Consider the following 259,383-nt stretch of genomic DNA (forward strand, 5'->3'; position numbering starts at 1 on the left):
GCCTCATGGCTACTGCAGCCTAGAGCCTTGGTGAGGGGAGGTTTAGGGAGGCATGGTAACCATGACATCACAACTTTGAGATTTCACTACAGCAATGGGCAGCAATGCCTTGGTCCCCACCATTTGCCTCCTCGGATTTAAAAAGAGATGTATGGGAAGGATAAAAGGACAGGACTGTATCTTTTTAACAAGGTCAGACTGCCTTCCTGATGTGTTTATTTTCTTCTACCACTGCCTGTGAATTATGCTTATTCTAATATTTCCTAGGTCAACTTCACCCATGAAAGAGGATTACGTTCTAGCCCAGCTGAATCTCTAAAGAGACAGTGAAAGCTCTTAGGGAACATGAGGAATCTGTGAGGATTACTAGTTGATGGGAAAGCGAGCTCTTTGCCATTTTACATCCCCTGAAAATATGTGTAAGGAAAGGACACCTCTTTTGGAACTGACAGCTTCTTTTCAAGAGAAAGTACATGTACTGGTTTGCTAGGGTTGCCATAATAAAGTGCCCCATACCAGGTAGCTTCAATAAATGTTTTCTCCAACTCCTGGGTATCAAGTCAGTAATCAAAGGGTCAGCATATTTGTCTTCTTCTGACGTCTGTTTTGGATTGTGACTGGCCGTTGTTTGCCTTTGTCTTCACATAGTAATATCTCTGTGTTGTTTGCGACTGATCTTTTCTTATAAACTGCCAGTCATTTTAATCCAACTACCTATGTAGAGGCCCTATTTCCAAAAAAGCTCAGGAAGAAATTATGTCTTCTGGAGTTTTACTACATATAATGTATGGAAATCCAAAAAACCTCAAATAGCCAAAGCAATCTTGAGAAAGAAGAATGGAACTGGAGGAATCAGCCTGCCTGACTTCTCGCTATACTACAAAGCAATAGTCATCAATACAGTATGGTACTGGCACAAAGACAGAAACATAGATCAATGGAACAAAATAGAAAGCCCAGAGATAAATCTATGCACCTATGGACATCTCAATTTTGTCAAACGAGGCAAGAATATACAATGGAGAAAAGACATCTCTTCAACAAGTGGTGCTGGAAAACTGGTCAACTACTCGTAAAAGAATGAAATTAGAACACCTTCTAACACCATACACAAAAAATAAATTCAAAATGGATTGAAGATCTAAACGTAAGACCACAAATTATAACACTCCTACAGGAAAACATAGGCAAAACTCTCTGATGTAAATCGCAGCAGGATCTTCTATGACCCACCTCCCAAAATAATGAGAATAAAAGCAAAAATAAAACAAATGGGACCTAATTAAACTTAAAAACTTTTGCACAACGAAGGAAACTATAAGCCAGGTGAAAAGACAGCATTCAGAATGAGAGAAAATAATAGCAAATGAAGCAACTGACAACAAATTAATCTGAAAAATATAAATCAACTCCTGCAGCTCAATTTCAGAAAAGTAAGCGATGCAATTTAAAAATGGGCCAAAGTACTAAACAGACATTTCTCTAAAGAAGACATACAGATGGCTAACAAGTACATGAAAAGATGATCAACATCACTCAGTATCAGAGAACTGCAAATCAAAACCACAATGAGCTACCATCTATTTATTGTCACAAACATCTACTTTTACCACAAATATCTATTTATTTAGTGTTTATTATCAATTCTCCATTTATTACCACAATGAGGTACTATATATTTATTGTCTACAAACAATAAATGCTGGAGAGGGTGAGAAGAAAAAGGAATCCTCTCACTCTGTTAGTGTGAATGCAAACTAGTACAGCCACTATGGAGAACAACATAACGATTCCTTAAAAACTGGGAAATAGAACTGCCATATGACTCAGTAATCTCTCTTCTGGGGATACACACCGAGGAAACAAGAATTATAAGACACGTGTGCCCCAATGTTCATCGCAGCACTGTTTACAATAGATAGGACATGGGAGCAACTTAGATGTCCATAGGCAGATGAATAGAGCTGAAAGTTGTGATATATAAGTAGAATATTACTCAGCTAATAAAAAGAATGCATTTGAATCAATTCTAATGAGGTGGATGAAACTGGGGCCTATCATGCAGAACAAAGTAAGTCAGAAAGAAAAATTAACACATATATATGGAATTTAGAAAGATGGTAACAATGACCCTATATGCGAGACAGGAAAAGAAACGCAGATGTAAAGAACAGACTTTGGGACTCTGTGGGAGAAGGCAACAGTGCGATGCTTTGAGAGAATAGCATTGAAACATGTATATTATCATATATGAAATAGATCGTCAGTCCAGGTTTGACGCATGAGACAGGGTGCTCAGGGCTGGTGCTCGGGGATAACCCTGAGGGATGGGATGGGGAGGGAGGGTCAGGATGGGGAACGCATGTACCCCCATGGCTGATTCATGTGAACATATGGCAAAAAACACCCAAATAATGTAAAATAATTAACCTCCAATTAAATAACATTTCTAAAAAGAGGTAAAAAAAAGATTAGAAAATATTTTGAGTGATATTAAAAACACATCATATCAGAATGCATGAGATGCATATCTAGAAATGCTTATAATTCTAAATGCTTGTATTAAAAAATAATAAAAGTTTAAGCCAATGGAAAAAAAAATTGCAAACTCCCTCAAAGATTTCCACAAAGGCCACACACAGAAAACGTGAGAGAGGGGTGTGATTAGCTGTTGCAAACTTCTTGCTCTCAGATATTGTGTTCTTGACGTAAGGTGGTGGTCAGCTCACTGAGTTCCTGTAATCCTCAAGGGAAAACAACTATTATTCCCTATGCCCTGAAAGGAGATTCCTAAGATTGACTTTCACCCTCCAAGGTCCTGGTTGTGAGGAGGGGGTCTCTGTGTAGGCTGGTTATCCTGTCTGGGAGCACTCATCTAGCACCCAGTCTTGTTATTTCCGGAAGTTCCCAGTCCCAGCTTGAAGAGGCAGTTCTCAGTTCTCTGTGCCCTCCTCTTAGTAAGGTCCCCACACCCTGCCCAGCCACCATCAATGAGGGAGCCAGGTACCCAGCATGAAGCTGGCTCTCAGACTCCTCAGTCAATCTAAATGGGGAGCTGGGTCCCCTACACTGTGACCCATGAAGATTGCCACAACAGTTCGGACACAGAGGTGGGGATCGGACACTTTGGCCATTGCTTTGAAACCTGGGCCAGGCCCAGTGAGTGGATCCAGCAAGGGCTCCAGGACTCTGTAAGACACACGCTATCCCGATGCTTGCCCAAGCTCCATAGTTCATTACCCAGCCCAAGGCCCAAGGGCCTGGAGGGCTCTGTGGGAAGGCTGTAATATATCTTTCAGTACATTCTGCTGAGAGGCTTTCTATTGGTGGTGTTGGGTTTTCTAACTTCCCTAGTGGTCTTGGGCTGAGGCCTGCAGCTCTGTTTTCCATCCTGCCTCTATTACAATATCTTCCTTGGTGAGCTTATTGAATCTGTGACTAAAAGTTGGTAACTTGGGCCATCATGGGCCATTTCCACTAGCCTGATAACCACATTCTACACTGTGTCTATAACACAGGGATTTCACCTTAACAATGTCATGTGATGTAAAAGTGTTCGTCTTCCTCTAACTGAAGTATTTAACTCAGCATAAAGTTATGACCAAGCTGGATAGTATATTGAAAAGCAGAGATACTACTTTGTCAACAAAGGTCCATCTAGTCAAGGATATGGTTTTTTCCGGTGGTCATGTATGGATGTGAAAGTTGGACTGTGAAGAAAGCTGAGCACCGAATAATTGATGCTTTTGAACTGTGGAGTTGAAGAAGACTCTTGACAGTCCCTTGGACTGCTTGGAGATCCAACCACCAGTCCATTCTGAAGGAAATCAGTCCTGGGTGTTCTTTGGAAGGAATGATGCTGAAGCTGAAACTCCAGTACTTCGGCCACCTTATGTGAAGAATTGACTCATTGGAAAAGACTCTGATGCTTGGAGCGACTGGAGGCAGGAGGAGAAGGGGATGGCAGTGGATGAGATGGCTTGATGGCATCACTGACTCAATGGATGTGAGTTTGCGTGAACTCCAGGAGGTGGTGATGGATAGGGAGGCCTGGCGTGCTGCAATTCATGGGGTCGCAAAGAGCCAGACACAATTGAGCAACTGAACTGAATGAATGTCCCCAAGGACATACATTGCAAATGGGGCTACCATTTATTTATTCACTGCTGGAATTATACTTGACATGTAATGAATTTCCAACAATTATTCCTGGGATAAAGTCATATTACAGTGTTGCTTTAGTTTTGGCTATACGTATGTCAAAATGAATCAATTTTAGGTATACATACATTCCATCAATTTTGGATTTCCTCCCCATTTAGGTCACCACAGAGCAGAGTCGAGTCCCCTCATTCTTTTACTTTTCTCAAAATGAAGGTTTTGTTTGTTTGTTTGTTTGTTTATAACCGGGGGTTAATTCTTATACAATATTGTGATGGTTTCTGCCATGCATCAACATTAATAAGCCATAAGTATATAGGGGTTCCATCCATTCTAGAGCTTCTCTCAAATCCCTTTTTATGCTATTCTTCTGGGTTGTTCTAGAGCACTTCCTTTATATGTCCTGCTTAGTGCAGATGAAAACCTGAAACATGATTTTTCTGTACGAAATATGTAATTTTCTCTATTTCCCATGTGAAAACATGGGTGCAGATATTTCTACCTGAAATAGAAAACCTGTATTTCATGTTTGAAAATCTACTTGTATACTTTGCTTCATCATGTATGGAATCTTGTCTGTTTCACATATGGATATCTGTGGACACGTTTTCCTACACGAATGGGGTATTCTATATATTTCAGATATGAAAATTTGAGCATACACGTCCCTGCTTGAATTGTATACATTTCCTATATGAAAATCTCAATGAGTGGGATGGAAACAACCTAGATGTCCATCAGCAGATGAATGGATAAGAAAACTGTGGTACGTATACACAATGGAGTATTAGTCAGCCATTAAAAAGAATACATTTGAATCAGTTCTAATGAGATGGATGAAACTGGAGCCGATTATACAGAGTGAAATAAGCCAGAAAGAAAAACACCAATACAGTATACTAACACATATATATGGAATTTAGAAAGATGGCAATGATGACCCTGTATGCAAGACAGCAAAAAAGACACAGATGTATATAGCGGACTTTTGGACTCAGAGGGAGAGGGAGAGGGTACGATGCTTTGGGAGAATGGCATTGAAACATGTATACTATCATGTAAGAATCGAATCGCCAGTCTATGTCCAATGCAGGATACAGCATGCTTGGGGCTGGTGCACAGGGATGACCCAGAGGGATGTTGTGGGGAGGGACGTAGGAGGGGGGTTCATGTGTGGATTGCATGTACACCTGTGGTGGAGTCATGTCAATGTATGCCAAAACCAATACAGTATTGTAAAGTAAAATAAAGTAAAAATAAAAATAAAAATAAAATCTCAATGATAGTTTACCGACATGAAGTATGTAATTAATACCTGGTGAACGAATTGGAATTATTTCTGCTTCATAAGTGAAATTTTGGGCACCACTGTTTCTTGTTGAAATACTTAATTCTTTGCATTTCTAATGTATAAAATAAGGACTGTCCACCATGAAATATGGAGTTCTCTATATTGCCTGTATCAAAATCTAGGCATCATTCTCCTTCATGAAATTTGAACTTCTTTATATTTCACAGAATGAACATTTTCCTGTGAGAAATAAAGAAATCTATGCATTTCATGCAAAACACTAGTTCCTCAGTCTCTGAATCACCTGTTTGCATTTGTGTCTCTGTGCACTGCACATGGGTGTGTACACGTGTGTACTTGTGTCACCTGTTTGCGTGTGTTTGTGTGTGTGTGTGTGTGTGTGTCTGGGAGGAGCTCTGTTCCTCTGGGAAGTGCATCCACATGCGCACAACCTTAGCCACTCGGGTGCCTGCTCTAAGCTGCAGGCCGTGGGGAGACCATAGGCCAGGGTCTCCAGGATAGTTTGGCATGGGGCTGCATTGTCCGCCCTGGAAAGCAAGAAGAGGAAAGTGCTCTGCTTCTTCCCCTGAGCATGCCTGCATTCCTGTCACTGCTCAAGCCCAGGGCACAAGTTTAGGGATGATTCTGCAGCAGGTGCACGGCGATGACATCGGTGTAAGCCGGCCCCCACCCTGCCCCTCCCTCCTCATCCCCACCCCCTGCCCGTGGCATTCACTTTGTGTCCGAGGTGAGCACCTCTGTCCCTGAGGTACCCAGGAACCCTGTCTCACCTCTGTGGATCCCTGAGCACATGGAATTGCCAGCTGCCCCAGAGGCAATTTCAAGCTTGAGGATGATTGCAGCGTCAGGTGGCCTGGCTCTCCCAGTCGCTGGTCAGGCACTGCCGCACTGTTCATCAGGCAAACGGCTTGCGTGGACCCGCCCACTTTGTGCTGGGACGTGTTTGGCCACAGGGTCACCAGAGGCCAGAAGGCCCAGAATTCTAAGGGGCGTGTCCCAGAAGCCAACGCCTTTAGACTCCATTCGATTGGTTCCTTGATGAGGTCTGGAGGTCAGGGTGGAGAGTTCAGCCCCTTCCCGCCACCATACTAGGCGTGCGTGGTGGCGCAGGGTTCTGCGCGTGCGGATCTCGAGTTCCCTGCTCATTGGCTGTGGGCAAGTAACTTGTTCTTAGTACCACGTAAACTGAGGGCGGGGGGTGGACTGTGCTGGCTGTCTGCTGTGCTCTCGTGTCCAGCTTGTTTGCAGCCCGGGGCTACGGCGAGAACAGCATGGAGAGTGAGACGGGGCCAGAGGAAGGTGGCAGCACCCCAGGATCCTGGATCTTAGTTGTGAGCCCGGGTCTTCATGAGGGAGTGGCCCTGGGGCCTACCAGCCCGGAGGGGGCAGCAGAGGCGATGCAGGCCCCAGGTGGAGCACCAGGCGAGGAGTCCGCCCTCTTCTGGGTGGAGGTAGTTGAGGAAGGTGTGGCCCTGGAGAAGGGAGAGGTGGCGGGAATCGGGCAGGAGTTCCAGCTGCTGGTTTAGACGTCATGGAGGAGGTGGGGTTGGTGGTGTACGAGGATCAGGAGCAGGTGTCCTCGGAGGAACAGGGCCAGGAACATCCAAGGCCCGGAGCCCCGAGTGACCGGCCTGCACTGGAGGTGCTGGTGGCCCTGCAGCTGGAGTTGGATCCCGTGAATAAGAAAGCCCAAAGGGCGCATGCTCGCCTGAAACATAAGCACTGTCAGAGGCTGAAGTGCATCTACAACAAGGAAGCACCGTCATCCAGGGAATCCATGGCTTCTGGGTCGAAGTTGTATCCCTTGGTGTGGTGCTTGTGAATTTTTTTTTAACATGGACTTTTGCAGGAGCAGGTTACAGATCTGGCAGTTCTGGTACAAAATTTACCTTTTGAGATGATGGGTAATGGTTTCTGTCCTGCATATCTGTCTCTGATATTAGGTGTGATGTCCTTGCTGTTGCATACTTTTATTAGGTGTGATGTCCTTACTCTTTAGGCTAGCTTTGTTCTTCCAGCACTTTTCCCTCTAGCATCTAGAGGCTCCTTGACCTACAGCAGTTTATGAACCACCCCAAATGTCAGTTACGATGAGCAACCAAGATGCAGACATGATTCACTTAATGACCAACTTGAAGGTCAGGCAGGGGACACTGATGATTGTGGAAGGGAGGTGACTGGGGAGGGAAGAGAACATGGTTTATCCGTGAAAACAAGAAAGGACAGCTCTTTTGTAAACAGATTTCACACCCGGGCAACCACCCACCCCCTGACACTTTGTCCTGGCAGATGGAGGAATACAGGCATCCCACTCATCACTGCAAGATCACATTGTCCTTTCAGAGGAATAGATATTTCCAGAATGAAATGATTGTTAAGGAGTATCTGATTAGTGTCACCGGTAAGAGTCAGCTCCCTGGATTTGGATGGCTGGGGGAGAAAAGTGGAGGTTGAATTGGAAAGCGATTTAGATCTTTCTCGCATACACCTTTTCCTGCAGGATACTGAGCATCTCATTCCACTCCAGTTCAGTGGTATCAGGGGTTTGAACATAAAGCATACAGCCGCAGGCAACACAACAGCAGTGTTAACTTCTTCAACTTGTTCTTTGATCAAAACATCACAGGATCTGACTGGATTGCTGAATTGGGGTCCCTTGTGGCCACTGGGCCAGAACTGGTGATTTATGTTGGAGCTGTTGGTGGTCCATGGGAGGGCTCATGGTCTGGTCATCCCTGTGCTGACCTTGCTCATTTCCCTGGCAGATCATCATAAAGGATCTGTGGCCCAATCCTTTGCAGTACTATGTGACAAGGAAGGCTCTACCACGAGAGGTACTGGGAGGACAAGAGGTGAGGTGTGTCCAGGGGCTGAGCATTGGCATAAATGTTGTCCAGGAACTTGGGTCATTTATTTCACTTGTGGATAAAGTGAGACTCCGTGGAACAGAGTGACACAAGGGCATGAGGGAATCAGCAAGAGACAGCAAGGGTAGAGAACTGTAGTGAAAATCAGGTTCTAACTAGAGAAGCTTGAGATAGATGAAGTGGCCTGTCCAGGCCAAAGTCACTCCAATTTACATCTAAGTCAGTTGCACATCTCTGAACTGTCATTCCATGGCCAACAAGTCCACCCTCAGGCTCCTCTTAAATTGGGGCCCACCTACTATTCCTCATGAATTCCCCTTTCCAAAAAAGTCTGTGAGTCTCCTTTGTGCAAGTCTGTTCCCCCACTGACCCATCATTTGATTCCATTTTGATCATCACACGTTTTTTATTTTATTTTATATCTTTTTCACCTGATACCCTCATTCTGAGAATACTGACCACTGTGCAGGATTATGGAGAATAATCTTTTATTTATTTTAACTGGAGGATAATTACTTTTTTTTTTCATAGATATACTCTTTTTTATTTTTTATTTTTAAATTTCTTTTAATTTTAAAATCTTTAATTCTTACATGTGTTCCCAAACATGAACCCCCCTCCCACCTCCCTCCCCATAACATCTCTGTGGGTCAGCCCCATGCACCAGCCCCAAGCATGCTGTTTAATACCATGACAGGTTTTGCTCCACATTGATCAACATTAGTCACCCGTACGTATACATATATTCTCACAAATGCTAAACCCACCACCCACCACCCTCCCCTTCTTGTCTTTCTGGGTTGTGCCACAACATGACTTTGGCTGCCTTGCTTCATGCGTCAAACTTGTACTTGTCGTCTGTTTTACATGAGGTAATGTAAATGTTTTAGAGCTATTTTCTCAAATCAACCCACCATCACCATCTCCCCCTGAGACCAAAGTCTGTTCTTTATATGTCTGTGTCTTATTTGCTGCCCTGCATGTTGGATGTTCAGTACCACCTACAAGGTCCTCAATTCCATATATTTGTGTGAACATACAGTGTTTGTTCTTCTCTTTCTGACCTACTACACTCAGTATAATAGGCTCCGTGTTCATTCGATCTCATTAGAACTGACCTCGATGTGTTCCTTTTTAGCGCTGAGTAACATACTCTGGTGTATCTGTACACCAACTTCCTTATCCCTTCATCTACCAATGGACATATAGGTAGCTTCCATGTCCTACCTACTGTAAATAGTTCTACGATGAAGACTGGGACGTGTGTTTTTTAGTATGTGCTTAGAGAAAATGTAAAAGTTCACAGACTCTCTTCTCTGGAAACTAACTTGAAAGATTAACGCTGTCTTTAATGTTTTCAAAGAGGGTAGGTTTACATGTCTGTTTCTGTCTCTGTTTGGAAAGGAACCCCCTTCCCCCCAATTTTGAGGAACGTATGATGGAGTGTCCCCCTTTACCTAAAATAGAAAACCAAAGAAGCTGCTTCACATGAAGATCAATGGCCAGCATAGTTCTCTTGGATTGGAAAGCAATGTAGAGTGTTCTGGTGGTGAAACAGATCAACAGGGAGACACGAATAAACCTGAACTAACTTCGAAAGCTAAGTAAGAAGCATCTAGCATGTGTCTGCATATTTTTGGGCAGGTCCTCAGAACAAACACTTCAGCCGCATGTAGGATTCTCGGTTTACCACATGGGAATTACCAGTCCATGGAGATTTGTAGAGGGGGTTAAGTCATATGTTGGGGTTGTGTCAGGGGATGCAGTTCTTCCTCTGGGGTGGTGGTTATGGAGGATGGAGAAAGAAGATGAGGGGCTCATCAACTGTGTGTCTGGCATTTTTACAAGGGAAATGTGGATGTTCATGGAAACGGTCTGGTGAACAATGGCCAGAGATTGAAAGAATGGAATGCAATTTTGTTGGAAGGTGGTGCCCCAGGTATCTTCTCTGTTGCATATCATCAGACTTTAAGAGTACAGAACAAGGAGAAAGCCTTAACATTCAACATACATATATGAGTGTGTATATGAGTGCATGGTCAGCTTTGCTGAGATCCATTTCTTAGAGCTAGATTTCCTGGTAACATTTTAGGGGGGAGGGAATAAGGTATATGGAAGGAGGCTGTGGCCTAGGGAGAAAGTGAGGGGTGGGAAGGCCTTGAGAATATTAGTTTCTGACAAAAATTACCAGGGAAAAGATAAATTGCCAGGAAACTGATAAACAAAGGAAACCACATCCCGTCATAGATGTTTGAGCTCATGTGAACTTTGTTATTTTTTTTTCCAGGAACTCAGTTTAGGTACAAAGTGTGCAGGGGCAGAAGTGAGGGGCCAACCTACCCAGCCATGTGCTCTGTGTCCCATGCTGCTGCTGCTGCTATGGTGCCGTGGTTAATATCTCTTTTTCCAGGAAGGCTTAAACTCTTTGCCCAAGGCCCTCTATCTGGCCAAGATGTAGAAATAACATTTTTATCACGAACCCTCTGGTGACAGTGTCTCTTCGTTGCTGAGTGGCTTAGCACAGAATATTTTCAACCACGACGGACCTGTCCTTTATCTAGGGCTATGTCGCTACTCTGTTTGAGGGCCAATGGGAACTCCTGGAGTATATGGAGCTCACTGAGGGACTGGTCAGCACTTAGGGTGGTCCTTCTGAAGTAGATGACTGCTTTCCAGAATTGCGTCCACCTCTGGATTGGGCAAAGGACAGACTGGCACAAATGGGGTAGGGAAAGTTCATCTGTTCCCCAAGTGTTGGCCTCTCATCCCAGATACCATGGTTCCAACATGGACATGCCTGAGTGTGATGTCCCACATGAAGTTCTGTCCCGCTTGAAGTTCTCACTCTACAACTTTTCTCCCTGAAGCAGCATCTCTTTGGAGGGCAAAGAGTAAGTTTTGAACGTGAAAGTTCATGGCTTATGGATTTCCCTTCTAGGTACCCTGAATGAGATCTCCTGCTCAGGGCCAGCTTTTCCATTTGAACATCTATACTCCAGTTTGCCCCTTCTATAGAGAAGCGTCTACAGCTCTAGAAGGCAAGGCTTGGCCTTCTCTGGGTGATTTCTGAACAACCAGCCCAGGAGACACTGGAAACATGTTTTCTTACTTTTTTAATCTATAAACTTCAAAGAACTCTCGAGGCCCTGTCAGGCTGGTACCTGTCCTCAGCGCTAGTTCAAAACAAAACAAAGCTGAAACTATGGTGTAATAACTCTGCAGTAGGTGCGAGATGGCATATTGAGGCATGGCCTTCAGGATCTTAGACTGGGCTCATTATAGGGACTGCACGGCATTTATCCACATTAAAAAGCTTTAGCAAGGCATTGCAAATCAGACCAAAAAAAGTTTAGGACAGTGTCCCCAGTGCCTAATATTTCCTACCAGTGCTTCAGGACCAGGGGTGGCTTTAGCTCTAACCTGTCCTGGAGTGCAGAGTGCAGAGATAGTCATGGGTCCGTTAGTAAACTGAATTATGGATGGTTGACTGGATGGTCATTCTCTGGAAACTTGCCATGACTTGTGTCCCAGTCTCTTTAGGGCTTTTATTTCGGTGCTAAAGTCTAGGTGCTATTAGATTTGACTGCACACTTGACTGTGTTGTGTAAGGTATTTTTCTACTGAATATCAATGCGTGTGAAACTTTTCAGATTAGTGATGAATTCATGAGCATGCTGGCTCAATCACCCTGAGCTGCATTTGCTTCCTGTTCCCTGGATGTGCTCATGTTTTTCTCTGTATAGAATGAAGCCTGGGTGTCTCCATCGTGTTTGCCCATGAATGTGAGTTGATGTTTCTTCCTGTGGATCTGTGTATGCCTCCTGTCTTCTTTCATGATGCACACATGCTTTGCCATTATGCACAGCTCTGCTGCCATAGCTGTCTGAGTTCTTGCATGTTCCTATTCAACACACATGCATTGTGTTGCTCATATTCACTCATTGTTTTAAAAGTTTGTTTATCATTGTTAGATTGCATATGAATTCCTGAATCAAGTGCTTCCAACATCTTGAATTTTGACTTTTTTAAAAGAGCATGTAAGAATTAAAGATTTTAAAATTTAAAAAAAAATAAAAAATTAAAAAAAAAAATAAAAGAGCTCCATGATGCTTGTGCATAGCAGTTAATATTTACAACAGGAATAATTAACAGTGACCCACATGTGGAAACAAGAATACCCATATACTTACAGTAATGCCGGATGGGCAAGAATATTACTTGCTGAAGTGAGAATATTGATTAGTATCACAGAGGGTGAAGATATTGCAGGAATGCATCTGTCAGGAAATTTTTTATGTGTCAGGAAAGATTTGACTGGTTAAGTGTTCTATAAACACTACTGAAGGATTTAAATACATTGACTTTTACCCCTACAAATGTATTCTTACATTGATCATTAAACTGACATTACCCATGCAGAATTTCTTCATGATTGTCAGTAAATCGTCACCCAGGTGAGAGGAATTGGGTCTTGCTTTTCTGTAAAGAGAAAGTTGTTAAGGAATTCTTGTCCCAGGGAAAAGGCATGCATGATCAATTTCAAGTTCAAAGTCCCCTGCTATTTCTGTGTTGTTTCTGGAAGGAAAGCACAGGGAATGGAATCACACCAACCTGGTTGGCACTGTGAACCAGTCCAAGGCGACAGAAGTAGAGAACACAGGCATATGTCACTCAGCTGTCCACAGTGAGGACTTTGAACCCTGCTAACCTCTTTGCATGTCAATCACCCTTATGAGCAAATCCCATTCACCATCCAGGATACATCATAGAAGTAGAAGAGGGCACTGACTTGATCAGGTAGCAAGTGAAAATATTAACTTGGCCAAAAAAGAGGTGTGTGCCGGGAGCCAGCACGGGAGATCCCACCCATGACAAGGTCATGCGGAGAGGCCTGATGGGCAAGGCAAGTCAGGTATCAAGGGGTCCTCTGTCTGAGCATCTACCCCGAAACCAAAACCTGTCTGTTTACTGTCTGCTATACTATACTCTTCTGACATTACCACCTTTTCTCTGGAAAGAGTTAATTCAGAGCTCCAGTTAACAGTCTCCTGCATATAAAAAGAATGTCCTGGCTTGAAACCCCTTTGATGGCTTTCTAACTTATCTGACAGGTCTGTTTTACAACTTGTGGATTGTTTTCAGGCCCCAACCGTGAGAGGCACAAAGCTTAAAACATCTTAAAGATATAGAGCCTTTTGGAGCTAAGAATTAGTTTGGTGAAGAGTTTGTTAAGTTAATGTTTGCTACCAGGCCTCCATATCCTTCATCTTTTAGGCAGCTGGGGGGATATTAATCAATGTAAACATGATGCAGAAATAGGAATATAGTAGTTTTGATGTTAGCAATACTAGATTTTTGAGTTAATTTATTTTCTCTTTGTTGTAAATCACTGTACTCCACTTTCGTGTTATAAAATGTTGTATCCTTGCTATGTAAGAATGTCACTTTATTTAGTGCCTTCTGAGAGTGGCACCAGACTTTGGGAAGAACATTTTTAAGACAAATAAGTCTTCTGGTTGACAAACCCTTATCAGGAAAGGGCCATAAAATGTTAATTGGCCTTCTGGCCAGGAGATGATGTAAATCACCTAAGACTTTTGTATACAACTAGGTATGCAGAGATAAAGCCTGGTCTTGATAAGAGTCAGGGCGGTTGACACTGCATAATTTTGTATTATCCACTGATTTCTATGTATAATCAAAAGTATAAAAAGCCTTCTCGGACTAGTCTCTCGAACTAGTTTCTTGGAAATCTGGCTCCCCCCGTGTCTCTCTCTCTCTCTCCCTCTCCCTCCCTCTCCTTTTTTGGCTGAATTCCCATCTAGAGTGAGGAGGCTCGCCATGTCTACTTACTTGCCCTGGCTTCTAAGATCCGTGAGAGAAGGAGCCCAAGGTGGGGCACCCTCTACTATTCAAACAGGCGCCTGTGGCCCAACGTAGATGGTGCATATCTCTTGTCCTGAGATTTCATTAGTTCTCCATGTGAACCAAGTTATTCAGCCTCTTTTCTCCACTAAATTTTCCTACTACACTATTTCTTCCTAATCTCTCTTTATAGTTCTAATTAAATAAATAAGTTCTTCCTTGCTTACTCTGTCTTCCCTTTGAATTACCCTGGATCCACTGGGGCAGGACCCCAGCAAGGGTGCATACCAAAATCCATAATACTGGACAAGTAAACCAATGTTTCCCCATGTGTGCAAGTTTCATTTCAGAATTGTGTCTGTGTGTGTGTGTGTGTGTGTGCGCGCGCGCACCCACACACACACACACACACGTGCACTGGAATAAATGTGCGTGTGAGCTCTCTGAACTGGCTGGCAGGGAGATGGAAGAATGGACACTGAACACATGAAAGAGCTTGTGTAAGGTACAAAGATCTTGGGGCAGCAGAAGCACTGACATCCTGGCCAATGGCCCAGGGATCTCACCAGTGGAGCAAGCTGTACGTGTTAACAGGCATGTAAGTGTAAACGTGGATCCCTGAGCAGAAAGGTGAGGCAGGCAAAAAGCACCTGGGGGAAGTCCAGGAGGATGCCAAGGATCAGAGAAACAGAGTGGGCCAGATTCCCAGGCACAGAAGAGGGGTTATGCACAGCCCCTAAGACACCTGACTTTTGTTTGGAATGCAGTTATCCATATTGCATCTTTTATGCAGAGCACAAAATATTATCTATTGTCTGGTGGGTCAGCTGCTATAGAATCTGTCTGCAATGCGGGAGACCTGGGTTTGATCCTGGGGCTCGGGAAAATCCCCTTGAGAAGGGAAGGTCCACCCCCTCAAAAGTCCAACCCCTCCAGTATCCTGGCCTGGAGAATTGCACTGATTGTATAGTCTATGGGGTCACAAAGAGTCGGACACAACTGAGCAACTCCACTTCACTTCACTTTAGTTGTTTTTTGTTTGTTTGTTTTGTATTTGAAACATTTGAAATGTATTTTAATATTAAGACAACAGAGAATTATTAAACATTTGCTAGCAGTTATACGCACTTTAAACAACATGTTCAAGGCATTCCGGTTTCTGAGTGCTCACAAGAAGTCTTAGATTTAGGATCAGAAAACTTTTCAAGTTATTTTATACACATTTCTTATCCTATCTTTCAGCTTTTCTTGGAAGTTTGAAATGGTGTTTCTTTGCAGCCCAAGTTTATCTGTTTACATATCAATGGTGGAGTTTTGAAACTGTTTCTGAATCTCAGAATAATTTCAAATATTTCCATTTTTATGTTAAAATCTACTTAGATTTCTCTCTCATTTATTTATTTTTTTACTTTATTTTGCTTTACAATAATGTATTGGTTTTGCCATACATCAACATGAATCTGCCACAGGTGTACATGAGTTCCCAATCCTGAACCCCCCTCCCACCTCCCGCCCCATACCATCTCTCTGGGACATCCCAGTGTACCAGCCCCAAGTATCCTGAATCCTGCATCAAACCTAGACTGGCGATACATTTCTTACATGATATTATATATGTTTCAACGCCATTCTCCCAAATCTCCCACCCTCTCCCTCTCCCACAGAGTCCAAAAGTCAGTTCTATACATCTGTGTCTCTTTTGCTGTCTCGCATACAGGGTTATCATTACCACCTTTCTAAATTCCATATATGTGTGTTAGTATATTGTATTGGTGTTTTTCTTTCTGCCTTACTTCGCTCTGTATAATCGGCTCCAGTTTCATCCACCTCATTAGAACTGATTCAGATGTATTCTTTTTAATGGCTGAGTAATACTCCCTTGTGCATATGCATCACAGCTTTCTTATCCATTCGTCAGCTGATGGACATCTAGGTTTCTTCCATGTCCTGCCTGTAATAAACAGTGCTGCAATGAACACTGGGGCACACGTGTCTCTTTCAATTCTGGTTTCCTCAGTGTGTATGCCCAGCAGTGGGATTGCTGGGTCATAAGGCAGTTTTATTTCCAGTTTTTTAAGGAATCTTCACACTGTTCTCCATAGCGGCTGTACTAGTTTGCATTCCCACCAACAGTGTAAGCGGGTTCCCTTTTCTCCACACCCTGTCCAGCATTTATTGTTTGTAGACTTTTGGATCGCAGCCATTCTGACTGATGTGAATGGCACAAAGACAGAAATATAGATCAATGGAACAAAATAGAAAGCCCAGTGATAAATCCGCATACCTATGTGTAAGGTTGGATCCCAGGGGCCATGATGGGCCACCCCTTCCCTCCTCCATCGGCGAGGGAAGTCCCTAAGGAAGAAGCCTTCCAGATCCCAGGGACCAGTGACAGCACAGTTCGCCAGCTAAAGCCGCCCCTCCTCAGCCATGTAGAAGGACCTATCAGCCCGTGACACCTTGGCTGAATGACCTATCCAAATCCCCATCCATTAACCTGACAACATCCCTTGCAACAAACTTATATAAGCTGCTTGTAACACGGCCCAGGCGCTGACTTTCTCCACCTGCCTCGTTTGCATCTAGGAATCCTGCCCGGTAGTGCTTCGTCATTAAAAAGCTTGTTAGATTTTTTTTTTTTTTTGGTGTCCTTGTCGTCTTTTACCTAACATTATGGACACCTTATCTTCACTTTAGATTATAAAGAGACATCTCTGTCAGCTCTACCTCCTCCTGGCTCACTAAGGGAGAGCAACCCTAGACTAGGAGACTCTAGTTCTTAAACAAGAACGAGTGACTGTGAAAAATTATAGGGGTGTGATTTTTTACTATTGTCATGATATGGGGGTCACTACACATGGGGGAGAAGGCAATAGCACCCCACTCCAGTGCTCTTGCCTGGAAAACCCCATGGACAGAGGAGCTGGTAAGCTGCAGTCCATGGGGTGGCTGAGAGTTAGATACGACTGAGCGATTTCATTTTCACTTTACACTTTCATGCATTGGAGAAGGAAATGGCAACCCACTCCAGTGTTCTTGCCTGGAGAATCCCAGGGATGGCACAGTCTGGTGGGCTGCCATCTATGGGCTCGCACAGAGTCTGACACGACTGAAGTGACTTAGCAGCACACCTGGGGGAGGGGGCCTGCTTCATCGCATACCTTAGGCTTGAATGATTTTCAAATGTTCTGTCAGATAGTTAAGTAACTACAAACCTATTCATAATAACCTGAGTGGAGACCCTTATCTTCATGTTGTCACATAAATTTTAAAAAGTTTTCCAGGGCTGGAATTATTGTGTAAACTGGAGAAGTCTATATTTCGTTTTGTTCAGAGGCTAACCATGGGTTGTTTTGCAGTTTGGGCAATCACATGGTGGCTGCAGTACCTCGATGGTCTTTGTGAGTGGCTGAGGCTGCACACTTGTGTCCTCCTGCATTTTGCCAGGATGAATCCTCAGTGATGGCACATTTGGATGCAAGGCTCTGTGCTCAAACATTTACCTACTGGAGCAGTGCTACTGTGAGTATAAATACATGTGTGCTCAGTCATGTCCAACTCTTTGTTACCCTATAGACCCAATGCTCCTCTGTCCATGGGATTCTCCAGCCAAGAATACCAGAGTGGGTTGCCATGGCCTCCTTCAGGGGAGCTTCCTGACCCAGGGACTGAACCTGTGAATCTTACATCTCATGCATTAGCAGGTGGATTCTTTAGCACTACCACCCCCCAAGAAACCCTTGAGTATAAGTGAACTTCTCTTATTTCTTAAAAAAAAAATTAATCTGGACCATTTCTTTTTTCTTACTGTTGTTATTTTTATTGTCTTACTCTTATTTTTTGCAACATAGTTTTATTTTTTATAAATATTCATTTTAATTGGGGGATAATTACTTTACGGTATTGTAGTGGTTTTGCCATACATTGACAGGAATCAGCCATTGGTGTACATGTCTTCCCCATCCCAAACACCCCTCCCACATCCCTCCCGATCCCATCTCTCTGAGTCATCCCAGTGCACCAGCCCCAAGCACCATGTCTCATGCATGGAACCTGGACTGGCTGTCTGTTTCACATATGATAATATACATGCTATTTCCATGTGCTATTCTCACAAACCAACCCACCTTGCATTCTCCCACAGAGTAAAAAAGACTGTTCTATACATCTGTGTCTCTTCTGCTGTCTTGCATATAGGGTTACCATTACTACCATTCTAAATCCCATATATATGCATTAGTATACTGTATTGATGTTTTTCTTTCTGGCTTACTTCACTCTGTTTAGTAGGCTCCAGTTTCATCCACCTCATTAGAGCTGATTCAAATGTATTCTTTTTAATGGCTGCATAATAGTCGACTGTGTATATGTACCCCAGCTTTCTTATGCATTCATCTGCTGATGGACATCTAGGTTGCTTCCATTTTTGAGCTCTTTATTGAATTTGTTGTCGTATTACTCCTGTTTTACGCTTTGATCTTGAGACACATGGGATCTTAGCACCCTGTGGATAGAAGCTGCACCCCCTGCATTGGAAGGTGAAGTCTTAATCGCTGGACCACCAGGGAGTTCACCCCCTATTTCTTTTTGTGTTCCTAGATGTTGATATCCAGGAAAGTTTTTTTTTTTTTTTTCCTGACTGAAGATTTTCCTGGGGCAGAATATTTTGGTTTTAAGGAGGTTTTATTATCCATTAGTATTTCATTTCAGGATAGTAAATGATCATTTCAAAACATCTGCTACACCACCCTGAGAAACCCTCTTTAACGTGAGAAGGCAAGTGAATAGTAGTGACAGCTCCATGGACTCCTCTGTCATCCTCCAGGTGAGAATGACAGGGCATGTAGGGGGTTGCCCATGACCGGAGTCCTAAGCAGGTTCTCAATCTAACTTTGATAGAAGCAAAGTTTATTTTGATCACTATCACATGCTCAGGGCAGAGGTTCTTCTCAATTAGATCTGTACATGGAAAAGTGGCTCAAGACTCCCCCTCCCACCCCAACAGAGGGCTTCAGGTAGGCTCACCAGAGACCAGCTCTTGACCTGGCACACCAGTTCTGGATTCATGCGATAATTCATGAGGTTCACATTCATGAGGCTTGGTCAGATAATGCTGCATCACCCCTATCAGTCAGTTCACTAGCTCAGTGGTGTCTGACTCTTTGAGACTCCATGGACTGTAACACACCAGGCCTTCCTGTCCATCACCAAATCCTGGAGCTTACTCAAATGCATGTCCATTGAGTCAGTAACGCCATCCAACCATCTCATCCTCTGTCGTCCTCTTCTCCTCCTGCCTTCAATCTTTCCCAGCACCAGAGTGCTTTCCAACGAGTCACTTCTTTCCATCAGGTGCCCTAGGTATCCAGGCTTCAGCATCATTCCTTCTAATGAATATCCAGGACTGATTTCCTTTAGAATGGACTGGTTGGATCGCCTTTCTGTCCTTGAGACTCTCAAGAGTCCTCTTCAGCACCATGGTTCAAAAGCATCAATTCTTCGGCACTCAGCCTTTCTCATGTTCACCCTTATAGCTCGTATTAATGTTGTCTCCTCTAAATTGAATGTATGTCATGCCATGTGGCATGTGGGATCTCAGTTCCCTAACCAGGGATCAAACCTGTTCCCCTGCATTGGGGCCAGTGTTACGGGCAACCAGATAACGAATTCTCTCTAAATCAATTCATTTTTAAAGTTAAAGGAATCTGCTTTAAAAAGAGGTGCTTGGACTAAAAGTTGGAGTCCCTCTGAAGGCCCCAGGCACCTCCATAGCTGCACTGCCCCCACCCGCCCTGCCCTTTGCTTTGTGCATCCCTGCGGGCACTTTGGCTCTCCGCAGGAGCTCCAGCCTTGGGACCTTTGAACTCCTTGTTCCTCTCCCAAAATTCCCTCCCTCTGGTGCTCACTTGGCTAACTTCCTCTCCTCCCACCTTTGTTCTGCTGTCACCTCGAAACCAGGCAGGCCTTGATCACCACCTACACTCCCAGCCTGCCTACCCCTAGAGCCTGCTCTGTTCTCCATTCTCTATTTTTCCCCAAAGCTCTGGTGGTCACCTGACACACTTGATACACATAGGTGCTGATTGCTTGTCGCAAGGCTGTCCACAGCTGAGTGAGGGGTGAGACGGCCTGTGTGTTTTGCTCACTGCCTGTACACAGCAACTGTGCAAGAGAAGCCAGCACAAAGTAGGTGCTCAGCTAATGGAGCTCACACTCCACATGGAGGGTCGGTGGTGATGCCATGTGCCTCAAAGGTAACTCTGTTGACAGGATAACACCTTGGAGGAGGAATATGGAGAGCTGGGGGAGGGACAAGCAGGCAGGCCTGACTAGCTGGAACATGGGAGTGTGAGCTGGGAGGGAATCCATCCTCTGGAGTGAGGCTGAGGCTGGAAAAGGATGAGTCCAAAGAGCAGGGCAAGAGGGGGAGCCTTCCAGGATGCTGGGATTATATATGCAAAGCTTTCTAGCGTTCCCTCTCAGGAACCCCTTCCTCAGGACCCTCCATCTTCTCATGGGTTTCATTCACTGAGACCCTAAACTTTTTTGCATTTCCTTAGTACCTGTTTCTGTGGCAGGAAGGGGAAAACAGGTTCCTCAAATTAAACTCTGGGACACTAACAATCCAGTTCCAGCTCGCTGGGTGGGGCGGGGGTAAGGAGGGTTGGCAGGCTTTCTGGGATGGTGCAGACAGGTCCAGACCTAGGACTTTACCAGCTCCTTATTTTCCAAGAATAGAGCTGTGGCCATCATAAAACACCCTGCAATGAGAAGCCCTTGCCTCACGACTCCAGAGTTGTGACCATGACTACACTTAATCTGTGTCACATCAGTCATTTCCAGCCTTCTCTTAAAAAGTCCTTTTTTAACGTACCAGACAGTGACCTAAGTCTGATATAAGTAGGCTACTTGGGTGGGGTCGCTTTTGGAGTGTTGACCTTTAAGAAATTCACTTCTTTTTGAGAATACAGGTGATTATATACTCCCAAAGTTTTAGGGCAAATACAATTTTCCATGGCCTTTCCTCCCCTTGCTCCTGAGTAAACTATCAGTATCCTTTAGAAATTAAAATGTTTTAGTGTCTAAATTAAACCCCCCCAAGACTGTGTCAAGCCTGGAATGTTTTCAGATTGCATACTTCTGTTTTTGTTGTTGTTTTCTTGTTTGTTTTAATTTGGAAAATAGCTCCAGTGGGACTCTATGAGAGCAGTAACATAAGTACAAAACCAGGTATTTGCTTCTGCAAGCTGAGAGAGAGAAAGGACATTTTTGTGGTTGACCCTTGCACAAGGAGCTATCCAGCTAGCTAATCAATAAGGACAGTATATTTTTTATTCACATGGCAGAAAAGAGAGGCACTAAAGTTGCTTTTGCATGTTATATCTGGCCTGTGGGCTCTCTGTCTTTTAGAAGGGCCAAGCTCAAATCCACTTCTGTCTCTGCAAGGGGAAGGGACCGTGGCTGTGACTGATATCCGAAAGCTTGTCCTAGGCAAGGATGGGGGCTCCTCACTCTAGGTAGAGATCTGCTCCCAGCCCCACACTGTGTTCCTGCCCAGGGGTTGGCTGAATTCTTCCCCAGAGGAGCAAGAGGGCCAGCCAGTTGTGTAATGACCAAGACACCCCCACACCCAGGCAGAAAACTCAGCCTGTCAGCACACTTTTCCCTTCACACTCCTTGGTTGTCATGGACCCACAGTTAACTGAAACTTTCCCTACAATAATCAAGAACTCCTGTCTTTTCTGGGTGATAGAAATCTAAAAATGACAGGCATGGAGTCATGCGGCAGAAGCATGCTGGGCCCTAAAAGAGGTGTTGTCATTAAGGGCTTCTTGGTGGCTCAGATAGTAAAGGATGCACATGCAGTCCTGGAGGCCCAGGTTTCTTCCCTGGGTCGGGAAGATCCCCTGGGAAAGGAAATGGCAACCCACTCCAGCATGCTTGCCTAGGAAATTGCATGGACAGAGGAGCCTGGCAGGCTACAGTCCATGAGGTTGCAAAATAGTTGGACGTGACTGAGTGACTTCACTTTCAGTCCTTATTAAAAGTGTGTGATGATGTGTCCAGGCACGTCGTCTGAGGTCAATGATGCTGACTTGCACCTGTGTCTTTTTTGTGAACATGAGAGGATCCTCTCTGGAGGAGCATGTTCATCTCTCCAGTTCCTGGGGCCCCTTCAGTCAGAGCTGGCCCCCTTCCCTTCACAGATGAATCCTCATGTGGTCACCCCGTCTCCACTGCTCAGTATTTCTGGCCCTAATCTGCAGTCTGGCCAGCGGTTCTCACTTTCTGCCCTCACTCACCAAAACTCTGCCTATCCCTGGGCATGTCTTGACTAAAACTGTTCTCCAAATTTTCCCTGCTGTCTGTTGAAATCCTGCCTTCCACACTATTAGCCAAGTTCTTTCAGTAGATACATTCCAAAAGGCAGGTTTATTCAAACTCTAGTCACTCGTATTCATTTTTGTTTTCTCATTCCCAATCTGCTGGTACAATTACTGCCTTAAAATATGTTTTATCTGAAGCAGCAGCTATTTAAAGAAAAATTGATTTCAATTTTGGAATTAAACTTGACTACAAGGTAAAACAGTATTTTGTGCTCTGCATAAAAGATGCACGATAGATAACTGCAGTCAAAACAAAAGCAATGCTTCCAAATTCTCCATAAATACCACTGTGCTGGGGATGGTTCTATCCTTGGTGTGGAGTTCCCTTGAGTGTTGTGTGTCAAGGTGCCAGGCCATGCTGAGACTATCCTGGAAGGAATTAGAAGAGATGAAAGACAATACTCTCCATTCTCGGTGATTCATTGTTATTCAATGCTTTGGCCATTGGGAGGCTGTCTGATTCCTGTAGGTTTCCTGGCCAAAGAAAGCGTTTCTGTTAATGTCCAGATGGGCCTTGGCTAAGTCTTTCTCAAATTGCTTAGTGAACTCTAACTTTGTAAAACAAGGTATTTGCCAAGACCCTGTTCATCCACTGGGTGGTCGATTAGCAGGTGGGAAACTCCAGGCCAGGGACTGGGTCATGTTGGCTTCAGTCACTCAGAGGCCTTGGCAAGTTTTTCAAATGTGAGGAAGCACATAACCCAAGGAGGCTGATGTTTTAAGCTAGAACATGCTGCAGAATTGGCCTACGCATATAAAGTGAGAATGTGGTCCTTGGCATGTTATCCTGGGATGGTGACCTAGAACTCACTGGCCTGGAGACCCTGCGGGTCAGCCTGAGTCTCGTCTAATTTCTGTTTTTTGTTTTTTTGTTTTCATGTGTGGGCTTCAGTTGCAGGTAAAGCCCCACCATCCACAACAGCGGGCAACCAGTCTCCCGCTGAAATGCTGGTCCTCAACCGCTCATCCTCCCAAACTCCCAGGGCTGGGGTCACGGCCACCACTGTCACCACCTGCACGGCCGCCATCACTACCGCCAGCACCATGGGAAACCCAGTGAAAAAGCAGAGGCCGCTTTTGCCAAAGGAGATTGCCCCGGCCATGCAGCAGGTTGTGTGGAACTCATCAGGGAAGTTTCAAACGCCCTCCTGAGAGTGGCACATGCAGAAGATGCAGTGTCCGCAGCAGCAGCAAAGCCAGCAGCAACCTCAGTCTTCCCAGGGGACGAGATATCAGAACAGATAGGCTGTGAAAGGTACCGAGCCTCCCCGCTCTGTTCTCCACAGCACCCGGCCCTTCTTTGCCACATGGACGGGAGAAAAATCGTTCTTGTTTTCTTTGTTTAGTTCCTGTGGTTGCCTGCCCACTGTATCCTGGAGGCCTGACACATATAATTTGGTATTATTTTTAAAAATTATTTTCCAGCTTTGTTTTAAACTTTTCTCTTTTCCTGTTCATTTTATAAACAGTATGTACACGTCTTCTTAGAATGGGGTGAAATGGATGTCTAGACAACAAAAATCTGTTGTCTTTATTGACTTTCTATTTCATTCTCCACCCTTTCTCAAAGGTATTGTTAACCATAAGGTCTTTTTCTAATTCATGTATGCATATATATTTATCTATGTAAATATACATGACTTCATAAAGGTTAGGTTTTTTTCTCTATTTGAAAACATCAAAATAGTAAATTCCTTGCTTCCCCGCCCCACCCCCCACCCCCACCTTTCAGCATGTTTTGGAGGTCAGTCCATCTCAGTGCATATAGCTCTCGATTTTTCTTTTGCACTGGTGTATAATATCCCACAGTTTTTTTAATAAAGTATTCACCTACAGATAGACATTTAGGTTGCTTCCAGTTTTTACCAGTTGTAACCAGCCCTGCAGTGAATACCTTTGTATCAGTTTCCTTGTGCATGCCCATGAACCCCTAGGCACAATTTTTGAAAGAGTACAGTATGAGAAGTGGATGGTAAAGGATACCTTAATAACTAGGGATTAGCACCCACCAGCCAATGCAAGAGCAAGCATCAAACCATTGCCAAAGTGCAGAATGACAGCTCCCAGCAGGGGTCTCTTTCTGGGCTGATGAAAGCTGAACAAAGTGCTCATCTGATGGGGACTAGTTTGTCTGGCTCTCATGAGGACTGGTACTGGTCTTGTTTCATGAGGAAACCTGCATTGAGATTCTTCATTACTGGGCTCTTGGATTGAAACTCTCACATACTGAGTGCACTATCAGGAAGAGAACTGAAAAGAGTTGAAGCAGGTTGTGAAGTGAAAGAGTAGCCAGATATGGCAATGGCCCCTAGTGAAACTCTTCAAAGATTAGGGTGGAAAAAGACTAAAAGGATTGGACACAGAGTATGGGAGTACAGCTGGATTGATCCTGCTGTCCAAAATATTGGTAGGCCAGAACCAGGTCTGGGATCTTTCAGGCCAGGATGGGGAGTTCCTGGCTGCTGAATCACAGCCCTTAAGTATAATGAGCTTCCAGGGGAACTTGGGAGCTGGCAAAAAGGAGTTCATTGATGATATGGTTCCTAATTCCCAGATTGTCCTGTTAAATATAAACAAAACGGGCCAGAACTAGTTGAAGTAGTTAGGATAGATTTTAATCTGCTATTTACTGTTGCAGTAGGGCAAAATGTCCTGCATGAACTGAAGTCAATTTCAGTGTGTACACAAGGGACTGGGGTTTTAAAAGGAGATGAGGGAATATGGAGGGTGAATCATGGGAATTCTATAGAGTCAGAAAATGACAATTTTACACAAAGTGGGAAAGGGGGTGTTGGTCCATGTGAAATATCTGAGGTTGCTAACTCAGTTATCTCTTAAAGGCAGGCTTCTGCCCTCTCATAGAGACAGGGCAAATGGCCCTATCCTTAGGTATTGATGGGAGCAAATAGGCAAATCTATTGGCAGCCTTGAGTTTTCTTAGGTGGGACTTTAAAGGGGTGTGGGTCATCCTAGGGATGCAGCCTTGAGCTGTTGGAAACTGTATTAGTCCTTAAAGACCTACGTGGAGGCCTTGCTGAGAAAGGGCTCCTTGGAACGTTGCTCAAGTTCGGCCAATGGGAGAATCATTGTCTCTTGAAAGCAGGGAAACTTGAGAGTGTGGATTGGCCCCTGCTCCCAACAGACCTTCGAGCTGGGACAGCCTTCCTCAGGCAGTGGGGTAACCAAGAACCATTTGCTTTCACAGCTGTCCAGCAGAAAGAGATCACTCAGAACCCATCCACCTCCACCATCACCCTGGTGACCAGCACCTAGTCGTCGCTCCTCATCACCAGCTCAGGGTCCACGAGCAGCCTTGCATCTTCATTCAGTCCTGCCCATCACCACCGCTTCCTCTGATGTGGCTGCAGACACTACCAAATACAGTAGGTGAGTGTCAGTGGCAGGATAGTGGAGGGCCAGCCTTGGATCTTTCCAGGAATTAAAGGGGACCAGGAAGTGGTGGAGTCCCTCCCTGACTCGCCTGCCCTCGTGGCATGGTCCTTTTTAGGGATGTGGCAGGCAGCCTTGCCTGCTCTGTGTTCACTTGTGGGAAAACTCTCCATTTAGGTTCTGTCTTCTTTTAAAATTTATTTTATTGAAGTATAAATAATATACAATATATTAATTTCTGCTGTAAAAGAAAATGATTCAGGTATATACACATACACTTTTTCATATTCCTTTCCATTATGGTTTATCCCAGGATATTGATTGTAGTTCCCTGTGCTAATAAAGAGGAGCTTGTTGTTTATTCTATGCATAATAGTTAGCATCTGCTAATCTCAGATTCCCAATGGGTCCCATCTGCCCACACCCCAGCCCTCCCCTCTACTTCTCTCTTAATTTGCCAAGTGCTTTTTTGCTCACCATTGAGCCTGGGCAAGCAAAGTTGCAGATCTCCTTACTGTCAGGTGAGAGTGCTCTGGAGTGATATGCAGGTTCATATCGTAGAGCCAAGGGACTGAAAAGCACCACCAGAATTGCAGATCTCTGGGGGAGTCCCTTCTGCTCCCTGCTGAGACCTAGAACAGTAATTGCTACATAGTTGTAGAATGAAAGCAGGTTGCTGCCTCATGTCTCATTGGGCTTCTTATCAGTAACTTTTTTAAAAAATGTGTACAATTTTTAAAGCCCTTTTTGAATTTGTTGTAATATTGCTTTATTTCCCTTCTTTTAAAACGTTTTGGTTTTTTTGACTACAAGGCATGTGGAATCTTATCTCCCTAACTAGGGAATCAAAGCCATACCCCCCACATTGGAAGGCAAGGTCTCAACCACTGGACTTCCAGGGACATCCACACACTCATTTTATAGATGAGCACACTGAGATCTGGCCAGGTCAAACAGCTTGTCCAGGGTCACATAATCCGTGGATGTCTAATTGGCATTTGAATGGTAGCAGCCAGGATCTAGAATACCCTCTTGACCTGGCTTTGAGCTCACTTGTGAATTCACACCAGGCCTGCTGACTACAGCTCTCAGGTGTCCAGAGACTGATTGTTCTTACATGTGCTTTTTAAAGCAACTCCGCTGAAGTGTCAGTGTGGCTAAAGAGATAAAATCCAAGCCTTGGGCTTATGTCTCTTACTTAGTAAATCTGTCCCCCCCCCATTTTGAATAATAGAAGAATTTTTATCAAATCTCTGAGTTTCAGAACCGAAAGTGTTCAACTATTAGATGTGGTCACATCCTCAAGGGTTTTAGAATTGCCTCTGGGGCAGCTGGTGACTCCATGTACTCAGGGATCCACACAGCTGACACAGAGTTCCTGGGTACCTCAGTTACAGAGGTGCTCACCTTGGATCCAAAGGGCAAGCCACGGGCAGGGGTGGGATTTGGGGGTGGGGGCGTGCTTAGACCAGCCTCACAGATGTGCACCTTTTGCAGAGTCCGTCCCTAAGGTTGTGCCTTAGGCTTGAGCAGTGTCAGGAATGCAGCCATGCTCTGAGCAAGAAGCAAAGCACTTTCCTCGGTTTGCTGTCTGGGCCCCCCACTGCAGCCCCATACCAAACCACCCTACGGTGTGAGCTCTTGGCCTTACCCACCCTCCCTTGCCTGAGGCTTAGAGCAGACTCCTGAGAGGCTAAGGTTGTGCACGTGGGGATTCACTTCCCACAGGAACAGAGCTCCTCCCAGACACATACACACACACACAGATAGATGACACAAGTACACACATGTACACGCATGCATGTAATGCACAGAGACACAAATGCAAACAAATGCAAACAGGTGTTTCAGCGACCCAGCGGTTCACATGAAATACATAGATGTCTTTATTTCTCACAGGAAAATGTTCATTCTGATTTCAGATGTGAAATATAGAGAACTCCAACTTTCATGAAGGAGAATAATGCCTAGATTTTGATACAGGCGATAAAGAGAACTCCGTATATCACTGTGGACAGTCCTTGTTTTATATGTGAGAAATAGGGAATTAAGTATTTCACAAAGAAACAGTCGCGTCCAGAATTTTATTTATGAAATAGAGATAATTCCAATTCCACATTGGTTCCCCAGATCTTAATTACATACTTCATGTCAGTAAAATAGCATTGAGATTTTCATATAGGAAATGTATACAGTTTCAAAATTCAAGCAGGGAAGTGAATGCACAAATTTTCATATCTGAAATATATAGAAGTCCCCATCATGTAGCAAGATGTGTGCACAGATATCCCTATGTGAAACAGACAAGATTCCATATATGATAAAGGAAATTATACCCGTAGTTTTTCAAACATGAACTACAGGTTTCCAGTTTTAGGTAGAAACATCTGCACCCATATTCTCACATGGGAAATAGAGAAAAATCATCTTTCAGGTTTTCATCTGCACAAAGCAGTGCATGTAAAGCAAGTGCTCTGGAACAAGCCAGAAGAATAGCATAGGAAGGGATATGGGAGTGGTTCAAGGATGGGTGGAACCACTATATACTTTTGGCTTATTAATGTTGATGCCTGGCAGAAACCATTACAATATTGTACAGGATTAACTCCCAGTTAAATTAAAACACAAAACAAAACTAAGTTTTGAGAAAAGTAAAAGAACAACGGGATTCGACTTTGCTCTGTGGTGACCTAAATCAGAAGGAAATCCAAAACTGATGGGATGTATGTACACTTACAATTGATTCACTTTGACATACATACAGCAGAATCTAAAGCAACACTGTAATATGACTATAGCCCAAAAATAATTGTTGGAAATACATTACATGTCAACTATAATTCCAGCAGTGAATAAATAAATTGTAGCTCTGTTTGCAATATATGTCCCTGGGGGCATTATGTTAAGTTAAATACTTCAGTTAGAGGAAGATGAAAGTTTTTACATCACATGACATTTTTAAGTTGAAATCCCTGTGTTATAGACACAAGTAGGATTTGGTCATCAGGCTAGTGGAAATGGCCCATGATGGCCCAAGTTACCAAGTTTTGATTCACAGGTTCAATAAGCTCACCAAGGAAGATATTGTAATAGAGGCAGGATGGAAAACGGAGCTGCATGCCTCAGCCCAAGACCATTAGGGAAGTTAGAAAACCCAACACCACCAACAGAAAGCCTCCCAGCAGAATGTACAAAAAGATACGTTACAGTCTTCCCACAGAGCCCTCCAGGCCCTTGGGCTTCAGGCTGGATAATGAACTGTGGAGCTTGGGCAAACTTGGGGACAGGCTGTGTCTTACAGAGTCCCAGAGCCCTTGCTGGAGCCACTCACAGACGTGGCCCAGGTTTCAAAGCAATGGCCAACGTGTCCCATCCCCACCTCCATGTCCAAACAGTTGTGGCAATCTCCATGGGTCACAGTGTACAGGACCCAGCTCCCCATTTAGGTAGACTGAGGAGGCTGAGAGCCAGCTTCATGCTGGTTACCTGGCTCCCTCATTGAAGGTGGCTTGCAGGGTATGGGGGACCTGTTAAGAGGAGGGCACAGAGAACTGAGAATTGCCCCTTCCAGCTGGGAGTGGGCACTTCTGGAAGCAAGAAGACTGGGTGCTAGATGAATGCTCCCAGACAGGATAATCAGGGTACACAGAGACCCCCTCCTCACAACCAGGACCTTGGAGGGTGAAAGTCAATCTTGGGAATCTCCTTTCAGGGAATAGGGAATAATTTTTGTTTCTCTTGAGGGTTGCTGCTGCTGCTAAGTCACCTCAGTCGTGTCTGACTCTGTGCGACCCCATAGACGGAAGCCCACCAGGATCCCAGGGATTCTCCAGTAAGAATACTGTATTGAGTTGCCATTTCCTCCTCCAGAGGATTTCAGGAGCACAGTTAGCTGACCACCACCTTACCTCAAAAAAACAGTATCTGAAAGCAATAAGTTTGCAACAGCTAATCACACCCTTCCTTCACATTTCCTATATATGGTCTTTGCTGAAAGCTTTGAGGGAGTTTGTGATTTTTTTCCCCGCCTTTGGCTTAGGCTTGCATTATTTTTTAATACAAGCGTTTAAAATTGTAAGCCCTTATAGACATGCATATCACGAATTCTGGCATGCTGTGTTTTTATTATCACTTTGTTAAAATATTTTCTAATCTATTTTTTACTTCTTCTTAAAATTTTTTATTTTAATTGGAGGTTAATTACTTTACATTATTGTGGTGGTTTTTTCCATAGGATCACATGAATCAGCCATGGGTGTACGTGCGTTCCCCATCCTGACCCTCCCTCCCACCTCCCTCTCCGTCTCATCCCTCAGGGTCATCCCCATGCACCAGCCCTGAACACCTTTGCTCCATGAGAAATGTAACTTGTTTAATACTTTCTGAGGCTGACATAGATTAGAAATATAAAGAAAAAACATTTCAAGGGAAATAAGTTTTCCAGTTGAGCACCCTTTATCAAAAGAGGGTCAAAATGTTCACAGGCCTCTAAGGCCAGAAGATAATGTACGCAATAGTGTCTATGGGAAAGGTTTACAAAAAAATCCTGGTTTTGATAAAAACAAAAGAGATATAATGTTTGGGCTGACTTTGTATGACTGCATCTTTCATTTCCCTCTAAGTATAAGACAAGATATAAAAGTACCTTATAAAAATAAAGCTATTGGGCCTCGCTCACCAAAGCAGCTTAATCTCCCCATATCAATCATTTTCTTTCTCCCTCTCCCTCCCTCTTTTTTCCTGGCTGATCCCTTGGAGCATAGAGGCTCCCTGTGTTCACCTATCTGCCCGTGTTTCTAAGACCTGAACGGGAAGACGTTCTGCATCTTCACTCCCACAGGAGACTGGGAAGGCACGTGTGGCTGCTATGAATAGGGCAAACTTCTTGTCTCGAAGCTTTATTGGCTTTCTATGTAAACCAAGGAATATCAGCCTCTTTCTCTCCTCTGTTTTCTTATCTGCAGTATTCTTTCCTTATCTCTCTAAATCATTCGCCAACGCCGTTTTTCATTCAGGTTCCCCTGGATCCTGCAGGGGCTGGACCCCCGGCAGACCACTTACTATTTTGAAAATTTTATAATGAGCTGATTTTCTAGAAATATATAGAATATATATTTTGTCTGGTCAGTCTTTTAGTAGTTTGCTTATCATGTGTATCACATTATGGTTTAATACATGCTCTAAGACAGAAATGCTTATGCCATGGAGAAGAGGGGCACCCAAAGTGAAATCATATAGAAGCCTTTAGTGCCAGTTTCAGAGAGAAAACGCTCATCTCTCAGATGATCAGGGCAATAGGATTCAAACCACTAACAACACACAGCTTAGCTAAAAGTAAGTGCATGTTCCCTCTATGGACCTTAATAAATTTCAGTGCAGGCCTGTCTTCATCCTCTCATTTCCATTCCTCAAATGTTTCCAGTCAGTCAGCAGGCAGCTCAAAATATGGACAATGGATGGGAACTCGTGAAATTCAGTGAAGGCTCCAAGAATAGAGAATCTTTCCCAGGCCACAGACAGAATGCTACAGGTGGGTGATATGATGGACGGAATTGGAAAGGAGAATGAAGGGGAGATTTCTGAGCTACGATCTGGCTTTCTGAGGTGGTGGCAGATGCTTCAGACCTGTCTTCAGGCCTTGGGTACATATTTCCTAATTTAATAAAGGAATGTAGCCGCTGGCCTCCAAGCTTTACGGTTAATGCCTCCACGTACTAGACTAGACCAAGTGCAGTGTCACCAGTTAGAAATTTAGGATATTTAGGGAGTTGTGTGGAACTTGTGAGAGACTTGCTGTATCGGACTTGTTCCAACACTTTGAATACTTCACAGCACTGGAGCCAGGACTCAGCTATAGTGGTTGGATCTCGTAAGCATTATTCAGTTCAGTTCAGTTGAGTCGCTCAGTCATGTCCGACTCTTTGTGGCCCCATGGACTACAGCACCACAAGCTTCTCTGTTCATCACCAGCTCCCCACCAGCTTGCTCAGACTCATGTGCATTGAATCAGTGATGCCATGCAACCATCTCATCCTCTGCCATCCCTTTCTACTCCTGCCTTCAGTCTTTCCCAGGGTTAGCATCTTTTCCAGTGCATCAGTTCTTCACATCATGCAGCCACACTGTTGGAGCTTCAGCATCAGTCCTGCCAATGAATATTCAGGACTGATTTTCTTTAGGATCGACTGGCTGATGCTCTGGAAATCCAGGAGACTCTCAAGAGTCTTGGCCAACACCACAATTCAAAAGCATCAATTCATTGGCGCTCAATTCCTTTATGGTCCAGTTCTCATACCCATCCATGACTGTGGGAAAAGCCATAGCTTTGACTGGATGGACCTTTGTCGGTAGATTAATGTCTCTGCTTTTCAATGTGCTCTCTGGGTTTGTCGTAGCTTTTCTTCCAAGGAGCAAGTGTCCTTGAATTCCATGGCTGCATTCAGCATCTGGAGTGATTCTGGAGTTGAGGAAAGTAAAGTCTGTCAGTGTTTCCACTGTGTGCCTTTCTATTCAGCATATAGTGATGGGACCGGATGCCATGACCTTCGTTTTTTAAATGTTGAGTTCTAAGGCAACTTTTTCACTGTCCATTTTCACTTTCACCAGTACAGACTCTTCAGTTCCTCCTCGCTTTCTGACAAATGGTCCTCATATCTGAGGTTGTCATATGCATATCTCATAGGCATATCTGTGGTTGATATTTCTCCCGGCTATTTTGATTCAGGGCACTGCTTCATCGAATCCGGCCTTTGTATGATGTACTCTGCATATAAATTAAATAAGCAATGTGGCAATATACAGCCTTGAATTACTCCTTTCCACCAATTTAGGACCAGTCCATTGTTCCACTTCCGATTCTAACTGTTGCTTCTTGAACTGCATACAGATTTCTCAGGCAGCAGGTAAGGTGTTTTGGTGTTGGTAATTCCTTGAGCATTTTCCAGTTTGTTGTGACCCACAAAGTCCAAGGCTCTAGTGTACTCAGTGAAGGAGAACTGCATGTTTTACTGGAATTTTCTTGCTTTATCTGTGATCTAGCGGATGTTGGCAATTTGCTTTCTAGTTCCTCTGCCTTTTCTAAATCCTGCTTGATCATCTAGAAGTTCTTGGTTCACTTGCTGTTGAAGACTTGGAGACTTTGAGCATTCCTTTGCTAGTGTGTGAGATGAGTACAATTGTTGGCAGTCTGATCATTCTTTGACATGCTGTTTCTTTGGGATAGGAATGAAAGCTGACCTTTTCCAGTACTGTGGCCAATGCTGAGTTTTCCAAGTCTGCTGGCCTACTGAATGCAGCACTTTCACAGCCTTATCATTTAGGATTTGAAATAGTTCGGCTGGGATTCCATCACTTCTACTAGCTTTGTTCTTATTGGTGGTTCCTTAGGGCCAACTCACTTCTCATTCCAGGAAGTCTGGCTCTAGGTGAGTGAGCACACCACTGTGGTTATCTTGGTCATCATCAATAGTTCTTCTGTGTATTCTTGCCACCTCTTAGTATCGTCTGCTTTTGTTAGGCCCATACTGTTTTTGTCCTTTATTGTGCCCCTCTTTGCATGAGATGTTCGCTTGGTATGTATACCACCTGTGGTGGATTCATGTCAATGTATGGCAAAACCAATACAGTATTGTAAAGTAAAATAAAGTAAAAATAAAAATGTAAAATAAATAAATAAATAAATAAATTTTAAAAAAGAGAGAGAGATCTCTACTGTTTCTCAGTCTATGGTTTTCCTCTATTTCTTTGCATTGAATGCTTAGAAAGGTTATTTTCTCTCTCCTTGCTATGCTTAGGAACTCTGTATTCAGGTAGATATACTCTCATTTTCTCCATTGTTTTTCACTTCTCTTGTTTACTCAGCTATTCAAAAGGTCTTCCCAGACAACCATTTGCCTTTTTGCAGTTCTCCGTGGGGATGGTTTTCATCACTGCCTTCCATACAGTTTTACAAACCTCTGTCTGTAATTCCAAGCATATTTGGCACCTAGTGACCTGGGAAGTTCATCTTTCAGTGTCCTATCTCTTTGCGTTTTCATATCATTCATGGGGTTCTCAAGGCAAGAATACTGAAGTGGTTTGTCATTCCCTTTTCCAGTGGGCCACATTTTGTCAGAACTCTCGTCTATGACCAGTCCCTTTTGAATGGCTGTACACAGCTTGGCTCATAGTTTCACTGAGTTAGACAAGGCTATGATCCATGTGTTCAGTATGGTTAGTTTTCTGTAACTGTGGTTTCCATTCCACCTGTTTCCCAGTGGATAAGGATGAGAGGTTTCTTGGCGTATCCTTGTAATGCTTGTAATATTTCAATTATGAGATCATATAAACCCCTATCTGGGATTTCTCTTCCTTTATCTTTGAATACATTTCTCCTTGTACAAAATGAGGATAGCAATAACTTGGAAGCCACATTTTTGTGTTAGGACTTTTCTCTCAGTTCTCCAACTATAATGATTGTGCTGAATGACTTCCTGCCACTAAACATGGACCATTTTATAGTAACTCCTCCTACCATAGCAGACGTGCACAAGTGAACATAAAGGGAGATAAAATGCAGAAGTCCAGACATGCCAAGCTTCTGAGGACTGTTGTAAATAAAGAAAGGCCATGGGAGAGTGGGCTGTGAGTTTGCTGACTGGCTTAACAGTGTGGGGGAAGCTCTGAGGAGAAATCAGCAACACTTGTACATAGTTCATTTGTCATAGATATCAATAAGGCCCTTTTTCTCCCAGCTAGTTCTCATTAAGTCTTCCCCCTCACTGCCAATGATCCTGCTTGCTCTCAAGTGTAAACCACAGATTTCAACTTCTTGCTTAGACTCTTGACAGGATCGCTTTTGACCTTACTGGCCATCTCTCTTTGTTTTACTAAAGCAATCAATCAGTCTAGCCCATTGCTTCTGACACCTTCACATATGTCACTGTGGAGTCCATGCTTTCATCTTGCTAACATCAGCTTCTGAGCACCCAGATACCTCCAGCAGTACTTCTGATGTGTTTCTCATGGAGACAATCGTGACCGACCTCATGATTTCTTATCAACCTTATTACAGTATGAAACAGGCAAATATGTGAAAAGCCTGTGAAAACTTCACTGACACCCAGGAACTCCTTCAGAAAATGGACATTCAGCCTTCTTGATACATTCTTGGACGGGGTCTATTAGCTTGAGTAAAGGAATATGTGGGAGATTGACATTCTTGCTATGGAAATAATTGTGGAATAAAATGGAATCGAAAACTTCTTTACTTGTGACATAAAAGTAGGTATGACAGCATGGCAAACACAGGAAGCAGAGCAGCGTACACTTGGGAGATGAGTTCTTGTGGCTCTCTAGTGCTTTGAGAGCTGTAAAGTAGCCTGTTGCTCCTAGATTAGGAAGATATATGGAGTTCTCAAGGTTATCATTGTGTCTCAGTTGCAGAGCCTTCCATTGCACTCCCTATTGCTCTATGCAAGGGAAACATTAAATTAGAGGTTATTATTCCCAGATCCAAAAAATATATATACCAATGGACCAGAGCCCCTAAAGCCAAGACAAGGTAGAAATCCTTATTTCAGGTAACAGGAAAGAAATTCCAAAATGTTGCTGGAGGAAATGAAGCAAAATTCTCTCTACATAGGAGGAAACTGTTTCCCCCACCACCCCCCACCCCTTCTCTTCAAGGGAAAGAAACAGCCAGCAATCCATAAGAAAGGGTCAGAGATAATTCAGAGAAAAAGCTTCATCCATCAATGTGAACTGAATGTAACACTTTCAAAAACAGAGGACAATTTTGTATCTTAATGTAAATTAGATGTGTGTATGTATGTGTCTGTGTGTCTGTGTGTGTCTGTGTGCGCTTGTTCAGTCAAGTTTGACTTGTAACCTCATGGAATGTAGGCTGCTTGGCTCCTCTGTGGGATGTAGCAGGCAAGAAAACAGGAGTGGTGTGCTATTCCCTACTCTACTAAGTTAGATATTTAGAGTTAAAGAAAACTTTAACCCATGTATTTTTCTGCATTGGTTTCAAGACTAGGTAACCTACACAGTCTCTTTTCTACAGAGAGTCTTTCTGAAATCCCAGAGGTACACTTGTGAATGAGACAGGTTTATGATATTGTGGACTGGGATGAGTCAAAGCATAAAGGGAGAGATTGAAAAAAAGCTTAAACTCTAGAAATCTGGCCTACCTCCCAATTCATTGAGTACCGTTTTTTTTTTTTTTTAATGAAAAAAAAAAGAAAGATCCATTCTTTTCCACCATTCAATACCTGAAGCAGGAGAAATAGGCAGATAGATGGAGTAGAGTGTAGAGGAATGTGAATCTCTCTGTCCAACACAACTAATTTTTTTTAATTTTTATTTTTACTTTATTTTACTTTACAATACTGTATTGGTTTTGCCATACATTGACATGACTCCACCATGGGTGTACATGCGTTCCCAAACATGAACCCGCCTCCCACCTCCCTCCCTGTAACATCTCTCTGGGTCATCCCCATGCACCAGCCCCAAGCATCCTGTATCCTGCGTCGGACATAGACTGGTGATTCGTTTCTTACATGATAGTATACATGTTTCAATGCCATTCTCCCAAAGCATCCCACCCTCTCCCTCTCCCTCAGAGTCCAAAAGTCCGCTCTACACATCTCTGTCTCTTTTGCTGTCTCGCATACAGGGTCATCATTGCCATCTTTCTAAATTCCATATGTATACTGTATTGGTGTTTTTCCTTCTGGCTTACTTCACTCAGTATTATCGGCTCCAGTTTCATCCATCTCATTAGAACTGATTCAAATGTATTCTTTTTAATGGCTGACTAATACTCCATTGTGTATATGTACCACAGCTTTCTTACCCATTCATCTGCTGATGGACATCTAGGTTGTTTCCATGTCCTGGCTATTCTAAACAGTGCTGCGATGAACACTGTGTCTCTTTCAATTCTAATAGCAAATGAAGCAACTGACAAACAACTAATCTCAAAAATATACAAGCAACTTATGCAGCTCAATTCCAGAAAAATAAATGACCCAATCAAAAAATGGGCCAAAGAACTAAATAGACATTTCTCCAAAGAAGACATACGGATGGCTAACAAACACATGAAAAGATGCTCAACATCACTCATTATTAGAGAAATGCAAATCAAAACCACAGTGAGGTACCACTTCACACCAGTCAGAATGTCTGTGATCCAAAAGTCTGCAAGCAATAAATGCTGGACAGGGTGTGGAGAAAAGGCAACCCTCTTGCACTGTTGCTGGGAATGCAAACTCGCACAGCCACTATGGAGAACAGTGTGGAGATTCCTTAAAAAATTGCAAGTAGAACTGCCTTCTTACCCAGCAATCCCACTGCTGGGCATACACACTGAGAAAACCACAATTAATTTTTATATTTTCACATTTCTTTTTTCTAGACTTCATCTCCCAAAACTTCAGCACAAAGATAATGATGCTGCAGATCTTGTGTTGCCTTGGGGATGGCAGTATCAGGCCCATGAGCGAGTGGCGCTGATTTCCCCTTAGGGCTCCAGGAATAAGTCAATACGTCTAGGGTTTATGTTCTTTGTCGTAGATTCTAGAGACCAGGTCTGGCAAGTCCCCAATGGACACAGAACCTATAGGCATAGAGAACCAATGGCAGATTAAGGAGTTCTTACAACTTACCCTCTTGCACATGGTCTGCAGATCATGCAGACCATGAGGTAGATCAAAAGGTATGAGGCACAGCAGTAGTCTTTGTACCTACAGTTAAAATAATAAATGCAGCTTGGTGCTAGGTTGGAAAGGGGCTGGTGTGTTTCTAGAAGCACCGGTGCCCATGAGGAAGTCTTACAGGGGCTGTTGGTGTCAAATTCCAGCAGTGAACATCTGAAGAAAATAAATATGTTTTTAATCATGCTGCTAGAACTATGCGGAACTATGGCTGCTGATGCAGAATTTCAAGGATGGCTGCAACATGTTCCACCACTAGGTCCTAACATCTATTCCATCTTGTATCCTACCCCTTCAAGAAATATTCGGGGAGGAGAGTATACCACTAGTTTGCTGCCCTGAAGCTGAAGCTCCTGTTATGTCCTGAAGTAGGGACTAGGCCACGCAACAGTCTCTTCAATTGGTACTGCTAATTTCAGGCAAGTTGAAGATACAGCATTCAGAGGTGAAAGGGGAGAGGGCCCTGAAAAGTCTGTTTATTATTATCGCTACTCCACAGAAGAGATATCATAACCTATCTCTCCTCCACTGAGAAAACCACTAGGTCGCCCCAGTGAACTGGGCTGAATCTTGCGCTTGTTCAAGCCTGAGCCCACAACTTGCTTGTTCAACACTCCTCAGTGCACATCTGTTGTCCAAGCACCAAAAAATACTCCTGGGACCAACTCTAGGATCCTTTGCTGAATCAGGCTGGGTACTGCCCCTGTGAAAGACATCTACAACACTCCTTAGCGCACCTCTGTGTCCCTGAACACAACCAAGGTGGATCCTGCTCTCGTTCGTGCCCCTGAAAATGCCTACAGAGCCCACATCTAGGTACGTTCGCTGACCCAGGCTGGTCCTGCACTTGTTCAGAACCCGAGGGACATTCATGAGCCCACCTACGGGCCCTTCACAGAACCCAGGTGGGAACAGTACTTGCACAAGCCCTCAACAAACATCCGGGAGCCCACATTTTGGTCCCTCTACTGATCCCGACTGGATGCTGGCCTTCTTCAGCCCCAGACAGTCGCTCCTGGGCCCACATCGCAATTGCTGAACTGAATTTTGCTGGGTCCCACACAGGTTCCATGCCCCAACCAACACTCTTGAGCCCGTATCTCACTCCCAGAACACATGCAGGCTGGAACCTGCCTTTATTCCAGTCCCGACAGACACTCCTGAGCCCACAAGGTCATCTGTGCACTGACTTAGGATGGGCCATGCTCTTGTTCAAGGTGCTGGCCAACACTGCTGAGCCTCTCTCTGATTCTCAGGCTAGTCCTGGCCATAGTCAAGCCACCGCCCTACAATCCTGAGCCCACAACTCGCTCCCTGCATCCAAACTAGGGTGTGTCCTGCCCTAGGTCAGTACCCCCAGGAAACACTCCCGATCCCACATCTCACTCACTGCACTGTACAAGGTTTGACATGCCTTTGGGCAAGACCCAGCAAACACTCCCGAGCCCATATTTCCATCCCTATGTGCACGTTGCTCGGTTCGGCCCTTGTTCAAGACCACAACAAATACCCCTGAGCCCGCATCTCGGTCCCTGTACTGAAGCAGGCTACTTTATCCCCATCTTGAAGCCTCAATGAATTCTCCTTAATCGACATCTAAGGACCTTCACTGAACCAGGTTGGGTCCAGGCCTTATGCAAAACCCTTGCAAACATTCCTGAGCCTCCCTCCCGGGCTCTGCACTGAACCAGGCTGAGTCCTGCACTCCTTCCACCCTGACAAATTCACTTGAGCCTCCTTTCGGTGCTTACACTGACCAGGCTGGGTCCTGCCTTTCTTCAAGGCCATGACAAATACTTCAGAATCCACGTCTCGGTCCCCGCACTGAACTAGGCTAGCTTCTTTTCATGGGGATGCACCGACAGAAAACCCTGAGCCCAAATGTCTGGTCTTGCATGGCACAAAGCTAAGTGCTGCCCATCTTCAAAAGCCCTAATAACAGGCCCGAGCTGACATCTTGAGCCTGGCGCTGAAGCATTTTGGGAGCTGCCCCTCTTGCACCACAGCAAATGCTCCAGAGCCCACATCATGAGCCCTGCACTGAACCCGGCGGGACCCTGCCTTTGTTCAAGACCCCGACAAACACTCCTGAGCTCAGCTCTCCTTGGTTCCTGCCCTGAACCATCCTGGGTCCTGCCTTTGTTTACATCCCTGAGAAACACTCCTGTGCCCACATCGCCATCCTTGCCATGAACCAGGCTGTGTCCTGCACTTATTCAAGGCCCTAACTAAGGGCCTGCACTGAACCAGGCTGGGTCCAGACGCTGTGCAGAACACTTGAAAACACTCCCAAGCCTCCTTCCCTGTCTCTGCACCGAACCAGGCTGGGTCCTGCACTCCTTCCACCCTGACAAATACACCTGATCATCCTTTCGGTGCCTACGCTGATGAGACTGGGTCCTTCCCTTCTAAAGGCCACGACAAACACTTCAGAACCCACGTCTCGGTCCCTGTACTGAACCAGGCTAGCTTCTTGCCATGTGCAGGCACCGACAGACAAACCTGAGCCCAAATAATCAGGTCATAAACAACACGAGGCTAAGCACTGCCCATGTTCATGAGAACTAATAACAGGCCTGAGCCGACATCGTGAGCCTGGAGCTAAAGCATTTTGGGAACTGCCCCTGTTGCACCCCAGCAAGTGTTCCTGAGCCCACATCCTGGTACCTGCACTGAACCCGTCGGGGCCCTGCCTTTGTTCAAGCCCCCGACAAACACTCCTGAGCTCAGCTCTCAGTTCCTACCCTGAACCATGCTGGGTCCTGGCTTTGTTTACGCCCCCGAGAAACAACCGTGTGCCCACATCTTGGTCCCTGCCATGAACCAGGTTGGGTCCTGCACTCATTCAAGGCCCCGACCAACATAGCTGAGCCTGTATCTGACTCTCATGCTAGTTCCTCGCCTTATTCGAGCCACCAGCAAGCAATCCTGAGCCAACAAGTAGCTCCATGCCTCAGAACTGTGGTGTGTCCCCAGGAACCACTGGCAATACCACATCCCACTCCCTGCACTCAAGAAGGCGGGGTCATACCTTTGAGCAAGACCCCAACAAACACTCCTGAGCCCTGGGACACTAAGTCCCTGCAGTGAATCAGGCCGAATCTTGAATTAGTTCAAGCCTCCAGCAAACACTCCTCAGCATCCATCTGTTCTCCAAGCTTCCTAAAAATACTTCTGGGCCCATCTCTAGGTCCGTTCACTGAATCAGGTTGGGTCCTGCCCTTGTGCAAGACACCTACAACACTCCCTACCGCACCTCTGCCCCTGAACGCAACCCAGCTGGATCCTGCGTTTGTTTGTGCCCCTGAAAATGACTCCAGGGCCCACATCTGGGTCCCTTCATTAACCCAGGCTGGTCCTGCGCTTTTCAGATGCCGAGGGACACTCATGAGCCCACCTACGGTCTCCTCACTGAACCCGGGAGGGCCCTGTACTTGCACAAGCCCTCGACAAATATCCTGGAGCACACATTTCAGTCCCTCTACTAATCCCGACTAGGTCCTGGCCTTCTTCAAGCCCCAGACAGTCGCTCCTGAGCCCAGGGTCATTGAACTGAATTCTGCTGGATCCCATACCGGTTCCATGCCGCGACCAACACTCTTGAGCCCACATCTCAGTCCCAGAACTCATGCAGGCTGGACCGTGTCTTTATTCCAGCCCCGACAGACACTCCTGAGCCCGCAACGTCGTCTCTGCAGTGACCTAGGATGGGTCCGGCGCATGTTCATGGTGCTGGCCAACACTGCTGAGCCTCTCTCTGACTCTCAGGCTAGTCCTGGCAATATTCAAGGCATTGACCTACAATCCTAAGCCCACAGCTCACTCCCTGCCTCCAAACTAGGGTGTGTCCTGCCCTTGGTCAGTACCCGCCAGGAAACACTCCCAATCCCCTATCGCACTCATTGCACTGAACAAGGCTCGATGTGCCTTCGTGCAAGACCCCAACAAACACTCCTGAGCCCACTTTTCGATTCCCTGTATGGACCATGCTCTGTCCTGCCCTTGTTCAGGACCATGACAAATACCCCCGAGCCCGTATCTCTGTCTCTGTACTGAAGCAGGCTTCATTCTGCCCATCTTAAAGCCTCAGCAGATACTACTGAATTGGCATGTAAGGACCTGCACTGAACCAGGCTGTGTCCAGGCTTTGTCCAAGACCATTGCAAACACTTGGTAGCCTCCCTCCCGGTCTCTGCACAGAACCAGGCTGGATCCTGCACTTCTTCCACCCTGAGCAGACTGGGTTCTGCCATTCTTCAAGGCCACGACAAAACTTCGAAAGCCACGTCTTGGTCCCAGCACTGAACTAGGCTAGCTTCCTACCATTGCAGGCTCCGACAGACAACCCTGAGTCCAAATGTCTGGTCCTGCACGGTACGAGGCTAAGCGCTGCCCATCTTCATGAACTCTAATAACAGGCCTGAGCTGACATCTTGAGCCTGCTGCTGAAGCATTTTGGGATCTGTCCCTGTTGCATCTCAGCAAATGCTGCTGAGCCCACATTATGGGCCCTGCACTGAACCCGGCGGGGGCCTGCCTTTGTTCAAGCCCCCGACAAACACTGCTGAGCTCAACTCTTGGTTCCTGCTCTGAACCATGCTGGGTTCTGCCTTTGTTTACGCACCTGTGAAACACTCCTTCTTCCACATCTCTGTCCCTTCCATGAACCAGGCTGGGTCCTGCACTTATTTAATGCCCCAACAAACATAGTTGAGCCTGTATCTGACTCACGCTAGTTCCCATCTCTGTTTAAGCCACCGGCAAGCAATCCTGAGCCAACAAGTAGCTCCATGCCTCGGAACTATGGTGTGTCCCGCTATTCTTCAGTCCCTCAGGAAACATAGGCAATACCAAATCCCTCTCACTGCACTCAAGAAGGCGGGGTTATACCTTTGAGCAAGACCCTGACAAACACTCCTGAGCCCTAGGACACTAGATCTCTGCAGTGAACCAGGCCAAATCTTGCATTGGTTCAAGCCTCTGGCAAACACTCCTAAGTGCCTGTCTGTTGTCCAAGCTTCTGAAAAATACTCCTGGGTCCACCTCTAGGTCTGTTTGCTGAATCAGGCTGGGTCCTGCCCTTGTGCAAAACACCTACAACACTCCTTAGTGCACCTCCGTGTCCCTGAACGCAACCAAGCTGGATCCTGCACTTCTTTGTGCCCCTGAAAACGCCTCCGGATCCCACATATGCATCCCTTCACTGACCCAGGCTGGTCCTGCGCTTGTTCAGACCCCAAGGGACACTCATGAGCCCACCTACAGTCCCTGCACTGAACCCGGGAGGCGGGGGGCTGTATTTGCACAAGCCATTGACAAATATCCCGGAGCCCACATTTTGGTCCGTCTACTGATCAAGACTGGGTCCTGGCATTCTTCAAGCCCCAGACAGTCACTTCTGGGCCCACATCGCGGTCCCTGAACTGAATTCTGCTGAGTCCCACACAGGTTCCATGCCACGACCAACACTCTTGAGCCCACATCTCACTCTCAGAGCTCAAGCAGGCTGGACTCTGCCTTTATACAAGCCCTGACAAACACTCCTGAGCCCACAACATTGTCTCTGCATGGACCTAGGATGGGTCCTGCACTTGTTCAAGGTGTCGGCCAGCACTGCTGGGCCTCTCTCTGACTCTCAGGCTAGTCCTGGCCATATTCTACACACCGACTTACAATCCTGGGCCCACAACTCGCTCCATGCCTCTGATCTAGGGTTTGTTTTGCCCTCGGTAGGTCCCCTGGGACACACTCCCTATCCTGCATCATACTTGCTGCACTGAACAAGGCTGGACATGCCTTTGTGCAAGGCCCCAGCAAACACTCCCAGCCCACATTTTGATCCCTATGTGTACCATGCTCTGTCCTACCCTTGTTTAAGCCCACGATAAATACCCCTGAGCCCGCATCTCGGTCCATGTACTGAAGCAGGCTACATTCTGTCCATCTGGAAACCTCAACGGATACTCCTGAATCGACATGTAAGGACTTGCACTGAACCAGGCTGGGTCCTGACCTGTGCAAGATGCTTTCAAACACTCTTGAGCGTCCCTCCCAGTCTCTGCACTGAACCAGGCTGGGTCCTGCATGTCATCCTCCGTGACAAATCCTCCTGAGGCTCCTTTTGGTGCTTACACTGAACAGGCTGTGTCCTGCCCTTCTTCAAGGCCACGACATATAAATAGGAGCGCACATCTCGGTCCCTGTACGGAACCAGGCTAGCTTCTTCCCATAAGCAGGCAACGAGAGAAAATCCTGAATCCAAATATCGGGTCATGCACTGCACGAGGCCAAGCGCAGCCCATGTTCAAGCCTAATAATAGGCTTGAGCCAACATTTTGAGCCTGGCACTGAAGCATTTTGGGAGTTGCCCGTGTTGCAAAACAGCAAATGCTCCTGAGCCCACATCATGGGCCCTGTCCTGAACCTTGCCTTTCTTCAAGCCCCAAGAAACTCTGCTGATCTCACATCTTGGTCTGGCACTGAAACATCAGGGTCCTGCCTTTGTTTACACCTCTGAGAAATATCCTGCGCCCGCATCTCCATCCCTTCCATGAACCAGGCTGATTCCTGCACTTATTCAAGGCCCCGACCAACATACCTGAGCCTGTATCTGACTCTCATGTTAGTTCCCGGCCTTATTCCAGCCACCAGCAAGCAATCCTGAGCCAACAAGTAGCTCCATGCCTCGGAACTACGGTGTGTACCGCCATTGTTCAGTCCCCAGGAAACACTAAGGATCCCACATCCCACTCGATGCACTCAAGAAGGCTGGGTCTTGCCTTTGCACAAGACCCTGACAAACACTCCTGAGCCCTAGGACACTAGGTCCCTGCAGTGAACCAGGATGAATCTTGCAGTGGTTCAACATCTGGCAAACACTCCCCATTGCATATCTGTTGTCCAAACTTCCAAAAAATACTTCTGGGCCAACCTGTAGGTCCGTGCACTGAATCAGGTTGGGTCCTGCCCTTGTACAAGAAACCTACAACACTCCTTAGGGCACATCTGTGTCCCTGAAAGGAACCAAGCTGAATACTACGCTTGTTCAAGACCCTGAAAACGACTCCTGAGCCCACATCTAGGTCCCTTCATGGACCCAGGCTGGTCCTGCACTTGTTCAGACTCTGAGAGACACATGTGAGCCTACATACGGTCCCTGCACTAAACCAAGCTGGGCCCTGTACTTGCACAAGCCCTTGACAAATATTCTGGAGACCACATTTCAGTCCCTCTACTGATCCGGACTGGATCCCTGCCTTCTTCTAGCCCCATACAATCGCTCCTGGGCTGACATCATGGTCCCTGAACTGAATTCTGCTGAGTTTGGCACTGGTTCGGTGCCCCAGCGAACACTCTTGAGCCCACATCTCATTCCCAGAACTCAGGATGGCTGGACTCTGCCTTTATTCAAGTCCCGACAAACACTCCTGAGCCCACAACGTCAACTCTGCACTGACTTAGGATGGGTCCTGCACTTGTTCAAGGTGCCGGCCAACACTGCTGAGCCTCTCTCTGAATCTCAGGCTAGTCCTGGCCATATTCAAGCCAGCGACCTACAATCCTGAGCCCACAACTCGCTCCCAGCCTCTGATCTAGGGTGTGTCCTGCCCTTGGTCAGTGCCCCCAGGACGCACTCCTGAACCTGAATCACACGCACTGCACTGAACAAGGCACGACGTGCCTTTATGCAAGACCCCAGCAAACACTCCCGAGCCCTCATTTCGATCCCTACACGGACCATGCTCGGTCTTGCTCTTATTCAAGACCATGACAAATACCCCGGAGTCTGCATATCAGTCCCTGTACTGAACCAGGCTAAGGTCTGTCCATCTTGAAGCCTCAACGGATACTCCTGAATGGACATTTAAGGACCTGCACTGAACCAGGCTGGGTCCTGCCCTTCTACCACCCCAACAAATACTCCTGAGTCTCTTTTCGGTGCTTACCCTGAAAAGGATGGGTCCTGCGCTTCTTCAAGGCCACAACAGATACTTCTGAACCCATGCCTCGGTCCCTGCAGTGAACCAGGCTAGCTCCTTACAACGTGCAAGCACTGACAGACAACCCTGAGCCCAAGGGTCGGGTCCTGCACAGAACGAGACTAAGAGCTGCCCATGTTCATGACCCCTAATAACAGGCCTGAGACAACATCTTGAGCCTGGCACTGAAGCATTTTTGGAGCTGCCTCTGGTGCACCCCAGCAAATGCTTCTGAAACCACATCATGGACCGGTGGGGCCCTGCCTTTGTTTATGTCCCCGACAAACACTCCTGAGCTCACATCTCTCTTCCAGCCCTGAACCATGCTGGGTCCTGCCTTTGTTTACTCCCCCGAAAAACACTCCTTCACCCTCATCTCTGTCCTTGCCATGAACCAGGCTGGGTCCTGCACTTATTCAAGGTCCCGACCAACATACCTGAGCCTGTATCTGACTCTCATGCCAGTTCCTGGCCTTATTCAAGCCATTGGCAAGCAACGCTCAGTCGACAAGTAGCTCCATGCCTCGGAACTACAGTGTGTACTGCCATTGTTCAGTCCATCAGGAAACACTGGCTATCCCACACCTCACTCAGTGCACTCAAGAAGGCTGGATCATGCCTTTGAGCAAGACCCCAACAAACACTCCTGAGCCCTAGGACGCTAGGTCCCTGCAGTGAACCAGGATGAATCTCGCACTGGTTCAAGCCTCCGGCAAACAGTCCCCAGCACACGTCTGTTGTCCAAGCTTCCACAAAATATTCCTAGGCCATCCTCTAGGTTCGTGTACTGAATCAGGCTGGGTCCTGCCCTTGTGCAAGACACCTACAACACTCCTTAGTGCACATCAGCGTCGCTGAACAGAACCATGCTGGATCCTCTGCTTGTTCAAGCCCCTGAAAACGTCTCCTGAGCCCACATTTAGGTCCCTTCGCTGACCCAGGCTGGTCCTGCACTTGTTCAGACTTGAGAGACACATGTGAGCCCACATACGGTCCCTGCACTGAACCAGCGTGGGCCCTGTACTTGCACAAGCCCTCGCCAAATATTCCGGAGCCCACATTACGGTCCTTGCAATAAAAGTTATGACCAACCAGGGTAGTATATTCAAAAGCAGAGACATTACTTTGCTGACAAGGTCCATCTATTCAAGGCTATGGTTTTTCCTGTTTTCATGTATGGCTGTGAGAGTTGGATTGTGACGAAAGCTGAGCACCAAAGAATTGATGCTTTTGAACTGTGGAGTTGGAGAAGACTCGAGAGTCCCTTGGACTGCAAGGAGATCCAACCTGTCCATTCTGATGGAGATCAGCCCTGGGATTTCTTTGAAAGGAAAGATGCTAAAGCTCCAGGACTTTGGCCACCTCATTTGAAGAGTGGACTCTTTGGAAAAGACTCTGATGATGGGAGGGATTGGGGGCACAAGGATAAGGGGACAATCGAGGATGAGATTGTTGGGTGGCATCACTGACTCAATGGACGTGAGACTGGGTGATCTCTGGGAGTTGGTGATGGACAGGGAGCCCTGGCATGCAGCAGTTCATGGAGTTGCAAAGAGTCAGACACAACTGAGTGACTGAACTGAACTAAGCTGAACTGACCTAATCATGATTGGGTCCTGGACTTGTTCAAGCCCCAGACAATCACTCCGGGGCCCACATCGTGGTCCCTGAACTGAATTCTGCTGGATCCTGCACTGGTTCCATGCCCCGACCAACACTCTTGACCCCATATATCACTCCCAGAACTCACGCAGGCTGGACCTTGCCTTTATTCCAGCCACGACAGAAACTCCAGAGCCCACAATGTCATCTCTGCACTGACCTAGAATGGGACCTGCACTTGTTCAAGGTGCTGGCCAACAATGCTGAGCCTCTCTCTGACTCTCTGGCTAGTCCTGGCCGTATTCAAGCCACTGACTTACAATCCTGAGTCCACAACTCGTTCCCTGCCTCTGAATTAGGGTGTGTCCTGACCTTGGTCAGTCCCCCCAGGAAGCAAACCTGATCCCGCATTGCACTCACTGCACTGAACAAGGCTCGATGTGCCTTTGTGCAAGGCACCAGCAAACACTCCCGAGCCCACATTTCGATCCCTGCGCGAACCATGCTCGGTCCTGTCCTTGTTCAAGACCACGACAAATACCCCTGAGAAAACATCTCCGTCCCTATACTGAATCAAGTTGAGGTTTGCATCAGCGGATACTCCAGAATCGACATTTAAGGACCTGCACTGAACCAGGCTAGGTCCAGGTCTTGTGCAAACCCTTGCAAACACTCCCAAGTCTCACTACCGGTCCCTTCACCCAACCAGTCTGGGTCCTGCACTTCTTCCACCCCAACAAATACTCCTGAGCCTCATTTCGCTGCTTACCTGAGCAGGTTGGGTCCTCCCCTTCTTCAAGGCCATGACAAATACTTCAGAACCCATGTCTCGGTCCCTGCACTGAACCAGGCTAGCTTCTTCCCAAGTGCAAGCACCGACAGACAACCCTGTGCCCAGGTGTTGGGTCATGCTCGGAACGAGGCTAAGCACTGCCCATGTTCATGACCCATAATAACAGGCCAGAGGGAACATACTGAGCCTGGTGCTGAAGCATTTTCGGAGCTGCCCCTGGTGCATCCCAGCCAATGCTCCAGAGCCCACATCACGAACCCGGTGGGGCCCTGCCGTTGTTCAAGCCCCGACAAACACTTCTGAGCTCACCTCTCGGTTCCTGCCCTGAACCATGCTGGGTCCTGACTTTGTTTATGCCCTGGAGATACACCTCTGCACCATCATTAAGGCCCTGCCATGACCCAGGCTGGGTCCTGCACTTATTCAAGCCCCTACCAAAATAACTGAGCCTGCATCTGACTCTCATGCTAATTCCTGGACTTATTCGAGCCAACGGCAAGCAATCCTGAGCCGACACGTAGCTCCAAGCCTCGGAACTACGGTGTGTACCGCAATTGTTCAGTTCTCCAGGAAACACTGGCGATCCCACATCCCACTCGCTGCACTCAAGAAGACTGGGTCATACCTTTGAGCAAGACCCCGACAAACAGTGAGCCCTAGGACACTAGGTCCCTTCAGTGAACCAGGCTCAATGCTGCTCTGGCTCAAGCCTCTGGCAAACACTGGTTCAAGCCTCCAGCAAACAATCCTCAGCACACATCTGTTGTCCAGGCTTCCGAAAAATACTCCTGGGCCCACCTCTAGGTCCGTGCACTGAATCAGGATGGGTCCTGCCCTTGGGCAAGACACGTAAAACACTCCTTACAGCATATATGTGTCCCTGAATGGAACCAAGCTGGAACCTGTGCTTCTTCAAGCCCCTGAAAACTACTACTGAGCCCACATCTAGGTCCCTTCGCTGACCCAGGCTGGTCCTGTGCTTGTTCAGACCCCGAGAGACATGCATGAGCCCACATACAATCCATACACTGAACCAGGGTGTGTCGTGTACTTGTACAAGTCCTCGACAAATATTCTGGAGCCCACATTTCGGCTATCTACTGATCCAGACTGGGTGCTGGCCTTCTTCAAGCCCCAGACAATTGCTCTTGTGCCCACATCATGGTCCCTGAACTGAATTCTGATCGTTCCTGAACTGGTTCCATTCCCCGACCAGCACTCTTGACTCCATATCTCACTCCCAAAACTCAGGCAGGTTGAACCCTGCCTTTAGGCAGCCCCGACAAACACTCCTGAGCCCACAACGCCATCTCTGCACTGACCTAGGATGGGTCTTGCACTTGTTCAAGGTGCCGATCAACACTGCTGAGCCCCTCTCTGACTCTCAGGCTAGTCCTGGCAGTATTCAAGCCACCGATCTACAATCCTGAGCCCATAACTCGCTCTCTGCTTCTGAATTAGAGTGTGTACTGCCCTTGGTCAGTTCCTACAGGAAACACTCCCAATCCCGCATTGCACTAGCTGCACTGAACAAGGCTCGAAGTGCCTTTGTGCAAGACCCCAACAAACACTCGCGAGCCCACATTTCGATCCCTACGGGGACCATGCTTGGTCCTGCTGTTGTTCAAGACCGCATCTCGATCTGAGCCCGCATCTCGGTCCCTGTACTGAAGCAGGCTAAGGTCTAACCATCTTGAAGCCTCTACCTATACTCCTGAATCGACATCTAAGGACGTGCATTGAACCAGGCTGGGTCAAGTTCTTGTGCAACAGCCTCGCAAACACTCCTGAGCTTCCCTCCCAGTCCCTGCACTGAACCACGCTGGTTGCTGCCCTTCTTTCACTCCAACAAATATTCCTGAGCCTCTTTTTGGTGCTTACACTGACCAAGCTGGGTCCTGCCCTTCTTCAAGGCCACGGCAAGTATGTCTGAACCCATGTCTTGGTCCCTGCACTGAACAATGCTAGCTTCTTCCCACGTCCAAGCACCAACAAACAACCCTGACCCAAAATATCAGGTCCTGCACATCCCTGAGCCAATATCCTGAACCTGCTAATGAAGCATTTTAGGAGCTGCCCCTGTTGCACCCCACCAAATGCTACTTAGCCCACATCATGGGCACTGCACTGAATCCAGCGTGGCCCTGCCTTTGTTCACGTCCCCGGCAAACACCTCTGAGCTCTCATCTTGGTTCAGGCACTGAACCGTGCTGGGTCCTGCCTTTGTTTAAGCCCCTGAGAAACAATCCTGTGCCCGTATCTCCGTCCCTGCCATGAAACAGGCCTTGTCCTGCACGTATTCAAGACCCGACAAATATAGCTGAGTCAGACTGAATCTGACTGTCATGCTAGTTCCAGCCTTATACAAGCAACCGGCAAGCAATCTTCAGCTGACAAGTAGCTCGATGCCTCAGAACTGTGGTGTGTAACGCCATTGTTCAGCCCCCCAGAAAACTCTGGCGATCCCAAATCCCACTCGCTGCACTCAAGAAGGCTCAGTTATGCCACTGAGCAAGACCCCAACAAACACTCCTGAGCCCTAGGACACTAGGTCCCTGCAGTGAACCAGGATGAATCTTGTACTTATTCAAGCCTCCAGCAAACAATTCTCAGCGCACATCTGTTCAAGCTTCCAAAAAATACTCCTGGGCCCACCTCTAGGTCTGTGCACTGAATCAGGATGGGTCCTGTTCTTGTCCAGGACAACTACAACACTCGTTAGCTCACCTCTGTGTCCCTGAATGGAATCAAGGTGGATCCTGTATGTGTTCAAGCCCCTGAAAAAGACTCCTGAGGCCATATCTAGGTCCCTTTGCTGACCCAGGCTGGTCTTGCACTTGTTCAGATCCGAGAGACATGCATGAACCCATATACGGTCCCTGCACTGAACCAGGTGGGCCCTGTACTTGCACGAGCCCTCAAGAAATATTCCGGAGCCCACATTTCGGTCTCTCTACTGATCCACACTGGGTCCTGGCCTTCTTCAAGCCCCATACAGTTGCTCCTGGGCCCACATCGCTGTCCCTGAACTGAATTCTGCTGGGTCCTGAACTGGTTCCATGCCCCGACCAACATCCTTGAGCCCATATCTCACTCCCAGAACTCACGCAGGCTGGACCCTGCCTTTAGTCAAGCCCAACAAACACTCCTGAGCCCACAACGCTGTCTGTGCACTGACCTAGGATGAGTTCTGCAATTGTTCAAAGTGCCATCCAACATTGCTGAGCCTCTCTCTGACTGTCAGCCTAGTCCTGGCCATATTCAAGCCACCCTCCTAGAATCCTGAGCCCACAATTTGCTCCCTACCTCTGAACTAGGGTGTGCCCTGCCCTTGGTCAGTCCCCCAGGAAACATTCCCGATCCTGTTTCGCACTGGCAATACCTCATCCTACTCACTGAGTGCACATTTCGATCCATGTGTGAACCAAGCTCGGTCCTGCCCTTGTTCAAGACCATGACAAATAGCCCTGAGCCCGCATCTCAGTCCCTGTAGTGAATCAGGCTAAGGTCTTGAAGCCTCAGTGGATAGCCCTGAATCGACATCTAAGGACATGCACTGAACCGGGCTGGGTCCATTCCTTGTGCAAGACCCTTACAAACACTTCCGAGCCTCGCTCCAGTCCCTGCGTTGAACCAGGCTGCATCCTGCCCTTCTTCCACCACGCCAAATACTCCTGAGCCTCATTTTGATTCTTACACTCACAAGGCTGGGTCCTGCCCTTCTTCACGGCCATGACAAACACTTCTGAACCTGAGTTCACGCTCTGCACTGAACCAGCCTAGCTTCTTCTCATTTGCAAGTACCGAAAGACAACCCTGAACCCAAAAGATGGGTACTGCACAGACATGACCAAACATCTTGACTGGCACTGAAGCCTTTTGGAACTGCCCCTAGTGCACTCCAGAAAATGCTCCTGAGCCCACATCATGGGGCCTGCACTGAAACTGGCTAGGTCCTGCCTTTGTTTATGCCCCCGAGAAACAATCCTGTGCCCGTATCTCCGTCCCTGCCATGAACCAGGCTGGGTCTTGCACATATTTAAGGCCCCAACCACCATAGTTGAGGCTGTATCTGACTCTCATGCTAGTTCCCAGCCTGATTCAAGCCACCGGGAAGCATTCCTGAGCCGAAAAGTAGCTCCATGCCTTGGAACTATGGCGTGTACTGCCATTGTTCAGTACCCCAGGTAAACACTGGCGATCTCACATCCCACTCGCTGCACTCAGGAAGGCTGAGTCATGCCTTTGAGCAACAGCCCAACAAACACTCCCAAGCCCACATTTTGATCCCTATGCGGACCATGGTCGGTCCTGCCCTTGTTCAAGACCACGACAAATACCCCTGAGCCCGCATCTTGGTCCCTGCACTGAGCCAGGCTAAGGTCTGCCCATCTTGAAGCATCAACGGATACTCCTGCACTGACATCAAAGGACCTGCACTGAACCAGGCTGGGTCTAAGCCTTTGGTAAGACCCTTGCAAACAACACAATCCTCCCTCATGGGCCCTGCGCAGAACCAGGCTTCGTCCTGCCCCTCTTCCACCCAGACAAATACTCCTGAGCCTCATTTCGGTCCTTACACTGACCAAGCTGGGTCCTGCCCTTCTTTAAGGCCATGACAAACACTTCTACACCCGAGTCTAAAGTCCTGCACTGAACCAGCCTAGGTTCTTCCCACATGCACCCACCCACAGACAACCCTGAGCCCAAATATCAGGTCCTGCACAGGTCTGAACCAGCATGTTGAGCCTGGCAATAAAGCATTTTGGCAGCTGCCGCTGCTGCACCCAGCAAATGCTCCTGAGCCCACATCATGGGCCCTTACTGAACCCGGCAGGGCCCTGCCTTTGTTCAAGCCCCCGACAAATTCTCCTGAGATCACATCTTGGTTCCGGCACTGAACCGAACTGGGTCCTGCCTTTGTTTAAGCCCCCGGGAAAAATTCCTGCACCCGCATTTCCATCCCTGCCATGAACCAGGCTGGGTCCTGCACATATTCAGGGCCCTGACCAACATAGTTGAGCCTGTATCTGACTCTCATGCTAGTTCCCAGCCTTATTCGAGCCACCGGCAAGCAGTCCTGAGCCGACAAGTAGCTCCATGCCTCGGAACTACAGTGTGTACCACCGTTGTTCATTCCATCAGGAAACACAGGCTACCCCATATCCCACTCACTACACTCAAGAAGGCTGGGTCATGCTTTGAGCAAGACTAAGACAAACACTCCTGAGCCCTATGACGCTAGGTCCCTGCAGTGAACCAGGCTGAATCATGCACTTGTTCAATCATCCAGCAAACACTCATTAGCACACATCTGTTGTCGAAGCTCCCGAAAAATATTTCTAGGCCCACCTCTAGGTCCGTGCACTGAATCAGGCTGAGTCCTGCCCTTGTGCAAGACAACTACATCCTTAGTGCATATCTGTCCCTGAATGGAACCAGGCTGGATCAAGCGCTTGTTCAAGCCCCTGAAAACAAATCCTGAGCCCACATCTAGCTCACTTCACCGACCCAGGCTGGTCCTGCACTTGTTCAGCTCCGGGGAGACATGTGTGAGCCCACATACAGTCCCTGCACTGAATCAGGTTGGGCCCTGTACTTGCACAACTTTCGACAAATATTCTGGAGCCCACATTTCGGTCCCTCTACTGATCCAGACTGGGTTCTGGCCTTCTTCAAGCCCCAGACAATTGCCTCTTGGCCCACATCGCATTCTGTGAACTGAACTCTGCTGGGTCCTTTACTGGTTCCATGACCCAACCACTCTATTGAGCACAAGTCTCACTCCCAGGACTCACACAGGCTGGACCCTGCCTTAGTCAAGTCCCGGCAAACCCTCCTGAGCCCACAGTGTTGTCTCTGCACTGACCTAGGATGGGCCCTGCACTTGTACAAGGTGCTGGTCAACACTGCTGAGCGCCTCTCTGACTCTTAGGCTAGTCCTGGCCATATGCAAGGAACCGACCTACAATCCTGAGCCCACAACTCTCTCCCTGACTCTTAACTAGGGTGTGTCCTTGTGTCTTGCCCTTGGTCAGTCCCCTCAGGAAACACTCCCTATCTGGCATCGCACTCGCTGCACTGAATTAGGGTTGGTGTGCCTTTGTGCAAGACCCCAACAAACACTCCCGAGCCCTCATTCCTATCCCTATGCAGAGAGTGCTCCTTCCTGCCCGTGTTCAAGACCACAAGAAATACCTCTGAGCCCGCATCTTGATCTCTGTACTGAACTTGAGGCTAAGGTCTGCCCATCTTGAAGCCTCAATGGATACTTCTGAATTGACATCTGAGGACCTGCACTGAACCAGGATCTGTCCATGCCTTGTGCAAGACACTTGCATATACTCCTGAGCTTCCTTCCCTGTCTCCGCACTGAATCATGCTAGGTCCTGCCCTTTTCAAGGCCATGACAAACACTCCTCAACACACTTCTCTGTCACAGCACTGAACCAGGCTAGCTTCTTCCAATGTGCAAGCAATGACAGACAACCTGAGCTCCAATTTCAAGTCCTGCACAGAACAGGGAATTTGCTGCCCATGTTCATGACCCCTAATAACAGGCCTGAGACATTTTGAGCCAGGCATGAAGCATTTTGGGAGCTGCCCTTGTTGCACCCCAGGAAATGCTCCTGAGCCTACATCCTGGGCCCTGCACTGATCCCAGCGGGTTCAGCCTTTTTTCAAGCCCCCAAAGTACACTCCTGAGCTGACAACTTGGTTCCGGCACTGAACAATGCTGGGTCCTGCCTTTGTTTACCACCCCAAGAAACATTCCTGTGCCCACATCTAACTCACTGCCGTGTACGAGGCTGGATCCTGTACGTATACAAGGCCCCGACCAACATACCTGAGCCTGTATCTGACTCTCATGCTAGTTCCCAGCCTTATTCCAGCCAATGGCAAGCAATCCTGAGCCAACAAGTAGCTCCATGCCTTGGAACTACGGTGTGTACCAGCATTGTTCAGTCCATCAGGAAACACTGGCAATCCCATATCCCACTTGGTGCACTCAATATGGCTCTGTCATGCCTTTGAGCAAGACCCTGACAAACACTCCTGAGCCCTAGGACACTAGGTCCCTACAGTGAACCAGGCTGAATCTTGCACTGGTAAAGGCTCTGGCAAACACTCCCCAGCGCGCATCTGTTGTCTGAGCTTCCAAAAAATACTCCTGGGCCTACCTGAGGTCCGTGCACTGAATCAGGCTGGGTCCTGCCCTTGTGCATAACACCTACAACACTCCTTAGCACACATGTGACCCTGAACAGAACCAAGCTGGATCGTGTGCTTGTTCAAGCCCCTGAAAAGGACTCCTGAGCCCACATCCAGATCCCTTCATTGACCCACGTTGGTCCTGCACTTGTCCAGACCTGAAGACAGGCGTGAGGCCACATATGGTCCCTGCACTGAACCAAGCTGGGCCCTAAACTTGCAAAAGCCCTTGACAAATATTCCAGAGCCCACATCAGTCCCTCCACTGATCCAGACTGGGTCCTGGCCTTCTTCAAGCCCCAGACAATTGCTCCTGGACCCACATCGTGGTCCCTGAACTGAATTCTGCTGGGTCCTGAACTGGATTCATGCCCTGACCAACACTCTTGAGCCCATATCTCACTCCCAGTACTCACACAGGTTGGGCCCTGCATTTAGTCAAGCCCGACAAATACTCCTGAGCCCACACCATCATCTCTGCACTGACCTAGAATGGGTCCTGCACTTGTTCAAGGTGCCGGCCAACTCTGCTAAGCCTCTCTCTGACTCTCAGGCTGGTCCTGGCCATATTCAAGCCACCAACATAAAATCCTAAGCCCACAACTCACTACCTGACTTTGAACTAGGATGTGTCCTACCCTTGGTCAGTCCCTCCAGGAAACACTCCCAACACAGCATCACACTCGCTGCTCTGAACAAGGCTAGATGCACCTTTGTGCAAGACACCTACAAACAACCTGAACCCCATTTCGATGCCGACATGAACCATCCTTGGTCCTGCCCTTGTAAACACTCCCGAGCCTCCCTCCCTGTCGCTGAACTGAACCAGGCTGGGTCCTGCCCTTCTTCCACCCTGACAATACTCCTGAGGGTCTTTTCTGTGCTTACCCGGACCAGGCTGAGTCCGGCCCTCCTTCCACCCCAACAATACTCCTGAGGGTCTTTTCTGTGCTTACCTGGACCAGGCTGGGTCCTGCCCTTCTTCAGGCAAAGACAAATACTTCTTAACCCACGTCTTTGTCTCTGGACTGGACCAGGCTAGCTTCTTCCAACGTGAAAGCACCGACAGACAACACTGAGCCCAAATGGCTGGTCCTGCACAGAACGTGGCTAAGTGCATCCCATGTTCATGACCCCTAATATCAGGCCTGAGCCAACATCTTGAGGCTGGCACTGAAGCATTTTGGGAGCTGCCCCAGTTGCATCCCTGCAAATGCTCCTAAGCCCACATCCTGGGCCCTGCAGCCCCGACAAATACTCCTGAGCTCACATCTCATTTCCAGCTATGAGCCATGCTGGGTCGTGACTTTGTTTACGCCCCTGAGAAACACCTTTGTGCCTGCATTTAAGTCCCTGCCATGAACCAGGCTGGGTCCTGCACTTATTCAAGGCCCCTACCAACATAGCTGAGCCTGCATCTGACTCTCATGCTAGTTCCCGGACTTATTCGAGCCAACAGCTAGCAATCCTGAGCCGACAAGTAGCTCAATTCCTCCGAACTACGGTGTGTACCACCATTGTTCAATCCATCAGGAAACACAGGTGATCTCACATCCCACTTGCTACACTCAAGAAGGCTGGGTCATGCCTTTGAGCAAGACCCGGACAAACACTCCTGAGCCCTAGGACACTAGGTGCCTGCAGTGAACCAGGCTGAATCTTGCACTTATTCAAGCCTCCAGCAAATACTCCTCAGCACACATCTGTTGTCAAAGCTCTGAAAAATACTCCTGGGACCATCTCTAGGTCCGTGCAGTGAATCAGGCTGAGTACTGCCCTTGTGCAAGATACCTACAATACTCCTTACCGCACATCTGTGTCCCTGAATGGAACCAAGCTGGATCCTGTGCTTGTTCAAGCCCCTTAAAACGACTCCTGAGCCCACATATAGCTCCCTTCGCTGACCCAGGCTGGTCTTGCACTTGTTCAGATCTGGAGAGACAGTCGTGAGCTCACATACGGTGGGTGCCTGCACTGAACCAGGGTGGGTCCTAAACTTGCACAAGCCCTCGACAAATATTCCAGAGCCCACATTTCAGTCCCTCTACTGATCCAGACTGGGTTCTGGCCTTCCTCAAGCCCCATACAGTCGACCCTGGGCCCACATCGCTGTCCCTGAACTGAATTCTGCTGGTTCCTGAACTGGTTCCATGCCCTGACCAACACTCTTGAGCCCATATCTCACTCCAGAACTCACGCAGGCTGGACCCTGCCTTTAGTCAAGCCCCGACAAACACTCCTGAGCCCACAACATCGTCTCTGCACTGGCCTAGGATGAGTCCTTCAATTGTTCAACGTGTCGGCCAACATTGCTGAGCCTCTCTCTGACTCTGAGGCTACTCCTGGCCATATTAAAGCCACCGACCTACAATCCTGAGCCCACAACTCACTCCCTGCCTTTGAACTAAGGTGTGTCCTGCCCTTGGTCAGTACCCTCAGGAAACACTCCCGATACCATATCGCACTCGCCCTCCCTCATCCTGCTAGCTGCACTCAAGAAGGCTGAGTCATGCCTTTGAGCAACACCTGAGTGCACATTTCCGTGCCTATGCCCACCATGCTTGGTCCTGTCCTTGTTCAAGACCACAACAAATAGCCCTGAGCCCGCATCTCAGTCCCTGTAGTGAATCAGGCTAGGGTCTGCCCATCTTGAAGCCTCAACGGATAGCTGTAAATCAACATCTAAGGACATGCACTGAACCGGGTTGGGTCCGTTCCTTGTGTAAGACCCTTACAAACACTCCCGAGCCTCCCTCCAGTCCCTGCACCAAACCAGCCTGTGCCCTGCCATTTTTCCACCCCGGCAAATACTCCTGAGCCTCATTTTGATTCTTACACTCACAAGGCTGGGTCCTGCCCTTCTTCACGGGAATGACAAAAACTTCTGAACTTGCATTTGGGCCCTGAACTAGCTTCTTCTCATGTACAAGCACTGAAAGACAACCCTGAACCCAAAAGATGAGTACTGCACAGGCCTGACCCAACATCGTGAGCCTGGCACTGAAGCCTTTTGGAGCTGCCCCTGGTGCACTCCAGAAAATGCTCCTGAGCCCACATCATGGGCCCTGTACTGAACCGGGATGGGTTTTGCCTTCATTCAAGACCCCAACAAACACTCCTGAGATCACATATTAGTTCCAGCACTGATTCATGCAGGGTCCTGCATTTGTTTACGCCCCCAAGAAACAATCCTGCGCCCATATCTCCATCCCTTCCATGAGCCAGGCTGTGTCATATTTAAGGCCCCGACCAACATAGTTGAGCCTGTATCTGACTCTCATGCTAGTTCCCAGCCTTGTTCGAGCAAATAGAAAGCATTCCTGAGCCGAAAAGTAGCTCCATGCCTCAGAACTATGTTGTGTACTGCCGTTGTTCAGTACCCCCAGGAAACACTGGCGAACTCACATCCCAATTGCTGCTCTCAAGAAGATTGAGTCATGCCTTTGGGCAACAGCCCGACAAACACTCCTGAGCCCACATTTTGATCCCTATGCAGACCATGCTCTGTCCTGCCCTTGTTCAAGACCACAACAAATAGCCCCGAGCCCACATCTTGGCCCCTGTACTGAACCAGGCTAAGGTCTGCCCATCTTTAAGCCTCAACGGATACTCCTGCACTGACATCTAAGGACCTGCACTGAACCAGGCTGGGTCCAAGCCATTTGCAAGACGCTTGCAAACACTCACGATCCTCCCTCATGGTCCCTGCACTGAACCAGGCTGCGTCATGCCCTTCTTCCTCCCCAACAAATACTCCTGAGCCTCATTTTGGTTCTTACTCTGACCAGCCTGGGTCCTGCCCTTCTTCAAGGCCATGACAAAAACTTCTACTACTGAGTCTCGAGCCCTGCACTAAACCAGCCTAGGTTTTTTCCAAGTGCAATCACCGACAGACAACCCTGAGCCTAAATCTCAGGTCCTGCGCAGGCCAGAACCAGCATCTTGAGCCTGGCACTAAAGCATTTTGACAGCTGCCCCTATGGCACACCAGCAAATGCTCCTGAGCCCACATTATGGTCCCTACACTGAAGCCGGAGGGGCCCTGCCTTTGTTAAAGCCCCGACAAACCCTCCTGAGATCACATCTCGGTTCTAGCACTGAAACGTGCTGGGTCCTGACTTTTTATAAGCCTCAAAGAAACACTCCTGCACCTGCATTTCCATCCCGGCCCTGAACCAGGCTGGGTCCTACACGTATCCAAGGCACCGACCAACATAGCTGAGCCTGTATCTGACTCTCACGCTAGTTCCCGGCCTTATTCGAGCCAAAGGCAAGCAATCCTGAGCCGACAAGTAGCTCCATGCCTCTGAACCACGGTGTGTACCTCCATTGTTCAGTCCATCAGAAACACAGCCAATCCCACATCCCACTCGCTACACTCAAGAAGTCTGGGTCACGCCTTTGAGGAAGACCCTGATAAACACTCCTGAGCCTCAGGACACTAGGTCCCTGCAGTGAATCAGGCTGAATCTCGTACTGGATAAAGCCTCCGGCAAACACTCCCCATCATACATCTGTTGTCCAAGTTTCCGATAAATGCTCCTGGGCCCACCTCTTGGTCCGTGCACTGAATCAGGTTGGGTCCTGCTCTTCTGCATGACACCTATAACCCTCCTGAGTGCACTTCTGTGGCCCTGAATGGATGCAAGCTAGATTCGGCGCTTTTTGAAGCCTCTGAAAAGGACTCCTGAGCCCACACAGGATTCCATTGCAGACCCAGGTTGGTCCTGCGCATGTTCAGAATCAAGAGACATATGTGAGGCCACATATGGTCCCTGCACTGAACCAAGTGAGGCCCTGTACTGGCACAAGCCCTCGACAAATATTCTGGAGCCCACATTTCAGTCCCTCTACTGATCCATACTGGGTCCTGGCCTTCTTGAAGCCCCAGACAGTCGCTCCTGGGCCCACATCGCTGTCCCTGAACTGAATTCTGCTGGGTCTTGAACTGATTTCAGGCCCTGACCGACACCTTTGAGCCCATATCGAACTCACAGAACTCACGCACGTTGGACCGTGCATTTAGTCAAGCCCCAACAAACACATCTGAGCCCACAGTGTCATTTCTCCACTGACCTAGGATAGGTCCTGCACTTATTCAAGGTGCCAGTCAACACGGTTGAGACTCTCTCTGACTCTCAGGCTAGTCCTCGCCTTATTCAGTCCACCGACCTACAATCATGAGCCCACATCTTGCTTCCTGGCACTGAACTAGGATGCGTCCTGCCCTTCGTCAGTCCCTCCAGGAAACACCCCCAATCAGGCATCTCACTTGCTGCTCTGAACAAGACTCGACGTGCCATCGGGCAAGACCCCTACAAACGCTCCTGAGCTCACATTTTGATACCTACATGGATCATGCTCTGTCCTAACCTTGTTCGAGACCACGAAATACCCCTGAGCCCGCATCTCGGTCACTATACTGAACCAGGCTAAGGTCTCCCATGTTGAAGTCTCAACAGATACTCCTGAATTGAGATCTAAGGACTTGCACTGACCCAGGCTTGGTCCAGGCCTTGTGTAAGACACTCACAAACACTCCCTGGCCTCCCTTCCCCTCTCTGCATGGAACCAGGCTGGGTCTTGCACTTCTCCACCCCAAGAAATACTCCTGAGGCTAATTTCAGTTCTTATCCAGACCAGGCTGGGTCCTGCCCTTTTCAAGGCTATGACAAACACTCATTAACCCACATCTCAGTCTCTGCACTGAACCAGGCTAGCTCCTTCTTACGTGTAAGCACTAACAGACAACCCTGAGCCCAAATGTCGTGTCCCGCATGGAAGGAGGCAAAGTGCTGCCCATGTTCATGACCCTTAATAACAAGCTTGTGGCAACTTCCTGAGCCTGGCACTGATCCATTTTGTGAGCTACCACTTTTAAACCCCAGGAGATGCTTCTATGCCCAAATCATGGGCCCTGCACTGATCCCGGGGGTGGGGGGCGGGGGGGGGCTACCTTTGGTCACGGCCCCAACAAACACTCCTGAGCCCTCTGCTTGGTTTGGCACTGAACCATGCTGGGTCCTGCCTTTGCTTAGGCCCCTGAGAAACACTCCTGCGCCCACATCTCCATCCCTGCCAAGAACCAGTATGGGTCCTGCTTGTATTCAAGGCCCGGACCAACATAACTGAGCGTGTATCTGACTCTCACGCTAGATCCCAGCCTTATTTGAGCCACCAGCAAGCAATCCTGAGCTGACAAACAGCTCCATGTCTTGGATCTATGGGTTGTACCACCGTTGTTCACTACCCCGGGAAACACTAAGGATCCCACCTCCCATGAACTGCACTCAAGAAGGCTGGGTCAGGCCTTTGCCCAAGAAGCTGACAAACACTCCTGAGCCCAGAAGACTAGGTACCTGCAGCGAACCGGGCTGAATCGTGCAATGGATAAAGCCTCTCGCAATCAATCCGCCGTGCAAAACTGTTGTTCAGCTTCCAATAAATACTCTTGGGCCCATCTCTAGGTCTGTGCACTGAATCAGGCTGGGCCCTGCCCTTGTGCATGACACCAACAACACTCCTTAGCGCACATCTGTTGCCCTGAAAGGAACCGAGGAGGTTCTGCAATTCCTCAAGGCCCTGTAAACAACTGCTGAGCCCACATTTAGGTTTCTTCACTGCCTCAGGCTGGTCCTGCATTTGTTCAGACCCAAGAGACACGCGTGAGGTAACATATGGTCCCTGCACGGAACCAATCTGGGCCCTGTGCTTGAGCAACCCTCGACAAATATTCCAGAGCCCATATTTCTGTCCCTCTTTTGCTCCAGACTTGCTCCTGGCTTTCTTCAAGCCTCAGACAATGGCTCCTGGGCTCACATCGCGGTCTCTGAACTGAATTCTGCTGGGTCCAGAACTGGTTCCATGCCCTGACCAACAACTTGAGCCCAGATCTCAATCCCAGAATTCACGCACGTCGACCCTACCTTTGGTCATGCCCCGACAAACATTCCTGATTCCACTACGTCATCTATGTACTGACCTAGGATAGGTCCTACCCAGGTTCAAGGTGCCGGCCAACACTGCTGAGCCTCTGTCTGACTCTCCGGCTAGTCCTGGCCATATCAAACCACCTACTTACAATCCTAGGCCACAGTTCACTCCCTGACTCTGAACGAGGGTGTTTCCTGCCCTTGGTCAGTCCCCATAGGAAACACTCCCAATCCGAATCGCACTGGCTACACTGAACTCGGTTCGACGTGCCTTTGAGCAGGACTGCTACAAACGCTCCCGAGCCCACATTTCGATACCTACGCACACCATACTCAGTCCCGCCCTTGTTCAAAACCACGAAATACCCCTGTGCCCACATCTCGGTCCCTTTCCTGAACCAGGCTACTTTCTGCCCAATGAAAGCCTCAACGGATACTCCTGAGTTGACATCTAAGGACCCGCACTGACCCACGCTGGGTCCAGCCTAGTGCAAGACCCTTGCCAACACTCCCGAGCCTCCCTTCCGGGCGGTGCACTGAACCAGGCAGAGTCCTTCCTTTTTCCACCCCGACAAATACTCCTGAGGCTCTTTTGGGTGCTTACCTGGACCAGGCTAGGTCATGCCCTTCATCAAGGCCACGACAAATTCTTCTGACCCACGTCTCAGTCTCTGCACTGAACCAGGCTAGCTTCTCCCAAAGTGAAAGCACTGACAGACTACCCTGCCCCCAAATGTCGGGTCCTACAAAGAATGGGCCTAAGTACTTCCCATGTTCATCACCCCTAAGATGAGGCCTGAGCCAACATCTTGAGTCTGGCACTGAAGCATTTTGGAAGCTGCCCCTGTTGCATCCCTGCAAATGCTCCTGAGTCCACATCCTGGGCCCTGCACTGGCCTGGCAGGACCCTGCCTTTGTTCAAGCCCCCGACAAACACTCCTGAGCTCACATCTCAGTTCCGGCTCTGAACCATGCTGGGTCATGACTTTGTTTACACCCTGGAAATACAACTCTGCGCCATCATTAAGGCCCTGTCATGTCCCAGGCTGTGTCCTGTACTTATTCAAGGCCCCTAGCAACATAGCTGAGGCTGCATTTGACTCTCATGCTAATTGCTGGACTTATTCGAGCCCACGGCAAGCAATCCTGAGCCGACAAGTAGCCCCATGCCTCGGAACTACGGTGTGTACCGCCATTGTTCAGTCCATCAGGAAACACAGGCGATCCCACATCCCACTCCCTACTTCAAGAAGTCAGGGTCATGCCTTTGAGGAAGACCCCGAGAAACACTCCTGAGCCCCAGGACACTAGGTCCCTGTGGTGAATCAGGCTGAATCTTGTACTGGATAAAGCCTCCGGCAAACACTCCCCATCATACATCTGTTGTCCAAGTTTCCGATAAATACTGCTGTGCCCACCTCTTGGTCTGTGTCCTGAATCAGGTTGGGTCCTGCCCTTCTGCATGACACCTATAACCCTCCTGAGTGCACTTCTTGGCCTTGAATGGAACCAAGCTAGATTCGGCGCTTTTTGAAGCCTCTGAAAAGGACTCCTGAGCCCACACAGGATTCCATCGCAGACCCAGGTTGGTCCTGCACGTGTTCAGAATCAAGAGACATATGTGAGGCCACATATAGTCCCTGCCATAAATCAAGAGAGGACCTGTACTTGCACAAGCCCTCGACAAATATTCTGGAGCCCACATATCAGTCCCTCTAAGGATCGATACTGGGTCCTGGCCTCCTTGAACCCCCGACAATTGCTTCTGAGCCCCCGTCAATGTCCCTGAACTGAATTCTGCTGGGTCTTGAACTGATTTCATGCCCTGACCAACACTCTTGAGCCCATATCTCACTCAGAGAACTCACGCAGGCTAGACCATTCATTTAGACCAACAAACACATCTGAGCCCACAGCGTCGTCTCTGCACTGACCTAGGATAGGTCCTGCAGTTATTCAAGTTGCCGGCCAACATTGCTGAACCTCTCTGACTCTCAGGCTGGTCCTTGCCATATTCAATCCACCAACCTACAATCCTGAGCCCACAGCTCTCTCCCTGACCCTGAACTAGGATGTGTCCTGCCCTTGGTCAGTCCCTCCAGGAAGCACTCCCTATCTGGCACATCACTCGAGCTCTGAACAAGGCTCGACGTGCCGTTGTGCAAGACCCTTACAAACGCCTCCGAGCCCACATTACAATACCTATGTGGAGTATGCTCGGTCCTTCCCTTGATAGAGACCACAAAAGACCCCTTAGCCCGCATCTCGGTCGCTGTACTGACCAGGCTATGGTCTGCCCATCTTGAAGCCTCAACAGATACTTCTGAATTGAGATCTAAGGACTTTCAGTGACCCAGGCTTGGTTCAGGCCTTGTGCAGGACACTTACAAACACACCCGAGCCTCCCTTCCAGTCTCTGCACGGAACCAAGCTGGGTCCTGCCCTTCTTCTACCCCAACAAATACTCCTGTGGCTCATTTCGGTTCTTACCCAGACCAGGCTGAGTCCTGCCTTTCCAAGGCCATGACAAATACTCGTGAACACACGTCTCTGTCTGTGCACTGAACCAGGCTAGCTTCTTCCCATGTGCAAGCACTTACAGACAACCCTGAGCCCAAATGTCGCGTCCTGCACGGAAGGAGGCCAAGTGCTGCCCATGTTCATGACCCCTAATAACAAGCTTGCGGCAACTTCCTGAGCCTGGCACTGATCCATTTTGTGAGCTACCACTTTTAAACCCCAGGAAATGCGCCTATGCCCAAATGAAGGGCCCTGCGCTGATCCCAGGCGTGGGCCAGAGGGGGCCATGCCTTTGTCCAAGGCCCCAACACACACTCCTGAGCTCTCTGCTTGGTTTGGCACTGAACCATGCTGGGCCCTGCCTCTGTTTAGGCCCCCCAGAAACACTCCTGCACTGGCACATCCGTCCCTGCTATGAACCAGGCTGGGTCCGGCACGTATTCAAGGCCCTGACCAACATACCTGAGTCTGTATCTGACTCTCATGCTAGTTCCCGGCCTTATTTGAGCCACCAGCAAGCAATCCTGAGTCGACTAGCAACTCCATGCTTTGGAACTATGGATTGTGCAGCCATTGTTCACTACCCCGGGAAACACTAACAATCCCATATCCCACTAACTGCACTCAAGAAGGCTGGGACAGGCCTTTGCACAAGAAGCTGACAAACACTCCTGAGCCTTAGAAGCCTAGGTCCCTGGATTGAACCAGGCTGAATCTTGCACTGGATAAAGCCTCTGGCAATCACTCCCCAGCGCACATCTGTTGTTCCAGCTTCTGATAAACACTCCTGGCCCCACCTCTAGGTCCATGCACTGAATCAGGCTGGGCCCTGCCCTTGTGCATGACACCAACAACACTCCTTAGCCCACATCTGTTGCCCTGAAAGGAACCCAGCTGGAGTTTGCACTTCTTCAAGGCCCTGTAAACGACTGCTGAGCCCACATTTAGGTTTCTTCCCTGCCTCAGGCTGGTCCTGCGCTTGTTCAGACCCCAGAGAAATGCGTGAGGCAACATATGGTCCCTGCACGGAACCAATCTGGGCCCTGTGCTTGAGCAACCCTCGACAAATATTCCAGAGCCTACAATTCTCCCCCTCTTTTGATCCTGTTTGGGGCCTGGCTTTCCTCAAGCCCCAGACAATGGCTCCTGGGCCCACATCGCGGTCTCTGAACTGAATTTTGCTGGGTCCTGAACTGGCTCCAAGTCATGACCAGCAACTTGAGCCCATATCTCAATCCCAGAACTCATGCAGGTTGGACCCTGCCTTTGGTCATGTCCCGAGAAATATTCCTGTGCCCACTACGCCGTCTCTGCACTGACCAAGGATGGGTCCTGCCCTTGTTAAAGGTTTCGGCAACACTGCTGAGCCTCTCTCAGACTCTCTCGCTATTCCTGGCCATGTTCAAACCGCCTACTTCCAATTCTGAGCCCACAACTTGCTCCCTGGCTCTGAGCTAGGGTGTTTCCTGCCCTTGGTCAGTCCACATAGGAAACACTCCCAATCCGGCATCGCACTCGCTGCCCTGAACTAGGTTCAACGTGCCTTTGTGCAAGACCACTTCAAAGGCTTCCGAGCACACAGTGTGATATCTACGTGGACCATACTCTTCCCGCCCTTGTTCAAAACCACGAAATACTCCTGTGCCCACATCTCTGTCCCTTTACTGAACCAGGCTACTTTCTGCCCAATGAAAGCCTCAATGGATACTCCTGAGTTGACATCTAAGGACCTGCACTTACCCAGGCTGGGTCCAGGCCTTGTGCAAGACCCTTGCCAACACTCCCGAGCCTCCCTCCGGGGCGCTGCACCAAACCAGGCAGGGTCCTGCCCTTCTTCCTCCCCAACAAATACTCCTAAGTAGCTTTTTGGTGCTTACCAGACCAGGCTGGGTCCTGCCCTTCATCAAGGCCACGACAAATTCTTCTGAACCCACGTCTCAGTTTCTGCACTGAAGCAGGCTAGCTTCTTCCATCATGAAAGCACTGAGAGACAACCCTGCCCCCAAATATCGGGTCCTGCAAAGAATGAGCCTAAGTGCTTCCCATGTTCATGACCCCTAAGATGAGGCCTGAGCCAACATCCTGACTCTGGCAAGGAAGCATTTTGGGAGCTGCCCCTGTTGCATCCCTGCAAGTGCTCCTAAGCCCACATCCTGGGCCTTGCACTGACCTGGCAGGGCCCTACCTTTATTCAAGCCCCTGACAAACACTCCTGAGCTCACATCTCAGTTCCGGCTCTGAACCATGCTGGGTCCTGCCTTTGTTTACGCCCCGGAGATACACCTCTGCACCATCATTAAGGCCCTACCATGAACCAGGTTGTGTCCTGCACTTATTCAATGCCCCTACCAACATAGCTGAGCCTCCATCTGACTCTCATGCTAATTCCTGGCCTTATCCGATCCAACGGCAAGCAATCCTGAGCCGACAAGTAGCTCCATGCCTCGGAATTATGGTGTTTACCGCCATTGTTCAGTCCATCAGGAAACACAGCAATCCCACATCCCCCTCGCTACACTCAAGAAGGCTGGGTCATGCTTTGAGCAAGAGTGAGACAAACACTCAGGAGCCCCAAGACACTAGGTCCCTGCAGTGAAACAGGCTGAATCTTGCACTCTGGCAAACACTCCCCAGCGCACATCTGTTGTCCAAGCTTCCGAAAAATATTCCTGGCTCCGCCTCTAGGTCTGTGTACCGAATTAGGCTGGGTCCTGCCCTTGTGCATGACACATACAACACTCTTTAGCACACATCTGTGGCCTTCAACGGAACCAAGCTGGATTCTGAGCTTGTTCAAGATCCTGAAAAGGACTCCTGATCCCACATCCAGATCCCTTTACTGACCCAGGTTGGTCTTGCTCTTGTTCAGACATGAGAGGCGTGGTCCCTGCCCTGAACCAAGCTGAGCGCTGTACTTTCAAAAGCCCTCGACTCATATTCCAGAGCCCTCATTTTGGTCCCTCTACTGATCCAGACTGGGTCCTGGCCTTCTTCAAACCCCAGCCAGTCGCTCCTGAGCCCACATTATGGTCCCTGAACAGAACTGTGCTGGTTCCTGAAGTGGTTTCATGCCCTGACCAACACTCTTGAGCCCATATCTCACCCCCAGAACTCACGCAGGTGGGACCCTGTCTTTAGTCAAGCCCCAACAAACACTTCTGAGCCCACAGCGTCGTCTCTGCACTGGCCTAAGATAGGTCCGGCGTTTCTTCAGGGTGCCGGCAAACACTGCTGTGCCTCTCTCTGACTCTCAGTCTAACCTGGCGATATTCAAGGATGGACCTACAATCCTGAGCCCACAACTCCCTCCCTGACTCTGAACTAGGGTGTGTCCTTCCCTTGGTCAGTCCCCATAGGAAACACTCCCAATCCGGCATCACACTCGCTGCTCTGAACATGGCTCGACGTGCCTTTGTACAAGACCCCAACAAATGATCCCGAGCCCACATTTCCATACCTAGTGGACCATGCTCGCTCCTGTCCTTGTTCAAGACCACGAAATACACCTGAGCCCGCCTCTAGGTCCTTGTATTGAACCAGGCTAAGGTCTGCCCATCTTGAAGCCTCAACAGATACTCCTGAATTGACATCCAAGGATCTGCACTGACCCAGGCTGGGTCCAGGCCTTGTGCAAGACACTTGCAAACACTCCCGAGGCTCCCTCCCAGTCTTTGCACCGAACCAGGCTGCGTCCTGCTCTTCTTCCACCCCGACAAATACTCCTGAGGCTCATTTCGGTGCTTACCCGGACCAGGCTGGGTCCTAGGACAAACACTTTTCAACCCACGTCTTGGTCTCTGCCCTGAGCCATGCTAGCTTCTTCCCACGTGCAAGCTCTGACAGATAACCCAGTGCACAGAGGTCGAGTCATGCACAGAAGAAGGCTAAGTGCTTCCCATGTTCATGACCCCTTATAACAAGCCTGCGCCAACTTCTTGAGCCTGGCACTGAAGCATTTGGGGAGCTACCCCTGTTGCACCCCAGCGAATGCTCCTATGCCCACTTCATGGGCCCGGCACAGCTCCCGGCAGGGCCCTGCCTTTGTTCAAGCCCCCAACAAACACTCCTGAGCTCGCACTCGGTTCCGGCACTGAACCATGTAGGTCCTGCTTTTGGTTACATCTCTGAGAAACACGCCTGCCCTCGCAACTCCATCCCTGCCATGAACCAGGCTGGGTCCTGGACTTTTTCAAGGCCCCGACCAACATAGCTGAGCTTGTATCTGATTCTCATGCTATTTCCTGGCCTTATTTGAGCCAACAGCAAGCAATCCTGAGCCGACAAGTAGCTCCGTGCCATGGAACTTGGAGAGAACTGCCATTGTTCATTACCCCAGGAAACACTGGCAATCAAACATCCCACTCACTGCAGTCAAGAATCCTGGGTCAGGCCTTTGAACAAGAACCAGACAAACACTCCTGAGCACTAGGAGACTAGGTCGCGGCAGTGAACAGGGCTGAATCTACAGTGGATAAAGCCTTCAGCAAACACTCTTTAGCGTACATCTGTTCTTCAGGCTTCGAATAAGTACTCCTGGGCCCACTTCTAGTTCCGTGCACTGAATCAGGCTGGGTCCTGCCCTTGTGCATGACACCTACAACACCCCTTGGTGCATATCTTGGGCACTGAGCAGAACAAAGCTGGACCCTACGCTTGCTCAAGCCCCTGAAAACGATTCCTGAGCCCACATTAGGTCCCTTTGCTGACCCAGGCTGGTCCTGCGCTTGCTCAGACCCGAGAGACACAGGTGAGGCCACATGTGCTCCATACACGGAACCAATCTGGGCCCTGTACTTGACAAAGCCCGCGACAAATAATCCAGAACCCACATTTTGGTCCTTTGCTGAGCCAGACTGTGTTCTGCCCTTCTTCAAGCCCCAGAAAATTACTCCTGGGCCCACATTGTGGTCCCTGAACTGAATTCTGTTGGGTCGTGAACTGGTTCCATGCCCTGACCAACAACTTGAGCCAATATCTCACTCCCAGAACTCATGCAGGTTGGACCTGCCTTAGTCATGCCCCAACAAACATTGCTGAGCCCCCTAAGTCGTCTCTGCACTGACCTAGGAATGGGTCCTGCCCTTGTTCAAGGTGCTAGCCAACACTGCTGAGTGTCTCTCTGACTCTCCGGCTACTCCTGGCCATATTCAAACCACCAACCTACAATTTGAGCCCACAGCTTGCTCCCTGGCTCTGAACTAGTGTGTGTCCTGCCTTTGGTCAGTCCCCATGGGAAACACTGCTATCTGGCATCGCACTCGCAGAACTGAACCAGAATCAAGGGCCTTTGTGCCAGATCCCAACAAACGTGCCCGATTCCACATTTCATACCTACGTGGACCATGCTTGGAACTGCCCTTGTTCATGGCCACAAAATACCCCTGAGCCCGCATCTCGGTCACGGTACCGAACCAGGCTCATTTCTGCCCAGTTAAAGCCTCAACGGATACTCCTGAATTGATATCTAGGACCTGCACTGACCCAGGCTGGATTCAGGCCTTGTGCAAGACCTTTTCAAAAACTCCCGAGGCGCCCTCACAGTTGCTACACTGAACCAAGCTCGGTTCTGCCCTCTTTCCCCCCGACAAATACTTCTGAGGCTCATTTCGGTGCTTACCCAGACCAGGCTGGGTCAGTCCCAGCATATGCTCCCTGCACGGAAACAATCTGGGACCTGTTCTTGAGTAACCCTTGACAAATATTCCGGAGCCCACATTTCTGTCCCTCTTTTGCTCCAGACTTGCTCCTGGATTTCTTCAAGCCTCAGACAATGGCTCCTGGGCCCACATCGAGGTCTCTGAACTGAATTCTGCTGGGTCTGGAACTGGTTCCATGCCCTGACCAACAACTGAGCCCAGATCTCAATCCCAGAATTCACGCAGGTTGGACCCTGCCTTTGCTCATGCCCCGATAAACATTTCTGATTCCACTATGTCGTCTAGGTACTGACCTAGAAAGGGACCTACCCAGGTTCAAGGTGCCGGCCAACACTGCTGAGCCTCTGTCTGACTCTCTGGCTAGTCCTAGCCATATCAAACCACCTACTTACAATCCTAGGCCACAGCTCTCTCCCTGACTCTGAACGAGGGTGTTTCCTGCCCTTGGTCAGTCCCCATAGGAAACACTCCCAATCCGAATTGCACTGGCTGCACTGAACTAGGTTCGACATGCCTTTGAGAAGATCGCTACAAATGCTCCCCAGCCCACATTTCGATACCCACGCACACCATATTCGGTCCCGCCCTTGTTCAAAACCACGAAATACCCCTGTGCCCACATCTCGGTCCCTTTCCTGAACCAGGCTACTTTCTGCCCAATGAAAGCCTCAGCGGATACTCCTGAGTTGACATCTAAGGATCTGCATTGACATAGGCTGGGTCCAGGCCTTGTGCAAGACCCTTGCCAATACTCCCCACCTCTCTCCCAGGTGCTACAATGAACCAGGCAGGGTCCTGCCCTTCTTCGTCCCCGACAAATATTCCTGAGGCTCTTTCGGGTGATTACCCGGACCAGGCTGGGTTGTGCCCTTCATCAAGGCCACGACGAATACTTCTGAACCCATGTCTCGGTCTCCGCACTGAACCAGGCTAGCTTCTTCCAAAGTGAAAGCACTGACAGACAACCCTGCCCCCAAATGTCGGGTCCTACAAAGAATGAGCCTAAGCCTAATGAGCTTCCCATGTTCATGACCCCTAAGATGAGGCCTGAGCCAACATCTTGAGTCTGGTACCGAAGCATTTGGGAGCTGCCCCTGTTGCATCCCTGCAAATGCTCCTGAGTCCACATCCTGGGTCCTGCACTGGCCTGGCAGGGCCCTGCCTTTGTTCAAGCCCCGGACAAACACTCCTGAGCTCACATCTCAGTTCTGTCTCTGAACAATGTGGGGTCATGACTTTCTTTACACCCCGGAGATACAACTCTGCGTCATCATTATGGCCCTGTCATGTCCCAGGCTGTGTCCTGTACTTATTCAAGGCCGCTAGCAACATAGCTGAGCCTGCATTTGGCTAATTGCTGGACTTATTCGATCCAACAGCAAGCAATCCTGAGCCGACAAGTAGCTCCATGCCTCTGAACCACGGTGTGTACCTCCATTGTTCAGTCCATCAGAAACACAGGCAATCCCACATCCCACTCGCTACACTCAAGAAGTCTGGGTCACGCCTTTGAGGAAGACCCTGATAAACACTCCTGAGCCTCAGGACACTAGGTCCCTGCAGTGAATCAGGCTGAATCTCGTACTGGATAAAGCCTCCGGCAAACACTCCCCATCGTACATCTGTTGTCCAAGTTTCCGATAAACCACTCCTGGGCCCACCTCTTGGTCCGTGCACTGAATCAGGCTGGGTTCGGTCCTGCTCTTCTGCATGACACCTACAACACTCCTGAGTGCACTTCTATGGCCCTGAATGGATGCAAGCTAGATTCGGCGCTTTTTGAAGCCTCTGAAAAGGACTCCTGAGCCCACACAGTATTCCATCACAGACCCAGGTTGGTCCTGCGCATGTTCAGAATCAAGAGACATACGTGAGGCCACATATGGTCCCTGCACTGAACCAAGTGAGGCCCTGTACTGGCACAAGCCCTCGACAAATATTCCGGAGCCCACATTTCAGTCCCTCTACTGATCCATACTGGGTCCTGGCCTTCTTGAAGCCCCAGACAATCACTCCTGGGCCCACATCGCTGTCCCTGAACTGAATTCTGCTGGGTCTTGAACTGATTTCAGGCCCTGACCGACACCTTTGAGCCCATATCGAACTCACAGAACTCACGCACGTTGGACCGTGCACTTAGTCATGCCCCGACAAACACAGCTGAGCCCACAGCGTCGTCTCTGCACTGACCTAGGATAGGTCCTGCATGTCTTCAAGGTGCCCGGCAAACATGGTTGAGCCTCTCTCTGACTCTCAGGCTAGTCCTCGCCTTATTCAGTCCACTGCCCAACAATCCTGAGACCACATCTCGCTCCTTGACCCTGAACTAGGATGCATCCTGCCCTTGGTCAGTCCCTCCAGGAAACACCCCCAATCAGGCATCTCACTTGCTGCTCTGAACAAGACTTGACGTGCCGTAGCGAAACACCCCTACAAACGCTCCCGAGGTCACATTTTGATATCTACGTGGACCATGCTCGGTCCTAACCTTATTCGAGACCACGAAATACCCCTGAACCCGCATCTCGGTCTCTGTACTAAACCAGGCTAAGGTCTCCCATGTTGAAGCCTCAACAGATACTCCTGAATTGAGATCTAAGGACTTGCACTGACCCAGGCTTGGCCAGGCCTTGTGCAAGACACTTGCAAACACTTCCTAGCCCCCCTTCCAGTCTCTGCATGGAACCAAGCTGGGTCCTGCCCTTCTTCCACCCCAACAAATACTCCTGTGGCTCATTTCAGTTCTTACCCAGACCAGGCTGAGTCCTGCCTTTCCAAGGCCATGACAAATACTCGTGAACCCACATCTCGGTCTCTGCACTGAACCCGGCTAGCTTCTTCCCACGTACAAGCACTGACAGACAACCCTGAGCCCAAATGTCGCATCCTGCACAGAAGGAGGCAAAGTGCTGCCCATGTTCATGACCCTTAATAACAAGCTTGTGGCAACTTCCTGAGCCTGGCACTGATCCATTTTGTGAGCCTCCACTTTTAAACCCCAGGAAATGTGCCTATGCCCAAATCATGGGCCCTGCACTGATCCTGCGGTTGAGGTGGGGCGGCCCTGCCTTTGGTCAAGGCCCCAACACACACTCCTGAGCTCTCTCCTTGGTTTGGCACTGAACCATGCTGGGTCCTGCCTTTGTTTAGGCCACCAAGTAACACTCCTGCGCCCGCATCTCCATCACTGCCATGAACCAGTCTGGGTCCTGCACGTATTCAAGGTCCTGACCAACATACCTGAGCCTGTATGGATTGTACCGCCATTGTTCATTAACCTGGGAAACACTAACGATCCCACATCCCACATCCCACTAACTGCACTCAAGAAGGCTGGGTCAGACTTTTGCAAAAGAAGCCAACAAACACTCCTGAGCCCTAGGCGACTAGGTCCCTGCAGTGAACTGGGCTAAATCTTGCACTGGATAAAGCCTCTTGCAATCAAGCCCCAGGGCTCATCTGTTGTTCAAGCTTCCAATAAATACTCTTGGGCCCACCTCTAGGTCAATGCTCTGAATCAAGCTGGGTCCTGCCCTTCTGCATGACACCAACAACACTCCTTAGCTCACATCTGTTGCCCTGAAAGAAACCAGCTGGATTCTGTGCTTCTACAACGACCAGAAAACGATATCTGTGCCCAATTCCAGGTTTCTTCCCTACCTCAGGCTGGTCCTGCCTTTGTTCAGACCTGAGAGAAAGGCGTGAGGCAACATATGGTCCCTGCACGAAACCATCTGGGCCCTGTACTTGAGGAACCCTCGACAAATATTCGGGAGTCCATATTTCTGTCCCTCTTTTGATCCAGACTTGCTCCTGGCTTTCTTCAAGCCCCAGACGATGTCTCCTGGGCCCACATTGCGGTCCCTGAACTGAATTCTGCTGGGTCCGGAACTGGTTCCATGCCCTGACCAACAACTTGAGGCCACATCTCAATCCCAGAACTCACACAAGTTGGACCTTGCCTTTGCTCATGTCCAGACAAACATTCCTGAGGCCAACGTCGTCTAAGTACTGACCTAGGATAGGTCCTACCCAGGTTCAAGGTTCCGGCCAACACTGCTAAGCCTCTGTCTGACTCTCCGGTTAGTCCTGGCCGTATCAAACCACCTACTTGCAATCCTAGGCCACAGCTCTCTCCCTGACTCTGAACGAGGGTGTTTCCTGCCCTTGGTCAGTCCGCATAGGAAACACTCCCAATCCGGCATCGCACTGGCTACACTGAACTAAGTTCAACGTGCCTTTGAGCAAGACCAGTACAAACGCTCCCGAGCCCACATTTCGATACCTACACACACCATAATCGGTCCCGCCCTTTTCAAACCACGATATATCCCTGTGCCCACATCTCGGTCCCTTTACTGAACTAGGCTACTTTCAGCCCAATGAAAGCCCCAACGGATACTCCCGAGTTGACATCTAAGGACCTGCACTTACCCAGGCTGGGTCCAGGCCTTGTGCAAGACCCTTGCCAACACTCCCGAGCCTCCCTCCCAGGCGCTGCACTGAACCAGGCAGGGTCTGGCCCTTCTTCCTCCCCACAAATACTCCTGAGGCTCTTTTGGGTGCTTAAAAGTGCAGCAAGTGAGAGGCCTGATTGGGAGTGTTTCCTGGAGGGACTGACGAAGGGCAGGATACTTTTGGTAAGCACCCAGACCAGGCTGGGTCCTGCCCTTCATCAAAGCCATGACAAATACTTCTGAACCCACGTCTCGGTCTCTGTACTGAACCAGGCTAGCTTCTTCCAACGTGAAAGCACTGACAGACAACACTGCCCCCAAATGTCGCGTCCTGTACAGAAGGAGGCAAAGAATTGCCCACGTTCATGACCCCTAATAACAAGCTTGCGGCAACTTCCTGAGCCTAGCACTGATCCATTTTGTGAGCTACCACTTTTAAACCCCAGGAAATGCGCCTATGCCCAAATTATGGGCCCTGCGCTGATCCCAGGCGGGGGCCGAGGGGGGCCCTGCCTTTGGCAGAGGCCCCAACACACACTCCTGAGCTCTCTGCTTGGTTTGGCACTGAACCATGCTGGGTCCTGCCTTTGTTTAGGCCCCCGAGAAACACTCCTGCACCCACATTTCTGTCCCTGCCAAGAACCAGTATGGGTCCTGCTCATATTCAAGGCCCCTACCAACATACCTGAGCCTGTATCTGACTCTCATGCTAGTTCCAGGCCTTATTCGAGTCACCAGCAAGCAATCCTGAACAGACAAGCAGCTCCATGTCTTGGATCTAAGGCTTGTACCGCCATTGCTCATTACCTTGGGAAATACTAAGAATCCCACATCCCATGAACTGCACCCAAGAAGGCTGGGTCAGGCCTTAGCGCCAGAGGCTGAAAACACTCCTGAGCCCAGAAGACTAGGTACCTACAGTGAACCAGGCTGAATCGTGCAATGGATAAAGCCTCTCGTAATCACTCCCTAGCGCACAACTCTTGTTCAGCTTCCAATAAATACTCTTGGGCCCATCTCTAGGTCTGTGCACTGAATCAGGCTGGGCCCTGCCCTTGTGCATGACACCAACAATACTCCTTAGCGCACATCTGTTGCCCTGAAAGGAACCAAGGAGGTTCTGCAATTCCTCAAGGCCCTGTAAACAACTGCTGAGCCCACATTTAGGATTCTTCTCTGCCTCAGGCTGGTCCTGCATTTGTTCAGACCCGAGAGACACGCGTGAGGTAACATATGGTCCCTGCACGGAACCAATCTGGGCCCTGTGCTTGAGCAACCCTTGACAAATATTCCAGAGCCCATATTTCTGTCCCTCTTTTGCTCCAGACTTGCTCCTGGCTTTCTTCAAGCCTCAGACAATGGCTCCTGGGCCCACATCACGGTTCTGAACTGAATTCTGCTGGGTCTGGAACTGGTTCCATGCCCTGACCAACAACTTGAGCCCAGATCTCAATCCCAGAACTCATGCAGGTTGGACCCTGCCTTTGCTCATGCCCCGAAAAACATTCCTGATTCCACTACGTCATCTATGTACTGACCCAGAATGGGTCCTACCCAGGTTCAAGGTTCCGGCCAAAACTGCTGAGCTTCTGTCTGACTCTCTGGCTAGTCCTGGCCATATCAAACCACCTACATACAATCCTAGGCCACAGCTCTTTCCATGACTCTGAACGAGGGTGTTTCCCGCCGTTGGTCAGTCCCCTAAGGAAACACTCCCAATCTGAATCGCACTGGCTGCACTGAACTAGGTTCGACGTGCCTTTGAGCAAGACCACAACAAACGCTCCTGAGCCCACATTTCGATACCTTCGTGCACCATACTTAGTCCCGCCCTTGTTCAAAACCACGAAATACCCCTGTGCCCACATCTCGGTCCCTTTACTGAACCAGGCTACTTTCTGCCCAATGAAAGCCTCAGCGGATACTCCTGAGTTGACATCTAAGGACCTGCACTTACTCAGGCTGGGTCCAGGCCTTGTGCAAGACCCTTGCCAGCACTTCTGAGCCTCCCTCCCTGGCGCTACACTGAACCAGGCAGGGTCCTGCCCTTCTTCCTCCCCGACAAATACTCCTGAGGCTCTTTTGGGTGATTACCTGGACCAGGCTGGGCCCTGCCCTTCATCAAGGCCACAACAAATACTTCTGAACCCACGTCTCGGTCTCCGCACTGAACCAGGCTAGCTTCTTCCAAAGTGAAAGCACTGACAGACAACCCTGCCCCCAATATTGGGTTCTGCAAACAATAAGCCTAAGTGGTTCACATGTTCATGACCCCTAAGATGAGGCCTGAGCCAACATCTTGAGTCTGGCACTGAAGCATTTTGGAAGCTGCCCCTGTTGCATCCCTGCAAATGCTCCTAAGTCCACATCCTGGGCCCTGCACTGGCCTGGCAGGACCATGCCTTTGTTCAAGCCCCCGACAAACACTCCTGAGCTCACATCTCAATTCCATCTCTGAACGATGCTGGGTCATGACTTTGTTTACACCCCGGAGACACAACTCTGCGCCATCATTAAGGCCCTGTCATGTCCCAGGCTGTGTCCTGTACTTATTCAAGGCCCCTAGAAACATAGCTGAGCCTGCATTTGACTCTCATGCTAATTGCTGGACTTATTCGATCCAACGGCAAGCAATCCTGAGCCGACAAGTAGCCCCATGCCTCAAACTACAGTGTGTACCTCCATTGTTCAGTCCATCAGAAACACAGGCGATCCCGCATCCAACTCGCTACACTCAAGAAGTCTGGGTCATGCCTTTGAGGAAGACCCCGAGAAACACTCCTGAGCCCCAGGACACTAGGTCCCTGCAGTGAATCAGGCTGAATCTTGCAGTGGTTCAACATCTGGCAAACACTCCCCATTGTACATCTGTTGTCCAAGTTTCTGATAAATACTCCTGGGCCCACCTCTTGGTCCGTGCACTGAATCAGGCTGGGTCCTGCTTTTCTGCATGACACCTACAACACTCTTGAGTGCACTTCTGTGGCCCTGAATGGAACCAAGCCGGATTCGGCGCTTTTTGAAGCCTCTGAAAAGGACTCCTGAGCCCACACCAGCTTCCATCACAGACCCAGGTTGGTCCTGCGCATGTTCAGAATCAAGAGACATATGTGAGGCCACATATGGTCCCTGCACTGAACCAAGCGAGGCCCTGTACTGGCACAAGCCCTCGACAAATATTTCGGAGCCCACATTTCGGTCCCTCTCCTGATCCATACTAGGTCCTGGCCTTGAAGCCCCAGACAATCACTCCTGGGCCCACATCGCTGTCCCTGAACTGAATTCTGCTGGGTCTTGAATTGATTTCAGGCCCTGACCGACACCTTTGAGCCCATATCGAACTCATAGAACTCATGCAGTTTGAACCGTGCATTTAGTCAAGCCCGGACAAACACATCTGAACCCACAGCGTCATCTCTGCACTGACCTAGGATAGGTCCTGCAGTTATTCAAGGTGCCGGGCAATACTGTTGAGCCTCTCTCTGCCTCTCAGGCTAGCCTTCGCCTTATTCAGTCCACCGACCTACAATCCTGAGCCCACATCTTGCTCCCTGACCCTGAACTAGGAAGTGTCCTGCCCTTGGTCATTCATCCAGGAAACACTCCCTCTCTAGCATCTCACTCGCTGCTCTGAACAAGGCTCGACATGCCATTGTGCAAGACCCCTGCAAATGCTCCCAAGCCCATATTTTGATACCTACATGGACCATGCTTGGTCCTGACCTTGGTCAAAACCGTGAAATATCCCTGAGCCCACATCTTGGTCGCTGTACTGAACCAGGCTCATTTCTACCCAGTTAAAGCCTCAACGGATACTCCAGAATTGACATCTAGGACCTGCACTGACCCAGGCTGGATCCAGGCCTTGTGCAAGACCTTTTCAAAGGCTCCCGACTCTCTCACAGTTGCTGCACTGAACCAGGCTCAGTCTTGCCCTGCTTCCCCCCGACAAATACTCCTGAGGCTCATTTCGGTGCTTACCCGGACTAGGCTGGGTCATTCCCTTCTTCAAGGCCATGACAAATACTTCTGAACCCACGTCTCAGTCTCTGCACTGAACCAGGCTACCTTCTTCCCTCGTGCAAGCACTGACCGACAATCCAGCGCCCAGATGATGGGTCCTGCATGGAAGAAGCCTAAGTGCTTCCCATGTTCATGACAGCTAACATCAGGTGTTAACTAACATTTGGACTCTGGCACTGAAGCATTTTGGTAGCTGCCCCTGTTGCATTCCTGCAAAGGCTTTAACCCCACATCCTGAGTCCTGGTCTGACCTGGCAGGGCCCTGCCTTTGTTCAAGCCCCCGACAAACACTCCTGAGCTCACATCTCAGTTCCGGCTCTGAACCATGCTGGGTCATGACTTTGTTTACACTCCGGAGATACAACTCTGCGCCATCATCAAGTCCCTGCCATGACCCAGGCTGGGTCCTGCACTTATTCAAAGCCCCTACCAACATAGCTGAATCTGCATCTGACTCTCACACTAGTTTCCGTACTTAATCAACCCAAGAGAAAGCAATCCTGAGCCGACAAGTAGCTCGATGCCTCTGAACTACAGTGTGTATCGCAATTGTTCAGTCCATGAGGAAACACAGGCAATCCCACATCCAACTAGTAACACCCAAGAAGGCTGGGTCATGCCTTTGAGTAAGACCCTGAGAAACACTCCTGAGCCCTAGGACACTAGGTCCCTACTGTGAACCAGGCCTAATCTTGCACTGGTAAAGCCTCTGGCAAACACTTCTCAATGCACATCTGCGGTCCAAACTCCCGAAAAATACTCCTGGGCCCACTCTAGCTCTGCGCTCTGAATTAGGCTGGGTCCTGCCCTTTTGCATGACACCTACAGCACTCCTTAGTGCACATCTGTGGCCCTGAATGGAACCAAGCTGGATCCTGCGCTTGTTCAGTCCCCTGTATAGGCCTTCTGAACCCACATCCAGATCCCATTGCTCATCCAGGTTGGTCCTCCATTTGTTCAGACCCAAGAGGCATGTGTGGGCCCACATAAGGTCCCAGCACTGAACCAAGCTGCCATCTGTACTTGACAAGCCCTCGACAAATATTCCAGAGCCCACATTCCGGTCCCTCTACTGATCCAACTGGGTCCTGGCCTTCTTCAAGCCCCAGACTATTGCCCCTGGGACCACATCGCGGTCCCTGAACTGAATTCTCCTGGGTCCTGAACTGATTCCACGCCCTGACCAACACTCTTGGGCCCATATCGAACTCCCAGAACTCACACTTGTTGAACCCTGCCTTTAGTCAAGCCCGGACAAACACTTCTGAGCGAACAGCGTAGTCTCTGCACTGACCTAGGATGGGTCTTGCACTTGTTCAGGGTGCCAGCCCACATTGCTGAGCCCCTCTCTGACTCCTAGGCTAGTCCTGGCCATATTCAAGCCACCAACCTACATCTAAAGCACACAGCTCGCTCCATGACTCTGAAATAGGATGTGTCCTGCCCTTGGTCAGTCCCAATATGAAATACTCCCAATCCGGCATTGCACTCGCTGCTCTGAACAAGGCTAGATGTGCCTTTGTGCAAGACCCCTGCAAACGCTCCCGAGCCCACGTTTCGATATGTACACTGACCATGCTCTCTCCTGCCCTTGTTCGAGACCACGAATACCCCTGAACCTACCTCGGTCCTGTACTGAACCAGGTAATTTCAGCCCAATTAAGGCCTGGACAGATCCTCCTGAGTTGACATCTAAGGACCTGCATTGACCCAGGCTGGGCCCAGTCCTTGTGCAAGACCCTTGCAAACACTCCCGAGCCTTCCTCCTAGTCGCTGCACCGAACCAGGCTGGGTCCTGCCGTTTTCCACCTCGACAAAGAGTTCTGAGGCTCTTTTCGTTGCTTAACTGGATCATGCTGGGTCCTGACCTTCTTCAAGTCCATGACAAATACTTCTGAACCCACGTCTTGGTCTCTGCAATGAACCAGGCTACCTTCTTCCCAAGTGCAAGCAATGACAGACAACACTGAGCCCAAATGTTGCGTCCTGCATGGAAGGAGGCTAAGTGCTTCCCATGTTCATGACCCCTAAGATGAGGCCTGAGCCAACATCTTAAGTCTGGCACTGAAGCATTTTGGGAGCTGCCCCTGTTGCATCCCTGCAAATGCTCCTAAGCCCACATCCTGGGCCCTGCACTGACCCGGTAGGGCCCTGCCTTTGTTCAAAACCCCAACAAACTCTCATGACCTCCCTCCTGGTTGCTGCACTGAACCAAGCTGGGTCCTGCCCTTCTTCCACTCCGACAAATATTCCTGAGGCTCATTTCAATGCTTACCCCTACCAGGCTGGTCCTGGTCTTCTTCAAGGCCAGGAGAAATATTTCTGAACCCACGTCTCAGTCTCTGTACTGAACCAGGCTAGCTTCTTCCCACGTGCAAGCACTGACAGACAACCCAGCACCCAAATGTTGGGTCCTGCATGGAGCAAGGCTAAGTGCTTCCCATGTTCATGACCCCTAATATCAGTCCTGAGCCAACATCTTGAGTCTGGCACTGAAGCATTTAGGGAGCTACCCCTGTTGCATCCCTGCAAATGATCCTCAGCACACAGCCTGGGCCCTGCAGTGACCCAGTAGGGTCCTGCCTTTGTTCAAGCCCCGACAAACACTCCTGAGCTCACATATCTGTTCCTGCTCTGAACCATGCTGGGTCCTGACTTTGTTTACGTCCCCAAGAAACACCTCTGTGCCCACATCTAAGTCCCTGACATGAACCAGGCTGGATCGTGCACTTATTCAAGGCCCCTACCAACATAGCTGAGCCTGTATCTGACCCTCATGCTAGTTCCCGGACTTATTTGAGCCAACAGCAAGTAATCCTGAGCCAACAAGTAGATCGATGCCTCGCAACTATGGTGTGTACTGCCACTGTTCAGTCCATGAGGAAACACAGGTGATCCCATATCCCACTCGCAACACTCAAGAAGGCTGGGTCATGCCTTTGACAAAGACCCCAACAAACACTCCTGAGCCCTAGGACACTAGGTCCCTGCAGTGAACCAGGCTGAATCTTGCACTGGTAAAGCCTCCAGCAAACACTTCCCAGCACACGTCTGTTGTCCAAGCTTCTGAAAAATACTCCTGGACCCATCTCTAGGTCTGTGCATTGAATCAGACTGGGTCCTGCCCTTGTGCATGACACCTATAACACTCCTTTGCGTACATCTGTGGCCCTGAAAGGAACCAAGCTGGATCCTGTGCTTTTTCAATTCCCTGAAAAGGACTCCTGAGTGCACATCCAGATCCGCTCGGTCACCCAGGTTGGTCCTGCATTTTTTCAGACCTGAGAGGTATGTGTGAGGCCACTTATGTTCCCTGCACTGAATCTAGCTGGGACCTGTTCTTGCACCTGCCCTGGACAAATATTCCGGAGCCCACATTTCAGTCCCTCTACTGATCCAGAAGGGTCCTGGCCTTCTTCAAGCCCCAGACAGTCGCTCCTGGGCCCACATCATGGTCCCTGAACTGAACTCTGCTGGGTCCTGAACTGGTTTCATGCCCTGACCAACACTCTTGAGCCCATATCTCACTCGGAGAACTCATGCAGGTTGAACCCTGTCTTTAATCAAGCAGCAAAAAACACTTCTGAGCCCACACCATCATCTCTGCACTGAACTAGAATAGGTCATGTACTTGTTCAAGGTGCCAGCCAACACTGCTGAGCGTCTCTCTGACTCTCCGGCTAGTACTGGCCATATTCAAGCCACCGACCTACGATCCTGAGCCCACAGCTCACCACCTGACTCTGAACTAGAATGTGTCCTGCCCTTGGTCAGTCTCTCCTGAAAACACTTCCAATCCGGCATCACACGCAGTGCTCTGAACAAGGCTCGATGTGCCTTTGAGCAAGACCCCAACAAATGCTCCTGAGCCCACATTTCGATACCTATGCGGACCATGTTCAGAGCTGCCCTTGTTCAAGACCACGAAATACCACTGAGCCTGCATCTCGGTCCTTGTATTGAACCAGTCTAAGGTCTGCCCATATTGAAGCCTCAACAGATACTCCTGAATTGACATCTAAGGACATGCAATTACCCAGGCTGGGTCCAGGCCTCGTGTAAAACACTTGCAAACACTCCCAATCTTCCCTCTCGGTCGCTGCACAAAACAGGCTGGGTCCTGCCCTTCTTCCACCCCAACAAATACTCCCTGAGTCTCTTTTCGGTTCTTACCCAGACCAGGATTGGTCCTGCCCTTCTTCAAGGCCACGACAATTACTCCTACGAACACACGTTTGGTCTCTGCAGTGAACCAGGCTAGCTTTTCGCACGTGCAAGCACTGACAGATAAACCTGCACCCAAATGTCGGGTCCTGCATGGAAACATGCAGATCGCTGCCCATGTTCATGACCCCTAATAACAAGCCTGCGCAAACACTTGAGCCTGGCACTGAAGCATTTTATGAGCTAGCCCTGTTGCACTTCAGCAAATGCTCCTATGCCCACATCATGGGCCCTGCACTGATCCTGGCAGGGCCCTGCCTTTGTTCAAGAATCCAACAAACCCTCCTGAGCTGTCAGCTTGGTCCCCGCACTGAACCATGCTGGGTCCTGCCTTTGTTTACGTCTCCGAAAAACACTCCTGCGCCCGCATCTCCATCCCTGCCATGAACCAGGCTGGGTGCTGCACGTATTCAAGGCCCCGACCGACATACCTGAGTCTGTATCTGACCCTCATGCTAGTTCCCAGCCTTATTCAAGCCACTGGAAAGCAATCCTGAGCCGATAAGTAGCTCCATGCCTTGGAACTATGGATTGTACTGCCATTGTTCATTCCCCCGGGAAACACTAGTGATCCCACATCCCACTCACTGCACTCAAGAAGACTGGGTCATGCCTTTGAACAAGAACCCAACAAACACTCCTGAGCCCTAGGAGACTAGGTCCTTGCAGTGAACCAGTTTGAATCTTGCACTGGATAATGCCTTCAGCAATCACTGACCCGCGCACATGTTATTCAAGCTTCTGATCAATACTCCTGGGCCCACCTCTAGTTTCATGCAATGAATCACGCTGGGTTCTGCCATTGTCCATGACACCTACAACATTCCTTAGCGCAGATCTGTGGCCATAAATGGAATCAAGCTGGATCCTGCTTGTTCAAGCCCCTGAAATCGACTCCTGAGCCCACATTTAGGTCCCTTTGCTGACCCTGGCTGGTCCTGCGCTTGTTCAGACCCAAGAGAGACACGTGAGGCCACATATGGTCCCAGCATGGAACCAATCGGGGCCCTGTACATGACCAAGGCCTCGACAAAAATTCCAGAGCCCACATTTCGGTCTCTCTTCTGATCCAGGCTGGGTCCTGGCCTTCTTCAAGCCCCAGACAATCGCTCCTGGACCCACATCACCGTCCCTGAACTGAATTCTCCTGAATCCTGAATTATTTCCATGCCCTGACCAACAACTTGAGCCTATATCTCACTCCCAGAACTCATGCAGGTTAGACACTGCCTTTAGTCATCCCCACAAACATTCCTGAGCCCACTACATCCTCTCTGCACTGATCTAGGATGGGTCCTGCCCTTGTTCAACGTGCCGGCCAACACTGACGAGCCTCTGTGGGACTCTCCGGCTAGTCCTGGCCATGTTCAAATCACCGACCAACAATCCTGAGCCCACAACTTGCTCCCTGACTCTGAACTAGGGTGTGTCCTGCCCTGGGTCAGTCCCCATAGGAAACACTCCCAATCAGGCATCGCACTCGCTGAAATGAAAAAGGCTTGACGTGCCCTTGTGCAAGACCCCTACAAACGATCCCAAGCCCACATTTTTATACCTACGAGACCATGCTCGGTCCTGCCCTTGTTCAAGACCACAAAATACCCCTGAGCTTGCATTCGGTCCCTGTCCTGGACCAGGCTAATTTCTGCTCAATTAAAGCATCAACGGATACTCCTGAATTGACATCTAAGGACCTGCACTGACCCAGGCTGGTTCTGGTCCTTGTGCAAGACCCTTGCAAACACTCCTGAGCCTGCCTCCTGGGCGCTGCACCAAACCAAGCTGGGTCCTGCCTTTCTTCATGGCTACAACATGTACTTCTGAACCAACGTCTCGGTCTCTGCACTGAACCAGGCTAGCTTCTTCCAACGTGCAAGCACTGATAGACAACCCTGCGCTCAAATGTCATGTCCTGCAAGGAACGAGGCTAACTGTTTCCCATGTTCATGACCCCTAATATCAGGCCTGAGCCAACATCTTGAATCTGCACCTGAAGCATTTTGGGAGCAGCCCCTGTTGCATCCCTGCAAATGCTCCTAAGCCCACATTCTGGGCCATGTACTGACCCAGCAGGGCCCTGCCTTTGTTCAAGCCCCTGACAAACACTCCTGAACTCACATCTCAGTTCCAGCTCTGAACCATGCTGGGTCCTGACTTTGTTTACGCCCCGGAGAATCACCTCTGCACCCGCATGTAAGTCCCTGCCATGAACCATACTGGGTCCTGCACTTCTTCAAGGCCCCTAACAACATAGCTGAGCCTGCACCTGACTCTCATGCTAGTTTCTGGACTTATTTGCACCAACGGCAAGCAATCCTGAGCTGACAAGTAGCTCTATGCCTCGGAACTACGGTGTGTACCGCCATTGTTCAGTCCATCAGGAAACACAGGCCATCCCACATCCCACTATCTACACTCAAGAAGGCTTGTCATGCCTTGAGCAAGACCCCAACAAACACTCCTGAGCCCTAGGACACTAGGTCCCTGCTTTGAACCAGGTTGATTCTAGCACTGGTAAAGCTTCCAGCAAACACTCTCCTGCACACATCTGTTCAAGCTTCCAAAAAACACTCCTAGGCTCATGTCTAGGTACATGCACTGAATCAGGCTGTGTTCTGCCCTTATGCATGATACCTACAACATTCTTTAGCGCACATCTGTGTCCCTGAATAGAACCAAGCTGGATCCTGTGCTTGTTTAAGTCCCTAAAAATGACACCTGAGCCCACACCTAATTCCCTTCGCTGATCAAGGCTGGTCCTGCGCTTGTTCAGACACGAGAGACATCCATAAGGCCACGTACTCTCCCTGCACTGAACCAAGCTGGGCCCTGTACTTTCACAAGCACTCGACAAATATTCCAGAGCCCACATTTCGCTCCCTCAACTGATCCAGACTGGGTTCTGGCCTTCTCTAAGCCCCAGACAATAGCTCCTAGGCCCACATCACTTTCCCTGAACTGAACTCTGCTGGGTCCTGCACTGGTTCCATGCCCCGACCAACACTCTTTAGCCCATATCTCACTCTCAGGTTTCACACATGCTGGACCCTTAGTTCAGCCCCGACCAACCCTCCTGAGCCCCCTACGTCATTTCTGCACTGACCTAGGATGGGTCCCGCCCTTGTTCATGGTGCTGGCCAACACTGCTGAGACTCTCTCTGACTCTCAGGTTGGCCTGGCCGTATTTAAGCAACTGACCTGCAATCCTGAGCCCACAACTCACTCCCTGACTTTGAAGTAGGGTATGTACTTGTGTCCTGCCCTTGGTCAGTTCCCCCAGGAAACACTCCCGATCCTGTATCACACTCACTGCACTAATCAAGGATCTACGTGCCTTTGTGCAAGACCCCAACAAACACTCCCAAGCCCACATTTCGATACCTACACGGACCATGCTCAGTCCTGCCCTTGTTCAGGACCCCAAGAGTTACCTCTTGAAGGAAGTTAATGTGGCCATAATAGGGAAGCAGAGATGTGCCTGCAAACGGGACTCTGTGAGGGCGGAGCGTGTGTGCAAACAAGATGCTCTGCCAAGGAGTCTGGACACAGCCTTGAGTTTAATGGTCCCTTGCAAATGAGGGAACATTCCCTTCTTGTAATAAGGAGGAAGAAAGGGCTCTGGACAGACTCTGCAGTAAACAGGAGTTTCACTCCCCTTGCTGTACGATAACATTTGTGCACCTACGCTGTACTGAAAAGGCTTAGTCATGCAGTCTGGAATTCTGCCTAGGGGGCTTTATAAAAATAAACTGCAGCTTGTTTGCACAGTTCTTTTTCCTCCGGCCGGAGTTGTGTCTTGTCTGTCTTTTGTGTGTGTCTTCTCTTTGTGTTATTTAACTCACAACATCTGGCGCCCAACGTGGGGCTCGAGTGAAACCGAAAGGGTGAGCAACCCCGGGAGGATTTTATATCCATAGCAGAGGAACTTTCAGGAAATACATGGGGAATTCCTCATCATTATGGACACAATACATGGAGTTGATCAAAGGACTTCTCCACTCCATAGGCTTTAAGGCCTCGACTCGTCAATTGAGTGAGCTCTTTCGCTTGGTGGAGCAATGTTGTTATTGGTTTCAATATCAAACTAAGTTACAGTTAAATCTGAAGGAATGGAAAATAATCCAAAAGGAATTGAGAAAGCAACAGCAGAAGAGTAATGTGATCCCTTTGAAGTTGTAGACTTTATGTAGCGCTGTAACACACGCTTTGACCTTGCTATCTACTGATAGTGAAACTAAATCTGATGCTTCAATGATGGGAGAGGCAATTTATGAGGATGTGCCAAATGTTGGTGGGGTTTCTGCATTGCCTGAAGGTAGACATACGGGTGAGCCTCCACCTGTAAATGGTGAAACATCTGATAGTTCAGAATCAGATTCGGAGGCTTCTCCGGTTTTGTCAGAGGGCAAAGAGATTAAAGAAATGACCCATCTATTCCAGGAGTGATAGAAACCCCGTAAAGAAGGGAAGAAATCTGCACCTTCTGCTCCTCCTTGTGCTTCTCTTTTGCCCACTGCGGTTGGTCGGCCCGATGTGGGCAGGGAACATTGTCGGTTCTCCGTTCCTTTGTCTATGCTTCATGATGGTGACTTGTCTGCTCCCCCTAGTGGTTTTATCGATCCTCCACGATTGTTTCCCATCCAGAGACAGCAAAATGCCAATGTGGTAAGTGTTCACTGCACTCCTTTGGAATATAAGTTTTTTAAAGGTCTTAAAGCTGCAGTAGTGCAGTACAGTCCTCAATCTCCCTTTGTTTTGGCTGTGCTGGAATCATTAGGGAAAGGCAAATTAATCATTCCATTAGATTGGGAATCTATTGCCCAAGCTGTCTTGGAGGGTTCTCAATGGTTGCAACTTCGTAGCTGGTGGGAAGAAGAAGCTAGAAAGCAGGCTCAGATTAATGAAAGACAGAATCCCCCTGGTCCTCTTGAGGACAAGCTAATGGGAAAGGGCTGTTATCAGGCTCTAAGTGAACAGGCTCAGCACTCTGACCAGGACTTAGAACAAGTCTGCCAGGTCTTTTTACAAGCATGGCGCCATGTGGTGCCTACTGGCCATGCCCAGCCCTCCTTTGTTAAAACAATGCAAGGCCCCAATGAGCCATATACTGATTTTCTAGCAAGATTGAGGGTAGCTGTGGAACGAGCTGTAGGGAGGAATGAGATTTCAGAGATATTATTACAAACTTTAGCATTTGAAAATGCACATCCTGAATGCAAACGTATACTGGGACCATTAAAGGGACAGGGTGCATCTATAGCTGAATATATCAGAGTCTGCTCGGGAGTAGGAGGAACAGAGCATCAGGCTAATGTCTTTGCTACAGACTTGGCCAAAGCTATGAGACCACAAAAGGGAGGTAACTGCTTCCACTGTGGAAAACCTGGTCATATGAGAAGAGAGTGTCAGAAATTAAAAGCTGATCAAGGCGCAATTCCTAAAGACAGGTCTGTTGCTGGGAAGAATAAGACTCCTCCTGGACCTTGCCATCGGTGCGGGAAAGGGCTTCATTGGACTAATGAGTGCAGATCTAAAACAGACAAAATGGGCAACCTGATACCAGGAAACTATCCTGTGGGCCTAAGTCCTCGGGGCCCAAGAACAATACGGGGGATTTCTCCTTCTTGCCCTCCTGCCATCCCACCTGCCCCAACCCTGTTCCCTCCCAGCAACTGTTACAAGTCAATGCCCCATTAAAAGGACCTCAAATGATGATTTCAGACTTACGGTCTGCTACTTCAGGGAGTGCTGCTGCTGATTTGCCACTAGCTGAGAATGTTCTTTTGTCGACAGGAGGAGGCATTTACAAATTAAAAACAAATGTATTCAGACCACTGCCTAAAGGCATCTTTGGCCTAATATTAGGTCGTAGCAGCATGGCTTTGAGAGGTTTAACCATAATTCCTGGGATAATAGACTCTGACCATGTTGGGGAAATTTTGATTATGGTCTCTACTTCTACCATGCTTTCATTGTTAGCTGGGGAACGCATTGCTCAAATACTTCTCCTACCTTATCACCCCTTTTTGGCTCTTCCTAATGAACGAACAGGATGATTTGGAAGTACTGGGGGACATTTATTTGGGAAATGCTTATCAAAGATTATCTCCCTGTTCTCTCCTTGATTATACAAGGAAAAATCTTTGAGGGACTAGTAGACACAGGAGCAGATGTTTCAGTCATTTCTTCTCATTAATGGCCCCAAGATTGGAAAAAAGAAAAGAGCCCTCTAATGCTGATGGGACTCGGCTCCTCTGCAGATATCTGGAAGAGTACCCATCCCTTGCAATGCCAATTCCATATTGTAAACATACCTATTAATATATGGGGAAGAGATCTTCTCTCTCCTTTGGGGGCTTTTGTAACCATTCCACCAGAAAACTAGTAGCCACTGCTCAAATTCCTCAAGCACTCCCATTAAAATGGTTAACTAATACTCCAAAATGGGTTGAGCAGTGGCCATTACGACAAATGAAGCTTGAGGCGTTAGAACAATTAGTACAAGAACAACTCCAACTTGGTCATATAGAGCCCTCTACCTCCCCCTGGAATTTTCCTGTTTTTGTTATAAAAAAGAAATCTGGAAAATGGAGAATGTTAACCAATTTATGAGAAGTTAATAAATGTATTGAACCTATGGGAGCATTACAATTGGGACTCCCCTCTCCAGCTCTTATTCCTCAGAATTGGTCCTTAATGGTGCTAGATCTTAAGGACTGGTTTTTTTTTTGTTTTTGTTTTTGTTGTTGTTGTCGTTGTTTTTTACCATTCCCCTACAACTGCAAGATAGAGATAAATTTGCTTTTACAGATCCTGTTCTTAATCATGCTCAGCCTGTTAAGCGTTATCAGTGGACAGTCTTACCACAGGGAATGACAAATAGTCCTACCTTATGCCAAGAACTCGTAGCTCACTCTTTACAATCTCTCCTTCAAGAATACCCCAATTATATTCTATATCACTGTATGAATGATCTCCTATTAGCAGCTCCTAGTATTAGCAGCTGAACGTGATGAATTCTTCCTAAAAGTACAGGAGGCTTTAAGACTATACAATTTGCAAATAGCCCCGGAAAAAATTCAAAAGGATTTTCCTATTTCATATTTAGGGACAGTATTGGATTGGGAGATACCAATTGGCTATGCCCGGTACTTGGGATTCCTACTTATCAATTACGACATTTGTTTTCTACTTTAGAGAGAGATACAGCTCTGGATAGCCCCCGAACTTTAACTCCATTGGTTTTACAGGAACTTCAATTTGTTGAGCAACGGCTAAATGACGGTTTTTTTTTACTTACTTACATGCATCTCAAACTATTTCGTTTATAATATTTCATACCCCTTATTCTCCATCTGGTGTAATTGCTCAAGAAAAAGGATTAATAGAATGGGTTTTCTTACTTAACAGCTTTTCCAAAAAACTGACTACATATATGGATAAATTAGCCTTCCTTATACAGAAAGGTCGCCATTGTATTTTACAATTATCAGGATATGAACCACACCAGATTGTTACTCAGTTAATAACTGTTCAAATATCTTGATGTTTACAATTTAGTGAAAACTAGAAAATTTCTCTTGCCTCATTTCCTGGTTCGTTTTCTAACCACTATCCATCATCTAAATTAATTGATTTTCTCTGGACTAACTCTATGATATCTCAATCCCCAATTTCAGATGTTCCAGTTAAGGGACCCACTATTTTTACAGATGCAAATAAAAATACTGCTGGATATTGGACCCCGGAAAGTTCCAAGGTTCTTCCTGACTCATTTTCTTCTGTACAGCCTGCTGAATTGTGGGCTATCTATTTAGTTTTGCAAGATTTTCCCCAACTTCCTGTTAACATTGTTTCAGATTCTCGATATGCTGTTCTTTCTTGCCTACAGCTTCCCCACTTCTCCCTTCCACTGACTCTTAAAACAGCTATTGATAAATTGTTTTACCAAGTGCAACAATTGCTCTTGCAGCATTCAGAATTAATTTTCTTTACTCACATTCGCTGGACCCTTATCAATCGGAAATGCTACAATTGATGCCTTACTTTATCCTATAGAAGCAGCAAAACAAGAACATCTCTTACAGCATACCAACTCCAAAGGGTTACAAAAACCTCATGCTATTACTCGAAAACAAGCTCAAAATATTGTTCATTCTTGTTCCATATGTGCACCCTTTGCTTTGCTGTAACCCCACCAGGTGTCAACATGAGAGGACAACAAGCAAATCAGATATGGCAAATGGATGTAATTTACATTTCTTCTTTCGGACAACAGAGATGTGTGCATCATACTATAGATACTTGCACACATTCTCAATGGCCCACTGCATTACATTCTGAAAAGGCTGATGCTGTTATTACTCATTTGTTATCTTGTTTTGCAGTTATGGGATTACCAATTGAATTGAAAACTAATAATGCACCTGCCTACCAATCCACGAAATTAGCTCACTTTTTATCCCAATACCATATAACTCATGCTTTTGGTATTCCTTATAATAGCCAAGGGCAAGCTATCATTGAAAGGGCTAATTGTACCTTGCATGAATATCTTGAAAAAATAAAAAAGGGGGAACAGGAGAGATTTATGAAACCTAAGGACATTCTGAATAAAACCTTACTTACCTTAATTTTTTTGAATATTTGGAGCAAGGGAAATCTATCAGCAGCAGAGTTGCATTTTCAAGGGAAAGAAGAGGATAAGAAGATCTTGAATACGCCTATTTGGTATAAAGATAAAGAGAAAAGTTGGATCCCAGGATCATTAATATATCTGGGATGAGGGTATGCTTTCATTTCTGTTAATAATTACAGGTTTTGGACCCCAGCGAGATTGATCAAAATCAACGACTGATCCCTTTGTTCAAAAATTTGAAGAGCTTACTATGCAGAGAAGCTTTACTTTCCTTACAAGGGAAGCAACACCTCCTACGTGGGGTCAAATGAAGAAGTTAACCCAGGAAGCAGAGAAGACGTTAATGAAGGCGGGGCAACCTCTGGATCCTGCCAATCTTTTGCTTGCCATGATGGCGGTGGTGCCACATCAGGTAATTGGTGTATCGGCAAGTAATCATACACATTGGGCATTTATACCTAATCCCCCATTAGTAAGAGCAGTTTCCTAGGGGGAGCCAGAAGTGCAGGTATGCACTAATGAGACTGCCTGCTTTCCCCCACCAGCTTGTGGGGGAATAAAACAACTACCTCATCATAAACAATATAATATTAATAATTTGACCATTGCAGTGGAAGGTATTCCTTTGTGCGTAGGAGGACGCCCCTTTTGTCTGTCCACCAAGGAACATTCTCATCATTCCTATAATAGATGGGGGGTAAAGTATAATAATTATCATTTTGCTACTTTTACTGTGCTTGTTTCCACCAGGGGATTTAACACCTCGACAGAACCGATAGACATTCATAATGGAATACACGTCGCTATGTCCTGTTAACTTTTTTGCTCCTTCTCTAGAATCTTTGGAATGGGAATGTTGCCGAGGTCATCAACCCTTTAAAGTCATGAATTATTCTGGGTCTATCATTGTAGATTGGAGTCCAGATCATGGGCAATTCTTAGAAAAATGGTCAGATAAATCTCTTAGGTGGCATCGTGCAAATAGCACTTTGATGGGCAATGGTAATGAAATAGTTAAATGGCAGCAATTTGCACTTGTCCCTCCTCAATTACAATTGCAAGGATATCCGCACATTCAAGGGGATATTTGGAAACTATGGGCAGTTTCTAGTAATCTCACTGTCTGGTCAGGAAACTATACTTTGGATAGTGGTGACTCTTTGGGTCCATTTCATGTTAATTTACACGTTAATAAATCTTATTCCGCAATGGCATGTGTAAAATAGCCTTTTGCATTGTTATATGGGAATTGGACCTGGAATGATACTGTGGGGACTGTGTCATGTGATTATTGTAATCTAACTCAATGTGTAAATCAGTCTTGGTGGGAAGAATTTGAAAGGCAAGCCAATAACTCCAATTTTTCGTTAGTAATCGTTGAGGCTCGGACAGAAGTATGGTTACCTATAAATCTGACTCGGCCATGGTCAGATTCTTTTGCTGTTTCTCATCTAGTAACCGCTGTACAGACTTTGCTACACCGATCTCGACACGTGCTTCGTGTGGTCATTGCTTCGATTCTAGCGGTTGCGTCAGTAACTGCAACAGTGGCAGTGGCAGGCCTCGCGTTACCCCAAGGAATTCAAACGGCTGATTTTGTTCAGGACTGGCATAAAGACTCTCACTTGTTATGGCAACAACTGCAAGATTTGGATGCACAACTTGCTACCAACATCCTCAATCTGCAACACACCGTTTCCTGACTTGGAGATCAATTAGCTGTTTTATCTACACGAAGTGTATTGAAACATGATTGGAATTCTCAGTTTTGTATAACACCTGTACCATTTTACATGAGTGAGGGATGGAAAAGAGTAAAACTATCTTTGACTGGGCATCAAAATCTCACTACAGAGATTATGGACCTGGAACGACAAATTTTGTCTACTTTTAGCAGGACTTTGCCTGACATGGCGGGGTCTGATTTGTTGAAAAGTCTTCAAGAGGGAATGAATAATTTAAATCCATTAGGGCATGTATCCTCACTAATTGGGACTACGTTTGAGAACACTGTGTTTATATTACTTTTATGTTGTGTTGCTTTTCTAGTCTTCCAGCGATGGCGGAAAGGGAAACAACTAAAGCGTGAAGCAGAGAAGATACAGACCATGCTACAATTTACTAAAGCAAATAAAAAAGGGGGAGATGAAGGAAGTTAATGTGGCCATAATAGGGAAGCGGAGATGTGCCTGCAAACGGGACTCTCTGCTTGGGCGGAATGTGCTTGCAAACAAGATGCTCTGCCAAGGAGTCTGGACACAGCCTTGAGTTTAATGGTCCCTTGCAAATGAGGGAACATTCCCTTCTTGTAATAAGGAGGAAGAAAGGGCTCTGGACAGACTCTGCAGTAAACAGGAGTTTCACTCCCCTTGCTGTACAATAACATTTGTGCACCTGCGCTGTACTGAAAAGGCTTAGTCATGCAGTCTAGAATTCTCCCAAGGGGGCTTTATAAAAATAAACTGCAGCTTGTTTGCACAGTTTTTTTCCTCCAGCCGGAGTTGTGTCTTGTCTGTCTTTTGTGTGTGTCTTGTCTTTGTGTCATTTCGCTCGCAACACCTCCGAGTCCGCACCTCGGTCCCTGTACTGAACAAGGCTAAGGTCTGCCCGTATTGAAGCCTCAACAGATACTCCTGAATCGACATCTAAGGACCTGCACTGAACCAGGCTGGGTTCAGGCCTTGTACAAGACCCTTGCAAACACTCCTGAGCCTCCCTCCCTGTACCCACACCGAATCATGCTTGGTCCTGCACTTCTTCAAGGCCACGACGAATACTTCTCAACACACGTCTCGGTCACTGCACTGAACAGGGCTAGGTTCTTCCTATGTGCAAGCAAATGACAGACAACCCTGAGCCCAAATGCCGGGTCCTGCACGGAACGGGGCAATGCGCTGCCCATGTTCATAACCCGTAATAACAGGCTTTAGCCAACATCTTGAGCCAGGCACTGAGCATTTTGGGAGTTGCCCCTGTTGCACCCCAGCAAATGCTCCTGAGACCACATCATGGGCCTTGCACTGATCCTGCTGGGGCTCTGCCATTTTTCAAGCCCCTGACAAACACTAATAAGCTCACAACTCATGACTGGCACTGAACCATGCTAGGTCCTACCTTTGTGCATGCCCCTGAGAAACACTCCTTGCCCGCAACTCCGTCCCTGCCATGAACCAGGCTGGGTCCGGACGTTTTCAAGGCCCCGACCAACATACCTGAGCCTGTATCTGACTCTCATGCTAGTTCCCGGCCTTATTCAAGCTGCCAGTAAGCAATCCTGAGCCGAAAACCAGCTCAATGCCTCGGAACTATGGTGGGAACACCATTGTTCAGTCCCCCAGGAAACACAGGTGATCCCACATCCCACTTGGTGCACTCAAGAAGGCTGGGTCATGCCTTTGAGCAAAACCCCAACAAATACTCCTGAACCCTAGGACACTAGGTCCCTGCAGTGAACCAGGCTGAATCGTGCACTGGATAAAGACTCTGGCAAAGACTCCCCATCAGACATCTGTTGTTCAAGCTTCCAATAAATACTCCTGGGCCCACTTCTAAGTCCATACACTGAATCAGGCTGGGTCCTGCCATTGTGCATGACACCTAAAACACTCCTTAGCGCACAGCTGTGTCCCTGAAAGGAACCACGCTGGATCCTGCGCTTGTTCAAGCCCCTGAAAACGACTCCTAAACCCATATTTATGTCCCCTCGCTGACCCAGGCTGGTCTTGCGCTTGTTCAGACCCAAGAGACACGCGTGAGGCAACATATGGTCCCTGCACTGAAAAAAGCTGGGACCTATACTTGCACAAGCCCTCGACAAATATTCCGGAGCCCACATTTCAGTCCCTCTACTGATCTAGACTGGGTCCAGGCCTTCTTCAAGCCCCAGACAGTCGCTCCTGGGCCCACATCGTGGTCCCTGAACTGAATTCCGCTGGGTCCTGAACTGGTTCCATGCCCTGACCAACAACTTGAGCCCATATCTCACTCCCAGAACTCACACAGGTTGAACCCTGCCTTTACTCATGCCCCGGCAAACATTTGTGAACCCACTATGTCGTCTCTGCAGTGACCTAGGATGGGGTTCTGCCCTTGTTCAAGGTGCTGCCCAACACTGCTGAGCCTCTCTCTGACTCTCTGGCTAGTTCTGGCCATATTCAAACCACTGACCTACAATCCTGAGCCAAAACTTGCTCCCTGACTCTGAATTAGACTGTGTCCTGCCCTTTGTCAGTCTCAATAGGAAACACTCCCAATCTGGCATCACACTCGCTGCACTGAACAAGGCTCAATGTGCCTTTGTGCAAGACCCTTACAAATATGGCTCCCAAGCCCACATTTCAACACCTACGTGGACCATGCTCATCCTGCCCTTGTTCAAGACCACAAAATACTCCTGAACCTGCATCTAGGTTCTTGTATTGAACTAAGCTAAGGTCTGCCCATCTTGAAGCCTCAACAGATACTCCTGAATTGACATCTAAAGACCTGCAATGACCCAGGCTGGGTCCAGGCCTTGTGCAAGACCCTTGGAAACACTCCCGAGCCTCCCTCCAGGTCGCTGCGTCGAACCAGGCTGGGTCCTGCCCTTCTTCAAGGCCACGACAAATACCTCTGAACCCATGTCTCAGTCTCTGCACTGAACGAAGCTAGCTTCTTCCCACATGCAAGCACTGACAGACAACCCTGAGCCCAAATGTTGCGTCCTGCATGGAAGGAGGCAAACCACTGCCGATGTTCATGAACCCTAATAAGAAGCCTGTGCCAACTTCTTGAGCCTGGCACTGAAGCATTTTGGGAGCTACCCCTGTTACAAAATACCAGCAAATGCTCCTATGCCCAATTCATGGGCCCTGCACTGATCCCGGTGGGGCCCTGCTTTGGTTCAAGCCCCCGACAAACACTCCTCAGCTCTCATCTTGGTTCCGGCACTGAAACATGGTGGGTTCTGCCTTTGTTTACGCCTCCAAGAAACATTCCTATGCCTGCATCTCCGTCCCTGCCATGAACAGGCTGGGTACTGCAGGTATTCAAGGCCCTGACCAACATACCTGAGCCTGTATCTGACTCTCATGCTAGGGTTCCCGGCCTTATTCGAGCCACCAGCAAGCAAGCGATCCTGAGCCTACTAGTAGCTCCATGCCTTGGAACTATGGAGTGTACCACCATTGTTCATTCCCCCAGGAAACACTAGCCATCCCACATCCCACTCATTGCACTCAAGTAGGCTGGGTCATGCCTTTGAACAAGAACCCAACAAACACTCCTGAGCCCTAGGCGACTAGGTCCCTACAGTGAACCACGCTGAATCTTGCACTGGATAGACTCTGGAAAACACTGCCCAGTGCACATCTGTTGTTCAAGCTTCCAAAAAATTCTCCTGGGCCCACTTCTAGGTCTGTGCACTGAATCAGGCTGGGTCCTGCCCTTGTGCATGACACCTACAACACTCCTTAGCACACATCTGTGTCCCTGAACGGAACTAAGCTGGATCCTCCACTTGTTCACCACCTGAAAATGACTCCTGAGCCCACATTTAGGTCCCTTCCCTGACCCAGGCTGGTCCTGTGCTTGTTCAGACCCGAGAGATACGTGAGAGGGCACATATGGTCCCTGCACTGAACCAAGCTGGCCCTGTACTGGACCAAGCCCTCGACAAATATTCCGGAGCCCACATTTCGGTTCCTCTTCAGATCCAGACTGGGTTCTGGCCTCTTTCAAGCCCCAGACAATCACTCCTGGGCCCACATCATGGTCCTTGAACTGAATTCTGCTGGGTGCTGAACTGGTTCCACGCCCTGACCAACAACTTGAAACCACATCTCACTCCCAGAACTCACACAGGTTGGACCCTGCCTTTCGTCATGCCCAACAAACATGCCACTACATCCTCTCTGCACTGACCTCGGATGGGTCCTGCCCTTGTTCAAGCTGCCGGACAACACTGCTAAGCCTCTGTCCGACTCTCTGGCTAGTCATGGCCATATTCAAATCGACCAACAATCCTGAGCCCACAGCTCGCTCCCTGACTCTGAAATTGGGTGGATCCTGCCCTTACTCAGTCCCCATAGGAAACACTCCCAATCCGGCATCGCACTCGCAGCCTTGAAGAAGGCTCGAAGTGCCTTTGTGCAACACCCCAACAAACGCTCCCAAGCCTACATTTCAATACCTATGCGGACCATGCTCGTTCCTGCCCTTGTTCATAAACACGAAATACCCCTGAGCCTGCATCTTGGTCCTTGTATTGACCAGGCTAAGGTCAGCACATCTTGAAGCCTCAAGAGATAATCCTGACTTGATTTCTAAGCCCTGCACTGACCCAGGCTGGGTCCAGACCTTGTGCAAGACACTTGCAAACATTCCCGAGCCTCCCTCCCCATAGGTGAACTGAACCAGGTTGGGTCCTGCTCTTCTTCCACCCTGAAATATTCTCCGGAGGTTTTTTTCGGTGCTTACCCAGACCAGACTGGGTTCTGCCCTTCTTCAAGGCCACAACAAATACTCCTGACCCACGTCTCGGTCTCTGCACTGAACCAGGCTACCTTCTTCCCAAGTGCAAGTACTGACAGACAACCCTGTGTCCAAATGTCGGGTCCTGCATGGAATGAGGCTAAGTGCTTCCCATGTTCATGACCACCAATATCAGGCCTGAGCCAACATCTGGTGTCTGCAACTGAAGCATTTTGGGAGTTGCCCCTGTGGCATCCCTGCAAATGCCCCTAAGCCCACATCCTAGGCTCTGCACTGACCCTCAGGGCCCTGCCTTTGTTCAAGCCCCTGACAAACACTCCTGAGCTCACATCTCAGTTCCGGCTCTGAACCATGCTGGGTCCTGTCTTTCTTTACGCCCCAGAGATACACCTCTGCGCCCGCATCTAAGTCCCTGCCATGAACCAAGCTGGGTCCTGCACTTATTCAAGGCCCCTACAACCATAGCTGAGCCTGCATCTTACTCTCACGCTAGACCCACCCGGACTCTTTTGAGGCAATTGCAAGCATGACATGTAGCTCAATGCCTCGGAACTACGGTGTGTACTGCCATTGTTCAGTCCATCAGGAAACACAGGCCATCCCACATCCCACCTGCTACACTCAAGAAGGCTGGGTCATGCCTTGGGGCAAGACCCCGACAAACACTCCTAATCCCTAGGACACTAGGTCCCTGCATTGAACCAGGCTGATTCTAGTACTGGTAAAGCCTCCGGCAAACACTCCTGCCGGGATCCAGCCCCGGTGGATCCAGGGAATTCGAAGGGTGGACGGCGTTGGCGTGGAAAGACTTGTTTGTTTATTAATGTAAGATTAGATTAAGAAACTATAGTGTAGTAAGAAGATTAAGTGGAGGAAGAGGGCTGAATAGCTTGGTTTACGCGGAAGGCCAATAAAATTCCAGACAAGGAATTTGCACCATCTACGTTGGGCCACCGGCGCCCGCTTGAATATCTAAGGGTGCCTCGCCTTAAGCTCCCTTTCGTGCGGGTCTTAACAGCCAGGGCAAGTAAGTAGACCTGGCGAGCCTCCGCGCCCCAGGTGGAGATTCAGCCTGAAGTTAAAGTAAAGAGCAGAGAGAGGAAAAGGGAGAGAAGAGAGAGACACAGAGAGAGAGAGAGACACGGGGGAAGTCAGAGTCCCAAGAAACCAGGCCTAGAGACTAGTTCGAGAAACTGGCCCGAGAAACTGGTCCGAGAAGCTGGCCCGAGAAACTGGCCTCCGGCCCCTGGCCCCTGGCCCCCGGCCCCTGGCCCCTGGCCCCCTCCTTTATTGTTCAGAAGGCCTTTTATACTTTTGATAAAACATGGAGATCAATGGATAACACAAAATTATGTAGCGTTCGCCACCCAGACTCTTTCTATACATCATTTTGTATACAAAAGGTCTCAGGTGATTTACATTATCTTCTGGCCAAGAGGCTTGTTAACACTTTTTGGCTCTCTTCCTTAATGAATGTTAATTTTGTTTCCCCTGAAGTGTTTTTCTTTAATCTGCATCTCCTTAACGCATTAAAGTTACATCTCTATAGAACAAAGGTGCAGTGGGATATAACAAAGAAGGTACTTAACTCAAAGATCTAATGTTGCTAATACCAGGTCTACTACTTGTTTTTCTATATACCAACTATATCTAAAAATAAAGGATATGAAAATTTGGCAGCAAGCATTGACTCAACAAATGAAACATTTAATCAGTCCTATTCTAAAGATTTTGACTGCTCGGAAGCTCCTACATTCCTAGGATGTTTTAAGCTTCCTGTGCCTCCTGCGGTCAGGAGGCCTCAAACACAAGCGCAGCTGTACAAGTCCTGCAGGCAGGCTAGAAAGCCATCGGAGGGTTTTTGGATTGAAACACTCTTTCAAATGCAGAAGACTAAAGCCCTGAATTGACTTTTTCCAGAAAATGTCAGAAGAGTGGAAAAGCAGAGCACAAAAGCCGGCAGATTTTTGTTGGGGTACATGCTTAGGAATTTCCAGAGGGGTCCCTGAAGTCTGAGCACGCCTTGCGTATGTCAGCTTCCTTCCTCATGACCTTGTTACGGGCGGGATTCCTCACACTGGCTCCCGGCACACTCCCCAGTGCACATCTGTTGTTCAAGCTTCCAAAAAATGCTCCTGGGCCCACCTCTACGTCCGTGTACTGAATCACACTGTGTCCCACCCTTATTCATGACAGCTACAACATTCCTTAGTGCACATCTGTGTCCCTGAATGGAACCAAACTGGATCCTGCGCTTGTTGAAGCCCCTAAAAACGACACCTGAACCCAAATCTAGGTCCTTTTGCTGACCAGTGCTTATACTGCGCTTGTTCAGACACGAGAGACAAGCGTGAGGCCACATTTGTCCCTGCATGGAACCAAGCTGGGCCCTGTACTTACACATGTCCTTGACAAATATTCCGGAGCCCACATTTCGCTTCCTCTACTGATCCACACTGGGTTTTGGCCTTCTAGAGCCCCAGACAATCGCTCCTAGGCCCATATCACTTTCCCTGATGAACTGAACTCTGCTGGGTCCTGCACTGGTTCCATGCCACGACCAATACTCTTTAGCCCATCTCTCTCTCCCAGGATTCATGCATGCTGGACCTTGCCTTTAGTTCAGCACCGACCAACCCTCCTGAGCCCACACGTCATCTCTGCACTGACCTAGGATGTGTCCTCCCCTTGTTCTTGGTGCCGGCTAACACTGCTGAGCCTCTCTCTTACTCTCAGGCTAGGCCTGGCAATATTCAAGCAATGGACCTACAATCCTGAGCCCAAATCGTACTCCCTGACTCTGAACTAGAGTGTGTTCTTCTGTTCTGCCCTTGGTCAGTCCCCCAAGGAAACACTCCTAATCCAGCATCACACTCGCTGCACTGAACAAGGATTGACGTGCCTTTGTGCAAGATCCCAACAAACACCCCCGAGCCCACATTTTGATACCTACGCTTACATGCTCGGTCCTGCCCTTGTTCAAGACCACAGGAATTACCTCTGAGGCCATATCTAGTTCCGTGCACTACAGGGCTGGTCCCTGTAGTGAATGAGTCTAAGGTCTGCCCATATTGAAACCTCAACGGATACCCCTGAATCGACATCTAAGGACCTGCACTGACCCAGGCTGGGCCCAACCTTGTGCAAGACCCTTGCAAACACTCCTGAGCCTCCCTCCCTGTATCCACACCGAATCATGCTAGGTCCTGCCCTTCTTCATGGCCGCAACAAATGCTTCTCAACACACGTCTCGGTCAATGCACTGAACAGGGCTAGGTTCTTCCAATGTGCAAGCAATGACAGACAACCCTGAGCCCAAATGTCGAGTCTTGCACGGAATGAGGCAATGCGCTGCGCATGTTCATGACCCCTAATAACAGACCTTAGCCAACATCTTGAGCAAGGCACTGAAGCATTTTGGGAGTTGCCCCTGTTGCACCCCAGCAAATGCTCCTGAGCCCACATCTTGGGCTCTGCTGATCCCGCCGGGGCTCCGCCTTTTTTCAAGCACCTGACAAACACTCTTTAGCTGACAACTCAGGTCCGGGACTGCACCATGCTGGGTCCTGCCTTTGTTTACACCCCTGAAAACACTTCTGGCCTGCAGCTCCATCCCTGCCATGAACCAGGCTGCGTCCTGTAGGTATTCAAGGCTGCGACCAACAATCCTGAATCTGTATCTGACCCTCACACTTGTTTCCGGCCTTATTCGAGCCACCAGTAAGCAATCCTGAGTTGATAACTAGTTCCATGCCTTGGAGCTATGGTGAGTACCACCATTGCTCAGTCCCCCAGGAAACACAGGCCATCCCACATCCCACTCAATGCACTCAAGAAGGCTGGGTCATGCCTTTGACAAGACCCCAACAAACAATCCTGATCCCTAGGACACTAGGTCCCTGCAGTGAACCAGGTTGAGTCTTGTACTGGATAGAGCAACTGGCAAACACTCCCCAGCACACATCTGTTGTACAAGCTTCCAAAAAATATTCCTGGAACACTTCTAGTTCCGCGCACTGCATCAGGCTGGGTCCTGCCCTTGTGCATGACACCTACAACACTCCTTACTGCACATTTGTGTCCCTGAACCAAGCTGGATCCTGCGCTTGTTCAAGCCCCTAAAAACGACTCCTGAGCCCACATCTAGGACCCTTCACTGACCCAGGTTGGTCCTGAGCTTGTTCACACCACAGAGACATGCGTGAGGCCACATATGGTCCCTGCACGGAACCAATCTGGGCCCTGCACTTGACCAAGCCCTCGACAAATATTCTGAAGCCCACATTTCAGTACCTCTATGGATCCAGACTGGGTCCTGGCCTTCTCAAGCCCCAGACAATTGCTCCTGGGGCCACATCGCGGTCCCTGAACTGAATTCCGCTTGGTCCTGAACTGGTTCCATGCCCTGACCAACAACTTGAGCCCGTATCTCACTCCCAGAACTCACACAGGTTGAACCCTGCCTTTATTCAGGTCCCAACAAACATTCCTGAGCCCATAACGTCATCTCTGCATTGACCTAGGATGGGTCCTGCTCTTGTTCAAAGTGCCAGCCAACACTGCTGAGCCTTTCTCTGACTCTCCAGCTAGTCCTGGCCATATTCGAGCCACTGACCTACAATCCTGAGCCCACAACTCGCTCCCTGACTCTGAACTAGGGTGTGTCCTTGTGTCCTGCCCTTGGTCAGTTCCCCCAGGAAACACTCCCAATCCGGCATCACACTCGCTGCTTTGAACAAGGATCAATGTGCCTTTGTACAGGACTTCAGCAAACACTCCCGAGCCCATATTTAGAGCCCTACGTGGACAATGCTGGGTCCCGCCCTTATTCTAGACCACGAGAAATACCTCTGAGCCTGCATCTCGGTCCTTGTACTGAACCAGGCTAAGGTCTGCCCATCTGTATGCCTAAACGGATACTCCTGAATTGATATCTAAGGACATACACTGAACCAGGCTGAGTCCAGGCCTTGTGCAAGACCCTTGCAAACACTCCCGAGCCTCCCTCCTGGTCCCTAAACCGAGCTTCACTAGGTCCCGCATTTCTTCAAGGCCACGACAAATACTTCTCAACACACATCTCGGTCACTGCACTGAACCCAGGTAGCTCCTTCCAAAGTGAAAGCATGGACAGATAACCCTGAGCCCAAATGTCGGGCCCTGCATGGAACGAGGCAAAGCACTGCCCATGTTCATGATGCCTAATAACAGGCATCATGAGTCAACTTCTTGAGTCTGGCACTGATGCATTTTCGGAGCTGCCCCTGTTGCACCCCAGCAAATGCCCCTAGCCTACATCATGGGGTCTGCACTGTACCTGGCGGGGCCCTGCCTTTGTTCAAGCCCCCAACAAACACTCCTCAGCTCTCAACTCATGTCTGACACTAAACCATGCTGGGCCCTGCCTTTGTTTACACCTCCAAGAAACACTCCTGTGCCCACAACTCCATCCCTGCATGAACCAGGCTGGGTCCTGCACGTATTCAAGGCCACGACCAACATACCTGAGCCTGTATCTGACTCTCATGCTAGTTCCTGGACTTATTCGAGCCACCGGCAAGCAATCCTGAGCCTACTAGTAGCTCCATGCCTTGGAACTATGGAGTGTACCACCTTGTTCATTCCGCCAGGAAACACTAGCGACCTCATATCCCACTCACTGCACTCAAGAAGGCTGGGTCATGCTTTTGAACAAGAACCCGACAAACACTCCTCAGCCCTAGGAGACTAGGTCCCTGTAGTGAACAAGGCTGAATCTTGCATTGGATAAGCCTCCAAAAAACACTCCCCAGCACATATCTGTTTAAGCTTCTGATCAATACTCCTGGGCCCACCTCTAGGTCCGTGCACTGCATCAGGCTTGGTCCTGCCCTTGTGCATGACACTTGCAGCATTCCTTAGTGTACATCTGTGTCCCTGAACAGAACCAAGCTGGATCCTCCACTTGTTCAAGGCCCTAAAAATGACTTCTGAGCCCATATCAAGTTCCCTTCACTGACCCAGTCTGGCCCTGCACTTGTTCAGACCCAAGAGACACACATGAGGCCACATATGGTCCCTGCACTGAACCAAGCTGGGACCTTTACTTGCACAAGCCCTCGATAAATATTCCAGAGACCACATTTCGGTCACTCTACTGATCCATTCTGGGTCCTGGCCTTCTTCAAACCCAAACAATCACTCCTGGGCCCACACCGTGGTCCCTGAACTGAATTCTGCTAGGTCCTGAACTGGTTCCATGCCCTGACCAACACTCCTGAGACCATTTCTCACCCCCAGAACTCACTCAGGTTGGACCCAGCCTTTAGTCAAGCAAACATTTGTGAGCCCACTACGTCGTCTCTGCACTGACCTAGGATGGGTCCTGCCCTTGTTTTAGGTGCCAGCCAACACTGCTGAACCTCTCTCTGAATCTCAGGCTAGGCCTGGCCATATTCAAGCAACTGACCTACAATCCTGAGCTCACAACTCGCTCCATGACTCTGAACTAGGATGTGTCCTGCCCTTGGTCAGTCCCCCCAGGAAACACTCCCAATTCGGCATCACACTCGCTGCACTGAGCAAGGATCGACGTGCCTTTGTGCAAGATCCCAACAAACACTCCCGAGCCCACATTTCGATCCCTATGCGGACAATGCTCAGTCCTGCCTTTGTTCAAGACCACAAGAAATTCCTCTGAGCCCGCATCTCAGTCCCTGTACTGATTGAGGCTAAGGTCTGCTCATTTTGAAGCCTCAACAGACTCTGTTGAATCGACATCTAAGGACCGGCACTGACCCAGCCTGAGTCCAGGCCTTGTGCAAGACCCTTGCAAACACTGCCAAGCCTCCTTCCTGGTCGCTGCACTGAACCAGGTTTGGGTGTGCCCTTCTTCCACCCCGACAAATACGCCTGAGCCTCGTTTCGGTGCTTACCCGGACAAGGCTCCATCCTGCCATTCTACAAGTCTGCGACAAATACTTCTGAACCCACATCTTGGTCTCTGCACTGAACCAACCTAGCTTCATCCCACGTGCAAGCACTGACAGACAACCCTGAGCCCAAATGTCGGGTCCTGCATGGAATGAGGCTAAGTGCTTCCCATGTTCATAACAACTAATATGAGGCCTGAGCAACATCTTGAGTCTGGCACTGAAGCATTTTGGGAGCTGCCCCTGTTGCATCCCTGCAAATGCTCCTAAGCCCACATCCTGGGCCCTGCACTGACCCAATAGGGCCCTGCCTTTGTTCAAGCCCCCAACAAACACTCCTGAGCTCACATCTCGGTTCCAGCTCTGAACCATGCTGGGTCCTAACTTTGTTTATACCCCCGAGAAACACCTCTGTGCCCACATCAATGTCCCTGCCATGAACCATGCTGGGTCCTGCACTTAGTCAAGGCCCCTATAGACATAGCTGAGCCTGCATCTGACTCTCACGCTAGTTCCGGCCTTACTCGAGCTACTGACCAACAGTCCGGAGCTGACAAGTAGCTCGATGCCTTGGAATATAGTATGTACCACCATTGTTCAGTCCATCAGGAAACACAGACAACCCCACATCCCACTCGCTACACTCAAGAAGGCTTGGGTCATGCCTTTGAGCAAGACCCCGACAAACACTCCTGAGCCCTAGGACACTAGGTCCCTGCAGTGAACCAGGCTAAATCTTGCACTGGATAAAGCCTCTGACAAACACTCCTCAACGCACATCTGTTGTTGAAATTGCCGAAAAATATTCCTGGGCCCATGTCTAGGTCCGTGCACTGAATCAGGCTGAAACCTGCCCTTGTACAAGACACATACAACACTCCTTAGCGCTGATCTGTGTCCCTGAATGGAACCAAGCTGGATCCTGTGCTTGTTCAATCCCCTGAAAACGACTCCTGAGTCCACATCTAGCTCCCTTCGCTGACCCAGGCTGGTCTTGCACTTGTTCACATCTGGAGAATCACGCGTGACCCGCATACGGTCCCTGCACTAAACCAGGTTGGGCCCTGTACTTGCACAAGCCCTTGACAAATATTCCAGAGCCCACATTTCAGTCCCTCTTCTGGTCCAGACTGGGTTCTGGCCTTCTGCAAGCCCCAGACAATCGCTCCTGGGCCCACATCGCTGTCCCTGAACTGAATTCTGCTGGGTCCTGCACTGGTTCTATGCCCCGACTAACACTCTTTAGCCCATATCTCACTCCCAGAACTCACTCATGCTGGACCCTGCCTTTAGTCAAGACCCGACAAACACTCTGGAGCCCACAACATCGTCTCTGCACTGACCTAGGATGGGTCCTGCATTTGTCAAGGTGCCGGCCAACACTACTGAGCCTCTCTCTGACTCTCAGGCTAGGCCTACCATATTCAAGCACTTGACCTACAATCCTGAGCCCACAACTTGCTCCATGACTCTGAACTAGTGTGTGTCCTTGTGTCCTGCCCTTGATTATTCCCCCCAGGAAACACTCTCCATCCGGCATCACACTCACTGCACTGAAAAAGAATCGATGTGCCTTTGTGCAAGACCCTAACAAAAACTCCCAAGCCCACATTTCGATCCCTATGCGGACAATGCTCAGTCCCGCCCTTGTTCAAGACCACAAGAAGTACCCATGAGCCCACATCTCGGACCTTGTACTGAATGAGGCTAAGGTCAGCCACCATGAAGCCTCAAGGGATACTTCTGAATCGACATCTAAGGACCTGCACTAACCCAGGCTGGGCCCAGGCCTTGTGCAAGACCCTTGCATCACTCCTGAGCCTCCCTCCCTATCTCCACACCGAATCATGCTAGGTCCTGCCCTTCTTCAAGGCCACGACAAATACTTCTCAACACACTTCTCAGTCACTGCTTTGAACCAGGCTAGCTTCTGTCGTGAAAGCAATACAGACAACCCTGAGCCCAAATGTCGTATCCTGCACAGATTGAGGCCATGCGCTGCCCATGTTCATGACTCCTAATAACAGTCCTGAGCCAATATCTTGAGCAAGGCACTGAAGCATTTTGGAAGCTACCCTGTTGCACCCCAGCAAATGCTCCTGAGCCCCCATCCTGTGCCCTGCAGTGATGCCATGGAGGATCTGCCTTTTTTCAAGCCCACGACAAACACTCCTGAGCTCACAGCTCTGGTCCAGCACTGAACCATACCGGGTCCTGCCTTTGTTTAGGCCCGTGAGAAACACTCCTGCGCCTGCATCTCCGTCCCTGCCATGAACCAGGCTGGGTCCTGTAGGTATTCAAGGAAGTGAGCAACATAACTGAGCCTGTATCTGATGCTCATGCGAGTTCCCGGCCTTATTCGAGCCTCTGGCAAGCAATCCTGAGCCAACAAGCAGCTCCATGCCTTGGAACTATGGTGTGTACCGCAATTGTTCAGTCCCCCAAGAAACATGGGCAATCCCACATCCCACTCGCTACACTCAAGAAGGTTGGGTCATGCCTTTGAGCAAGATCCTGACAAACACTCCTGAGCCCTAGGACACTAGGTTCCTGCAGTGAACCAGGCTGAATCTTGCACTGGACAAAGCCTCTGGCATACACTCTTCAGTGCACATCTGTTGTCCAAGCTTCCGAAAAATACTCCTCGGCCCAACTCTAGGTCCGTTCACTGATTCAGGCTGAGTCCTGCCCTTGTGCATGACACCTACACACTCCTTAGCACACATCTGTGTTCCTGAATGGAACCAAGCTGGATACTGCTCTTGTTCAAGCCCCTAAAAATGACTCCTGAGACCACATCAAGGTCCCTTTGCTGACCTAGCCTTCTCCTGCGCTTGTTCAGATCTGAGAGACATGTGTGAGGCCACATATGGTCCCTGCACTGATCCTAGCTGGGTCCTGTACTTGCACAAGCCCTCGTCAAATATTCTGGAGCCCACATTTCAGTCCCTCCACTCATCCAGACTGGGCCCTGGCCTTCTTCAAGCCTGAGACAATTGCTCCTGGGCCCACATCGCAGTCCCTGAACTGAATTCTGCTGGGTCCTGAACTGGTTCCATGTCCTGACCAACACTTTTAAGTCCATATCTCACTCCCAGAACTCACACAGTTTGGACCCTGCCCTTAGTCAAGCCCCAACAAGCATTTCTGAGCCCACTACCTCATCTCTGCACTCGTCTAGGATGGGTTCTGCCCTTGTTCAAGGTAAGGTGCCAGCCAACATTGCTGAGCCTCTCTCTGACTCTCAGGCTAGTCCTGGCCATTTACACCACTGACCTACAATCCTGAGCCCACAACTTGCTCCCTGACTCTGAACTAGGGTGTGTCCTGCCCTTGGTCAATTCCCATAGGAAACACTCCCAATCTGGCATTGCACTTACTACACTGAGCAAGGCTCGACGTGCCTTTGTGCAAGATCCCAACAAATGCTCCCGTGCCCACATTTCGATACCTACGCGAACCATGCTTGGCCCTGCCCTTGTTCTAGACCACGAAATACCCCTGAGCCCACATCTTGGTCCCCGTACTGAACCAGGCTAAGGTCTTCCCAATTGAAGCCTCAACGGATACTCCTAAATTGACATCTAAGTACCTGCACTGACCCAGGCTCAGTACAGGCCTTGTGTGAGACCCTGCAAACACTCATGAGCCTCCCTCAAGGTCGCTGCACCAATCCAGTCTGGGTCCTGCCCTTCTTCTACACCGTCAAATACTCCTGAGGCTCATTTCAGTGCTTGACCCAGACCAGACTGGGTCCTGCCATCCATCATGTCAAATGCTTCTGCACCCACATCTCGGTCTCTGCACTGAACAGAGCTTCTTCCCATATGCAAGCACTGACAGACAACCCTGAGACCAAATGTCTGGTCTTGCATGGAATGAGGCTAAGCGTTGCCCATATTCATGACCCTAATGAAGGCCTGAGCAAACATCTTGAGCCTGGCACTGAAGCGTTTTGGGTAATGCCCCAGTTGCACCACAGCAAATGCTCCTGAACCCACATCCTGGGCTCTGAACTGAACCTGGCAGGGCCCTGCCTTTGTTCAAGTCCCAGACAAACACTCCTGAGCTCTCAACTCGATTCAGGCTCTGAACCATGCTGGGTCCTGCCTTTGTTTACACCTCTGAGAAACACTCCTGACTCTGCATCAACGTCCCTGCCATGAACCAGACTGGGTCCTAAACTTATTCAAGGTCCTGACCAACATAGAGCCTGTATCTGACTCCCATGTGAGTTCCTGGCCTTATTCGAGCCACCGGCAAGCAATCCTGAGCCAACAAGAAGCTCGATGCCTCTGAACTATGGTGTGTACGGCCATTGTTCAGTCTCCCAAAAATCACTGGTGATCCCACATCCCACTCATTGCACTCAAGAAGGCTGGGTCATGCCTTTGAGCATGACCCCGAGAAACACTCCTGAGCCCTAGGACACTAGTTCCTGCAGTGAACTGGGCTGAGTCTTGCACTGAATAAAGCCTCTGGAAAACACTCCCCAGCACACATCTGTTGTCCAAACTTACGATAAACACTCCTGGGCCCAATTCTAGGTCCGTACACTGAATCAGGCTGTGTCCTGCCCTTGTGCATGACACCGACACCACTCCTTAATGCACATCTGTTGCCTTGAATGGAACCAAGCTGGATCCTGTGCTTGTTCAATCCCCTGAAAAAGACTCCTGAGTCCACATCTAGGTCCCTTCACTGATGCAGGCTGGTCCTTTGCTTGTTCTGACCCTAGAGACATGTGTGAGGCCACATATGGTCCCTGCACTGAACCAAGCTGGGCCCTGTACTTGCACAAGCCCTCGACTAATATTCTGGAGCCCACATTTCAGTCCCTCTACTGATCCAGACTGGGTCCTGGCCTCCTTCAAGACCCAGACAATCGCTCCTGGGCCCACAACGCATTCTCTAAACTGAATTCTGCTGGGTCCTGAACTGGTTCCATGCCCTGACCAACACTCCTCAGGCCATATATCACTCCCAGAACTCACGCAGGTTGGACCCTGCCTTTAGTCAAGCCCCAACATATATTCCTGAGCCTACACGTCATCTCTGTACTGACCTAGGATGGGTCCTGCCCTTGCTCAAGGTGCCAGCCAACACTGCTGAGCCTCTCTCTGACTGTCCCAATGACCTACATCCTGAGCCCACAACTCGCTCCCTGACTCTGAACTAGCGTGTGTCCTTCCCTTGGTCAGTCCCCACAGGAAATACTCCCAATCCGGCATTGCACTCGCTGTACTGAACAAGGCTCGATATGCCTCTGTGCAAGACGCCAACAAATGCTCCCGAGCCCCCATTTTGATACCTACATGGACCATGCTCGGTCCTACCATTGTTCAAGACCACTAAATACCCGTGAGCCTACCTTTCAGTCCATGTACTTAAGCAGGCTATGTTCTGCCCATTTTGAAGCCTCAATGGATGCTCCTGAATTGACATCTTAGGACCTGAAGTGACCCAGGTTGGGTCCAGGCCTTGTGAAAGACCCTTGCAAACACTCCCGACCTCCCTCCAGGTGGCTGCACCAAACCAGGCTGGGTCCTGCCCTCTTTCCACCCCGTGAAATACGCCTTTGGTGAGCCTCCCCATAAGCCTCCTTCAGTGCTTACGCTGACCAGGCTGGGTCCTGCCCTTTTTCAAGGCCACATCAAATACTTCTGAACCCACGTCTCGGTGTTGCACTGAACCAGGCTAGATTCTTCCACTGTGCAAGCACCAACCGAAAACTCTGAGCCAAAAGTCGGGTCTTGCACAGAACGAGGCTAAGCGCTACCCATGTTCATGACCCTAATACAGGCCTGAGCCAACATTGTGAGCTTGGCACTGAAGAATTTTGGGAGCTGCCCCTGTTGCAAAACAGCAAATGCTCCTGAGCCCACATCGTGGGCCCTGAACTGAACCTGACCAGGCCCTGCCTTTGTTCAAGCCCCCGACAAACACTACTGAACTCACATCTTGGTTTCGGCAATGAACCATGCTGGGTCCTGCCTTTGTTTACGCCCCCGAGAAACACTCCTGCACCCGCATCTCCTTCCCTGCCATGAACCAGGCTGGGTCCTGCACTTATTCAAGGCCCAGACCAGCATACCTGAGCCTGTATCTGACTCTCATGCTAGTTCCCGTCCTTATTCGACCTACTGGCAAGAAATCCTGAGCTGACAAGTAGCTCGATGCCTCGGAACTACAGTGTGAACCACTATTGTTCAGTCCCGCAGGAAACACTGCAGATCCCACATCCCACTCGCTGCACTTAAGAAGGCTGGGTCATGCCTTTGAGCAAGACCTTGACAAACACTCCTGAGCCCACCACTAGGTCCCTGCAGTGAACCAGGCTGAATCTTGCACTTGTTCATGCCTCCGGCAAAGACTCTTCAGCACACATCTGTTGTTGAAGCTTTCTAAAATACTCCTGAGACCACCACTACGTCCCTTCCCTGAATCAGGCTGGTTCCTTCCCTTGTGCAAGACACCTACAATACTCCTTAGCGCACATCTGTGTCCCTGAACAGAACCAAGCTGGATCCAGCACTTGTCCAAGCCCCTGAAAACTACTCCTGAGCCCTCATCTGGGTCTCTTCACTGAACCAGGCTGGTCCTGAGCTTGTTCAGAGCCTGAGAGACACTCATGATCGCACATACAGTCCCTGCTCTGAACCAGGCTGTGTCCTGTACTTGCACAAGCCCTCTAAAAATATTCTGGAGCCCACATTTCTGTCCCTCCACTGATCCAGACTGGGTTCTGACCTTATTGCAGTCCCAGACAATCTTTCCTGAGCCCACATTGCTGTTCCTGAGCTGAATTATGCTGGGTCCTGCATTGGTTCCATGCCACAACCAACAGTCTTGAACTCATATCTCACTCCCAGATCTGAAGTAGGCTGGACTCTGCCTTTATTCAAGCCCTGACAAACAGTCCTGAGCCCACAACGTCCTCTCTGCACTGACCTAGGATGGGTCCTGCACTTGTTCAAAGTGGCAGCTAACACTACTGAGCCTCTCTCTGACTCTCAGGCTAGTCCTGGCCATATTAAAGCCACTGAGATACAATCCTGAGCCTGCAACCTGCTCCCTGCCTCTGAACTTTGGTGTGTCCTGCCCTTGGTGAATCCCCCATGAAGCACTCCCGATCCCACATCTCACTAGCTGCACTGAACAAAGCTCGACATGTCTTGTGCAGGACCCAAACAAACACTCCTGAGGCCACATTTAGATCCCTACACTGACCATGCTCGGTCCTGCCCTTGTTCAAGCCACGACAATTTCTCCTGAGCCCACATCTCGGTCCCTATACTGAACCAGGATACGTTCCGGCTATCTTGAAGCCTCAGCGAATACTCTTGAATTGACATCTAAGTACCTGCACTGAACCTGACTTTGCCCAGAGCTTGTGAAAAACACTTGAAGAACCTACTGAGCCTTCCTCTCAGTCCCTGCACCAAACCAGACTGGGTCCTGCACTTGTTCAACCCCGAGAAATACTCCTGAGCCTCATTTCGGTGCTTACACTGACCAGGCTGGATTCTGCCCTTGTTTGAAACCATGACAAATACACTTGAACCCACTTCTTGGTCCCTGCACTGAACCAGCTAACTTCTTCCCATGTTCAAGCACTGACAGACAACCCTGAGCCCAAATGTCTGTTCCTGCACTGAACGAGGCTAAGTGCTGCCCATGTTCATGACCCCTAACAACAGGCCTGAGTCAAAATCTAGAGCCTGGCACTGAAGCATTTTGGGACCTGCCCCTGTTGCACCCTCAGCAAATGCTCCTGAGCCCACATGTCGATCCCTCTACTGATCCAGACTGGGTCCTGACCTTGTTCAAGCCCCAGACAATCGTTCCTGGGCCCACATCGTGGTCCCTGAACTGAATTCTGCTGGATCCTGCACCAGTTCCATGCCCCGACCAACACTTTTGAGCACATATCTCATTCCCAGAACTCAGGCAGGCTGGACCCTGCCTTTATTCAAGCCCTGACAAACACTCCTGAGCCCACAACATCATCTCTGCACTGACCTAGGACGGGTTCTGCATGCATTCAAGGTGCCGGCCAACACTGCTGAGCCTCTCTCTGACTCTCAGGCTAGTCCTGGCCGTATTCAAGCCAGTGAACTATGATCCTAAGCCCGCAACTCGCTGCCTGCCTCTGAGATAGGGTGTTTCCTGTCCTTGGTCCATCCCCCAGGAAACATTCTGTATCCTGCGTCTCACTAACTGCACTGAACAAGGATCAACATGCCTTTGTGCAAGACCCCAGCAAACACTCCCGAACCCATATTTCGATCCCTACATGGACCACGCTCGGTCCTGCCCTTGTTCAAGACCACGACAAATACCCCTGAGCCTGCATCTTGGTCCCTGTACTGAACCACACTAAGTTCTGCCCATCTTGAAGCCTCAACAAATACTCTTGAACTGACATCTAAGTACCGACACTGAATCAGGTTTGGCCCAGACCTTGTGCAAGACCCTTACAAACACTCCTGAGCCTCACTCTCGGACCCTGCACTGAACCAGGCTGGATCCTGCACTTGTTCAACCCCGGGAAATACTCCTGAGCCTCATCTCAGTGCTTATACTGACCAGGTAGGGCCCAGAACCCCGAGTGACTGGCCTGCACTGCAGAGCTGGTGGCCCTGCAGCTGGTGCTGGATCCCGTTAATAAGAAAGCCCAAAGGGTGCACACTCGCCTGAAACATAAGACCTGTGAGAGGCGGAAGATGCATCTAGAACGTAGAAGTGCCATCATCCAAGGAATCCGTGTCTTTTGTGTCAAATTTGTATCCCTTGTTTTGGTGCTTGTGATTTTTTATTTTTTTTTAACCTGGGCTATTGCAAAACTGTTTATAGATCTGGCAGTTCTGGTATAAAATTTACATTTTTGGATGATTTATTGACTATGCCAAAGCCTTTGACTGTGTGGATCACAATAAACTGTGGAAAATTCTGAAAGAGATGGGAATACCAGACCACCTGATCTGCCTCTTGAGAAATCTGTATGCAGGTCAGGAAGCAACAGTTAGAACTGGACATGGAACAACAGACTGGTGCCAAATAGGAAAAGGAGTACATCAAGGCTGTATATTGAGGCCCTACTTATTTAACTTATATGCAGAATACATCATTAGAAACGCTGAACTGGAAGAAACACAAGCTGAAATCAAGATTGCTGGGAGAAATATCAATAACCTCAGATATCCAGATGACACCACCCTTATGGCGGAAAGTGAAGAGGAACTAAAAAGCTTCTGGATGAAAGTGAAAGAGGAGAGTGAAAAAGTTGGCTTAAAGGTCAACATTCAGAAAAAGAAGATCATGTCATCCAGTCCCATCACTTCATGAGAAATAGATTGGGAAACAGTGGAAATACTGTCACACTTTATTTTTGGGGCTCCAAAATCACTGCAGATGGTGATTGCAGCCATGAAATTAAAAGACACTCCTTGGAAGAAAAGTTATGACCAATCTAGATAGCATATTCAAAAGAAGAGACATTACTTTGCTGACTAAGGTTCGTCTAGTCAAGGCTATGGTATTTCCTGTTGTCATGTATGGATGTGTGAGCCAGACTTAAAGAAGGCTGAGCACCAAAGAATTGATGCTTTTGAATTGCAGTTTTGGAGAAGACTCTTGAGAGTCCCTTGGACTGCAAGGAGAGCCAACCAATCCATTCTGAAGAAGATCAGCCCTGGGATTTCTTTGGAAGGAATGATGCTAAAGCTGAAACTCCAGTACTTTGATCACCTCATATAAAGTGTTGACTCATTAGAAAAGGCCCTGATGCTGGGAGGGATTGGGGGCAGGAGGAGAAGGGGACGACAGAGGATGAGATGGCTGGATGGCATCACAGACTCGATGCACGTGAGTCTGAGTGAACCCCGGGAGTTGGTGATGGATAGGGAGGCCTGGCATGCCGCGATTCATGGGGTTGCAAAGCGTTGGACATGACTGAACGAATGAACTGAACTGAGCTGAACAGTTACCTTTCAGCATATCTGTTCCTGATATTAGGTGTGATATTCTTGCTGTTCTGGCTACCACAAATTGATACTTCGGCCTTTCTTGCAGAGGTTCCAATCAAAATTGTCATTAGCACCAGGGACTCTTCAGAGAAAAGGCTTGTCTGGAATCCACATCTACTCCGAAAAGCTGAGTGAATTTAACGGTTAGGTTGGGATGTTTAAGCGGTCATATTGGTTCTAGCTAGGAGTGCTTGTTTTCCAGAAGAAAGCTAACTTTCATGAGGCTGAGGTCCAACTTAGGCTCTTCCTTTTAGGAACAGAACCTCTTCTGGTAGTGCATGCATAGGCACAGCCTTGGGCCTTGTTCGGCGTTCATACAGTCTGTGTCAACATAAATGTGACAAGTTAACTAGTAGCAAGTTGAAGTCAAAACAATGTCATTCTACACTTTAGGCTAGATTTGTTCTTCCAGCACTTTTACCTCTAGCATCTAGAGGCTCCTTCACCTAAAGCAGTTCATGAACTACCCACAAGTGTCAGTTTTGATGAGCAACCAAGATGAAGACATGCTTCACTTCATGACCAACTTGAAGGTCAGGCAGGGACCCTGATGACTGTGGAGCAGAGGTGACTAAGGAGGGGAGAGGACATGGTTTATCCCTGAAAACTGGAAAGGACAGCTCTTCTGTAAAGAGGTTTCACACCCACCCCACCCCCCACCCCACCGCCCACACTTTGTCCTGGCAGGTGGAGGAATTCAGGCATTCCACTCAAAACTACAAGATCACATTGTCCTTTCGGAGGAATAGGTATTTCCAGAATGAAGTGATTGTTAAGGAGTTTCTGATTAACATCACTGGCACGAGGCAGCTCCCTGGATTTTGAGGGTGGGAGCAGAAAAGTGTAGGTTGCATTGGAAAGTGATTTAGGTCTTTCTCCCATACTCCTTTTCTTGCAGGATATCAAGCATCTCATTCCACTCCCATTCAGTGGTACCAGGGGTTTGAATGTAAGGCTTACAGCTGCAGGCACCACGACAGCAGCGTTAATTTCTTCAACTGCTTCTTTGACCACAACTTCACAGGATCTGACTGGATTGCTGAGGTGGGGTACCACGTGGCCACTGGGCCAAAATTGGTGATTTATATTGGATTTCTTGGTGGTGCACAGGTGGGCTCATGGTCTGGCCAGCCCTGTGCTGACCTTGCTCATTTCCCTGGCAGATCATCATAAAGGATCTGTGGCGCAATCCTTTGCAGTACTATGTAAAGAGGAAGACTCCAACACGAGACATCCCGGGAGGACGAGAGTTGGGGCCCCCGGGACTGAGCACTGGTATAAGTGTTGTCCAGGAACTTGGGTCGTTTATGTCACTTGTGGAGAAAGTGAGATTCCGTGGAATACAGAGTGATACCAGGGCATGAGGGAATCAGCAAGAAACAGCAAGGGTGCAGAACTGTAGTGAAAAACAGGTCTAACTAGAGAACCTTGAGGTAGATGAAGTGGCCTGGCCAGGTCAAAGTCACTCCAATTTATATCTAAGTCACTTGTGAAGAAAGTGAGACTCCTTGGAATAGAGAGTGACACCAGGCCATGAGGGAATCAGTAAGAGCAAGTGTAGAAAACTGTACAGAAAAAAACAGGTTCTAACTAGAGAAGGTTGAGGTAGCTGAAGTAGCCTGGACAGGCCAAAGTCACTCCAGTTTATATCTGAGCCAGCTGCACATCTCCGAACTGTCATTCCATGGCCAACAAGTCCACCTTCAGGCTCCTCTTAAATTGGGGCTCATCTACTATTCCTCATGAAGTGTCGTTACCAAAAAAGACTGTGATTCTCCTTTGTGCAAGGCAATTCCCCCACTAACCCATAATTTGATTCGATTTTGATAAATCACACTGGCACCTTCATTCTGAAATACTGACCACTGTGCAGGATTATGGAGAATAGCCTCTTATTTACTTTAACTGTAGGATAATTACTTTGCAATACCTTGACAGATATTGCTGTACACTGCCCAACGTGAATCACCCATAGGTATACACATGTCCCCCCAAATACTGAACTCACCACTCACCACCCTCCCCTACCTGTCTATGGGTTGTCCCACAACATGACTTTGGTTGCCTGGCTTCACGCATCAAACTTGCACTGATTATCAATTTTACATAAGGTAATGTAAATATTTCAAGTCTATTTTCTCAAGTTTACCCACCATTACCATCTCCCACTGAGTCCAAAATCTGTTCTTTCTATGTCTGTCTTATTTTTGCCCTGCATGTTGGATGTTCAGTACAACCTACACAGTCCTCAACTCCATATATTTGTGTTAACATACAGTGTTTGTTTTTCTCTTTCTGACTGACTTCACTCAGTATAATAGGCTCCACTTTCATTCCATCTCATTAGAACTAACTTCGACACGTTCCTTTTTAGAGCTGAGTAACATACCATTGTGTATCTGTACCCCAACTTCCATATGACTTCATCTGCCAATGGACATATAGGTTGCTTTCGTGTCCTAGCTATTGTAAGCAGTTCTAGGGTGAAGACTGGGATACGTGTTTTTAGTATATGCTTAGAGGAGATGTAAAATTTCACAGACTCTCTGTTGTGGAAACTGACTTGAAAGGTTAAAGCTGTCTTTAGTGTTTTGAGAGAGGGTAGGTTTACATATCTGTGTCTCTCTCTGTTTTGAAAGGAAGCCTCCCTGCCCCACAATTTTGAGAAACTTATGATGGAGTGTCCCCCTCTACCTAAAATAGAAAACTGATGAAGCTGCTTTATGTGAATCAATGGCCAGCATATTTCTCTTGGATGGGAAAGTAATGAAGAGTGGTCTGGTGCTGAAACAGATTGAGAGGGAGACGCAAGTAAACCTGAAATATTTCCAAAGGATAAAAAACGTCAACTGCATGTGTCTGTGTATTGTTTGGGCAGGTCCTCATGGCAAATACTTCAGGTGCATGTAGGATTCTCAGTTTTCCACGTGGGAATTATCAGTCCATGGAGAGTTGCAGCAGGGCTTAAGTCATATGTTGGGGTTGTGTCAGGGGACACAGTTCTTCCTGTGGAGTGGGGGTTTGGGAGGATGGAGAAAGATGAGGGGCCCATTACCTGTGGGTCTGTCAGTTTTACAAGGGAAATGTGGATGCTCATGGAAAGGGTCAGGTGAACAAGGACAAGAGATCAAAAGAATGGAACGCAATTTTGTTGGAAGGTTTGGGCCCAGGCATCTTCTCTGTTGCATATCATAGGATATTTTTAGAGTACAGAACAAAGAGAAAGCCTTAATATTCAACACTCTATGAACCTACAAAGCCGTATGGACATGAGTGTGTATATGAGTGCACGGTCAGCTTTACTGAGAGTTCACTAGGGCAAACTAGAGAGAGCTAGTGTTCCAGGTAACATCTTAGGAGATCAGGTATAAGGTATATGGAGGGGGGCTGTGGCCTAGGGAGAAAGTGAGGGGTGGGAAGGCAGTGAGGATATTAGTTTCTTGCAAAAATGACCAGGAGAAAAGATAAATTTCAAGGAATTAGATAAAGGAAAACAGATCCCATCATAGATGTTTGAGGTCATGTGAACTTTGTTATTTTCTCCAGGAACTCAGTTTAGGGACAAAGTGTGCATGGGCAGAAGTGAGGGGAATGAGGATGTTAGGGCCAGCCTACCCAGCCATGTACTCTGTGTCCCATGCTGCTGCTGCTGCTATGGCTCAGTGCTTAATATCCCTTTTTCCAGGAAGGCTTAAGCTCTTTGCCCAAGGCCCTCTGTCAGACCAAGGTGAAGAAGTAACATTTTTCTCAGGAACCCTCCAGTGCCAGTGTCTCTTCCTTGCTGAATGGCTCAGCACAGACTATTTTCAACCGCAAGGGACCTGTCCTTGTTCTAGGGCTTTGTCACTACTCTCTGGGCCAAGGGCCAATGGGAACACCTGGAGCATACAGAGTTCACAGAGGGACTGGTCAGCACTTAGGGTGGTCCTTCTGAAGTAGATAACTGCTTTCTGGAATTGTGTCCACCTTTGGATTGGGCAAAGGACAGACTGGCACAAATGGAGTAGGGAGAGCTGAACATTGTCCCCCACCACATGTCCTCTCATCCCAGATAGAATGGCTCCAACATGGGCATACTTGAGGGTGATGTCCCGCATGAAGTTCTGTCCCACCTGAAGATCCCACTCCACAACTTTTCTCCCTAAAGCAGCATTTCTTTTCAGGGCAAAGGGTAAATGTTGAACGTCAAAGTTCACGGGTTTATGAATGTCCCCGTCAAGGTGCCCTAAATGAGATCTCCTGCTCAGTGTCAGCTTTTGCATTTGAATATCTACACTACAGGTTTGCCCCTTATACAGAGAAGCACCTACAGCTCTAGAAGGCAAGGCTTTGCCTTCTCTGGGTGCTTTCTGAACAGCCAGCACAGGAAACACAGGAAACTTCTCTTCTTACTTTTTTAACCTGTAAACTTCAAACAACCCTAGGAGAAACGTTGAGCTGTTACCTGTCTTTCTCAGCGCTCATTCAAGACAAACTAAAGCAGAAACTATTATGTAATAACTCTACAGCGTCTGTGAGGTGGCATATTGGGGCATGGGTTTCGGGACCTTAGACTTGGCTCATTCTAGGGACTGCATAGCACTTATCCACATTCAGAAGTTTTACTGAGGCATAGCAAGGACGTTAAAGACAAGAAAAGTTTAGGACAGGGTTCCCCAATGCCTAATACGTCCTGCCAACGCTTCAGGACCGGGGTGGCTTTAGATCTAACCTGTCCTGGAATGAAGAGCACAGAGATAGTCCTGGATCAGTTAGTAAAACTGAACTGTGGATGGTTGACTGGATGGGCATTCTCTGGAAACTTGCCATGACTTGCGTCCCAGTTTCTTTAGAGCTTCACTTGGGCCCTAAAGTCTTGGCACTATTAGATTTTACTGCACATTGGATGTGTTGTGCACGGTTTTCTTCCACTGCATATCAATGTGTCTGAGACTTTGTGGATTAGTGATGAATTCATGAGCATTCTGGCTCAATCACCCTGAGCTGCATTTGCTTCCTGCTCCCTGGACGTGTTCATGTTTTCCTATGTTTAGAATGAAGACTGGGTGTCTCCATTGTGTTTGCCCATGAGTGTGAATTGATGTTTCCTCCCATGGATCTGCCTATGCCTCCTGTCTTCTTTCATGTTGCATACTTGTGCCATTATGCACAGCTCTGCTGCCATAGCTCTCTGAGTTTTTGCACATCCCTATTCAACATATATGCATTACGTTGCTCATATTCTCTCATTGTTTTTTAAAGTTTGTGTATCTTTGTTAGAATGCATGTGAATTTGACCCTTTCTTTCATTGCTGGATCAAATGCTTCCAACATCTTGAATTGTGACTTTTTAAGACTTCCATGATATTTGTGCACATCAAGAAATGCTGCATCACAAGAATAGTTAACATGACCCACATCTGGAAACAAGAATATCCACACACTTACACTAATGTCTAATGGGCAAGAATATCACTCCTTGAACTGAGAATATTAATTAGGATCACAGAGAGCAAAGATGTTTCAGGAAAGCATCTGTCAGGAAAATTTTATCTGTCAGGAAAGATTTGGCGTTGACTTGATCAGTGTTCTATAAACAATACTGTAGCATTGAAATACATTGACTTTTACCGCTACCCATGCATTCTCGAATTGATCATTAAACTGACATTGCCCATGCAGAATTTCTTCATGATTATCAGTAAATCATCACCAGGTGATATGAATTGGGGCTGCCTTTCTGTAAAGAAAAAGTGGTTAAAGAGTTCTTTTCCCAGAGAGAAGGCGTACATGATCAGTTTCAATTTCAAATTCCCTTGCTATTTCTGTGTCGTTTCTGGAAGAAATGCACTGGGTCTGGAATTACAACAACCTTACAGACACTGTGAAACACTCCGTGGAGACAGAAGTAGAGAACACAGGTATACGTTACTCAATTGTCCACAGTGAGGACTTCCAATTCTGCCAACCTCTTTGCACGTTAGTCCACCTTGTGAGCAAATCCCATTCACCTTCCAGGATATATCATAGAAGAGGACAGTACTTGATCAACTACTGAGTGAAAAAATTAACTGGGACAAAAAAAGAGGGGTGCATACCAAAGTCCATTATACTGGACAAGTAAACCAATAGTTCTGCAGGTGTCCAAGTTTTCTTTCAGAATTGTTGGGTGTGTGTATATGTGTGTGTGTGGGTGCACACACATGTGCACTGGCAAAAATATGTGTGAGCTCTCTGAACAGCCCTGGCTGGGGGATGGAAGAATGGACACTGAAAACCTGAAAGAGTCTGTATAAGGTACAAAGATCTTGCCAGAGCAGAAGCACTGACGCCCTGCAAAAAAGCCCAGGGATCTCATGATGGAGCAAGCTGTATGTCTAAACAGGTATGTAAATGTAAACATGGATTCCGGAACAGAAAGGAGAGGCAGGCCAAAAGCACCGGGGGGCAGTCATGGAGGATACAAAGGAGCAGAATGGGCCAGATTCCCAGGCACAGAAGAGGGGATACACACAGCCCCTAGACTCCTGGCTACAAAGGGTTTCCTGTCCTCAAGTGAAGGAGCACTCTTTCCGCAACATGACCAGCCATATGAACACAGCTTGCCCTTTTCCTGTTGGGTTTGGGAGACTGATGGCTCTGTAGCATAAGCAGCTGCTACATTCAGAGTTTTCCAGTTTGAAACATCACTCCTTAAAAGGGTGTCTTAGGTTGATCCTCTCACCCCTCCCAGTCCAACAGGCCTGGGCTGATGGGGTAGGCTGGGGTGTGTTCTCACCTGGAGGCTAGATGAGAACAGAACTCCTTTGGAAGGGACTCTGTACAATAAATGGGCAGACTTCAATTCCTCTGGCACTGGTGAGTCATGGCTCTTAGCAGGACACTCTTCTTAGCATCTCTGGATATAGAGATGAATCTCTCTCTACATAGAGAATTCCATGTTTGTGTTACATTTTGACATGTGGGCAAAAGTGTTGTATATGAAGCACGGAACTCATTATTTCACATAAGAATACACACATTAAGTTTTATTGAATGAATAATGGAATTCTCTATATTTCACCTGTGAAAATCTCACCACAAACTTTCCAAAGCAAAAATGGAATTCTCCATATTTTATATGAAAAGTACGCACCTATTATTTTCCTACATGAAATATGTAGTTCTGTGTATTTAACGAATGAAAATCTGGGCACTGATTTTCCTACATGAAATGTGGATTTCTCTACTTTGGCATTTGAACATCTAGGCACAGAGCTTTTTCCTATGAAATATGAAATTCTTGTATTTCACATTGAATTGGGAATAAACAAGGTAACATGAAAATGGAATTTTTCATATTCTCATTTGAAAATCTGTGTGCTGACTTTCCTTCATGAAATACAGAATACTGTATATTTAACAACTGAAAGATTTGGCATCAATTTTCCTACCAGAAATACAGAACTTTTTATTTCATACATAGAGTGATTTTCATGCTTGAGGTATGAAGTGGTTATAAATATGAAGTCAATTCTAGTTCAAGGTGGTGAACTGGTATGTCAAAAACTTAGAGGATGTGATCACACCTAATAATTGAACACTTCCTGTTCTGAAACTGAGAGACTTGATAAAAATTTTTCTTTTATTCAAAATGGGGGGAACAGATATACTAAATAAGAGATATAACCCCAAGACCTGGATTTTATCTCTTTAGCCACATTTAATCTTCAGCAGGGTTGCTTTAAAAAGCCACATGTAAGAACAATCAGTTTGTGGACCTGAACAGCTGTGGTCAGCAGGCCTGATGTGAATTCACAAGTGAGCTCAAAGGCAGTCAAGAGAGTATTCTAGATCCTGGCTGCTGCTGCTGCTATGTTGCTTCAGTCGTGTCCAACTCTGTGCGACCCCAGAGACAGAAGCCCACCAGGCTCCCCCATCCCTGGGATTCTCCAGGCAAGAACACTGGAGTGGGTAGCTGTTTCCTTCTCCAATGCATGAAAGCGAAAAGTGGAAGTGAAGTCGTTCAGTCATGTCCGACTCTTAGCAACCCCGTGGACTGCAGCCTATCTGGCTCCTCCATCCATGGGATTCTCCAGGCAACAGTACTGGAGTGGGGTGCCATTGCCTTCTCCGTAGATCCTGGCTGCTACCATTCGAATGTGAATTAGACATCCATGGATAATTTGACCCTGAACAAGCTGTTTGACCTGGCCAGGTCTCAGTGTGCTCATCTATAAAATGGGTGTGAGGACCTCCCTGGACCTCCAGTGGTTGAGACCTTGCCTTCCAATAATGGGGGGTATGGCTTTGATTCCCAACTAGGGGAGATACGATTCCATGTGCCTTGTAATAAAAAAAAAGTTTTCAAAGAAGGAAAATAAAGCAATATTACAACAAATTCATAAAAGACTTAAAAACTGTACACATTTAAAAAATATTACTGATAAGAAGCACAATGAGACATTGGTCAGCAACCTGCTTTCATTCTACAACTATGTAGCAATTACTGTCCTAGACCCCAGCAGGGAGCAGAAGGGACTCCCCAGAGAGCTGCAATTCTGGTGGTGATTTTCACTCACTGGATTCTACAGACATGAACCTGCATATCACTCCAGAGCACTGTCATCCAACAGCAAGGAGATCTGGAAGCTTTACTTGCCCAGATTAAACAGTGAGCATAAAACACTTGGCAAATTAGGAGAGAAGTAGAGAGGAGGGCTTGGGTGGTGGATAGGACCCATTGGGAATCTGGGATTAGTAGATGCAAACTATTATACATAGAATAAACAACAAGGTCCTCCTGTATAGCACAGGGAACTAGAATCAATGTCCTGTGCTAAACCATAATTTAAGGGAATGTGAAAAATATATGTGTATATAACTGAATCATTTTCTTTTACAGTAGAAATTAATACATTTTATATCATCTATACTTCAAGAAAACAAATTTTAGAAGACAGAACCTAAATGTAGAGTGTTCCCACAGGTGAACACAGAGCAGGCATGCATGCCCACCATGTTCCTAACAAGGAACATGCCAAGAGGACAGGTGAGTTGGGAAGGGACTCCACCGCTTCCAGGTCCCCTTTAATTCCTGGAAAGATCCAAGGCTAGCCGACCCCTCTCCCACCACTGGCACTCACTTGGCTAGTGTATTTTAGCAGAGTCTGCAGTGACTTCAGATGAAGTGGAGGTGACGGGTGGGACTGATCGAAGATGCAAGAGTGCTCATGGACCCTGAGCTGTTGACCAGGAGCAACGACTAGGTGCTGGTCACCAGGGTGTTGGTGGAAGTGGTTGGGTTCTGTGAGATCTCTTTGTGCTGGACAGCTGTGAAAGCAAATGGTTCCTGGTCACCCCACCGCCTGAGGAAGCCTGTCCCAGTTTGAAGCTGTGGTGGGAGGAGGGCCCAATCCACACTCTTCAAGTTTCCCTGCTTTCCAGAGACAGTGATTCTCCCATTGGCCAAACTTCAGCAAAGCTCCAAGGAGTGCTTTCTCAGCAAGGCCTCCACGTAGGTCTTTAAGGACTAATACAGTTTCCAACAGTTCAAGGCTGCATCCCTAGGATGACCCACACCCCTTTAAAGTCCCACCTAAGAAAACTCAAGGCTGCCAATAGAATTGCCTATTTGCTCCAATCAATACCTAAGGATAGGGCCTTTTGCCCTGTCTCTATGAGAGGGCAGGAGCCTGCCTTCAAGAGGTAACTGAGATAGCAACCTCAGATATTTCACATGGACGAACACCTCTTTCCCACTTTGCGTAAAATTGTCGTTTTTTGACTCTATAGAATTCCTATGATTCCCCCTCAGTATTCCCTAATCTCCTTTTAAAACCCCAGTGCACTGTGTACACATTGAAACTGACTTCAGTTCATGCAGGACGTCTTGCCCTACTTCAATGGTAAATAGCAGATTAAAATCTATCCTAACTACTTCAACTAGTTCTGGCCAGTGTTGTTTATCTTTAACAGGACAATCTGGGAATTAGGAACCACAACATCAATGAGCTCCTTCTTGCCAGCTCCCAAGTTCCCCTGGAAGGCTCATTATACTTAAGGGCTGTGATTCAGCAGCCTGGAACTCCCCATCCCAGTCTGAAACATCCCAGAACCGGTTCTGCCACAGCAACACTTCAGACAGCAGGATCAGTCCAGCTGTACTCCCCCACTTGGTGTCCAATCTTGTGGTCTTCCTCCACCCCAATCTTTGAAGAGTTTCACTGGGTGCCAGTTCCATATCTGGCTACTCTTTCATTTCACAACCTGCTGCAGCTCTTACCAGTTCTCCTCCTGATAGTGCACTCAGTATGTGAGAGTTTCAATCCAAGAGCCCAGTAATGAAGAATCTCAATGCAGGTTTCCCCATGAAACAAGACCAGTACCAGTCCTCATGAGAGCCAGACAAACTAGTCCCCATCAGATCAGCACTTTGTTCCGCTTTTGTCATCCCAGAAAGAGACTCCTGCTGGAAGCTGTCATTCTGCACTACGACAATGGTTCTTGATGCTGGCTCTTCTTGCATTGGCTGGTGGGTGATAATCCCTAGTTATTAAGGTATACTTTATCATCCACTTCTCATACTGTACTCTTTCAAAAGTTATGTCCAGGTGTTCACAGACATGCACAAGGAAACTTATACAAAGGTATTCATTGTAGCAAAGCTTACAACACATAGAAACTGGAAGCAAGCAAAATGTCTATCTGCAGGTGAATACTTTATTAAATAAACTGTGGGATATTATACATCAGTGCAAAAGAAAGAGGGAGAGCTACATGCACTAACACGGATTGACCTCCAAAACATGCTGAAAGGTTTGGGGAGAAAAAGGCAAGGAATTTACCATTTTGATGTTTTCAAATAGAAAAAAAGAAAAAAAAACTAATATCTTTGTGAAGTTATATGGGAAGATGGAGGCTGCTGCTGCTGGCTTTGCTGCTTCTGCTGCTGCTGGCGCTGCATGTGCTGCACATGCCACTTCTGGGAGGTTGTTTGAAACTACTGGATGAGTTACACACAGCCAGCTGCACGGCTGGGGCAGTCTCCTTCGGTAAAAGCAGCCTCTGCTTTTTCACCAGGTTTCCCGTGGTGCTGGTGGTAGTGGCAGCTTGGCCATGTCCATACAGGTGGTGCTGGTGGTGGCCGTGACCCCAGCCATGGGAGTTTGGGAGGATGAGAGGTTGAGGACCAGCACCTTCGGGGGAGTCTGGCTGCCTGTTGCTGTGATGGTGGAACTTTACCTACAACTGAAACCAACACATGAAAAAACAAAACAGAAGGTAAACAGGACTCAGGCTGAACTGCAGGGTCTCCAGGCCAGTGAGTTCTAGGTCACCATCCCAGGATACCATGCCACGGACCTCCCTGATAATGAGCACATTCTCATTTTATATGCTTAGGCCACTTCTGCAGCATGTGCTAGCTTAAAAAAAAATCAGCCTCCTTGGGTTACATGCTTGCTCCCATTTGAGATACTTGCCAACTTCTCTGGGGGACTGAGGCCAATTTAAAACAGCCCTTGGCCTGGAGTTGCCCACATGCTAGTCGATGACCCAGTGGATGAACAGAATCTTGCAAGTACCTTGCTTTACAAAGTTAGAGTTCAGTAAGCACTTTGAGAAGGACTTAGCTAAAGTCCATCTGGACATTAAGAAAAAAATCTTTCATTGGTCAGGACACCTACAGAGGATGCACCCCAAAAAATCAGACAGCCTCTCAGTGGCCAAAGCAATGAACAACAATGAATCACCCAGAAGGAATAGTATTGTCTTTCATTTCTTCTAATTCCTACCAGAGTAGTCTCAGCATGGCCTGGCATCCTGACCCATAAAACTCAAGGGAACTCCACACCAGGGACAGAACCATCCCCAGCACAATGGTATTTATGGAGCATTTAGAAGCATTGCTTTTGTTTTGACTGCAGTTATCCATTGTGTATCTTTTATGCAGAGCACAAAATACTGTTTTACCTACTGTCTTGTGATCAAGTATAAGTCCAAAATTGAAATTGATCATTTTTAAAGAGCAGATGCTTCAGATAAAAAATATATTAAGGCAGTAATTGTACCAGCAGATTGGGAATGGCAAAAAAGAAGAAGAAGAAGGAGAAGAAGAAGAAGAAGAAAAGAAAAAAAAAAAAAAAAAAAAAAAGAAAAAAGAAGAAGAAGAAGAAGAAGAAGAAGAAGACAAGTGACTAGAGTTTGAAATGTATCAACATGGAGGAACTGGGCTATGAATGTGGAGGGCAGGATTTCAACAGCAACAGGGAAAATTTGGAAAACAGTTTTAGCCAAGAAATGCCCAGGAATAGGCAGAAGTTTGGTGAGTGAGGACAGGCAGTGTGAAGTGCTGGCTAGAAGGCAGGTTAGAACCTGCCTGAAGCACTGAGCATCAGAGAGGGGGTGACCACATGAGTATTCATCTGTGAGGGGAAGGGGGTCAGCTATGACTGCTGGCACTAGAGAGATGAGCATGCACCCCTCAGAGGGGATCCCCTCAGGTTCACACAAAACACACTGGTGCAAGTCAGCATCCTTGATCTCAGACGATGTGCCTGGACACATTGCCACACACTTTTAATAAGGACTGAAAGTGAAGTCACTCAGTCGTGTCTAACTCTTTTGCAACCTCATGGACTGTAGCCTGCCAGGCTCTTCTATCCATGGGATATCACAGGCAAGCATGCTGGAGTGGGTTGCCATTTCCTTCCCAGGGGATCTTCCCGACCCAGGAAAGAAAGCTGGGCCTCCAGGACTGCACATGCATCCTTTACTATCGGAGCCACCAAGGAGCCCTTAATGACAACACCTCTTTCAGGGCCCAGCATGCTTCTGCTGCATGACTCCATGCCTGTCACTTTTAGATTTCTATCACCCAGAAAAGACAGGAGTTCTTGATTATTCTAGGGGAAAGTTTCAGTTAACTGTGGGTCCATGATAACCAAGGAGTGAGAAAGGAAAAAGTGTGCTGACAGGCTTATTTTTCTGCCTGGGTGTGGGGATGTCTTGGTCGTTACACAACTGGCTGGCCCTTTTGCTCCTCTGGGGAAGAATTCAGCCAACGTCCTGGGCAGGAACACAGAGTGGGGCTGGGAGCAGATCTCTACCTAGAGTGAGGAGCCCCTATCCTTTCCTAGGACAACCTTTTGGATATTGGTCACAGCCACTGCCCCTTCCCCCTGCAGGGGCAGAAGTGGCTTTGAGCTTGGCCCTTCTAAAAGGCAGAGATCCCACAGGCAAGGCTTATAACATGCAAAAGCAACCCTAGTGCCTCTCTTTTCTGCCATGAGATTAAAAAATATTCTGTCCTTTCTTATTAGCTAGCCCAATACCTCCTTGTGCAAAGTGCAACCACAAAAAGGATCTTTCTCTCTCTCATCTTACAAAACAAATAGATGGCTTTGTAGTTTGGTACTCCTCTGATAGAGTCCCACTGGACCTCTTTTCCAAATTAAAACAAACAAATGACAACAGCAACAAAAACAGAAGTATGCAAGCTGAAAACATTCCAGGCTTGACATACTCTGGGGGTTTTAATTTAGACAATATTATATTTTAATTTCTAAAGGATACTGATGGTTTACTTAAGGGCAGGAGGGAGGAAAGGCAATGGAAAATTACACTTGTCCTAACACTTTGGGAGTATATAATCACCTATATTCTCAAAAAGAAGTGAATTTCTTAAAGGTCAACACTCCAAATGTGACCCCACCCAGGTAGCCTACTTATATCACTTAGGGCACTGTCTTGTACATTAAGAAAGGGCTTTTAAAGAGAAGGCTGGAAATTACTAATGTGACACAGTTTAAGTATAGTCACAGTCACAACTCTTAAGTTGTGAGGCAAGGGCTTCTCATTGCAGGGGAGTTTATGGTGGCCACAGCTCTGTTCTTGGAAAAGAAGGAGCTTGTAAAGTCCTGCGTCTGGATATGTCTGCACCATTCCAGAGAGCCTGCCACCCCCACTTCACATCCACCCCACCCAGAGTCCTGGGAAGTGGATTGTTAATGTCCCAAAGTTTAATTTGGGGGACCTCATTTCCCCCTTCCTGCCACAGAAACAGGTTCTAAGGAAATGCAAAAATGTTTAGGTTCTCAGCAGATAAAACCCACGAGAAGGTGGAGGGTCCTGAGGAAGGTGTTCCAGAGAGGGAAGGCTAGAAAGCTTTGCATATATCATCCCAGCATCCTGGAAGGCTCCTTCTCTTGCCCAGCTATTTGGACTAATCCTTTTCCAGCCTCAGCCTTACTCCTGAGGAAGCATTCCCTCCCAGCTCCCACTCGCATGTTCCAACTCTGTCAGGCCTGCACTCTGCCTGCACTTCCCTAAAGACCTATATATAGAAAACTATAAAACAATGATGAAAGATATCAAAGAGGACACTAATAGATGGAGAAATATACCATGTTCATGGATCAGAGGAATCAATATAATGAAAATGAGTATACTACCAAAAGCGATCTACAGATTCAATGCAATCCCTATCAAGCTACCAGCAGTAATTTTCACAGAACTAGAACAAATAATTTCAAGATTTGTATGGAAATACAAAAAGCCTCGAATAGCCAAAGCAGTCTTGAGAAAGACGAATGGAACCGGAGGAATCAACTTGCCTGACTTCAGGCTCTACTACAGAGCCACAGTCATCAAGACAGTATGGTACTGGCACAAAGACAGGAATATAGATCAATAGAACAAAATAGAAAGCCCAGAGATAAATCCACACACATATGGACACCTTATCTTTGACAAAGGAGGCAAGAATATACAATGGAGTAAAGACAATCTCTTTAACAAGTGGTGCTGGGAAAACTGGTCAACCACTTGTAAAAGTATGAAACTAGATCACTTTCTAACACCACACACAAAAATAAACTCAAAATGGATTAAAGATCTAAACATAAGACCAGAAACTATAAAGCTCCTAAAGGAGAACATAGGCAAAACACTCTCCAACATAAATCACAGCAGGATCCTCTATGATCCACCTCCCAGAATACTAGAAATAAAAGCAAAAATAAACAAATGGGATCTAATTAAAATTAAAAGCTTCTATACAACAAAGGAAACTATAAGCAAGGTGAAAAGATAGCCTTCTGAACGGGAGAAAATAATAGCAAATGAAGCAACTGACAAACAACTAATTTCAAAAATATACAAGCAACTTATGCAGCTCAATTCCAGAAAAATAAACGACTGAATCAAAAAATGGGCAAAAGAACTAAATAGACATTTCTTCAAAGAAGAAATACGGATGGCTAACAAACACATGAAAAGATGCTCAACATCACTCATTATCAGAGAAATGCAAATCAAGACCACAATGAGGTACCATGTCAAACCAGTCAGAATGGCTGTGATCCAAAAGTCTGCAAGCAATAAATGCTGGAGAGGGTGTGGAGAAAAGGGAACCCTCCTACACTGTTGGTGGGAATGCAAACCAGTACAGCCATTATGGAGAACAGTGTGGAGATTCCTTTAAAAACTGGAAATAGAACTGCCTTATGACCCAGCAATCCCACTGCTGGGCATACACACCAAGAAACCAGAATTGAAAGAGACACGTGTACCCCAATGTTCATTGCAGCACTGTTTATAATTGCCAGGACATGGAAACAACCTAGATGTCCATTAGCAGATGAATGGACAAGAAACTGTTGTACATATACACAAAGGAGTATTACTCAGCTATTAAAAAGAATACATTTGAATCAGTTCTAATGAGGTGGATGAAACTGGAGCTGATTATACAGAGTGAAGTAAGCCAGAAAGAAAAACACCAATACAGTATACTAACACATATATATGGAATTTAGAAAGATGGTAATGATGACCCTGTATGAGAGACAGCAAAAAAAGACACAGGTGTGTAGAACGGACTTTTGGACTCTGAGGGAGAGGGAGAGGGAGAGGGAGAGCGAGAGGGAGAGGGAGAGGGAGAGGGAGAGGGTGGGATGATTTGGGAGAATGGCATTGAAACATGTATACTATCATTTAAGAAATGAATCGCCAGTCTATGTTCAATACAGGATACACGATGCTTGGGGCTGGTGCACAAGGATGATCCAGAGAGATGATATGGGGCGGGAGGTGGGAGCTTCAGGATTGGGAGCTCATGTACACCCATGGCAAATTCATGTCAATGTAGGGCAAAACCAGTACAGTATTGTAAAGTAAAATAGAGTAAAAGTAAAAATTTAAAAGATAAAAAAAATTAAAAAAATAAATAATTCAATAAAGAGCTCAAAACTGGAAGCAACCTAGATGTCCATCAGCAGACGAATGCATGAGAAAGCTGGGGTACATATACGCAGCCAACTATTATGCAGCCATTAAAAAGGATACATTTGAATCAGCTCTAATGAGGTTGATGAAACTGGAGCCTATTAAACCGAGTGAAGTAGGCCAGAAAGAAAAATCATTGATACAGTATACTAATGCATATCTATGGGATTTAGAATGGTAGTAATGATAACCCTATATGCAAGACAGGAGAAGAAAAACAGATATATAGAACAGTCTTTTGTACTCTGGAAGAACACAAGGGTGGGTTGGTTTGCGAGAATATCACATGAAAATAGCATGTATATTATCATATGTGAAACAGACAGCCAGTCCAGGTTCGATGCATGAGACAGGGTGCTTGGGGCTGGTGCACTGGGATGACGCAGAGAGATGGGATGTGGAGGGATGTGGGAGGGGTGTTTGGGATGGGGAACACATGTACACCCATGGCTGATTCATGTTAATGTGTGGCAAAACCACTACGGTATGGTAGAGTAATTAGCCCCCAATTAAAATGAACACATTTATAAAAAATAAAACTATGTTGCAAAAATAAGTGTAAGACAATAAAAATAACAGCAGAAAGAAAAAAACATGGTCCACATTAAAAAAAATTTTAAGAAATAGAGTAGTTCATTTATACTCAAGGGTTCCTCAGGTGGCAGTAGTGGTAAAGAATCCACCTGCTAATGCAGGAGACATAAGAGACACAGGTTCGATCCCTGGGTCAGGAAGCTCCCCTGAGGAGGCCATGACAACCCACTCTGGTATTCCTGCCTGGAGAATACTGTGGACAGAGGAGCCTGGGGTCTATAGGATCACAAAGAGTTGGACACGACTGAGAACACACAGTATTTTTACTCACAATAGCGTGTGCTCCAGTAGGTAAATGTATGAGCACACAGCCTTGCACCCAAATGTACCATCACTGAGGATTCAGCCTGGGAAATGCAGGAAAACACAAGTGTGCAGCCTCAGCCATTCACAAAGCCATGGAGGTACTGTCGCCATCATGTGATTGCCACAAACTGCAGAGCAGCCCATGGTTAGGCTCTGAATAAGACAAAATATAGACTTCTCCAGTTTGCACAATAATTGCATCCCTGGAAAACTTTTATTAAATATAGGTGACAAAGTGCAGGTAAGGGTCTCCACTCAGGTTCTCATGAATGGGCTTGTACGTACTTAACTATCTGGTAGAACATTTGAAAATCATTCAAGCCTAAGATATGTGATGAAGCAGGCCCCTCCCCTATGTAGTGACCCCCATTTCATTGCAACAGTCAATAATAATCACACCCCTAGAATTTTTCACAGTCACTTGTTCTTCTTCAAGAACTAGAGTCTCCTAGTCTAGGGTCGCCCTCCATTAGTGAGCCAGGAGGAGGTAGAGCTGACAGAGATGCCTCTTTATAAACTAAAGTGAAGTGAAGTGGAGTCTCTCAGTTGTGTCTGACTGTTTGTGACCCCATAGACTATACAATCCATGGAATCCTTCAGGCCAGAATACTGGAAGGTATGGTCTTTCCCTTCTCCAGGGGATTTTCCCGAGCTCCAGGATCAAGCCCAGGTTTCCCACATTGCAGACAGATTCTATAGCAGCTGACCCACCAGACAATATATAAAACAGTATTTTCTGCTCTGCATAAAAAATGCAATATGGATACCTGCAGTCAAAACAAAAGCCAGTTGTCCTAGGGGCTGTGCATAGCCCCTCTTCTGTGCCTGGGAATCTGGTGCAGTCTGTTCTCTGCTCCTTCACGTCCTTCCTGACTGCCCCCAGATCCTTTTTGCCTTTCTCTCCTTTCTGCTCAGGGATCCACGTTTACACTTACATGCCTGCTTACATGTACAGCTTGCTCCATCAGTGAGATTCCTGGGCCATTTTCCAGGATGACTGTGCTTCTGCTGCCCCAAGATCTTTGTACCTTACACAAGCTCTTTCATGTTTTCAGTGTCTCCTCTTCCATCCCCCAGCCAGGCCAGATCAGAGAGCTCACACACTTTTTGCCAGTGCACATGGGTGTGCATGCACATACACACACACAACAATTCTGAAACAAAACTTGCATATATGGGGAAATATTGATTTGTCAGGAGCCACACTACACATTACTGACAAAATGGAGGCATGACCCCAATTCCCTCTCTTTGTCCCGCAGGCACGGACCTGAGATGAAGGAGTTAGACCTTGTGATTCTGACTTGAATTTTCCTTTCCTTGGTTAAGTTGACTGAAAAGAATATTAAGGTGCTTATTGTTCTTGAGAGGAGCATGGAAAGACACAAAGCCTTCTGCAGTTTTGCTCAGAGAATAATTCATAAAGTTAATCATTGACATTTATTAAAGGATCTTTACAAAAGAGTGGTCCAAGACGACCATGTAGGCTGCAGCTTGAGGCCATGGGAAGGATTGTTTTCTGAAATTTACTTGTGAGGGGAATGTTTATGGCAAAGGAGTATGCTGAATTTAGGGTTTATGAATATAAAAACAGAAGGTAAAGATTTAAAGAATGTTTTAATATTAGCATATTTTACTATAGCTTATAGAGATTAGGAATTTTAGAGATATTAATATCTAGAAGCCTTTTAAAGAGATAGTGAGATCAGGATACTACAGGCAAACAGGATTTAGAAAGATAAGAAGTAAACTGAGGTTTGTGGTATGCAGCCCAGATATAAGCATGAGTTACAATGTAATCACGAGTTAAAGTAAACACAATTCTGAGAGAACTGCTGCAGCAGAAACTCTGCTTGAAGGATAACAATGATTTATGGAGATAGTAAATCTGGGTGAGAGGAAATTGAAAATGTCAAACCTCTAACCTAATGCTTTTGTCAAAGTACAAAACAGAATCTAAAGCTTGAAATAAACATGCAGTCCAAAAAACTAAATGAGAGGCTTTATCATTACTCGCTAACACCACCCATCCATTCAGGTTGATTCCCTGGCTGCTGGAGCTGAACTCCGGCATTGGTTAACTTGTCCAGTATATGGATTTTGGAAAGCAGCCCTCTTTTGTCCCAGTTATTTGTTTCACTCTGTAGTTGATCAAGTCAGTGTCTTCTTCTACTTCTATGATATATCCTGGAAGGTGAATGGGATTTGCTCATGAGGGTGATTGACATGCAGAGGTTGGCATGGTTGAAAGTCCTCACTATGGACAGTGGAATGACATATACCTATGTTCTCTACTCCTGTCGCCTTGGACTGGCTCACAGTGCCAATCAGGTTGGTGTGATTCCATTCCCTGTGCTTTCCTTCCAGAAACGACACAGAAATAGCAAGGGACTTTGAACTTGAAATTGATCATGCACCCCTTGTTCCTGGGACAAGAATTCTTTAACAACTTTCTCTTTACAGAAAGGTAGCCCCAATTCCTATCACTTGGATGATGATTTACTTAAAATCATGAAGAAATTCTGCATCAGTAATGTCAGTTTAATGATCAATGCAAGAATACATGGGTAGGGGTAAAATTTAATGTATTTCAATCCTTCAGTAGTGTTTATAGAACACTTAACAAGCCAACCCCAAATCCTTCCTGACAGATAAAAAATTTCCTGACAGATACATTCCTGCAACATCTTTGCCCTTTGTGATCCTAATTAACATTCTCACTTCAACGAGTGATATTCTTGCATGTTGGGCATTAATGTAAGGGTGTGGGTATTCTTGTTTCCACATGTGGGTCACTGTTTACTATTCTTGTGATAAAGCATTTCTTGCTGTGCACAAATATCATGGAACCCTTTTAAAAAGTCCAATTCTTTTAATGGCTGAGTAATACTCCATTGTGTTTATGTATCACAGCTTTCTTATCCATTTGTCTGCTGATGGACATCTAGGTTGCTTCCATGCCCTGGCTATTATAAACATTGCTGCAATGAACATTGGGGTACACGTGTCTCATTCAATTCTGGTTTCCTCGGTGTGTATGAAAGCAGTGGGATTGCCGGGTCATAGGCAGTTCTGTTTCCAGTTTTTTAAGGAATCTCCACACTGTTCTCCATAATGGCTGTACTAGTTTGCATTCTTACCAACCGTGTAAAAGGGTTCCCTTTTCTCCATTTAAATTAGTTCTAATGAGGTGGATTAAACTGGAGCCTATTATACAGAGTGAAGTAATCCAGAATGAAAAACACCAATACAGTATATTAATGCATATATATAGAATTTAGAAAGATGGTAATGATAACCCTGTATGCGAGACAGCAAAAGAGACACAGATGTATAGTACAGTCTTTTGAACTCTGTGGGAGAGGGTGAGGGTGGGATGATTTGGGAGAATAGCATTGAAACATGTATAATATCATATATGAAATGAATCACCAGTCCAGGTTTCGATGCATGGTACTGGATGCTTGGGGCTGGTGCACTGAGATGGCCCAGAGGGATGGTAGGGGAGGGAGGCAGGGTGGGGTTCAGGATTGGGAACACGTGTATACCTGTGGTGGATTCATGCTGATGTATGGCAAAACCAATACAATATTGTAAAATAATTAACCTCCAATTAAAATAAATAATTTTTAAGTCCAATTCAAGATGTTGGAAGCCTTTGATTCAGGAATGAAAGAGAGGGTCAAATTCACATGCAGTCTAACAAAGATACGCAAACTTTTTTTTTTTTTAATGAGTGAATACGAGCAACACAATACATGAGTTTTGAATAGTGATGTGCAAGAACTCAGACAGCTATGGCAGCAGAGCTGTGGATAATAGCACAAGCATGGGTGCATCATGAAAGAAGACAGGAGTATAGGCAGACCCACAGGAAGAAACATCGATTCACATTCATGGGCAAACACAATGGAGACACCCAGTCTTCATTCTAAACAGAGGAAAACATGAACACATCTAGGGCACAGGAAGCAAATGCAGCTCAGGGTGATTGAGCCAGAATGCTCATGAATTCATCACTGAATTCACCAAGACTCACACACATTGATACTCGGTGGAAGAAAACCTTACACAACACATCCAAGTGTGCACTCAAATCTAATAGCACCTAGACTTTAGGGCCTAAGTGAAAGCCCTCAAGAGTCTGGGACACAACTCATGGCAAGTTTCCAGAGAATGGCCGTCCAGTCAACATCCACAGTTCAGATTTACTAACCGATCTATGACTATCTCTGCACTCTTCACTCCAGGACAGGTTAGAGCTAAAGTCACCCCTCATCCTGAAGCACTGGAAGGAAATGTTAGGCACTGGGGGACCCTGTCCTAAACTTGTCTTGTCTTTAAATTCTTTGCAATGCCTTGCTAAAACTTCTGAATGTGGATAAATGCCATGCAGTCCCTAGATGAGCCCAGTCTAAGGTCTTAAAAACCATGACCCAATGTGCCATCTCACACCAGCTGCAGAGTTATTACACCATAGTTTAGGCTTTGTTTTGTATTGAACTAGAGCTGAGAAAGACAGGTACCAGCCTGATGGAGCCTCGAGTGTTCTTTGAAGTTTATAGGTTAAAAAAGTAAGAAGACATGTTTCCAGTGTCTCCTGGGCTGGTTGTTCAGAAATCACCCAGAGAAAGCCAAGCCTTGCCTTCTAGAGCTGTAGATGCTTCTCTGAGAAGGGCCAAGCTGGGGTTTATATATTCAAATGCAAAACCTGGCCCTGAGCAGGAGATTTCATTTGGGACATCTTGAATGGAACATCCATAAACCTGTGAACATTCACGTTCAACATTTACCCTTTGCCCTCCAAAGAGATGCTGCTCACAGAAAAAAGTTTTATAGTGAGAACTTCATGTGGGACAGAACTTCATGTGGGATATCACCCTCAGCATGTCCACATTGGAGCCATTGAATCTAGGATGAGAAGACAACACTGAGAGGGCAAATGTTGAACTCTCGCTACCTCATTTGTGCCAGTCTGTCCTTTGCCCAATCCAGAGGTGGACACAATCCCGGACAGCAGTCATCTACTTCAGAAGGACCACCCTAAGTGCTGACCAGTCCCTCAGTGAGCTCCATATGCTCCAGGTGTTCCCATTGGCCCTTGGCTCACAGAGTAGCAAAAGAACCCTAGAAGAGAGATAGGTCCCTTGTGGTTGAAAACATTCTGTGCTGAGCCATTCAGCAAGGAAGAGACACTGTCACCGGAGGGTTCCTGAGAAAAATGTTATTTCTATACCTTGGCCTGATAGAGGGCCTTGGGCAAAGAGCTTAAGCCTTTCTGGAAAAAGGGATATCAACCACTTAGTCATAGCAGCAGCAGCAGCAGCAGCAGTGGCAGCAGCATGGGGCACAGAGCACATGGCTGGGTAGGTTGGCCCTAACATCCTCATTCCTCACTTCTGCCCATGCATACTTTGTACCTAAACTGAGTTCCCGGAGAAAATAACAAAGTTCACATGAGCTCAAACATTATGATAGAATCTGTTTTATTTTGTTTATCTGTTTCCCGGCAATTTATCTTTTCCCCTGGTCACTTTTGCCGGAAACTATATCCTCACTGCCTTCCCACCCCACGCTTTCTACCTAGGCCTCAGCGCCCCCTCCATATACCTTATACCCCCACCCCTTAAGATGTTACCTGGAAATCTAGCTCTGGGAAGTGGACTCTCAGAAAAGCTGGCCATGCACTCATATACACACGCATATACATATGGCCTTCTAGGTTCATAGTGAGTTGAATGTTACGGCTTTCTCCTTGTTCTGTACTCTTGAAGTCTGATGATATGCAACAGAGAAGATACCTGGGGTGCCACATTCCAACAAAATTGCATTCCATTCTTTTGATCTCTGGCCCTGGTTCACCAGACCCTTTCCATGAACATCCACATTGCCCTTGTATAACTTCCAGGCCCAAAGTTAATGGGCCCCTCATCTTCTTTCTCCATCCTCCCCAACCCCCATCCCAAAGGAAGAACTGCGTCCCCTGACACAACCACGACATATAACTTAACGCCCTCTACAAATCTCCATGGACTGATAATTCCCACACAGTGTTGAAGAAGACTTTTAAGATCCAACCAGTCCATTCTGAAGGGGATTAAGCCCTGGGATTTCTTTGGAAGGAATGATGCTGAAGCTGAAACCCCAATACTTTGGCTACCTCATGCGGAGGTAGCCATGAGTTGACTCATTGGAAAAGACCCTGATAATGGGAGGGATTGGTGCCAGGAGAAGAAGGGGACGACAGAGGATAAGATGACTGGTTGGCATCACTGACTTGATGGAGGTGAGTCTGATTGAAATCCAGGAGTTGGTGATGGACAGGGAGGCCTGGTGTGCTGAGATTCACAGGGTCGTGAAGAGTAGAACATGACTGAGCGACTGAATAGAACTGAACTAAAATTGAGAAGCCTACATGCAACTGACGTGTTTGTCTTGAGGACCTGCTCCCTAAATATACAGACGCATGCAGCTGATGCTTTTCATTTGTCTTTCAAAATTATTTCAGGTTAATTATGTCTCCCTGTCAATCCCAGCAGGAAGTTTGCCTCAGCTAATCACACCCCTCCCTCACGTTTCCTATATGTGGCATTTGCTGAAAGATTTGAGAGAGTTTGTGATTTTCCCCCCATTGGCTTACACTGTTATTTTTTTTAATACAAATATTTGAAATTATAAGCACTTCTAGATATGCATCTCATGAATTCTGATGTGCTGTGTTTTTATTCTCACTCAGTTACAACATTTTCTAATCTTTTTAGTTTTACCTCTTTTAAAAATTTTATGTTAATTGGAGGTTAACTATTTTACATTATTGTGGTGGTTTTTGCCATACATTCACATGAATCAGCCATGAGTGTACATGCGTGCCCCATCCTGACCTCCCTCCCACCTCCCACCCCATCCCATCCCTCAGGGTCATCCCAGTGCACCAGCCCTGAGCACCGTGTCTCTTGCATCGAACTTGGGCTGGTAATGTATTTTATATATGGTAATATACATGTTTCAATGCTATTCTCTCAAACCATCGCACGCTTGCTTTCTCCACAGAGTGCCAAAGTCTGTTCTTTACATCTGAGTCTCTTATGCTGTCTTGCATATACGGTCATTGCTACCATCTTTCTAAATTCCATATATATGTGTTATTTGTTCTTTCTGACTTACTTTGCTATGCATGATAGGCTCCAATTTCATCCACCTCATTAGAACCGATTTAAATGCATTCTTTTTAATAGGTAAGTAATACTCCACTGTCTATATATACCACTACTTTCCTCTCCATTCATCTGCCGATGGACATCTAGGTTGCTTCCATGTCCTATCTGTTGTAAACAGTGCTGCGATGAACACTGGGGCACATGCGTCTTTTACTTCTGGTTTCTTACGTGTGTATGCCCAGCAGAGGGATTGCTGGGTCGTATGGCAGTTCTATTTCCTGGTTTTTAAGAACCATTATATTGTTCTCCATAGTGGCTGTACTAGTTTGCATTCACACCGACAGTGTGAGAGGGTTCCTCTATATCCGCACCCTCTCCAGCATTTATTGTTTGCAGACAATAAATAGATGGTACTTCATTGTGGTAATACATAGATGTTTGGTAATAAACATTAAATAAACAGATGTTTGTGGTAATAAATAGATATTTGTGAAAATAAATAAATGGTACCTCATTGTGGTTTTCATTTGCATTTCTCTGATAATCAGTGATATTGAGCATCTTTTCATGTGTTTGTTAGCCATCTGTACGTCTTCTTTGGAGAAATATCTGTTTAGTTCTTGGCCCCCCCCCTTTTTTTTTAATTGCATCACTTACCCTTCTGGATTTGAGCTGCAGGAGTTGCTTTATATTTTTGAGGTTAGTTCCTTGTCAGTTGCTTCATTTGGTATTATTTTCTCCCATTCTGAATGCTGTCTTTTCACCTTGCTTATAGTTTCCTTCATTGTGTGAAAGCTTTTAAGTTTAATCATGTTCCATTTGTTTTATTTTTTCTTTTATTCTGATTATTTAGGGAGGTGGGTCATAGAGGATCCTACTGTGATTTACTTCAGAGAGTGTTTTGCCTGTTTTCCTGTAGGAATGTTATATTTTGTGGTGTTATGTTTAGATCTTTGATCCATTTTAAGTTTATTTTTGTGTGTATGGTGTTAGAAAGTGTTTTGGCTTCATTCTTTTACAAGTGGTTGACCAGTTTTCCCAGCACCATTTGTTGAAAAGATTGTATTTTCTCCATTGTATATTCTTGCCTCCTTTGTCAAAGATAAGTTGTCCATAGGTGCAGGTATTTATCTCTGGTCTTTCTATTTTGTTCCATTGATTTATGCTTCTGTCTTTGTGCCAGTACCATATTCTTTTGATGACTGTTGCTTTGTAGTATAGCTTGAAGTCAGGCAGGCTGGTTTCTGCAGTTCCATTCTTCTTTCTCATGATTGCTTTGGCTATTCGAGGTTTTTTGGATTTCCATGCAAATTGTCAAATTATTGAGTTCTCTGACAAATACCGCTAGTAGCTTAATAGGGATTACATTGAACCTATAGATTGCTTTGGGTAGTGTATTCGTTTTCACTATATTAGTCCTTCCATTCCATGAACACTGTCTATTTCTCCATCTATCTTTGTCATTCATCAGAGCTTTATAGTTTTTTATATGTAGGTCTTTTGTTTCTGTAGGTAGATACCGATTTTTAAAGGTATAATCCACCCATCTCCTTGCATGGCTCTGCAATAAAACATATTTCTACTTTAAACTCCAATGTTTCAATATTGCTTGGCCTAAGGGTGTTGGGTGCATGGGTTGGTTACAGTAGCACATTATCGCTCAAGTCTATGGAGGGTAACAGACTCTCTGAGAGAATGACTCAGTTCAAAACCACATACACTCAGAAAAGTATGAGCAGTTTTTCCTTCTGTGTAAGGAAAATTAGCAGACACTGATATCTCCCCCAATTGCCAGGTGAATTTAGCACAAAGTGTGACAAAGTTTGTCATCAGGTCTTACTCAAGGACCACTTTCTACTTTGAAAATTTTTTAATGAGCTGATTTTCTAGGATGCATATGTAGAATATATCTTTTGTCTTGTCAGTCTTTTAGTAGTTTGCTTATCATGTGCATCACATTATGGTTTAATACTTACTCCAAGATAGAAATGCTTTCCTTCCCTTATGACTTTGAGGAGAGGATTTCTAGATTGGTTATAAATTCTGAATTTTGTCTTCATCTGTATTATCCATTTTTCTTTTCTGTGTTGTGAAGACCTACTTCATAGGGTGAACTCTGGGAGACAGATAGAGCAGTACCAAGTGGAAAGAAGAAACTAGATATTATGGAATAAGTTTTATTCTCTCAAAATGTGTATGTTGAATCTCTAACTCTCTGTACTTTATATGTAGTCAACCTCCATAAGATATAATTTCTTTCTGAACTTTTCTGGAAATAGGGCCTTTATATAGGTAGTTGGGTTAATACAACGGGCACTTTATAAGAACGGGAGATCAGTCACAAACAACACAGAGACATTACTATGTGAAGACAAAGGCAAACAATGGCCAGTCACAATCCAAAAAGATGTCAGAAGACAAATATGCTGACCCTTTCATTACTGACTTGATTCCCAGGAGTTGCCGAAAACATTTATTGAAGCTGCCTGGAATTGGGCACTTTGTTATGGCAACCCTAGCAAACTGATACATGCACTTTCTCTGGAAAAGAAGCTGTCAGTTCCAAAAGAGGCATCTTTTTCTTATATATATATATTTTCAGGAAATGGAAAATGGCAAGGAACTCTCTTTCTCATCAACTGATAATCCTCACAGCTTCCTCATGCTCCATAAGAGCTTTCACTGTCTCTTTAGAGATTCAGCTGGGCTAGAACATAATCCTCTTTCATGGGTCAAATTGACCTAGGAAATATTAGAATGAGCATAAATCACAGGGAGTGGTAAAAGAAAATAAACATATCAGGGAGGCAAGTTGACCTCCTAAAAAAGATTCAGCCCTGTCCTTTCATCCTTCCCATACATCTTTTTTTATATCCTAGGAGGCAAATGGTAGTGACCAGGGCATTGCTGCCCATTGCTGTAGTGAAATTGCAAAGTTGTGATGTCATGGTCTCCATGCCTCCCTAAACCTCCCCTCACCAAGACTCTAGGCTGCAGTAGCCATGATGCAGCCTAGAGGATCACAAGGCCTCTTAAACCTTTGGAGATGCCTGGGCCTGCTCCACACATTTGGCCAGGTGGGCGTGTTTGTGTCACCTTCTCCATGTCAGAGTTTGTTGTCTGTGGCCTCCACTCTTTTTTCTAGTCCTCTGGATTCCTGAGACCCCAAAGAGGCCACCATTCAAGATTCCTAACTACATATCTGAAAGAAAAAAATAAAACAAACCAGGAATACAGTCCAGATTGAAGGACCCCAACCCAAACAAAGGCAACGCCAAGGATGCTCAAACTACCGCACAACTGCACTCATCTCACATGCTAGTAAAGTAATGCTCAAATTTCTCCAAGCCAGGCTTCAGCAATACGGGAACTGTGAACTTCCTGATGTTCAAGCTGGTTTTAGAAAAGGCAGAAGAACCAGAGATCAAATTGCCAAAATCCACTGGATCATGGAAAAAGCAAGAGAGTTCCAGAAAAATATCTATTTCTGCTTTATTGAATATGTCAAAGCCTTTGAGTGTGTGGATCACAATAAACTGTGGAAAATTCTGAAAGAGATGGAAATACCCGGCCACCTAACCTGCCTCTTGAGAAATCTGTATGCAGGTCAGGAAGCAACACTTAGAACTCGACATGGAACAACAGATTGGTTCCAAATAGGGAAAGGTGTACGTCAAGGCTGTATATTGTCACCCTGCTTATTTAACTTCTATGCAGAGTACATCATGAGAAACACTGGGCTGGAAGAAACACAAGCTGAAATTAAGTTTGGCGGGAGAAATAGCAATAACCTGAGATATGCAGATGACACCACTCTTATGGCAGAAAATGAAGAGGAGTGAGAAAGCCTCTTGATGAAAGTGAAAGAGGAGAGTGAAAAAGTTGGCTTAAAGCTCAACATTCAGAAGACGAAGATCATGGCATCTGGTCCCATCACTTCATGGGAAATAGACAGGAAATAGTGAAAACAGTCTCAGACTTTATTGTTTTGGGCTCCAAAATCACCGCAGATGATGACTGCAGCCATGAAATTAAAAGACGCTTACTCCTTGGAAGAAAAGTTATGACCAACCTAGAAAGCATATTCACAAGCAGGGACATTACTTTGCCGACTAAGGTCCGTCTAGTCAAGGCTATGGTTTTTCCAGTAGTCATGTATGGATGTGAGGGTTGGACTGTGAAGAAGGCTGGGAGCTGAAGAGTTGATGCTTTTTGAACTGTGATGTTGGAGAAGACTTTTGAGAGTGCATTGGACTGCAAGAAGATCCAATCAGTCCATTCTGAAGGATATCAGCCCTGGATTTCTTTGGAAGGAATAATGCTGAAGCTGAAACTCCAGTACTTTGGCCACCTCATGCAAAGAGTTGACTCATTGGAAAAGACTCTAATGCTGGGATGGATTGAGGGCAGTAGGAGAAAGGGATGACTGAGGATGAGATTGCTGGATGGCATCACGGACTCGATGGACATGAGTCTGAGTGAACTTAGGGAGACGGTGATGAACAGGGAGGCTTGGCATGCCGCGATTCATGGGGTCACAAAAAGTCGAACACGACTGAGTGACTGAATTGAACTGAACTGAACTGAACCATAGAGAGGTGCATGGTCCCCCACTGCAACAAAGGCTGCTGTGAGCAGCAAAACCACAGCTCCAGGCAAGCTCACCATGAAAATCTTCAGCCATGCCAGGGACACATCCCCAGGATTGATAAAGACTATAGACTCTATGTACTTTACCAGCTCGAGAAACTTGCTAACAAGTCCTCTCCACCATCTGCCATAGGCATGCATGGAAGACTCTAGTGCAGCACATCAGGCCCAAGGCATGCTTAACTGAGAATATTTGGAGGTAACAGTACTGGTACAGTAGGCCTTGGAGAAGATGGACACCAAAAGTGAAGCCATATAGAAGCCTTTAGTGCCAGTTTCAGAGAGAAAATGCTCATCTCTTAGATGATCATGTCAATAGGATTCAAATCACTAAAAGCACTCAGCTTAGCTAAAAGGAAGTGCAGGTTCCCTCTATGGAACTTAATAAATTTCAGTGTAGGCCTGTTTTCAGCCTCTCATTTCCATTCCTCAAATGTTTCCAGTCAGTCAGCAGGCAGCTCAAAATATGGACAATGGATGGGCACTCATGGAATTCAGTGAAGACTCTAAGAACAGAGACTCTTTCCCAGGCCAGAGACAGAGAATGCTACAGGTGAGTGATATGATGGAGGGAATTGGAAAGGAGAATGAAGTGGAAGCTTCTGAGCTACGATCTGGATTCCTGCGGTGGTGACAGCTGCTTTAGATATGCCTGCTGGCTTGGGGACATATTTCCAAATTTAATTTTAAAAAATGTGGCTACTGGCCTCCGAGCTTTTACAGTATTAATGCCTCAGTGTACTAGACTAGACCAAATGCAGCATCACCACTTAGAAATTCAGGAGATATTTGGTGGGTGGTGTGGAACTTCTGGGAGACTTGCTGTATCAGACTTGTTCCAGCACTTTGAATACTTCATAGAGCTGGAGCCAGGACTCAGCTATAGTGGACAGTTCTCGTGAGTATAATTCCGTTCAGTTTAGTTGAGTCGCTCAGTCATGTGTGACTCTTTGTGACCCCATGAACTACAGCATGCCAAGCTTCCCTATCCATCACCAGCTCCCCCTTGCTTGTTCAGACCCGTGTGCATTGAATCAGTGATGCCATCCAACCATCTTATCCTCTGCCATCCTCTTCTCCTCCTGCCTTCAGTCTTTCCCAGTGTTAGCGTCTTTTCCACTGTGTCAGTTCTTCTCATCAGGTAGCCACACTGTTGGAGCTTCAGCATCAGTCCTGCCAATGAATATTTAGGACTGATTTTCTTTAGGATTGACTGGGTGATCTTCTGGCAATCCAGGAGACTCTCAAGAGTCTTCTCCAACACCACAGTTCAAAGCATCAATTCTTTGGCTCTCAATTCCTTTATGGTCCAATTCTCACACCCATCCATGACTGTGGGAAAGGCCATAGCCTTGTCTGGATGGACCTTTGTCGGTAGATTAATGTCTCTGCTTTTTAATATGCTGTCTAAGACTGTCATAGCTTTTCTTACAAGGAGCAAGCTCCTTTGAATTCCATAGTTGCATTCAGCATCTGGAGTGATTTTGAAGTTGAGGAATGTAAAGTCTTTCAGCGTTTCCACTGTTTGTCTCTCTATTCATCATGAAGACATGTGGCCAGATGCCATGAACTTAGTTTTTTGAATGTTGAGTTCTAAGCCAGCTTTTTCACTGTCCACTTTCACTTTCAATAGTACATACTATTCAGTTCCTCCTCGCTTTCTGACAAAGGGTGGTGTCATCTGCATATCTGAGCTTGTCATATGCACATCCAGTGTTATACATATCTGCATATCTGAGGTTGATGTTTCTCCTGGCTATCTTGATTCAAGTTGTGCTTCATCAAATCCATCCTTTCGTATGATGTACTCTGCATGTAAGTTAAATGAGCAAAGTGGCAATAGACAGCCTGGATGTACTCCGTTCCCCCAATTTGGCACCAGCCCATTGTTCCATGTCTGATTCTAACTGTTGCTTCTTAACCTGCATACAGATTTCTCAGGCGGCTGATAAGGTGTTCTGGTGTTGGTGTTTCCTTAAACATTTTCCAGTTTGTTGTGATCCACACAGTCCAAGGTTCTAGTGTACTCAGTGAAGAAGAAATGTATGTTTTCCTGGAATTCTCTTGCACTTTCTGTGATCCAGCAGATGTTGGCAATTTGCTCTCTGTATCCTCTGCCTTTTGTAAATCCCTTTTGAGCATCTAGAAGCTATTGGTTCACTTGCTGCTGAAGACTTGGAGACTTTGAGCATTCCTTTGCTAGTGTGTGAGATGAGCGCAATTGTTGATAGTCTGAACATTCTTTGACATGCCATTTCTTTGGGATAGGAATGAAAACTGACCTTTTCCAGTACTGTGGCCACTGCTGAGTTTTCCAAGTTTCCTGGCCTATTGAGTATAGCACTTTCACGGCCTCATCATTTAGAATTTGAAATAATTCAGCCAAAATTCCATCATCTCTACTTGCTTTATTCATATCGGTGGTTCCTAAGGACCAATTGACTTCTTGCTCCAGAAAGTCTGGCTCTAGATGAATTAGCACACCATCATGGTTATCTCAGTCATTATCAATGGTTATTCTGTGTATTCTTGCCACCTCTTCTTAGTATTGTCTGCTCCCGCTATGTCCATATCGTTTTTGTCCTTTATTGTGCCCCTCTTTGCATGAAATATTCCATTGGTATGTCTAATTTTCTTGAAGAGGTTTCTTGTCTTTCTCAGTCTATGGTTTTCCTCTGTTTCTTTGCATTTATGCATAGGAAGGTTCTCTTCTCTCTCATTGCTGTGCTTTGGAACTCTGTATTCTGATGGCTATATCTTTCATTTTCTCCATTGCTTTTCACTTCATTTCTTCACTCAGCTATTAGAAAGCCCTTCTCAGACAACCATTTGCCTTTTTTACAGTTCTTCTTGGCAATGGTTTTCATCACTGCCTCCCATACAATATTACAAACGTCTGTCTTTGTTCCAAGAATACATGACACCTAGTGACCTGAAGAGTACATCTTTCAGTGTCCTATCTTTTTGCCGTTTCTTATGATTCATGGGGTTCTCAAGGCAAGAATACTGAAATGGTTTGCCATTCCCTTCTCCAGTAGGCCACATTTTGTCAGAACTCTCCACCATGACCAGTCCCACTTGAATGGCTCTACACGGCCTGGCTCCTAGTTTCACTGAATTAGACAAGGCTAAGATTCAAGTTTTCAGTATGGTTAGTTTTCCGTAACTGTGGTTTCCATTCAACCTGTTTCCCAGTGCATAAGGATGAGAGGTTTGTTGGAGCATCCTCATAATATTTCAATTACGAGATCATATAACCACCTATCTCGGATTTCTCCTTCTTTATCTTTGAATACATCTCTCCTTACACAAAATGAAGATAGCATTAACTAGGAAGCCACATTTTTGTGTTAGGACTTTTCTCTCACTCTCTGACTGTAACAATTGTACTGAATGACTTCCTGCCACTAAATATGGCCCATTTTATAGTAACTCCTCCTATGCCAGATATGCACAAGTGAATGTAAAGGGAGATAAAATTCAGAAGTCCAGACATGCCAAACTTCTGTTGTAAATAAAGGACTGTTGTAAAGAAAGAAAGGCCATGGGAAAGTGGGCTGTGAGTTGGCTGATTGACTTAACAGTGTGGGATGAGCTCTGAGGAGAAATCAGCAACCCTTGTACATAGTTCATTTGTCATAGATATCAATAAGTCCCTGTTTATCCCAGCTAGTTCTCATTGTCTTCCCCCTCACTGCCTGCATATGATGATCCTGCTTGCTCTCGAATGTAAACTACAGAGTTCAACTTCTTGCTTAGACTCTTGACAGGATCGCTTTTGACCTTACTGGCCATCCGTCTTTGTTTTACTAAAGCAATCAATCAGTCTAGCCCATTGCTTCTGACACTTTCACATATGTCACAGTGGAGGCCATGCTTTCATCTTCCTAACATCATCTTCCCCTGAGCACTCAGATACCTCCAGCAGTACTTCTGACGTGTTTCTCATGGAGACAATTGTGACCGACCTCATGACTTCTTACCAGTCTTATTACAGTATGAAATAGGCAAATACGTGAAAAGCCTGTGGAACTTCACTAATACCCGGGAACTCCTTCAGAGAATGGACTTTCAGCCTTCTTGATACATTCTTGGACAGGGTCAATTAGCTTGGAGAAATGAATATGTGGGAGAGTCACATTCTTGCTATGGAAATAATTGTGGAATACAATGGAATCGAAAACTTCTTTTACTTGTGACATAAAAGTAAGCATGACAGCATGGCAATCACAGGAAGCAGAGCAACATACACTTGGGAGATGAGTTCTTGTGGGTCTCTAGTGCTTTGAGAGATCTGTTCTCATTGTAAAGTAGCCTGCTATTCCTAGATAAGGAAGAGATATATGGAATTCTCGAGGTTATCATTGCGTCTCAGTCGCAGAGCCTTCCATTGCACTCCCTATTGCTCTAGACAAGGGAAACATTAGAGGTTATTATTCCCAGATCCAGAGAAGAAATGTACCAATGGACCAGACCCCAAAAGCCAAGACAATGTAGAAATCCTTATTTCAGGTAACAGGAAAGAAATTACAAAATATTGATGGAGGAAAGGAAGAAAAACTCTCTCCACATAGTAGGAAACGTTTATTTTTTTTTTCCGTTTTTTCTTTTAAAGGAAAAGAAATAGCCAGTAGTCCTTTTAAAAAAGCACAAAGATAATTTAGAGGAAAAGATTCATCCTTAAGTGTGAACTGAATATACCACTTTCAAAAACAGAGAACAATTTTTACCTAAATGTAAGTAAGATATCTGTGTATGTGTGTGTGTGTGTGTGTGTGTGTGTGTGTTTGCTCAGTCATGTTTGACTGTGCAACCCCATGGAATGTAGGCTGCTTGGCTCCTCTGTCCTTGGGATTTTACAGGCAAGAAAACAGGAGTGGTTTGGTATTTCTGCTCTGTTAAGTTAGATATTTAGAGCTGAAGAAAACCATTACCCATGTATTTTCCTGCATCTCTTTCAAAACAAAGCAACCTGTACAAGCTCATTGCTCCAGAGAGTCTTCCTGAAATTCCAAAATTACACTTGTGAATAAGACAGCTTTATGATATTGTGGACTGGGATGAGTCGCAGATAGAGGGACCAATTGAAAAAAAGCTTAAACTCTCGAAATCTTGTCTACCTCCGAATTCATTGAGTCCCCCACTCCTTTTTCTCCCCTAAATGAAAGTACAAAAACAAAAACAGAAAAATCCATTCTTTACTGCCATTCAATACCTGAAGCAGGAGAAATAGGCAGATGATGGAGTAGAGTGCAGAGGAGAGGAATGGGAATATCTGTGTCCAACACAATTAACTTTTATGTTCTCACATTCCTTTTTGCTAGACTTCACCTCCCAAAACTTCCACACAAAGATAATGACGCTGCAGATCCTGTGTTCCCTTGGGGATGGTAGTATCAGGCCCATGAGTTAGTGGCACTGATTTCCCCTTAGGGCTCCAGGAATAAGCCAATACATCTAGGGTTTATGTTCTTTGTCAGAGATTGTAGAGACCAGGTATTGACAAGTCCCAGATGGACACAGAACCCATAGGCATACAGAACCAATTGCAGATTAAGAAGTTCTTACAACTTATCCCTCCCGGACATGTTCTGCAACAAGTTCAATAGGTTCGAGGCACAATGGTAGTCTTTGTACCTACAGTTAAAATAAGAAATACAGCTTGGTGCTGGGTTGAAGAGGGGCTGGTGTGTATCTAGAAGCACCGGTGCCCATGAGGAAGTCTTAAAGGGGCTGGTTGGTGTCAAATTCCAGTAATGAACAGCTGAAGAAAATAAATATGTTTTTAATCATGCTGCTAGAACTATGCGGAACTATGGCTGCTGATGCAGAATTTCAAGGATGGCTGCAACATGTTCCCTCACTAGGTCCTAACACCTATTCCATCTTGTATCCTACCCCTTCAAGAAATGTTCAGGGAGGAGAAAATTCCACTAGTTTGCTGCCCTGAAGCTGGAGCTATTGTTATATCCTGAATTAGGGACTAGGGCAAACATTAGTCTTTTCCATTGGTACTGCTTATTTCAGGCAAGTTGAAGATACAGCATCCTAAAACTAAAGGATAGTTGGTCCTCAAAAGTCAATTGATTATTATCACTACTCCACAGAAGAGATATCAGAAACTATCACTCCTCCACTTAAGCATCTCTAATGAGTTTCACAGCCTACTTACTGTGATATTTCTTGATCTCTTCTGTCATCCCTGCCCATTGCACATGACCACACATAACCTGTCATTCAGGTGCCTGAGTCTCCATAGTTTATTCTTTCCCTGTACTGTGCCATGTCAGTGTTCTTCCTTGTGACTGAACTGTCCTTCCCTTATTTCCCAATCTCTGCTACCAAATCCTGATCATATTTACAAGTCTAACTCGCATGTAATTACATCTTCAGAAGCTTCCAGAACATCTATAAGCTTCAACAAATACATCACGACCTATAGTTTGGCTGGTGTCTGTGCATTAATATGTATCAGACATGCTCATTACAATCGTTTTTTACTCTCACTTCTATTTAGACTGAGGTGTAAAATAGTGTGAAGAGCACTTGAGGGTATTTATTCATAGCACTTACAAATTCCTGACATAGTTATTCATAGATTCTCTCTTTCTTGTGAATAGCTACATGTAGGACCACAAGCTGACCGATAAATTACTGCTTGCTCATCTTTGATATATTCATCCAAGATATCTACCACTAGACATTAAGAGCCCTGGACTAATATTAAAAAGCTCTGCCTGATCAGAGTGTGATCAACAGCAGGTAACCACCATGGCTACTGCTGCTGAGAAAACAAATCATAGTAATACAGAAAATGATGACAATGGTAACAGTGGTATATATATAGTATCATATTGCTGAGTGTAGTGTCTTGTCCAGCCTTATGGAAACATAAGCCCTACAGTAGCTTGGGGATATGCTGCAATTTTCTCAGGTCGAACTTGTCTGAGGAAAATTCATACTAATAACTTGCTGGGCTTAAACAAACAACCTCTCTTGTATGTCTATTTCTTAATCTATATAATTAAGATACTGGATAAGGTTATCACTTGCCCAACTCTAAGCATTAACCTTTTCTGCCTCAGAAGACAGTGTATACAATCAATAATATTTAAGCTATTGAAGCTGAATTATGGAACAAATGTGGGCCTGCAAACTCTTTCTTCTAATTTTTCCTTTACCTGCAAGCTTCATAATCAAGGCATCCCCTGGGAACCTCTAAACTCTTTCATATATAGATATTTTCAATACCAAACACCTGGCTATTTTGCTTCTTAGAATCCTTCTTACTCTTAAGTATCTAATTCTGTGCACAGGGCTTTGTACTAGGGCATGCATTTTAGAGGTTGACCTCACTGCCTGGAAGGGGCTTCCCTGATAGCGCAGTGGGTAAAGAATCTGCCTGCAGTGCAGGGCACCCTGGTTCAATTCCTGGGTTGGGAAGATTGGCTGGAGAAAGGATAGGTTACCCACAACAGTATTCTGGCCTAGAGGATTCCATGGACTGCTGAGTCCATGGGGTCGCAAAGACTCAGACATGACTGAGCATCTTTTATTTCACTTTAGAGCCTAGATTACTAGTAGCAGCCAAAAGGAACCATTCAATAGGACAATTGAACCCAGGACCTTGGACATTGAACATGGTGGTTAGTCGGTGGAATGCATGGTATTCTCATTGCCCTTGATGTGCACGGCTCAGAAAGTAAGATATCTACCTACAACGTGGGAGAGCCAGGTTCAATCCCTCTGTCAAGATTCCATGACAAAGTCTCTCACTGTTTCCTCTGTTTCCCCATCTGTTTGCGATGAAGTGATGGGACCAGATGCCATGATTTTACTTTTCTTAATGTTGAGCATTAAGCCAACATTTTCACTCTCCTCTTTCACTTTCATCAAGAGAAAAGGTTCTTCACTTTTTGACATAAGGGTGGTGTCATCTGCATATAGGACGTGATTGATATTTTGCCCAGCAGTCTTGATTTCAGCTTGTGTTTCCTCCAACCCAGCGTTTCTCATGATGTACTCTGCATATAGGTTAAACAAGCAGCGCACCAGTATACAGCCTGGATGTACTCCTTTTCCTATTTGGAACCAGTCTATTCTTCCATGTGCAGTTCTAACTGTTGCTTCCTGACCTGCATACAGATTTCTCAAGAGGCAGGTCAGGTGGCCTGGTATTCCCATCTCTTTCAGAATTTTCCACAGTTTACTGTGATCCACACAGTCAAAGGCTTTGGCAGAGTCAATAAAGCAGAAATAGATGTTTTTCTGGAACCCTCTTGCTGTTTCAATGATCCAGTCGATGTTGGCAATTTGATCTCTGGTTCCTCTGCCTTTTCTAAAACCACCTTGAACATCTGGAAGTTCATGCTTCACATATTGCTGAAGCCTGGCTTGGAGAATCGCTTCATGCAAATTCTAGTGGTCCAAGAGTCAGAGGTAGCCTCTGAATCAGGCATACAATAAGTAGGAGGACCAGTGGTAAAACAGAGAGCCAGTGTGGTCTGCTGGGAAGACTGCACCAGACTATACCTCTTTTAGTGCACCACCCAGGTCTCTTTGACTAGGCATCCATCATCTCCACAAATCCTGGCCACTAATCTTTGTGAAAGGTTCCCTGTTATGGAAAATTGCTTTTGGTCACATGAAAGCCTCCTCATCCCAGAGGTGAAAATCCCACATCTATGGGTGAAATTTTGTCTAGGTGACATGGAAGCAAATTATGTAATACAACATGAGATAAAGCATGGTGCAACTTGGTCTCCGCTTGAGGTTACATTTTGTATTTCCTCTGCTGTATTTTGCTTCCCTCATTCCATTTCTCCTGAAAACCCTCACCACTTAGTTCTGTGAGTAGCAAACATGGAGTGTGCTTTCAGGGAATCTGATGGGAAAGAATCCCACTACAGAATCAGTTCAGTTCAGTGCACTTCATTTCAGTCGCTCAGTCTTTGTGACCCCATGAATCTCAGCATGCCAGGCCTCCCTGTTCATCACCATCTCCGGAAGTTCACTCAGACTCACGTCCATCGAGTCCATGATGCCATCCAGTCATCTCATCCTCGGTTGTCCCCTTCTCCTCCTGTCCCCAATCCCTCCCAGCATCAGAGTCTTTTCCAGTGAGTCAACTCTTCTCATGAGGTGTCCAAAGTACTGGAGCTTCAGTTTTAGCACCATTCCTTCCAAAGAAATCCCAGGGTTGATCTCTTTCAGAATGGACTGGTTGGATCTCCTTGCAGTCCAAGGGACTCTGAAGAGTCTTCTTCAACACCACAATTCAAAAGCATCAATTCTTTTACAAGTGGTTGACCACTTTTCCCAGCACCACTTGTTAAAGAGATTGTCTTTACTCCATTGTATATTCTTGCCTCCTTTGTCAAAGATAAGGTGTCCATATGTGTGTGGATTTATCTCTGGGCTTTCTATTTTGTTCCATTGATCTATATGTCTGTCTTTGTGCCAGTACCATACTGTCTTGATGACTGTGGCTTTGTAGTAGAGCCTGAAGTCAGGCAAGTTGATTCCTCCAGTTCCACTCTTCTTTCTCAAGATTGCTTTGGCTATTCGAGGATTTTTGTATTTCCATACAAATCTTGAAATTATTTGTTCTAGTTCTGTGAAAAATGTGGCTGGTAGCTTGACAGGGATTGCATTGAATTTGTAAATTGCTTTGGGTAGTATACTCATTTTCACTATATTGATTCTTCTGATCCATGAACATAGTATATTTCTCCATCTATTAGTGTCCTCTTTGATTTCTTTCATCAGTGTTTTATAGTTTTCTATATATAGGTCTTTAGTTTCTTTAGGTAGATATATTCCTAAGTATTTTATTCTTTTTGTTGCAATGGTGAATGGAATTGTTTCCTTAATTTCTTTTTCTACTTTCTCATTATTCGTGTATAGGAATGCAAGGGATTTCTGTGTGTTGATTTTATATCCTGCAACTTTACTATATTCATTGATTAGCTCTAGTAATTTTCTGGTGGAGTCTTTAGGGTTTTCCATGTAGAGGATCATGTCATCTGCAAACAGTGAGAGTTTTACTTTTTTTCCAATTTGGATTCCTTTTATTTCTTTTTCTGCTCTGATTGCTGTGGCCAAAACTTCCAGAACTATGTTGAATAGTAGCGGTGAAAGTGGACACCCTTGTCTTGTTCCTGACTTTAGGGGAAATGCTTTCAATTTTTCACCATTGAGGATAATGTTTGCTGTGGGTTTGTCATAGATAGCTTTTATTATGTTGAGGTATGTTCCTTCTATTGCTGCTTTCTGGAGAGTTTTTATCATAAATGGAAGTTGAATTTTGTCAAAGGCCTTTGCTGGGAAAACTGGTCAACCACTTGTAAAAGAATGAAACTAGATCACTTTCTAACACCGTACACAAAAATAAACTCAAAATGGATTAAAGATCTAAACATAAGACCAGAAACTATAAAACTCCTAGAGGAGAACATAGGCAAAACACTCTCAGACATAAATCACAGCAGGATCCTCTATGATCCACCTCCCAGAATTCTGGAAATAAAAGCAAAAATAAACAAATGGGATCTAATTAAAATTAAAAGCTTCTGCACAACAAAGGAAAATATAAGCAAGGTGAAAAGACAGCCTTCTGAATGGGAGAAAATAATAGCAAATGAAACAACTGACAAACAACTAATCTCAAAAATATACAAGCAACTTCTGCAGCTCAATTCCAGAAAAATAAATGACCCAATCAAAAAATGGGCCAAAGAACTAAATAGACATTTCTCCAAAGAAGACATACAGATGGCTAACAAACACATGAAAAGATGCTCAACATCACTCATTATTAGAGAAATGCAAATCAAAACCACAATGAGGTACCACTTCACACCAGTCAGAATGGCTGCGATCCAAAAATCTGCAAGCAGTAAATGCTGGAGAGGGTGTGGAGAAAAGGGAACCCTCCTACACTGTGGGTGGGAATGCAAACTAGTACAGCCACTATGGAGAACAGTGTGGAGATTCCTTTAAAAATTGCAAATAGAACTACCTTATGACCCAGCCATCCCAGTGCTGGGCATACACACCGAGGAAACCAGAATTGAAAGAGACACATGTACCCCAATGTTCATTGCAGCACTGTTTATAATAGCCAGGACATGGAAACAACCTAGATGTCCACCAGCAGATGAATGGATAAGAAAGCTGTGGTACATATACACAATGGAGTATTACTCAGCCATTAAAAAGAATTCATTTGAATCAGTTCTGATGAGATGGATGAAACTGGAGCCAATTATACAGAGTGAAGTAAACCAGAAAGAAAAACACCAATACAGTATACTAACACATATATATGGAATTTAGGAAGATGGCAATGACGACCCTGTATGCAAGACAGGAAAAAAGACACAGATGTGTGTAACGGACTTTTGGACTCAGAGGGAGAAGGAGAGGGTGGGATGATTTGGGAGAATGGGAATTCTAACATGTATACGGTCATGTAAGAATTGAATTGCCAGTCCATGTCTGGCGTAGGGTGCAGCATGCTTGGGGCTGGTGAATGGGGATGACCCAGAGAGATGTTGTGGGGAGGGAGGTGGGAGGGGGGTTCATGTTTGGGAATGCATGTAAGAATTAAAGATTTTAAAATTTAAAAAATAAAAAAAAAGCATCAATTCTTCGGTGCTCAGCCTTCTTCACAGTCCAACTCTCACATCCATACCTGACCACAGGAAAAACCATAGCCTTGACTAGGCGGACCTTAGTCAGCAAAGTAATGTCCCTGCTTGTGAATATGCTTTCTAGGTTGGTCATAACTTTTCTTCCAAGGAGTAAGCATCTTTTAATTTCATGGCTGCAGTCACCATCTGCAGTGATTTTGGAGCCTAAAACAACAAAGTCTGACACTGTTTGCACTGTTTCCCCATCTATTTCCCATGAAGGGATGGGACCGGATGCCATGATATTCGTTTTCTGAATGTTGAGCTTGAAGCCAACTTTTTCGCTCTGCTGTTTCACTTTCATCAAGAGGCTTTTGTGCTCCTCTTCACTTTCTGCCATAAGGGTGGTGTCATCTGCATATCTGAGGTTATTGATATTTCTCCCACCAAACTTGATTCCAGCTTGTGCTTCTTCCAGTCCAGCATTTCTTATGACGTACTATGCATAGAAGTTAAATAAGCAGGGTGACAATATACAGCCTTGACGTACTCCTTTTCCTATTTGAACCAGACTGTTGTTCATGTCGAGTTCCAACTGTTGCTTCCTGACCTGCATACAGATTTCTCAAGAGGCAGGTTAGGTGGTCTGGCGTTCTCATCTCTTTCAGAATTTTCCACAGTTTATTGTGATCCGCACAGTGAAAGGCTTTGGCATAGTCAATAAAGCAGAAATAGATGTTTTTCTGGAACTCTCTTGCTTTTTCCATGATCCAGCGGATGTTGGCAATTTGATCTCTGGTTCCTTTACCTTTTGTAAAACCAGCTTGAACATCAGGGAGTTCATGGTTCATGTATTGCTGAAGCCTGGCTTGGAGAATTTTGAGCATTACTAACTAGCATGTGAGATGAGTGCAATTGTGTGGTAGTTTGAACATTCTTTGGCATTGCCTTTCTTTGGGATTGGAATGAAAACTGACCTTTTCCAGTCCTGTGGCCACAGCTGAGTTTTCCAAATTTGCTGGCATATTGAGTGCAGCACTCTCTCAGTATCATCTCTCAGGATTTGAAACAGCTCAATAGCAACTACTATTTGCCAAAAAAATTGAAAGTGAAACATATTCATACTCTAGCCTCAGTTTTTCTTAAGGTGAAATGCCACTGTCTGTTGCTATTTACTCTCCTTGATACAGGCCTCTTAGATTACTTTTTTTTTTTTCTTTTTGATGTTTCTTGGTCACATTAGTTGTGGAAATATATATGCTTTTCTTAGAATCTGATGATATTTCTTTTTAGCTGATCTTGGGATTGACACCCAAAATTGGTTGTTTTAACTTGTAAATAATATTTTTCTTTTTTTGAAGGACAGGATTTCAAGAATCTGTCTTCAAGTCCAGAGTTTCTTAAGTTTCTTAAGTTTAGTAAGTTTAACAAACCTGTTTCTTATCGATTCCATTATGTAGGTTATGTGTTTCAAATAAAGACCTCTATTCCAGAAGGGAATGGAATAAAATCCCAAAGAAAATAGACTTGGGAGGTGGTCGTCTGTTCTAGTTAGTGAAGGCAATCTATCAAAGCACATAGAAGAGGTCAATCTAGAATAATAATCTAATAACAATCTGTAAAATCAGAAAAAGCTGCATGAGGAAGTTAAAATGAGATCTCATCAGTTCAGTTTAGTTCAGCCACTCAGTCGTGTCTGACTCTTTCAGACCCCATGAACTGGAGGACGCCAGGCCTCCTTCCTGGGTTCCAGCTCCAGTGGATCCAGGCTAATTTGAAGTGGGGATGGAGTCAGCATCCTAGGAATTAATTACTTAATTAAAGATATAGAGAGAGATTAGAAAGAAATGGTGTACTAGGAAAATTAGTGGAGAAAAAGAGGCTGAATAACTTGGTTTACATGGGGTACAAATAAAGCTTTGAGACAGGAAGCTTGCACTACCTGCATAGGCCACTGGCACCCACTTGAATATTGGAGGGTGCCCTGCCTTGGGCTCCCTCTCATGTGGAACTTAAAAGCCAGGGCAAAATTAGCAGGCTTGGTGAGCACCCACCCTCCAGATGGGAATTCAGCCAGAAAGACAGAGAACAAGAAAGACAACACGGGGGAATCAGTCTTTCCAGAAACTGATCTGATTTCTTTATTTTCAGGTTTGCTTATATACCTTTTGTTACACATAGAGACAAATGAAAAATTTAAAGTCACGTGGGGGTCAGCAGTCCTGATCATTATCAAAACCAGGTGCTTCATATAAATGTATACAAAAAAGGTCTTAGGGGTTTTACATCATCTTACGGCCATGAGGTCTGCTGACAGTTTATGATCCTTTCTTTTCTGATAATGGTCAGTCAACCAGAAACTTATTTTCCAGGGGTGATTTTTCTTAAACAAAGCACCACCCTCCAAAGGTACCAGATAAAGTTGCATTCCTATAGGGTAAAGGTGTAGTGGGTTACAATTAAGAAAGGAATTTACTTAGCCTAAGGTTAACATGATTAATCTTAAAGGTCAATACTTATTTCTCCTATATGCTAGTTATATATTCATTAACATGTATAAGGGCAGGGGATTTAGCAGCAAATATTGGCTCAACAAATGAAAAACCTTCACCAATATAATCTCTAATCAACCCACTATACTATTCTAATAAATTTCTAACTTCTCAAAAGAATCTGTATTTAGAAAGTTTATAGCATCTCTTGCCTCTCACAGTTGGGAGGCTGTAAACAATCACATGTGGCCAGACGAACCTGAACAGGCAGGCTAGATAACCTTCAGAGGAGTTCAGAAGTTGAAACACTCTTTTCATGCCCAGGAATGGTTATTAACTGGGGCTGTAGGTTAACTCCTTCTCCGAGAGAGGTGATGGGGGAGAGCCCCCTGTAAAGTCAGAGGTGTAGGTGAGAGCATAAAACAGTAAAGTGGGCAGACTCTGGTTTTGGGGGTAGATGCTTGGGAACAGGGGGTTTCCTGAGGCTCAATCCCGCCTTTGTGTATGCCGAAGCCTTCTTCCTCATGACTTTTGCCATGGGCAGAGTTCCTCATGCTGGCTCCCGGCACCTCCTTGTCCAACACCAACTCCTGGAGTACACTCAGACTCACATCCATTGAGTCGGTGATGCCATCCAGCCATCTCATCCTCTGCCGTCCCCCTTTCCTCCTGCCTCCAATCCCCCTCAGCATCAGAATCTTTTCCAATAAGTCAACTTTTTGCATGAGGTGGCCAAAGTACTGGAGTTTAAGCTTTAGCATCATTCCTTCCAAAGAACACCCAGGACTGATCTCCTTTAGAGTTGGGTCTCCTTGGAGCCCATGGGACTCTCAAGAGTCTTCTCTAACACCACAGTTCAAAAGCATCAATTCTTCAGCACTCAGCTTTCTTCATACGCCAATTCTCACATCCATACATGAACTACTGGAAAAACCATAGCCTTGATTAGGCGGACCATTGTTAGCAAAGTAATGTCTCTGCTTTCAAATATGCAATCAAGGTTGGTCATAACTTTCCTTCCAAAGAGTAACCGTCTTTTAATTTCATGGCTGCAATCACCATCTGCAGTGATCTCATAGGCATTAACAAAAACGAAAAAGCAATGGAAGCAGAAGAAATGGCATAGGCATAGACAGTGAGACCGAGAAGAATGGAGCACAGACTGAAAGGTCAGTGTGATTGAAGAATAGAGTTAAAAGAACACCATGTAGATTGAGAATAAGGTAGAATACAGAGTCCTAAAAAGGCTCTTCTCAAGTTCTTGGTTTCTGTCACAAAGGCTTAACTGGTGATTGCAGAAAGGTAGACAGTGTGCTAGGAACATATGTGGATGCTAGAGAATGGATAGGAGACCCCTGAGTCAACTACAGTTGAGAACCCACACATCTGGGGCCAGGTTGGTGGCAATAAAGAAAGTGATATGTGGCTGAATCTAATCTAAGTGATAAGTGATAAGAAGCAGAATTAAACATAACTGAGCTATAGACAGGGTGAAGTGGGTTAGAAAAGGAAGTTCAGTTCAGTTCAGTCGCTCAGTCATGTCCGACTCTTTGTGACCCCAAAAATCACAGCACACCAGGCCTCCCTGTCCATCACCATCTCCCGGAGTCCACTCAGACTCACATCCATCAAGTCCATGATGTCATCCAGCCATCTCATCCTCGGTCATTCCCTTCTCCTCCTGCCCCCAATCTCTCCCAGCATCAAAGTCTTTTCCAATGAGTCAACTCTTCACGTGAGGTGTCCATAGTACTGGAGCTTCAGCTTTAGCATCATTCCTTCCAAAGAAATCCCAGGGTTGATCTCCTTCAGAATGGACTGGTTGGATCTCCTTGCAGTCCAAAGGACTCTCAAGAATCTTCTCCAACACCACAATTCAAAAGCATCAATTCTTCAGCACTCAGCCTTCTTCACAGTCCAATTCTCACATCCATACATGACCACAGGAAAAACCATAGCTTTGACTAGACGGACCTTAGTCGGCAAAGTAATGTCTCTGCTTTTTAATATACTATCTAGGTTGGTCATAACTTTTCTTCCAAGGAGTAAGTGTCTTTAATTTCATGGCTGCAGTCACCATCTGCAGTGATTTTGGAGCCCCCTAAAATAAAGTGTGACACTGTTTCTACTGTTTCCCCATCTATTTCCCATGAAGTGATGGGACCGGATGCCATGATCTTCGTCTTCTGAATGTTGAGCTTTAAGCCAACTTTTTCGCTCTGCTGTTTCACTTTCATCAAGAGGCTTTTGTGCTCCTCTTCACTTTCTGCCATAAGGATGGTGTCATCTGCATATCTGAGGTTATTGATATTTCTCCTGGCAAACTTGATTCCAGCTTGTGTTTCTTCAAGTCCAGCGTTTCTCATGATGTACTCTGCATACAAGTTAAATGAGCAGGGTGACAATATACAGCCTTGACGTACTCCTTTTCCTATTTGGAACCAGTCTGGTGTTCCATGTCCAGTTCTAACTGTTGCTTCCTGACCTGCATATAGATTTCTCAAGAGGCAGGTTAGGTGGTCTGGTATTCCCATCTCTTTCAGAATTTTCCACAGTTTATTGTGATCCGCACAGTCAAAGGCTTTGACATGGTCAATAAAGCAGAAATAGCTGATTTTCTGGAACTCTCTTGCTTTTTCCATGATCCAGCAGATGTTGGCAATTTGATCTCGGGTTCCTCTGCCTTTTCTAAAACCAGCTTGAACATCAGGGATTTCACAGTTCACATATTGCTGAAGCCTGGCTTGGAGAATTTTGATCATTACTTTACTAGCATGTGAGATGAGTGAATTGTGTGGTAGTTTGAGCAATCTTTGGCATTGCCTTTCTTTGGGATTGGAATGAAAACTGACCTTTTCCAGTCTTGTGGCCACTGCTGAGTTTTCCAATTTTGCTGGCCTATTGAGTGCAGCACTTTCACAGCCTCATCTTTCAGGATTTGAAACAGCTCAACTGGAATTCCATCACCTCCACTAGCTTTGTTCATTGTGATGCTTTCTAAGGCCCACTTGACTTCACATTCCAAGATGCCTGGCTCTAGATTAGTGATCACATCATCATGATTATCTGGGTCGTGAAGATCTTTTTTGTACAGTTCTTCCATTTATGCTTACCACCTCTTCTTAATATCTTCTGCTTCTGTTAGGTCCAGACCACTTTTGTCCTTTATCGAGCCCATCTTTGCATGAAATGTTTCCTTGGTATCTCTAATTTTCTTTAAGAGACCCTAGTCTTTCCCATTCTGTTGTTTTCCTCTATTTCTTTGCATTGATCACTGAAGAAGGCTTTCTTATCTCTTCTTGCTATCCTTTGGAACTCTGCATTCAGATGCTAATATCTTTTCTTTTCTCCTTTGCTTTTTGCCTCTCTTCTTTTCACAGCTATTTGTAAGCCCTCCCCAGACAGCCATTTTGCTTTTTTGCATTTCTTTTCCATGGGGATGGTCTTGATTCCTGTTTCCTGTACAATGTCACGAACCTTATTCCATAGTTCATCAGGCACTCTATCTATCAGATCTAGGCCCTTAAATCTATTTCTCACTTCCATTGTATAATCATAAGGGATTTGATTTAGGTCATACCTGAATGGTCTGGCAGTTTTCCCTACTTTCTTCAATTTAAGTCTGAATTTGGCAAGAAGGAATTCATGATCTGAGCCACAGTCAGCTCCTGGTCTAGTTTTTGTTGACTGCATAGAGCTTCTCCATCTTTGGCTGCATAGAATATAATCAATCCGATTTCGGTGTTGCCCACCTGGTGATGTCCATGTGTAGAGTCTTCTCTTGTGTTGTTGGAAGAAGGTGTTTGGTATGACCAGTGCATTTTCTTGGCAAAACTCTATTAGTCTTTACCCTGCTTCATTCTGCATTCCAAGGCCAAATTTGCCTGTTACTCCAGGTGTTTCTTGACTTCCTACTTTCGCATTCCAGTCCCCTATAATGAAATTGACATCTTTTTGGGTGTTAGTTCTAAAAGTTGTTGTAGGTCTTCATAAAACCGTCAACTTCAGTTTCTTCAGTGTTACTGGTTGGGGCATAGATTTGGATTACCATGATAGTGAAATGTTTGCCTTGGAGACAAACAGAGATCATACTGTTGTTTTTGAGATTGCATCCAAGTACTGCATTTCAGACTCTTTTGTTGACCATGATGGCTACTCCATTTCTTCTGAGGGGTTCCTGCCCACCGTAGTAGATACAATGGTCATCTGAGTTAAATTCACCATTCCAGTCCATTTTAGTTCACTGATTCCTAGAATGTCGATGTTCACATTTGCCTCGTCTTGTTTGATGACTTCCAATTTGCCTTGATTCATGGACCTGACGTTCCAGGTTCCTATGCAATATTGCTCTTTATAGCATCGGATCTTTCTTCTAACACCAGTCACATCCACCACTGGGGATTCTTTTTGCTTTGGCTCCATCCCTTTATTCTTTCTGGAGTTATTTCTCCACTGATTTCCAGTAGGAAGTAGTCAAGAATAAATAGTTGTGTCAATCACAGAAGGAGTGAATTTGTGTTGTTGCTCAGTCAGTAAGTGATGCCCAACTCTTTGGAACCCCATGGGCTCTCGCCTGCCGGACTTCCCTTCCCTGTCTCCCAGAATTTGTTCAGATTCATCTCCATAGATTTGGTGATGTTATCTACCCATCTCATCCTCTACTGACCACTTCTCCTTTTACCTTCATCATTCCCAGCCATCAGAACATCTTCTAATGAGTCAGTTCTTTGCATCAGGGAGCGAAATGAAGAAAGAACACTGAAAGATAACTAAGTTTTCCAAGGAGAGGTCCTGAAACTCTTTAGGATACAGATACAGAAAACACTTTTGAAAAAATTCAACACCCATTTATGATGAGTGTAAGGGAAAACCTGTACAATCAGTGGGATCAGAGGGAATCTTCTTCAATTTTCCTAATGAAGGCCGCCACATATGAATAAATCCACTGCAAACATGACTCCCAATGGTAAGAAACTGAAAGCATGTCTCCTAAGGTTATGAATAAGCCAAGATGCCCACTCTCACCATTTTTATTCAGTATTGTCTTGAGACTCCAAATGACAGGAATCAGAGGAGAAGAAGAAAACAATTTTCAAACGAAGGGGAAAAGAAGAGGCAAAACTGTTACTGTTTGCACATGACGTGACACTATGCCCAGAGAATCCAAAGATGCTACTGAGAAATGACTAGAACTAATCAAGGACTTTAGAGAAGTTGCTGGATATGAAATTAACACACAGAAAACTCTTGCTTTCCTATACAATAAGAAAAACAAATAAAAAATAGAAGCTAAGGAAGCAAACCCATTCACCATGGCAACAAGAAGTGTAAAAGTTTCTTTCTTTTCTTCTTTTCTGATTGTTCTTAACTTCTTTTTCAAGAGTTTCAGTGAACAGGCGAACAATTGTGGAGGCAATTGATAAGTCCTGGCTAGGGCCACTCTCTGGAGGACTTTGAAGCCCCCACAACAAGTAAGCCTCAGTAACTGGAGCCCGACCAGGTGAAACTCTCCTTTAATCATTCTTAACTGAGGACGTGGCCTAGAATCTTCCCTGTGGGCATGGGTCAGGCACTTAAAGGCCATTAGGGCGCCTGCCTCTTGAAGACTCCCGTGACAGGATAAGGGGGTCACGGAACAGGCTAGAAACTTCTAGGGTGCCCGCCCCCAGCAAGAAAACTTCCGTGCAACAATGCAGGCACATAAACAGTTTCAAAAGCATACCACAAGCCCCAGCTTTCTGGCCGCCACCACTCCCGGTAGGATTTTTGGTGGTTGTCCTCAGTGACTTTTCTTTCTATTCTGTCTCGGCAGCATGGGAAATAACATCGGTAAATCTGATGAGCCCGCACTCAGGGCACTGAGATATATGCTTATAAGCAGAGGACTTGAGATTTCTGATGCTCAGGCCATTAAGGTCTGGGGGACCATTGTACAGTAAGCTCCCTGGGTTGCTTCGGCCAATCTGTTTTCTTGGGACACTAGGGATCGAGTACAAACCCTTGCTAGGCAGCGAGAGGCTCAACACGGTGAGGAGCCCCCCTTAAGGTTCTGTCTGACCATTTTTTTCCCTCAAGCTCTGCTTTTCACTGAGCGAGGAGCATGTCATTGATACGGGTACCCCCAATTCAAAATCAGGAAAACAATGGGGAAAGTTAGACAAGGAACGAGTCATGTATGACCAAAATATAGCAAAAGAGACTGTAGGGAATAAAGATTCTAGAGTGAATAGTGGGCCATGGGAGCCTTTTCGGGATGATAAAGGGGCAAAAGAGAATAGGGACCCCTTTGATGTCCCGAGACCGGGAGCCCAGGGGAGAGATCTGTGCCCCTCCCTGCCTCCCCCATTTGAGGAAATTCTGGGGGCACCTTAGGTGGGAAAGACAATGAGGTCACATTGGAAAGGGAGACCCTATCCCAGGGACCCTTGGAAATGCTGCCCTTTACCGGCCCAACTCAGGCCTTTCCTGTAAATGTTAACCCGTGGTGGAATAGGCCAGCAGCCTGGTACCCCCGGGAGGCCAGTGATTTAAAAGAGCTCAAAAAGGCAGTGGCAGAGGATGGCCCAAACTCCCCATGGGCAGAAACTATTCTCCAGGGCCTGGCTCATCAACCTTGTACGACCCAGGACTGGAAGATGCTATGTAAGGCAGTGCTCCCCAGGAACACCTATATCAAATGGTGTGCCTTTCTCAAGGAAGAGTGTCATGCTCAGGCAAAAAGAAATCAAGCTGCCAACCCTGCTATTCTGGTGACATTTGGGATGTTGTCAGGGATGGCAGATCAATGGAGTATGGGACCTCAACAGGCCACCATTCCTACTCCTTATACAGATCAGATGTGGTCCATATGTGTGGCCGCCTGGAAAAAGCTTGCAGAGGGCCCCAGTGAGCCCCCTATATCGGGCATCACTCAAGAAAATAATAATGAAGACCTCTCCACCTTCATAGATCAGGCAGAAAAGAGTATACAGAGGAAATTCCCTCCGGGGCCCCTGAGAGATCAATTTGTTAGGCTATTAGTCTGGGAAGGGATGAACTCAGACCATAAGTTGGCTTGCGCAGGACAGAAAGACCACTCTATGAAGCGATGGATTGTAGCCACTAAAGACGTGGGGACACAGAGCCATCAGACCCGCTCTATTTTGACTGCCCTTCAGGCTCAGACTGAAGCTCTTACCGAGGCGATGACCAAGGCCCTCTCCGCTATGACTGCCTCTGGGGGGACCACATCTAAGGGACCCCTAGTCCCCCCAAAATTGGATCAATGCTTTGGCTGCGGACAAGAGGGACACTTTAAGAGGGAGTGCCCTCAAGGCGGGGGAGGGCCTGCTGGTCGGAGACTCCCCACTACTCCATACCTGCGATGTAGGAAGGGATATCACTGGAGGGCAGAGTGCAAATCTAAATTTGAGAACGAAGGCAAGCCTTTAAACTAGATGAGGGGCAACCCCCAGCCCCGTCACCCAGAAAGGGACCTCATTTCTCTCCAGATTATGTTGAAAAGTTCCTTCAAAAACCCTTCCCTAGATGCAGCTCGCTCCGACCCCCTACAAGGCTAATGGGGATCACTAAGGCCAAAGAGCCCCCCAGAACCAATTAGACTGTGCCTATTGTGCCTGGATTAAGGCCTAAAATGGATATTACCATGGGAGGAAAGAGATTTCAATGTCTGATCAACACAGGAGCTGATTGGACCGTCCTCAGGGCAGAGGAGGTCCCACCTAGTTGGAAATTGGTCCCTGGACCTCAATTATTGGGCGTTGGGGGGAACACTCAATCTAAGGAGGCTGCTGAGTGGCTCCCCTGGAAAGATATTGGTGGTTCTACAGGAGAGGTTCGGCCCCTGATACCTTCTGGATTGAATGCAAATCTGCTTGGCAAGGATATTTTGGAACAAGCAGATGTATATATTACCAGTGATTATAAGGGCCTTTATGATGAACTTAATGAGGAAAAATATCAACATTATAAACATTCTCCCATACCAAACTATAGGAAAGATCCTGAATTTGATCAGCTTCATAAGGGAGAGCCTCTAACCCAATGGAAGGTGCCCCCCCAATCCTAAGGGCCACTGCCCCCCAGGTCCCTCCTATACAATGGAAACCTGGACCCCCAATATGGGTGGAGCAGTGGCCTCTTCCATCCACTAAGCTACAAGCCCTTAGAGAAATCGTCTCTGAACAACTAAATTTGGGACATATCCACCCTTCTACTAGCCCTTGGAATACCCCAATATTTGTAATTAAGAAATCCTTAGGAAAATGGAGGATGTTACAAGATCTTAGAAAGATCAATGAGAGAGTGATCATCCAAGGGATACCACTAAGGGGGTTACCCTGGATACCAGCTATTCCTAGTAATCTATGTCTTATGGTAATAGATATTAAAGGCTGTTTCTTTTCTATACCTCTACAATCCCAAGATTGTGAAAAGTTTGCCTTTTCGATACCCTCCTCTAACTTCGAGGGGACTGATGAGCATTTCGAATAGACAGTTTTACCACAGGGAATGGCAAACAGCCCTGCCTATTGTCAAAATTATGTAAAAGATCTTCTTCAGACAGTTAGAGGTCTGACATATATTAAATTGTATGTTTGCATGGATGATATCAACCCTGGGTGCCCCTACTGCTGAACAGATGACAGAAGCATATAAAATTTTATGAAAGTGTCTATCAAAAGGGAGACTCCATATATCCTCTGACAAAGTCCAGGTTGTCCCGCCTTTTAAGATTCTTGGATCTCAGCTGTCCCTATAAGGTGAGATCCCCCTAAAACCTCAGCTATACATCCAAGATTCCTACTCCCTGACTGGCCTACAACGGGTCTTGGGAGACCTCAACTGGCTACGACGCTGGACCCCTGTTTCGACAGGTCAACTCTTGCCCCTCTTTGATCTATTAAAAGATAGACAGCACAATGATGAGATAACCCTTCTACCTTCCCATAAAAAGATCTTTCAAGACAAAAGGCCCTCAATGTGGCCCAGCTTACCAGGTATACTCCTGAAGAGAGTCTACAATTGTGGGTCCTGCCTATTCCATCCTTAATTATGGCAGCCTTAGTCCAGGGGGGAAAGCCTCTACAATGGGTTCACATATCCTTGGGGGGAACTCCCCAAGTCTATACCTGTATAGATCAAATGGCTGACTTAATACAGAAGGGAAGAGATATCGCAGTCCGATGCTATGTGCATGAACCTGATAAGACTGTTATCCCACACAGACTATCAGATTTTGAATGGATTCAAAGAAACAATGGGAGAATAGCTTTAGCCCTGGAGGGGTACCTAGGCATCCTTGACTGTCATTATGGGCCACACAAATGGGTTACTTCTTTTGGTCGCCTAGACTGGAGGGTACCCCAACTATTTCTCTTTAAGCCTATACCAGATGCCTTCAATGTTTTTTTCTGATGGAGGAAAGAATGGTGCAGCAGTCGTCGTGTTCCAGCCACCACAGCAATCACAACAGCCAGATGAACATATACGAGAATATTTTCGGCCTTGTGAGGGGTCCGCACAGTTTAAAGAATTATTTGCTGTTGTCATGGCGCTCACAAAAGTCCCTGAACCCATGAATCTGTTTTCTGACAGTCTTTATGTAGTAAACTTGCTTCCAGGATTGCTAAACTTTCACATACAGCTAGATAACAATCCTATTACTCCCCTTATGATACAAGCCCATACCCTGTTACTTGAATGGATTAAACCCATTTATGTACACCAACTTAGGGGTCATCAAAATTTACCTGGATTGCTTTCAATGGGGAATTCCCTGGCCGATAGAGCAGCCTCCCTTACAATCCAAGCTTGTAACTTACAAGATGCCTATGATCTTCATGATCTTACTCATATAAATTGGAGAGGGCCACATAAAAGGTTTCCACAGATCCCTGTTAGAGAATTGAAGAAAATTATACATACTTGTAAATCCTGTCTTCCTTATTTACAAGTACCGCCTTTACAGCCCCCAGGAGTAAACCCTCGAGGGCTAAAACCCAATGTGCTGTGGCAAACTGATGTGACCCAATATTCTCCTTGTGGAAAACTTAAGTATGTTTTTGTGTCTATTGACACTTACTTTCATGCCTGCTGGGCTACTGCCCACACAGGAGAAAAAGCAAAACATGCTCAAAGCCATTTTTTACAATGTTTTGTGACATTGGGCCTTCCCCATCAAATAAAAACAGATAACGGCCCTTGCTTCATCAGCCAGAGGTTACAGAAATTCTTCCAACAATGGCACATTTGTCATAACACCAGAATCCCACATAACCCCCAGGGACAAGCCATAATTGAGTAGCACCATCAAAATTTACAGACTCAATTGCAAAAACAAAAAGGGGGAATAAGCCCTCACCAGCAACTTGGAATTGGCACTCTTTATTCTAAACATTTTAAATTTTTCAAAAAATGAACCGATACCATGTTTTCAAAAACACTGGTCTAACCAAGAAACAGAACCTGAAATACAAGTGAGATGGAAAGACCCCATCATTGGCCAGTGGAAGGGGCCCAATCCACTCCTTACAATGGGAAGAGGATTCGGATGCATACTCCCCATTGGGGACCGCAGCCCTATATGAGTGCCAGCAAGGAATCTTAAATTTACACAAGAGAGAGGTCAAATCTCAAAATCTGACAGATTAAAGAGACACTCACATATTGAGCCCAAGAACAAAAAGTTCTTGAGGCGATCTTTTCTTTCCTTTCAGATCACTGATGCGGCGACCCTGGTGGACACTGCTCCTGGCGATTGTCGGATTACCTATCCTCTCCTTATTGACCTTCGTCATTGCCACGGCTGTGCAACAGTTTTTAGAATCTTTAAAGTCTGGGTTTAACGACACAAGGCCATCAACCATGAGGGTACAACAGTGTCAGCATCCGTGCTGAGAGTTCAACAAGCCCAGACCATCGAGGTTATAAACAACATATCTACTGTCTCCGCACAAGGATTTCAAACCAGCTCGAACACCCGAGATTCACCATAACGGGACTCCGACAACAGCTTGATCTCCACACCAGAGTGATCGAGACGTTGAGTATCTTGGTGCACATAGACTGCGATGTGAGATACCCCAGCTTTTGTCTGACAGCTTTTCCAGTGTTAAATGAGACTCTAACAGGTGAAAAAGGGAGCAATGGACCTATGGGACTGGGTAAAAAGTCCATTTACCTGGTTTTCTATTTGCTTGTTTTTGTTATTCTGTTTGTTGTAATGTTAAAGGTAAAAAATCTCACAGCCTGCAATAGGCGCTTACAGTAAAAAATAGTTATGCTTGCCCAGGTAATGGAAAAGGAGCCCCACATTAGGCACCCACAAAACCCCTGGATTAATTTAGCCCTTCAAGAGATTAACTGAGACAGATAAATAGAGTTCTAGATACCCATCATCTAGAGAGATTCCGCCTAGCCCCCAAGAGGTGGCTGGATAGCCAGTGACAGGTAAGACCCTCAGAGGAGGGCAACCTAAGACAGGCACAGCTGTGAGAGGGGCTGGCAAGGCTGGAGGTTGGCCACCTACAGCTCTACACCTTGCTCTACAGAACATCAATACAAATGTCTTGAGGGCTTAAATAAAATAAAAAAGGGGGAAATGTGGGACCCTACGTGGGAAACCTTAAAAAAGGGGGCTAGATTTTGTGGTTGGAAGCCAAGATGGCATCCGGTGGAAGAGATAGGGGCTTGGTCTATGTTAAAGTTTTTGATTGGCTCTCTTGACTTCTACACACGTGGACAGTGCGTGATTACCATACACTCCTGTTAAGCTCATGACGACTTGACCGTATATGCATATTATAATTTGACCTTTAATGTGATTGGTGCAACCATGGCATATTATAATTTGATCTTTAATGTGATTGGTGCAACTATGGGAAGTCCCTCGCAGAACCCCCTCGCTTGCCTATATAAACCAACAGTTTGTGGCAATAAAGCGGAACTGCTCAGGTGGAACCCTTGTGGCATCTGATTATCTCTCGCTCAGAGGGGCTGGGTTGGCAGACAGCAGGCTCACCTCTCCTCGGGACCCCTCGGCTTTGCTGAGGGAAGTTCCACTGCCTCTCTCTTTCTGAGGAGCGCCTCCCGCACGCATTGAATGAAATTCTTGTTAGAAAAGAGATTTTCACATTTTTGCTTGTATATGTAGGAAACTCCTACTGTTTTACCATTTTTCCTTTTGCTGGAGGCATGGAAATGGGTGACTTTCCTCTGGACTCAATTACAAGTAGAAAAGCAGTTGGATGTGCTGCAGGTCATTGGATCTCAAGGAGTTGGACACTACTGAGCAACTGAAATGAACTGAATTGAAAATGTTCAGTTAAATGTTAAATGAGTTTTAACAACTTCTGTGAAGCATTTGCTTCCATGCCTCCCATTCTCTGTGTCCCGGTGTGTTACATAGGTGGGCAAGACTGAGCTCTGGATAAATCAGAAATTCATTTGGTCTGGTCCCATGTCATCTTTGAATGTCAGTAAATGACGCTCTCCTGGCAAGTTCCATTTGTTCCCTCTAGTCAGCTGCAACTTAAGTCTGCTGCTAACCCCACCAGGCCAGTGTGATGCCATGTATATTCCTTTTTATTCCAACAGTGAGCATGGAAAATATTTGTGGGGTTTTGAAAGAATTAATTAAGGACCCAAAGAGACATGGTTTAAGGACAAATTGGAGATTATAGCTACAAAACCTCTTGTACTTTGTGAGTTACATACAGGGATAGTTAGGTTTCATTATGTGGCTCAGTGGTAAAGACTCCATCTGCCAATGCAGGAGACACGAATTTGATCCTTGGATCAGCAAGATCTCCTGGGGAAGGAAATGGCAACCTACTCCAGTGGTGTTGCCTGGAGAATTCCATGAACAGAGGAGACTGGTGGGCTTTATAGTCCCTGGGGTCACCAAAGAGCTGGACACGACTTAGTGACTATACAGACAACACACAGCTTCTGACAGGAGCTATTGTCTCAGTTTTGTGTCCCCTGGGGCTTTCCTAGTCTGGCTGCTTAAAGCAGGAGGGGGAATGGGTTTCGAGCATTTTTTCCTGTGTTTGCATCATTGTGAACTGTTCTGGAACCTCAGTTCAGCAGTTCATTGAAAGAGGAGGGAATATCTCTCAGTGACACAGGGCAGCAAGAGAGAGAGGCAGTTGAGTCAGTCAGGAAGGATGGATCACCACCCCATCCCTTAAAATTATGAATGGCATCTGAAACATCCAACTCTGTGTGGATTGGGGTTTGAGGGACCACATCTGATGCTGTAGAAAGCAACAGGGGTGGCATTTATTCCATGAAGTTTGTGGAATTGTTGTGTCCCAAAGGCAATGGCGACCCACTCCAGTACTCTTGCCTGGAAAATCCCATGGACGGAGGAGCCTGGTAGGCTGCAATCCTGGGGCCACAGGTGTCGGACACGACTGAGTGACTTCACTTTCACTTTCATGCATTGGAGAAGGAAACAGCTACCCACTCCAGGAGTCTTGCCTGGAGAATCCCAGAGACGGAGTAGCCTGGTGGGCTGCTGTCCATGGGGTTGCACAGAGTCGGACATGAATGATACAACTTAGCAGCAGCAGCAGCAGCCCCTGACTGGGTTCCTATGAATGATACATTTATACTATTCCTCTCTTTCTGAAATAGATGTTTTGTTTGGTGGTTGTTTTCACCCCTTCCAGAAAGGATTTGTGATATACTGATAAAATGGAAATCAAGACAGTGAGAAAGATGAAAATAGAATAGTGAGAGATCTGGGGAAATGTTTGAACACGAAAATAACTATTTCAGCCTTCAGAATTAGCACCGTCAGGCTTCCATTTGGCTCTGAGCTTCCTGGCAGTCAAAGTGAAAATGGAAAAACATATGAGTCCATGAATAGAGCTCGTGTTTCACACCCTAAATTGAAAAGTACTCCCGTTGATAAAATGAAGTTGAGCTTTTCCTTTCACTGGTGGCTGACTGAAGTTTCTCTTGAAACCTCTAAGTATGTGGGGCTTTTAAGCAACGCATGATTTTGAAACAATAATTCAGATAGAGGAACTTCACGCAGGTTGAAATCCAGAGCAACATGAGTATGAGTTCAGTCTTAAAGAATCGACTTCATGTCAGAATGCAGTTGAGCATCTTTTCAAAGGTATGCTTTGACTCATAAGTTTATTAAGTGATGAGTGTTTTGGAGAGTGCTTGGTAACCTCCAGCTGATCTTCAGTTAAGTGCAGCTTATACACAGAATCTGAACCCTCAAATAGAAAGATGGCTTTTCTTGCTAGAGATCCCAGAGCAGAGGCTAAATGAGCTCACTTCAGGACCGTGACTACGCTTAACCTGTATCACATCTGTCGTTTCCAGCCTTCTCTTTAAAAGTCCTTTATTAATGTACAAGACAGTGACCTAAGTCTGATATAAGTAGGGTAATTGGGTGGGATCACTTTGGAGTGTTGAGCTTTAAGAGGATCACTTCATTATGAGACCACAGGTGATTCAGTTCAGTTCAGTTCAGTTCAGTTGCTCAGTCATGTCCGATCTTTGCAACCCCATGAATGCAGCACACCAGGCCTCCCTGTCCATCACCATCTCACGGAGTTCACTCAGACTCACATCCATCGAGTCAGTGATGCCATCCAGCCATCTCATCCTTCGCCGTCCCCTTCTCCTCTTTCCCCCAATCCCTCCCAGCATCACAGTCTTTTCCAAAGAGTCAACTGTTCGCATGAGGTGGCCAAAGTACTGGAGTTTCAGTTTTAGCATCATTCCTTCCAAAGAAATCCCAGGGCTGATCTCCTTCATAATGGACTGGTTGGATCTCCTTGCAGTCCAGGGGACTCTCAAGAGTCTTCTCCAACACCACAGTTCAAAAGCATCAATTCTTCAGCACTCAGCCTTCTTCACAGTCCAACTCTCACATCCATACATGACCACTGGAAAAACCGTAGCCTTGACTAGACGGGCCTTAGTTGGCAAAGTAATGTCTCTGCTTTTGAATATGCTTTCTAGGTTGGTCATAGCTTTTCTTCCAAGGAGTAAGCGTCTTTTAATTTCATGGCTGCAGTCACCATCTGCAGTGATATATACTCCTAAAGTTTTAGGACAAATGAAACTTTACATGGCCTTCCCTCCCCCCACCACCACTGCCCCCAGTAAACCATCAGTATCTGCCAGGGTCCAGCCCCAGCGGATCCAGGGAAATTCGAAGGGTGAACAGCGTAGGCAAGGAAAACTTATTTATTTAATTAGAAATATAAAAGAAATTAAGAAGAAATAGTATAGTAGGAAAGTTTAGTGGAGAAAAGAGGCTGAATAACTTGGTTTATGGGGAAAGCTAATAAAACTCCAGGACAAGAAGTTTGCATCACATACATTAGGGCACCAGCACTCATTTGAATAGTGGAGGGTGCCCCACGTTGGACTCCCTCTCTCACGGGACTTAAAAGCCAGGGAAAGTTAGTATACATGGTGAGCCTCCCTGCTCCAGATGGGAATTCAGCCAGAAAAGGAGAGGAAGGGAGAGAGAGAAAGGGAGAGAGAGGAAACATGGGGGAAACCAGATTTCCAAGAAACTAGATTGAGAGACTAGTCCAAGAAACCGGTCCATCCTTCATTGTTCAGAAGGCTTTTTATACTTTTCATTGTACATTGAGATCAATGGGTAATATAAAGTTACACAGCATCAACAGGCCTGACTCATTAAAACCAAGCTTTTCTCTCTGCATACCTATTTGTATACACAAGTCTTAGGTGATTTACATCATCTTCTGGACAGAGAGCCAATTAGCATTTTACAGCCTTTTCTCTGATAAGGGTTTGCCATTACATCTACTACTGTGGGCAGGAATCCCTCAGAAGAAATGGAGTAGCCATCATGGTCAACAAAAGAGTCCAAAATGCAGTACTTGGATGCAATCTCAAAAATGACAAAATGATCTCTGTTCATCTCCAAGGCAAACCATTCAATATCAGAGTTATCCAAGTCTATGCCCCAACCAGTAATGCTGAAGAAACTGAAGTTGAACTGTTTTATGAAGACCTACAAGATCTTTTAGAACTAACACCCCAAAAAGATGTCCTTTTCATTATAGGGGATGGGAATGCAAAAGTAGGAAGTCAAGAAACACCTGGAGTAACAGCTAGATTTGGCCTTGGAATGTGGACTGAAGCAGGGCAAAGACTAATAGAGTTTTGCCAAGATCATGCACTGGTCATAGCAAATACCCTCTTCCAACAACACGAGAGAAGACTCTACACATGGACATCACCAGATGGTCAACACCAAGATCAGATTGATTATATTCTATGCAGCCAAAGATGGAGAAGCTCTATACAGTCAACAAAAGCTGACTGTGGCTCAGATCATGAACTCCTGATTGACAAATTCAGACTTTAATTGAAGAAAGTAGAGAAAACCACTAGACAACCAGGTATGACCTAAATCAAATCCCTTATGATTATACAATGGAAGTGAGAAATAGATTTAAGGGCCTAGATTTGATAGATAGAGTGCCTGATGAACTATGGAATGAGGTTTGTGACATTGTACAGGAGACAGGGATCAAGACCATTGCCATGGAAAAGAAATACAAAAAAAGCAGAATGGCTGTCTGGGAAGGCCTTACAAATAGCTGTGGAAAGAAGAGAGGTGAAAAGCAAAGGAGGAAAGGAAAGATATAAGCATCTGAATGCAGAGTTCCAAAGAATAGCAAGAAGAGATAAGAAAGCCTTCTTCAGCGATCAATGCAAAGAAGTAGAGGAAAAGAACAGAATGGGAAAGACTAAAAATCTCTTCAAGAAAATTAGAGATATCAAGGGAATATTCCATGCAAAGATGGGCTCAATAAAGGACAGAAATGGTATGGACCCAACAGAAGCAGAAGATATTAAGAAGAGGTGGTAAGAATACACGGAAGAACTGTACAAAAAAGATCTTCATGACCCAGATAATCATGATGATGTGATTCCTAATCTAAAGCCAGACATCTCGGAATATGAAGTCAGGTGGGCCTTAGAAAGCATCACTACTAACAAAAGTAGTGGAGGTGATGGAATTCCAGTTGAGCTGTTTCAAATCCTGAAAGATGAGGCTGTGAAAGTGCTGCACTCAATAGGCCAGCAAAATTGGAAAACTCAGCAGTGGCCACAGGACTGGAAAAGGTCAGTTTTCATTCCAATCCCAAAGAAAGACAATGCAAAAGAATGCTCAAACTACCACACAATTGCACTCATCTCACAAGCTAGTTAGTAATGCTCAAAATTCTCAGCCAGGCTTCAGCAATACGTGAACCGTGAACTCCGTGATGTTCAAGCTGGTTTTAGAAAAGGCAGAGGAACCAGAGATCAAATTGCCAACATCTGCTGGATCATGGAAACAGCAAGAGAGTTCCAGAAAAACATCTATTTCTGCTTTATTGACTATGCCAAAGCCTCTGACTGTGTGGATCACAATAAACTGTGGAAAATTCTGAAAGAGATGGGAATACCAGACCACCTAACCTGCCTCTTGGAAATCTGTATGCAGGTGAGGAAGCAACACTTAGAACTGGACATGGAACAACAGACTGGTTCCAAATAGGAAAAGGAGTAAGTCAAGACTGTATATTGTCACCCTGCTTATTTAACTTATATGCAGAGAACATCATGAGAAATGCTGGACTGGAAGAAACACAAGCTGGAATCAAGAATGCTGGGAGAAATCTGAACCTGAGATATACAGATGACACCATCCTTATGGCAGAAAGTGAAGAGGAGCACAAAAGCCTCTTGATGAAAGTGAAAGAGGGGAGCGAAAAAGTTGGCTTAAAGTTCAACATTCAGAAAATGAAGAGCATGGCATCTGGTCCCATCACGTCATGGGAAATAGATGGGGAAACAGTAGAAACAATGCATTGAATTTATTTTGGGGCGCTCCAAAATCACCGCAGATGGTGACTGCAGCAATGAAATTAAAAGATGCTTAGTCCTTGGAAGAACAGTTATGACCAACCTACATAGCATATTCAAAAGCAGAGACATTACTTTAACTAAGGTCCATCTAGTCAAGGCTTTGGTTTTTCCAGTAGTCATGTATGGATGTGAGAGTTGGACTGTGAAGAAGGCTGAGGGCTGAAGAATTGATGCTTTTGAACTGTGGTGTTGGAGAAAACTCTTGAGAGTCCCTTGGACTGCCAGGAGATCCAACCAATCCATTCTGAAGGAGATCAAACCTAGGATATCTTTAGAAGGAATGATGCTAAAACTGAAACTCCAGTACTTTGGCCGCTTCATGCAAAAAGTTGACTCACTGGAAAAGACTCTGATGCTGGGAGGGATTGGGGGCAGGAGGAGAAGGGGACGACCCAGGATGAGATGGCTGGATGGCACCAAGGACTCGATGGACGTGAATCTGAGTGAACTCCATGAGATGGTGATGGACAGGGAGGCCTGGCACGCTACGATTCATGGGGTGTCAAGGAATCGGACACGACTGAGCGTCTGAACTGAACTGAACTGACTGAACCAGACTTATTTATATTGTTCTTCCCAAAGTTTGGTGCCACTCTCAGAAAGTGCTAAATAAAGTTACATTCTTACATAGCAAAGGTACAACAATTTATAACAAGTAAACGGAGTACAGTGATTTATGACAAATAATAGTAATTAACTCAAAAGTCTAGTATTTCTAATATCAAAACTACTATATTCCTATTTCTATATCCCCATTACATTTATTAATATCCTTCAGGTGCCTAAAAGATAAAAATTATGGAGGCCTGGCAACAGTTATTGACTCAAAAGTGAAAAGTGAAAAGCTACAATATGATTTTTAGCTCTTTAGAAAAGGCTCTGTAGTTTAAGATGCTTTAAGCTTCATGCCTCTCACGGTTGAGGGGCTGTAAACAATTCACAAGTTGTTAAAAAAAAAAAAAGTCTGGGGGAACCTATTAGGCAAGTTAGAGAGGCATCAGAGAGGGTTTGAGCTGAAACATTCCTTTCAAATGCAGAAGTCTGAAGCCCTAAGTTAACTTTTTCCAGAGAGTGTCAGAAGAGTGGAAAAGCACAGCACAATAAGGCAGGCAGAGTCTGGTTTTTTGGGGGTAGATGTTCAGGGAAATCCATGGGGAACCCCTGAGGCCTGACTCACCTTGCCCATCAGGCCTCTCCACATGACCTTGTCATGGGTGGGATCTCCCATGCTGGCTCCTGGCATCTTCCCGTTTTTCATTTTTTTAAAGCAGTCAGGTGCAGTTCAGTTGTGAGATTCTGAATGCTCTGCCAAAGAATCCTGACAATACAAGGAAGAATGATTATAAGGAGCAAGATTAGAGCACCCTTAGCAACATAGCTGAAAACAGTAGACAGAATAGTCTTTCCAGAAATGAAGTTAGAGAAGGTGTGGGAAAAGTCATTGGCTTCTCCTGCAGCAGTAAAATCTAACTGGGAGTGTTCCAAGGTCTGTGTCTGATTATGAAGTCTCCCTAAGTCTAAACTAATATCTGAGCTGTTCCAAACACCCAAAATATGATTTTTGATCCTTTCCCATTCAAAATCTGCCTCATTTACTTTCAGGGACATAACACATATCCACTGGTAGTCAGCGTAACATGAAAGAGCCATTTTTAATTTTAGACTCTGTAATTCAGTCCCAATATGCATTATTGGTTCTTCTAGGCCATCAACCCTCATTTCTAGTTTCCTATCTATAACTTCCTGTGTTGCCAGTGTTAAAGAAACATTTTTTGGACACAGTATCAACATATTGGGCAGTGTGCACTTGTTGAGTCAATGATATTTCTGCCACAGTAACAGAAGTAATTGCAGTTATCAAAGCTGATATTCCCAATATAAGTAAGCCCACAAACTGTCATGTCCGCATTAAATCTTGTAGCTGTTGCAGTACAGCAAGGCCATGGTTATCATACCAATACGTGCTTACAGTTACAGGCACCATGAGATAGGGTGGATGTTTTTAAATCACAAAAGAACAGACATTATAATGAGAAGTTAAACAAGATAGCATATATTGTTCACAAGACAGTACATTGAGTCCTCCTGTATAATTCAGTCATATATTAAGTAATCCAGAGTCATTAGTAAAAAGAAAAACATAGGAGAGGGTAGACAAGCTAAAATAGGGTAAATAGAGTTATTTTCCGGTCAGTAATAGAGGCCGTAGCGGCAAGGGCTCTCCAAATTTCTGGCTGCCAAAAGGTTTTGCCTTTAGCCATATAAGACAGCATAGGGGGAACAAACCGATTATGATGCCATCTAGTGGCGGCTAATTGCCAAGACACGGACTATTCTTTCCAATTGTCCAATCTATTGATAAAGTCATCGTCAGACACTGGGTCCTGACCTGGATTTGGGTTGCTCCAGTCCTGAATTGTATAATTTCTTCCTCCCGGTATTCTGTGATTAATTCCCGAATTATAAGCACAAGATTTCCAAGTCAGATATCCTAAATGATCATCTATAGTTTTCCATATGACATCTGAGGGAGCAACATCATCACAATTTGGATATTCTGGTGGAGCTTTGAGAAACAAGGACTTATAGGGGTCAAGGACCCCAGGCATAGGAGCTTATAATGTCCAAACAGACCGATCCCCTTTAGACGCAAATTTAGAGATTGGGGAGTCTGTCATAACTGCTTTTTTAGAGGCTCCAACACATCCTTTCTTGGTAACAAAGTTTCCTGTATGGCCAGAAGGAAAATTAAGGCAAACAGGAAAATCATCTGCTAGTCCCTTAAAGGTATAATTGAAATTAATAGAGCATTGGTCTTTTATATAGAAAGTATAAGATCCTCCCAAAAGGTGAGGTTGGTCTGTATTAACCCGTATGGGGTCACTGTTCCAAGTAACAACTTGGAAAGTTGGAGGATCCAGGAGAAATACCCAATATTTGTTTGGAATGGGAGAGGTGCTTACCTGGCAAGAGAGCAAAGCAAGCATGGCGATAAACACCTTTTCAGGAGAGACTGAAGACCCCTGTAGGGAAAGTATCCCCTGTGCCCGGTGACAGAGTGCCTTAATCTGTCCCCAGGTGGGTATGGAGGCTAGTTGAGTTGACTGAGCTGGGTGTCCTGGTGGTCTCCTGCGAGGCAAAGAATTAGGGGAAGCAATATCCCGTATATGAAGTTGTGACATCTGCCTGGTGGGTGGCTCCATTCCTTGCTCATCCAGGACTTCTAATGTCAGCTGTCCCGGAGTCAGCAGTGCATCCCGTGCTGGCAGAGGGAGCAGGGGTAGAGGAGGCTTCTTCCTTTTTAGAGATCGCGGTGGTGGGGGAATCTGGTATTAGGGGAGCTGAGACATGGCGAATCAGTCTGTCTGGAACCCAAATCGGAGAGCCTGCATCCTGTGGAAAAATACAAGCATACCCTCGACCGCTGGTTAATAAAGGGTTGGGACCTTTCCATTGTCCGGAGAGGAGATCCCTCCAGTTTACTAATGGTTTTTTTTTTTTCTTCACTATAATTTATAATTCTTTTTTTTTTTAATTTTTTTATTTTTTTTTAAATTTTAAAATCTTTAATTCTTACATGCGTTCCCAAACATGAACCCCCCTCCCACCTCCCTCCCCACAACATCTCTCTGGGTCATCCCCATGCACCTGCCCCAAGCAAGCTGCACCCTACGTCAGACATGGACTGGCGATTCAATTCTTACATGACAGTATACAAGTTAGAATTCCCATTCTCCCAAATCATCCCACCCTCTCCCTCTCCCTCTGAGTCCAAAAGTCCGTTATACACATCTGTGTCTTTTTTCCTGTCTTGCATACAGGGTCGTCATACTAATGGTTTTGCATTCGATTGCTCCAGGCACCAATGGCAAAGCATTGCAGTGTTTCTGGATGAGTCAGCATTCAAGTTGTTTATTACGAAAAGAGCATGTTGCAAAATCTGATGGGGGGAACTATATTTAAATTTCCCTTCTTTTAGTTTTTGAATATGGATCTTTAGTGTTTGATGTGCTCTTTCCACAATGGCTTGTCCCTGCAGATTATAAGGGATGCTGGTGTTATGTTTAATTTGAAACTTTGTACAAAATTACTGAAAAGATTTAGAAGTGAAAGCAGGGGCATTATCAGTTTTTAAAGCTTTTGGCAGGCCCAGATATGAAAAACACATAAAAAGATGTTGTATTCCATCTTTAACTGCTTCCCCTGTACGAGCAGTTGCAATAATAACATGAAAAAAGGTATCCACAGTTACATGAACAAAAGACAATTTTCCAAATGAAGAGACATGAGTTACACCCATTTGCCAGAGTGCACTAGGTTTGAGACCATGAGGGTTAACTCCCGGAAGCAAAGTATTCATGGTAGAAGGACAATGTGAACAAGAACGAACAATCTCTTGGGCAGATCCTAGAGGAATTTGAAAGTGGTATCATAAGGCAGTGGCATTCTGATGATGAAGTGAGTGAGAAGCTCAGGCTTCTTTGAAAACAGAAGCCACTGAAATCCTGGTTAGCAAATCTGCCAAATCATTGAAAGCATTTAAAGGGCCAGGCCGACTGGGATGAGCCCGAATGCGGCCGATAAAAAATGGTCGATTTCTTTCCTAAATTTGCTGCTGTAATCTAGTTAACAAATGGAAGACAGCAGTTTTGTTTTTGGGCAGAACTGCAGTCTCAATGTGTGGAAACAGCCTGACCACATACTGAGAATCAGAGTAAAGGTTAAATTCCTCCTCTGCAAACATAAAAAGGCCTCTATAAGAGCTGTGATTTCAGCTCTTTGAGCTGAAGTTTCTTGTGTTTCCAAAACTTTCTGATGATTTCTTGTAACTATGGAGGCTTTGCTATTTGCTGACCTGTCAGTGAAGGCTATTTGAGCATCTGGAATAGGGAACTGTTTACATCTAACAGGAAAAATAACTGGATGTTTGGACATAAAGTTTAGCAAAACATGCGAGGGTAAATGATGCAAAATTTGACCACAATAATTCCCTATAGCAATCTGTCAGTCTTCATCAAATATTGGAAGAGCATCAAGCTGCTCCTTATTATATGGAATTACAATCTCTGATGGCTCTTTACCAAACAATTCAATGCTCCACTTCCTTCCTTTTAGTATTAATGTGGCAATTAGGCTGGGATAAGAAGCCATGACTTTTTTAGCTTGGGCAGGAAGATGGACCCATTCTAGAGGGCCGCTTTGTCACAGAACTCCCGTAGGCGCCATTGGAGTAGCTAGACAGGGGAACTTCCAAGTCATTGTCAAATCAATTCTTTTTACATAAGTATTCGATAAAGCTGCTTCTACTTTGCCTAGGGCCTCTCGAGCCAAGGCAGTTAATTGCCTTTTAGAGGTTGGATCGGGATCCCCGCATTAAATGTTAGAAAGAGGTTTCAATTTGGCAGTGGTTAATTTTAAATATGGTCTAATCCAATTTATATCACCTAAGAGTTTTTGATAATTTAAAGTAATTTAAAGTAATTAGGTGGTCTTTTCTCAATTGTAGCAGGGCATGAGTCACTATTTCTGAATTTATGACTCTTCCTAAGTAAGTTGTGGGTGGACTGATTTGAATATTTTCTGGGGCAATTTTTAGACCTTTATCTGTCAATTCCTGGATCAAATCTTGGAGGACAGTTTGCAAATGAGCTCTATCAGGATGAGCTATTAAAATGTCATCCATATAGTGAATCATATATACCTGTTCATATTTAATCCTAGTATCTTCTAGAGCAGCATTAACAAATTTCTGGCATAGGGTGGGGCTATTTTTCATTCCCTGAGGCAAAACCTTTCACTGAAACGTAAGTAAGGCTGTTTAAGATTTTCTGATGGCAGACTAAAGGCAAATCGCTTTTTATCCTCAGGGTTTAAGGGAATAGTGAAAAAGCAATCTTGTAAATCAATCACAATTATATTATATCCCTCTGGAACGGCTACAGGGGAAGAGAGCTCAGGTTATAAGGCTCCCATGTCCTCCATGATGGCATTAATTGCTCTTATATCCTGTAAAAGCCGCCATTTGCCAGATTTTTTCTTAATAACAAAAATAGGAATGTTCCAGGGGCCATTGGGGGGCTCAATATGTCCCAATTCTAGTTGTTCAAAGATTAACGCTTTAGCTGCCAGTAATTTTTCTTTAGGAAGAGGCCATTGTTCCACCCAAACTGGATCTTGAGATTTCCATTTAATGAGGTCGGCCTCCATTATAAATTTGGGTAGCCCAACCGGTATATAACTGTCGAGGAGTTGGGCAAATTGGCTCAATTATTCCTGTCTGTTATTTACCTAATCCTTTCAATGGATCATAGCCCATTTGCAGCATTTGAGAGGACACTTTATCATCAGGGCTGAAAAGTAACACTCCCATTTGGGACAGCATGTCCCTCCCCCACAGGGTAAAGGGGACCGAAGGAACTACATAAGGTTGGAAAGGTCCACAGGTATCCTGAAATTGCCAATCTAAAGTTTTTGCACTTTTAGCTACTGTAGGAGCTCTTCCTATCCCCACCAAGTCACTTTCAGTAGTATGTGTGGGCCAAAAGCTGGGCCAGTCTTTTCCTGAAGTGCAAGAAACATCTGCTTCTGTGTCAAATAACCCCACAATAGACTTGCCATTAATCAGAATAGTTTCCATAGGACGTTTCTGAGTAATTTCTGTTATCCAAAAAACCATATCACTAGACCCAAATCCTTTCTCCTGTCTTTTACTCTGAGTAGCTGTGTGCCCTATGGCAGCGCGGTAAGGCAAAAGTAAAAGCTATACTATTCTTTGTCCCTGATGGATTTGGAAAGTTTAAGTTGGGGGTGAAATCATTATCTGAATTTCTCCTGTATAATCTGAGTCAATTACTCCAGGGATAATTGTGAGACCCTGCATAGATAGCTAAGGAACTTCTGCCTAATATAATTCCCATCAAGCCTGCCAGTAATGGGCCTTTAACTCTTGTAGGGACTTTTATAGTGGAGCTATCTGGTGTTAATATTGTTGAGGTGATGGAACTGAGGTCCAGTCCTGAGCTGCCTGGGGTTGCTGTGATGAGTTCTGCAATGGAACGAAGGGAATGAATGTGTTCAGTGAGGCTGCCCCAATTGTAGTTGTGGCCTGGGGCTGGCCCCTCAATCCGTTTCCTGACTGCTGGTTAGGGCCCCAAAAGGCTCCTTTTCTATGGAATTGTGACCTGCATTCTTTTGCCCAATGATATCCTTTTGGACAATGAAGACAAGGGGATTTGGGGATGGGAAAATTTTGCGGAGTGGAAACAGCCGGTGGGGCAGAATTTGGCTGTTAAGAGTCGGCTGTTTTTTGAGGACAGGTATGGAAGACATGTCCCTCTTGGCCACAGGAGAAACAGGTTTTAGGGAAGGTATCTCTATGTTGGTTACTGAAATTGCTCTGCACTGGGTTATGTTTATTTGTAAAGAAGGATTGTACTGTCTGCTGATAAGAATTTCCTTTCATTGCTGCGGCTATGGCAACGCCCTGCATCATTGAGGGTCCTACGTCTGCACATTGCCTGATATAATCTTTTAGAATTCCAGTTTTCTTTACAGGATGTAAAATAGCCTGGCAGGTAGAGTTAGCGTTTTCAAATGCCAGTTGTTTTGTCTCTATATTAGCTAACTCAGAATTAGAAATTACTTTGTTTACCGCCTCTGTGAGCCGTGAGAGAAAATCCTCATATGGCTCTTCAGGTTTTTGTTTGATATTAGAGGAGGAGGTTGATTCATTTCCTTCAGGCAATGATCGCCAAGCCGCGGTAGCGCAGGCGGCTACTTGTTGCAGGGTCATTTTATCTAGTTTCATTTGGCCTGGAAGTAAGGCATATTCATTATTCCCTATCAACATATTTTTTACAATATGTTTTGGACCATATATTAGGTTGCTATCAGTCTGTTTTGGGGCTAGGTCCTCATATTCAGTTCTCCAAAGTATGAATTGTGCTCCAGATAAGCAAGCTTTAGCAGCTGCCTTCCAATTTTAGGGTGTCATCCAGCTGGCTGCTAAAATTTCTAATAATACGAAGCACAAGCATGTTTTAATTCTTTTATCATTTTCATTTGAATGGGTTCCCATTGGATAGCTCCTGCCCTTTCCCCTTGCTTGCTATCAAATATTACAGGAAAGCAAGCTTCCAGGTGAGGATCAAAATCATCATTAGGGCTCAAAAGAACCCTTCTCCTGGGAACTTCTAGTGGGGGGCCCTTCACCCCTATAGGGAGGTGGGGGGCAGAAGAGGGCCAGAATATGCCATATCTTTGTCTTCATATTTTGAAGATCTTTTAACTGTCTGATGTTTAGATCTTACAGATGTATTAACTGAAGATGTCTCCCTTAAGCTCCTAGGGGCATATGGCCTGATAGACATTTCTCTTGAGCTCCTGAGAGCAGAAGGCCTAACTGGGGAAGTTTCTCTTGAATTTCTAGGAGTGGTTAGTCTGATAGGGGATGTTTCCCTTAAACTCCTCGGAGCATCTTTATTTAATAAAGGCCAAACCTCATTAGAATGGTATTGAGTTACTTTTTCTTCGAAATCTTCCTCATCTAAAAACTGATCTTTTTTTTCTCATCTCTATCTTTGGCCTTTTCCTGAGCAGTCATTGCAGCTAGCGTTTTGTTCAACTGCCAATGGCTAGGTATAGCCCCCCTTTCCTCACCCTCCTCTTTGATAGATAGCTTTTCTTCTGCACTTTGCTCTTTAAGATGTACGTTTTCAGATTCAGGGACAGGGTCTACAGCGTCCCTAATCATGTTCCATAAGGAAAAGGCGTCAGTAGGCACCTTTTCTGAGCCATGTCCAGCATGGTAAGTTTTTAATTGTTTCCCTACACTCTCCCAAGTATCTAAGTTAACAGTGCCCTCTTCTGGAAACCAAGGACACTGTTCTTGTAGAAATGGGAAAAAAAAAAAAAAAAGAATGAATATTGGATTTCTTAACTTTAATTCCTCATTTAGTTAGCAACTGCAAGATTACTCCTATAAAAAGTTGTCTTTCTTTTGATTCACTGTTACCCATGTCAGAAAATTAAGTCTTATAGAAAAGTCTGCCTCGTCAAGGGTTTTACCTTTGGCAAGGGGGATTTTCTTTTCAACCCAAAGAAAGCAGGTTTCTTTCAACCTCTACAAAACCAGGTTTCTCTTAAACCCTTCAACACTTCCCACTCCTACTCACCCTGTCTATACTACAGGGGGGACTGCAGCACCCTGAGTGGGGTCCTAGCCATCCCGAAAACTCAACACTGGGGGAGTAACCAAAGTACTCCAGGGGGAGTGATTAAATCACTCCAAGGGGAGCAACAGAGAGTGCTTCGGGGAGAGCATTTGCTCCGAAGAAGCTACCTTCGAATAGCCTGTTCTGGGTGCCACTTGCTGGTGTCCCAGCCCGAATGGAACCAGGGAAATTTGAAGGGTGAACGACGTAGGCGAGGAAAGCTTATTTATTTAATTAGAAATATAAAAGAAATTAAGAAGAAATAGTATAGTAGGAAAATTTAGTGGAGAAAAGAGGCTGAATAACTTGGTTTACAGGGAAAGCCAATAAAACTCTAGGACAAGAAGTTTGCAAGTATCCTTCAGAAATTAAAATGTTTTAGTGTTTAAATTAAAACTGCCCAAGGGTGTGTCAAGTCTGGAATACTTCCAGATTGCATATTTCTGTTTCTGTTGTTGTTTGTTTGTTCGTTTTAATTGGAAAAGAGCTCCAGTGGGACTCTATCAGAGCGGTAAACATGCCAGAAAGCCAGCTATTTGCTTTTGCAAGATAAGAGAGGAAAAGGACCTTTCCATCATTGCCCTTTGCCTATGGAGCTGTCGGGCTAGCATAATGAAAAAGACAGAATATTTTTAAATCACATGGCTGAAATGAGAGGCACTTAAGTTGCTTTTGCAGGTTAGAAGCCTTGCCTGTGGGATCTCTGCCTTTTAGAAGGGCCAAGCTCAAAGCCACTTCTGCCCCTGCAAGGGGAAGTGGCAGTGGCTGTGACTGATATCCGAAAGAGTGTCCTAGGCAAGGATGGGGGCTCCTCACTCTAGGTAGAGATCTGCTCCCAGCCCCACTCTGTGTTCCTGCCCAGGACGTTGGCTGAATTCTTCCCCAGAGAAGCAAGAGGGCCAGTCAGTTGTGTAACGACCAAGACACCCCCACACCCAGACAGAAAAATCAGCCTGTCAGCACACTTTTCCTTTCGCACTCCTTGGTTGTCATGGACCCACAGTTAACTGAAACTTTCCCCTAGAATAATCAAGAACTCCTGTCTTTTCTGGGTGATAGAAATCTAAAAGTGACAGGCATGGAGTCATGCGGCAGAAGCATGCTGGGCCCTAAAAGAGGTGTTGTCATTAAGGGCTTCTTGGTGGCTCTGATAGTAAAGGATGCACATGCAGTCCTGGAGGCCCAGCTTTCTTCCCTGGGTCAGGAAGATCCCCTGGGAAGGAAATGGCAACCCACTCCAGCATTCTTGCCTAGGAAATCCCATGGACAGGGGAGCCTGGCAGGCTACAGTCCATGAGGTTGGAAAAGAGTTGGACACGACTTAGTGACTTCAGTTTCAGTCCTTTTTAAAATTGTGTGACAATGTGTCCAGGCACATCGTCTGAGATCAAGGATGCTGACTTGCACCAGTGTTTCTTCTGTGAACACGAGAGCATCTTCTCTGGGCCTACATGTTCATCTCTCCAGTTCCTGGGGCCCCTGCAGTCAGAGCTGGCCCCCTTCCCCTCACAGATGAATATTCTTGTGGTCACACCTTCTCCGCTGCTCAATGATTCTGGCTCTAACCTGCATTCTGGCCAGCCCTTCTCACTGTCTGTCCTCGTTTAGTGAAATTCTGCCTATTCTTGGGCATGTCTTGGCTAAAACAGTTCTCCTCCAAATTTGCCCTGTTTCCTGTTGAAATCCTGCCCTCCACACTCATAGCCCAGTTCCTCACGGTAGATACACTTTGAAAGGCAGTGTTTTTCAAACTCTAGTCACTTGTATTTATCATTTTTGGCATTCACAAGACCTGATCATACAATTACTGCCTTAATATATTTTTTATCTGAAGCAGCAGCTCTTTTGAAAAAAAAAAAAAAAAGAATGATTTCAATTTTGGACATAAACTTGACTACCAGACAGTAGGTTAATACAGTATTTTTGCTCAGAATAAAAGATGCAATGTGGATAACTGCAGTCAAAACAAAAGCAACTCTTCTGAATTCTCCATAAATACCATTTTGCTGGGGATTGTTCTGTTCTTGGTGTGAGTTGCCTTGAGTGTTAGGTGTCAAGGTGACAGGACTATGCTGTGACTATTCTGGAAGGAATTAGAAGAGATGAAACAATACCCTTCTTTCTCAGTGATTAATTGTTATTCAGTGCTTTGGGCATTTGGAGGCTGTCAATTTCCTTGGGGTACATGCTCTGTAGATTTCCTGGCCAAGGAAAGCATTCCTGTTATTGTCCAGATGGACTTTGGTTAGTCTTTCTCAGTGCTTACTGAACTCTAACTTTGTAAAACAAGGTACTTGCAATGATTCTGTTCATCCGCTGGGTCATCAGCTAGCAGGTCAGCAACTCCAGGCCAGGGGCTGGGTCAGTTGGCCTCAGGACCTCAGAGGTTTTGGCAAGTATCTCAAATGTGAACAAGCACCTGACCCAAGGAAGCTGACGTTTTAAGGTAGAACATGCTGCAGAAGTGGCCTAAGGATATAAAGTGAGAATGTTCTCATTCATGGAGAAGTCTTTGGCATGGCAGCCTGGGATGCTCACATAGAAATCACTGCAATGGCGACCCTGCAGGTCAGTCTGAGTCCCGTCTACTTTCTGTTTTTTTTTTTTTTTTTTTTTTCATGTATTGGCTTCAGCCGTAGTAAAGCTCCAGCATCCACAACAACGGGCAGCCAGTCGCCCCCTGAAATGCTGGTCTTCACCAGCTCATCCTCCCAAACTCCCACGGCTGGGGTCATGGCCACTACCATCACCATCTGCACAGTCACGGCTCAGCGGCTGGTGCTGCCACCAGCACCATGGGAAGCCCGGCGCAAAGGCTGAGGCTGCTTTTACCAATGAAGACTGCCCTGGCCATGCAGCGGGTTGTGTGGAACTCATCAAGTAGGTTTCAAATGCCCTCCTAAAAGTGGCACATGCAGAAGATACAGCGCCAGCAGCAGCAGCTGCTCAGTCTTCCCAGGGGACAAGATATCAGAAGAGACAGGCTGTGAAAGGTACAGAGCCTCCCCGCTCTGTTCTCCATGGTACCCTCTTCTTTTTTGCCACATGGACAGGAGAAAAATAGTCCTTGTTTTATTTGCTTAGTTCCCCTTGTTTGCATGGCCACTGTATCCTGGAGGCCTGACGCATTCCATTTGGCATTATTTTTAAAAATTATTTTGCAGCTTGCTTTTTTCTTTTACATTTTCATTTTATAAACAGTATATACACATCTTAAAACGGGGTGAAATGGATGTCTAGACACATAAAAATCTGTTGTCTTTATTGACTCTCTGTTTCTTTCTGCACCCTTTCTCAGAGGTATTGCTAACCATGAGATCTTTTCCTAATTCATGTATGCATATATATTTATCTACATGTGTTTATATATATATATACATATATGCACATATACATACGTATATACATATATATATATATATACATAAATGACTTCATAAAGTTATTACTTTTTTTTCTCTTTGAAAATATAAAAATTGTACTATCCTTGCCTTTTTCTCCCCCACCTATCAACATATTTTGGAGGTCAATCCATTTGAGTGCATATAACTCTCTTTTTCTTTTGGACTGGTGTGTAATATTCCACAGTTTATTTAATAAAACATTTGCCTACTGATAGACATTTCAGTTGCTTCCAGTTTTTATCTGTTGTAAGACAATGCACAATAAATACCTTTGTGTAAGTTTCTTTGTGCATGTTAACGAACCCCTGGGCATTAATTTTGAAAGTGTAGAGTGTGTGAAGTGGATGATAAAGGATACCTTAATACCAAGGGATTAGCACCCACCACCCAGTGTAAGAAGAGCCAGTGTCAAGAACCATTGCCAAAGTGCAGAATGACAGCTCCCAGCTGGAGTCTCTTTGTGGGTGGACGAAAGCAGAACAAAGTGCTGATCTGATGGGGACTAGGTTGTCTGGCTCTCGTGAGGACTGATACTGGTCTTGTTTCATGAGGAAACCTGCATTGAGATCCTTCATTATTGGGGTCTTGGATTGAAACTCTCACATACTGAGTGCACCATCAGGAGGAGAACTGGTAAGAGTTGCAGCAGGTTGTGAAATGAAAGAGTAGCCACATATGGAACTGGCCCCTAGTTAAACTCTTCAAAGATTGGGGTGGAGGAAGACCCAAAGATTAAACACAGAGTATGGGAGTACAGGCGAATTGATCCTGCTGTCCGCAGTTTTGCTATGGCCGAACCGGGTCTGGGATCTTTCAGGTTAAGATGGGCAGTTCCAGGCTCCTGAATTCATAACACTTAAGTATAATGAGCCTTCCAGGGGAACTTGGGAAATGGCAAGAAGGAGCTCACTGATGCTATGGTTCCTAATTCCCAGATTGTGCTGTTAAACATAAACAAAACTGTCCAAAACGAGTTGAGGTAGTTAGGATAGATTTTAATCTGCTATTTACTATCGCAGTAGGGCAAAATGTCCAGCATGAACTGACATCAACCCCAATGTGTACACAGGGGACTGGGGTTTTAAAGGGAGAATTTGGGGATAGGCAGGGGGAATCATGGGAACTCTATAGAGTCAGAAAGTGACACTTTTACACAAAGTGGGAAGGGGGTGTTGGTCCATGTGAAATATCTGGGTTTGCTAACTCTTACCTCTTAAAGGTAGGCTTCTGCCCTCCCATAGAGACTGGGCAATGGGCCCTATTCTTAAGTGTTGACTAGAGCAAATAGTCAGTTCTATTGGCAGCCTTGAGTTTTCTTAGGTGGGAACTTTAAAGGCGTAGTGGGGTCATCCTAGGATGCAGCCTTGAGCTGTCAGAAACCTAAAGACCCAGGTGGAGGACTTACTGAGAAAAGGCTCCGTGGAGCCTTGCTCGAATTTGGCCAATGTGACAATCTTTGTCCCTTGAAAACAGGGAAACTCGAAGAGTGCGGATTGGGCCTGCTCCCACCACAGCTTCCGGCTGGGACGGCCTTCCCCAGGCAGTGGGTGACCAAGAAACTTTGCTTTTTCAGGTGTCCAGCAGAAAGAGATCACACAGAAACCATCCACCTCCACAATCACCCTGGTGACCAGCACCTATTCGTGGCCCCTGGTGACCAGCTCAGGATCCATGAGCACCCTTGCACCTTCTGTCAGCCCACCCATCACTACTGCTTCAGCTGATGTCACTGCAGACACCAGCAAGTACACTAGCAATGTGAGTGCCAGTGGTTGGATAGGGGAGGGCCAACCTTGGATCTTTTCAGGAATTAAAGGGGACCGGGAAGTGGTGGAATCCCTCTCCAACTTGCCTGTTCTCTTGGCATGGTCCTTGTTAGGGATGTGGTGGGCAGGCTTACCTGCTCTATGTTCACTTGTAGGCACACTCTCCATTTAGGTTCTGTCTTCGGTCTTTTAAAACTTATTTTATTGAAGTATAGGTGATGTACCATGTTGTATTAATTTCGACAATATAAGAAAATGATTCAGTTATGCACACACATACTTTTTCATATTCCTTTCCATTTTGGTTTATCACAGGATATTGATTGTAGTTCCCTGTGCTATACAGAAGGACCTTGTTGTTTGTTTTATACATCATAGTTTGCATCTGCTAATTGCAGATTCCCAAAGGGTCCCATCTGCCACCCCAGCCCTCCTCTCTACTTCTCTCTTAATTTGCCAAGTGCTTTTATGCTCACTGTTTAATCCAGGCAAGTAAAGCTTGCAATAGACCTCCTTGCTGTCGGATGAGAGTGCTCTGGAGTGAGTTGCAGATTCAAGTCTGTAGAACCCAGGGAGTGAAAATCACCACCAGAATTGCAGGTCTCTGGGAAATCCCTTCTGCTCCCTACCGGGGCCTAGAACAGTAATTGCTACATAGTTGTAGAATGAAAGCAGGTTTTTGAATGAAAATCTAATGTCTTTTGAATTAAAGTCTAATGTCTCATTGGGCTTCTTACGAGTAACATTCTTGTTTAATGTGCACAATTTTTAAAGTCTTTATTGAATTTGTTGCAATATTGCTTTATTTTCCTTCTTTGAAAACGTTTTTGTTTTTTGACTACAAGCCTTGTGTATGGCAAAACCAATACAGTATTATAAAGTAAAATAAAGTAAAAATAAAAATAATAAAATAATATAAAGGCTTGTGGAATCTTATCTCCCTGACTAGGGAATCAAAGCTGTGTCCCCCACATTGGAAGGCAAGGTCTCAACCACTGGACATCAGGGATGTCCTCACACCCATGCTATAGATGAGCACACTGAGATCTGGCCAGGTTAAACAGCTTTTCCAAGGTCACATAATCCGTGAATGTCTAATTTGCATTTGAATGGTAGCAGCCAGGATCTAGAATACCCTCTTGCCCCAGCTTTGAGTTGACTTGTGAATTCACACCAAGCCTGCTGACCACAGCTCTCGGGTGTCCACAAACTGATTGTTCTTACATGCGGCTTTTTAGAGCAACCCCGCTGAAGAGTCAGTGTGGCTAAAGAGATAAGATCCAAGTCTTAGGGTTATGTCTCTCATTTAGTATTTCTGTCCCCCCATTTTGAATAAAAGAATTTTTATCAAGTCTCTCAATTTCAGAACAGGGAGGGTTCAACTATTAGGTGTGGTCGCATCCTCAACGATTTTGACTTACCTGTTCATCACCTTGAACTACCATTGACTTCATATTTTAATTTATAGTGACTTCATACCTCAAGCGTGAAAATCACTTTATGTATGAAATAGAAATTTCTGTATTTATTGTAGGGAATTTGATGCCAATTCTTTCCATTGTTAAATATACAGTATTCTGTACTTGATGAAGGAAAGTCAGCACACAGATTTTCAAATGAGAAATTTGAAAATTTCCATATTTCATGTTACCTTGTTTATCCCCGATTCAACATAAAATACAAGAATTTCATATTTCATAGGAAAAAGCTCTGTGCCTAGATTTTCAAATGCCAAAGTAGAGAAATCCAAATTTCATGTAGGAAAATCAGTGCCCAGATTTTCATTCATTAAATACAGACAACTGCATATTTCATGTAGGAAAATCACGACCCAGATTTTCCTAAATGAAATATAAAAAGTTCATTATCTCATGGATTAAGTCTCTGCCAAGATTTTCTTATGTTAAATATAAGGAAATCCATACTCAACAGAGGAAAATCACTGCCTCAAATTACATACATAAAATCAGCAAAATGCCATATTTTGTGTACAAAAATCAGTGGCCTGATGTTCATAAGTGAAATATACAAAATTCCAGATTTCATGTGGAAAAGTCAGCACCCAGCTTTTTTTTAAATTTTTTTATTATTTTAATTTTAAAATCTTTAATTCTTACATGCCTTCCCAAACATGAACCCCCCTCCCACCTCCCTCCCTATAACATCTCGAAATACATAGAATTCCAAACTTCATATAGGAAAGTAACATGTGCATTATTTTTATATAAAGAATTTCATTTTATTTTTTGGAAGGATTGTGGTGAGATTTTCACAGGTGAAATATGGAGAATTCCATATTTCATTCAAGAAAACTTAATGTGTGTATTCTTACATGAAATAGAGTTCCGTGCTGCAAAAGAACACATTTGGGCACATGTCAAAATGTGACACAAATTCTTTGTGTAGAGATTTACAGATGAAACATCTCTAAATACAGAGATGCTAAGAAGAGTGTCCCACTAAGAGCCATGGCTCTCCAGTGCCAGAGGAATTGAAGTCTGCCCATTTATTGTGCAGAGGCCCTTTCAAAGTAGTTCTGTTCTCATCCAGCCTCCAGGTGAGAACGCACCCCAGGCTTGTAGGACTGGGAGGGGTGAGAGGATCAACCTAAGACAACCTTTTAAGGAGTGATGTTTCAAACTGGCAAACTCTGAATGTAGCAGCTGCTTATGCTACAGACCATCAGTCCCCCAAACCTTACAGAAAACAGCAAGCTGTGTTCATATTGCTGGTCATGTTGCGGAAAGAATGCTCCTTCACTTGAGGACAGAAAACCCTTTGTAGCCAGGTGTCTTGGGGCGTGTGTAGCCCCTCTTCTGTGCCTGGGAATCTGGCCCTCTCTGCCTCTGCTCCTTCGCATCCTCTGTGACTGCCCCCAGGTGCCTTTCGCCTGCCTCTCCTTTCTGATACGTGTTCACACTTACATGCCTGTTTACGTGTACAGCTTGCTCTGTGAGTGACATCCCTGGGCTTTTCTCCAGGGCGTCAGTGTTTCTGCTGCCCCAAGATCTCTGTACCTTACACAACCTCTTTCATGTTTTCAGTGTCCATTCTTCCATCCCCCAGCCTGCCCAATTCAGGGAATTCACACACTCATTTTGGCAAGAGCACATGTGTGCATGTCTGTGTCTGTGTGCGTGCACACACAGATACACACACACACACACACACACAAATAATTCTGAAAAGAAACTTGAAGACATGCGGAACTATTGGTTTACTTATTGACTATAATGGACTTTGGCAAGCACCACTCTCTTTTTGGCCCCGGTTAATTTTTCACTCGCTAGTTGATCATGTCAGTGTCCTCTTCTACTTCTATGATATATTCTGGAAGGTGAATGGGATCTGCTCATGAGTGGGACTGACATGCAAGGAGGTGCAGGGTTGGATGTCCTCACTGTGGACAGCTGAGTGACCTCTACTCCTGTCACTGTGGACTGGTTCACAGTGCCAATCTGGTTTGTGTGATTCCATTCTCTGTGCTTCCCTTCCACAAATGACACAGAAATAGCAAGGGACTTTGAACTTGAAATTGATCATGCACGCCTTTTCCCTGAGACAAGAATTCCTTAACAACTTTCTCTTTACAGAAAGGCAATCCCCAATTCCTCTCACGTGGGTGATGATTTACTGACAATCATGAAGAAATTCTGCGTGGATAATGTCAGTTTAATGATCAAGGCAAGAATACATGGGTAGGGGTAAAAGTCAATGTATTTCAGTCCTGCAGTAGTGTTTTTAGAACACTTAGCAAGTCAACCCCAAATCTTTCCTGACAGATTAAAAATTTCCTGACAGATGCATTCCTGCAACATCTTTGCCCTCTGTGATCCTAATATTCTCACTTCAAAGAGTAAGTGTATGGGTATTCTTGTTCCCACATGTGGGTCACTGTTAACTGTTCCTGTGATAAAGCATTTCTTGATGTGCGCAAATATCATGGAAGTCTTTAAACAAGTCACAATTCAAGATGTTGGAAGCATTTGATCCAGGAATGAAAGAATAGGTCAAATTCCCATGCAGTCCAACAAAGATACACAAACTTAAAAAAAGAAGGAGTAAATACAAGCAATACAACGCATGTATGTTGAATAGGAACGTGCAACACAGATATAGCATCAGAGCTGTGCATAATGGCACAAGCATGGGTGCAACATGAAAGAAGACAGGAGGCATAGGCAGATTCACAGGAAGAAATATCAACTCACACTCATGGGCAAACACAATGGACACACCCCGTCTTCATTCTAAACATAGGAAAACATGAACACATCCAGGGCACAGGAAGCAAATGCAGCTCAGGATGATTGAGCCAGAAGGCTCATGAATTCATCACTAATCCACCGAGTCTCACATGCATTGATAGTCAGGTGGAAGAAAACCTTACACAACACATCCAAGTGTGCACTCAAATCTAATAGCACCTAGACTTTAGGGCCCAAGTGAAAGGCTTAAAGAGTCTGGGATACAAGTCATGGCACGTTTCCAGAGAATGACCATCCAGTCAACCATCCACAGTTCAGATTTACTAACTGATCCATGACTATCTCTGCACTTCACTCCAGGACAGGTTAGAGCTAAAGCCACCCCTGGTCCTGAAGTACTGGTAGGAAATATTAGGCGCTGGGGGACACTTTCCTAAACTTCTCTTGTCTCTATCTTCTTTGCGATGCTTAAAACTTCTGAATGTGGATAAATGCAGTCCCTAGAATGACCCAGTCTAAGGTCCCGAGATCCATGCCCCAATATGCTATCTCACACCTGCTGTAGAGTTACTACACCGTCGTTTCTGCTTTGTCTTGTTTTGAACTAGCACTAAGAAAGACAGCTACCAGCCTGCCAGAGCGCTAAGGATGCTTTGAAGTTTACAGATTAAGAAAGTAAGAAGACATGTTTCCAGTGTCTCCTGGGCTGCTAGTTCAGAAATCACCCAGAGAAGGCCAAGCCTTGCCTTCTAGAGCTGTAGGATGCATCTCTGTAGGAGCAAAGCTGGGGTGTAGATATTCAAATGGAAAAGCTGGCCCTGAGCAGGAATCTTTCAGGGCATCTTGAAGTGGACATCCATAAACCCGTGAACTTTGACGTTCAACATTTACCCTTTGCCCTCAAAAGAGATGCTGCTTCAGGGAGAAAAGCTGTAGAGTGAGAACTTCCATGTGGGACAGAACTTCATGTGGGACATCACCCTCAGGCATGCCCATGTTGGAGCCATTCTATCTGGGATGAGAGGGCAACACTTGGGGTACAGATGTTGAACTCTCCGTACCCTATTTGTGCCAGTCTGTCCTTTGCCCAATCCAGAGGTGGACACAATTTTGGAAAGCAGTCATCTACTTCAGAAGGACCACCCTAAGCGCTGAGCAGTCCTTCAGTGAGCTCCATAGGCTCCAGGTGTTCCCACTGGCCCTTGAACAGAGTAGCAACAAAGGCCTAGATGAAGGACAGGTCTGTTGTGGTTGAAAACATTCTCTGCTGAGCCATTCAGCAAGGAAGAGAAACTGTCACCAGAGGGCTCGTGAGAAAACTGTTATTTCTACACTTAGGCCCGATAGAGGCCCTTGGGCAAATAGCTTAAGCTTTCCTTGAAAAAGGAATATTTACCACTGAGCCATGGCAGCAGCAGCAGCAGCAGCAGCATGGGACACAGAGCACATGGCTGGGTAGCTTGGCCCTAACATCCTCATTCCCCTCACTTCTGCCCCTGCACACTGTGTACCTAAACTGAGTTCCTGGAAAAAACAACAGAGTTCACATGACCTCAAACATCTATGATGGGATTAGTTTTCCTTTATCAGATTCCTTGCAATTTATATTTTCCCCTGGTCACCTTTACCAGAAACTAATATCCTCACTGCCTTCCCACTCCTCACTTTCTCCCTAGGCCACAGCCCCCCTCCATATACCTAATACCTGATCCCCTAACATGTTACCTGGAAACCTAGCTCTGGGAAGCGGACTCTCAGCAAAGCTGACTGTGCACTCATATACATGCTCATATACATATGGCTTTCTAGGTTCATAGTGAGTTGAATGTTCAGGCCTTTTCCTTGTTCTGTACTCTTAAAGTGTCTGATGATGCATGACAGAGAAGATACCTGGGGCACCACCTTCCAACAAAATTGTGTTCCACGGTTTCAATCTCTGGTCCTTGTTCACCAGACCCTCTCCATGAACATCCACATTTCTCTTGTAAAACTTCCAGACACACAGTTAATGGCCCCCTCATCTTCTTTCTCCATCCTCCCCAACCCCCACCCCATAGGAAGAACTGCATCCCCGACACAACCCCAACATATGACTTAACCCCCTCTACAAATCTCCATGGATGGTAATTCACGCGCAGCAAACTGAGAATCCTACATGCAGCTGAAGTGTTTGTCCTGAAACCCTGCCCAGACAATGAGCAGACACAGGCAGTAGATGCTTTTTATTTATCCTTCACAATTATTTCAGGTTTATTTGTGTCTCCCGCTCAATCCATTTCAGCACCAGACCACTCTTCATCAATTTCCCATCCAAGAGAACTATGCTGGCCATTGATCTTCACGTGAAGCAGCTTCTTCAGTTTTCTATTTTAGGTAAATGAGGACACTCCATCGTAAGTTTCTCAAAATCTGGGGGGAGGGGGTTCCTTTCAAAACAGAGAGAGAAAGAAATATGTAAACCTATCCTCTCTAAAAACACTAAAGACACCTTGAATCTTTCAAGTCAGTTCCCAGGGAAGAGTGTCTGTGAACTTTTACGTTTCCTCTAAGCACATAGTAAAAAACACACGCATCCCAGTCTTCAACATAGAACTATTTACAATAGCTAGGATATGGAAGCAACCTATATGTCCATCGGTACATGAAGGGATAAGGAAGTTGGAGTATGGATACACAACGGTATGTTTACTCAGTTCTAAAAAGGAACAAATCTAGGTCAGTTCTAATGAGATGGAATGAATGTGGTTCCTATTACACTGAGTGCAGTAAGTCAGAAAAATAAAAACAAACACCGTATGTTAATACAAATACATGGAGTTGAGGACCTTGTAGGTGATACTGAACATCCAACATGCAGGGCAGCAAATAAGACAGAGACATATAAAGAACAGACTTTCGACTCAGTGGGAGATGGTGATGGTGGGTTAATATGAGAAAATAGCCCTAAAACATTTACATTAGCTTATGTAAAACAGATGACCAGTGCGAGTTTGATGCATGAAGTAAGGCAACCAAAGTCACGCTGTGGGACAACCCAGAAAGACAGGTAGGGCAGGTCGGTGGGTGATGGGTTCAGCATTTGGGGGGACACATGTTGGCCAATGTAGAGCAAAACCTGTCATGGTATTATAAAATAACTATCCTCCAGTTAAAAATAATAAAAGACTCTTCTCCATAATCCGGCACAGTGGTCAGTACTCTCAGAATGAGGGTGGCAGATGAAAAAGGTGTAAAAGAAATTTAAAACACATAACAAGTGTGATGATCAAAATGGAATCAAATGATGGGTCAGTGGGGGAAGCGCCTTGCACAAAGGAGACTCACAGACCTTTTAGGAAAGGGGACTTCATGAGGAATAGCAGGTGGGTCCCAATTTAAGAGAAGCCTGAGGGTGGACTTGTTGGCCATGGAATGACAATTCAGAGATGTGCAGCTGACTTAAACTGGAGTGACTTTGGCCTGGCCAGGCCACGTCCTCTGCCTCAGAACCTGTTCTTCACTACAGTCCTGTACCCTTGCTGTCTCTTGCTGATTCCCTCATGCCCTGGTGTCACTCTGTATTCCACGGAGTCTCACTTTCTCCACAAGTGAAATAAACGACCCAAGTTCCTGGACAACACGTATGCCAGTGCTCAGACCCTGGGCGCCTCACCTCTTGTCCTTCCAGTACCTCTTGTGGTGGAGCCTTCCTCTTCACATAGTACTGCAAAGGATTGGGCCACAGATCCTTTATGATGATCTGCCAGGGAAATGAGCAAGGTCAGCACAGGGCTGGCCAGACCATGAGCCCTCCCATGTACCACCACCAACTCCAACATTTATCACCAGTTCTGGCCCAGTGGCTACATGGGACCCCACCTCAGCAATCCAGTCAGACCCTGAGAAGTTGTGGTCAAAGAACCAGTTGAAGAAGTTAACGCTGCTGTCATGGTGCCTGCGGCTGTATGCCTTACGTTCAAACGCCTGGTACCACTGAACTGGAGTCGAACAAGATGCTTGATATCCTGCAGGAAAAGGCATATGGGAGAAAGACCTAAATCACTTTCCAATTCAACCTACACTTTTCTGCCCCCACCTCCCAAATCCAGGGAGCTGCTTCTTACCAGTGACGTTAATCAGATACTCCTTAACAATCACTTCATTCTGGAAATACCTATTCCTCCGAAAGGACAATGTGATCTTGCAGTGATGGGTGGGATGCCTGTATTCCTCCACCTGCCAGGACAAAGTGTGGGGAGCTGGAGGGTGGGGTAGGCGTGCACCCTCTTTACAGAAGAGCTGTCCTTCCGTGTTTTAGGGATAAACCATGTCCCCGCCCAGTCACCTCCCCTCCACAATCCTCAGTGTCCCCTGCCTGACCTTCAAGTTGGTCATGAAGTGAAGCATGTCCTCATCTTGGCTGCTCATCAAAATTGACATTTGGGGGTGGTTCATAAACTGCTTTAAGTCAAGGAGCCTCTATATACTAGAGAGAAAAGTGCTGGAAAAACAAAGCTAGCCTAAAGAGTAGAATGGCACTGTTTGACTTCAACTTGCTACTAGTTGACTCGTCACATTTCTCTTGACGCAAACTGTATGAATGCTGAATGAGGTCCAAGGCTGTGCCTATGCACACGCTATCCAGAGGTTCTCTTCCTAAGAGCATAAGCTTCATCGCAGCCCCTTGAAAGTTAGCTTACTTGTGGAAAACAAGCACTCCTAGCTAGAACAGGTATGACCACTTACTCATCACAACCTCACCCCCAAATTCACTCAGCTTTTTGGAGAAGAACTGGATTCCAGACAAGCCTTTTCTCTGAAGAGTCCCTGGTGCTAATGACAATCCTGATTGAGACCTCTGCAAATAAAGCCCAAGTATCAGTTTGTGCTAACCAGAACGCAAGGACATCACACCTACTTTCAGTAACAGATATGCAGGACGGTAACCAATACACGTCATCCAAAAACGTAAATTTTGTACCAGAACTGCCAGATCTGTAACCTGCTCCTGCAGTAGCCCAGGTTAAACACACACACACACACACACACACACACACAATTCACAAGCACCACACCAAGGGATACAACTTTGACCCAGAAGCCAGGGATTCCCTGGATGATGGCACTTCTGTGTTCTAGATGCACCCTCCGCCTCTGGCAGTTCTTATGTTTCAGGCGAGCATGCGCCCTTTGGGCTTTCTTATTCACGGGATCCAACTCCAGCTGCAGGGCCACCAGTGCCTCTAGTGCAGGCCGGTCACTCGGGGTTCCGGGCCTTGGATGTTCCTGGCCTTGCTCCTCCGAGGACACCTGCTCCTGTTCCTGGTACACCACCACCTCCGTGTCCTCCATGATGTCTAACACCGGCGAATCCTGTCTAATTCCTGCCCGATTGCCGCCACCTCTCCCTCCTCCAGGGCCGCACCTTCCTCCACCCAGAAAAGGACGGCCTCCTCGCCTGGCACACCACCTGGGGCCTGCATCGCCTCTGCCGCCCCCACCAGGCTGGTAGGCCCCAGGGCCCCTCCCTCGTGAAGACCCGGGCTCACAACTAAGATCCAGGATCCTGGAGTGCTGCCGCCTTCTTCTGGCCCCGTCTCACTCTCCATTCTGTTCTCGCCGTAGCCCCGAGCTGCAAACAAGCTGGACAATAGACCACGGCAGACAGCCCGCACAGTCCGCCCACCCGCCGCAGTATACCTGGTACTCCAACGGGTTACTTGCCCACAGCCGACGAACAGGGAAAGGGAGAGACGCATGCGCAGAACCCTGTGCCACCACGCACGTCTAATATGGCGGCGGGAAGGGGTTGAACTCTCCACCCTGACCTCCAGACCTCATCACAGAACCAATCAAATGAAGCCTAATGGCGTTAGCTCTTTGGACACGCCCCTTGGAATTCTGGGCCTTCGGGCCGCGCGTGAAGAGCGGTCAAACCCGGTCCAGTGCAAAGTGGGCGTGTCCTCTCAAGCCATTTGCCTGCCTAACAATGTAGCAGTGCCTGAGGAGCGACTGGGAGAGCCAGGCCACCTGCCGCTGCAATCATCCTCAAGCTTGAAATTGCCCCTGGGGCAGTGGGCGACTCCGTGTGCTCAGGGATCCACACAGGTGAGACAGGTTTCCTGGGTACCTCAGGTTCAGAGTTGCTCACTTCCGATCCAATCTGCAAGCCACGGGTTGGGGGTGGGGGGAGTAGGAGGGAAGGGGCCAGGGTTGGGGGGTTGGGAGGGGAGTGCACGGTGGAGGGGGTGGGGGAAGGTGGGCGGGCTGGGGGAGGGCTTATGCCAACCTCACCGATGTGCACGTGCTTTAGAGTCATCCCTAAACTTGTGCCTTAGGCTTGAGCAGTGTCAAGAATGCAGCCTTCTTCTCTGAGGAAGAAGCAGTGCACTTTCCTCGCTAGCTGTCTGAGCCCCACAGTGCAGCCCCTAGCCTACCCACCTTCTCCCCCCGCCCCCCCTGCCCCATGCCCCCCCCATGCCCCCCCCGCCCCCACGGCCCCCCCCCGCCCCACGGCCCCCCCCGCCCCCCTGGCCTCCCCCCCCCGCCCCCCTGGCCTCCCCGCCCCCCCCGCCCCTGGCCTACTGTCTGTCAGCTCTTGGCATTTCCCCCTGGCCTGCGGCTTAGAGGAGGCACCTGGGTAGTTAAGGATGTGCGCCTGGGCATGCACTTCCCAGAGGACCAGAGCTATTCCTGTAAGTGTTTCAAGTGGCCCAAAGTGCTCCTCCTGACCATTAGATACTCCTACCTCCCGGCCCCATAGTTAAGGTGGGCACACTGAGGTTAAGAGCCTGGACAGTTTCCACTGCTCACACTCTGTCTCCTAGGATGTCTGGTGTTTCACACTGAGCACCTACCTTAGGCCTGACACACTCACAGACCCACACACACAAACAGGTGACACAAGTACACACAGGTACACACACGCGTGCAACACACAGAGACACAAATGCAAGCAGGTGTTTCAGAGACTGAAGAACCAGTGGTTCGCATGAAATGCATAGATTTCTTTATTTCTCACAGGAAAATGTTCATTCTGGTCTTCAGATATGGAATATAGAGACGTCCAACTTTCATGGAGGAGAATAATGCCTAGATTTTGATACAGGAAATATAGAGAACTCCATATTTCATGGTGGACAGTCCTTGTTTTATACATTAGAAATACAAAGGATTAAGTATTTCACGAGAAAACGGTGGTGCCCAGAATTTCGTTTATGAAATAGAGATAATTTCAATTCCATATTGCTTCCCCAAATCATAATTACACACTTCATGTCAGTAAAATTTCATTGAGATTTTCATATAGGAAATGTATACAGTTTCAGAATTCAAGAAGCGAAGTATATGCTCAACTTTTCATATCTAAAATATATAGAATTCCCCATTCATGTAGGAAAACATGTGCACAGGTGTACCTCTGTGAAACAGACAAGATTCCACATATGATGAGGAAAATTATACAAGTAGAGTTTCAAACGTGAAATGCCAACTTCCTATTTCAGGTAGATACATCTGCACCCATTTTCTCACATGTGAAATAGATAAAATTGCATATTTTGTGCAGAAAAATCATCATCCACGTTTTCATCTGCATGAAGCAGGGCATGCGAAGCAAGGCGTCTGGGACAACCCAGAAGAATAGCGTAGGAAGGGATGTGGGAGCGGCTCCAGGATGGGTGCGATGCCTGTGCACTTATGGCTTATTAATATTTGATGCATGACAGAAACCATCATAATATTGTATTGTAATTAACCCCCAGTTAAATTTTAAAAACTACCATGTTTTGAGAAAAGTAAAAGAAGAAAGGGACTTGACTGCTTTTGTGACATAAATGGGAAGGGAATCCAAAATTGACAGGACGTATGTATTGATGTGAGAGTTGGACTGTGAAGAAGGCTGCGTGCCAAAGGATTGATGCTTTTGAACTGTGATGCTGGAGAAGATTCTTGAGAGTCCCTTGGACTGCAAGGATATCCATCCAGTCCATTCTAAAGGAGATCAGCCTGGGGATATCTTTGGAAGGAATGATGCTAAAGTTGAAACTCCAGTACTTCGGCCACCTCATGCGAAGAGTTGACTCGTTGGAGAAGACTCTGATGCTGGGAGGGATTGGGGGCAGGAGGAGAAGGGGACAAGAGAGGATGAGAAGGCTGGATGGCATCCCTGACTCGATGGACGTGAGTCTGAGTGAACTCCGGGAGTTGATGATGGACAGGGAAGCCTGGCGTGCTGCAATTCATGGGGTCACAAAGAATCGGACACAACTGAGCGTCTGAACTGAACTGAACTGAACTGACGTACACCTAAAATTGATTCAGTGTGACATATGTACAGCAGAAACTAAAGCAACACTGTTATGCATCTGTAGTCCAAATATGATTGTTGGAAACACATTACATGTCAACTACAATTCCAGCAGTGAATAAATAAATGGTAGCCCTGTATATGTCCTTGAGGACATTATGCTAAGTTAAATACTTCAGTTAGAGGCAGACAAAAGCCTTTACATCACATGACATTGTGAAGTTCATATCCCTGCGTTAGAGAAACAGAGTAGAATGTGGTCGTCAGGCTAGTGGAAATGGCCCATGATGGCCCAAGTTACCAACTTTTACTCACAGGTTCAATAAGCTCATCAAGGAAGATAGTGTAATAGAGGCAGGATGGAAAACAGGGCTGCAGGCCTCAGCCCAAGACCATTAGGGAAGTTACAAAACCCAACACCACCAACAGAAAGCTTCTCAGCAGAATGTACTGAAAGATATATTACAGCCTTCCCAAAGGGCCCTCCAGGCCCTTGGGCCTTGGGCTGGGTAATGAACTGTGGAGCTTGGACAAGCTTGAAGATAGGCTGTGTCCTGCAGAGTCCTGGAGCCCTTGCTGGATCCACTCACTGGCCTGGCCCAGGTTTCAAAACAATGGGCAATGTGTCCCATCCCCACCTCTGTGTCTGAATGGCTGTGGCAGTCTCCATGGGTCACAGTGTACAGGACCCAGCTCCCCATTTGGGTAGACTGAGGAGGCTGAGGGTCAGCTGCATGCTGGGTACCTGGTTCCCTCATTGAAGGTGGCTGGGCAGTGTGTGGGGGCCTTGGTAAGGGAAGGGCACAGAGAACTGAGATCTGCCTCTTCCAGCTGGGACTGGGCACTGCTGGAATTAACAAGATTGGGTGCTAGATGAATGTTCTCAGACAGAATAACCAGGCTATACAGGGACCCCCTCCTTGCAACCAGGACCTTGGAAGGTAAAAGTCAATCTTTGGAATCTCCTTTCAGGGCATAGGGAATAATATTTGTTTCCCTTGAGGATTATAGGACACAGTTAGCTGACCACCTCCTTACCTCAAGAACACAAGATCTGACAGCAAGAAGTTTGCAACAGCTAATCACACCCCTCCCTCACGTTTCCTATATGTGGCCTTTGCTGAAAACTTTGAGGGAGTTTGCGATTTTTCTTTGCATTGACTTAGGCTTTTATTCTTGTTTAATACAAGCATTTAAAATTATAAGCACTTCTAGATATGCATCTCACGAATTCTGATATGCTGTGGTTTTATTCTCAGTTACAATATTTTCTAATCTTTTTATTTTTTACCTCATTTTAAAATTTTATTTTGATTGGAGGTTAATTACTTTTCATTATTGTGGTGGTTTTTGCCATACGTTCACGTGAATCACATGCGTTTCCTCATCCTGATTCTCCCACCCACCTCCCTCTCCATCCCATCTTTCAGGGTCATCCCCGTGCACCAGCCCTGAGCACCCTTTCTCATGCATCGGACCTGGACTGGCGAGATCTGTTTCATATATGATAATATACATGTTTCAGTGCTATTCTCTCAAACCATCACACCCTTGCCTTCTCCCACAGAATCCTGAAGTCTGTTCTTTACACCTGTGTCTCTTTTGCTGTCTCGCATGTAGGGTCATTGTTACCATCTTCCTAAATTCCATATATATGCATTAATTTTTCTTTCTGACTTACTTCTCTCTGCATAATAGGCTCCAGTTTCATCCACCACTTTAGAACTGATGCAAATGCATTCTTTTTAATAGCTGAGTAATAGTCTACTGTCCATATATACCACAAATTTCATCTCCATTTGTCTGCCAATAGACATCTAGGTTGCTTCCATGTCCTATCTGTTGTAAACAGAGCTGCAATGAACATTGGGGCGCACGTGTCTTTTAATTCTGGTTTCTTTGGTGTGTATGCCCAGCAGAGGAATTGCAGTTATATTTCCAGGTTTTTGAGAAATCTCTACATTGTTCTCCATAGTGGCTGTACTAGTTTCAATTCACACCGACAGTGTGAGAGGGTTCCTTTTGCTCCCCACCCTCTCAAACATTTATTGTTTGTAGACTTTTGGATAGCAGCCTTTCTTACCTGCCTGATATGGCACCTCATTGTGGTTTTGATTTGCATTTCTCTGATCATAAGTTGTGCTGAGCATCTTTTCCTGTGTTTGATAGCCATCTGTATGTGTTTCTTGGAGAAATGCCTGTTTAGTTCTTTGGCCCATTTTTTGATTGGGTCGCTTACTTTTCTGGAATTGAGTACAGGAGTTGCTTGTATATTTTTTAGGTTAGTTATTTTCCTGTTGCTTCATTTGCTATTATTTTTTCCCATTCTGAATGCTGTCTTTTCACCTTGCTTATAGTTTCCTTCGTTGTGCAAAAGCTTTTAAGTTTAATTAGGTCCCATTTGTTTTATTTTATTTTATTTACTTTATTTTTATTTTTATTTTTTTTTAATTTTAAAATCTTTAATTCTTACATGCGTTCCCAAACATGAACCCCCCTCCCACCTCCCTCCCCATAACATCTCTCTGGGTCATCCCCATGCACCAGCCCCAAGCATGCTGTATCCTGCGTCAGACATAGACTGGCGATTCAACTCTTACATGATAGTATACCTGTTTCAATGCCATTCTCCCAAATCATCCCACCCTCTCCCTCTCCCTCTGAGTCCAAAAGTCCATTATACACATCTGTGTCTTTTTTCCTGTCTTGCATACAGGGTCGTCATTGCCATCTTCCTAAATTCCATATATATATGTTAGTATACTGTATTGGTGTTTTTCTTTCTGGCTTACTTCACTCGGTATAATCGGCTCCAGTTTCATCCATCTCATCAGAACTGATTCAAATGAATTCTTTTTAACGGCTGAGTAATACTCCATTGTGTATATGTACCACAGCTTTCTTATCCATTCATCTGCTGATGGACATCTAGGTTGTTTCCATGTCCTGGCTATTATAAACAGTGCTGCGATGAACATTGGGGTACATGTGTCTCTTCCAATTCTGGTTTCCTCGGTGTGTATGCCCAGCAGTGGGATTGCTGGGTCATAAGGTAGTTCTATTTGCAGTTTTTAAAGGAATCTCCACACTGTTCTCCATAGTGGCTGTACCAGTTTGCATTCCCACCCACAGTGTAGGAGGGTTCCCTTTTCTCCACACCCTCTCCAGCATTTATTGCTTGCAGACTTTATAAGAGCACGGGATCTGTCACAATCAACACAGAGACATTACTATGTGAAGATAAAGGCAAAAAATGGCCAGTGACAATCCAAAAGAGATGTCAGAAGAAGACAAATCTGCCTACCCTTTGATTACTGACTTGATTTCCAGGGTTTGGAGAAGACATTTATTGAAGCTACCTGGTATGGGCCCCTTTGTTATGACAACACTAGCAAACCAGTACATAGAGTTTCTCTGGAAAAGAAGCTGTCAGTTCCAAAACAGGTATCCTTTTCTTACTTTTCTAAAAAAAATTATTTATTTTAATTGGAGGTTAATTACTTTACAATATTGTATTGGCTTTGTCATACATATATTTTCAGGGAATGGAAAATCCTAAAGAGCTCTTTTTCTCGTCAACTAATAATCCTCCACTGTCTCTTTAGAGATTCAGCTGGGCTAGAACGTACTCCTCTTTCATGGGTCAAGTTGATCTATTAGAATGAGCATAATTCACAGGCAGTGGTAGATGAAAATAAGCACATCAGGAAGGCAGTCTGACCTCATTAAAAAGATACAGTCCTTTTTAAATCCTAGGAGGCAAATGGTAGTGACCAAGGCATTGCTGCCTATTGCATTAGTGAAATCACAAAGTTGTGATGTCATGGTCACCATGACGTCATGGTAAGGAGGGAGGTCTAGGTCTCCCTAAACCTTGCTCACCAAGACACTAGGCTGCAGTAGCCATGAGGCAGCCTAGAGGATCACAAGGCCTCTCAAACCATTGGAGCCGCCTGGGCCTGCCCCCCACACAGTTGGCCAGGTGGGCGTGTTGGTGTCATCTTGTCCACAGCAGAGTTTGTTGTCTATGGCCGGCACTCTTCTCTCCAGTCCTCTGGATTCCTGAGACCCCAAAGAGGCCACCATTCTAGCCTCCTAACTACATATCTGGAAAAGAAAAAAAAGAAAACAGGAATACAATCCAGCCCAGACTGAAGTGCCCCAACCAATGGAGAGGTACATGGTCCTCAACCCCAACAAGGGCCACTGTGAGTAGCAAAACCACAGCTCCAGGCAAGCTCACCATTAAAACTTTCAGCCATGCCAGGGACACAACCCCAGGACTGATAAAGAGTATAGACTTCAAGTCCTCTACCAGCTCTAGAAACTGTGCTACCAAGACCTTTCCACCGTCCACATTATCCACGCCTGGGAGAGTCTCTGCTGCAGCTCATCGGGACCAAGGCATGCTCAAATAAGAACACTGGAGGTAACAGTAATGTACAGTAGGCCTTGTAGAAGATGAACATCCAAAGTGAAGCCATATAGAACCCTTAATGCCAGTTTCAGAGAGAAAATGCTCGTCTCCCAGATGATCAAATCACTAACATCACTCAGCTTAGCTAAAAGGAAGTGCAGTTTCCCTTTATGGAACTTAATTAATCTCAGTGCTGGCCTGCCTTCAGCCTCTCATTTCCATTCCTCAAATGTTTCCAGTCAGTCTACAGGCAGCTCAAAATATGGACAATGGATGGGCACTCATGGAATTCAGTGAAGACTCTAAGAACAGAGAATCCTTTCCAGGCCAGGGACAGAAAATGCTACAGGTAGGTGATACGATGGAGGAAGTTGGAAAGGAGAATGAAGGGATGATTTCTGAGCTACCATCTGACTTCCTGAGGTGGTGGGAGCTGCTTCAGACATGCTTGGAGGGCTTATTTGGACTTATTACCAAATTTAATAAAGAAATATGTCCACTACCCTCTGAGTTTTTATGGTTTTAGTGCCTCAGCATACCAGACTCGATGGGCATGAGTCTGAGTGAACTCCAGGAGCTGGTGATGGACAGGGAGGCCTGGTATGCTGCGATTCATGGGCTCACAAAGAGCCGGACACGGCTGAGTGACTGAACTGAACTGAACTGATGCCAGACTAGTCTAAGTGCAGTGTCAACACTTAGAAATTCAGGACATATTACTGTTTACCTTTCTATTCAGCATGAAGTGATGGGACTGGATGTCATGACCTTAGATTTGGAAGGTTGAGTTCTAAGCCAGCTTTTTCACTGTCCACTTTCACTGTCATCAGTACAGACTTTTCAGTTCCTCCTCTCTTCCTGACAAAGGGTGGTGTCATCTGCATATCTGAGGTTGTCATATGCACATCTGAAATATGCAGATATTTCTGGGGTTGGTGGAACTTTCCAGATATTTGCTGTATCGGACTTGTTCCAACACCTTGAATACTTCATAGAGCTGGAGACAGGACTCAGCTATAGTGGACGGTTCTCATAAGCATTATTCAGTTCAGTTGAGTTGCTCAGTCGTGACCGACACTTTGTGACCTTATGGACTACACCACACCAAGCTTCCCTGTTCCTCGCCAGCTCCCCCTAGCTTGCTCAGCCTTGTGTTCACTGAGTCAGTGATGCCATCCAACCATCTCATCCTGTGTCATCCCCTTGTCCTCCTGTCTTCAGTCTTTCCCAGGGTTAGCGTCTTTTCCAGTGTGTCAGTTCTTCGCATCAGGTAGCCACACTGTTAGAGCTTCAGCATGACCCTTTCCAAAGAATATTCAGGACTGATTTTCTTTCGGATTGATTAGCTGATCTTCTGGAAATCCAGGGGACTCTCAAGCGTCTTCTCCAACATCACAATTCAAAAGCGTCAACCCATTCTTTGGCATTCAGCTTTCTTTATGGTCCAGTTCGCACACCCATCCATGACTGCGGGAAAAGCCATAGCTTTGACTGGATGGACCTTTGTCAATAGATTAATGATTCTGCTTTTTAATGTGCTCTCTGGGTTTGTCTAGCTTTTTATCCAAGGAGCAAGTGTCCTTGAATTCCATGGCTGCATTCAGCATCTGGGGTGATTTTGGAGTTGAGGAAAGTAAAGTCTCTCAGCGTTTCCACTGTGTGCCTTTCTATTCAGCATGAAGTGATGGGACTGGATGCCATGACCTTCGTTTTTTGAAAGTTGAGTTCTAAGCCAGATTTTTCACTGTCCACTTTTACTTTCATCAGTACAGACTCTTCAGTTCCTCCTCGCTTTCTGACAAATGGTGGTGTCATCTGCATATCTGAGGTTGTCATCTACACATGTGAAATATGCATATCTACATATCTGAGGGTTGATGTTTCTCACGGCTATCTTGATTCCAGCTTGAGCTTTATCGAATCCAACCTTTCCTTTGATGTAATAAGCAAAGTGGCACTAGACAGCCTTGACTCCTTTCCTCCAATTTGGAACCAGTCTATTGTTCCACGTTCGATTCTAACTGTTGATTCTTGACCTGCATACAGATTTCTTGGGCTGGTAAGTTGTTTTAGTGTTGGTGTTTCCTTAAGCATTTTCTACTTGGTTGTGATCCACACAGTCCAGAGCTCTAGCATAATCAGTGAAGCAGAACTGCATGTTTTTCTTGAATTCTCTTGCTTCTTCTGTGATCCAGCGGTTGTTGGCAGTATACTCTCTGGATCCTCTCCCTTTTCTACATCCCTCTTGATCATCTAGAAGTTCTTGGTTCACTTGCTGTTGAAGACTTGGAGACTTTGAGCATTCCTTTGCTAGTGAGATGAGTGCACTTGTTGGTAGTCAGAACATTCTTTGACATGCCGTTTCTTTGAGATAGGAATGAAAACTGACCTTTTTCAGTACTGTGGCCACTGCTGAGATTTCCAAACTTGCTGGGGTATTGACTACAGCACTTACAAAGCCTCATCATTTAGGATTTGACATAGTTCAGCCGGAATCCCATCACCTCCACTAGCTTTGTTCATAGTGGTAGTTCCTAAGGCCCAGTTGACTTCTTGCTCCAGGAAGTCTGGCTCTAGCTGAGTGAGCGCACCATCATGGTTATCCCTGTCATTATCAATAGTTCTTCTGTGTATTCTGGGCACCTCTTAGTATTGTCTGCTTCCGTTAGGTCCATACCACTTTTGTCCTTTATTGTGCCCCTCTTTGCATCAAATGTTCCCTTGGTATGTCTAACTTTCTTGAAGTAATCTCTAGTCTTTCTCAGTCTATGATTTTCCTCTATTTCTTTGTATTGAATCCTTAGGAAGGCTATGTTCTCTCTCCTTGCTCTGCCTCAGAACTCTGCATTCAGGTGGATATATCTTTCCTTTTCTCCTTTGCTTTTCACTTCTCTTCTGCACTCAGTGAGTTGAAAGGCCTTCTCAGACCACTGCCTTTTTGCAGTTCTTCTTGGGGATGGTTTTCACCACTTCCTCCCATACAGTGTTACAAACCTCTATCTGTAGTTCCAAGCATATTTCACACCTAGTGACCTGGGGAATGCAGCGAGCCAGCCAGCAGTCTCCATCACAGCAGCAGGTGGTGGGGCTGTAACTGACACCCTACCTAATCCCAGGCCTTACCCCCTACTCTTTATTACTGATGTCATTATTTTATTTAATCCTCCAACCCCTTCCCCCACAATTTGGGTACCTTTCCAAGTTTGATGCATGAGACATCATGCACTGGGATGACTTAGAGAGTCAGACATGAGCTGGTCTGTCTGCTTTGACACAACCCTTCAGCCAGATGGCTGTGGAGTGCAAACGGGGAAAATGAAAAGGCTTGAGCTCACAGTCCTGGTCAGGCCTCGAGGGACCTCCAGCTCAGCTCACACTCTAGAGTAATACTGAAGCACTTGCTAATACTGACAATTCAGGATCTTTCCCTCCCCCACGCCCCCCACCCCATTTATCAGGCTCCCGGGGACATTCTTCTCCCCACTCCACCCTCTGCACCATGACTGAGCGACTGAACTGAACTGATGCCTTATTCCCACCTGTAATATTGTGCATTGTCCAGTGATCTGTTCATGGTTTAGTATGCATTTTTAAAAGGGTTAGTTTTCTTTGAATGCCTTAAGTTGAATGGTGACATTGACCCACCAGCTCCCCAGTGCTAAGATCAGTAGCCTATTGGAGGTCAGGATAGTGAGCTGGTGTGGTTTCATGGACTTGAGCTCTCTTCCAGACTGTAGCTCTCTGCCAGTCTCTGAGGATGCTGTGCTATCTCCAGTTAGCAACAGTTGTGACACACAACGTACCTCTGTCCCAACCACTATGGACGTCCCACCTCAACGAAACTACCCAGCCCAGAAGTATAAGTATGAATGCACCTCATGGCAGCCAACAGGGAACTTTTCCCAGCAGCCAAAGAGCTCATCTTGTGAGTGTCTGTGTGTGTGTGTTTTCTGTGTGGGTGTGTCTTTTCCTGAGGGATGGGTCTTGGCTTTGCCTGGTTTCTTCCTTGCTGTGCCTCTGATGGCCATTGGAAGCTGAAGTAGGAAATGAGAGAGTGAGGACAGATAGTCTGGCTTCTTTCTCTCTCTCTCCCATTTATTTATTTATTTTTTTTTGACCACGCTCAGCAGCTCGTGGGATCTTAGTTCCCACGCATAGATTGAATCTGTAAACCTGTACCCTTGGCAGTGGAGCACCAAATCCTAACCAGGACTTGCACCTGGTTGAAAGCACTAAGTCCAAACCAGCACCATTCCCCTAACCAGGGAATTCCCAGTCTGGCTTCTTGAAGGAGCTCCATCATTGCTCTTTTCATGATGCGCCCTGGAGTAACACCCATTGTCCTCCACAGTGACTGGCTGAACCAGCCATTGTGCCCTGTCCTGTCTGTGGGAGAGGTCAGGCTCTTCAGTTACTCAGGTGGCCAGCCTGGCTCTTTGATGTGGCTTCTGTGCTAAGTAAGCTAAGCCCTGCTGCCCAGCTGGTCTCTGCCTTCAACAGAGCTGGGGAGACTGAATGTAACTTCACTGCATTTTTGTCAGAGTTCCCGTGTCGTGATGACCAGCTGCATCACTGAGCTTCCAGAGGACTAACAGTGTAGGTGTCACCAGTAGGGAGAAATGTGTAAGATGAGGTGGACAAGAACCATAAGAGAGCTTGACCGTGGACCCCAGCTCTGCCCTCCATAATAACACCCCTTTGGGTTCCCAAATGTAAGTGATGAGGAAGCGTTCTCTCCTGAGTGAATATACAACTTGGGAGGTCCTTATCACTGTCTTTGCTTCTTCTCTTCCAGAACCAGAGCTCAGGAAATCACCATGCCTGCCTATCACTAGGTGATGATAAGAGTAGTCACCCTTCTTGGTGATGGTCTGGTCCCTTGCCGCCTCACTCTGATTCTGTGTCTAAGCTTCACAGTTCAGTCAGTTCAGTTCAGTTCAGTTCAGTCTCTCAGACATGTCCGACTCTCTGTGACCCCATGAATCACAACACGCCAGGCCTCCCTGTCCATCACTAACTGCCGGAGTTCACTCAAACTCACATCCATTGAGTCCGTGATGCCGTCCAGCCATCTCATCCTCTGTTGTCCCATTCTCCTCCTGACCCTAATCCCTCCCAGCATCAGAGCCTTTTCCAATGAGTCAACCCTTTGCATGAGGTGGCCAAAGTACTGTAGTTTCAGCTTTAGCATCATTCCTTCCAAAGAAATCCCAGGGCTCATCTTCAGAATGGACTGGTTGGATCTCCTTGTAGTCCAAGGCACACTCAAGCGTCTTCTCCAACACCAGAGTGTAAAAGCATCAGTTCTTCAGTGTTCAGCTTTCTTCATAGTCCAAATCTATACGTTACCACTGGAAAAACCATACCCTTGACTAGACGGACCTTTGTTGGGAAAGTAATGTCTCTGTTTTTCAATATGCTATCTAGGTTGGTCATAACCTTTATTCCAAGGAGTAAGCATCTTTTAATTTCATGGCTCCAGTCACCGTCTGCAATGATTTTCGAGCCCCAGAAAATAAAATCTTACACTGATTTCACTGTTTCCTCATCTACTTCCCAGGAAGTGATGGGACCAGATGCCATGATCTTCGTTTTCTGAATGTTGAGATTTAAGCCAACTTTTTCACTCACCTCTTTCACTTTCATCAATAGGCTTTTTAGTTCCTCTTCACTTTCTGCCTTAAGAGTGGTGTCGTCTGCATATCTGAGGTTATTGATATTTCTCCTGGCAATCCTGATTCCAGTTTGTGCTTCTTCCAGCCCAGCGTTTCTCATGATGCATAGAAGTTAAATAAGCAGGGTGGCAGTATACAACTTTGACATACTCCTTTTCCTATTTAGAACCAGTCTGTTGTTCCATGTCGAGTTCTAACAATTGCTTCCTGACCTGCATACAGCCTTTGCAAGACGCAGGTCAGGTGGTCTGGTATTCCCATCTCTTTCAGAATTTTCCACAGTTTATTGTGATCCACACAGTCAAAGGCTTTGGTATAGTCAATGAAGCCAACTTCTTTTGTCCAAATATTATCATCCCACCTCAAGAAGTTAAAAACTGTTTTGTCCCAATCTGTCTAAACTTGGTAAATGATCTAAGGTATGATGGGATCTTAGTGATGTGCTGATGGGTCTCAGAGTCAGCCACCCCACTGAGCCTGCAGGCTGGGCCGTCTCCCAGCTGGATGGAAAACTCGTTTGGCTCTTCCTTCAGTGTTGTCACATCTTACTCATCCACAGTGTAGCTCCTTACAACGCACATGTCCTTGTAGCTCCCTTAGGTCTTACTCTGGTTCTTTCATCCTTCAGTTGGCCCTGCAGCTTTTCCTTACTGGGAGCCAGTAAATCTTAACCATTAAACCAGCTGGATTTAACCATTCTGGTCCTCCCTCCTTTTCCTTTGGCTGGTTTAGGTATAAGTCTGTTTTCAAGTTGCCTATACAATGATGAAAGAAACTCCATTAACAGAAGTAAGTAGAGAACGCCAAATCTCAGTGCCGTTTTTAGTGCCCAAGTTTGAACATAACAAGGGTCTGGAGTACTTGATGTCTGCTCATGCAGCAAGGGTGCCTAAACCCAAGTAATGCATAAGAAACATCTTCCTCAATGAATTCGTACTTTCCCCCACTCATTTGTATTTCCTCTGAGCATGATGCTCTTCTGTTTTTTTCCAACCAGCTCTTGTTAAATCCTTACAGACTCCAAAATTCAGGTCAGTAAATGGTGGCAGGATTTTTCCCCTGTGTGTTTGGGGGAGTCGGGAGAGGAAGGTGGCTTCCTGAGGGAGCACGTGCAGATCAAGTAGAAGGGGGTGGGCAAAAATGGCCAGGGATGGTCAGGAATGCTAAAACCCCTTTCCCCTTGGCTTCCCTCCTGCCCAGACCATTCCCAGAGCAGTAAATCCAGTTGTTGGAGAGGCAGTGAGGAGAAGCAAGGGTCAGCCTGCTCTGAGCATAACACTGGTACCAGTTCAAAGAGCCTGATCCCAAAAGAGTCCCATCTGTACACCTTCTGAGAGTCGGCACATACTGGGACACAAGCCACCCATCCTGCGGAGAGAAACAACCCAGACACCAGAGAAACTGGAACCAGCAAAAAGACGTGAGACAGGAGGACAGCCACCCTCATACTTGGCCTCTGCACCTGGTATGGAGGGCAGGCCACACGGTCTCATGTCTGGCATTACCCTTGATGAAGACTGTTCCACCCATATGGAACCTTTACTTAAGATGTAAATAAATGTATGTACTCAATTGGAAATGCACTACGTGGATGCAATCTCAAAAACAATAGAATGATCTCTGTTTGTCTCCAAGGCAAACCATTCAATATCACAGTTATCCAAGTCTATGCCCCTATCAGTAACACTGAAGAAGCTGACGTTGAACAGTTTTATGAAGACCTTCAAGGCCTTTTAGAACTAACACCACAAAAAGATGTCCTTTTCATTATAGGGGACTGGAATGCAAAAGTAGGAAGTCAAGAAACACCTGAGGTAACAGGCAAATTTGGCCTTGGAATGCGGAATGAAGCAGGGAAAAGACTAATAGAGTTTTGCCAAGAACCTGCACTTGTCATAGCAAACACCCTCTTCCAACAACACAAGAGAAGACTCTACACATGGACATCACCATATGGTTAACACCAAAATCAGATTGATTATATTCTATGCAGCCAAAGATGGAGAAACTCTTAAACAGTCAACGAAAGCAAGACCAGGAGCAGACTATGGCTCAGATCATGAACTCCTTATTGCCAAATTCAGACTTAAATTGAAGAAAGTAGGGAAAACCGCTAGACCATTCAGGTATGACTTAAATCAAATGCCTTATGATTATACAGTGGAAATGAGAAATAGATTTAAGGGCCTGGATCTGATAGATAGACTACCTGATGAACTATGGCATGAGGTTCATGACCCTGCACAGGAGACAGGGATCAAGACTAACCCCATGGAAAAGAAATGCAAGAAAGCAACATGGCTGTCTGGGGAGGCCTTAAAAATAGCTGTGAAAGAAGAGAGGTGATAAGCAAAGGAGAAAAGGAAATATATAAGCATCTGAATGCAGAGTTCCAAAGGATAGCAAGAAGAGATAAGAAAGACTTCTTCAGCGATCGATGCAAAGAAATAGAGGAAAAGAACAGCATGGGAAATACTAGAGATCTCTTCAATAAAATTAGAGATACCAAGGGAACATTTCACGCAAAGATAGGCTCTATAAAGGACAGAAAAGGTATGGACCTAATAGAAGCTGAAGATGTTAAGAAGAGGTGGCAGGAATACATGGAAGAGCTGTACAGAAAGATCTTCATGACCAAGATAATCATGATGATGTGATCACTAATCTAGAGCCAGACATCTTGGAATGTTAAGTCAAGTGGACCTTAGAAAGCATCACTATGAACAAAGCTAGTGGAGGTGATGGAATTCCAGTTGAGCTGTTTCAAATCCTGAAAGATGAGGCTGTGAAAGTGCTGCACTCAATAGGCCAGCAAATTTGGAAAACTCAGCAGTGGCCACAGGACTGGAAAAAGTCAGTTTTCGTTCCAATCCCAAAGAAAGGCAATGCCAAAGATTGCTCAAACTACCGCACAATTGCACTCATCTCACATGCTAGGAAACTAATGCTCCAAATTCTCCAAGCCAGGCTGCAGCAATACCTGAACCATAAACTCCAGATATTCAAGCTGGTTTTACAAACGACAGAGGAACCAGAAATCAAATTGCCAACATCCACAGGATCATGGAAAAAACAAGAGAGTTCCAGAAAAACATATATTTCTGCTTTATTGACTCTGCCAAAGCCTTTGACTGTGTGGATCACAATAAACTGTGGAATATTCTGAAAGAGATGGGCATACCAGACCACCTCACCTGCCTCTTGAGAAATCTGAATGCAGGTCAGGAAGCAACAGTTAGAACTCGGCATGGAACAACAGACGATTCCAAATAGGAAAAGGAGTACATCCAGGCTGTATATTGTCACTCTGCTTATTTAGCATCTATGCAGAGTACATCATGAGAAATGCTGGACTGGAAGAAACACAAGCTGGAATCATGATTGCCAGGAGAAATATCAATAACCTCAGATATGCAGATGACACCACCCTTATGTCAGAAAGCGAAGAGGAACTAAAAAGCCTCTTGATGAAATTGAAAGAGGGGAGTGAAAAAATTGGCCTAAAGCTCAACATTCAGAAAACGAAGATCATGGCATCCGGTCCCATCACTTCATGGGAAATAGGTGGGGAAACTGGAATCAGTGTCAGACTTTATTTTTCGGGGCTTCATAATCACTGCAGATGGTGATTGCAGCCATGAAATTAAAAGACACTTACTCCTTGGAATAAAGGTTATGACCAACCTAGACAGTATAATCAAAAGCAGAGACATTACTTTGCCAACTAAGGTCCATCTAGTCAAGGCTATGGTTTTTCCTGTGGTCATGTATGGATGTGAGAGTTGGACTGTGAAGAAGGCTGAGCACCGAAGAATTGATGCTTTTGAACTGTGGTGTTGGAGAAGATTCTTGAGAGTCCCTTGGACTGCAAGGTGATCCAACCAGTCCATTCTGAACGAGATCAACCCTGGGATTTCTTTGGAAGGAATGATGCTAAAGCTGAAACTCCAGTACTTTGAGCATCTCATGAGAAGAGTTGACTCATTGGAAAAGACTCTGATGCTGGGATGGATTGGGGTCAGGAGGAGAAAGGGACAACCGAGGGTGAGATGGCTGGAATGCATCATGGACTCGATGGACGTGAGTCCGAGTGAACTCTGGGAGATGGTGATGAGCAAGTAGGCCTACTGTGCTGCGATTCATGGGGTTGCAAAGAATCAGACATGACTGAGTGAGTAAACTAAACTAAACTAACTAAATAAATTTATAATTTGTGAATGTCATCAAGCCTAGAGTACCTTCCCCTTTTCACATTTGTATTAACTTTAACTTATAGAAGAGAGAGAGAGAATAAAAAAAAAAAAACACACCAACAACAAAAAGAATGTTGGATGCTCGAGAAGGATGGCCTGCCAGCCGTCCGTCACAGGGTTACCAAGAGGGCACCGGGGTCACTTTGAAATGCACAGATCCTCCTCTATGATGCCCCGTGAGCTGTTTCCATCTGTATGGCTGTACACAGCATATTAGGATCATGAATTTCCAGCACAGAGTTCAGTGCTGCTATGGACACATCACATGTACCCATTGGCCCCTTTGAAATACTATGTTACCATGCTATAAGGGAAGCTCTCTGCACCGAAAGGGTACATGGAGGAGCTCATTAATTTGATGTGATTTCCATGATGACTCCACTCCAATAAAAGGGAAAAAAGAAAAAAGAAAAACAAAAACAAAAACACCTGCATCCTTGTTTACAGATGATTAACTAGAAGCAAGCCACACTCAGCTCATTTTGCAGAAGAGAAGACCGTAGAAAGTATTCAAATCAGACTCTGCAGTAGACAGAGATTTCACTTGCCTTTGCTATACGAAAACATGTATGCACCTGCGCTGTGCTGAAAAGGCTTATTCATGTAAGTCTGGAATTCTGCCTAGGGGGCTTTTATAATAAACAGCAATTAGTTTTTTGCCCAGTTCTGTTCCTCTGGCCAGAGTGATGTCTTGTCTGTCTCTTGTATGTCTCGTATGTTTTGTTTCATTTCACTCGTAATCACCAGTAATCAACATCTGGCGCCCACTGTGGGGCTCGAGTGAAACTGAAAGGGTGAGTAACCCCGGGGGTATTTTAAATCCATAGCAGGGGAACTTTCAGGAAAATCATGGGGAATTCCTCACCCTAGCAGAGGGGAGATTTTAAAAGATCATGGGGAATTCCTCATCATCATTACAGGCACAATACATGGAGTTAGTCCAAGGACTTCTCCACTCCATAGGCATTAAAGCCTCGGCTCGTCGATTGAGTGAGCTCTTTCGCTTGATGGAGCAATATTGTCATTGGTTTCAATATCAAACTAAGTTACAGTTAAACTTGAAGGAATGGAAAATAATTCAAAAGGAATTGAGAAAGCAACATCAGAAGTGTAATGCGATCCCTTTGAAGCTGTGGACTTTGTGTAGCACTATAACACAGGTTTGACCTTGCTCTCTACTGATAATGAAACTAAATCTAATGCTTCAAGGAGGGGAGAAATAATTTATGAGTATATGTCAGACATTAATGGGGCTTCTGCATTGCCTGAAGGCAAGGATACAAATGGGCCTCCTGTAAATGGTGAAACACTGGATAGTTCAGTATCAGATTCGGAGGCTTCTTCAGTTTTGTCAGAGGAGGGCAAAGAGATTAAAGAATAGATGGGTCCATCTATTCTGGGAATGGTGGAAATCCCGGAAAGAGGAGAAAAAATCTAAACCCTCTGCTCCTTCTTGTGCTTCTCTTTTCCCCACTGTGGTTAATCACCCAATGTGGGCAGGGAACATTGTCGGTTTTCTTTTCCTTTGTCTGTGCTTCATGATGATGACTTGTCTGCTCCTCCTGGTGGGGTTATCGATCTTCCACAATTGTTTCCCATCCAGAGACAGCAGGATGGCAGTGTGATAATGTTCAACATGCTCCTTTGGAATATAAATTTTTTAAAGATCTTAAAGCTGCAATAGTGCAGTACAGTCCTCAATCTCCCTTTGTTTGGGCTATGCTGGGATCATTGGGAAAAGGCAAACTGATCATTTCGTTAGATTGGGAATCTATTGCCCAAGCTGTCTTGGAGGGCTCTCAATGGTTGCAACTTCTTAGCTGGTGGGAAGAAGAAGCTAGACAGCAGGCTCAGATTAATGAGAGACAAAATCCCCCTGGTCCTCTTGAGGAAAAACTAATGGGAGAGGACCAATATCAGGCTTTAAGAGAACAGGCTCAATACCCTCCAAGTCTTTTTATGAGCATGGCCCCTTGTGGTGCCTACTGGCCAAGTCCAGCCCTCCTTTGTTAAAAAAATGCAAGGCCCTAATGAGCCATATAATGATTTTCTAGCAAGATTGAGGGTAGCTGTGGAACGGGCTGTAGGGAGGGATGAGATTTCAGAGATATTATTACAAACTTTAGCATTTGAAAATGCAAATCCTGAATGCAAGCGTATACTGGGACATTTAAAGGGACAGGTTGCATCTATAGCTGAATATATCAGAGCCTGCTCAGGAGTAGCAGGAGCTGAGCATCAGGCTAATATCTTTGCTACAGCCTTGGCCAAAGTTATGAGACCACCAAAGGGAGGTAACTGCTTTCCTTGTGGAAAACCTGGTCATATGAAAAAAGAGTGTTGGAAATTAAAAGCTAATTAAGGTGCAATTCCTAAAGACAGATCTCTTGCTGGGAAGAATAAGACTCCTCCTGGACTTTGCCGTCGGTGCAGGAAGGGGTTTCATTGGACTAATGAATGCAGATCTAAAACAGACCAAATGGGCAACCCAATACCGGGAAACTATCCTGTGGGCCTAAGTCCTTGGGGCCCAGGAACAATACCAGGGACTTCTCCTCCTTGCCCTCCTCCCATCCCATCTGCTCCAACCCTATTTCCTCCCAACAACCGTTGGGAGTCGATGCCCCGTTAAAAGGGCCTCAGATGATGATTTCAGACTTATGGTCTGCTACTTCAGGAAGTGCTGCTGCTGATTTGCCACTAGCTGAAAATGTTCTTTTGTCACCAGGGGGAGGCATTTATAAATTAAAAACAAATGTATTTGGACCACTGCCTAAAGGCACTTTTGGCTTGATATTAGGCTGTAGCAGTGTGGCTTTGAGAGGTTTAACCATAATTCCTGGGGTAATAGACTCTGACTATGTTGGGGAAATTTTGATTATGGTTTCTACTTCTACCATGCTTTCATTGTTAGCTGGGAAACGTATTGCTCAAATACTTCTCCTACCTTATCAGCCCTTTTTGGCTCTTCCTAATGAACAAACAGGGGGATTTGGAAGTACTGGGCGACATATATTTTGGGAAACGTTTATCAAAGATTCTCTCCCTGTTCTCTCCTTGATTATAAAAGGAAACAACTTTGAGGGACTAGTAGATACAGGGGCGGATGTTTCAATCATTTCTTCTCAACAATGGCCCCAAGATTGGGAAAAAAGAAAAAAGCCCTTAAATGCTGAAAGGATTGAGCTCCATTGCAGATGTCTGGTAGAGTACCCATCCCTTGCAATGCCAATCCCATAATAGAAAATCAGTGTTTTATATTGTAAATATACCTATTAATATATGGGGGAGAGATCTCCTCTCTCCTTTGGGGGCTTCTGTAACCATTCCATCGGAAAACTAGTAGCCACTGCTCAAATTCCTCGAGCACTCCCATTAAAATGGTTAACTAATACTCCAAAATGGGTTGAGCAGTGGCCATTACCACAAATGAAGCTCAAGGCATTAGAACAATTAGTACAAGAACAACTCCAACTTGGTCATACAGAGCCCTCTACCTCCCCCTGGAATTCTCCTGTTTTTGTTATAAAAAAGAAATCTGGAAAATGGAAAATGTTAACCTATTTATGAGAAGTAAACAAATATATTGAACCTATGGGAGCATTGCAATTGGGACTCCCCTCTCCAGCTCTTATTCCTCAGAATTGGTCCTTAATGGTGCTAGATCTTAAAGACTGTTTTTTTACCATTCCCCTACAATTGCAAGATAGAGATAAATTTGCTTTTACAGTTCCTGCTCTTAATCATGCTCAGCCTGTTAAGCTTTATCAATGGACAGTCCTACCACAAGGAATGATGAATAGTCCTACCTTATGTCAAGAATTCGTAGCTCGCTCTTTACAATCCCTCCATCAAGAATACCCCAATTACATTCTATATCATTATATGGATGATCTCCTATTGGCAGCTCCTAGTATTGCTGAACGTGATGAACTCTTTAAAAGTACAAGAGGCTTTAAGACTATACAATTTGCAAATAGCCCCGGAAAAAATTCAAAACGACTTTCCTATTTCATAGTTAGGGACAATATTGGAACAACATAGAATTAGGCCCCAAAAGTTGAAAATAGAAGCGACCATCTCAAAACATTAAATGATTTTCAAAAATTATTGGGAGATATTAATTGGCTACACCCAGTACTTGGGATTCCTACTTATCAATTATGACATTTGTTTTCTACTTTAGAAGGAGATACAGCTTTGGATAGCCCCCAGACCTTAACCCCGTTGGCTTTACAGGAACTTCAATTTGTTGAGCAATGGCTAAATGACAGCATTTTGACTTACTTAAATGCATTTCAACCTATTTTTTTAAAATCATATTTCATACTCCTTATTCCCCATGCGGTGTAATTGCTCAATCTTCAACACACCATTTCCTGGCTTGGAGATCAATTGGCTGTTTTATCTGCACAAAGTGTATTGAAATGTGATTGGAATTCTTCTCAGTTTTGTATGACACCTGTACCATTTAACATGAGTGAAGGATGGGATAAAGTAAAACAATCCTTGACTGGGCATCAAAATCTCACTACAGAGATTATGGACCTGGAACGACAAATTTAGTCTACCTTTAGCAGAACTTTACCTGACATTATGGGGTCTGATTTGCTAAAAAGTTTTCAAGAAGGAATGAATAACTTAAATCCATTAGGGCATGTATCCTCACTAATTGGGACTACCTTTGGGAACACTGTGTTTATATTACTTCTATGCTGTGTTGCTTTTCTACTCTTCTGGTGATGGCGGAAAGGGAAACAACTAAAGCATGAAGCAGAGAGGATCCAGACCATGCTACAATTTATAAAAGCAAATAAAAAAGGGGAAGATGAAGGGTTAATAGGGTAGCAGAGATGTGCCAGCAAATGGGTCTCTCTGCTCCGGCTGAGCATCCTTGCATACGAGGGGTTCTGCCAAAGATTCTGGACACAGCTTTGAGTTAAATGGTCCCTTGCAAACGAGGGAGCATTCCCTTCTTGAGATAAGAAGGATATGGGGGCTTTGGGCAGACTTTGCAGTAGACAGAGATTTCACTCCCCTTTGCTATATGAAAACATGTATGCACCTGCGCTGTGCTGAAAAGGCTTATTCATGTAAGTCTGGAATTCTCCCTAGGGGGCTTTTATAATAAATGGCAATTAGTTTTTTTGCACAGTTCTGTTCCTCTGGCCAGAGTGGTGTCCTGTCTGTCTCTTGTGTGTCTTATATGTTCTGTGTCATTTCACTCGTAATCACCAGTAATCTACATATATGGTGGAATTTTATGGTTTCATATCAGCATGAAACAAAGGCAGTTTGACAGGAAGGAGACCACCACTGTGCTGTTACATGTGCTGCAGTACCATTTTGTATGCTGTGTAAAACAAGAAGCATTGAGCAAAGCAAAAGGGTGATGTATGTATATAAGAAAAAATAATTGTACAATATCATTCCAGTACATTTTGTTGTGCATTTTAGTTTTGTTTCCTTTCTCTACATTATTGATAAGAGGATGTGCACTCTACAGTTTTCAGCTAGTTACTCATATTAGAAAAGAAATTTAAAAAAGAAAGTACTATGAGGAAACAGGAAAGAACATATGTCAACTGCAGTTGTCAAAAGAACCAAAAAACAAAACAAAACAAACAAACAAAAAAACTAGCCTAGATGGCCTTATTAGTGAAGCGTAATTGCTTTCAGCATTTATTTTCTTCGTATAACATTTGCATTAAACTTAAATATCTTTTTTGATGATGGTATTTCTTTGTGACTGAACCAGTGGATTCACACGGTATGCTCTTTCAGGTTCTCTCCACGCCCTAATTTTTTTCATATTGTTTACCTTATTTAAATTAAACTGTGTTTTTTTGTTTGTTTGTTTTGTTTTGTTTTGAAAAAAATGCCTTGGTTATTTGTGAATTTGCAGTTTTCCATATGGTCTGGATGGTTGTATCAGGTTTAGACCAAAGATGGAAATGGGGCCACACGAGGTCAGGAACATTTTTCTCCACATTATAAATAATGGCCCTCACTGGGAGCTTTCCTGGGAAGTCCAGTTCTTGGGAATTTACTGACAGAGATGGAGACAGAAGGTAATCCTGGGTCACTCTCAGAAGAACACTGGGAGGGAATGAATTTGTCTCTCAGTGGCCAAGATGGCAGCCTGGGCTAAAAGGAGCTCTGTGGGCAATGTGTGACCTTGATTCTGCCCAGGCACACAGTTGTCTTTTCGTCTTCTTGGGGCACATAAGTGTTTTGGTTTTGTTTGTTTGTTTTCAATCATTTAAACATGTGAACACTCCTCAGCTCCATGGCTGGACAAAAGCAGGGCATAGGCCCCTCAGGCCATCCCTGGTTGTTTCTGTAAAAGGAATGGAATGGGACTGATTGAGAGAGAACTTTACAAGAGCTTCCCTGTTCTTCTTTCTGGATATGGGAGCCTGCCAAGTGGAAGGTGATAGGTCGTGTCACAGCCCCCGGATGATGGATATTCAAGTTGCCTGCAGACACCAGCGACAGCCAGCATACCAGCCTTGTGTGCAAGTCATGAGCTAAGTGAGGGGTTTGTGGGATTCATCCTAAGAGGTTATTTCCAGGGATCAGTGACTGGCCAAGTAAGAGGGGAAGGACTTGGAGGTTCCAGAGTGTGAGGCAGGACCTTCTCCCTCTGACTTTAGTCTGAGTTGGGTGTTTTCAGGGCTTAGTGGCTCAGAGTTTAGAAATGAGGAGAAGAGGGAGGCCACTATGCTGTCTGCCATGGTCCTTGGTCCTGTCCCTGAACAATGGCTTGGTGCAGGGCAGGATGGGCACCCACAACTCCCTGATGCCACCACTCCCCGACCCACCCACCTTGGCCCCACCGCCCAGCCCTGCACAGGGGTGGGTCTAGGGAATTCTGCCTAGGGGGCTTTTATAATAAACGGCAATTAGTTTTTTGCGCAGTTCTGTTCCTCTGGCTAGAGTGGCGTCCTGTCTATCTCTTGTGTGTCTCATATGTTCTGTGTCATTTCACTCATAATCACCAGTAATCTACATATATGGTGGAATTTTATGGTTTCATATCAGCATGAAACAAAGGCAGTTTGACAGGAAGGAGACCACCACTGTGCTGTTACATTACATGTGCTGTAGTACCACTTGCACTATCGCCACCTCATGGTCTTCATGGAGATCTCCAACCCATAAAGCTGGAGCTAGACCCAGGAGGGCACCAGTGGAGGTTCATTCAGGCAACAGCTGTGTGCTGAGCATCTTTGTGAGCCAAGTTCTGAGGACACTGGCTCCAGCCATCTGACATTCTCACTGGGAAGCAGATCTGTATATGATAGAATCCTAGGTGGGATAGAATCAAATAAGTAGAGGATGGAAGCGAGGTAGATGGTGTGATTGCAGACAGCCTCCTGTAGAACTGGCCCTTGAACTGAAACTTAAGATGGTGGGAACTGAGCATGGTGTCTTGGGCAGTGATTTCTAATGCTGGACGAATGTTAGAAGCACCTGGCTAGTTTTAAAACAACAATAAATGTCCAGGTGCAACCCTCTCTCCCCAAATAATGGCATCTGACTCTTTGAGGTGGGGCTGGGGTTCCTTAAACTTATTGGGTGATTCTGCTGGGCAGCTAGATCTCAGAGCCTGTACCCTGATTGGAAGAACATCCCAGGTAGATGGGAGAGTAAATTAAAAAGACCTGAGGGGGCGTCTGGATCTTCAAGAAGAGGAGAAAGGCTACTGAGGCCAGAATGAGTGATTTAGCATTGGAGATGGGGCTGATGAGATCAGAGAATGAAGAGCAGTCGAGGGGTATGGGGGTTGAATTATGATCCGAAGGAACTGGGAAGCCAGAGTGATTGGCATTTTTAAAAAACCTGTATTGAGATAGTATTTAAAGGGTATAATTGCTTCGGGTAGTTTCATTTTATTTTTAATGTGATAAATGGGATGTATCAAAAATTGTCCCTTTCATCAATTTTTAAGTGTGTGATTCACTGACATTAGTCAAAGCTGGGTTTAAACCATGTAAATCAGCAGGTAAAGGAGCGTAATAAGTGCCCATCAAACCAAACAAAAAGGAGGTATGGAGTCCACCTGAAAAATAACTCAGAAATAATAAAATGGAGTTACAGATAAATAGCCTGGCAACAAGGATTGAGAAGAGATAAAAAATGCTTAACAAAGACCTAGAAGACATAAAAAGGAGTCAATCTATAATGAATAATGGAATCAATGAGATCAAACACACTCTGGAGGAAACCAACAGTATAATAAAGGACGCAAAAGATAGGATAAGTGAGGTCGAAGACAAAAGGATAGAAATAAGTAGAGAGGAATAAAAGAGAAAGAATAATAATAATAAAAAAATAAGGACAACCTCAGAGAACTCTGGGACACTGTTAAATGCCCCAGCATTCAAATGAAAGGAGTCCAAGAAGAAGACAAAAGAAAGGCCATGAGAAAATTATTGAGGGGATAATAGTTGAAAATGTCCCTAAAGTGGGGAGGGAAATTGTCACCAAAGTCCAAGAAACCCAGAGAGTCCCAAACAGGATACACCCAAGGTGAGACTACCCAAAGCAGATATTAATCAAATTAACAACATCAAACACAAAAAATACAAATATTAAAAGCAGCAAGAAGAAAAAAAAAAAAAAAGAAATAACACGCAAGGGGATTTCCATAAGGAAACCAGCTGATCTTTCACTAGAAACTCTTCACGCCAGAAGGGAATGGCAGGACATGCTTAAAGTGATGAAAGAGAAAAAACTACAACCCGGATTACTGTACCCAGCAAGGATCTCATTCAAATATGAAGGAGAAATCAAAAGCTTTACAGACAAGCAAAAGCTGAGAGAATTCAGCACCACCAAACCAGCTCTTCAACAAACGCTAAAGGATCTTCTCTAGACAAGAAACACAGAAAAGGTGTATAAACTCGAACCCAAAACAACAAAGTAAATTATAATGGGATCATGGTTATCAATAATTAACTTAAATGGAAGTAGATTGAATCCCCCAATCAAAAGACAAAGAATGGCTGAACGGATACAAAAACTAGACCCCTATACATGATGTCTACAAAAGACCCACCTCAAAACAACGGACACATACAGACTGAAAGTGAAGGGCTGGAAAAAGATATTCCATGCCAATAGAGACCAAAGGAGAGCAGGAGTAGCAATACTCATATCAGATAAAATATACCGTAAAATCAAAACTGTGAAAAGAGACAAAGAATGTCACTACACAATGATCAAAGGACAGATCTGAGAAGAAGATATAACAATTATAAATAAATATGCACCCACCATAGGTGGGCATTTAACAACACCGTATGTAAGGCAAATGCTAACAAGTATGAAAGGGAAAATTAACAATAGCACAATAACAGTGGGAGACTTTAATACCCCACTCACACCTACAGATAGTTCAATGAACAGAAAATTAACAAGGAAACACAAACTTTAAATGATATAATGGGCCAGTTAGACCTAGCTGATATCTATAGGACATTTCACCCCCAAAACAATGCATTTCATCTTTTACTCAAGTGGACATGGAACCGTGTCCAGGAGAGATCACATCCCGGGCCATGATTCTAGCCTTGGTAAATTAAAAAAGATTGAAATCATTCCAAGAATCTTTTCTGACCACAATGCAGTAAGATTTTATGTCAATTACAGGAGAAAAACAATTAAAGATCCCAACATTTGGAAGCTGAACAACACGCTTCTGAATAACCAACAAATCACAGAAGAAATTTTAAAAGAAATCAAAATATGTATAGAAATGAATTAAAATGAAAACACAACAGCCAAAAACTTATGGAACACTGTAAAAGCAGTGCTAAGGGGAAGATTCATAACAGTACAGGCTTACCTCAAGAAACAAGAAAAAAGTCAAATAAATAACCTAACTCTATACCTAAAGCGTCACTGACTCAATGGACGTGAGCCTGAGTGAACTCCAGGAGTTGGTGATGGACAGGGAGGCCTGGCGTGCTGCGATTTATGGGGTTGCGAAGAGTTGGACACGACTGAGCGACTGAGGTGAAGTGAAGTAACACCTAAAGCAACTAGAAAAACAAGAAATGAAGAACCCCAGGGTTAGGCGAAGGTACGAAATCTTAAAAATTAGGGCAGAAATATATGCAAAAGGAAGAGAAGAGACCATAGCAAAAATCAACAAAGCTAAAAGCTTTTTCTTTGAGAAGATAAATCAAACTGACAAACCATTAGCCAAACTCAGCAAGAAACAAAGGGAAAATATTCAAGTCAACAAAATTAGAAATAAAAATGGAGAAAAATCAATGGACAACACAGAAATTCAAAGGATGAAAAGCGGCTACCATCAGCAACTATATGCCGATAAAAAGGACAACTTGGAAGAAATGAAAAAATTCTTAGAAAAGTATAGCTTTCCAAAACTGAACCAGGAAGAAATAGAAAATCTTGAAGACTCATCACAAACACGGAAATTGAAACTGTAATCAGAAATCTTCCAGCAAACAAAAGCCCAGGACCAGACGGCTTCACAGCTGAATTCTACCAAAAATGTAGACAAGAGCTAACTCCTATCCTCCTCAAACGTTTCCAGAAAATTACAGAGGAAGGTAAACTTCCAAACTCATTCTATGTGGCCACCATCACCCTAATACCAAAATCAGACAAAGATGCAACACAAAAAAGAAAACTACAGGCCAATGTCACTGAGGATCATAGATGCAAAAATCCTTAATAAAATTCTAGCCAACAGAATCCGACAACATATTAAAAAGATCACACATCATGACCAAGTGGGCCTTAACCCAGGGAAGCAAGGCTTCTTTGATATGCACAAATCAATCAACCTAATACAGCATAGTAACAAATTGAAGAATAAAAACATGATTATCTCAATAGATGCAGACAAAGCCTTTGACAAAACTGAACATCCATTTACGATAAAAACTCACCAGAAATCAGGAATAGAAGGAACACACCTCAGCATAGTAAAAGCTATATATGACAAACTCACAGCAAACATTATCCTCAATGGTGAAACCTTGAAAGCATTTCCCTTAAGGTAGAACAAAACAAGAGTGCCCACTCTCAACACTACTATTCAACATAGTTTTGGAGTTTTGGCTACAGCAATCAGAGCAGAAAAAGAAATAAAAGGAATTCAGGTTGGAAAAGAAGAAGTAGGACTCTCACTGTTTGCAGACGACATGATCCTCTGCATAGAAAACACTAAAGATTCCACCAGAAATTTACTCGAGCTAATCAATTAATATAGCAAATTTGCAGGGTATAAAATTAACACCCAGAAATCCCTTGCATTTCTATACACTAACAATGAGAAAACAGAAAGAAATTAAGGAAACAATTCCATTCATTATTGCAGCAAAAAGAATAAAATACTTAGGAATATATCTAACTTAAGAAAAAAAAAAGACCTATACATAGAAAACTATAAAACATTGATGAAGGAAATCAGAGAGGAAACAAATAGATGGAGAAATATACCATGTTCATGGGTTGGAAGAATCAATATAGTGAAAATGAGTATACTACCCAAAGCAATCTATAGAGTCAGTACAATCCCTATCAAGCTACCAACGGTATTTTTCAGAGAACTAGAACCAATAATTTCACAATTTGTATGGAAATACAAAAAAACTCAAATAACCAAAGAATTCTTGAGAAAGAAGAATGGAACTGGAGTAATCAACTGCCTGACTTCAGGCTATACCTCAAAGCTACAATTATCAAAACAGTATGGTACTGGCACAAAGACAGAAACATAGATCAGTGGAACAAAATAGAAAGCTCAGAGATAAATCCATGCAACTATGGACACCTTATCTTTCACAAAGGAGGCAACAAAGAATGAAAATAGAACATTGTCTAACACCATACACAAAAATAAACTCAAAATGGAGTAAAGGTCTAAATGTAACGCCACAAATTATCAAACTCTTAGAGGAAAACATGGGCAAAACACTCTCCGACGTAAATCACAGCAGGATCCTCTATGACCCGCCTCCCAGAGTAGGGGAAATAAAAGCAAAATAAACAAATGGGACCTAATTAAACTTAAAAGCTTTTGCAGAACGAAGAAAACTATAGGCAGAGTGAAAAAGACAGCCTTCAGAGTGGGAGAAAATAATATCAAATGAAGCAACTGACAAAAATTAATCTCAAAAAAATACAAGCAACACCTGCAGCTCAATTCCAGAAAAATAAACGACCCAATCAAAAAGTGGGCCAAACAACTAAACAGACATTTTTCCAAAATAGACATACAGATGGCTAACAAACACATGAAAAGTTGCTCAACATCTCTCATTGTCAGAAAAACGCAAATCAAAAGTACAAAAGGTACCATCTCACGCTGTTCAGATGGCTGCTATCCAAAACTCTAGAAACAATAAATGCTGGAGAGGGTGTAGAGAAAAAGGAACCATCTTACACTGTTGGTGGGAATGCAAATTAGTAGAGCTACTATGGAGATCAGTGTGGAGATTCTTTCAAAAGCAAAACAAAACAAAACCCTGGAAATAGAACTGCCATCAGTCAGTCAGTCAGTTCAGTGGCTCAGTCATGTCTGATTCTTTGCAACCCCATGAATCGCAGCACGCCAGGTCTCCCTGTCTATCACCAACTCCTGGAGTTCACTCAAACTCACATCCATCGAGTAGGTGATGTCATCCAGCCATCTCATTCTCTGTCTCCCTCTTTTCCTCCTGCTCCCAATCCCTCCCAGAGTCTTTTCCAATGAGTCAACTCTTCACATGAGGTGGCCAAAGTACAGGAGTTTCAGCTTCAGCATCATTCCTTTCAAAGAACACCCAGGGCTGATCTCCATTAGAATGGACTGGTTGGATTTCCTTGCAGTCCAAGGGACTCTCAAGAGTCTTCCTTGACACCACAGTTCAAAAGCATCAATTCTTCACCACTCAGCTTTCTTCATAGTCCAACTCTCACATCCATATGTGACCACTGGTAAAACCATCGGCTAGACCAGACGGACCTTTGTTGCCAAAGTAATGTCTCTGCTTTTCAATATGCTCTCTCGGTTGGTCATAGTTTGTTTTCCAAGGAGTAAACGTCTTTTAATTTCATGGCTGCATTCACCATCTGCAGTGATTTTGGAACCCTGCAAAATAAAATCTGACACTGTTTCCACTGTTTCCCCATCTATTTCCCATGAAGTGATGGGACCAGAAGTCATGATCTTCGTTTTCTGAATGTTGAGCTTTAAGCCAACTTTTTCACTCTCCTCTTTCACTTCCATCAAGAGGCTTTTCAGCTCCTCTTCACTTTCTGCCATAAGGGTGGTGTCATCTGCATATCTTAGGTTATTGATATTTCTCCCGGCAAACGTGATTTCAGCTTTTGCTTCTTCCAGCCCAGCTTTTCTCATGATGTATTCTGCATAGTAGTTAAATAATCAGGGTGACAGTATACAGCCTTGAGGTACTCCTTTTCCTATTTAGAATTAGTCTATTGTTCCATGTCCAGTTCTAACTGTTGCTTCCTGACCTGCATATAGGTTTCTCAAGAGGCAGGTCTGGTGGTCTGGTAGTCCCGTCTCTCTCAGAATTTCCCACAGTTTATTGTGATCCACACACTCAAATACTTTGACATAGTCAATAAAGCAGAAATAGATGTTTTTCTGGAATGCTTTTGCTTTTTCAATGATCCAGCAGATGTTGGGAATTTGATCTCTGGTTCCTCTGCCTTTTATAAAACCAGTAGGTGTATCCACTGCCTAAGCCTACATTTCATGTGGTTGTAGGTAATTGAGTCTTAAGTACCATCGAGATGCATATAATTGATTGAGCCTAGGTCACATGGTTATGTTCTGACTGCAAGGGAGGTTGGGAAAATGAGATTCTGCTATTTCTAGTGCAGGTTCATAAGATGGAAAATTAAACCACTGACTAAAAAGTCTTCCGGGTCTCCTGCATTGCAGGTGGACGCTTTATCCTCTAAGCTACAGGGAAGCCCCGATGCACTACTCACTGCAGACTTGTCCAAAGTCTGTTTATCAGTCGGGTAAGTTTTCCAAAGCTAAATTCACCCTACTAATGAAAGCAGAAGGGTTTAGTAAGTCAAGTGGTCTGTGCTCCACTGTGTTAATTTGGCTAGGCTGGGACTACATTTCCCAGAACCCCTTTCTTTGATTTCGAGTTCAGCCAGTCTGCTCAGTGGCTTCGTTGTGTCCGAATCTTTGCAACCCCATGGACTGCTGCAAGTCAGGCCTCCCTGTCCATCACCAACACCCAGAATTTACTCACACTTATGTCCATTGAGTCTATGATGCCATCCAACCATCTCACTCTCTGCTGTCCTCTTCTCTTCCCACTTTCAATCTTTCCCAGCAACAGGGTCTTTTTTAACCAGTCAGTCTTTCGCATCAGGTGGCCAGATTATTGAAGTTTCAACTTAACCACTGAGTCCACTTGGCCTGAGTCCATGCTGGACAACAACAGAAGCCACTACATGATAACCCTGCATGTGATACAGCTAAAGAGAAACAGATGTATAGAACAGTATTTTGGACTCTGTGGGAGAAGGCGAGGGTCGGATGATTTGGGACAATAACATTGAAGCATGTATATTATCATATGTCAAACAGATCACCAGTCCAGGTTCAATGCATGAAACAGGGTGCTCTGGGCTGGTTCACTGGGATGACCCAGAGGGATGGGATCGGGAAGGAGGCAGGAGTGGAGATGAGGATTGGGGAAAGATGTATATCCATGGCTGATTCATGTCAATGTATGGAAAAACCACTACAATATTGTAAAGTAATTTGCCTCCAATTAAAATAAATGAATTTATATTTATTTTTACAAAGGAAGCCACTGCAATGAGAAGTCTGAACACCATAACTAAAGAGTAGCCCCTGCCACCTTCAAGGCAAGAAAAGTCTCAAGGCAATGAAGACCAACACAAACAAAGATGAATGCTTTTTTTTTTTTAATATGGCAGAGAAGTTATAAAAGAAAACAGGAGATGTCTGACAAATAGAAAACACAAAGTAAACTGATATAAAAATAAAACCAAATTTCATCACAATATATGGGAATGAAGCAAAATTTCATAGTCAGTGATTTTCCAACCTTTTTTTTTTTTTTTTCAAGCTGGCTGAATGTGAAAGATTCCTAATACATAGAACAGTTGAAAAATACAGAAAAAGCACTTATGCATATACTAACAATGAAGGCAGACAGCTGTATTAATATCAAGGAAATGGATTTTAAGGTGAAAATCATTACTAAAAATTTAGAAGTATAAAAGTATTCATTTGAGCTAAATTTGCAAGAACCTAATAAAATACCTTAAATAAGGGGAAAAAACAAACAAACAAAAACAAAGCAAAACAAAACAAAACTGCCCACATAATGAAAACTCAACTCAATGTCTTGTTTGCGCAAAGTCCATAGGAGTAGTGTATCACTGAATCCAGGCTATGGGAGTAGATGAGGTAGTCCCCAGCGAGGCCAGGTTTTGTGCAATGGAGTTTGTGTTGCCTGAGATGCCGACCAGCAGCTTAAACAATTGAGAGCTGTCTCTGTCTCATTCACTACCCATAGAGCTGGGACAGCACCAGGGACCCAGGCCCCTTCTGTCTTTGTTGCTCTTCCAATCCAAGTACTGCTCTTACCACACAGTCTAAGCTGCCCTCTCACCCCGTCAACCTCTGCACTCCCCCTGCACCAGGAAAGTAAAGGGGGAGGGAAGAGGGACCGACTCCTCTTCCCTTTAAGAGCGCAGTTGACACGGAACAACATGACTGCTGCTCAAATCCATTTGGCCAGATTGTTGAGTCAGAAAATCACACCTTTCCACAAAGGGAGCTGGAAGATGTAGACTTTATTCTCAGCCACTCCTGCCTAGCAAAGAAAGAAACAAATATGGGAGCATTTTATGAGAGAGAAGGGAAAAACAAATGCAGGGAGCCAGCCAGCAGTCTCCATCACAGCCAGCAGGTGGTGGGGCTGTAACTGCCACCCTACCTAATCCCAGGCCTTACCCACTACTCTTTATTACTGATGTCATCATTTTATTCAATCCTCTAAGCCCTCCCCCCACAAAGTGGGTACTATCCCCTCTCATTTTATAGAGGACATGTTTGAGACTCAGAGACGTTAATTAATTTGGTTAAAGTCACACAGCTGGTACATGTAAACTGCTATGTGTTTTGCTGCAAACACCTGGTAGGAAGGAGGTGGACTTAGGAAATTCAAACACTGTTGTTCCGCACCCCTGAGCTGGTAAGAAGAGTGGAGTCCACCAAAGAAAACTAGGATACACCACCCGCATATGCCAAGCTCCCCTGAAAATTCCCACCAGTGTCTGAAGCAGCAGCCTCAGCCCATTAATGAGAAATTCTGGGCTCCAGCATCTCCCCTGGCCAGATGGATAAGCCTCATTAGCCCAGGCTGTGGACACCTGAGCAGTGTGAAATGCCACGACAGGACAGGGTGCTTTGGCTGTTCCAGCTGACAGTGTTGTTAATATCACCATTTTATTTGTCTCCCCCTCTCCACCAGTGATAAATTCACCTGGGCTCTGTAGCCACCAGGCCTGGGAGGGAAGCTGCTGAGACAGTTCCTTCTCCTTTGCTCATTTCCTCCCAGAAAAATAAATTACATTGTTTAAACAGGGACTTGATTGGCCAGGCAGCCACCAACATCCATCCTTGCAGAGAATGAAAGGCTCAGCCAGCCTAAGGGGAGGAGAGTGGGAGAGCTGAAAGGCATGAAAGAGATGGCATCTGTTGCCCATGATGGGTCATTTTCTGCTTCGTTTGGGCAAAAGAGAAAAAGATGTGTCCACTGAGGACTGCTTTGAGAAACTCACCTTCCCTCTTTTTCTCCCTCCCTTCCTTTTTTCATTCATTCCACAACTATTAAGTGCACCCTGTGGGCCAAGAGGCATACTAGGCAGCAGTGAACATGACTTTCCAGGCTCAAACCCTCCTCAGGGCCTTTGCACTTTCTGTGCCTTCACCCTTGACTACCTTCCCCCACATTTGCATGGCCCCTGCCTTCCCATTCTCTGGGGCTTACTTAAATGTCACCCCTCCAGAGAGGCCTGACCTGACCCAGCTATCAAAAGTATAGAGCCCCCAGAGGCAGGAAAGGGTTTTTTGGTTGTGTGTTTTTTTTTTTTTTTTTTTTTTTTTTGTGCTCCTGGAACCAAAAGGACACTTGTATAGTTTCTACCCTGTAGGCACAGAACCTCATGGGGAAGCAGATATACCACTGTGTATATGTGAAACATACACAAATACACCACTGCCTATATGTGGAATATACACAAATATACCACTGTACAGATGTGGAAGTGGAGGGACTCACAGATATTCTCCAAGCACCCTCTGTTCACTCAGGAAATAATTGAAGGCCAGTGACTGTCTTGAGGAGGCTCAGTATATTTGAGCTGTAATGAAGACTTAAACACTTGCTCACCTAACAAGATTAGAAGTGGGTGTACCTTAGGTTGTTTCAGTTGGTCCAAAAATTGACCAAATATCACTTTCCATCATTTTGCTCTACCTTTCTATACATCTTTGGCTGTTTCATTTCTTCTATATTGCCTCATGATTTCAAGCACTGCCACAGCTGCATATATCACATACTGACATGCCAGCATTCAAATGAAAAGGGAAAGTAAGGAGGAAAGAGGTCTCAAGGAACTTCTGTCTAATCATGGAGGGAAATCATTCCCAAACACCCCCAGCCAACTTACTCATTGGCTGCAATGGATCCAAAGTCAGAAGATTCAGTTCAATTCAGTTGCTCAGGCATATCCAACTCTTTGTGACCCAAAGAACCCCAGCACGCCAGGCCTCCCTGTCTATCACCAATTTCTGGAGTTCACCCAAACCCATGTCCATCGAGTTGGTGGTGCATTCCAAACATCTCGACTGTCGTCCCCTTCTCCTCTTGCCTTCAATCTTTCCCAACATCAGGGTCTTTTCCAATATTAAGCTCTTCACATCAGGTGGCCAAAGTATTGGAGTTTCAGCTTCAACATCAGTCCTTCCAATGAACAGCCAGGACTGATCTCCTTTAGGATGGACTGGTTGTATCTCCTTGCAGTGCAAGAAATTCTAAGGAGTCTTCTCCAACATCACAGCTCAGAAGCATCAATTGTTTGGTGCTAAGCTTTTTCTATAGTCCAACTCTCACATGCTTACATGACCACTGGAGAAAACCATAGCCTTGACTAGACAGAATTTTGTGGTCAAAGTAATGTCTCTGCTTTTTAATGTTGTCTAGGTTGGTCATAACTTCCTGTCCAAGGAGTAAGCTTTTAATTTCATGGCTGCAATCAACATCTGCAGTGATTTTAGAGCTCCCCAAAATAAATTCAGGCACTGTTTCCATTGTTTCCCCATCTATTTGCCATGTAGTGATGGGACCAGATGCCATGATCTTAGTTTTTTGAATGTTGAGCTTTAAGTGAAACTTTTCACTCTTCTTTTTCAGTTTCATCAAGAGGCTCTTTAGTTCTTCTTCACTGTCTGCAATAAGAGTGGTGTCATCTGCATATCTGAGGTTAATATTTGTCCCAGCAATCCTGATTCCATCTTGTGCTTCCTCCAGCCCAGTGTTCTCATGATGTACTCTACATATATATTAAATAAGCAGGGTGACAATCCACAGCCTTGACATACTTCTTTTTCTATTTGGAACCAGTCTGTTGTTTCATGTCCAGTTCTAACTGTTGCCTCCTGACCTGCATATACGTTTATCAAGACGCAGGTCAGGTGGTCTGGTATTCCCATCTCTTTCAAAATTTTCCTCAGTTTACTGTGATCCACACAGTCAAAGGCTTCGGCATAGTCAATAAAGCAGAAGTAGATGTTTTTCTGAAACTCTCTTGCTTTTTTGATGACCCAGTGGATGTTGGCAATTTCACCTATGGTTCCTCTGCCGTTTCTAAAGCCAGCTTGAACATTTGCACTTTCACAGTTCACGTATTGCTGAAGCCCAGCTTGGAGAAATTTAAGCAGTGCTTTACTAGCATGTGAGATGAGAGCAATTGTGCAGAATTTTTAACATTCTTTGGCATTGCCTTTCTTTGGGATTGGAATGAAAACTGACCTTTTTCAGTCCTGTAGCAACTGCTGAGTTTTCCAAATTTGCTGGCATATTGAATGCAGCACTTTCACAGCATCATCTTTCAGGATTTGAAATAGCTCAACTTGAATTCCATCACCTCCACTAGCTTTCTTCATTGTGATGCTTCCTAAGGCCCATTTGACTTCACACTCCAGGATGTCTGGCTCTAGGTGAGTGATCACACCATCGTGATTATTTCGGTCGTGAAGATCTTTTTTTGTATAGTTCTTCTGGTATTCTTGCCACCTCTTCTTAATAATCTTTTGCTTCTGTTAGGTCCAAACCATTTTTGTCCTTTATTGAGCCCATCTTTGCTTGAAATATTCCTTTGGTATCTCTAAATTTCTTGAAGAGATCTCTAGTCTTCCCCAACTATTGTTTTCCTCTATTCCTTTGCATTAATCACTGAGGAAGGCTTTCTTATCTCTCCTAGCTATTCTTAGAAATCTGCATTCAAATGAGTATATCTTTCCTTTCCCCTTCGCTTTTCACTTCCCTTCTTTACACAGATATTTGTAAGGCCTCCACAGACAGCCATTTTCCTTTTTTGCATTTCTTTTTTCCTGGGAATGGTCTTAATTCTTATCTCCTGTACAATGTCATGAACCTCTGTCCATAGTTCATCAGGGACTCTGTCTATCAGATCTAGTACCTTAAATCTACTTCTCACTTCCACTGTATAGTCATAAGGGATTTGATTTAGGTCGTACCTGAGTCGTCTAGTGGTTTTCCCCACTTTCTTCAATTTCAGTCTGAATTTGGCAATAAGAAGCTCATGACCTGAGCCACAGTCAGCTCCCAGCCTTGTTTATGCTGACTGCATAGGGCTCCTCCATCTTTGGCTGCAAAGAATATACTCAATCTGACTTTGGTGTCAACGATCCGATCATGTGTAGAGTCTTCTCTTGTGTTGTTGGAAGAGGGTGTTTGCTATGAGCAGTGTGTTCTCTTGGCAGAACCATATTAGCCTTTGCCCTGCTTCATTCTGTACTCCAAGCCCAAATCTATCTGCTGCTCCAGGTGTTTTCTGGCTTCCTACTTTCACATTCCAGTCCCCTATAATGAAAAGAATATTTTTCTTGGGTGTTAATTCTAGACGGCCTTGTAGATCTTCATAGAACTGTTCAACTTCAGGTTTTGCAGCATTACTGGTCAGGTCATAGACTTGGATTACCAGGATACTGAATGGTTTTCCTTGGAAATGAAGAGATCATTCTGTCATTTTTGAGATTGCATCCAACTACTGCCTTTCGTATTCTTTTGTTGACTATGATGGCTACTTCATTTCTTCTAAGGGATTCCTGCCCACAGTAGTAGGTATAATGGTCACCTGAGTTAAATTCACCCATCCCAGTCTATCTTAGCTCAAGGATTCCTAGGATGTCGATGTTCACTCTTGTCATCTCCTGTTTGACCACTTCCAATCTGCCTAGATTCATGGACCTAGCATTCCAGGTTCCTATGCAATATTGCTATTTACAGCATCAAACCTTGCTTCTATCTCCAGTCCCATCCACAACTGGGTGTTGTTTTTTCTTTGGCTCCATCCCTTCTTTCTTTCTGGAGTGGTTTCTCCAGCAATCTCCAGTAGCATATTGTGCATCTACCGACCTGAAGGAGTTCATCCTTCAGTGATGTATCTTTTTGGCCTTTTCATACTGTCATAGGATTCTCAAGGCAAGAATACTGAAGTGATTTTCCATACCCTTTTCCATTCAGGAGGGATACATGACAAATCCCTGACAAGCAGGGTTGGGGTTTCATAGCTTACTTATGTGATCATAATTCACCCCGTATCTACCTCTCTGGCACAGTGCTGCCAAATTCAGGGTGCTGGAAGTAGGAAGAAGGAGGATGGCTGTTGGACAGGTAACAGCTTTAGTTAGTGGTTGCATTTTCTGATGAAGAATATGCAGTCACATTTTTTCTCTAGGGTCACGATTTCAATGTGCCCCAGTCTCCTCATTTGTAAAATAAGATAGACATAGTATACAGCAAGTATTGGGCGCATTTTACAGACAAGCAGCAGAGAAAATCACCCAAGATCACTTAGCTAATAAAGGTAGAACAGAGCTTTGACAAGGGCACTCTTAAATATTTAACCTTCACTCTATGGCAGTGTTTCACAAATTTCTCCTTTCACACGAGTGATTTCTTTCCATAATCAACATAGCAATTTTGACACCAATTACAACTTCTGCTGTATCTGCATGCTGCCTGTACTATCATCTACTTTATGTGTCCCTTTAAGTCAAAACATTTATGTTTAAAATGAAAAGCTTCATTGCATGACAGTAACAGAGCAAGCAACACCTGCTGTAAAGAAAAGATAAAAACAGCCTCTGGGACCAGACCTATCTGTCCACATGGATATTAGTGAGTGTTAGGGAGGGGTTGAAGACAGTAGCATCTAGCCAAGACTTTCTATCTGAAATGTCATGATTGAGAACATATTTTTAAGATGGAATAGCTTTCCTGCTGTGTGATTTGATGCCATGTTAGTGCACTGCTTACCTGGTGGCTCAAATGGTAAAGAATCCGTCTCCAATGCAGGAGACTCAGGTTCTTTCCCTGGGTTGGGAAGATCCCGTTGAATAAGGAAATCGCTACCCACTCCAGTGTTCTTGCCTGGAGAAGTTCATGGACAGAGGCATCTGACAGGATATAGTCCATGGAGTTGCAAAGAGTCAGACACAACTGAGTGACTAACACTGTCACTTTCAGCATAGCAGGACATTCAGCACACAGTGGTTGCAATGGAGGGGAAAGGGGTCAGTCAGTACACATGTCGGACAGTGCAGGATAAGCTATTAGAACAGGCTCAGAAGGAGATTTCCCTGGTGGTCCAGGGACTGAGACTCCACAGTCCCAATACAGGGGGCACAGGTTCCGTTGCTGTTGGGGAACAAAGATTCCCCCGTGCCACTGGGCAGTGGCAAAAAAGAAAGATAATAATAATAAATAATAAATTTTTAAAAAAAGCTTCCAAAGAAACAGAAAGGATGACCAGAACAGTAGGTACTGACCACATGGGGATTCCACCATGATGTTTTGACTTGGTGACTTCTCCTAATGCTCTCAGCACAGGCATCGGATCCAGGGAGTCTGCAAGAGGTACCAGCACAGCTGTAACGACGTGTCTGACATTCTATGTTCCAGCACAACATGCCTTTCTGGAGGCTATCCTGCCATGAGGACCTGAAGGTGCAGAGGCACTCCCTGGAGCAGGATTGTTTATAGCAGCACCCATGGCTTCACACCTCCCATCAGAGATGCAGCCACCAGCCCAGGCCCCTGGTTTTCCCCACCTCCCCCATCAGATGATGGACGCCAACAAGGTCCTTCCAGCCAAGAGGTGTCCAGTGACCATTTTAGAAGTTATCCTTTGAGTCCCAACATGGGTCCTAAGAAACAGTGCACACAGCAGTGATTTTAGAATATTTAACTTTGGGGAAGAGGGCTAGCTTGGAGTCCAGACTTTTCTACAAGACTCACAGAATAAAAGCAAGGAAATGCTGATCTGGGGGAGGGCTGGTTGATGAGAAGGGAACAGGCTTTGGGTTTTTTGTTTTTGTCTTTTTCCTCTTTAATATATGGGCTAATCTCATTACTCTGGTATCAGTCTCTTGAACCTGTGTGTTGCTTTCCTTAGCTGTAGATTTTTTCTCAGCTGGCATGGGGGTGGTGCACAGTTCTAACTGAAGCCTCTCTGCTCTGAGTTGTGCTTTGAGGGGACTAGTAAGAGAGGCAGTTCAGGACTGTGGGGAAGACTGTTGCTTACTTTGTTTTTAAGAACCTAATCTGACATCATGTGAACAGTGCATGTGTCTTAGGCTGTCATCTTGTTTTCTGGGAAGAGAGGACCCTGGGGAGGAGTGGTATTTTGCAACAGAAAGAGGCATTAAATGAAACCTTATTTACATTTTGAAATGGAGGAGGGTGTCACTACTTGATGACTACCTTTGAGGCTTCTGAATATGTTGATCTTTTCCTCTTTCATTGCAGAAGTATAAAATCCAACTAAAATTGGCTTAGGCAAAAAAAAAAAAAAAAAAAAAGTGTCTCCAGGACCTTTAGTTCATATATGTCTTTAGGCATAGCTGGATCCTGGTGATCAAGTGACTTTCTCCTGGGTGGTTTTACTTCTCAGGCAGGCTCGTCCCTGTTGTGCCAGAAATGACTCCAACAATTTTTCAGCAAAACGACACCAGTAGAAAGAACTGCTTCTGCTTTGAGGTTCTAACAAGAGACTGGATTGTGTCTCATTGGCCAAACCTGAGTCCTGAGCTACCCATGGATCTGAATTTAGGGTTCATTCTCTCATGAGCAGAAAGTTGGAGACTGCTGGTTCCCCAAAGGAGGAATCAGTAAGCTACTACTAAGAGAACTTGGGGGCTTGTATGGAAATAGAAGTAACTTCCATGCCAATGGTAGTAGTTTATTTTCTAGTGGATGAACCGAGAATTTGGTGTAAGAAACAGGAAGGGAGCAGTTCCAACGACATCTTGAGCTCTGTTGTTTGCCCACAGAGTTGAAAGTAGAGCATGGATCCATTTGACTGGATGCTAAGCCTAAGTATAATCTCCTCCCTCTATTCGTATTGGTAAAATCCAGGGTCTTCAATGGGTTGGCATCCATGCCAGTGGAGATGGAAAAATGACCTGATGATTGGAACCTCAGAGCTAGAATCTGAAAATAGAAAGCCACCACCAATGGTGAGACAGACTCCTCGCTATGCTCTGAGCTCCCTGGGTGCAGGTGCTATTTATTTCACCTGTGTTTTCCCCAAAATCAAGCATGGAATGATATTCTTGGATACTACCACAAATTGGAATCCCATTATAGATGAGGTTCCTAGGACAAACCTACAAAGTATATTAAAAACATTACTTTGCCAACAAAGGTACATCGAATCAAACCTGTGGTTCTTCCAGTAGTCATGTATGGATGTGAGAGTGAAAGGTTATTGTTAAATCACGTGAAGACACCAGGATTCTTGGCCCCCAGAGGAGAAGAATTCAATCCGGGGCCAGAGGTGAGGTTTGATCACTCAGAGCTTTTGTGTAATAAAGTTTTATTAAAGTATAAAGGAGACAGAGAAAGCTTCTGACATAGGCATCAGAAGGGGGCAGAAAGAGTACCCCCTTGCAAGTGTTAGCAATGAAGTTATATACTCTCTAATGAATCCAAAGAATGTCTGGAGGTTGTAAAGACCTCACCAGACCTACTCCCATAATTTACATTTTAAGATAACAGAATTAGCCAGAAGGTTTAATCAGAGACTGTCCTCAGGCAGGATACATTAGTGTTATATAATCCTAAGGAATGTAGAGAAGGGAAAAAAAAATTTGTCCTTTCTTCCTCCTTGAGAATTCCAGAACCCTCTCTCCTTGGGGGCCCCTAGACTTCTTATCAACCAGCCTAGGAAATGACCCTCTCAAGAGTTGGACCATGAAGAAAGCTGAGCACCGAGAATTGATGGCTTTAAACTGTGGTGTTGGAGAGGACTCTTAAGAGGCCCTTGAACTGCAAGGAGATCGAACCACTCAGTCCTCAATGAAATCAGTCCTGAATCTTCATTGGAAGGACTGACACTGAAGCTCCAATACTTTAGCCACTTGATGCAAAGGACTGGCTCACTGGAAAAGACCTTGATAATTGGAAAGGTTGAAGGCAGGAGAAGAAGGGGATGACAGAGGATTGGATGGCATCGCCAACTCGATGGAAATGAGTTTGAGCAAGATCCAGGAGTTGGTGATGGACAGTGAAGCCTGGAGTGCTGCAGTCCATGGGGTTGCAGAGTCGGACACAACTGAGCGACTGAACTGAACTATAGATGAGATAAAAGGATGATGGAAGTATCATTGAAATCATAATCAGTAAGGTAATTGGTTAGGTGAATGGGATATTTGTAAAAATGATGAATAGATGTTTAAAGATTGGGTAGGTATCATGATGTCTGTTTAAGTGATTGGAGAATGGGTGGATAAATGGATGCATAACTCTTGGGATGAATAGATAGATGGTTATATAGATTATGAGTGGTTGGATGATTTGATAGATAACTGGATTGATGACCAAATGGTAATATGATGAGATGGATGGATGAGTGAATGCTTGTCTGGATGAGTGAATGGTTGCATGGTGAGATGGAAAGCTGGAAAGATGGTTAAGTGGGTGAATGAGTGGCTAAATGGATGGGTGGGTAATTGAGTGAGTAGTTGGATAAAATGACTAATGGTTAATAGGTGCTTGATAGTAATACTGTGATGGTTGGATATGTAGTTGCAAGAATGGTATAACAGTTAGATGGACAGAGGGTTAAACGAAGTAAAGAACCCCTAGAGTTAGCTGCCAAAATCATGGGTCCACCTCACTATAATCTGCCGAATTAGGTTTCTTCTAATGCGTGGAAGAGTTGTACTGGATGAATTGACATCTGGCTGGAGAAGAAAAAGAGACTGGAGTAGAGCCACCCAGGGAATCAGTGATGTGAATGCTCCTGAATCCTCCCTGTTTTCTCAATTGTTTGGTACCCTAGCCACTTGGGTACCCACTTGAAATCACGTGCTATCCACCCTTCCCTTCCAGCCACCATCACAACCTGCTCTCAGATAGAGAACAGAGTTGTGGTTGCCAAGGATGGAGGGCAGAGGGATGGGGTGGGGATATGGGGTTGGTTGATGCAAACTACTACATTTACAGTGGATAAACAACAAGGTTCTAATGTGTAGTACAGGGGACAATATTCAGTACCCTATGATAAACCATAATGGAAAATAATGTAAAAAAAGAATGTGTATATGTGTATAACTGAGACACTCTGCTGATTTGCAGACTGGGACAGCACTGTAAATCAACTATATATATTTTTTTAATTTTAATTTTTACTTTATTTTACTTTACAATATTGGTTTTGCCATACATTGACATGAATCCGCCACGAGTGTACATGAGTTCCCAATCCTGAACCCCCCTCCCACCTCCCACCCCATATCATCTCTCTGGATCATCCTTGTGCACCAGCCCCAAGCATCCTGTATCCTGTATCAAACATAGACTGGCGATTCGTTTCTTACATGATAGTATACATGTTTCAATGCCATTCTCCCAAATCATCCCATCCTCACCCTCTCCCTCAGAGTGCAAAAGTCCGTTCTATACATCTGTGTCTCTTGCTATCTCACATACAGGATCATCATCACCATCTTACTAAATTCCATATATATGTGTTAGTATACTGTATTGGTGTTTTACTATCTGGCTTATTTTACTCTGTATAATCGGCTCCAGTTTCATCCACCTCATTAGAACTGATTCAAATGTCTTCTTTTTAATGACTGAGTATTACTCCATCGTGTATAGGTACCACAGCTTTCTTATCCATTCACCTGCTGATGGACATCTAGGTTGTTTCCATGTCCTGGCTATTATAAACAGTGCTGCAATGAACATTGGGGTACACGTGTCTCTTTCAATTCTGGTTTCCTCGGTGTGTATGCCCAGAAGTGGGATTGCTGGGTCATAAGGTAGTTCTATTTCCAGTTTTTTAAGGAATATCCACACTGTTCTCCATAGTGGCTGTATTAGTTTGCATTCCCACCAACAGTGTAAGAGGGTTCCCTTTTCTCCACACCCTCTCCAGCATTTATTGCTTGCAGACATTTGGATCACAGCCATTCTGACTGGTGTGACATGGTACCTCATTGTGGTCTTGATTTACATTTCTCTGATAACAAGTGATGTTAAACATCTTTTCATTTGTGTGTTAGCCATCCATATTTCTTCTTTGGAGAAATGTCTATTTAGCTGTTATTTTTTGATTCGGTTGTTTATTTTTCTGTTTTGAGCTTCGTAAGTTCCTTGTATATTTTTGAGATTAGTTGTTTGTCATTTGCTTCATTTGCTATTATTTTCTCCCATTCAGAAGGCTATCTTTTCACCCTGCTTATAGTTTCCTTTGTTGTGCAGAAGCTTTTAATTTTAATTAGATCCCATTTGTTTATTTTTGCTTTTATTTCCAGTATTCTGGGAGGTGGATCATAGAGGATCCTACTGTGATTTATGTCGGAGAGTGTTTTGCCTATATTCTCCTCTAGGAGTTTTATAGTTTCTGGTCTTACATTTAGATCTTTAATCCATTTTGAGTTTACTTTTGTGTGTGGTGTTAGAAAGTGATCTAGTTTCATTCTTTTACAAGTGGTTGACCAGTTTTCCCAGCACCACTTGTTGAAGAGATTGTCTTTACTCCACTGTATATTCTTGCCACCTTTGTCAAAGATAAGGTGTCTATAGGTGTGTGGATTTATCTCTGGGCTTTCTATTTTGTTCCATTGATTATTTCTGTCTTTGTGCCAGTACCATACTGTCTTGATGACTGTGGCTTTGTAGTAGAGCCTGAAGTTAGGCAGGTTGATTCCTCCAGTTCCATTCTTCTTTCTCAAGATTGCTTTGGCTATTCGAGGTTGTTTGCATTTCCATACAAATTGTGAAATTATTGGTTCTCGCTCTGTGAAAAATACCACCAGTAGCTTGATAGGGATTGCATTGAATATGTAGATTGCTTTGGGTACTATACTCATATTCACTATATTGATTCTTTCGATCCATGAACCTGGTATATTTCTCCATCTATTAGTGTCCTCTATGATTTTTTCTTCAGTGTTTTATAGTTTTCTATATATAGGTCTTTTGTTTCTTTAGGTAGATATATTCCTAAGTATTTTATTCTTTTCGTTGCAATGGTGAATGGTGAATGGAATCCTTAATTTCTCTTTCTATTTTCTCATTATTAGTGTATAGGAATGCAAGGGATTTCTGCATGTTGATTTTATATCCTGCAACTTTACTATATTCATTGATTAGCTCTAGTAATTTTCTGGTGGGGTCTTTAGGGTTTTCTATGTAGAGGATCATGTCATCTGCAAACAGTGAGAGTTTTACTTCTTCTTTTCCAATTTGGGTTCCCTTTATTTCTTTTTCTGCTCTGATTGCTGTGGCCAAAACTTTCAGAACTATGCTGAATAGTAGCAGTGAAAGTGGGCACCCTTGTCTTGTTCCTGACTTTAGGGGAAATGCTTTCAATTTTTCACCATTGAGGATAATGTTTGCTGTGGGTTTGTCATATATAGCTTTTATTATGTTGAGGTATGCTCCTTCTATTCCTGCTTTCTGGAGAGGTTTGTTTTTTTTTTTTTATCATAAATGGAAGTTGAATTTTTGGCAAAGGCCTTCTCTGCATCTATTGAGATAATCATATGGCTTTTATTTTTCAATTTGTTAATGTGTTGAATTACATTGATTGATTGATTTGCGGCTATTGAAGAATCTTTGCATCCCTGGGATAAAGCCCTCTGGGTCTTGGTGTATGATCTTTTTAATGTGTTGTTGGATTCTGACTGCTAGAATTTTGTTGAGGATTTTTGCATCTATGTTCATCACTGATTTGGCCTGTAGTTTTCTTTTTTTAAATGGAATCTTTGTCAGGTTTTGGTATTAGGGTGATGGTGGCCTCATAGAATGAGTTTGGAAGTTTACCTTCCTCTGCAATTTCCTGGAAGAGTTTGAGTAGGATGGGTATTAGCTCTTCTCGAAGTTTTTGGTAGAATTCAGCTGTAAAGCTGTCTGGACCTGGGCTTTTGTTTGCTGGAAGATTTCTGATTACAGTTTCAATTTCCGTGCTTGTGATCGGTCTGTTAAGATTTTCTATTTCTTCCTGGTTCAGTTTTGGAAAGTTGTACTTTTCTAAGAATTTTTCCATTTCTTCCACGTTGTCCATTTTATTGGCATATAACTGCTGATAGTTGTCTCTTATGATCCTTTGTATTTCTGTGTTGTCTGTTGTGATCTCTCCATTTTCATTTCTAATTTTATTGATTTGATTTTTCTCCCTTCATTTCTTGATGAGTTTAGCTAATGGTTTGTCAATTTTATTTATCCTTTCAAAGAACCAGGTTTTGGCTTTGTTGATTTTTGCTATGGTCACTTTTGTTTCTTTTGCATTTATTTCTGCCATGATTTTTAAGATTTCTTTCCTTCTACTAACTCTGGGGTTCTCCAATTCATCCTTTTCTAGTTGCTTTAGGTGTAGAGTTAGGTTATTTATTTGACTTTTTTCTTGTTTCTGGAGGTATGCCTGTATTGCTATGAAGTTACCTCTTAGCACTGCTTTTATAATATCCCACAGGTTTTGGGTTGTTGTGTTTTCATTTTCATTTGTTTCTATACATATTTTGATTTCTTTTTTTATTTCTTCTGTGATTTGTTGGTTATTCAGAAGCGTATTGTTAAGCCTCCATATGCTGGAATTTCTTTTTTTTTAACCAGGTATTTATTTATTTATTTATTTATTTAATTTTAAAATCTTTAATTCTTACATGCGTTCCCAAACATGAACCCCCCTCCCACCTCCCTCCCCATAACATCTCTCTGGGTCATCCCCATGCACCAGCCCCAAGCATGCTGTATCCTGCATCAGACATAGACTGGCGATTCAATTCTTACATGATAGTATACATGTTTCAATGCCATTCTCCCAAATCATCCCACCCTCTACCTCTCCCTCTCCCTCTCCCTCTGAGTCCAAAAGTCCACTATACACATCTGTGTCTTTTTTGCTGTCTTGCATACAGGGTCGTCATTGCCATCTTCCTAAATTCCATATATATGTGTTAGTATACTGTATTGGTATTTTTCTTTCTGGCTTACTTCCCTCTGTATAATCAGCTCCAGTTTCATCCATCTCATCAGAACTGATTCAAATGAATTCTTTTTAATGGCTGAGTAATACTCCATTGTGTATATGTACCACAGCTTTCTTATCCATTCATCTGCTGATGGACATCAAGGTTGTTTCCATGTTGTAGCTATTATAAACAGTGCTGCGATTAACATTGGGGTACATGTGTCTCTTTCAATTCTGGTTTCCTCGGTGTGTATGCCCAGCAGTGGGATTATAGTTTTTCTCCTTAATTGAGACCTAATCTTAAAACATTATGGTCAGAAAAGATGCTTGGAATGATATCGATTGTTTTGAATTTATCGAGGCTAGATTCATGGCCCAGGGTGGTATCTATCCTGGAGAAGGTTCTGTGTGCACTTGAGAAAAAGGTGAAATTCATTGATTTGGGGTGAAATGTCCTATAGATATCAATTAGGTCTAACTGCTCTGTTGTATCATTTAATTTTTGTGTTTCTTTGTTAATTTTCTGTTTAGTTGACACATCCATAGGTGTGAGTGGGATATTAAAGTCTCCCACTATTATTGTGTTACTGTTAATTTCCCCTTTCATACTTGTTAGCATTTGTCTTACATATTGTGGTGATCCTATGTTGGGTGCATGTATATTCATAATTGTTGTATCTTCTTCTTGGATTGATCCTTTGATCATTATGTAGTGGCCTTCTTTGTCTCTTTTCACAGCCTTTGCTTTAAAGTCTGTTTTATTGGACATGAGTATTGTTACTCCTGCTTTATTTTGATCTCTATTTGCGTGGAATATCTTTTTCCAGCTGAAGCTTCACTTTCAGTCTGTATGTGTCCCTTGTTTTGAGGTGGGTCGCTTGTAGGCAGCATATATAGAGATCTTTTTTTTTGTATCCATTCAGCCAGTCTTTGCCTTTTGGGTGGAGCATTCAACCCATTTATGTTTAAGGTAATTATTGATAAGTATGATCCTGTTGCCATTTACTTTAGTGTTTTGGGTTCAGGTTTATATGCCCTTTTTGTGTTTCCTGTCCAGAGAATATCCTTTAGCATCTGTTGGAGAGCTGGTTTGGTGGTGCTGAATCCTCTCAGCTTTTGCTTGTCTGTAAAGCTTTTGATTTCTCCTTCATATTTGAATGAGATCCTTGCTGGGTACAGTAATCTGGGCTGTAGGTTATTTTCTTTCATCACTTTAAGTATGTCTTGCCATTCCCTCCTGGCCTGAAGAGTTTCTATTGAAAGATCTGCAGTTGTCCTTATGGGAATCCCCTTGTGTGTTATTTGTTGTTTTACCCTTGCTACTTGTAATATTTGTTTTCTTTGTTTGGTCTTTGTTAATTTGATTAATATGTGTCTTGGGGTGTTTTGCCTTGGGTTTATCCTATTTGGAACTCTCTGTGTTTCTTGGACTTGGGAGATTATTTCCTTCCCCATTTTAGGGAAGTTTTCAACTATTATCTCCTCAAGTATTTTCTCAAGGTCTTTCTTTTTGTCTTTTCTTCTGTGACTCCTATAATTCGAATATTGGAGCGTTTCATATTTTCCTGGAGGTCTCTGAAATTGTCCTCATTTCTTTTAATTTGTTTTTCTTTTTTTCTCTCTGATTCATTTATTTCTACCATTCTATCTTCTGTTTCACTAATCCTATCTTCTGCCTCCGTTATTCTACTATTTGTTGCCTCCAGAGTGTTTCTGATGTCATTTATTGCATTATTCATTATATATTGACTCTTTTTTAATTTCTTCTAGGTCCTTGTTAAACCTTTCATGCATCTTCTCAATCCTTGTCTCCAGGCTATTTATCTGTGATTCCATTTTGATTTCAAGATTTTGGATCATTTTCACTATCAATATTTGGAATTCTTTGTCAGGTAGATTCCTATCTCTTCCTCTTTGGTTTGGTTTGGTGGGCAACTCTCCTGTTCCTTTACCTGCTGGGTATTCCTCTGTCTCTTCATCTTGATTATATTGCTGTGTTTGGGGTTGCCTTTCTATATTCTGGGAATTTGTGGAGTTCTCTTTATTATGGAGTTTCCTCACTGTGGGTGGGATGTATCAGTGGCTTGTCAAGGTTTCTTGGTTAGGGAGGCTATGTTGGAGTGCTGGTGGGTGGAGCTGGATTTCTTCTCTCTGAAGTGCAATGAAGTGACCAGAAATGGGTTATGAGACGTCAGTGGTTTTGGAGTAACTTTGAGCTCTCTGTATATTGAAGATCAGGGGTGTGTACCTGTGTTGCTGGAGAATCTGCATGGTATGTCTTGTTCTGGAACTTGTTGGCCCTTAGGTGGTGCTTGGTTTAAGTGTAGGTATGGAGGCATTTGATGAGCTCCTCTCAATTAATATTCCCTGGATTCAGGAGTTCTCTGATGTTCTCAGGATTTGGACTTAAGCCTCTTGCTTCTGGTTTTCAGTTTTATTTTTACAGTAGCCTCAAGACTCCTCCATCTATGCAGCACTGATGATAAAAACATCTTGGTTAAAGATGAAGAGTTTCTCTACATTGAGGGACACCCAGAGTGGTCCACTGAGTTACATGGAAAAGAGAAGAGGAAGAGGGTAGTTAGAGGTGACTGTAATGAGATGAGGGGGGATCAAAAGAGGAGAGAGCAAACTAATCAGTGGTCACTTCCTTATGTGCACTCCTCAGTCTGGACCGCTCAGAGGTGTTCATGGAATTATCCAAGGAAGGTGAGAGGGAGGAAGTAGACAGAGGTGGCCAGGAGGATAAAAGAGGGAAATGAAAAGGAAAGAGACAGATCCAGCCAGTAACCAGTTCCCTAAGTGTTCACCACTTACTGGAACACATAGAGATTCACAGAGTTGGGTAGAGAAGAGAAGGGGGAGGGAAGAGACAGAGGCCACCTGGTGGAGAAAAAGGAGAGTCCAAAGGAGAAGAGAGTGGTCAGCCAGTAATCTCACTCTCAGGTAAAACTGGGTGCTGAAGATTGGGTTTTTAAATGTACAAAATTGACAACAAATAACAAAAAGCAAAGATTAAAAATCTAGAGTAGAGGTTGGATTTTCAAAAATACAATGTTAAAGAAAAGAAGAAGAAGGGGAAGAAAGAAAAAAAAAGCCACAAGAATTATTAAAACAACAACAATAACAACCACAAAGTGTATATACATCGCTTGCTTTAAAACTAGGGTCTTTTTTTTTCTTTTTTGAAAAGTAATGGTAGGTTATAAAAATTAAAATTAAAGGAGAAATAGAGGATTTAAAAATTTAAAAAGGTTTAAAAAAGAGGAAACAGAAAAGAAAAAAAAATCACACAACAATATAAAAAAATGATTGTAAAATTAGTGAAGATATATTTGGTCCTTTCTCTGGTGTTGTGGGCGGTGTGGGGTCACTTCCAAGGTGGTTCCCTCTGTTTTACTTCTTCTGTTTGCTGGTCTCTTCAGTGTCTGATTTCTACTCTGTCACAGGGAGGAGGGGTAGTGGTGTACAGTTTTCTTTTTGTCTTTTTTTTTAGGCTTACTTGTTCAGTCACGCTGTGGGGAGGGAGGCATGCTGCAACAAGTAACACTGGCATGCGCTTGCAGTGTCTCAGCCCCACGGGGCCTGCCCCTGCTTTGGCACACATCGCTCAGGCTCTACGTTGCTCTGCTGGGAACCATCTGAGGCCGGCCCTAGGCTGCATGCACCTCCCTGATCTAAGCCGCTCAGGCTTGGCGCTCAGGTAGCCTTCAGAGGTGCAGATTCGGTTGGGCCTGCGTTTTGTGCCCTGCCCAGGTCCGAGTAGCTCAGGTGTTTGGTGAGTGCAGTCGCTGTGACTTACTGCCTTTCCCATCTCTGCTGCTCAGTTTTCTGGGTGTATTGCTGGCATCGCTTCTCTGGTGGCTGATGACTGTCTAGAACCCAAAGAAGTCTTAGCAAAGAAGCCTGCTTGCATTTTGGTAGGTAATGTCTCTCTTGGGCTGCGATTGCCCCCTTCCAGCACTTATGGCTCTGGCTGCCTGTCACAGGAGGGGTATGGCCTGCAGCCGGCTATTTCTGTTCTGTCCTTTGTTCTGTGCACAGTCCTGGTGGTGTCTTATGTTCAAGCTTTTCATGTGGTAGCTATCCCACAGTCTGGTTTACTAGCCGAAGTTAGTTCGCTCTGGTTACACACAGGGTGTTCCAGCCCAAATCTTACAAAGCACTGCAGCCCGTGCCTCCCACGCCTCTCTGCCCAGCCCGCACTTGCTAGTAGGGGATGCAGGCATCTGCACTGCTCTTTTGCTGGGGGAGTTACTGTTAGGCTTGCAATCTGTTGGTTTTAATTATTTATTTATTTTTCCTTCCTGTTATGTTGCCCTCTGTGCTTCCAAGGCTTGCCACAGACGGAAGCAAGAGTGTTTCCTGGTGTTTGGAAACTCCTATTCTTAAGATTCTCTTCCCAGGACAGAGCTACCTCCCTACCTCCTTTGTTTCCTTTTTTGTCTTTTATATTTTTTCCTACCCTTTTTTGAAGACAATGATCTGCTTTTCTGGGTGTCTGATGTCCTCTGCCAGCATTCAGAAGTTGTTTTGTGGAATTTACTCAGCGTTGAAATGTTCTTTTGATGAATTTGTGAGAGAGAAATTGGTCTCCTCTTCCTATTCCTTTGCCATCTTAGGACCACCCCTCAAAGAAATTTTATTTCAAAAGGCTTCCATTAGTTGCCCTAGTAGTAGATTCTTTCACCAGATTCTTTTCTCCACAAAGAAAGAGGTTTGGGGTGAAACAGGCTTGTCTCTTAATCCTGAAATTAACTACCCAGGTGGTCAACTACTTTTCTATTGTGATGACTGAATGTTGAAGGCTGGTGCTGATAGTCCAGTCTGTAAATGTTTCATTCTGAATTCTGGATGACTCAGAGCTCTCCGTGGGTAAAGATACTATCTTTCTCTTTCTGTAAGAGAGAGAAACTAATAAATGCTGGATGATAGATCCATGGATGAATGGATGGTGGATGGACTGGTGGATGGTCGGTAGATGGATGGATAAATGGACGCATGGATGGATGGGTAATTAAGATTTATTTGTCCCAGGATTCTTGCCTTCATTGTTTATCCAAAAGTATCTTGCAGCCCTCTGGAACCCTCTTAGAAGTAGAGTAGCTGGACTATGCAATACTCCCAAAGAAAAACCCTTTGGCCTTCTAGGAGTCTGAGCATGACACCAGAACTTCCTGGGCAGCTCAGGAGAAGGACAGAAAATCAAAGAAGTCTTCAGGTCAACCTCCAGGGCTGACGGTATTTGTTTCACAGGGGACTTAGAAGTCACAGAACTAACATGGGAATTTGTCAGTTGCAAATAGCATAAATACCATCAAAATGGCTTATAAGGAAAAAAGGAAAAGATATTTGGCCTACTTGATTGAAAGGTTCAGAAATGAGTGATCTCACACCCCATGACCACCAACACCCCAGGTGCAGAATTCAACAAATCTTTTTAAATTCAGTCTCTGTCTCTATCCCTGCATATTGTTTCCTCTAACTTGGCTTCATTTGTATACAATAATCCACATGGGGTAAAAAATATGGCAGGAGTGACTAAACAAAGATTTCCATTGATTGAACATTGGTTAATTCTTAGAAGGATAATTGCTTAGAAAGATTGGTTAAATTTATCATGTGAGATTAAAGTGTCCTTATGGTTGAAACATCTTGAGTTCCTTCTTCCTTAGTTATTTGCAGCCAAAAGCATCTCAGTATATATAGCACATAATAAACCATAGCCATGGTATTATACCATGTGGACTCAGATATCTACTCAGGAAATCAATCATTCAAGTGGAATGGATATTTTTTCCATCAGATATTACTTGAGCATCTATAATGCACTGGCAATGTCCCAGGCACAACTGACACATATTTGAATAAGACATGGTGCTTGCAAAACAGACAAACAAATGAGAAATTTGACCACCTTAAAAAACTTACTACAAAACATAAGTAAGTTTTCCCTGGTGGCTCAGTGGTAAAGAAGCTGCCTGCCAATGCAGGAAATGCCAGTTCAATACCTGGTTTAGGAAGTTACTACATGTCGAGGGGCAACTAGACCCATGCACTACAACTCACTGATCCTGTGTCCAGAGCCAAGGAGCCCCAACTACTGAAGCCCACTTGCCCTACAGCCTATGCTCCACAACAAGAAAAGCCACTGCAGTGATAAGACTGTGCACCACAACTAGAGAGGAGGCCCACTCTCCACAACTAGAGGTAAGCCCCGGCAGCAATGAAGAGCCAGTACAGCCATAAATAGATACTTATTGTAAAAATAAAAACATGAGACTAAAGTCAAATTGAAATTCAAATCACAGACAACAGTAAGTGTTAATCCCTCTTGATACATAAAAACCTCTTAGAAATAAATAATAGACCAACAACACAAATAAAAACGATCAAAGGGCATGAACAGACATCTTAATATACATATACTTTTAAGTGCAACTGTTTCTTAAACATATACAAAGATGTTCAAGTTCCCTCATAGTAAGAGAAATGCAAATATATTGAGATATCACGTTTCACATCAGATTGACAAAAACTTGAAAGTTTTAGGACTCACAGTGCTGGTGAAGCTGTGGGGCTTCATGCATTACTTGTCAAGGCTGAAATTGGCACAGCTCCTAAGGAGAGAAGGTGGGCAATATTTACCCAATTTGTAAGTTTGACTCAGTAATTCCACTTCTGAGAATCTATCTACAGATATATTTATGTAAGCATGCATGTTCTGTATAGAGTTATTTTTTACAATACTGTCTGTAATAGCAAAGAATGAAAACAAACAGAATATCCATCAGCAGAGGGCTGATATTTATCGGCTGTGGGACTTCTTATTCCATTGGATGTTGGACCTTATTTGAAATCCAGTGAGAAGGCGCCAAACAGTTTAAAGCAGGAGAAGGGCATAATCTGACTTCTATTTTTAAGAATCATGCTGATCTGGGTGATGAGTACCCAAGTATAATCATCTGTAAGAAAATATCATGATGCACATTTGAGCTTTGTTCAGTAAACTGTGTAGGTTATGAAATGAGAAAATACCTTCACGATCATGAGAATGCCCATGACCAGCTGTTTTGGGCCAGACACCCTGCCTCCATCCCTCTGGCTGGAAACCGTTCTCCCCGAAGCAGATGAGGAGGGACAGCGTCCCCAGGTCCCCTAAAGGGCCCCTCGTGGTCCTTCCTCGCCTCTCCCCAGCCTTCCACCTCTCTCCTGATTTTGGTCCCCTCAGATCTCAAAAGCTCCTATAAATGGACCCATACAGAATGCAGCTTGGCCTCTTTACGTACAAGGATTTGGGTAGACAGTTCGGTCCGGGTAAAGGGAAATCTGAGTTCAGAGCGCTCAGGCATTCTTCCACTGCGTACACAGCACCGACGGTGTTGTGGGCTCAGCACCCGTGAAACTGTGCTCACCAGTGACCACCTGAGGGCAGTGCGACACCGCCATTGGCCCGAACTTATAGGAATTCAGTTCAGTTCAGTCGCTCAGGCCTGTCCGATTCTTTGCAACCCCAAGAACCGCAGAACGCCAGGGCTCCCTGTCCATCACCAGCTCCAGAGTCCACCCAAACGCATGTCTACTGAGTTGGTGGTGCCAACCATCTTATCCTCTGCCGTCCCCTTCTCCTGCTGCCCTCAATCTTTCCCAGCATCAGGGTCTTTTCCAATGAGTCAGCTCCCCGCATCAAGTGGCCAAAGTATTGGAGTTTCAGCCTCAACATCAGTCTTTCCAATGAACACCCAGGAGTGATCTCCAGGATGGACTGGTTGGATTTCCTAGCAGTCCAAGCGACTAGCGTCTATTAATTTCCTGGTTGCAGTCACCATTTGCAGTCATTTTGGAGCCCATAAAAAAAAAAGTCTGACACTGTTTCCCCACCTAATTGCTGTGAAGTGATGGTACCAGATTCCATGATCTTAGTTTCCTGAATGTTGAGCTTTGAGCCGACTTTTCCACAACCTTCTTTCACTTTCATCAAGAGGCTCTCTAGTTCTTCTTCACTTTCCGCCGTAAGGGTGATGTCATCTGCATGTCTGAATTTATTGATAGTTCTCTTGGCAATCTTGATTCCAGCTTGTGCTTCCTCCAGCCCAGCGTTTCTCATGATGTACTCTGCATAGAAGTTAAATAAGCAGGGTGACAATATACAGCCTTGACGTACTCCTTTTCCTATTTGGAACCAGTCTGTTGTTCCATGTCGAGTTCTAACTGTTGCTTCCTGACCTGCATACAGGCTTCTCAAGAGGCAGGTCAGGTGGTCTGGTATTCCTGTCTCTTGAAGAATTTTCCACAGTTTATTGTGATTCACATGGTCAAAGGCTTTGGTATAGTCAATAAAGCAGAAGTCGATGTTTTTCTGGAACTCTCTTGCTTTTTCCATGATCCAGTGGATGTTGGCAATTTGATCTCTGGTTCCTCTGTCTTTTCTAAAACCAGCTTGAACAACAAAAAGATCACCATTCAGGTATTGCTGAAGACCGGCTTGGAGAATTTTGAGCATTATTTTTCTAGCATGTGAGATGAGTGCAATTGTGCAGTACTCTGAGCTTTCTTTGGTATTGCCTTTCTTTGGGATTGGAATGAAAATTGACTTTTCCAGTCCTGTGGGCACTGCTGAGTTTTCCCAATTTGCTGGCATATTGAGTGTAGCAGTTTGAGGCCTGGGGTCAGAGCCCAGCTATTTCTTTTCCTGTTTGTGGGAACCTCACTCTTGGAACTTCAGCTTTCTCAACTGAAAAATGGGATTGAAAAGCCACCTCACAGACAAGTTTCCATCATTGAATGCATTCAGACGTGAACAACACTTTGTTTGAAAGCTTCCTTTTCAGTCTCTCTGTATAAGAAATGCATATTCCATCAAGACCCAGTTTAACACAGATAGATGTGTGTGTGCATATTGTGTGTGTAAAACTAAAATATGTTCCACAAAGCAATGCTGACCTATAATACTATGACACATCCTCTTATTTTCCATCCTGTCCTGTTTTCTATTTGAAAGATCCAGGTTGACTTCATGACCCACTGTTTAGAAAATATTGGTTTAGTAAAAGCCTCTGCAGACCATGTTGTTCTCAGAAGCCCCATTTTACAGCAGGGGAAACTGAGGCCCAGACAGTGTCATTTGCTTGTCTGTGACCCCCACCTGCTGGAAGGCAGCAGAACCCAGACCCCCCAACCCCAGGATCACCGATGCCTAAATTCAGGCTCTTCCACACAAGATGCACACTGGCAGCTCACAGGCCAGAACTGACCCACAGAGAAGCTTGACTAATCTTCACAATACGTTTGCAAATTTATTGCAACCATATAAAACATATAGTTGGAAGACATAACACAAATATGAATTTTCAACTTTCACTAAAAGTGGGCAATCTGGCAACACGGGCACTAAGTATGCACCAGACCAGCAGGTGCCACACCAGAGCTGCCACTTTGAGCTGCTTCCAGGTTCCTTAGTTGCCCCAGTCCCCACCGTGCATGGAAAGAGGAGCCTGGTAAGTTACAGTCTCAGAGTCAGACATGAGTCTCAGAGTCAGGTCTCAGAGTCAGACACAACTTAGCAACTAAAAAATAACAATCACCATGCCATTTTGTGACCCAGACCCTGAAACAAGCCATCAATTGCCATAGTCTGTGATTTTTCTAAGAATGGAAAAACAGGACTTCCCTGGTGGCTCAGTGGTTAAGATTCTGCCTGCCAATATAGGGAACACAGGTTTGACCACTGATCTGGGAAGATTCCACATGCTCTGGGACAACAAAGCCCGTGAAAACTACTGAACTTGCATTCTAGAGCTCATACTCTGGAACAAGAGAAGCCACCACAAGGAGAAGCCCATGCACTGCAACTAGAGAAAGCTCTCTCATGGCAACAAAGATCCAGCACAGTCCAAAATAAACATATTTTTTGAAAAAGGCAAAACAAAAACTAAGGCAAGGGACCTATATTTACAAAAAAATAGATGCACAGATCTTTTCTCACATATTGAAATACAAAGAAAACACAGCAATATCAGCTTAAGCCCAAATCTGTTCCACTTGTTCTATTTCATGACTTTTTTAGAGTTTACAACCCACATATTAACCAATACCCTTTATCTATCTCCATGTGTTTTGCCCACCATCATGTCCCCAGCACCCGAAACTGCTCATCCAAGAAAAAGTGCTCATTAAGAATAGTGGCTTTTATACAAAAGTTTCTCCCAATACTAGCAGATATACAGTAATGGTGAGGAGCAGGCATTCTTTGGTCAACAGGATAGCTCAAGTCCAGCTTCTGCCAGAAGTAGCTGCGTGACCTCAGGCAGCTTCCTCAGTCTCTCTGGCCTGACGTGTCCTCAGATGCAAGATGTAGGTCATGAGGCACCATGTACATAAGTGACCAGGAATGTAAAAAATGCTGGATAAATGAAGTTCCCTTCTCCTCCTTCATTTCATCAAGGTGAACCAAGGTCTGTAGTCGATCATGTTAACAAGTCATCTGGTGATCAGTTAGCTTGGCCTTGAGTTATCTGCAGAGCTAGAGAGGCAACTGTCTCCCGTTAACATCATGGCCTATAAAGGAAGCCCTGGGCCAGATGGCAACATCAAAGACTCGATCCCCAGGCACATCTCTGGGTGAGAACTGGCTTTTCAACATCCAAGCATTCCTCTTGCTGCTCACCCTCCTGAACTGAAGAGGCCAGAGAGCCAAAAATTCCATTTCCCAGACTCCCTTGCAGCCAGGGATCTGAAGACTTTAAGGGCCCACTCATCAGCTGTATCCACGAGACACCTGTACTTATGCAGAGTTAACAAAGGAAAAGGGCTGGGCAGAGAACACTGGCCTGCAAATGAGTAGGGCCTGCTGATCCTGTGGCAGTGGTCCCTTGGGGCCCAGTCCTACAGCGTGTCTTCCTCAGCCCTCCTGTGATTCTGTAAATACTCATACTGTTATCAATCATACCCCAGGAAATTTGAACAAACTCGGGGAAAAAGTGGAGGAGAGAGGAGGTAGAGGTGCTGCAGGCCACTGGAGTGCAAAGAACTGGAAAGACTTAATGACTGAAGGAGGAGAAGGCAATGGCACCCCACTCCAGTACACTTGCCTGGAAAATCCCATGGACAGAGGAGCCTGGTAGGCTGCAGTCCATGGATCGCTAAGAGTCAGACACAAATGAGTGACTTCACTTTCATTTTTTGCTTTTATGCATTGGAGATGGAAATGGAAACCCACTACACTGTTCTTGCCTGGAGAATCCCAGGGACAGGGGAGCCTGGTGGGCTGCCGTCTATGGGATCACAGAGAGTCAGACATGACTGTGCAACTTAGCAGCGGGCAGCAGTGACTGAAGGACAATCAGTCTCACGCAATCAGGGAAGCAGCTAGATGCAGCCCATGTGTTTGGGGTATGGTATTAGTGATGAAGAAGCTGCGTGCAGAAGATGCAAAGATGCGAGTTCAATCCCTGTGTGGAGAAGATTCCCTGGAGGAGGATAGACATGGCAACCCACTGCAGTATTCTTTCCTGGAGAATCCTATGGCCAGAGGAAGCTTGGTGGGCTACAGTCCATAGGGGCGCACAGAATCAAACATGACTGAAGCGACTTAGGACACACACATGCATGCACAATTTATTATGGGAATTATTAATAGGCCTCATAGGTCAGCTGTGGGAGGAGGTTGAGAAGTGAGGTCTGAAACGGAGCCACCAAGCAGGGTAAACTGAGAGGCCATAGGATCTAACTAATCACCAAAGTGAAGCTGCCGAGGGCCAACAGTAGAGAAATGGATAGGGAACCACTGCCTCTGCAGCCAAGTGTCCAGTGACAGGCCAGGTGCTCATGCCCAGGAGCCAGGAGGAACTTTTGGATGCATCCCAGAGGACAGTAAGGACACGCCAGAACCTGAAGGCATGTCTGCAGCTACTTGTCACACAGAAAGCTTTCAAGAGGAGAGACTGCTGCTCCCTTTCCACTTTCAAACTCTCTCCAAGTTACCCTTTTGGTCAGTTCTACTCAGAACTTTTTCAACTTTTCACGGGGTTCTCAAGGCAAGAATACTGTAGTAGTTTGCAATTCCCTTCTCCAGCAGAGATCACATTTGTAGAACCATGAACAGTATGAAAAGGCAAATAATAATAGTAGGACAGTGAACTATGAACTCCCAGGTCACTAGGTGCCCAACTGCTACTAGAGATCAGTGGAGAAATTATTCAAAAGAATGAAGGGAAGAAGCCAAAGTGAATACAACACC

At 45.4% G+C, this 259,383-nt stretch overlaps 2 protein-coding genes and 1 pseudogene across 2 annotated transcripts; 2 read left to right on the plus strand and 1 right to left on the minus strand.

Moving 5' to 3' along the window:
* Window positions 1-6,744: 6,744 nt before the first annotated feature.
* Window positions 6,745-10,982, plus strand: LOC108634561 (annotated as a pseudogene).
* A 12,555-nt stretch (window positions 10,983-23,537) lies between these two features.
* Window positions 23,538-193,481, plus strand: LOC108634562 (testis-specific Y-encoded protein 2-like). Its single transcript, XM_018044550.1, is given in 9 exon segments — window positions 23,538-23,702; window positions 113,696-113,732; window positions 113,735-113,889; window positions 115,587-115,664; window positions 115,819-115,930; window positions 116,030-116,175; window positions 116,295-116,406; window positions 190,329-190,513; window positions 193,401-193,481. Coding segments are annotated over 9 exon segments (1,071 nt in total).
* Window positions 193,482-197,131: 3,650 nt separating this feature from the next.
* Window positions 197,132-200,317, minus strand: LOC108634563 (testis-specific Y-encoded protein 3-like). The gene is given in 7 exon segments (XM_018044551.1): window positions 197,132-197,155; window positions 198,382-198,468; window positions 198,588-198,733; window positions 198,833-198,944; window positions 199,089-199,166; window positions 199,794-200,072; window positions 200,075-200,317. Coding segments are annotated over 7 exon segments (969 nt in total).
* Window positions 200,318-259,383: the final 59,066 nt, after the last annotated feature.

This window comes from Capra hircus, unplaced genomic scaffold, assembly GCF_001704415.2.
Source record: "Capra hircus breed San Clemente unplaced genomic scaffold, ASM170441v1, whole genome shotgun sequence".
In the NCBI taxonomy this organism is placed as follows: Eukaryota; Metazoa; Chordata; class Mammalia; order Artiodactyla; family Bovidae; genus Capra; species Capra hircus.